The sequence below is a fragment of the Schistocerca americana genome, chromosome 10 (genome assembly GCF_021461395.2).
Source record: "Schistocerca americana isolate TAMUIC-IGC-003095 chromosome 10, iqSchAmer2.1, whole genome shotgun sequence".
Classification (NCBI taxonomy): domain Eukaryota; kingdom Metazoa; phylum Arthropoda; class Insecta; order Orthoptera; family Acrididae; genus Schistocerca; species Schistocerca americana.
The window spans coordinates 80,778,690-81,031,153 of NC_060128.1; the positions used below are offsets into that span (position 1 = coordinate 80,778,690).

Sequence of the window (252,464 nt, forward strand, 5' to 3'; positions counted from 1 at the left end):
GTTTCTTAATTGTACAAAAATGTATATCAGCTCTATATCTGAACACACGTTTTGTAGATCAGCATTAAATATTTAGTGTCGATTCTTTGCACCGTATTTCTTTGTAAAGAAGTACTTTGCAGAGTTTCTCATACTGTCGTGCTTCAAGTTAACAGTGACTATGGAGTGTGTGAAGAGATCAGGTTTGAAACACGATGTGTTGTTTCTATCAAAAACCATTGATATTATGTTCCAGTGACAACAGATTGGAGAATTTTCCTGTGAGGTTTTATCATACATATACTTGAGGTTATCATACAGTGACACAGAATGGTGATAGGTGACACTAAAAAAGCAGTATACAGGGTGTTACAAAAAGGTACGGCCAAACTTTCAGGAAACATTCCTCACACACAAGTAAAGAAAAGATGTTATGTGGACATGTGTCCGGAAACACTTACTTTCCATGTTAGAGCTCATTTTAGTTTGTTCTTCCACCTACGCTCAATGGAGCACGTGATCATGATTTCATACGGGATACTCTACCTGTGCTGCTAGAACATGTGCCTTTACAAGTACGACAAAACATGTGGTTCATGCACGATGGAGCTCCTGCACATTTCAGTCGAAGTGTTCGTACGCTTCTCAACAACAGATTCGGTGACCGATGGATTGGTGGAGGCGGACGAATTCCATGACCTCCAGCCTCTCCTGACCTCAACCCTCTTGACTTTCATTTATGGGGGCGTTTGAAAGCTCTTGTCTACGCAACCCCGGTACCAAATGTAGAGACTCTTCGTGCTCGTATTGAGGGCGGCTGTGATACAATACACCATTCTCCAGGGCTGCATGAGCACATCAGGGATTCCATGTGACGGAGGGTGGATGCATGTATCCTCGGTAATGGAGGACATTTTGAACATTTCCTGTAACAAAGTGTTTGAAGTCACGCTGGTACGTTCTGTTGCTGTGTGTCTGCATTCCGTGATTAATGTGATTTGAAGAGAAGTAATAAAATGAGCTCTAACATGGAAAGTAAGCGATTCCAGACACATGTCCACATAACATATTTTCTTTCTTTGTGTGTGAGGAATGTTTCCTGAAAGTTTGGCCGTACCTTTTTGTAACACCCTGTAGAGATGTCACGACCTTATAATAAACAAGAATGGTTGATAAAACAGCAAATCCTAGTGGAATTAGGAATAATCTCTAATGAATGATGTGATAACTCAATTCTTTTAATTTGTGGCCATGAAAACTAGTCCAGCAAAACTTGCTTTCACATAAAGAAAAATTTGTTCAGGAAAATTTGAAATTTCAGCCTGGAAAATCATAGACATTGCACGGAAATGTTTTGATGAAACAATGTTGCTCCCCTGATTGGAGTTGCACCTATTTGTTCAGTGCTTATGTTGTCCCCATACACTGTGCTGGCATGTTAATTCAACACAGCACTGTGCGGAGCAAATTTTTTAAGTGTGTGATAAAGTTAGTTTTGCCTTCAAAGCTGCTACTTATGTATTTCATTGTGAAGATTGCCACTTCCAAACATCTACACACATCTACACATTTACACATTTTTGCTGTAGAGTCATTCCACATGAGTGGACCAGTGGGTTCCATGTGAGCATTTGCAATGAAAATAAAATTTTACACAGTTATTCCTTACAGAGTAAAACTAAGCTGTGCAAAATTTTGAGCTCAAATCAGAAATATTCAATATTTTATAAGGCTCTCAGTAGGAGCCTGTAGCAGTCCATTTGGGTGTATATTTAAGGTCACTGTAGCTTATAAACTTTACCTTCTTGCACATGGAAACTGTTGCAGGAGTACTGTGGTCCTGGTATCTTGGCTTCAGACTCCTTTTACTTCGTTGTGATGTCTGTGTCAGCCTGAAAAGACCAGCTGTTACCAAGTAATTTGGGACTCTTCTTCTTTGCAGTACGTGGGTGCAATGCCCATTACAATGAGACAATGAGTACATCACATTTTTACACTTGCTTACAACGGACAGTTATACGACATTAGCCTCTGACAACATCTCTCGTATACCCTGGCTGTCAACCGACAACTGACTATTCGTCCTCGAGACATCAACAGCAAAGTCTCCAACTCCTGGGGGGCCCGTGAACCAAACGGTATCTGCTATGCGGGACTTAAGCGACATTGAATAATCGCTCGCTGCAGCAAGTGCCACAGTGCGCTGTAATATCACCGTCCACTGCCCCGTTTCACAGGTATGCTGCATTCACCCCAACATATAGTACATTTACAAGGGAAACAAAAATTCCACACACAGAAAGTGAGTTGCATATTTTTACTAAACTAAAAAAGAAAATTCCTTATAAAAATCATGGCTGTCATTCTTCGGATTCAAAGAGCAAAATATAACACATCGTTTGAAACCAAAGCTCACTGTTACACCTCAGCTCCCACAATAATTTTCTGTCTGAACTGAATCTTTTGTATCCTGAGCTCAGATTTTGTACAGCTTATTTTTATTCTAAAGGGAACATTTGTGCAAAAATTCATTCAAACTGCAGGTAATCAAGTGGGGACTTCAAAAGCTGGGCTGCAATATTGGTCCCTGGTTTATGTTTTCAGCCTCTGATTCATGTGAACATTTTTATTTCTTGATCCTTGTTTCATCTAGCACTTGCCTAAGCACGCTAGTTTTGTTATTTGAGGGGTTGGTTTACGCAGAGTTCTATTTAAGATTTAGTATCAAATTTTTTAGACTCCTGATGGTTGCATCTTCTACACCTTTTCCAGATTTTTGTTATTCTAACAACATCAACAAAAAATTCACCACAACCAGTCTGTCTAAAGTTCTGTGCCTTGTAAAGGCAATATTCTACTGACTGAGCTATCCAGGCACAACCCGTCCCCACAGCTTCATTTCCGCCAGAACCACTCTAATATTTTACAAACTTCACAGATGTCCTTCACTGTGCAAGCAACTCCTAGATTGTGGCTAAGCCATTCCTATCCAGTATCCTCTCTTACTCAACTTACAGCCTGGCTTTATGATGTATGAAACTAGTACTCCTGGAAGAAAGGATATTGCGTGTAATTGGCTCTGGGGTTATTCTTAAACATAATCTTTCTATCTTCAGCAGAGTGAAGCTAGTAAAACAAAGATGATGACATTTTTGCCTGGAAATTCCATATGAAAGAAAAGTGTTTGATTGTAAAATGTAAATGTACTTCAGCAGCAATATAAAAAGATAAAAGTTTTACTCTTGTTAATTACTTATCCACTAACTGTGAGTAAATGCAAAGGTAAAAATGCCAATTTTTGTTATTAAGTCATTATAATATTTAATGCTCCGTAAATGCCCAGCACATAGCCATTCAGTTGTTTGTCACAGCTGTGATAGAAATCAGATGAATGACCTGTACCCACTGGTGACTTGGGCACCCATTTCTGAATTGGAAAAATCAAGAGACTGTGGTCTGCTGTTTCCCATCCAGTGGCCGTCCACCTCATCTACACAGTAGCAACTGTTGTATGCCGCATTCAGTTTTGCCATTTCACTCGTTGAGATGGCTCCCAGTCCACAGCAGACTGCAACTGTAATTTCTCCAAATAGGGAGTTGGCAAAGGGCGGACCACGGTATGAGGAGGAGAATTTAGTTTGGCGTATATCAAAAATTGGCCAATAAAAATACACACACTGTAACTGATTATCTGTAGTCTCAATTTTTAGGTTGTGGACTGGAAACTTCTCAGGGCCTCCAACTGTGTGGCAGTGTCAAGTCACCCTGATGTTTTGACAAGTGTCACACTTGTCATCGTCTGACGAAATGTTGAGATGTTGCAGACATATTCACTTGTGATGGCGGGTGCCCTCTCCGTTTAGTTCTGAGCACGCCCTGCTCTTGTGCAGTTGGTGTGAGGGATAGGGGCAAGGTGGGTGAAGCAATAAAGGAAGGTAGGGGCCAGGGGCTTGGGTCTGCATTCAAATCTCTCTTCGGGCGCTCTCGATCTGCATCGTTGTCCACTGAGGAGTGCACTGGCAGTATATAGCCACTAACGTGGGATTCTGCACTGAATTAAGTTGGTAATTTTCATCCCTCTGGACAATAGTCTTGTGGGCCGCTATTTCTATAGATTTCTTCACAGTCCTTTCCTAATAGCCATTGACTGGGTACAGAAACTTAGTGTTTTCCAAAACAAATGTATATTCGTCATATAAGTTATGCTCTTTCATATCTGATTTCTCTGTGAGGCAGATATACACATTTTGTGTTTTTGAGTATGGCACTGAGTTCTCCATTGAATTAGTGGACACATTTATACCAGATGCTTTATGTCCCTTGTATGCTAAGTTTCTGCAGCTACTTTGTGGAGATCGAATACCTTTTATCTTCAGTGCTGGGTGGAAATTGTTTTTGACATGGCCTTCACCAAGTAACTGTGTGGTCTTAGCTGAGAGTTGCCGCAGGTCGGGAAAAAATGAGTTTTATCTCCTCCCCGATTTGCTACATCTGTTCTTTCCTTCAACACGACTTTAAATGGGGCTTTACTGTACCCATTTTGACGGACAGAGTTTCTGAGACTGCCAGCTAGCGAGAGATCTGAGAGCTTTTCACCAGCTGTGTGTATTGGGACAAATCTACATTCATTCGTAGCCTCCCGTTTGAAGCAAGTTACTATAACCTGTGCTCCCGTCATCCTCGCGGTGCAATGTCGGCACGTTTACATTCCTATCGAGGTGTAGTTTCTTCGGGAATGTACCAGAAAAGTCTTCCCGTCCAAACGCCGAGATCGTACCGCAACGTAGTGAACGGTGTACTTACTTTGCGTTTTGACAGGTGACGTTCCAGACGACGACACAGCCGCAGGTGAGGCCAGAGTTCCTGCAGTGTGCGACAGTACAGCAGACGCAGGCGCAGCAGGCGGGCACAGTGCACGCACAGCACCAGCAGCAGCCGCAGCAGCAGGTGCCGCAGTCGCAGGCGCAGCAGTGCAGCGCCACAGTGGTGCAGCACAACACGACGATAGTGCAGCAGCAGACGACGATGGTGGCGTCCAGCCGCGGGCAGCTGCAAGTGGCGGGCCAGCAGCAGTCGCAGCCACAGACGGTCACCTTCCAGCCGCGCCCGCCGGCACCTGCCACGAAGCAGTCGGTGAGTGCCTAAAAACTTGGCAGTATCGAGTGGAGTTCTCTCCCTCACGGCAGAGTGTCGTTCGACTTGGATTTTGCCGGGTCACAAATATTTAGTTTTCGTGTGTTACTTTGTACTAGTTCTGTGTGACTGATTAGTTTTGCCTTAAACTGGAGGATTGTAGTAGTATGTTGGTTATAATTTGTTTTTGTGGTCACAATATTGCTTTGTATACCTTTCATTCTCTCTCTTCCTCCCTCTTATACTGTGGAAGAAAACCTCTATGCCATCTTAAAATGTAAATGGACTGCTGCAACAAATTTAAATGATAATTAGGATTGGATGAAAAATTAATTTTTTAAAAAGTAAAGGAAAGTCCATTTGTGAGGCAAAAAATAAATAGATTTACATAGTTTCAAGAAATACCAGAACCAACCACACTATTTTAACAAACCTCATGTCATCCAAGAATCTACATGTCACAACCAAAGGCTTTAGTTAGTATACTGAGAAGGTGTGATATTGTCAACAAACTACATTTGTCTACTTTGTAACATTGTGAAGCATGCACAATCTGTATAATACGGTGTCATTTATGGTACGTAATAATTGCTGATTTAAATGTATTCCACCCAACTGTTTACCATTTTAAAATAATGTGAAGGTCATTTGTTTTATGCAAAAAGAAATATGAAGACATATGAAGTGTGTGAGAAAAGTAATGAGATTGACAAACACTGCGAGCAATCTGGCAACACTGTGTTGTTGTGCTTGTGTGTACTGGTGTGTTGAACCCTTCCAGATGCTCTGTTTGAGTTTCAGCTCCATGCAGCCATTTTGTGATTTTTGGAAATGCCGTTAGTAAAGCTATGCTTCTGTTGTATGTTACGAAAATGAAACAGGAGAATTTAGAGCGATGTTATGCACTCGAGTTTTGTGAGACTTGGGAAGTGCTTAAGTGCGACCTTTGCAAAGTTGAAGCAGGCCTATGGGAATATTCCTTTTCAGGAGCACAAGTTTTTCTCTGGCACAAATCAGTTTTGGGAGGCCGAGAACACGTTGAAGATGAACGTCGCTAAGGGAGACCTGCAACTTGAAAAACAGACGTAAATGTCGAATGTGTGTGTGCTCTTGTGAGATCAGACTGACATTTAACAATAAGGATGATGAGCGAGCTGTTAAACCTTGACCAGATGTCCTTTAAAGTCTCACGAAATGGGTAAATTAAGTGAGACTGGACATTGCAGGAAAGTAGATGCCACATCCCGACAACATCCTAGGTCACACAGCCACTTCCGACACGGAATTTTTGACTTCAAAAGGCATGTCTGTTATTCCACAGCCTCCTATTCATGTGATCTGAGTCCTAGTTAATTTTTTCTTTTCCTGAAATGGGAAAATGTCTTAAATGGACGTAATTTTTGGACTCTGGAGAACATTCGAAAGTTGAAGGCCCTAGCAGTTGAGGCCTTTCGCTGTCAACAAGGCCGGGAACAACAATTCCACCAGAGGGACTTCCTGCGGAGGGGACAATATAGTTGTTTGGAAAAAATAATAGCTTTGGTAGGTAAAAAATCAGTCTTATTACTTTTCTCATACACCTTGTATTTTTCCAAAAAGTAGATTACTTTTCCCCCCCTGTGTGGCAGCAGCTTCAAAGTTTACATATTAATCTGTTTGTGGTTCATTATAAAAATAAATTTTTGTGTCTTCTTAGCCAATGGAACTAGGAATGCTATTGAAAACGGAAACCCCTGTATTTTTGTCATCATTCTTAAACATTCTATTACCACAGAAATGTGCCATCTAGTTAGTGTCACCCACACAGACAGTGACAGAAGTTTCCCTCCGTGCGGTTACAGGTTTCGACGCAGACAGCGGGAGCGTCGTGCCAGGGTCCGGTGCGCTCGTCGCCCCCCTGTGGGAGCGGCCAGCTGCAGCCGGCTCCCGCACCCACGCTGCTGCTGCTGTCGGGAGGACCGGGCCCGCCCCCAGACACTACAACCCACAGCCCGTCCTCTGGCCCCCAGCCGTCTGCCGCCGACACCACTACGGAAGGGCTGGCGTCACCCTGCCCCGGACAGGGCGTCGCCGTCGCGTCCTCGAGTGGCACGGACGTATCTGGCATGCCCATGGTGCACTGCGTGTCCTCGAGTAACGAGCAGGAACCTGCCGGGTATGTAAACGAATCGTAACGATCTCACCACTAGCCTTCTCTTAGTCACTGGTCTGCTTCCCTAAGTTCTGTATGTCGTGAGGTTAGTCTGTACACCGCTGGAAACTTTACAGTTCATTGTCGCCTGTCAGACATTTCGAGTTTTGTCTCGTCAATGTAGGCTCCACTGTATTCTTGTCGAGTGTGCTGCCAGATTATTTTTACTGTCCTTAGGGTCAGTTTATGGCCCGAGTGACAAGCTGCATGCTTGGGGCCCTGGCGCCAAAGTGGGTGAAAGTGTACACGGGAAAAGGACACCGAAAGATAAGTCGCTTGTGTGGAAAAATCTTCTCGGACCGGTCCTGACTGTCTGCCTAGCTGCCTGCCGTAATCAGATTGTAGATATATTTTCCACAGTGGTACAGAGTAACAGCAAGGCTCAGAATGTAGTGTGTAATATATAGTCGTATTTGCAAATTGAAATTTATTAGCAACAAAAGTAAAATATCACGTAAGCCATTCACAATGTGGATTTCAACAGATGCTCTTCTGTGTTATGTCTGAGCTGAAGATGACAAACAAAAAGGGCGTCAGCAATTTATTACCATTTAGCTGAGATTAAATCTTTAATTGTCTTGTATACTGTTTTAAACCCTACATTTTGATGTTGTTATGAGCATGATTTTAGATACTTGTTTAGACTATAAACTCTTTGTAAAATCTCTGTAAGCTTTTTACCAGTTTGACTCTATAAGCTAATTTTTTGTAGAAGTCAATAATACTGTCAGTAACCTTACATTTTGCCTTATAGGAAACCTGAAAATAGGTACTTCACATCTGAAACTGTTTGTTTATAAATTTCAGTGTTCATGTGGAACAATGCACTACTTAATTTCTTCGTATGACATGTTGTGCCCTGTTTTACCAAATTAGTAGAAACGGAAGATAGCTCTTCCAACTTAAGGAATTTCCGTAAGATTAAGTATGGGGTGTCTCAACTGCCTTTGATCACATTTCGTTCAGTGTCCCACATTTAAGTTGTCTTTCTGCCAGTGCAGATTTATTGGTTTGTTGTCAACTCATACGATAGCGAAATTCGTAACGAGGAGTGTGGAAAGCATAAACAGTCTAATCAGTGAAAGCTTTTCACAGTGTAATGGGATTTCATGAATGTTTGGCTTTCTTTAGCAAAGTGCAGGATCTCTCTCTCTCTCTCTCTCTCTCTCTCTCTCTCTGTCGGCCTGTCAGTGAAACACAATATTAATATTATAGCTTTTGAACTTGTTTCATAGTTTTTCATATAAGTCTTCCTGTAACAACAAAAGCACACAACCGACGGTGTAGGTTACCTTTGTATGCTTCCATCAGTATAAATTCTGAGACATTGTATATCTGCTTCTCAGGAAATCTATTTTGCTTAAATAGAGATTTTTAACTGTTTAGTTTCTGGCGCTAGGCTGTTGATATCAGCATCTGTGTACACTCTTCTAGGAAACATCTCGATAATTCTGTTCTCAGTGTGACATATGGCATTAGTTTGCTAGGACCTGTCACAGACCCTCATCCCGAGTGAAGTGGACCATTATTTAGACACTGGTCACGGGATTCAGATCCATCAATCCAGATTTCCTGTTTCGACATTTTCCATAAATCACTCGAGACACGTGCCAGGATGTTTCCTCTGAAAAGCTAGGGTCAGTTTACTATCCCTTCCCCATCCAATTTTAGCTCACGCTCAGTTTGTACCAATTTATGCAAATTGGAGGGTTATTTCATAAATAATGCACAGGTTGACAAGAAGGCAAACATTGACAGGCGAGAAAAGTATGTGAAATTTTTCACATACACATTGTGAAAATTTTCAGAAATTACATATGAGAAATTTCCTGTAACCACAAATTTTCCACATTTATCAGTTATCTAAAGTCTGAATAACAATTTAACCACAAGAAATATTTCTGCGAAGGAAGACCTCACTGTGTGACTATCTAGAGAAGTAGAAACAGTCCAACAAAAGATAGAGTTGATAGTGGAGCTTTTTTCTTTTGTCCGTAGTAGCCAGTCAGTTTGATGCATCTGTTGAGGCTCTTCTTGACACGTTGTCTCTTGATGCTCATGTTGGGATGTGAAGCCAATGGTCATTTAATAGTTTTTATGACTTTTCACCAGCACGAGTGACTAGCATTGTCAAAGATTCACCTTCCATATCTGTAAACCACTATTGGCCAAAGATCCTGGCATGCTCACCAATAGACAACAAATCATTCAGTGAAATGTCAGTTAATGAGATTTCGAAAAGTAATTGAAGTGGTGGTCCATTGAGTGGAAAAGCCCAGTTTTCCAACAGTTTAAAAGAGAACCTGAGATTTCACTGAAAGATGAAGCAACCAATTTTCTTCACTAACAGCCAGCAAGATGTGAGTAGTTGCTGTTGGGGAAAAATGCAACAGCAGTTTATTATCATGACTTCACCAAGAAGCATTACAGAAAAATGTGCAAAACCTGTTCTGAGTTGATTGGTGGTGTGTTGTCTGTATTTCATCATACCTACATGTATATTTCAGATGCAACTGTGCAGTGTGTGGGTTCCTTGTATCAATCTGAAGTATGTCTCATCATATATTTACATCTTTGCCACTTTTGTGATCCACTTACCACACCTACTACATGAAATTTAAACTTAAGTGTTTACATTATTATTTCACCAGCTCTATAACATGTATGGTATATGGAACAGCTGACAAATTCACACCACCTCATGCAGCTGCTCTTACATAGCATGTCACACTTTTATACGAGGGTTGGGACTTTAATACTGGCAATTATTTATTTACAGCTAGTACATCAAAATAGATACGTGTTTCAAAGTTTTACTGACCTTCAAAGTAGTCACCAGCATTGTGTATAACCCACTGCCAGCGATGTGGAAGTCGTAGGTTACTCTTAGCAGTGCCACCTGTGTTGACAGTTCGAGCGGCGTGGTCTATTGCCTGATGAATTTGTAGCAGTTCTGAAGCGAATGCCATGAAGTGTTTCTTTCAGTTTAGAAATCAAGTTGAACTTACCAGGGCTTAAGGCAGGGGAGTGCAGTATGTGGTATAGAACTTAGCAGCCCCATCAGTCAAACAAATCGGTAACAGCTTGCACTGTACGTGCTTGAGCTTTGTCCTGCAAAGTGATGATCAGGTCCTGCATAAAGTGTCATCACTTCTGTCTCTATGCTGTTCATTTTTGGAACACAACCTATGACCAGCTTAGAGACAGAAGTGATGACACTTTATGCAGGACCTGATCATCACTTTGCAGGACAATGCTCAAGCACGTACAGTGCAAGCTGTTACCGATTTGTTTGACTGATGGGGCTGCTAAGTGCTATACCACATACTGCACTCCCCTGACTTAAGCCCTTGTGAGTTCAACTCCATTTCTAAACTGAAGGAAACACTTCACGGCATTCACTTCAGAACTGATACAAATTCATCAGGCAATAGACCACGCCGCTCGAACTGTCAACACAGGTGGCACTGCTAAGAGTAACCTACGACTTCCACATTGCTGGCAACATGTTATACACAGTGCTGGTGACTACTCTGAAGGCCAGTAAAACTTTGAAACACCTGTCTATTTTGTACAAACTGTAAATAAATAGTTGCCACTATTAAAGTTCCAACCCTCATATTATTGGCTGGATTACAACATCCCAGAGAACTTGCAAATGACCACATGTCAGAATTTCAGTTGCAATAAATAATGTTTCAATAGACAAAAGCAGAATCATTTCATTTAAAAATTTCTCAAAAGCTGTGCTCCAGTTGTCATCAAGCTTCTCATCCCTCTCCATTAGCAGATAGACTGAGGAACAATTTGCAGTTTATACACACTGTAATTGGATGGATAAAAAATCTACTCATCAAGTCACAGCAAGAGAAAACACAAATAAAGGTATTTAAATTTGCAAACTTTCAGAACCAGTGGCTCCTTCTTCTGGCAGAAGGATCGAAAGGTAGTCTTTCCAGCTCATTCCATTTGATAAGTCTCCCCTGACACTGGGGTTTGCGTGTTTTTTCTGAACTCTCCCCATTTCATAAACCTCACCAATCTTTTTCCTTCACCCCTCTTCCTTCCCCTTCAACTCTTCTGCCATAAGAAGGAGACACTGGCCCTGAAAACTTGCAAATTTAAATACCTTTATATATGTGTTCTGCTGCCTGCGCTGGGTGAATATTTTGTACTTATCCTGTTACATCATAGTTTCAAAAAATGATTATTTTCACTGGTGCGTTAATACAAACTAATATTTCTGATCACGTGCTTGTGAATGTTACACGAGATATACTTCAGAAGCACTAGTCTTGTTTCACAGTCTTCCTTGAATATAGATTTTCCAAAGGTATTGAACAGGGCATCATGGCAAGAGTATTGCCTCTTTTGTGAAGTATCTAATTTGTGTCCTCTGCTACAATTTCGTATGGGCTCTACTGAGCTGTTACAATCCTAACAACACATTTGTGAAATAATTTGACATCTGCTGTCGTGCCTCTTCGATAAGGGTTCCTGATGTGCACCTTTCTCTACTGATGCACCATACTTCCCAGAATTCTTCCAACAAATCTTCAGTTTACCGTTTGCGCTATCAATTCCACACGCTCATCCCACTTTGTATCACTTTGTACTGTTATCCTGAGACATTTAAATCGTGTTACAGGCTGCATAAGTTTACCAGTTGTCTTATAATTGGGCACTATCTAGTTCTTTCTCTTTTGTTATCCAGCAACAATGTGTCTCTGCCAGCAACAGCACCATTGACCAATTAATTTAAGTAATTTATGTATTTTAAGAAAACTGATGGTCCTATTTTCCTTCCTTGGGGCATTCAATGTTAATTTTACTTCTGTCAAACATTCAACATCCTGTAAAACATCTTCACATATCTGTTATCACTTGACAGTGTGGTACAGTGTCAGACGCCTTTCACAAAAATTTGGGAAGGATGAATCTAGTTGCCCACCTGTGTGTAGTATTTACAAAATTTCACTAGTGTCTTAACCAAAAAGCAGTATGAATATGCTTAGGAAGTATCACCTCACACTTTCTGCAGCATCAAGAAAAATCGATTAGTCTTCAGCTTATTCCAAAAATTTTAACAGCTTTTGTGTGAACTTTGTTTTACTTCTGTGGAACAGCTGTTGGCACTATTTCCTGAAAAATTCGACTGATGAATCCAGATTTTATATTGGACAGAGTAGTAAAGCTGGTAGAAATCAGTCCTGGAGAGTCTGGGAAATTATGTTCAAGCGTTATAAAGACATGCTGTGAAACAAGGAAATATGTAGATAAACAAAAAAGGGTGTATTATTTTTGAAATGATCCTCATACTAATGTATAGAATTTGGACATGTCAGTTGCTCTGTTTTCATTGTCATTACTTAAGACAACTGTCTGCACATGTGCATAATTAGAAACTTGGTCATAACTATAGTCTAAACAGTTTCATAACCAGAGGTATGGATGTGTTCTGTCACTGTTACGTAGTGACTGCCCCACTCCTTTCTGTTTCTATCATGTTTACTGTAGTTTAATTCTTCTGCTTACTACATTCTAATTTTAAGTATGCATAAAGGTGCTTAGCAGTGCATTCTGCAGTACGTTTTGCGTGCAAATTGCAAGAAACACATCTAAAGCTCCAAAACTCACTTGAGTTGGTCAGAACTTAACACATCAGTTGACAGTGTGTCAGTCACCGACACACTCGAGGGTCTTTTAAATGTTAAGTGTGCCACAGTATGTATTGTATTGTACGAAACTGGGGGTAGTCAACTCGCCCCACCGTTGCCCCACACTGAACCCAGGGTTATTGTGTGGTTCACAAGGAATGTCTCACACCATATGAGTGTAACCCCAAATGTTTTCGTGGTAGAGTAATTATGGTGTACGCGTACATGGAGAAAGTGTTTGTGCAGCAATCGCCGACATAGTGTAACTGAGGCAGAATAATGGGAACCAGCTCACATTCGCTGAGGCGGATGGAAAACCGCCTTAAAAACCATCCACAGACTGCCTGGCATACCAGACCCCAACACTAATTTGCCGGGTGGATTCGTGCCGCCTGGAAAGCAGTGCGTTAGACCGCACGGCTAACCGGGCTGACTGCCGCAGTAGATACTTGACTGCTGCGAGTTTAGCTGTGTTGCTTAGAGCAGGAATTTAGATGTATGTGGTATTTTTAATGTTTTCAGCTTGTTATTACAAAATACAGTTCACTAACAAATTTTTTTATTTAAAATTGGTATCTGCTGCAGAAAGCTACATAATAGAAATAGATTGAGTTTCTTGTACCAGTACTATGTGACTGTTGGTTCTATTGTGTTGAGGATTCTTCATTTCACTTACTTTCCAGAGCTCAGGTGAGGCACAGCCAATATGTTACATGTGTTTCCTTTTGTTATTCATCTTAGTTACTATGCAGCATCCAGTTAAATACACCATTGTATGGAATTTTAAGATTTTTGCTGAGATAAAAGCGCATTGCATAGACATTGCATGTATTTTAGGACAATGATTGCTGTATGTGAAGTGTAGCTAATATTTTGAAACTTTATTTAAATAAGATAACAGAGCAGTATGTATCACTATTCTCAAGATATTGGTTTTTATCTATTGGAGGGATGCGTGCATTGCACCCAGTGTTCTGTCCGTACACAACGTGTAACGTGGCCTTAACACCCATTGTATTTCATAAACTGTTCAGGATATTGAAACGAGGTTTTTTATGCAATTTCATGAAAAGAAGTGTGTGTGTGTGTGTGTGTGTGTGTGTGTGTGTGTATATATCCGTCTGATATGCCATAAACATGTGGTCTTAACACCCATCGTATTTCATAAACTGTTCAAGGTATCCAAATGAGGTTTTCTGCAAATGATAGCATGCAAAGAAATGTGTATATAGCTATGTGATTAATACTCAAAACTTTTTTATCTACCAGGATATAGAAGTAACTATACCTTTTTTTTATTTTTTATTGGAATTTGCTTCGTTTAACAGCATTTAATGTTGCATCAGAAAAGAAGACTGTAGTGTTACACACGCTAATATTTACGAATTTATGTGTTGGATATTCGGCTTTTGTCAAAATTTGTGACAAGAAGTAATTGCCAAGTAACTGAACGTTTTAATTATTTCAGTTTATATCAAGATCTTTTGTTTATTTACAACCTTTAGAATGCATTACAGCTACATGTAATTATACCAGCTTGCCCACTAGTGTCTCCAACAACACTACTGCAATGGTCTTTATGTAGAAATCTCTGATATTACACTTCAGTTTCGTTCATCTTGTGGTGCCAGTACCAGGTATCATTGCCATCATCACCATCTTCACGAGTTCTTCCCTCTGTGCGACCACAACAGCATGCCGTGTTCTCAGTTAAAAATAAAGGTGAAAACAGCAACACAAATAAGATCACAGCAGCAAACGCACACAGACCGAACAGTGGAAAGTTGCTGAGCACTCGGGGCAGAAATGTGGCTACTTGGCCACTAAGTGCCTCGTGCAGAGACCTGAGCAGCACCCTGCCTTTATACATCGAGAGCACAAAGGCGTAGGCAGGAGATCGTGTGTTCTCACATCTATAGCACCCGACAGAAGAATCAGAGGCACTCGTAAATGCATACTGAGCACCCAGGGCAGCAGCAGCGTCGTGCATTAACGTGTCCAGAGCAGTCAAAGAGTTAATAAGCGAGGCACTGATTAGTGTAAAGGCAAATAAAGGAGATGGAAAATTGTTCTAACTTTTTCGCGAAACCCTTCTCTGGAGTAAATGCACCTCATTTGCTTACATTTCGAGACCTTGTTCATCGTGGTAGGGTAAACCAGGAAATGGTATAGCCTGAGGGCTGGTGATGGAGAAGAGATTGTCCCACGGGAAATTATTTGGTAGGAGGAATAAGAAGTATGGGGGGGAACAGATATAAGAGGGAACAGTGTACTGAGAACCATGCAGAAAGAAAAGGAGTAATACATGGGGAACATAAAGACAAACATCCAAGCAGAATGGGCCATAAAGAAATAATGTAAAAGAGCTCTGAGAAAGTCTGTAAAGTAATGTCTGATTTTGATTACATAATGCTGCAGTTGAAGACATAAAGTTGATGTATGAGTCTATTCCCATTTTTAACAGCTTTGTGTAAGATGCTTCCTCTAATATAACACTGTAGTAATGAGATGTGATAAAATAATTCTGGGAAAATATACAGGTTGTTTCATAAAGTATGATTTTAACAATTTTTATTTATTGATGGAAACGTGCTACAGGACTGGGACAAATTGCAAAATATCTACAAAACCATAAGTTTTTTGCCTTATTATTACAAATGCTGTATGTGTCCACCACTAACCCCATGAACAACATGTAGACAATAACCAAATTTTCAGTACGCACAATATAAGATCTCTGCACTGAAAGAAGTCACTGCAGCTATTTTCCCTCTTTGAGCTCATTTATGTAACTAGGATCTTAGAGGTCAAGAATGTAGAGCAGTGTCTCAGGGTCCCTTGTGCCCTGTACAACAATGACTGCTCTGTGTTGATGTCGTATTGGAATATGAAATTATTAGATCTCTCCTGAAGTTGTGGAAACAAACGTGTCTGTGGAATTTCAACATAGCTCATGCTTGTCACCGTGTTGTCCGCAGAAAGGTTTTGCTATGCATCATTCCATAACAAATGGCACAAAACATACTTACTTAATTTATTTCACATTCAATGGTATATAGAGGTTTCTGTGATCCTTATACATGCATGTTATGCTGGTTATCTTTACATTAAATAAGAAATATTCCCTCATCTGAGAAAACGACCAGTGATAAAAATCTCAAGTGTTTTGTGTCCTGTAAGAGAGTGTGACAAATATTGACACGCTTCCTTTTATTACCAGCAGAAAAAACCATCACTGATTGTAGTCACTACAGTTCGAAGACAAAAAGTCATCTTCACATTTACCATAGAGACATATATGGAACTGCAAGTTCTCAGTGGCTCCACTGAAAAACTTGCCAAATGCTCTCAGCTCTTACATTAGAAGTGAACGTCAGACTCTTACACTCACACAGACATCCTGTGTCTGACATCAAATGTTTACCGCCACAGATGGTGCAACCTCTAAACACTGACAAAAAGTCTGCTGGATTACAATCATTGACACGGAGATGTGCAAATGTAGCACACAGAAAGCCCCTGTGAAGTGGAGACAGTTGGCTTTGGGCCGAGGGTATAAATGTGATAGATTCACAAAACAAAATATGCACATGGTGTATTTGGCCAGAAGTCCCCTTATGCAGAGTTCGGCCACGTGGTGCAAGTCTCATTATCTGACGCTACTTCGGCGAGTTGCATGTTGACAGTGGTGAAATGACGACGAGGACGACACGCGCACCCAGTCCCAAGTGGAGAAAATCACTGACCGGGCTACAAATCAAACCTGGGGTCCTGCAATTGAGAGTCAGCAGGGCAGACGCAAGCCCATGAACTGCTGACAATAGAGTTACAGACCAGCATCTAATGGTATTTCTCTAAAACTCTGTGCCACATCCATTCTTATCAACAGAAATTTCCTTCACAGAATGTCAGCCGTGTTGTAAGGTAGAATATTTTTTATTAAATCACAAGAGTAATTGTAATAATGTAGCAAATTGTAGAAAGAAACTTTTAAAGTTTTATGAGTGTTTTGCAGTTTTTCCTTGTTTCGTAGGTTGTGTCCGTCAACAAATATAAATGGTTGAAAGTGGTTCATTCTTTTTTAAATGCCTTTTGCCCTAATACACTTTATCAAAAAGCATGGAGAAGGTGAGAGGAATACACACAATGGAGGAAGTCACTCGGCTTACTGATTGTTAAATTCGATCTCAAAGCAGAGGAATTCTGTAGAAAAACCCATACATTTTTCCTGCGCTCTTTTTGAAAGAATGTTTCCACATTTGCATGCTGTACTTCTCTTGTTATTGATTGTACCGGTTGTAGCCAGTAGCAGTTTGTCAGTGTGTCCGTGCCGCTGTCTGACGCATTACCGATTATTCTGCCCTCGGCAGGCTGTGGTTGGTGAAGGAGTGGTTGTGTTCAGGTACCAGGTAACCCCTGGCTCGGCCGCCAAGTACCCTCGCCCCGATTCGTATGCCGAGCCGCAGCCGCAGCACTACCGGCAACAGACCCAGCAGAGCGCCGCTACGGGGCGCAGGAAGGCCGCCGACGGACACCGCCACGGCGGCCCAGAGGGTGAGGTTCTGTCCAGTTTAAAAGCTGTCAGGGAGTTGCTGCTGTTTTGTGAGCCTTACTGTTAGTTATAAAACAGAATTAATCTGGCTCACACCTACCTCTCAGGAATAGTGAGAAAAGCTTCCGTGAAATTGTGGAATACGTTAATGGCGAATACAGGGTGTACCTGAACCCCACCGACAATATTTCAGACATTGTTCAGGGATATTTTTTGAGTTTTGGTGTACCTGAACCCCACCGACAATATTTCAGATATTGTTCAGGGATATTTTTTGAGTTTTTTGCTGTAAAGGACCTGTGGTCTAAGTTGACACATTACAGAGTAATAATGTAATTAGATTTACTCAGTTTATTAAGCCAATTGCCTTTGCTTTGGTGAAAATACCATAGCAAAGCGAAAAAGCCTGTAATATGCAGTAACAGAAATGTACAAAACAAACAGAGTAATGCAGAAGTACTGTGATGTGGTTGCCGTCACTCCAGGAGTAGGTCGACATCGTGTTATCGGGCTGTTCTTACATCGTGTGAGGTACATAGTGGCTGACTCTTCATCGATAAACTGGTCGACACTGCTGTTTGTGTCAACTGACGTTGGCGGATAAACAAGCCGAAGACAGGACTGAACGGTACTGAATGCGAGCTTGAGGGCGAAGAGTAAAGTGGCCACTACTGTCTGCTAACAACTAGTACGGTGAGTAAATGGAACGAGATTGTTTCCAAATAAGACGCACAGCGCATACTGTCGACATTTGCACTGTCTTGCAGAGATCTTTGTAGCGGTGAAATTTATTGTGTAACAAGCCACCAGTAATGAAGGGTTCCTTACATCAAAATACTCAGAAAATATCCACTAACAACCTCTGAAATTTTGCACTTGGCCTTCAGGTTCTCCTGAATAAATTTGAATATTTAGAACTTTTTTTTTGGAAGCATTTGTTTGGTATCTAGTGCTACATAGATGTGAAAAGTGGGTGATGGATAGTAGAGATGAGATGAGAATAGAAATGTGAAAGAATGATGAAGATTAGATGCATGGATCAGATAATTAATGAAGAGATATTGAATCAAATTTGAGAGCAGAGAAATGGCACAATGTCTCTAAAAGAAGGGGTCGGTTGATATGACACATCCTGAGAGATCGAGGAATAAATATTGGGGGTAAAAATTATGGATGGGGACTAATGTTTTACCACAATATGCACATTCAGGTGGAGGTAGAATGCAGTAGCTATACAAAACAAGACTTGAACAGGATGGACAAGAGTGGAGATCTGTACCTAGCCACTCTTTGGACTGATGACAAAAAAGGAAAATTTGTTAGTGGGCACTTCATTGCTAAGGAGATCTCTCTAATGAGGTGGCATTTGTCCTGTATGAAAGGTCCGCTACGTGTGTAGTGAGATAGTGACTGCCAAGGCTAGCAGGGATGTCAGTGCTGTAGAGATGGGGAGAGACAAATATCAAAAGCGTATCTGAGCATCTTCATCTGAACAGAAACCACTTTGTCAGTTACGCAGCTGTTTTTCGTCTAAAGAAAAAAATTATAAGTTTTAGTTCTTTACAGATTTTGTTAAATGACATACAGAATTCTTTTCAAAGCTGTAAAGAGTTAACTGATATTCTTTCATTTTTCATGTCACTGTAATGCATGGTAGTAACCTGTCTTGTAATTTCGAACTCTTTGTTTAGTATAATTCAGTACAACAGTAAACCTGTAAGGCAACAATGCAACTGACGTGTTTTAAAAAAGGAAATACGAACATAAATTTTATTAGCCATGAAATTAACAAACAACATTTAATGATACTGTTAAAAACTCAAAATTTAAGACAAATTTTTATACTTTTACTGACATTATACCAAAATTAAAATAGATGTTTCTAACAGACTTAAACGTGCTCTGTAATGTGATGTAAATTATTATAAAATTATTGGTGTTGGAATTAAGATATTTGATGTCAAATAGCATTGCTTTCTGATTTTCATTTATATGTTCTGTGCAAGGCGTTGTGCTGAGATGGCAAGTTGCAGGATCCTAGCTCTATTAGGTCAGGTACAATGGTTGGTTCAAATGGTTCAAATGGCTCTGAGGACTATGGGACTCAACTGCTGAGGTCATTAGTCCCCTAGAACTTAGAACTAGTTAAACCTAACTAACCTAAGGACATCACAAACATCCATGCCCGAGGCAGGATTCGAACCTGCGACCGTAGCGGTCTTGCGGTTCCAGACTGCAGCGCCTTTAACCGCACGGCCACTTCGGCCGGCCCACAATGGTTGGTAAACTCGAGGATTTTTTAATCATGTGTCCAGTATTGAAAATAGTAGCTGTAGTATATACATTGAGCTTCAGATGGAGCTGAAACATAACAGAAATTCAGCCAAGTCACTTTAGATATATTCTGTACAAATTTCGTCAAAGTTGACCTATAGGTTACTGGGCACAGAATGGCCTGAGAGTCGTTTTGTAGTTGATCAAACATTTGAAAATTTAGACATCTGTGTAATATCACTGACATTTTACATGATTTGTGAATTTTTTTACAAGAAATGAATTTATTCTTTGATATACACACATGAAAAAAAGTTTTGCATCACCCCGGTTCCCAGAACTCCTGAAGGTAGACATTGACTGTGGATATTATATCACAGACACAGTCCCTTTTACTGTTCAGAGATGTCACTAAACCTGCGACGGAGGGAGTCCAACAGCCGATCAGTTCCAATCATTCTACCAGGGAGGAGGTATATGGCTCGTGCTGTCTGTAGTTAACCATGCCTAAATGGTCAATAACGAGGTTCGATCGTGTCCGCATTGTTACTTTGTGCCAGGAAGGGCTCTCAACCAGGGAAGTATCTCAGAGTGAACAAAAGTGATGTTGTTTGGACATGGAGGAGATACAGAGAGACAGGAACTGTCGATGACATGCCTCGGTCAGGCCGCGCAAGGGCTACTACTGCAGTGGATGACCGGTACCTACGGATTATGGCTCGGAGGAACCGTGACAGCAATGCCACCATGTTGAATAATACTTTTCGTGCAGCCACAGGACATCGTGTTACAACTCAAACTGTGCGCAATAGACTGCATGATGCGCAACTTCACTCCTGACGTCCATGGCGAGGTCCATTGTTGCAACCACGACACCATGCAGTGCAGTACAGATTGGCCCAGCAACGTGCCGAATGGACTGCTCAGGATTGACATCACGTTCTCTTCACTGATGAGTGTCACATATACCTTCAACCGGACTATCGTCTGACATGTTTGGAGGCAACCTGGTCAGGCTGAATGCCTTAGACACACTGTCCAGCAGGGAACCTCCACCCTGCTGTTTTGGGGTGGCATTAGGTGTGGCTGACGTACACTGCTGATGGTCACGGAAGACGCCATAATGTCTGTACGATACATGAATGCTATCCTCTGACCAATAGTGCAGCCGTATCAGCAGCATATTGGCGAGGCATTCATCTTCATGGACGACAGTTCGCACCCCCATCATTCACATCTTGTGAATGACTTCCTTCGGGATAACGACATCGCTTGACTAGAGTGGCCAGCATGTTCTCCAGACATGAACCCAATCGAACATGCCTAGGATAGATTGAAAAGGGCTGTTTATGGACGATGTGACCCACCAACCACCCTGAGGGTTATACACCGCCATTGAGGAGTGGGACAATATGGACTGACAGTACCTTGATGAACTTGTGGATAGTATGCCACGACGAATACAGGCATGCTTCAATGGAAGAGGACATGCTTCTGAGTATTGGGGTACTGGTGTGTACAGCAATCTGGACCACCACCTCTGGAGGTCTCTCTGTATGGTGGTGCAGCAATAAAAAGGGCAGAAATGATGTTTATGTTGATCTCTATCCCAATTTTCTGTACACGTTTCGGAACTCGTGGAACCGACGTGATGCAAAACTTTTTTTGATGTGTCTATTTTTGACTATATTCGGAAACTACCTGCTATATTGGTTCTATCTGCCTGGTCTCTGGTCTCCCATCCTAGTTCACAGGAATGAGTTATGTGAGGCATACAGTCGGTAGAGCAAGGAACTTGGTCCACATATGGGTACAACACAAAATTCCCATCTGTGTCGCAGTCTGAGGGCTCACCAGAAGTGAAGCATCTCACCTTATCTGGTTACAAGTAGTTACAGTGCGAAGGATAAGACCAGCAAAAGTGCTGAGTAAAGTATATGACATTTCTTTAAATGCGTTCACAGAACTCTAGTGTGCATATCTGCAGCTACATAAGTATACTGTGTGGCAGCGGGTATTTGGTCTTTAAATAACTTGCAGAATTATTTCCACAACAGAAATTCACAGAACAGCATCTCCTTTATTCCAACATTGCCATTTCCTGTGTTGTTATGCTTCTTTTTTGTGTGGGTCAGTCCTTGTAACAAACCCTTGCATCCCCCCCCACCCCCAGTCCTTCTCATTGGACTACAAACACTGCAACACTACACACTGTAGTCTTCTGAATGGTTTCTTTAACGGATAGATGGCACTTATCCAAAATTCCTTCAACAAGTGCTGTCATGTCATACACTAATACTGATTGTAACAATAATATGAAATAGGGCAGTATGCAGCACACTGAACTCAAAGTCTCCTTTTTGTTGTGAGTAGGAATCTGTCCTATTTCAGTTATTCCATCCCAGACTTCCCATTACTTTATTTCTACTACTGATTTTCATGTATTCATTCCACCACACATTGCTTTTTGGGGATTTCTGTCAGGTGTTTGATGACCGTGACGCATTCCAGAAGTTTTCCAGTAATTCTGCAATGGTGTCAGCAATAGACTACCTTATTTTTCCTTACCCAGTCATTCAAACTCTTTGCTGTGCAGAGAAATAGTAATAACACATCATCCCAATCCACAGGGTAATGTAGTCTTTGAACTGTTCGGCAGATTGTATTACATTTCACTTTTGCTGAAAACAGTGATATGTCATTAGGAATTTGTCAAGAGTTATCTAGGACTGCAATTTTTTCTTCCGTCTTATTTATTCTGGATTTGCAGGGTACTGTATTACTTGTATTCCATATTTGTAAGATAACTAATATACTTCTCTCATCTAGCACAGTTACTATATAAAGAGAGGTCACATAACGCATGTATTTTACTGTCCTAGTCAGTATAGTGATTAATATTTATGCCCATAAGTTAGTGCGTCGGTCTTTATTATGTGGGGTGCTCAGAAAATAAGGCAACCTTATGGAAAAGTAATGTAGTCAAAGAAGCAGTAGAAAGTGGCCTTCCATTATAATGTTCACATAACGTAGTTGGATGTTGCACATTCTTATATTTGTCGAGGAATAGCGAAAACATCTCGTTCAATTTCTTTCTGCTCTTTTGAGGATTTTTGTGAGCAGGATCGCTGCAGGGTCCTCAAGAGACACGGCAAGATCGAGACAGGATAAATTAAGTGGAGGGGGCCACAACCCCTTCAAAATCGTTTTATCACTGTCCAGGAAAGTGACAGCATTGTCAGGTGTATGTGACCTAACACTATCCTGCTGAAACAATGTGCACCATTGCCAGTTTTCAGGGGTAGTTTTTACAACTGTTGCTCCATATACAACAGACACCCACTTTTTGTGTGTGCAGAGGTGACTCGTACACATGACATGGATAATCCATAGTCCAGATGTGTGAAGTCCGTGTCTTCACATAGATGTGTGAAGTCTGTGTCGTCACATACCTGTAGAAGTGGAACCGCATCTCGCCAAATCCAAATGGAGTGTAGAGTTCTACTTTGTGTGGCATTGCAGCGAACACAAACCCCTGCCAGAAAGCTACCTGTTTGTCCAGTGTCAGTATCTTCAGTTTGTGTCACACAAGCACTAACCTGCCGAGAGGCCTGGCTAGCAAGATAGGTGTGCACAGATTTTGTGGAACCGAAACAATGTGCAGCTCACACATCGATTAATCAATTAACTTTTCCGGTGTCGGCACTTTTGGTATAGCACGTTTGGCTGTAGGTACCACATTCACTACCTACCGGAACTCGACATAACTGCTAGGTGATAATGAATACTGTGAACTGGAATCTGTAACCAGTTTCTTTGTCAATCAAAAAGAGGATCATATCCACAGCAAGTAAGAAGCACTCTTCCAACAGGTTGTATCATTCTTGAACACCCTAAAGTAGGAATGGGAGTGCTATGCGTACACTTTTATAGTGTAAATATAATAGAGGGAAACATTCCACTTGGGAAAAATATATCTAAAAACAAAGATGATGTAACTTACCAAACGAAAGCGTTGGTATGTCGATAGACACACAAACAAACACAAACACACAAACAAAATTCAAGCTTTCGCAACCAACGGTTGCTTCTTCAGGAAAGAGGGAAGGAGAGGGAAAGAAGAAAGGATGTGGGTTTTAAGGGAGAGCTGTATATGTGCGGATGGATGTGTGTGTGTGTGTGTGTGTGTGTGTGTGTGTGTGTGTGTGTGTGTGTGTGCGCGCGCGCGCGCGCGCGCACGAGTGTACACCTGTCCTTTTTTCCCCCTAAGGTAAGTCTTTCCGCTCCCGGGATTGGAATGACTCCTTACCCTCTTCCTTAAAACCCACATCCTTTCTTCTTTCCCTCTCCTTCCCTCTTTCCTGATGAAGCAACCGTTGGTTGCGAAAGCTTGAATTTTGTTTGTGTGTTTGTGTTTGGTTGTATGTCTATCGACATACCAACGCTTTCGATTGGTAAGTTACATCATCTTTGTATTTAGATACACTTTTATAGTGTTGTAGACACACTTCTTTATTATAAGTTCTTGTATAAATTATATTATTTATTATATGTAAAGTAATTATTTTTCTGTCTCTTTCCCCTACTAGTTATTAACTGCACTATTGATTCCTCTTTGCTTAATCCATCTTTACTTCTTACTCTATCATCATCTTGGACTTAAGCTGACACAGTATTTATCTCCTATTTTCTGAGTGAGCTAGCCTTCCATTTTAGCATTTCCTAGCCTGTCACCCCTCTCCTCCACAAGGAAGGAATTAATAGTTGTGAATGCTAAGAAAATGTTGTGTATTTTTATATGTGTTGATTGATATTACTAAATTTTTTTGCTCCTTGAAGTACAGGTCAACAGTTGTATCTCCTAATTTGAATGATACACTTATTTATGCATAATATTATAATATAATGCTTCTTCCCCCTCCACACACTCACACACACATGTACAAATGCGTGAAGCTCTCTCTCTCTCTCTCTCTCTCTCTCTCTCTCTCTCTCTCTCTCTAATGAGGTCAACATTTCTGTATTGCAGGAGTCTCAAACTGAACAGCCCACATGAAAGTGCCATCCTGCAAGTGATACCGGACCTGGACCGAATTTCGCAGAGACGAGTGGCAGACAGTGGAGGGGGGCCGGGTGCCACTGCGCGGTGACCTCTGCCCTCCCCCTCACCGAGCTACGTGGCGGGAGCTCTGTGAGCTACCTGCAGTCGTGCACCACACCAATCTCCGATACCGAATTTAGGCTGCCAGTTTCCCTCTACTGGCAGTCTGACACCGCCGTCTCAGTTCCGAACACTCACAGACATCGGACGCATTCAATTACGGTGCCTCCTCGACGGTGTGAGACTACGGCCACGTGAAGATACTTCCCGGCTGAGGACAAATGTGTTACAAAGTCAGTCAGTCTGACAGTTTGGCGTAGAGGAGTAACAGAAAAATGTGTCATTACTGCATTACCGTAGAATGTATCACTTGTACTAGTGGACTCGAGGACCGACTTTTTAGTATTCACCGTGTCGCGGTAAGGTGAAAAATAAATAATCGGTAGTTGCCTTTTCCTGTGAAGCGGGTACGTAGGTCAGTACGTGTGCTGCCGGTATGGGAGGTAGATTTTTTTAAAGCTTTTGCATTTTTATCCACTTTGTATATCACGTGTACACTGCTGTAGCAGTCAGTTACGTTTTTTTGTACTCAATTTCTGTAACTTCTGAGTTGATTTTCTGCACTAGTTTAAAAACTGTGTGTCCAAGTTATCAGTATCTTGACTCACTACCAGACAATTTATTTTGTTTCTGAGAAACTGTTTAGTCAGAAGAACCGAACATGTTTGTGTAATCGTTGTGCTGCCAGTAGTGAATATGAGTAGCTGACTGTAGCTCTGCAAGTTTTGCCAGGTGGGCGAGTATTTTGTATGTCGAGAGCGAGCACCGGTCGAAGATATTTTGTATATTGACAATGAGCTCCAGTTTATTTTTTTTATGAATAATGTAACATGTATTTGCACCGAGAAGCTACAGGGCGATAGAGATACGGACGGTGTTCCCACTCTGTGTGTCCGTTTGAATGTGGAATGATTGTTTGCACTGCAGGTAGTGCTACTTTGTAACAAAAAGCAGAGTAGCAGTGAGTGTAGCATGTCTCGGAAGTGAGTATTTTAAACTGAGTTTTATGTGATGAATGACTGGCAGTAAGGCTGTAGCTACATCACATTGCTTTTTCTCCAGAGGCCCTTTTTCCATATCCCACAGTACACAACTTGCGAGAGGAGGACCTGTGAAGTGTGCCACTTTTACAATCTTATGACCTGGTGTGTCTTAATGATCTAAGAGAGCTGTAGCAACTGTTTAGTACACCTCGGGCTCGTTACTTCACTCCTCTCGTAAGTGGGCAGGGTGTGGGAAATATGCACACTCCATTTTAAATAATTTGTTGTGCTTTTCTCCTGGTCTTTGCTATTTTTCAATTCTTCTGTACCTACTTGATTTATGTGATCTGTAGATGACAGAAACTGCTCAGGGAGCTGCAGAAGTCTTATGCAGCAAAGGGTTTTGTGCAATATGTCAAGGAATGCTCTAAGCCCCCAACTTTTCTCTCTCTATCTCTCTCTCTCTCTCTCTCTCTCTCTCTCTCTCTGTGTGTGTGTGTGTGTGTGTGTGTGTGTGTGTGTGTGTGTGGGCAAAGAAGGTTGAGATAAATTAGAGTGAGAATTACCTGTTTTAAATATTATTTAACTGAACAGCTAATATTTATAGTCATCAAATATGTAGTTGTCAGGCCAATGTAAAGCTGAATTCTTTCAGTATTTGTGATTGACTGTTAATTGTGAATGCTGATTTTATACAATCATTGTTTTCAATTTCTGAGGTGCAAAATGAAGGTAGGGTGAAAAGTGGAGCCACCAGAGAAAGTATTGTCTTCCCTTTGGAGCCCCTTAAATTGTGACTGGGAAACTGTTCCTACTGCATTCGCTTACTTTCATTGTTAGTGCTGCTAAGTATTTGCATAGTCAGTTTTTCGCCTATGCTGCCAGTTATGGTTGCACACTGAATGTTTTGGTTGCTGGTATTATATTTTTATTCCTAGTGTTTTGTAATTTGTTTTTCACCCCTCACATTGTACTATTTTACTTGTTTTATTATTGTATCTTGCTGAGGTCACAAAATGAGTAATGAGGTGCAACGTTTATTATGTACCATTACACAGAGATCTTTCACGATTTAATATTTTTTTAAATTGTTATTTTCATCATGTCAAAGTAGTATTTATCATCTGTGTACATCAAATTTATTTGGAAGACAGGGAATTCGCTTCCACATTTTACTAATTTCATAATAAGAAATTTTCTTATTGTAAAAATATTTTGTATTGAGGATTTTAATGATTTTGTGTTCCACTGTATTTGCTTGCCATACATTGTGTTAAAAAGTAAGTGTAAAGCTGCAGTTCAATCCTTTTAATTATTGGCTGGTTTAAAAGGCTTCCATTTAATATATATTACTGTATTTGTTACTGTAAATGATTGCTACAAAATAATTGTAAATCATAGCAGCTGCTGTAAGCTATATATTTTACTTAAGGATACATTAAATTTAAATTACGCTGTCTGCCAATCTGATGACGGTTGTGGTTCGAAAGTGGTACTGTCTATGTTTATCTGTGATTCAGGTGTCAAGACACTGAACTCTGCCCAGGTCGCCGTGTTTTCGGTTTCCAATCCGAGCTGCAATTGACGTTGGCACAAGAAATGTGCATTTTGCTTTTCGTAACAAATATTAACTGACAGACCTCATGCCGGTGAGACTTTTCAGGTTAGGACAGAGGCAATTCTAAATAAATGCAACTTAGGCGCAGTAGGGCAGAATTCAGAAATACGCTTTCATGTCAGTTGCAGTTTGTTTGTACTGAGTGCTGTGGCTCGTGTCCTGTTGTCACTTTGATAGAGAGCCTAGAGTCGCAAGTGTGTGCGAGTGGCAGTTAAGTTTGCTGCTGAATAAGTTAAGACTGATGCAACTTTTTAAGGTTTCAGAGTTGTTATTTTGTTACAGGAAAAGAATGGAATTGTATAAAAATGTAATAATGGTCACATCATTTTGCTCCATTGCGAGAAGCTTCTCCATTTCTTATTCATCAATTTGTGAGATATCCCCTTTAGGGGAGCAGTGATTGTAACACTTTTTCACTAATTTGTGATGCATCCATTGCATCATGTTGCTGACTATCTTGTTGTTGTAGTCCAGTTTTTTGAGATAGATATATATATATATTTATGTACAGATATGTTATCTGTCTTGCTATCAGTTGTTGAGTAGGCTTTTTATTTAAAAACACACCATTTCATGCCTAAGGCCAGTAAGTTTGCACAGTTTAAAGTCTCAAAGTGTTTTAGTTTGCTGCAGTCCTGTTGTAAATTGAGGCACAAAAATTTTGGGAGTTCTGGTTATTAATGTATAACTCAGAGAAACCTTGTTTTTTTCATGTTGTTTAGCTCTTTTCAGTGAAGTGTGTAGTTATTTCACTGATTTTTTGACCAAAACTTGTACATTACTCGCCCTTCTGATTGGAAGTTGTCACTGTTTGGCATCTGTGTTCCAAATTATACTGTATATATTTTATTATTTTATTGCAGATTGAGGCAATTGTAGGTCTCAGATATATACTTTGCCTGACAAATAACTATCTAACCTGAATTCAAAATTTCCTAACTTCTCAGTGTTTTTAGTGCCTCTTCAAATTGTAACTGTTATTTAATTAATTTTTTTGGCGTTTTTGTCATGTTGAATGTTCTTTCATGTGAAGATCATTATTTTAGGACATCATTAATTCTCCTTATATGTCAAAGTTGCTAGGGATGCAAAAAAATTTACTATCTCAGATTCTTCATGCAGTCAGGAGAAGAGGCTAACACTACAATAAATGCCACTAATTTAATGTAACATGTCACTTCCCATTTTGATCATAGAGCTTCGAGGGAACAGGCAGCATTCCCCCAGTTCACTCTACACACTATAACTGCTTTTAAGCTAAGTGTGTAAGGATGCTTCTTATAGATCTCCTGCTTGCTATTTTATTTTCTTAGGGACCATTGTCTGTTCACGATATCCAAATGACTCCTCCATGTGATCAGTGAAGTTCCAGCGACAACTGTCGTCTTGATAATCTCCAGTTTATCCTCTGTGGACTGATTCAACCTTTGATTTGAGAACTTCTGCATTAATTGTGTAATTGTGTGTCTCAAGATTGGGGATCTTTGAAGTCAATCAGTATTTAAAAACTGCAGCAAAATTTGAGAGTCATTCAGTTTAATTGTAGACGGAAATGAACCATGATAGTCTATTTGTGCTATATAGCGTCTCAGGTATATTTGTCATGAACGTGCTCTGTAGTTTGTAACTGTTCTGTAGTATCCTGGGAGGCAGTGCTCTGTCACGGGCAGTATTTGTGTTTTAACTGTTATAGTTCTTTCCCTAAACTACTTGTGTTTGTAAATGAAAGACCACATTTGGCGATCATTCGGCATGAGACTTGGTCTTTACCTCCTGTAGTTTAATGTACTAGGTTTATCTGCCACTGTGTTAGTATCCACAACTTTTAGTTGTATCCACGTGACAAACTAGCTGTAAAGCATATGCAGCACTTCTATCACAGCTGGGGAAGTCTTTTTAAGGTGAAAAGTGGGCTTCCACAATAGAGCAGACGCAGCGTATGCATCTTATATATTATTAGTTTGACTTTATTTTAAAGCTTTGTGTAAACCCTGCCAGTAATATTTTAAACTAATATTACTTTATCTTTGTCTTGCACAAAATATTTCTAGTCATTGTACACTATCACTTGAAATGAGTTGTATGCGTATGTAGAACATTAACATACAACATTAATATATTAAGAGTTTATTGTTAGAATAACTTACTTTTATGAGTGAAGACAGACAATAAGCATATCAGATACAAATAAGATTTTGTCAGTCGGACGTGTGTTGAAATTGGTGTGGGATGCGCTGGGTAGCTTTTGTTATTAACGTGTTATTTTGTGTCACTGGTGTGAATTTTGTGGTCTGAGTGACTGATGTAACAATATGTCAGTATTTCACTTTTTCCTCCCTGTTCTAGCCTCTCCCTCTTCACTTTGCCGTACAAGTAAATAGTGGCAACGTTTTGATAGATTATGAGCTGCAAACATAGTCTTAATAAGGCAATTTGACTTTATTTTTTATGTTGTAGAGCAGCACTCTAGTTTTTGTGTACAGGTTGTTGCTATTGCTACAGTGATATATATATTTTTTTGGTGTGAAGGACCTGCTGAGATTACAGTTTTCATACACACGTGCAGTAACTGCTTATGGTAGTAAAAATCTGTGTTCACAGTTTAGTATGTACATTGTTCCACCATTATTCTTGTCAGTGCTGTATCAATCTTTTGTAACGTCCTGTTTGGTGCACTCCACTTTTAAACTTTAATTCAGAGAGAAAATAAGCATTATCAGGTGGCAGTTAGCATAAGAAAATATACCCTGGTGCAGTCTTACAAGAGGGCTTTATGCACTGACCCTCCTAGATTTTCTGGGTTTGAAGGCCAGTGCCCACATATCAATTTCCCAAGCGATAAAATGCATTTTCCAAAACAGTTGAAAAACTGACTGAAGATTTCTGAGCACTGTTAAATATAAAACATTTTGACTGACTCACCTCTTGCTCAGTGTGTAACTTAACTGGCCTTGTAATGGTGAAGTTGCTGGTTCTGTTCTAACTGGATATATATATATATATATATATATATATATATATATATATATATAATTTGGATGTAAATTTATTGTCGGATTGAAATACTGAGTTACAACATTTCAGTCACAATTAATAACAGAAATACATTTTTATTTTTAATTGCTAATTGCATAAAAATTCGAGCTTTTGTAATAATTAAAATTTGGTATAATAATGTGAAATATTGTTAAATATAAACAAAGATGATGTGACTTACCGAACGAAAGAGCTGGCAGGTCGATAGACACACAAACAAACACAAACATACACACAAAATTCTAGCTTTCGCAACAAACGGTTGCTTTGTCAGGAAAGAGGGAAGGAGAGGGAAAGACGAAAGGAAGTGGGTTTTAAGGGAGAGGGTAAGGAGTCATTCCAATCCCGGGAGTGGAAAGACTTACCTTAGGGGGAAAAAAGGACGGGTATACACACACACACACATATCCATCCACACATATACAGACACCAGAAGACAAAACTCTTTGTCTTTAAATATGTCTGCTTGTGTCTGTATATGTGTGGATGGATATGTGTGTGTGTGCGAGTGTATACCCGTCCTTTTTTCCCCCTAAGGTAAGTCTTTCAGCTCCCAGGATTGGAATGACTCCTTACCCTCTCCCTTAAAACCCACTTCCTTTCGTCTTTCCCTCTCCTTCCCTCTTTCCTGACGAAGCAACCGTTTGTTGCGAAAGCTAGAATTTTGTGTGTATGTTTGTGTGTCTATCGACCTGCCAGTGCTTTCGTTCAGTAAGTCACATCATCTTTGTTTTTAGATATATTTTTCCCACGTGGAATGTTTCCCTCTATTTTGTGTGTGTGTCTATATATATATATATATATATATATATATATATATATATATATATATATATGCTGTCTGTCTCTAGAAATATATATCTTTTTTATTTTGATGTTTCACTTTTTTGTACCAAATTTTGAATGACTGTGAATACTCTCATTCCTGTGTAATTTGCAGTTAAATATGGAAGTATGTTATTTTTTGTACTCTCATTGAATATTTGTTATTGCACATTCCATATTGATAGTAACCACAGAATTTAAATAAAAATATAAAAGTTGCTACAAGTGGGAATACAATCAGCAAATAGCATACATTCACCAACTTCACAATTAGAAGTCTATTTTTCTATGCACAGAGCTACATGTAGCTCTGTTCAAAATGTTATAGAATAATACTTAAGAGTATTCAGAAATCTGTCTGATGTTGTCCAGGCAGTGACCTTCAGATCCTGTATGTACGAAGAAAATCAGAGGGGGCCAGTCCACAACATCTTCTCATGTAACTTTTTTAATGAACATTTTACCTGAAATGCAAGTGGACATCGTCCTCATGTTTGCTTTTTGAGATAAATAGCTTATTAAAACAACAATGATTCTTGTCTAGGAAAACAGATTGTGTATGTCAACTGTTGAACAATGTTATGAGGAGTATAAAAAAATGTGGCCTAAGTGTGAGGAAAGATGATTAGTGAGCCAAATCATCTGAAAGGATCAGGGCCAGCATTTAGAAGCAATCCACATATTTCTGCAATTGAAAGATAGAACTGCTTTTGCTTGGCACTGGGCAAGGAAACAAAACTGAGGAAGGAAGGAAAGGAATGAGCAGGTGCCCAATGGGATGAGGGGTTGCTCCGAAACTGGGCTCAAGATACTGCCCGGTGGCGAGGAGGAGCGAGCCTACTCGAGCCCAGCTTCTGACCTGTCCTGACTGGTTGCTCATAAACTCTTCAGTTAAGTTGTTTATTTTTATTTCTTTTTATTAAGCTTGATAGAGCATTCCACTGAGTTACAGCCTATGTTTAGAAAGTAATAAGAAGTGTGTTTTGTTCTTCTTGTGCTTCCTATTTACCATTGGACTAAACATACACACACTTACAGCAATTCACCATTGTTTGTGCTGGCCTTTATTTTGTTCCCCATTTAAAAATCACCAATTATTTGAACACCTATATTATTGTTACCTATCCAGTAAACTGTCAAGAGTTGTTGGTCAACAACTCTTCTTCTTCTTCTCTCTTTCCTCGCAATCTGAAAATTTACGTTTTGATGATGATATCACATGTGTCTGCAGTCTGCAGCTATTCTGACATTTACCAACTCTCTGGGAATCATTTGTATCATCATTCATGTGTAACACCCACACCGTAGACATGTATGTGGCATATCGAAACAGAAATGTTCATACATATGAAGGAGCCATTTTATAAGAAAGGCTACAAATTAATCGCTTGAAAAACATTTTGAACAATGCATGTGACAGAACAGAATGAACTGAATGCGTAGAAGATGAGAACGTCGATTAGCTATCTGATGTGATGTTTTTTTTACAGAAGCATAACTTTATGCACATAGAGTCAGTCCACAGCTGTATAGGAGTGCAGTAGTGTGTGTGTGTGTGTGTGTGTGTGTGTGTGTGTGTGTGTGTGTGTGTGTGAGAGAGAGTCAAGAAAATTCTTCTGGCTTTTGAAAATTTTCTGCACAATATGGAAACCAAGTAAATCTCAGTTGTTGTTTGCAGTGTTGTTATTGGCACACTCAGTTGGTCTGCTGATTATTGGTGTAAATTTTTTTATAATTGCTCCAGAGTGATGATGTGGAGCATTTTTTTTCTTTTTGTTTTCTCAGAGGGTCTGGGTGGTCATTATGGATGGTAAAACGAATTTGTTCAAAAGTACGTAATTAAGACTAAAGGGAAGGCTTTATTTTTACCAGTGTTAGCTATGCTGCTTCAAGTAAGAGAACCTCACACTATGCAACAATTTTTTCAGTAAATACAGTAGCTGAACTTCAGCACATATGTATGTGAGGTCACCATGAGGCATGTGATTGTCTACGAGTACACACTGGTGCTGTCAGACAGCAAAGAGCTGTGTGTTAAAAGCTTCATTCTGTTATGTGAGTGGATATGAGGGTTTGTCACCGTGCCTGCCTGTACTGTACCTTCTCATGTGAGTTTCAGATCAGCTCTTGGACAGGTATGTAGAGGACAGCAGGCATTTTTGAAGAGCTGTTTCACTGCTGAACATATGTGATCATCTACAGTCTATCACAAAGTAACACACACCGGCCTTCTCTTTATCTTACTTATTTTTTCTTATGTTTCTTTTGTTTTGGAGGTCACATAGCTGTGTGCTCATGTAACATTTTGGCTTTGCAATTTCTTGCACAGAGTTGAAATGAGGACCCACCTGGAAGAAACAATATTGACATTTCTTCCAGTAATGCAAGAAATGAGTGGAGTAATCTGGTAGGCACACAAAGGTTCTGCCATCTTTCAGTTTTGGGTAGTGAGATGTTTAGCTTTTTAGCCACAGAAATACATAAGAACAGATTTATGCTGTAACAATTGCATTTGCAATTGATTTGATGTGTATTTTTCTGTTAAAATTTGTTTTCCACTTCATTTAAGCTGAGATAATTGCAACTTTTATGTTTTTCTCATTAAGAAGCTGAGCATTACTTCTGATAAGTTCATGTAGCAGCACTGACTGTTTGATGTTTTCAATTTTGACCCTCGGCTCAGCCGATGTCATATATCATCTTTGTGTTGAGTAGTGTCTTAATGATTAAATGAAAATTTGGCCTTAGACACTGGTACCAATGTGTGTACATTGTCACACCCTGGACCATACTTTCAGCTTTTGGTTATTTCATCTCAATAGCACTTCTGTCCAAAGATATAAATTGAATGTCTAGGAATTGGGACAGCTTGTTTATGGGATGTAACAGACACAAACTGGGTTATTTTGCTCTGAAGCAAGTGTAATTCCGGTCATACCAGCATCCTGTCAATGGTGTCGAATTCATGCAAGCTAGTTCATGGAAACGGATCAAAGTTCTGAGAATACTTGTGAAAAGTTCTTCTTGTTTTTTGGATGGTAATGTGGCAGTCTGCAGTTGCTGGGAATGTTAAAATAAAATCAGTGGAGAGGGAAAAATAATTGTGTCATTCATGCTGGAAAACTTGTGAACATCACTATTTTATCACTGTGCGAGATCTACTGCATGTGTTGCACTATTCAGGATCTTTTGTGGGCCATTAAGGAAATTGATCTGATTTAAACTGTACCATCAGTATCAATATAAGCAGTAATCTTCCCTGTTTTGTAACACCGCTGTACTGAAATCGACTTGGTGTGCCAGTTTTTAGAGTGACACTAAAGAAGATTTAGAACAATTTTGTAACCAGGCTCCGTGTTTAGAGGTATCTAAAAATATGAAAGAAAATGGATGGAGCACTATTGTTACTACAATTATTACTGAATTCTTGTTTTTGTCTCAGTTATTATTGTTTGTGTGAGTGAAGTCCACATGTATTTCTGAAAGAGGCAGGAAAAATGCAGCCTTGTACATTGTAAAATTTCTAGAGCATATTGTTCTTTTTGTCTATATTCTTAATGCTATTTCTCATTGTGAAAGCCAGTTAGTCTCTTCTCGTTGTAAGTGGGTGTAAAAAGGGAATTTTTGTGTATTATGAAAATAATGTGATGAAATGTAACAAAGAAACACTTGTTCACACTGTGAAGAGTGAACAGTAATTGATGTTTTATATATTCTGTATGAATTGTTTTTCTTTCCTTTTAGAGTGCATGTAATTTGCCAAGATGCCTATGTATATATAGAATTTTGATCAATTTTTATTTACATATTATGTACCAGTTTTAACAAGTTGCAACTATGTAAAATAGTGTTAATTGCAGAATTGTAAAAATAATGTTATTAAAAATGGTTTTCAGTTAAAAACTGAGAACCCAAATCACAGAATATCTATGTATAAAGTGAACATCTCCAAACGTCTGAAAGATGTGTGAAAATATATGCGCTATAGAAATCAATAATAGAAATTCCTGCAAATTTATGAGTATGTTTTACTGATACTTATATTACACATTATATATATTTCTCACAAAATTACTCTCTCTATCTCTCTCCCGCCATTCCTTTCATTTTGATCATGGACAACTTATTTGTTCTGAGCACAAAATTTACAATTTTGAAAATTTTTTGTAGTTAATTTTACAGCCATCTATCCCTGATCATAGAACTATCACAAAATAAAGCAGATAGATGATGGCACCAGAGAAACACCAAGTAACTCACAGAAACAACACTAAAATATTTGATGCAAATGAGGACTGTGTATTCTGTAGCAACATCTTTAGCATGTGCACACTATTGTCAGCCAGCCATTGTGTGTCAACACTGGAATCTGGCACATCATTATGAACTACGAGGGTGATTCAAATGAAAACCTTAAATATTTTTTTAAATATTATTTATTGTGCAGAAGTGGTACAAAGCTGTATTATTTTTCAACATAATCTCCCCCATGCTCAATGCAAGTCCTCCAGTGCGTACAAAGTGCATAAATTCCTTTAGAAAAAAATTATTTTGGTAGTCTGTGCAACCACTCATGCACTGCATGGCGTACCTCTTCATCAGAACGGTACTTCTTTCCTCCCATTGTGTCTCTGAGTGGTCCAGACATATGGAAATCCCTTGGGGCAAGATCTGGTGAGTGTGTTGGATGTGGAAGACACTCAAAATGCAGGTCTGTGATTGTTGCAACTGTTTTGTCCCCAGTAACAATTCTTGCAAGGAAGCCATCACCTTCTCGTTCTAAGTGCCGAAGAAGTTCTCCACAAGCATCAACACGTCTCTCATTTCAGGAGTCAGCTGCCGTGGCACCCATCTTGCAGACACTTTGTGAAACTGGAGCACATCATGCACAATGTGGTGTGCTGACCCATGACTAATCTGTAAACATGCTGCAGTGTCATTCAGTGTCACTCGGCGGTTTTCGTTCACTATGGCTTCATTTGCTGCAATGTTCTGTGGAGTCACAACTCGTTGTTCCTGACCTGGACGAGGGGCATCTTCCACTGAAGTCACATCATTTGCGAACTTCCTACTCCATTCGTAGCCTTGTTGCTGTGACAAACATGCGTCACCGTACTGAACCTTCATTCGTCGATGAATTTCAATAGGTTTCACACCTTCAGTACGCAAAAACCGAATAACAGAACGCTGTTCTTCCCTGGTGCAAGTCGCAAATGGGGCGGCCATCTTTATATTGATACTGCGACGGTATGTATGCATCTGCACTATGCTGCCACCTACAGACCATTCTGCACGCTGTTTGTAGCACACTTACCAACTTAAGGATAACGGCATGAAATTTCGATTTGTTGTTACAAATTCACGATTTTCATTTGACTCGCCCTCGTATTGTAGCATTTGTCTGTGGACATCGGCACAGAGGAGCCTTTTTCCCCTTTCTAGTACAGTATATCTTGAACTTATCTATTAGAATGGAAATGACCATAATTGTGGTAATTAAAGTGAATGTATGATGATGGATCAAAAGTAATTCCTTGCATCATAAAAAATTAACAATGCACATATAACAGTTGAATTAACACACATCATAGTCTGAACTGTCTTCCACACAATATTACCATTCAACAGAGTCACCATGGATTTTTATGTGCACCATCACTGAACTCAAGCATCAAAACCAGTTTGGAAAAATTCAGGGTTTTGCTTCACAACCCGCAATTTTAAAGCTATTTTAACCTCATCATGAAGATAGTGTATGGGGATGCAACAATGGACATCAGCAAAGTGCAAAGCATTGGATGTAGAAGTTTGGTAATGGAGAAACAGACATTCCAGATAAACCTTACTGTGGCCAGCCAACATCTGTCAAAGATGCCAGTCGAAGATGTGCTGATGGAGTGATATGAGGAGACAGATGCATTAGAGTTCATAAGTGACAGCTTTGAAATCATTCAGAGAAAAATGGGCCAAGAAGCAAAACAATTTTTCCAAACTGGTTTTGGTGCTTGGGTTCAATGATGGTGCAAATGTGTACAAATGCATGGTGACTGTGTTGAATGTGTAGAGGACAGTACAGGCTATGATCTGTACTAATTCCAGTGCTACATGTTTATTTTTAAATGTTTTTAATGACGCAGAGGCATTACTTCTTGATCCACCTCGTGTGTATGAAATGCCACGTAGTCACAAAATGACTTTAGCGAAATTATACACTGTGGGATTTTGATTCCTGTGAATCTTCAGGTGGTTCTTTTCTTACAGAGTCTATATATGTTTTATTATTGTCATTATTTACATTTTATGGCTTTCACTGGACCACTCTAGCCAACTTTTCAGTTTCCTGTCAGCCCAGTACTTCTTCATTCTCTCTGATCTCATCCTTCTTTCTTCATCAGAAATCACCCTTCCTATAGTCTGTTTGTTGATTCTTGTTTGCAGTCTGGTTTGTTTGTGAGTTTCCTGATTTTGTCAGTTTTGTTTCTTAGGTCTTCCAATGTAATCTGTACCTCATCCATATCTTCCTTGATTTCTGTAATCCACTTAATGTTGCACTTACTATCCCACAATTTTCTATTATTCTCCTGATAAGCCTGTTCTCTGGTGTTCTGATTAGATGTCCGAAATATGTTTTATAATAAGTATGTTATGTTATTGATAGAAGCATATAGACTATCTGTATTAACAGAACAAATGATATAACTTCATAACATTAGAACACCTAACTTAATGGCCGCTACATAGTACGAACACTTCATGTCAACAAACCAAAGATGACAGTTCATGTATACAGATGATACAATAAACAGCTCACTTTGTTTCAATATATAAACTTACAGAGGATATTACGCTGTTATGTATTAGTGTACATACTTTCAGATTATTGTAATGGACTACGTACATGAACGTATCTATTTAGTTATCTTGGTCTTTATGAAAAATGATTATAATTATTTAGCAGAAGTGCATCTGCAAAGTTTCTAAAAATTTTGTGGTGGTAGAACTCTGTCTTCTTATTCATGAAATTGGTGGGTTGCCTAATTTATGTAAATAAATTTCCAGCTCTTCTAGTAAACTGAGCAATTTACTCTCAACTGTGATATGGGACACACAGAGAGTTTTGTGTATCTTGTTACCAGTGTGCCAAATGTGTATGGCTGGTCATAATTTACTGAAAACATTCTGTCTCAGTGTGTCAATATGATCTGGAAAGTATTTCTAAATTACCTTCTAATTTGGTCGATGTAATATGCAAGATCGTGTACAGACAAGTAAATTTGTGATGGGTGCTGAAGAATTTGGCTGATAACTGCAAGAGGCAGAGCATAGTGATAGATATTGCTGTACCTGAACTGAGGCAGGCTTAATGATTGTGAACCAGTGAAAATTTGGAAGGGAGCAGTCGGTGAAGTCGTTGTTGCTGTCTTCTGTATCACCAATGTTGATCACGAAACATACTCTAATGCATCAAACTGACGTTGTCATCCTAAGTTATGAGGATCCAAACAGCAGACTCCAAACGTCTGACTGCCTTCGTGTGGTATGCAGCTACACAATGTTCATGCCGGGGCTGTGTATCTTGACAAGGAAATGTTCAAGCACCGACCCCTCTGTACTGGTCTCCTACTGTCAAATTATCTCCTGTCCAGCTTGCTGAAGAAAGCCAATGGGAAGGAACACTTTAAGTGTCTGGGCTCTTGCACCACACTTTTAAGGCACTATTCCACTTTTGAGTGAAATTAATGCACATGCATTTTATTTGGGGAATCTGATTACCCTACCTGATTCAAATGTGGAAACTTCCATTTTTTCGACCACTATAAACTCAAACTTTTAATATTCAGTATATGTTTGACGTGCGGTACCAGAGCATGATGGTAAAAATTTCGTGGACTGCAGAGCTCACAAATAAAGGAATTCTCAGAAGACTAAGTGAAAAAGACCTCTGTTACCAACAGAACAGGAATGAAAATACCAATTAACTGGCCATCTCTACTGACACAGTAATTTTCAGTTAGTGTAATGGAAGGAATGATTCGAGTAAAGAGAGGGATACTGCTATCAGAGGTACAAGCAGACTAAAATAAGGATATGAAGAGTCTGGCGGGAAACAGAGAAGAGTAGAGAATAATTGCTGTCAACCTGTCTTTGGATTGAGAATTAGAAAGATGAGGCCAGTCACCCAGTAAACAGAGTTACCTAAACAGAAAAATTTCAAATTTGTGTTCCACTAGGAGAAATCCATTGAGACACTTCATGTGTATGATAAAAATAGCTGAAGAAATGTAGTAAAGTCATCGAGATACAGTGCAAAAAAAACTGACGAACATTGACATGATGAGAATTAAGAAGCAATATCCTGAATGTGATCCACTTCTAGAACTGCTGCCTGACACAAAGCGTCCACACTGTAGTGGTAATCCCCAACAAATGATCATTGACTGGAAAGTCTTCACTAAACTTCTACAATGCCACCTGGGAAAGAAAAGTAATGAGTCTCAGGAAATCTTCCATCTCTAATGATCTCATCCTCGACTAGATGTTATACCTTAACCTACCTACCTCCCTCCCTCCATTCCTTTCTGTGAAATTTCTTTGAAGGTTTCTCAGTGAACAGATCTTTGTAGCTCATTCTCAATGGAGAAACTGTCTGGAGGAAAAGTAACAGCAGGAAATATAAAATTAATGTCCAGAGTATATACTGTCAAATCAAAATAGAACATGTAAATGACGACAGGCAAAAGTTAGTAGGTATTCATTCATCTGTAAAAAGATCGATGCACGAAGCGTACAACTATCACTATCATACCTCAGCAAAATCTTGCTGAGAACCCAAGAAAATTCTTGTACTATGTAAACTTGCTAAGAGGGTCAAAGGCTTCTATCCAGTCACTCATTGACCAGTTTGGTGTGGCAACAGAAGATAACAACAGCAAAGCTGAAGTTTTAAATTTCATGTTTAAGAAATCATTCATACAGGATGATTGTACAAACATACTATCATTTACGATAATGAATGAAACAGAAGAAATTAATTAAAATTTTTGCTGCAGCCAGGACTTGACTCCGGGTCTTCTTGCTTGCTAGGCAGAAATGTTAACCATTGCACCACCACAGCATTATCGTTAATATTGCTGCACGAACTACCCAATTTGAGTGCCCTCCCCAACACAAACTTCAATTCACATTTTCTACTTATTTTCCCTTACATTGTGACTACTGCCAGAGCTCTCCGGCGTTGGAATAGCACTCCAGCATTGGCATAATGGGAAAGTCTTGTACCGTAAGTGATCTTATAATTACATTTTTCCCTGAGACATTTCCCGGAGAATCTTGTAATTATAAGATCTATAACACTATCATTTGACCATTGTACAGCCTCCCGTATGGAGGACATAGTATTAGGTATCTCTGGCATAGAGAAGCAACTGAAAGAGTCGAAACAAATTAGTTGTCAGGTCTAACTGATATCCCAATTTGTTTTACAAAGTGTACCCTATGGCATTGCCCCCTTACTTAGCTCGCATTTATCACGAAGTTCTCACCCAGTGCAAAATCCCAAGCAAATGGAAAAAAAAAAAAAAAAATTGCGAGTGACTCCTGTGTATAAGGACGATAAAAAAACAGACTCGCAACATTAAGGGCTAGTGTCCTTAGCATCAGTTTGCTGCAGAATTCTTGAACGTATTCTCATTTCGAATATATTACCTGTAGACGGAAAAACTACTGTCTACAAATTATCACAGTTTTAGAAAGCATTGTTAACCCAAAACTCAGCCTCCCCTTTAATATATGATATCTTGCAAACCATGGATGAAGGGTAACAGACAGATTCCACACTTCCAGATTTCCAAAAAATTCTTCACATGGTGCCCCAGTGCAGGCTGTTATCAAAGGTACAAGCATACACATTACGGTCCCAGATATGTGAGTGGCTTGAAGACTTCTTAAGTAATGGAATCCAGTATGTTGTCCTCAACAGTGAGTGCTCATCAGAGACAAGGGTGTCGTCAAAAGTGCCTCAAGGTAATGTGATAGGTCCGCTACTATTCTCTATATACATCAACGATATGGTGGATAGGATGAGCAGCAATCTGCGGCTGTTTTCTGAAAATGCTGTGCTATGTGGGAAACTATCATCTTTGAGTGACTGTAGGAGGATTCAAGATGACTTAGACAAAATTTGTAATTGGTGTAAGGAATGGCAGTTTGCTGTAAATCATAATGCAGATGAATAGGAAAAACAACCCCGTAATGTTCTAATACAGCATTAGCAGCATGCTGCTTGATACAGTTAAGTTGATTAAATACACAGGTGTAACATTGCAAAGTAATATGAAATGGAACAATTGCAGCAATGAGAGTGAATGGTTAACTTTGATTCATTGGCAGAATTTTAGGAAACTGTGGTTCATCTGTAAAAGAGACCACATATAGAACACTAGTGTGACCTATTCTTGAATATCACTCAAGTATTTGGGATCCTCACCAGGTTGGATAAAAGAAGACACTAAAGCCAAAGGTAGGATGCTACATTTGTTACTGTTATGTTCAATCAACATGTTCAGTATTATGGAGACGCTTTAAAAACTCAAATGGGAACTCCTGAAGGACAGGTGACATTCTTTTCAAGGAACACTATTGAGAAAACTTAAGAGAACCAGCATTTCAAGCTGACTGCAGAAGAAATGCTGCCAGTGTCCATTTCGCGTTAAATAAGATAGAAATTAGGGCTTGCACAGACACATATAGACAGTAATTTTTGCCTTGCTCTGTTTTGTGATTGGAACAGAAAAGGAAATGAGTAGTAATGATAGGAGGTATCCCTTGCCATACACCATACAGTGGCTTGTGGCGAACATACATCTACAATGTGTGCTGAAAAGTAATATGTCCAGATTTTTATGTGAAAACTGATACAGGTTTTTAAGTAAAACAAACATCATTAACATTCTAAATCCTTATTCTTCTTGACTACATATTGATTTTTCAATAATCACACTGGCGAGGAACACATTTTTCCCAATGAGAAACCTTTTGTTGAGACTGCACTGTAAACTGTTTGACTTTTTGATGGAGACACAACATCAACTCTACTTACACCGCTTTGTCATTATCACAGCTTTGTTATCATCAAAGTGAAGTCCTCGAAGGTGTGCTTTTGGAAACAGGTGAAAATCAGATGGAGCCAAGTCAGGACTGTATGGAAGATGGCAGTGAACCCAAGTCATCAGATTGTTGCAGATGCTGCTGCCCTTATGTGTGGTCTGGTGTTGTCCTGCTGAAGGATAGGGTGCTCCCCGTGTGGACAAACTCTTCAGATTTGAAACTCGATCACAGCACACGGTTTCTCATGCACCATACAACAGGTAACAAGTACGAAGTTTTTAAGTATTCCTATAAATATCATCTAAAAATTCTTAAATTCATCTCAAATGTTTTTGCTTTGCTTTGATTAGGGCACAAGTTATGTTTTATCCTTGAAGCAGTTGACATTTTCACATCCGGATATGTTTCCTACTTCAGAACTGGTGGGGAGCAATGCTTTGCACAGTGGAAATGGTGACATAATGGGTGCCAACAATGCTAGTACAGCACTGATGTGTTGCTGTGGGGGCAACTCAGCAAACCAGTTGTCAAATGCCAATGAATTTAAATCAGATCATAAATAACAACAGCAAGTTTTGTTAGCTAATGACACAGTCAGATACAGCAATGTAAGAAGATTGTTACAAAAGGGGACAGAGCTGCCTATGTTCTGCACTTGTTACAGAGGCTGATGTTGCAAGGACAAAGGTAGAAAAAATTAACATCATTAATCACATGATTACTAACGGTGTGAATGCTTTGGATCAAGGCAGTCAGGTAGGTGCACCATTTCTCGAGTTCCGAAAAGCATGTTACTCAGTAGCATATCTAAGCTTATTGTCGAAAGTATGGAGAGTCATCATCAGGCGTAGAAGTAACTTTGGTTGTGCCCCAGAGAAGTCAGTTGGGACCCCTCCTGGTTCGTGTTGTACATTGATGACGTTGTGGACAGTATTAGTAGTGGCTTCAGATTTTTTGCAGATAATGCAGTTATCTGTAATGAAGTACTGTCTGAAAGAAGCTGTATGCATATTCACTCAGATCCTGATAATATTTCAAAGTGATGCAAAGATTGGCAACTCGCTTTAAATGCTCAGAAACATAAAACTGGCTACTTCACAAAACGAAAAAATGTAGTATCCTATGTCTATAATATCAGTGAGTCACTGCTGGAATGGGACAACTCATACAAATACCTAGGTGTAACACTTTGTAGGAATATGAAATGGAATGAACACCTAGGCTCAGTTGTGGGTAAAGCAAGTTGTAAACTTCGGTTCACCGGTAGAGTACTGGGGAAATGAACAGTCTACAAAGGAGATGGCTTACAAATCACTTGTGCAACCCATTCTGGAATATTGCTGAAGTGTGGGGGAACATTACCAAAATAGGACTAATAGGGGATATTGAACATATACAGAGAAGGGTAGCATGAATAACCACAGGTTTCCTTGACCTGGAAGAGAGCATCACAGAAATGCTGAAGAAACTGAACTGGCAAACTCTTGAAGGTAAACTATCCCAAGAAAGCCTTCTAACAAAGTTTCAAGGACTGGCTTAAACTGGGGAGTCTAGGAATATACTACAACCTCCTATGTATCACTCAAATAGGGATTGAGGACAAGATTAGATTAATTACAGCAAGCACAGAGGCATTTAAACAATTATTCTTTCTGTACTCCATATGTGAGTGGAACGGAAAACACTCTAGTAACTGATACAGTGAGACATATCCTTTGCCATGCACTCTAAAGTGGTTTGCAGGATATAGATTTAGATGAAGATGCAGGCTATGTTTGTCAGTTACCTGGGATGTAGTGGAAAGTAAGGTAGGGTGACCGCATAAAGATAAATGGATATGTAATCCATACACAAAACAGTTCTGTTACAAAAATCTCATCTGATCTGTGTTGTATATTTATTCACCTGTCTGAGGTTGTACCGACCTGTATTAACATAAGAGATTAGAAGCTTCAGAGAAGAGCTGTACAGTTCCTACATATATTTCAGTCAGTGCAAGGTAGTTGGGGAAACGAGAAATAGTCCCCAGTGGAAGACATAGAAGAAAGACATTACGCACCACAGGGTAATTTGAAACATTCCAAAAGCTGCTGTTATATGGTGAGTAAGAATCATATTACTTCCTCTTGCTTACAGATTTTTGACCACAGAGGTGATTGTGGTTCTCTCTCTCTCTCTCTCTCTCTCTCTCTCTCTCTCTCTCTCTCTGTGTGTGTGTGTGTGTGTGTGTGTGTGTGTGTGTGTGTGTGTGTGTAAGGAAACCTACAAATGATTACATGAAGTTTTTGAATGCCTGTGTGCCATCCATAATGGCTAATACAGTAACTGCTGTGGACAAGGTAAGTAGCAAGTTTAGAAGGAAAGTGACTCAAGTAAATATGTTCAATTTAAAATGGGTAATAGTACACTTTTGGCTAGGGAAGCTGCAGTAGCCACTATTTGCGGAAGTTTGTTCCTTACTATGTGTGAATGAAATCCTTGAGGACCTAAACAAGAAAAATTATTGGGTTGCTATAATCTGCGAGTTTGTCAAAGGTGTTAACCAAAAAATTCAACCTGACTAATTAAAAAGTAGTGGTATTACTGACATCTCTCTGACATGAATGGAGTATTAATTCATAATACAAAGCAGTGCATCTAAGTGACAGACAGTGTCACTGTCATGAAGCTAACCTCAGAATGGACGAACGTAACACGTGGTTCCCACAACCGTCGATAGTGTTCCTACTCTTGCTGTTAACCCATATAAATGATTTTCCAATGATGTTAATGGGTAGCTCAAAAATTGTAACATTTGGTGATGACACTAGTATACTAATCAAAGGCACACATTTAAAATTAACACAACAGCTGAACAGACGTAAAAGTCATTTACAACTAACAGTTTGAGTCCTAATCTCACAAAGACCCATATTACGCAATTTCAAACGAACTAAAATGGCCTTGATCCAGAAGTAGATATTAATGGCCACAAAGTAAATGAGATAGTGAGTAAAATTCCTTGGGTGCAGCTGGATAACAAGCTGAAATAGGAACAAGAAAATCAATTCAACATATTTTGTATTTAGACGTATCATTCATTGTGTTAAATAACAACACTTGATTTGGGGGTTGGAGAGGGGGATACAAATCTGTAATCATATGATGTCAATGCAGTTCATTTGCAAAGTGATTAATGGAAAGTCTCATATAAAGATGTGAAACAAATACTAACAAAGAGATAGAGGGGCTGGCCAGTACTTAATTCAGCTGTTTTTTGTGTTATCTATCGGCTGTACTGAGCTGAGGTAAGTACTGGCCAGCCCCTCTACCTCTTTGTTAGTATTTGTTTCATTTGCAAAGTGATTGATGTATGAGGTCTGCTCAAAAAATTCTTAACTTTGTCCACAAAATTTTTCTGTGCTTACTTTTTACTTCTCGTGCATAGTCTCCTTCGAAACACTCTCCTTCACAATTGATACACTGCTCGCAATGTTGTTTCCACTTCCAGAAGTAGTCTTGGTAAACATCTAGCTGGATTGTGAGAAGTGCCCTCTGTGAATTTTATCTCATCTATCATTGCAAATCTTGGATCTTTCAACCTTGGGGGGGGGGGGGGGGGGGGGAACTTCCACAGGGGCCAGGTCTAGAGAGTACAGAGGTTGAGGCACCAAAGTGATTTCAGTTTTTGTGCAATAGTCACACACCAACAAAGATGAATGTGTGGGCACGTTATCTTGATGCAAGAGCCATGAATTATCGTGATGCAAGGGCCACGAATTGTCTTGTCACATTTCGGGTTGTTTCCTTCTCACATTTTCTCACAGGCGTCGCAACACATCCCAATAGTACCATCGATTAATAGTTTGTCCCTGTGGCATGACTGAATTGTTCAGAATCAAATAAAGCTGTCAGCATGGCTTTGACATTTGAACTGACTTCACCTGACAAGCTTTTTTAGGTCCTGGAGAACCTTTACCGACACATTGTGAAGACTGAACCTTGGTCTCAACTTCATAACCGTAGACCCACACCTCATCACCAGTTATGATTCTCTCAAGGGACATCTCGTTCTCATTTGTGCGATCCAAGAACGTCTTTCTGGTCCTGACTCATGAGCCGTGGCATGAACTTGTTGACAAAATCGTGCATTCCAAGATGCTGTGACAAGATTTCATGACATGATCAAACTGAAATGTTACATTCTTTTGCAATCTCTTGCACAGTCAGTTTTCGATTGGCACTCACAATTTCACTGACGTTCCTGAGATGAGCATCACAGGTCTGGCCATTTTTAAACCATGTGAATCATTCATAAAATCGTGTGAACCATTCTTGGCTTAATCACTCATCACTGTAGACTTCCTGCACCATTTCGCGTGTCCCTGTAAAGGTTTTCTTGACTTTCAAGCAAAATTTTATGCAGAAGTATTGCTCCTCTACCTCTGCTATCTCAAAATTTGCAAACAGTGCAACAAAAAGTTCTACGCTAGCACTGAACAATAACTAACAGACAAACAAGAATGAAACTTCCGGCAGTTACACATTGAACACAGACAGGGATGGCAAATGCATTTCACTCCAACACACCATAGGCACAAAATTACAGATGTTCTAGAATTTTTTGAACAGATCTCATATCTTTTATTGGTTTCAATTGAGTGTTTTAGCTTAGATATCATCTTTTATGAGAAATCAGCTGTCTGAATTGAGGTCCTCCTTAGAGACAGTTCAGTTGCTTTAAAAAGTTGTTCTTAAAAAGCATTAAGAAACAACTGCTTTCACATTGGACTTGGAAGTATTGTCTCATCACAGATGCCCACTAAAAAACTTATTAGTTCACTGTCAATAAAAGTTGAATCTTACTTACAATAAATATTAGCAATATAATTTGTAAACAGGAAACTAATATCGAAAACTTGGCTCACATGACAACAACAGTAATATTTGTTTAGCAGTTCCTGATCAGCTACAGATGGGGTGTTGTTGAGAACATAGAGATCTTTGGGTAAGGTTGTTGAACCACACCAGCCTACTATTGGTTGATCAGGCCACAGCTGCAGTTTGGTCGTACCCCCATTGAGCTGCCTTATGTTTTTGTAGCAGTTGGGCCTACTCTTACTCAATCTAACAGATACCTATCTGAAGTTACACCAAGGTGATGGAAAAAATACAGGGAGCAAAAGGTTGTCTATAACTTGTACATAAACCAAACTGCAATTTTTGGTGCTGAAGAACATGAAAGAGAGGTACTGATTGAGAAGCAAGTGAGACAGAGCTACAATCTACCCCCTCCCTTCTCCCCCCCCCCCCCTCATGATATTCAATTTGCGTATTGAGCAAGCAGTAAACAGAAGCAAGGAGACGTCAGACGTCTATAAAAGGAGTTAAAGTTCAGGGGAAGGAGATAGAAACATCAAATTTTGTCTGATACTGCAATCTTGCCAGAATTGGGAAAGAACCCAGAAGATCCACTGAATGGAATGGAAAATGTCTTGAAAAGAGATTGTAAGGTCAACATCAATCAAAGTAAAACAAGGGTAATGGAGTGTAGATGAATTAAATAACTTGAAACTGAGGGAATTGCGTCAGAAAATGAGATTGGACGTAGTAGATAAGTTTTGCTATTTGGTCTGCAAAATAACTGATGATGGCAGAAGTAAAGATATAAAATGCCATAGAAAGAAAAGCTTTCTCAGGAAAAAAGATATAAATTTTAAAGTATGAAACGTGTTCTTAAAGTATTTGTTTTGAAGCAAAACTTGAACAACAAACAGTACAGCCGAGAAGAGAGTGGAAGCATTTGACATACAGCACTACAGGAGAATATTGAAGGTTAGATGGATGGATAGAGTAACTAATGAAGAAATTCAAAGCTGAATTGAAGAGAACCCGTTCTAAGGCACAACTCGACACCACACTTCCCACTCAAAAAGGCATAGGTTACTGAAATACATATTGAGGCAAAAAGGAATAGTTAATTTGGTGATGGAGGGAGGCGTGAGACATAAAAATTGTATAGTGGTACTCACACCTGACTGCAGTAAATTAGGTTCAAGTGGTACAGAGTGCGTAAGTTAAGTAGTTGCAAAAAAATGTGCACAGCATAAACTTGCACATAGAGCTGACTCAAACCAGTCTTCAGAATGATGACAACAACAATGACTTGCAGCTGTACCTCCATAAAATGTGTCAGTTTTAGCACCTATGCGTGCCAGTTGTCCTCTTTTGAGTTTGCTGTTATGCCCCACTTTCTTGCCTATTAAGACCCTCTGGAAGTTTCTTGTTGTGATATCCCTACTGACACTGATGCGTCATTGGTGTATGTGTTTCTGGCAGCTACTCACTCTCCAAGAGATGATGCAGTTTCACTCAGCTTGAGATTTAAAAAGTGTGTACCTTCTTCACTGTTGCCGATGTGAGTGAAAAGACCCAATAAATCCAGAGTACATGCTGACATGAAGTAATTTTTACTTAGTGCAAGATTACTTCCCGCCTGAATTTGGGGAGAAAGTATCATGATAGCTACAAAACTGTATCTTTAATGCTTTTAAAGCATATCTTTTTATGGCAGGAGTTATGTAAGACAACTCTTAAAAACATGCTGTGACTGGAGTAACTACTTCAGAAGTCTCCAACTTGGCACAACTTTATCTACCATAGTGCAATTAAGTATTTAATAGAAAAAAATTATAAAAAAACTTCAATACTGAATAAAAAAGGTATCCAAATTTGGTTTCCAGTGCAGATTTTTTTATGCAAATAAATAACCGTAAAATTTCATCTCTGCAGCACCTGTAGGAAGTTCACTAAATTGGTAATTTTTCCCAAATTACTCTGCCAGGTGTGGTCAACAGCTACATCTTAGACTACCAGTCAGTTCTAAAGTCAAGCATTTGGTCCAAGAACTTTTTTTTTTGGCCTGCAAATGTAGAAATGGCCAGATTGCAGGGAGTTCAAAGAAAATAAGGATCACATTGTATACAACTGTCCTAAAAATAACTTAAATAAAAAGTATGCTTCAAAATCACAAATTATTCGCTTTTTTATGAATTGCAGTTCTTTTATATTTTATGCATTGCTAGTTTGCCATTATCAGGTCATCCTGTAGACAATATCTGATACAGCAAATCTCTTATACATTTATGTCTGCATCCATAGTCTCCAAACCTCTGTAAAATGCGCGGCAGACAGCTCTTAGTGTTTCTCATTGTACCAAGGATTGTGGTTTCTTCCCAATCCATTGACAAGCGGAGCGTGGGAAAAGTAATGCATAAAAGCCTTTGTGTAAGCTGTTATTAGTCTAATCTTGTCTTCACAGTGCTTATCAGTAAACCCCCAATTCTTTAAGGAATCAAACTCCATGTACAAAACAGCTTCCAATGCCTGATTACTTTAGAAATGAGTTAACGTGATGAATATTTGACGTAAAGGATGTAAATGAAAAAAAGTTTAGAAACTGCTTGATATTATGCTTAGAGTTGGTTGATCTCACTAAGTGCACTTCATTCTGAAACACTGGATGAATACAGTCTGGGTAACTTGCACTCTATTTTACACAAAATCCAGTTTTTCACATATCTAAATATTTGTGAACTGTGTGTCGTACAGTGATATAGTTTTGCAGCTACATTCAGTTGTATATGTAGATATTGTTTACAAACTGTATTGTGAATAGAGTCCGAAGTAAAAAGTAATAAATTAAAATGTCTGCCTGATGCCGAAGTTTGACTACATGAACAGGAAAAATTTGGGAAACAATAAACTTGTTTCCTTTCATCATTTTATGTTAAGTATCATTGAGAAAAAGTTTTGTGAAGGTTTGAAATTATGTTTAAAGTTTGCTGGAAGGGCTTCTCATTCTCAGATACTGGATGAATCAAGTCCAAATATATGCACGCCATCAGTTATGAATCCTCAAGACAAACAAACTGTTTCTAACTCTAATACTTGTCTCAGTGTATTAAAACTTTTAACAGTTAATTATAGCTCTTCAGGTGTAGATTATGACAACATTTCAAATTTTCAGATTCAGTCAATAATGGTGCAATATATCGAACATCAAATTTTTGTTGCCTTTGGAAGCTGTTAGACAGGCAACCTTCAACTTGTGTCGTGTTCCAGGATAGTTGTTTAGTAATGTAGGTGTGAGCAGTACATAAAGGGGCTGCAGTATACGTCTAGATACTTCATACTGGTTCTCAAAACTCTTTTGGTATGCTTTTGCATGACATTTGGCATCTGTCTTCAAGTGTCTCTCAGTTATGTTTATTCAGAATGTTTGTGATGCTGTCTTGTGAATAATAGAACCTTGTGACCATTCGTGTTGCCCTTCTATTCTTTTTTTTTTTTTTTTTTTTTTTATGTTCAGTATCCCCTTGCAAAGTTGCTGACTTGTTTTTAAGTCTTGCATGTATTCATCTTAACTGTTATTCTTCAGCTAGTTAACAAGTTCTTTCAGATGTAAATAATGACATCACACAACACATATGTGCTGAATAGCTTAGTTCATATGTACTTGTTGCTTTAGACATATGAAGATCTGCTTTTAGCTGACAACTTTGACAGTTAATATTATTCTGGTCAACAGCTCACAAACAAAATGGCGCAAGTGGCAACACAGACAATTAACATAACAGTAACTTTGCTCACTGAATACTATGTTGTTGTTGTGGTCTTCAGTCCTAAGACTGGTTTGATGCAGCTCTCCATGCTACTCTATCCTGTGCAAGCTTCTTCATCTCCCAGTACCTAGTGCAACCTACATCCTTCTGAATCTGCTTAGTGTATTCATCTCTTGGTCTCCCTCTACGATTTTTACCCTCCACGGTGCCCTCCAATGCTAAATTTGTGATCCCTCGATGTCTCAAAACATGTCCTACCAACTGATCCCTTCTTCTAGTCAAGTTGTGCCACAAACTTCTCTTCTCACCAATCCTATTCAATACCTCCTCATTAGTTACATGATCTACCCACCTTATCTTCAGCATTCTTCTGTAGCACCACATTTCGAAAGCTTCTATTCTCTTCTTGTCCAAACTAGTTATCGTCCATATTTCACTTCCATACATGGCTACACTCCATACAAATACTTTCAGAAACGACTTCCTGACACTTAAATCTATACTCGATGTTAACAAATTTCTCTTCTTCAGAAACGCTTTCCTTGCCATTGCCAGTCTACATTTTATATCCTCTCTACTTCGACCATCATCGGTTATTTTACTCCCTAAATAGCAAAACTCCTTTACTACTTTAAGTGTCTCATTTCCTAATCTAATTCCCTCAGCATCACCCGACTTAATTTGACTACATTCCATTATCCTCGTTTTGCTTTTGTTGATGTTCATCTTATATCCTCCTTTCAAGACACCATGCATTCCGTTCAACTGCTGTTCCAAGTCCTTTGCTGTCTCTGACAGAATTACAATGTCATCGGCGAACCTCAAAGTTTTTATTTCTTCTCCATGAATTTTAATACCTACTCCGAATTTTTCTTTTGTTTCCTTTACTGCTTGCTCAATATACAGATTGAATAACATCGGGGAAAGGCTACAACCCTGTCTCACTCCTTTCCCAACCACTGCTTCCCTTTCATGCCCCTCGACCCTTATAACTGCCATCTGGTTTCTGTACAACTTGTAAATAGCCTTTCGCTCTCTGTATTTTACCCCTGGCACCTTCAGAATTTGAAAGAGAGTATTCCAGTTAACATTGTCAAAAGCTTTCTCTAAGTCTACAAATGCTAGAAACGTAGGTTTGCCTTTTCTTAATCTTTCTTCTAAGATAAGTCGTAAGGTCAGTATTGCCTCACGTGTTCCAACATTTCTACGGAATCCAAACTGATCTTCCCCGAGGTTGGCTTCTACCAGTTTTTCCATTCGTCTGTAAAGAATTCGCGTTAGTATTTTGCAGCTGTGACTTATTAAACTAATAGTTTGGTAATTTTCACATCTGTCAACACCTGCTTTCTTTGGGATTGGAATTATTATATTCTTCTTGAAGTCTGAGGGTATTTCGCCTGTCTCATATATCGTGCTCACCAGATGGTAGAGTTTTGTCATGACTGGCTCACACGAGGCCATCAGTAGTTCTAATGGAATGTTGTATTGTAGCCTATGTGTTTTAGAATTCCTTACTATATACAAGGCCCCCGGAGTAGACAACGTTCCATTAGAATTACTGACAGCCTTGGGAGAGCCAGTCCTGACAAAACTCTACCATCTGGTGAGCAAACTGTATGAGACAGGCGAGATATCCTCAGACTTCAAGAAGAATATAATAATTCCGATCCCAAAGAAAGCAGGTGTTGACAGATGAGAAAATTACCGAACTATCAGTTTAATAAGTCACAGCTGCAAAATACTGACCCGAATTCTTTACTGACGAATGGAAAAACTGATAGAAGCCAACCTCGGGGAAGATCAGTTTGGATTCCGTAGAAATGTTGGAACACGTGAGGCAATACTGACCCTGCGACTTATCTTAGAAGAAAGATTAAGGAAAGGCAAACCTACGTTTCTACCATTTGTAGTCTTCGAGAAAGCTTTTGACAGTGTTGTCTGGAATACTCTCTTTCAAATTCTGAAGGTGACAGGGGTAAAATACAGGGAGCTACAGGCTATTTACAATTTGTACAGAAACCAGATGGCAGTTATAAGAGTCGAGGGGCATGAAAGAGAAGCAGTGGTTGGGAAGGGAGTGAGACAGGGTTGTAGCCTCTACCCGATGTTCTTCAATCTGTATATTGAGCAAGCAGTAAGGAAACAAAAGAAAAATTTGGAGTAGGTATTAAAGTCCATGGAGAGGAAATAAAAACATTGAGGTTCGCCGATGACATTGTAATTCTGTCAGAGACAGCAGAGGACTTGGAAGAGCAGTTGAATGGAATGGACAGTGTCTTGAAATGAGGGTATAAGATGAACATCAACAAAAGCAAAACGAGGATAATGGAATGTAGTCGAATTAAGTCGCCTGATGCTGAGGGAATTAGATTAGGAAATGAGACACTTAAAGTAGTAAAGGAGTTTTGCTATTTGGGGAACAAAATAACTGATGATGGTCAAAGTAGAGAGGATATAAAATGTAGACTGACAATGGCAAGGAAAGCGTTTCTGAAGAAGAAAAATTTGTTAACATTGAGTATAGATTTAAATGTCAGGAAGTCGTTTCTGAAAGTATTTGTATGGAGTGTAGCCATGTATGGAAGTGAAACGTGGATGATAAATAGTTGGACAAGAAGAGAATAGAAGCTTTGAAATGTGGTGCTACAGAAGAATGCTAAAGATTAGATGGGTAGACCACATAACTAATGAGGAGGTATTGAATACAATTGGGGAGAAGAGGAGCTTGTGGCACAACTTGACTAGAAGAAGGGATCGGTTAGTAGGACACGTTCTGAGACATCGAGGGATCACCAATTTAGTATTGGAGGGCAGTGTGGAGAGTAAAAATCGTAAAGGGAGACCAAGGACGAATACAATAAGCAGATTCAGAAGGATGTAGGTTGCAGTAGGTACTGGGAGATGAAGGAGCTTGCACAGGATAGATTAGCATGGAGAGCTGCATCAAACCGGTCTCAGGACTGAAGACCACAACAACAACATACAGTGGTTAATGTTGTAAACTTGTAACGTACTACATGATTTTATTCTGTTGTATTACTATACTTTCTTAAATCATCTAAAACATAGTCTTATAGTAACACTATCTTTACGAAATGACTTGATAATATCTAATTGTACCCATGTACAGAAAAGATGTAAAGGGACAATAAATAAATCTAGAATAAATAATTTCTGTTCACAATATTGTAACTTAACTTCATAATCACGAACGGCAGACCAGTGGGGGACGGAACATACACCTGAAAATGAAACTCTAGTGCCAGTTTATGATATGTACAATTTAATTTAATAAATTAACAAGCCAACTAATACATTCTTAAAATTTGAAAATTTGCACTTTCTTGTCAGTGACCTATTACTACTCCACAATGATTCTCAAACGTTTAAAAATAAAAATCGGACACGAAGTTATATTTAGCCTGACATGGTTCCCTAAAAGCCAGACTATCTGTATTAAATAGAAATAGCCGGCTGGGTATTTTCATTCGTTTATTAGTAATCAATTACTGTCAATTTTTTGCGATATCAACCTTAAACGTGATAAAAAATAAAAGCTGTGAATGGCCTTATAAAATGTAAATTACAATAGAAACTAACAAGGGAAACCACGCAACGCATCTCCCCTCATATTTAATGTACCAGCATTTCACATTTGCAATGGCGTATTAACCTGTAATCTTGAAATGTTAATAAGTTAAATATGTTGCCTAGATAAACGTACTCCCGAAACTTCATTACTCTACATTAACTATTTTCGGTGTTGCGATTTTTTTTCCACCAATATATTTCACCTTGTTAGTTTAGCTGTAAATGCTTTATTTTTTATTGTTTTATGTTGCCATATTTCCACCGACAAAAGGTCAAGTCGTACAGCTTTAACCTCAGTTGGCCGACAATTGAAGACGGTTGAAACTTTTTCCGCGAAAATCTACTTGCAACGTTTTGAGAATCAGTGAATGAATAATTTCGTTTCCCTACTGATCGTTGTAGAGACCGTGAAGACAGGATGCGAGCAGTGACGCCTGAGATGCAACTGGCTAAGCAGGCACCTTCAGCTGACAATGTTGAGGTTGGCGCGCCACATCCGTCAGACACGTAACATCTCGCCGGCTCAGTAGTTGGAAACTCCCCATCGCGGCCCCGTAAGGTTTAGAGGTAAGATGGCCCAGTAGAACACAGATCAAGCATGAAAACAGGAAGAAGGTGTACTCAACTGTGAAAAAAGGCCAAATTGAAACAGTGAACGGTCCAGAAACAAGAACTACACGAAGAGGAACCAAAGACAACCGCGGCGTCGTGGTTAAGTGGTCATTGTGCGGGACTGGGAAGCGAGCGAGCCATATTCCCAACTCCCTCGTGTTAATTATTTTTTTCACATCATATGAACTGTCGGCCGTCAGACATTGAAATATTTGTTCTCTTTCTGTAGTCTTGGCAATTGCCATACTATGCATTAGAAAATGAGTCATGTGGTAAGAATACGTTACTGTCGCAGGTAAACGTGTTGAATAGTGAGAGCAGATGAAATACCACACAGACGTCTCACAGAAATGAAAACAACAAATAAACGCGTTTGAACTATGTTACAACAAAGGAATTCAAGAGTCAAAACTTCCAAAACGGAACGAAAGTTCAAAAATGTGAAAAACTTGTTTTGACCGGGCATTTAAAAAAATGAAATGAGTGTATGGCACTGTTAGCCAGGGGAGTTCGGCCGCCGTATTACAAGTCAGTTTTAGTTGACGTCACTTCGGCGACTTGCGAGTCACTGAAGATGATAATGATGGAGACACGACACCCAGTCCCCTGCCGGGTAACGAACGCTGGCCCACTGCGTGGTTGGCGGTAACGCTAACGCTACGCTACGCAGGCGGACACTGACAAGGGAACCTCCCCATCGCACCCCCCTCAGATTTAGTTATAAGTTGGCACAGTGGATAGGCCTCGAAAAACTGAACACAGATCAATCGAGAAAACAGGAAGAAGTTGTGTGGAACTATGAAAAAAATAAGCAAAATATACAAACTGAGTAGTTCATGCGCAAGATAAGCAACATCAAGGATAGTGTGAACTCAGGAGCGCTGTGGTCCCGTGACTAGCGCGAGCAGCTGCGGAACCAGAGATCCTTGGTTCAAGTCTTACCTCGAGTGAAAAGTTTATTTTCGCAAAGTTATGATCTGTCCGTTCGTTCATTGACGTTTCTCTTCACTGTAATAAGTTTAGTGTGTGTGTTTTGCGACCGCACCGCAAAACCGTGCGATTAGTAGACGAAAGGACGTGCCTCTCCAATGGGAATCGAAAACATTTGATCGCAAGGTCATAGGTCAACCGATTCCTCCACAGGAAAATACGTCTGATATACTCTATACGACACTGGTGACGGCATGTGCGTCACATGACAGGAATATGTTGTCGACCCACCTAACTTGTACACTTGACGAATGGGTTTTAGCTTGCCCGATTTAATTTTTCTTGTGGATGTGATAATCACTCCCAAAAAAGTGATGAAAACATAAGAGTGTGTCACATAAACTGCAACAAATGAATGCAACAGTTTCACAGTCGCACACTTTTCCCTGCGCTTAGTCATAACATATGGTTTAATGGTTTTTAACGTTTTCAAAATTTTTCCTTGTGTAGACCGTCAAATCCTGCATATGTCCAAGCAAATCTGAACATGTCCTGGAATTTTGGAGAGCGAAGTTGATTATGTGTGAGGGCATGAACTTTGATAATTGTCTGAAAATAAAAAAATAAACTTTTCACTCGAGGGAAGATTTGAACCAAGGACCTCTCACTCCGCAGCTGCTCACGCTAACCACGGGACCACGGCGCTCGTGAGCTCACGCTTGTCCTTGATGTTGCTTATCTTGCGCATTAACTACTCAGTTTGTATATTTTGCTTATTTTTTTCATAGTTCCACACAACTTCTTCCTGTTTTCTCGATTGATCTGTGTTCAGTTTTTCAAGGCCTATCCACTGTGCCAACTTATAACTAAATCTGAAGGGGGTGCGATGGGGACGTTCCCTTGTGAGCATAAAGAAACTGTTTGACTTTGATGCTGTGTTCATTTGTTGCAGCTTTATTTATTTCTTTTTTTTTATTTGGCCTTTGAGTGTCTACTAAATTTAGCTATCGGCAACAAACACATAATGACAATGTACACATAATTGAATAAACAAATACAGAAATGCATATTTACAAGAATAAAAAGCTTAACTGTTACAGTTTCGTACATAATGTTTTAAGAATTGAATTGAATTGGAAAAATAATTAAAAGTGTCTTGGCTTACAATTCACACCAATTCTGAAATATCTGCAGCTTATGTGTTAAATTATTATGATTTAATCATTTCCTTGGGAGTGATCATATTCGCATTCATTTGAACACCTAAATCGAGCAAGGAGGCGTATCTCACTCACTCACCAGGTGTACAAATTAGGCGCGTCGGTAAGAGATTCCTATCATATGGGACACGTACTGCCACTAATGCCGTGTGTGACGCACCAGACGTGTTTTCCGGTGGAGGTTTCAGTTGACTGGTCGCCTCGTCATCAAACGCTTGTGGTTCCCATTTGAAAGCCACTTCCTTTTGGCTGCTGAAAATGGAACGTCGTGTGGCTAGGGCCTCCCGTCGGGTGGACCGGTCCCCTGGTGCAAGTCTTTCGAGTTGGCGCCACTTCGGCGACTTTGCGCGTCGATGGGGGATGAGATGATGATGAAGGCAACACCCAGTCCCTGAGCGGAGAAAATCTCCGACCCAGCCGGGAATCGTACCCGGGCCCCTTTGCACGGCGTTCCCTCGCGCTGACCACTCAGCAGTCGGGGCGGACTTTTTGGGCGCTAACAAGAGTAGTTGTCCGGATCAACTGTCATTAAAGGTCCCTACCGTACACCTCGGTGTTGAAAAGGGACGTTACACCACGACACAGACACAAATTTAGATACACTGAACAGCGAAAAACAAAAGAAGAAGAAGGAAACGTTGGCACGAAGGAGATTTGAACATGTCTCGCCCGCATGGCACTCGTTGATCCATACACTCAGTTTTTTATTACAGAGGGCAGAAAACCTTAAAAGCGCACATGCTGAGCTACCGTGCAGGCTACCAAACCAAGCCTGCTCAATATTCCATTTCTTGTTCTTGAACGGTTCACTGTTTCTATTTTTTTTTCGCAGTCCAGTACACTTTATTCCTGTTTCCATGCTTGATCTGTGTTCAGTTTTTGGCGGGCTGTCCGCTGAGCCCTCTTACCCCTAAATCTGAGGGGGTGCGATGGGGAGTCTCCCTTGTGAGCGCACAGTCTTCTTCCTAGCATAATCTAATGACAGAAAAGACGGTAAACAACATAAAAAGTTACCTATTTTTCTAGCGGAAAAGAAAAAAAAGTATTTTTTTGTGATTGTGGAGGCGGGGGAGTGGGGGGTTCAAATGGCTCTGAGTACTATGGGACTTAACTTCTGAGGTCATCAGTCCCCTAGAACTTAGAACTACTTAAACCTAACTAACCTAAGGACATCACACGCATCCATGCCCGAGGCAGGATTCGAACCTGCGACCGTAGCGGTCGCGCGGTTCCAAACTGTAACGCCTTGAACCGCTCGTCCACTCCGGCCGGCGGAGGGGGGAGGTTAGTTGGCATCGGATCGGCTGACATGACATTCTACCTTGCCTCGTTCGCTCTGCGCATACTGTGGTTGTGACATTTTGTGTTAGGTTTGTTCGGCCTACGAAGAAAAATATTGGGTAAAAACATCAGAGTAGCAATGGCCAGTATGTCTATATATCCTTATGGTATATCTCCTTTTCCCTCCTTTACCTCCCATCCTTATGTCGCGCTTACATCATTAGCTCGGAATAGGACTTAGTTGAGCGTTCTCATCGCTAAGAAGCCTAACAAAATCCGGACAGACTGCAGTTGTGCATGTTTAGCGGAACACGGCCATAAAAAGCAGGGCACGTCCGGCTAAAGCTGGACACCTAGCAACCGTATCACATACCAATGCACTACTTCATCAAGTTTCAGTTTGCAATGAGTCCTTACTAATCGCATTATAATGTCTGGAATTTCATCCAATTTCTCTTTCGTCTTGGATATCTTCATCTGTTTGTCAGACACTCCCCTGGTAGCTGAGTGATCAGCGCGATAGAATGTCATACCTAACGGCGCCGGTTCAATTCCCGGCTGGGTTGGGTGTTGCGTTGTCCTTATCATCATCATTTCATCCTCATAGACACGCAAGTCGCCGAAGTGGCGTCAACTCGAAAGACTTGCACCAGCCGAACGGTCTATCCGCGGGGAGGCCCTAGCCACTCGGCATTTCCATTTATTTGTCAGACACTTCGCTTTGTACCTTAGCTATTTACTTCACCTATACACATAGCTTCTGTTGACGTCCGCAACTTCGTTTATCCTTCATTGATCTGGGTGAACTACTTCCTTCCTACTATACCCGTACCCCGAAGAATTAAACAAACCAAACCTACGTATATAACTACAGCACACACAATCCATGAACATTCTGACACAAAAACTAGAACAACCGTAACAATACTAAAATACGCGGAACGCAAGGAAATAAATGCTGTATAGCAATCTTTCCTCACAACACCATTGGGCAACAAATTTATTTTCGCTAGGTTTGAAAAATTTGAAAACAAAATCCAAGCGTTCGAATCTGTTATCAGGCAAAGAAAGCAACGTTTAATGTGTACTCATTTACAGATTTGGATTGATGTTTTAAAACTTACGTGTCTTCCAGTGTAGGTAGCTTTTACTAGTTTCGGCCTTTAGCTTCGGACGGCTGTATTCTTCGTTCCTTCCTGTTTTCCTTCAGTTGTTATCACCGACTTGGCTGGGGAAAAGATGGCACAATACATGAATTCGTGTTTGTCCACAATATGACACATAATAATTAACTTACATAAACATGTCTTTACTGTACATACCAAATTTTAATATATATCAGACTTTGTTCCTATATTACCGTTCACTACATGTCCCCTGTCGCCCAATATACAGAATCCCAGATGTATTACTTTTGCTAATCACTCAAAATATTAGCTTTTAATTATATCTTACTGTGCAAATTTAATGCAAAGAAATTATTACACTTGATGTATTTTAATATTACAGTACACTCACCAATTTATTAACAACACTGCAAGCAAATCAATAAGACTGTTCTATAAAGCGGTACGGACAGTTTAATGGGCCGCGGTAACAAAGTTCTACGCACCATCGACCAGCGATATCTCGTGCAATATTGGTCGCTCCATGGGTCGCTCACTTCGACTCCGCCACAGACGAGCGATCTACGTGGCAATTTCAAGTAGAATTTCGAACGCTGTGTTTCCGTCTCGTGAGGTTCTTATGTGGGAAGTAAACTCCTATGTTTAGCTACAGTGCCAATAGATCCTCAAATGTCGACTAAGACATGAAAAAAACGAGAATTGAGATTTATTAAACCCGTAATGGAGTGCTTTTCTTGGGAAGTAAAGCTGCGTTACAGAATACATAAAATGTTTCATTGATCCCAAGTGTACTGTGTACATATCTCCATCCTGCATTTAGTAAATATGCGGTATCTTAAGAGTCCTCAATTCCTGTTTAATTTATAAGTAGCGCACAGTTATTTGCAGTCTTCATGAGTATTAAGATTATTATCAAGAGGAGGACTGCTGCCGGTGTCTATATTTTTCTTGTAAATTATACGAGGGAGAACTATATCATATGAAATGAAACTATGGTTATAGAATGGGCTTTCCCTAAATATTTAAATTACAATGTCTTAAACATTTAAATCAGAATGTCAACGTAATGTTATGTCATTCTGTAATAATAATGGTAACCAGCAGTGCTGCTATTGGCGACATTTCTGTAGAGACTGCAAAACAAATTGTGTATATACTCGAAATTACTCTATAAGATTTATGAATGAAAAAAGAATAAACCAACAAAGTACTGTATTAGGGCACTAGTAAGCATTACAAAGCCCACTTGGTGTTAGTGAAGAATGTACGGTGTTAGTGAATAATGTACTATATTCTATAAAGCGTTTCGAAACAAGTTTAATAAATTACGATTCCTATTTTTCTAAATTTATTTTTTGCAAGTGTTCGTGGAGATACGGAGATCTACCGGGACTGCTGCTAAACATAGCAATTTATTATCCATAGCAGAACTCCTCGAAACAGGGGCGTTCGTAATACTCCAGGAACGTAGAATAAGAATACTAGTAGCAGTTGCGTGAAAAAAACGCTTGTATATGGCAAGTTCTACGTGAGCGACCAATCGCAGGGATATCGCACTGCAAGTTTCATATTGTTCTTTCAGATTATAGTGGGATTACGAGCATTCAACGATCGATCGCTGCAATTCGCGGTTTGCCCACATAGATACGATCTACGAACAGATCGTGCCGCCTGACGACAGATTCGTTGCTCGTGCGTGGGACAACAGCGTGAAAACAACTGAAAAATGTCAGCGACGGGCGCGAAGCAAATATGACATCCCTAGGGGAATGTTGAAGTAATTTTTGAAGACGAATCTATTTCTTACTGAGAAAGTGTGAGTTAGATTCTAGCTTCCATTCGCTGCAATGCGAAGCTGTGTCTTACGCATTTCTTATACCTGTAGCTCATCAGTATCTCGTGCATCTTCCGCTAATTGCGAAATCACAGAAAAATAGTTGTGGAGTTCACAGTCATGCTTTATCACATGGCCTAACGCCTCTAGTTTACTTTCGAAAGATTTCCTAAATACTCGAAAGTAATTGGCCATAAAACAAGAAATCGGCAACTGAATGCTTCTTTGCCGTACTAATCGGAAACTTGCCACTGCAGCAAATGTAGCACTAAATTTTCGAGTGATAGAAGTGCCACGTCCCACGCTAAAACCACGGCCAGTCCTCGGAAGACACCGCATTGGTTGCAGGTTCTCTGCGCTACTGAGGGCCATACACACACGCACCAATCAACCGACCAACAAACTGGTTGTTTGTAGCACTGTTGACCAACCACTGACCACCTTTTTATATTGGGCGGTTAGTTGGGTTGACCACCCCACAATTTCTCCCTATCCCCACCATCATTTCAGCCTACAAATCTCGCCATGTATAGTGCTGTCATGCACCAGCTCCTTAACCTTACCAATCCTCTTTCGCTCCAACTTAACTCCCGTCGTTCTGCTATCTTTGTTTCCCTTGACCTCCAGAAGGCCTACGACCGTGTCTGGCATCCAGGGTTCCTCTTCAAACTCCAGACCTATGCTCTCCCTATCAATTTCGTCCGTCTCGTTGCTTCCTTCCTCTCCCATCGTCCCTCCTATGTCCCTATCCACAATTCCAACTCTCGTACTTTCTATCCCTCTGCCGGGATGCCCCAAGGCTCCGTACTTCCCACTCTCCTCCATCTCCTGTACACTGCTGATATGGTCAAACCTCGCCCGTCTGTTCATCTCCTCCAATTTGCTGATGACACTGCATTCCTAGCCCTTTATCCTACCCTTCAATGGTCCCACTGTACCCTCCAAACCCACCTTGACCAGTTCACCACTTGGCACAACCAGTGGTTACTTCAGATCAACCCTTCCAAGACCCAGGCAATCATCATATGCTGCATCACCCGCTCCTTCTGTCTCCATGATTTCTAAACCACTTATGGCCATCCTATACACCTACCCTCAAATACCTTGGTCTCACCCTCGACTGCCACCTCACCTGGACTCCCCATCTCCTTACAATCCAACACAAAGCCCACAACAGACTCCGCCTCCCGAATCTCCTGTCCAGTCGGACATGGGGACTGCATCCTTCCACCATCCTTCACACCTACAAATCCTTGATTCACCCCATCCTTTGTTATGCCAGCGTCACTTGGATTTCCGCCCCTCCCATGTTCTATAAAGCCCTCCAAATCCTAGAACATCACACACTCCGCCTCACCTTCCGTATCTGCCTCCCGTCCCCCACACACATCCTCTACGACCTCATCCCCTTCCCCCACCTTCTCCTTGACCACGTCTGCACCCTGTATATTGTCTGCCGACTTGTTCCCCTCCACCCCCTGGTGTCCCCCTTCCTCTCCATCCCCAACCCATTGCCGCACCTTTACCGTTGTGTCCCACCCTCTCTCCATCTCCACACCCTCCACCTTCTTTCCCAACGCAACTTCCAGCATCTACCCATCCTGGAAAATGAGCTTCGCCTTGACGTCTACTCCTGCTCAGCACTCCCTCTCCTCCCCTCCCCCCTCCTGAGCGGCTTCCCCCTCCTACTCCCCCTCCCTCTCCCTCTCTTGTGCTCCCCTTCAGTGTCTCTGCACTCCCTCCTGTCTTGTCTTCCCTCTTCATCTCCCGCTCTGCCCTATTCCTGACGCTTGCTGCGCCTCCTGCCCCATTTTCTCCTCTTCCTGCCAACCCCCCACCACACCTTCCTCCCCTCTTTTTCCCTCCTCTCCAGCCTCCAGTCCCTCGGCAGGTCCCTACCAGCAGTTCTTTATTCTTCATTTCTCCATTGTTTCCCGTGCTTTTTTTTTAAAGTGTCTTGCGATTCACCTTCGATGATGTGAACTTTCTGAACAGCACGGCGGCGAGCTGGTATGACGTGGACATACAAAAATAGCCACAGCGTCTATAAAAATGCATCGACAGAAATGGTGATTATGTCGAAAAATAGCTAAATGTTCATTCACAAGCTGCAACATCGTCGCGAAAAAACACAGTGACCCGTATATGTAATAAGTTTCCTTTAATTTGCGTCTATGGTCACAATTTTGTTCTGTTTGACAGATTACCGGTTTCGGTCTTCAATGAGCATCATCAGATCTGTCTCATAAAATCAAAGTCCTAGTTCACTGCAGCCATAGTGGCATCGTCAACTGTTAAATGCGGAATCAGCACCAGTATCGTCAAATACATACAAATCACATCACATGCACCTACATGTGCTGTTTTCCAATCTCCTGTTTAAGAAATGCCGAACATCATGATGGAAGTGCGGTGGAGCACCATCCTGTTGAAAGATGAAGTCGGCGCTGTCGGTCTCCAGTTGTGGCATGAGCCAATTTTCCAGATGTCCAGATACACGTGTCCTGTAACGTTTTTTTCGCAGAAGAAAAAGGGGCCGTAAACTTTAAACCGTGAGATTGCACAAAAGACATTAACTTTTGGTGAATTGCGAATTTCGTCCTGAAGTGTCGTTGCACTGTTATGGCTGACTGATGTGAGTGCATTTCAAGCACGACATACACTTTCTCGGCTCCTGTCGCCATTTTGTCTCACTGCGCTCTCGAGCGCTCTGGCGGCAGAAACCTGAAGTGCGGCTTCAGCCGAACAAAACTTTATGAGTTTTTCTACGTATCTGTAGTGTGTCGTGACCATATGTCAATGAATGGAGCTACGGTGAATTTATGAAATCGCTTCAATCATTTGTAATAGCCCTGTACTTATAAAGAAATAGGAGACTTTACTTTTGGGATTAGCCTCGCATCTCTGTATTTGGATTTGCATGCCTGTACCAGTTTCTTTGGCGCTACAGTGTAGAAACTCTGCTTTTTGCGTGACCCCGATGTCGATTAGCGCGGGAGAGACAGGGAAGTGCGCCGTCTATATGTACGTGTGATCTAAGGCTGAGGGGAAGAGAGGGACGGCGGAAGGCGCGCGAGGAAGCGGTCGGCGAGCGTCCTGCTGTGTCTCTTCTGGCGAGCCGAGGCCTCCCGGGCAGAGGCAGTGGGCGCGCCATGGAGGACGACGGCTGCTGCTACCGCGACGCGCTCAGCGTCTTCCTGGCCAACCGGCGGCTCACCATCGAGGTGCAGCGCGAGCGAGAGCTCTACCGCCGGCTGCGAGCCCGCGACGTCAAGACGCTGCTGCTGGGTGAGTTAGAAGCCGTCGGCACACGGGCCGTGCTGTCGAACGTTAACGTTCAGCGTGCCAAGTTGAACGTGCTGCTGGACGCTCGGGAACGATGCGACTCGTGCACACGGTACGTGGGCTCCGACGCCGTATACGCGACCGCAACGCACGCCAGCGGCAGTTGAGAGACGTTTCTAGTTCGTAAATCACACTGATTACTCAACGGGCGAGCGTAAAAACCTACGTTTCTAGCATTTGTAGACTTAGAGAAAACTTTTGACAATGTTGACTGGAATACTCTCTTTCAAATTCTGAAGGTGGCAGGGGTAAAATACAGGGAGCTACGGGCTATTTACAATTTGTACAGAAACCAGATGGCAGTTAAAAGAGTCGAGGGACATGAAACGGAAGCAGTGGTTGGGAAGGGAGTGAGACAGGGTTGTAGTCTCTCCCCGATTCTATTCAATCTGTATATTGAGCAAGCAGTGAAGGAAACAAAAGAGCCGTGCGGTTAAAGGCGCTGCAGTCTGGAACCGCAAGACCGCTACGGTCGCAGGTTCGAATCCTACCTCGGGCATGGATGTTTGTGATGTCCTTAGGTTAGTTAGGTTTAACTAGTTCTAAGCTCTAGGGGACTAATGACCTCAGCAGTTGAGTCCCATAGTGCTTCGAGCCATTTGAACCATTTGAAACAAAAGAAAAATTCGGAGTAGGTATTAAAATCCACGGAGAAGAAATAAAAACTTTGAGGTTCGCCGATGACATCGTAATTCTGTCACAGACAGCAAAGGACTTGGAAGAGCAGTTGAACGGAATGGATAGTGTATTGAAAGAAGGATATAAGATGAAAATCAACAAAAGCAAAACGGGGATAATGGAATGTAGTCGAATTAAGTAGGGAGGTGCTGCGGGTATTAGATTAGGAAATGAGACACTTAAAGTAATAAAGGAGTTTTGCTATTTGGGGAGCAAAATAACTGATGATGGTCGAAGTAGAGAGGATACAAAATGTAGACTGGCAATGGCAAGGAAAGCGTTTCTGAAGAAGAGAAATTTATTAACGTCGAGTATAGATTTAAGTGTCAGGAAGTCATTTCTGAAAGTATTTGTATGGAGTGTAGCCATGTATGGAAGTGAAACATGGACGATAAATAGTTTGCACAAGAAGAGAATAGAAGCTTTCGAAATGTGGTGCTACAGAAGAATGCTGAAGATTGGATGGCTAGATCACATAACTAATGAGGAAGTATTGAACAGAATTTGGGAGAAGAGGAGTTTGTGGCACAACTTGAGTAGAAGAAGGGATCGGTTGGTAGGACATGTTCTGAGGCATCAAGGGATCACCAATTTAGTACTGGAGGGCACCGTAGGGGGTAAAAATCGTAGAGGGAGACCAAGAGATGAATACACAAAGCAGATTCAGAAGGATGTAGGTTGCAGTAGGTACTGGGAGATGAAGAAGCTTGCGCAGGATAGGGTAGCATGGAGAGCTGCATCAAACCAGTCTCAGGACTGAAGACCACAACAACAACAGCTCAATTAAAGCGCACATTTCCTCCACGAAAAGGAAAGTACTATGTCCAATCTGTACTTACAGATTGGAAAATTGCGCAGGTCGCACCAGTGTATAAGAAGGGTAGTAGCAGTAAACCATCGAACTACAGACCTATATCATTGACGTCGGTCTGCACTAGGGTTTTGGAGCATATAGTGTATTTAAACGTTATGAATCACCTCGAAAGGAACGATCTATTGATACGTAATCAGCACGGTGTCAGAAAACATCGTTCTTGTGCAACGCAGCTCGCTCTTTATTCGCACGAAGTAATGGCCGCTGTCGAGAGGGGATCTCAAGTTGATTCCGTATTTCTGGATTTCCGGAAGGCTTTTGACACCGTTCCTCACAAGCGACTTCTAATCGAGCTGCGTGCCTATGGGGTATCGTCTCAGTTGTGCGACTGGATTCGTGATTTCCTGTCAGGAAGGTCGCAATTCGTAGTAATAGACGGCAAATCATCGAGTAAAACTGAAGTGATATCAGGTGTTCCCCAGTGAAGCGTCCTGGGACCTCTGCTGTTCCTGATCTATATAAATGACCTGGGTGACAATCTGAGCAGTTCTCTTAGGTTGTTTGCAGATGATGCTGTAATTTACCGTCTAGTAAGGTCATCCGAAGACCAGTATCAGTTGCATAGCGATTTAGAAAAGATTGCTGTATGGTGTGGCAGGTGGCAGTTGACGCTAAATAACGAAAAGTGTGAGGTGATCCACATGAGTTCCAAAAGAAATCCATTGGAATTCGATCACTCGATAAATAGTACAATTCTCAAGGCTGTCAATTCAACTAAGTACCTGGGTGTTAAAATTACGAACAACTTCAGTTGGAAAGACCACATAGATAATATTGTGGGGAAGGCGAGCCAAAGGTTGCGTTTCATTGGCAGGACACTTAGAAGACGCAACAAGTCCACTAAAGAGACAGCTTACACTACACTCGTTCATCCTCTGTTAGAATATTGCTGTGCGGTGTGGGATCCTTAGCAGATGGGATTGACGGAGGACATCGAAAGGGTGCAAAAAAGGGCAGCTCGTTTTGTATTATCACGTAATAGGGGAGAGAGTGTGGCAGATATGATACGCGAGTTGGGATGGAAGTCATTAAAGCAAAGACGTTTTTCGTCGCGGCGAGACCTATTTACGAAATTTCAGTCACCTACTTTCTCTTCCGAACGCGAAAATATTTTGTTGAGCCCAACCTACATAGGTAGGAATGATCACCAAAATAAAATAAGAGAAATCAGAGCTCGAACAGAAAGGTTTAGGTGTTCGTTTTTCCCCCGCGCTATTCGGGTGTGGAATGGTAGAGAGATAGTATGATTGTGGTTCGATGAACCCTCTGCCAAGCACTTAAATGTGAATTGCAGAGTAATCATGTAGATGTAGATCAATAAGGACACAGGCTTATAAAACTTCCATTACAAACAGTGCGGTACAAATTTGGAATACTTCTCCGCATAAGAATAACAAATAATGTTTATTATTTCATCGTTCCCACATTTTAGTAAAACCCCAAGGTCAATCTTACTTGATCACTGTCCCTACCCAGTAGCAGAATCTTTGCAACATAGGAATTACGAAGTGTAAAAGGAGCAAAATATCTTTATACAAGTAGCGCAAGCTGTCTAGTAGATTAAGCCAATCGAACAGTCACCCCTCAAAAAAAGGTGAACTTATGTTTACATAACATCAAATATTATAGTGTATACTTATATTAAACTAATAATAAAGTATCATAACCTAATAAAAACGCGAATGTTAGGGAAAAAAATCCGGAAGTGTCTAGACACGAACGACAGTCATCTCATTACAAGTCGGTGATTCTGCTCATTACGCTTTTTTTCTTTGTGATCTCATTTTGTTCGTTTTCGTTCGTTGCATCTGCTCGGGGCGGATGTCACTTCCGTTTCAGTTCGTCGTTGATCCATTATCTCAGTTTTTTATTATAGAGGGCAGCTGACCCTCTGACGAACACACTGAGTTACCGTGCCGGCTACTTAGGCTAAACCAACAACAAATCCTTGGCTCCAATGATAGTATCTTATTCCACGCTGGAAACCTTAGTCGCAGATAATTACTGATTGAAATTTAATTATAAGAAATTGTACGAAGAACAATGGGTTTTGGGTGGGTCTTCAGTGTGCCGGTGCCTTCAAATAGCCTACTCTCATAATACGCAAGTTACAATAACTCTTTTGCCACGAATATGATGTTTCTCATTATTTTATTGGAACGGATCACACAGTGAACAACGGGTTTTCCAGTGATTCTCAATTTGCTGGTGCTCAGAAACGGCATATACACGTATAGGCTTGAAATGAATGCCAACATGGCGCCACACAACTCCGTACTGAAGGGAGACGGCGTGCGTGTGACGTAGTTGGCGTGGTGCCATCTCATTGGTCAACGCTCAGACGCACACTCAGAATATCTGACATGCCACATATTGCTCTGCACGTTCGGAAAGACTCCCGAGCGTGCTATTCCACGCTATGACGTCAGAAACTCGGCACGCTCAACGCTCAACTTTCCGATGCACGGTCCGTGTGCCGACGGCTTAAGGTCGCGGGGCAGCGATCTGCACACAGGGAGGTTGCGGCAATGTCGCGTACACAGAGTGCATTGGCGGAGCTGTCATTTGTACCCAGGCGATGCGTGTGAAAAGATCCGACGATGGGTAGTTGGAGCTAGACGCATTCGGCATCCCATTTCGGAAATAGTTAGCGAATTCAGATTCTGAGATCCACAGTGAATAGAGTGTGCCAGGAATACCAGATTCCAGGCATTACCTCTCACTGCGGACAAGGCCGTGGCCGACGGTCTTCACATATGGGGGGTAGGACGTCAAACAGGCCGACTTGGAGCAGGAGAGGCATCACAAGACATTTTAATTTCCACTGTCTATACTTTCACAAATAAATTCATAAAACTTTGTCAGCATCACCAGGAAGGATTCAGAATTCACACTCATTGCAGTGGAAGTTCGAAAACATAACAAAATAATTTTTTTTACGTGATCGTTTTTTCACTTACTAATGGCTGCATTTGTTGCTATAGGTACACTTTTCTTCGTAAGTGAGAGAGATTCTTTGATTAATTTTGCACAGCATACGTACCACACTTACAGGTATATGAAACTCTAGAATTTAATTAACTTATGAAAAAACGTTTGATCTGTTGTATTTTAAACTTCATGTTTAGAAAAAAAACACAAATTTTGTAGTTAATTACTTCAATTTTCACCACAGTTTTTAATAAATTTGGAAAATTCTAGAGTTTCATACACATTTAAGTATGGTTTGTATGCTGTGCAAAATTCTTCGAACCATCTCTCTTACTTATGAAGAAAAGTGTATCTATAGCAACAAATGCTGCCATTAGTAAACGAAAAAAATGATGAAATTTCACATGTAAAAAAAATTACTTTGTTATGTTTTCGAACTTCCACTGCTATGAGTGTGAATTCTGAATCCTTCCTGGTCATGCTGACAAAGTTTTATGAATTTATTTGTAAAAGTATAGACAGTGGAAAATAAAATGTCCTATGGTGCCTCTCCTGCTCCAAGTCGGCCCGTTTGACGTCCTACCCCCATTAACGACCAAGATTCATTGGAAAAATCCTAAGGAAATGCAGGCCGAAAAAAATGGAAGTAGGTTACAAAAATATGGTTCAAATGGCTCTGAGCACTATGGGACTTGACTTCTGAGGTCATCAGTCCCCTAGAACTTAGAACTACTTAAACCTAACTAACCTAAGAACATCACACACATCCATGCCCGAGGCAGCATTCGATCCTGCGACCGCAGCGGTCGCGCGGTTCCAGACTGTAGCGCCTAGAACCACTCGGCTACCCCTGCCGGCAAGTAGGTTACAGTACACTTGTTTGCCCACTGCTTGAATACTGCTCAGCGGTGTGGGATCCGTACCAGATAGGGTTGATAGAAGAGGTAGAGAAGATCCAACAGAGAGCAGCGCGCTTCGTTACAGGTTCATTCTGTAATCACGAAAGCGTTACTGAGATGATAGATAGACTCCAGTGGAAGACTCTGCAAGAGAGACGCTCAGTAGCTCGGTACGGGCTGTTATTGAAGTTTCGAGAACATACCTTCACCGAGGAGTCAAGCAGTATATTGGTCCCCCCTACGTATATCTCTCGAAGAGCCCATGAGAATAAAATCAGAGAGATTAAGAGCCCACACGGAGGTATACTGACAATCTTTGTTTCCACGAACAATACGAGACTGGAACAGAAGGGAGAACCGATAGAGGTACTCAAAGTACCATCCGCCACACAGCACCAGGTGGCTTGCGGAGTATAGATGTAGATGTACATATCAGCGGTCTTTGTGTAGAGTTGTCAGTGCTAACAGACAAGCAATCCTGCGTGAAATAACCGCGGAAATCAAAACGAATGTATCGTTTGGGAGAGTGCGGCGAAATTGGACGTTAATTGGCTATGGCAGCACACGACCGACGCGAGTGCTTTGCTAACAGTACGACAGCGCCTGCAGCGTCTCTTCTGAGCTCGTGACCATATCGGTTGGAACTTAGAGGACGGATGAGCCCCGATTTCAGTTGATAAGAGCTGATTGTAGGGTCTGACTCTGAGGGAGACCCCACGATGCTGTGGACCCAATTTGTCAACAAGGCACCGTGCAAGCTTGTGGTGGCTCCATAATGGAGTGGACTGTGTTTACACGGAATGGACTGGCTCCTCTGGTCCAACTGAACCAAACATTGACTGGAAATGGTTATGTTCTGCCACCTGGAGACTATTTGTTGCCATTCGTGGCCTCCATATTTCTAAACAACTATGGAATTTTTGTGTGCGAAAATGCGGCATGTTGGCAGGCTGCTTTGAAGAACATTCTGGGCAAGTCTGACGAATGCTTTGGGCATCTGGATTGCTCGATATGAATCTCGTGGAACATTTATGGGACATAATCGAGAGGTCGGTTCACCCACCAGGTTAGCCGAGAGCGCTAACGCGCTGCTTCCCGGACTCGGGTAGGCGCGCCGGCCCCGGATCGAATCCGCCCGGCAGATTAACGACGGCGGCCGGAGTGCCGGCCAGCCTGGATGTGGTTTTTAGGCGGTTTTCCACATCCCGCTAGGTGAATACCGGGCTGGTTTCCACGTCCCACCTCAGTTACACGGCTCGCAGACATCTGAACACATTCGCACTCTTCCACGGATTACATTAGATGCAGACAGTTGGGGTACACTAATTCCGTCCCATGGGGTATGGGGTGGCGGCAGAAAGGACATCCGGCCACCCCTTAAATTAACCTTGCCAAATCCGATTAACCATACCGGCCCTGCGTCACTGCGGGAAAAAGGCACAAGCAAAAGAAAGAAAAGAAAAGAATGGAGAGGTCAGTTCGTGGAAAAAAATCCTGCACCGGCAACACTTTCTCAGTTGTGGACGTCTATAGAAGCAGCATGGCTCAATATTTCTGCAGGGGAGTTCCGACGACTTATTGAGTCCATCCCATGTCTAGTTGCTGCTCTACACTGGGGAAAGGTCCCGGGTTCGATTCCCGGCCGGGATGAGGATTTTATCTGCCTAGGCACTGGGTGTTTGTGTTGTCCTCATCATTTCATCATTATCATCATCATTCTTGACAGTGGGTAGATTGGATTGTGTAAAGATTGGACTGTGTAAAAACTGGGTCTTTGTACGGGCGCTGATGACCGCGCAGTTGAGCGCGCCACCAACCAAACATCATCGTCTGCACCGGAAAAGGATGTCCGACACGATATTAGGAGGTATCATATGACGAATCACCTGAGTGCGGTGACGCTGCAAGTACGGCGTCGCTGAAGGAAGTGACTCCGGCTGCGTTCGGGCAGCGCGGGCAGCATTCACCTGCGGCTGTGAGGAGCACCGTGCATCAAAAAGAAACAACAGGTCTCAGCTGTTTATTGGGGTTACCTCAGCTGGTAAGAACGGGACCCTTACTGGATCACTTTGTTCTCATTCTGTCTGTCCGTCCAACTGTTCAAAACTCTTTTTCTCGGGATAGGTAGGTAGGTGGTAAGTTCCTATGGGAACAAAGTGCTGAGGTCATCGGTCCATTGGCTTACACACTACTTAATCTCACTTAAGGGGGGTAGGGCGTCAAACGGGCCGACTTGGAACAGAGAGTCACCACAGAACATTTTAATTTCTACTGTCTATATTTTTACAGATAAATTCATTAAACTTTGTCACCATGACCAGGAAGGATTGAGGACGCACACTCATCGCAGTGGAAGTTCAAAAACGTAGGAAAATACCTTTTTTTTACATATGAAATTTCATCATTTTTTCACTTATTACTGGCTACATTTGTTGCTATAGGTACACTTTTCTTCCTAAGTAAGAGAGATTCTTCGATGAATTTTCCATAGCATACAAACAGTAGTTACAGGTGTATGAAAATCTAGAATTTTCCAAATCTATTAAAAAACTGTGGAAAAAATTGAGATAATTAACTATAAAACTTGAGTTTTTTACAAACATGAAGTTTAAAATGTAACAGTTCATTCATTTTTCATAAATTAAATAACTTCCAGAGTTTCATACACCTGTAACTATGGTTTGTGTGCTGTGCAAAAGTCATCGAAGAATCTTACTTAGGATCAAAAGTGTACCTATAGCAACAAATGCAGCCAGTAGTAAGTCAAAAAATGATGAAATTTCACATGTAAAAAAAAGTGTTTTGTTACGTTTTTGAGGTTCCACTGCTATGAGTATGAATCCTGAATCCTTCCTGGTCATGCTGTTAAAGTTTTATGAATTTACTTGCTAAAGTATAGACAGTGGAAATTAAAATGTCCTGTGGCGCCTCTCCTGCTCCAAGTCGGCCCGTTTGACGTCCTACCCCCCTTAAACTGACTTACGCTGAGGACAACACACACGCCTATGCCCGAGGGAGGACTCGGACCTCCGACTGGGAGAGCCGCGCGAACCGTGGCAAGGCGCCCCAGACAGCGCAGATTCCCCGCACGGCTCTTTTTCTCGGGAACGTGTGGGCGAATAAATCTGAAATTTATACCACATACTAAGGTTTACGATACATGAAGCTTCTAATTCAGTACAACCCAAAAATACAGCCATTCATGTCACATGTTTTGATACTTGCAAACTCTCTCTTCCAAATCTTTAGGGTACTTCCCGTTGGCCCAGAATCATGAAATATAGCAAGAAGCAAGGTTTCACAGTACAACCAAAGACAAAAAATCCAAAAATGTTAATTTATGATTATATTATTTATTCTGAGTTTTCCTCATTACAGAGGCTTATCTCCAACATAAAATGTACTCAGAAATTACAATAAAGAGAATAAACGTTCTTAAATTATATTTTTATTTTCAAAATATTCCTCCAGGTGTTTCAGTCTTGTGTGTCCTCTTCGTGTGCGCCCATTCTCCTCATTGTGTGCTGTACATTTCGGAGCCAGGCGGTCACAGGTCGTCCTCTTCTTCTTCTCCCGTCCGATTCCCACTCCAGTATCAATTTTTGTATTCTGGCTTCCTCCATTCGTCGTACATGCCCGTATCACTGTAGTTTCCTCCTATCCATTACGTCATATATTTTTTCTTTTATTTCCATTCTCCTTATTATTTCAGTGTTCCTTATCTTTTCTTTCCCGGGGATTCTTGCCGATCTTCTCCAGAAGTCCATCTCTAGAGCTTGTAATTTTTTAATGTGCTTCAGGTTAATTGTCCAGGACTCTGGCCCTACGACTTATCTTAGAAGCTAGATTAAGGAAAGGCAAACCTACGTTTCTACCATTTGTAGACTTAGAGAAAGCTTTTGACAATGTTGACTGGAATACTCTCTTTCAAATTCTGAAGGTGGCAGGGGTAAAATACAGGGAGCGAAGGGCTATTTGCAGTTTGTAAAGAAACCAGATGGCAGTTATAATAGTCGAGGGGCATGAAAGGAAGCAGTGGTTGGGAAGGGAGTGAGACAGGGTTGTAGTCTCTCGCCGATGTTTTTCAATCTGTACATTGAGCAAACAGTAAAGGAAACAAAAGAAAAATTCGGAGAAAGAATTAAAATCCATGGAGAAGAAATAAAAACTTTGAAGTTTGTCGATGACATAGTAATTCTATCAGAGACAGCAAAGGACTTGGAAGAGCAGTTGAACGGAATGGACAGTGTCTTAAAAGGAGGGTATATGATGAACATCAACAAAAGCAAAACGAGGATAATGGAATGTAGTCGAATTAAGTCGGGTGATGCTGAGGGGATTAGATTAGGAAATGAGACACTTAAAGTAGTAAAGGAGTTTTGCTATTTGAGGAGCAAAATAACTGATGATGGTCGAAGTAGAGAGGATATAAAATGTAGACTGGCAATGGCATGGAAAGCGTTTCAGAAGAAGAAAGATTTGTTAACATCGAGTACAGATTTAAGTGTCAGGAAGTCGCTTCTGAAAGTATTTGTATGGAGTGTAGCCATGTATGGAAGCGAAACATGGACGATAAATACTTTGGACAAGAAGAGAATAGAAGCCTTCGAAATGTGGTGCTACAGAAGAATGCTAAAGATTGGATGGGTAGATCACATAACTAATGAGGTATTGAATAGAATTTGGGAGAAGAGAAGTTTGTGGCACAACTTGAGTAGAAGAAGGGATCGGTTGGTAGGACATGTTCTAAGGCATCAAGGGATCACCAATTTAGTACTGGAGGGCAGCGTAGGGGGTAAAAATCGTAGAGGGAGACCAAGAGATGAATACACTAAGCAGATTCAGAAGGATGCAGGTTGCAGTAGGTACTGGGAGATGAAGAAGCTTGCACAGGATAAGGTAGCATGGTGAGCTGCATCAAACCAGTCTCAGGACTGAAGCCCACATCAACAACAACAACTGACAAGAGTAAGGTTTTCCAGTCGTCTAGGGTCCAACCGATACGGCCTAGAGTCTACGAGAGGCGCGCGTTGTCGAGCTGTTAGCAAAGGCACTCGCGTCGGTCTTCTGCTGCCATTAACGCCAAATTCTGCCGCACTGTACTAACGGATACGTTTCTCGTACATCCCACATTGATTTCTGCTGTTATTTCACGCAGTGTTGCTTGTCTGTCAGCACTTACAACTCTCTACACAAACGCCGCTGCTCTTGGTCGTTAAGCAAAGGATGTTGGCCAGTGGGTTGTGCGTGGCGAGAGGCAATGCCTGAAATTTGGGATTTTCGGCACTCTTGACATTGTGCATCTCGGCATATTGAATTCTCTAACGATTTCGAAATGAAATGTCTCATCCGTCTAGCTCCAACTGTCATTCCGCGTTGGAAGTCTGTTAATTTCCGTCGTGAGGCCATAATCACATTGGAAACCTTTTCACGTGAATCACCTGAGTACAAACGACAGCCCCGGCTATGCACAGCCCTATTCTACGTTGTGTACGCGACACTACCCGCATCTATGTGTGTGCATATCGCTATGTCATGACTTTTGTCACCTCACAGTATTCTTCTTCTTCTTTCTTTCTTCGTTTGGGTCATCTAAGGACCACGCACCACTTTCAATGCTTCCTTCTTTTTTGTTCCTCCAGTATTCTTTCATCTGAAACTTCCTGGCAGATTGAAACTGTGTGCCCGACCGAGACTCGAACTCGGGACCTTTGCCTTTCGCGGGCAAGTGCTGTACCATCTGAGCTACCGAAGCACGACTCACGTCCGGTACTCACAGCTTTACTTCTGCCAGTACCTCGTCTCCTACCTTCCAAACTTTACAGAAGCTCTCCTGCGAACCTTGCAGAACTAGCACTCCTGAAAGAAAGGATGGAAGGTAGGAGACGAGATACTGGCAGAAGTAAAGCTGTGAGTACCAGGCGTGAGTCGTGCTTCGGTAGCTCAGATGGCAGAGCACTTGCCCGCGAAAGGCAAAGGTCCCGAGTTCGAGTCTCGGTCGGGCACACAGTTTTAATCTGCCAGGAAGTTTCATATCAGCGCACACTCCGCCGCAGAGTGAAAATCTCATTCTGGATTCTTTCATCTTTTCACTATAAATCCTGTTTTTCTCCTTGGAACCCTTCCATTTTTAAGACTTTCCTCTTGAAAATCTCCCTTTCTGTTGCATCTTTTTCACTTATGTTGTTTCTTTCCAAATCTTTCCTAACTTCTTGAATCCAGGCTATTACTGACTTCCTCTCCGAAATGGTTCAAATGGCTTTGAGCGCTATGGGACTCAACATCTCAGGTCATCAGTCCCCTAGAACTTAGAACTAATTAAACCTAACTAACCTAAGGACATCACACACATCCATGCCCGAGGCAGGATTCGAACCTGCGACCGTAGCGGTCGCGCTGTTCCAGACTGAAGCGCCTAGAACCGCTCGGCCACCAGCGGCCGGCTACTTCCTCTCCCAAAGATATTTAAAAATCTGTTTGATTAATCTATTGCTGTTCATTCTGCATAAGTGTCCAAAAAATAGCAGTCGCCTCTTTCGTAGTGTTTCATTTACGTTTTCTGTGTTGCGATAAACTTCTTCATGCTTCTTAATTTCCATACCTCTGTATTTTTTGGTGACCTAAGTATGTTTCGAATGATTTTTCTTTCTAGGGCTTCAAGTGTGTGTAATTTGTAGTTCAGTACTAAACATTCACTTGCATAAAGACATTCTGTTTCTACTACTGTCTTGTAGTGCTGTATCTTCAAATTTTTAGACAGACACCTTTTGTTGTACACATCCATAGTTATTCCGTAAGCTCTCTCCATTTCGTGTACTCTTTCTTCTATAGCGAATTTTTCTAAGCCATTTTCTTGGATAATTTCTCCCAAATATTTAAATTTATTTACTCTCTTTATCTGGCCAATATCTGTTGTTAGGGATTCCGGAGCATTTTTTATATTTGTCATAAATTTTGTTTTTTCTACAGATATTCTTAAATCTGCTTTCTTGACTATTTCTTCTAAGACATTGATTTGTATTCCAGCATTTGTTAGGTTTTCACAAAGAATGGCAAAATCATCCGCAAATGCTAAACAGTGAATTTCAATACCTTTGTTTTTAGTTCCCAGTCTGATTGGTTCAAATGGTTCAAATGGCTCTGAGCACTATAGGACTCAACTGCTGTGGTCATAAGTCCCCTAGAACTTAGAACTACTTAAACCTAACTAACCTAAGGACATCACACACATCCATGCCCGAGGCAGGATTCGAACCTGCTACCGTAGCGGTCGTGCGGTTCCAGACTGTAGCGCCTAGATCCGCTCGGCCACTCCGGCCGGCGTCTGATTGGTGATAGCTTCTCTTCTTTTAGTTTTTGTTTCCTTTCTCTCACTGTTTTCTCTAGTACGCAGAGCCATCACCTTGCCTTACACCTGTTTTTATGATGAATGCCTTCGATATTTCACCCTGAAACTTTACTTTTAATTTGGTGTCTGTGAGCGTTTCACGAATAAGTATTCTATTAATTAATTATATTAATTCCATTATTCTAGTATTCTATTAATTAATATTTTCATAAAAAGCATGAAAAGGTAAGGCAAAGAAACACTTCGAATTGCAAATAAATTAAAGGAATACTAGATACTTTAAGTATTTTACAGTTGATGATTTACACGTCCTGGGGTGATAATCATTGTAAAAACAGCAGAAACAAGGATTTTCTCGGCATCTTGCATACGTTAAAAAAGCCACATCATTACATTACATTTCAAAATATGTACAGAAAAAAACTTGGTTTACATACATAAAAGATTCTCTCTCATCGCACAGTTTGGCATCAAACCACTCATCACGAATGATTTCGCCAAATATTGGTGACGATACGTGGTGGTGTAGAATGGAACGTACTTTGAGGCTGTTTTCAAGGTGTGTGATTTCTTTCTCTCCCCTACGTTAAGAGCAGTGTTGAAGCATTTCGTTCAAGTTCTTTACGTATAACAGAGATCGCAAGGTGGCACGGTCGGAGTACTTTTGGGGGCAGTACCTCATCTTCAAAAATCCTGTATAATTGGGGCTTACGTCGAAACCTTCTGATGTCAGACAGTCAGATAGGTACCAAACGTTGTATATCGACAGAGTATCAATCAGATATCCCATATAATTTGTCCTACGTGTTGCTGTACAAGAAAACGTGTCTGACGGCAATTGGTAACACATGAGCTACGGAGCACAGGAAAAGCATAAATGTGAGCGGCTATCGCCTGGGGCTCCCGTGGGGATGTCGGTAGAGCGTTAGTCATACACTATGTGATCAATAGTATCCGGACACCCCCCCCCCCTCCAAACATACGTTGTTCATATTAGGTGCATTTAGCTGCCACCTGCTGCCAGGTACTCCATATCAGCGACCTCAGTAATCATCAGACATCGTGAGAGAGCAGAATGGGGCGCTCCGCGGAACTCGACGGACTTCGAATGTGGTCAGACCATTGGGTGTGACTTGTGTCACGCGTCTGTATGCGAGATTCCCACACTCCTAAACATCCCTAGGTCCGCTGTTTCCGGTATGATAGTGAAGTGGAAACGTGAAGGGACACGTACAGCACAAAAGCGTACAGGCCGACTTCGTCTGTTGGCTGACAGAAAATGGCTCAAATGGCTCTAAGCACTATGGGACTTCACGTCTGAGGTTATCAGTCCCCTAGACTTACAACTACTTAAACCTAACTAACCTAAGGACATCACACACATCCGTGCCCAAGGCAGTATTGGAACCTGCGACAGTAGCAGCAGCGCGGTTCCGGGCAGAAGCGCCTAGAACAGCTCGTCCACAGCGGTCGGCGACTTGCAGAGACCGCCGACAGTTGAAGAGGGTCCGTAATGTGTAATAGGCAGACATCTGTTCAGTCCAGGATTTCCAAACTGCATCAGGATCCACTGCAAATACTGTGACAGTTAGGCGGGAGGTGAGAAAACTTGGATTTCATGGTCGAGCAGCTGTTCATAAGCCACACACCACGCCGGTAAATGCCAAACAACGCCTCTCTTGGTGTAAGGAGCGTAAACATTGGACGATTAAAAGTGGAAATACGTTGTGTGGAGTGACGAATCACGGTACACAATGTGGCGATCCGCTGGCAGGGTGTGGGTATGGCGAATGCCCGGTGAACGTCATCTGCCAGCGTGAGTATGGAGACGGTGGTGTTACGGTGTGGTCGTGTTTTTCATGGAGGAAGCGTGCTCCTCTTGTTGTTTTGCGTGGCACTGTCACAGTAAAGGGCTACACTGATCTTCTAAGCACCTTCTTGTTCCTCACTGTTGAAGAGCGATTCGGGGATGGCGATTGTATCTTTCAACACGATCGAGCACCTGTTCATAATGCACGGCCTGTGGCGGAGTGGTTACACGATAACAACATTCCTGTAATGGACTGGCCTGCATAGAGTCCCGGCCTGAATACTATACGAGGTGCATTCAAGTTCTAAGGCCACCGATTTTTTTTCTAAATAACTACTCACCCGAAATGATGAAACTGGCGTTACTTCTCGACGTAATCGCCCTGCAGACGTACACATTTTTCACAACGCTGACGCCATGATTCCATGGCAGCGGCGAAGGCTTCTTTAGGAGTCTGTTTTGACCACTGGAAAATCACTGAGGCAATAGCAGCACGGCTGGTGAATGTGCGGCCACGGAGAGTGTCTTTCATTGTTGGAAAAAGCCAAAAGTCACTAGGAGCCAGGTCAGGTGAGTAGGGAGCATGAGGAATCACTTCAAAGTTGTTATCACGAAGAAACTGATGCGTAACTTTAGCTCGATGTGCGGGTGCGTTGTCTTGGTGAAACAGCACACGCGCAGCCCTTCCTGGACGTTTTTGTTGCAGTGCAGGAAGGAATTTGTTCTTCAAAACAATTTCGTAGGATGCACCTGTTACCGTAGTGCCCTTTGGAACGCAATGGGTAAGGATTACGCCCTCGCTGTCCCAGAACATGGACACCATCATTTTTACAGCACTGGCGGTTACCCAAAATTTTTTTGGTGGCAGTGAATCTGTGTGCTTCCATTGAGCTGACTGGCGCTTTGTTTCTGGATTGAAAAATGGCATCCACGTCTCATCCATTGTCACAACCGACGAAAAGAAAGTCCCATTCCTGTTGTTGTTGCTCATCAACATTGCTCGGCAACATGCCACACGGGCAGCCGTGTGGTCGTCCGTCAGCATTCGTGGCACCCACCTGGATGACGCTTTTCGCATTTTCAGGTCGTCATGCAGGATTGTGTGCACAGAGCCCACAGAAATGCCAACTCTGGTGGCGATCTGTTCAACAGTCATTCGGCGATCCCCCAAAACAATTCTCTCCACTTTCTCGATCATGTCGTCAGACCGGCTTGTGCGAGCCCGAGGTTGTTTCGGTTTGTTGTCACACGATGTTCTGCCTTCATTAAACTGTCGCACCCACGAACACACTTTCGACACATCCGTAACTGCATCACCACACGTCTCCTTCAACTGACGATGAATTTCAATTGGTTTCACACCACGCAAATTCAGAAAACGAATGATTGCACGCTGTTCAAGTAAGGAAAACGTCGCCTTTTTAAGTATTTAAAACAGTTCTCATTCTCGCCGCTGGCAGTAAAATTCCATCTGCCGTACGGTGCTGCCATCTCTGGGACGTATTGACAATGAACGCGGGCTCATTTTAAAACAATGCGCATGTTTCTATCTCTTTCCAGTCCGGAGAAAAAAAATCGGAGGCCTTAGAACTTGAATGCACCTCGTAGAACACCTTTGGGATGTTTTGGAACGTCGACCTGGTGCCAGGCCTCACCGACTGACATCGATACCTCTCCTCAGTGCAGCAATCCGTGAAGATAGGGCTGCCGTTCCCTAAGAAACCTTCCAGCCCCTGATTGAACCTATGCCTGCGAGAGTGGAAGCTGTCATCAAGCTCAAGGGTCGGCCAACACCATTTTGAATTGAAACATTACCAATGGAGGGCGTCACGAACTTGTAAGTCATTTTCAGCTAGGTGTCCGGATACTTTTCATCACATAGTGTACAAAGGATCACGGGTTTGAGTGTTGCTCTCACCAGTTTCTGAACTGTGATACATGGGTAACTGTTATATGGTACAACTTGTTCCTGACATGTAAAAGGACTATTCGGAGTTTATAGCAGTGTTCTATTGGCAGTCCGCTGTCGATGCGTTTAGCTGAGAAAATCAAACACATATATTTTTACTTTCGAAGAATAAACATAAACAAATTCGCACAAAAGAATAAAGAAACAACTGCGTCGCACGTGCAGAAATATTAATACTAATAACAACAATAATAATTGACAGCTAGACGGCAGCACAGTTGTCCACCAGTAAACTCCGAACTGTTCTTATACATGTCATGTATACGTTGTCCCATATAACAGTTTCGCACGTAATGCAGTACAAAAACTGGCACGACCAAAGCTCGAATCCACGGCACTTGGTACGACGAACAAACGCTCTGCACAATTCTTCACGGGAATTCCACACGACAGACCCTCACAGTTATGCTCTTCCACTGTTCCATAGTAATGTGGTACGTATTGCTAAGCGTTAACGCACTTCTCCTGGACGACAATGTATTGCACGAACCATGTCGGTGTTTTGATTGATACTCTATCGATATTCAAATTGATTCCGTATTTTTAGATTTCCAAAAGGCTTTTGACACTGCACTATAGAAACGGCTTATGTCTGCGTGCATGTGGAATACTGTCTCAGTGATGTGACTGGATTCGTGATTTCCTGTCATAGAGGTCACAGTTCTTGTAACAGACGGAAAGTCATAGAGTAAAACAGAAGTTATTTCTGGCGTTCTCGAAGGTAGTGTTACGGGCCCTTTGCCGATCCTTATCTGTATAAACGATGTGGGAGACAATCTGAGCAGCCGTGTTAGGTAGTTTTGAGATGATGCTGTCGTTTATCGTCTACTGAAGTCGTCAGAAGATCAAAAGAAATTGCAAAATGATTTAGAAAAGATATCTGTATGGTGCATAAATTGGCAGTTGATCCTAACAAGGGAACCTCCCCATCGCATCCCCCTCAGATTTAGTTATAAGTTGGCACAGTGGATAGGCCTTGAAAAACTGATCACAGATCAATCGAGAAAACAGGAAGAAGTTGTGTGGAACTATGTAAAAATAAGCAAAATATACAAACTGAGCAGTCCATGTGCAAGATAAGTAACATCAAGGATAGACTGAACTCAGGAGCGCCGTGGTCCCGTGGTTAGCGCGAGCAGCTGCGGAACGAACGGTCCTTGGTTCAAGTCTTCCTTCGAGCGAAATGTTTAATTTTTTATTTTCAGACAATTATCAAAGTTCAGGCACTCACACATAATCAACTTCGCTCTCCAAAATTCCAGGACATGTTCAGATCTGCTTGGCCATAGGCAGGATTTGTCGTCTACACATGGAAAAATCTGAAAACGTTAAAAACATACGATTTGACAGAGCACAGGGAAAACTGTGCGACTGTGAAACTGTTGCATTCATTTGTTGCAGTTTATGTGACAAACTCTTATGTTTTCATCACTTTTTTGGGAGTGTTATCACATCCACAAGAAAACCTAAATCGGGCAAGGTAGAAGAATCTTTTTACCCATTCGCCAAGTGTACAAGGTAGGTGGGTCGACAACATGTTCCTGTCATGTGACGCACATGCCGTCACCAGTGTCGTATAGAATATATCAGACGTGTTTTCCTGTTAAGGAATGGGTTGACCTATGACCTTGCGATCAAATATTTTCGGTTCCCATTGGAGAGGCACGTCCTTTCGTCTACTAATCGCACGGTTTTGCGGTGCGGTCGCAAAACACAGACACTAAATTTATTACAGTGAACAGAGACGTCAATGAACGAACGGACAGATCATAACTTTGCGAAAATAAAGAAAGCAAAATTTTCACTAGGGCGAAGACTTGAGCCAAGGACCTCTCGCTTCGCAGCTGCTCACGCTAACCACAGGACCACGGCGCTCCTGAGTTCAGACTATCCTTGATGTTGCCTATCTTATGCATGGACTACTCAGTTTGTATATTTTGCTTATTTTTTTCTTAGTTCCACACAACTTCTTCCTGTTATCTTGAAATTGATCTGTGTTCAGTTTTTCAAGGCCAATCCACTGTGCCAACTTATAACTAAATCTGAGGGGGGTGCGATGGGAAGGTTCCCTTGTAAGTAATGAAAAGTGCGAGGTCATCCGTACGAATCCTAAAAGAAACCCGTTAAACTTCGGACACACGAAAAATCAATCAAATTTAAAGGGCGTAAATTCAACTAAACACCTAGGAATTACAATTACGAAAAATCTAAATTGAAAAGAACACACATAAAATGTTGTAGGAAAGGCAATCCAATGACTGCATTGAGCCGTGGCTGGCTCATGCTATGCTCTGGATTAAACCTTCGTTGCGATTCTGTGTTTAGTCTCCCCCGGTTATCGCGATTATGCTGTTATTCTCTCCTTCCGCGGGTGGCAGCAGCAGTGCGTATCAATATTCGCACCTTGGACTATCTTTGACCTGGAGCTTATAGTTTCCGGCTGGGCGGTGTGTGACCAGTCGGTCGATTGGCGTGCAGCAGCGAGGAGATCTCCGCTGGACGCAGTCTTGCCGGGGCCGCTGGCGGTCTCTACGCGGTGGCAGAGTGTGTGGGGCTGTTCCCGTTGCTACGAGGTCCGTGGCTCACCGATCCTGGACACGAAAGATGAGTTTTGATGTAATCTACTAGCAAGTCAAGACTGTTCACATTGTGTCGTCTGGAGTTCGTTGTCGGCTGTTGGGATATTCCCGCGAGCAACAATGTGGTTTTCAAGTTGGAAAGTTCTAGCCACCCTCCGGTGGACTTTCTCTGTACTTGGTTATTTGAATTGAAGTGCACCAGCGGAATCTTCTGCCTTGTGGCCGTTAATGTTCCGGTTACCTGCCCTGGCGTTGACGTAAATTTCAGGCAGTGTAGTTTCCTCACCGTGTTGTTGCTGTCCAGCACGGTGTGAAGTTTGACAGCTCCATGTATGATTGGTTGTGGGCGCCAATACCTTCTACGTTGTTCCGTTGAACTGCCTGTTGTGCCCTGGTCGGGTGAAGTGGAAGTTATCTTGTCGGTGGGTCCGTTGACTGTCGGTCGGTTGGGCTGTCGTCGGATCGTGAATGGTTGGCCCGACTGCCTCTCACACCTAAGCAAGTGTTAGTGTTTGAATTCCAGGCCGACCCTCGAACATCTGAGCGCCCTTGGGTGTACTGCCTTTTCGTATTTGTTCTTGTTCTTGTATGGCAGCTAGGCGATTTTTTTTAAAAATTAAGGTTTTGCCCTTAAGGCGTAAGATTTCCCCTTAAGGTCTTCAGCCTAGTTCAAGGAATTGTTTCACGTAGGGCCTTTGGCATTTTAAAATTTTTAATGTTGTTGGGCCTTCAGGCCATTTTAAGTTTGAGTTGTTTTGCTCTTAAGGCCTTCAGCCCAAGTTAAAGAACTGTTTCACGTAAGGGCTTTAGTATTAAAAAAAGAAAGAAAATGAGTGTTCTGGAGTTTTCAGCCGATTTGAATTTTAACTAGTTTGCTCTTGAAGTGTCTGATTCTTTGGGCCTTCAGCCTAACTAAGGAACTATTTTAAGATAAGGCTTTGCCTTTTAAATTTCTGTTTTGCTTGAGTTTTGCCTAATTCAAATGGTTCAAATGGCTCTGAGCACTATGGGACTCAACTTCTGAGGTCATTAGTCCCCTAGAACTTAGAACTAGTTAAAACTAACTAACCTAAGGACATCACAAACATCCATGCCCGAGGCAGGATTCGAACCTGCGACCGTAGCGGTCTTGCGGTTCCAGACTGCAGCGCCTTTAACCGCACGGCCACTTCGGCCGGCTTTGCCTAATTAAGAACTGTTGTACGTAAGACCTTGTGTGTTTTTTTTTTGTTTTTTTTGTTTTTGTTTTTTTTTTTTTTTAACTTCGTAATGTTGTTTAGCCTTAAGTCTTGGCCTATCAGCCGATTTTGAATTCAAATTGTTTGCACTGAAAATCTCAGATTCTATTGGTCTTCGGCCTTTTAAATTTCTGATTATGCTTGCGTTTTAAGTTACTGGCCTTCAGCTGTTTTTAAATTAAAGTGGCTTTCAGCCGGTAATTAAGTTCCAAAGACTAAAGCTGTGTGCTTAAAAAAAATTTTTTTTGGCCCCTTGTAATGTTTGGTCAAATAATAAATTTGTATGTTCGAGTGAAACTGACAGCCCCTCATTTTGGCCCCTTTCCACAATTTAAACTCCTGTCCCGTCTGCGGGTTTAGCAGGGCGTTTCATGCGTTTTATTGGCAAAACACTTAGAAAATGTAACAGAACTACTAAAGAAACTGGCTACACTAGCAGATCCGTCCTCTTCTGGAGTATTACTGGGCTGTCTGGGATCCTTACCCAGTCAGGATGAACGGAGTACATCGAGAAAGTTCAAAGAGTTACAGTACGTTTCGTATTATCGCGAAATAGGGATAGAATGTCAGTCACATGATACGGGACTTTGGGTGGACACCACTAAAACAAAGGCGTTCTTCGTTGCAGCTGCATCTTCTCACGAAATTTCGGTCACCAGCTTTCTCCTCCGAGTGGGCCGACATAGAGAGAAACGATCATTGTCATAAAATAGGGAAAATCAGAGCTCGCACGGAAAGATATGTGTTCGTTTTTTCCACTCGCTGTCCGAGAATGGAATAATACAGAATTATTGTGAAAGTGGTTCGATGGCCATGCACTTAAGCGTGATTTGCAGAGTGTCCATGTAGATGTCGATGCGGTTGTGGCGGTAGATAGCCTATCGTATATGCTCTTAGTAAGGAAGTTTGGTCGCAGTGTCTGGCAGTGTCTGAGTGTGGCGAGCAAAATCCGCGAAACATAGAGCAATAATTACTCTTTGGAAAAGCTATACACTGTGTAAATTACGCCGGCCGCGGTGGTCTAGCGGTTCTGGCGCTGCAGTCCGGAACCGCAGGACTGCTACGGTCGCAGGTTCGAATCCTGCCTCGGGCATGGGTGTGTGTGATGTCCTTAGGTTAGTTAGGTTTAAGTAGTTCTAAGTTCTAGGGGACTTATGACCTAAGATGTTGAGTCCCATAGTGCTCAGAGCCATTTGAACCATTTTTTTGTGTAAATTACTAACATAACCGTACATGTGAAAATTAGTTTATTATTTCATTCGTCCGACGTAATACGATGCTTCCGCCGCTTCGTCATTGAGACTTTAATAACGATGTGTAGTATCAAATTCATCAGCGTGTTTTCGTCAATCACACTTTACCGGCGATCAACAGAGACATAAAGGAAAAATCCTGATAGAGTCAAAAATACTCGTAACTAACAAATGAACAATCAAACGGTACACTACAATGAGTTCGGATAAACATTTCGCTCATTCTTTGTGAGTATAACACTTTTCATACACTACTGGCGATTAAAATTGCTACACCAGGAAGATGACGTGCTACATACGCGAAATTTAACCGACAGGAAGAGGATGCTGTGATGTGTAAATGATTAGCTTTTCAGAGCATTCACACAAGGTTGACGCCGGTGGCGACACCTACAACGTGCTGACATGAGGAAAGTTTCCAACCGATTTCTCATACACAAACAGCAGTTGACCGGCGTTGCCTGGTGAAACGTTGTTGTGATGCGTCGTGTAAGGAGGAGAAATGCGTACCATCACGTTTCCGACTTTGATAAAGGTCAGATTCTAGCCTATCGCGATTGTGGTTTATCGTATCGCGACATTGCTGCTCGCGTTGGTCGAGATCCAATGACTGTTACCAGAATATGGAATCGGTGGGTTCAGGGGGTAATACGGAACGCCGTGCTGGATCCCAACGGCCTCGTATCACTAGCAGTGGAGATGACAGGCATCTTATCCGCACGGCTCTAACGGATCGTGCAGCCACGTCTCGATCCCTGAGTCAACAGATGGGGACGTTTGCAAGACAACAACCATCTGCACGAACAGTTCGACGACGTTTGCAGCAGCACGGAATATCAGCTCGGAGACCATGGCTGCGGTTACCCTTGACGCTGCATCACAGACAGGAGCGCCTGCGATGGTGTACTCAACGACGAACCTGGGTGAACGAATGGCACAACGTCATTTTCTCGGATGAATCCAGGTTCTGTTTACAGCATCACGACGTCCGCATCCGTGTTTGGCGACATCGCGGTGAACGCACATTGGAAGCGTGTATTCGTCATCGCCATACTGGCGTATCACCCGGCGTGACGATATGGGGTGCCATTGGTTACACGTCACCTCTTGTTCGCATTGACGGCACTTTGAACAGTGGACGTTACATTTCAGATGTGTTACGACCCGTGACTTTACATTTCATTCGATCCCCGCGAAACCCTACATTTCTGCAGGATAATGCACGACCGCATGTTGCAGGTCCTGTACGGGCCTTTCTGGATACAGGAAATGTTCGACTGCTGCCCTGGCCAGCACATTCTCCAGATCTCTCACCAATTGAAAACGTCTGGCCAATGGTGGCCGAGCAACTGGCCCGTCAGAATACGCCACTCACTACTCTTGATGAACTGTGGTATCGTGTTGAAGTTGCATGGGCATCTGTACCTGTACACGCCATCCAAGCACTGTTAGACTCAATGCCGAGGGGTATCAAGGCCGTTATTACGGCCAGAGGTGGTTGTACTGGGTACTGATTTCTCAGGATCTATGCACCCAAATTGCGTGAAAATGTAATCACATGTGAGTTGTAGTATAACATATTTGTCCGATGAATACCCGTTTATCATCTGCAATTCTTCTTGGTGTAGCAATTTTAATGGCCAGTAGTGTAATTTAGAGCGTTTTCGTCAGTCACTGCAAATATAGTCTATAAGCAAGTATTGTGAAAACAAGATGTTATACTTATGTATATGCAATGAAAGTCATAGCGTAATGAAATAAAGCTACATTTAAATACTTTCATGTTAAGACAATGTTACTAACCTAGCATTGGCCCCTTGGTGTTATCAGGATTAAATACGTCTGTGAAATTTAATATTAATGAAGGTATGCATGGAACAGAGTGAGGACTGCACAAGCGAGTATATTCACTAATACGGTAATGTTGAAAAGTCACGGAGAATATAGGTTTTTCTAAGTGAACTGTTACACGTCGCATATTATATTGAGACATCTGCCAACCTAAATCATCCACTTCCACCCATCACAGTATGAATGAAACACGTCGAGGTCACGATCACACTGCATCGTGAATGAAACGATAAAAACATTTGTGCATACACGGTAAAGTTCGTAAGTCATATATCATTTAGCCATATCTAAGAGTACAGTATTTATTGCTCGATATTTCGTGGATTCTTTCCCACCATGCTCATCCACTGCTATGCACTGCGACTAAACTACCTTACTATCAGGATAACAGTGTTCGTAACATCCTTAATGATATATACGTCTGTAAGCATCTCATATCTAGAATCGTGCTCATTCCTTCTCCCATGCCATAACTTCTGACCAGGGCAACGCCGGGTTTGTCAGCTAGTACAGTATATTGATCATTATTTCGCTTTATTTGCAACTTATATGACGTAAAAACTGAAAAGAATAAAAGAGCTTCCGCATAGGGAATCCAGTCCACGACCCCCGGATTTCCGCTGCGTCAGCGTTTCCTGGAAGCTGCGCTAAAATAAATGACTCTCGTGTCGACCGACCCGCGGCAAGAACGCTATTTCTTGTAAGCGCTTGACCCTCTACAGCTCCTACTTCCGCCACTAACATTTCTGTCCAAGCCCTGCATACACCATCAAATTTGGACGGTCGCCTTCTTAGGCATTTCACAACTTAACAGGTACAATCAGTCCAGTCAATGGAAGAAAGTTACCATGAAAACTCGTGTAGTACAGTGGTAGGAGGGAGTGTCATGGACAACATGGCAAAAATACTGAGCTTGGGCGTAACTCGAAAACGCAGCTTCGATTACTCGATAAATAGTACAATTCTCAAGGCTGTCAATTCAACTAAGTACCTGGGTGTTAAAATTACGAACAACTTCAGTTGGAAAGACCACATAGATAATATTGTGGGGAAGGCGAGCCAAAGGTTGCGTTTCATTGGCAGGACACTTAGAAGATGCAACAAGTCCACTAAAGAGACAGCTTACACTACACTCGTTCGTCCTCTGTTAGAATATTGCTGCGCGGTGTGGGATCCTTACCAGGTGGGATTGATGGAGGAAATCGAAAGGGTGCAAAAAAGGGCAGCTCGTTTTGTATTATCACGTAGTAGAGGAGAGAGTGTGGCAGATATGATACGCGAATTGGGATGGAAGTCATTACAGCAAAGACGTTTTTCGTCGCGGCGAGATCTGTTTACGAAATTTCAGTCACCTACTTTCTCTTCCGAACGCGAAAATATTTTGTTGAGCCCAACCTACATAGGTAGGAATGATCATCAAAATAAAATAAGAGAAATCAGAGCTCGAACAGAAAGATTTAGGTGTTCGTTTTTCCCCCGCGCTATTCGGGAGTGGAATGGTAAAGAGATAGTATGATTGTGGTTCGACGAACCCTCTGCCAAGCACTTAAATGTGAATTGCAGAGTAGTCATGTAGATGTAGATGTAGATGTTCAAATGTGTGTGAATTCCGAAGGGACCAAACTGCTTAGGTCATCGGTCCCTAGACTTACACACTACTTAAACTAACTTATGCTAAGAACAACACACACACCCATGCCCGAGGGAGGACTCGAACCTCCGGCGGGAGGGATCTCGCAATCCGTGACATGACGCCTCAAACCGCACGGTCACTCAGCGCGGCACAGCTTTTAGTGTAAATATTTACCGGTACAAAATTGAACTGCATTATAGTCCCTACAAAAAGGGTTCAATTCATTTCTTTTCTCTAGGAGTAATACCGTATTTATGCAAATCAAGTGCGCACTTTTTTTTAGCACAAGATGTACTCAAAGTTGGGGTGTGCGTAAGATTCGATGGCGCATTAGATTGGAGTACAAACTTGAATGGTTTACCGGTATTTCTTACCCTGTGTGATCCGAAGTAGCAAAACATTTATTAAAGTCTAGCAACAAACGTACGGTATCTATGAATTAAAGAAAGGAAGACGTAAATCGGGTAAGAGGTTATCGAGTTAAAAGAGCTGGTATACATTTCCTGTTCTGAATTCTGTTTGCAGATGTCAGAACAAAATCCATTACTGCCACGAGAGGAAATTTTCTGCAGTCGGCGGTTCAAGTAGGACAGTCATTTTTTTTGTTTATTTTTTATTTGCTCTTTGAAATTTAGGTACTGTCCAATACATTACGAGGCATTGTTGTACTTCTCAACCTCGTTTCATTCTTGTTGGCCTACTAAGGTACTTCGTATTGTGTTTGCATTAGGTGCTTCAAATGGCTGTAATCACGATGGGACTTCTCCGCCTCCGGTCAGCGCGACGGACTGTCAATCCTAAGGGCCCGGGTTCGACTCCCAGCTGGGTCGGAGATTTTCTCCGCTCAGCGACTGGGTGTTGTGTTGTCCTAATCATCATTATTTCATCCCCATCGACGCGCAAGTCGCAGAAGTGGCGTGAAATAGAAAGACTTGCACCAGGCGACCGGTCTACCCGACGGGAGGCCCTCGTCACACGCCATTAATTAAACTATGGGACTTAACATCTGAGGTCATCAGTCCCCTAGATTTAGAACTACTTAAACCTAAATAACCTAAGGACATCACACACATCCATTCCCGAGGCAGGATTCGAACCTGCGACTGTAGCAGCAGCGTGGTTCCGGACCGAAGCGCCTAGAACCGCACGGCCACACCGGCCGGCCATTAGGTAGTCACGGAATGGAATGCAAGCAGAGAAGAATACCGTATGATGCTACTTTCAAGCGTAAAGTAATTCTTTATGTAGAAAAATATGGTAACAGAAGGGCAGGAAGAGAGTTCAATGTAGCTTGGTTGGTTGGTTGTTTGGGGAAGGAGACCAGACAGCGTGGTCATCGGTCTCATCGGATTAGGGAAGGATGGGGAAGGAAGTCGGCCGTGCCCTTTCAGAGGAACCATCCCGGCATTTGCCTGGAGTGATTTAGGGAAATCACGGAAAACCTAAATCAGGATGGCCGGACGCGGGATTGAACCGTCGTCCTCCCGAATGCGAGTCCAGTGTCTAACCACTGCGCCACCTCGCTCGGTCAATGTAACTGAGAGTAACGTTGACTTATGAAAGAAACAGAAACTGGGATTATTTGCAACTACCGCGGCTAGAAAGACCTCGCAAAGGATGACATCACGACGTTGAAGTAAATGTTTGGTAATTCGTTCGAGAAAGGAAGAAGAATGAGCAGCCTGTAAGTAGCGACACTATAATTTTAAAAAAACAAAAGAAGTGGCTGCAGTTCTTAATACACCAAAGCAAGAGTTTAAGGCTACCGGGGACGGATTTATCGCTTTATAAAACGAGCGGGCATATGTCTGCAACGCCATAGAACAATATGCCAAAAGCTTCCACAGGATTTTGAAAAGACACTTTAAGAACTTCAGCGGTATGTTATCACACCTCGGTAAGAGAAGACTTTTTCGATGGGCCAAATGGGCAACGCTGATGGGGCTCCAATTTGGTTTGATATGCCACGTAATTACACGACTGACGAGTACAAAATAAGTTACCATCAAGCCGGCCGTTGTAGCCGAGCGGTTCTAGGTGCTTCAGTCCGGAACCACGCGGCTGTTGCGGTCGCAGGTTCGAATCCAGCCTCGGGCATGGATGTGTGTGATATCCTTAGGTTAGTCAGGTTTAAGTAGTTCTAAGTTCTAGGGGACTGATGACCTCAGATGTTGAGTCCCAGCCGGCCGCGGTGGCCGTGCGGTTCTGGCGCTGCAGTCCGGAACCGCGGGACTGCTACGGTCGCAGGTTCGAATCCTGCCTCGGGCATGGGTGTGTGTGATGTCCTTAGGTTAGTTAGGTTTAAGTAGTTCTAAGTTCTAGGGGACTTATGACCTAAGATGTTGAGTCCCATAGTGCTCAGAGCCATTTGAACCATTTGTTGAGTCCCATAGTGGTTAGAGCCGTTTGAACCACTTGTTACCATCAAAACATCTTGCTGTGAAAAACAGCGCTTAATAGTAATGCTGGCAATCACAGCAGATGGGAACAAGCTTCCCCCCTTTTTTAAAATCAATCCCCAAGACTCCCAAAAATGAAAAGATATTCCCTGATGACGTCATTGTTCGGAATCAAGAGAAAGTATGGATGACTGAAACTTTGATGCTTGACTGGCTGCACGATTTTAATTTTTAAAACTGGGGTGCGCATTACATTCTATGGCGAATTAGATTCGCGTAAGTACGGCAGTTTCCGTGTTGCATAGGACAGAAAAAATCGCAGATTTGTATTGGTTATTAACAGTCGTGGTTGCAATTTTAGTTTTTTACTTTTCAACGACGCGTTTCGCCTTATTTAGGCATCTTCAGGTTATCTTTTCAAGGTGGACTCGAGAGACACCAAGATCTGCATAACGCGTTCCCGTTCACAGGAGCAGATTATTGAAAATATTGTTTTAGCAGTATAACATTATTGTTGACTATTAAATTAAGTGGGTTGAGAACCAATATTAAATGTGTGTACCACGTCTAAATGCCGTAGAGCAGTACTAAAGGATAAATTGTGTCCTTGGGGTGTAACAGCGTTGAATGGGGGCTGGTGGAGGGCAGAAACGTGAGGGAAGGTAGATCGCCAGATTATGGTCATGCACTTCCCTCCTTCACAGGTCTGCAAAATGAAGAGTGAGCAGATGATTCCCTGCTCTATCTGTCGATGTCAGAAGAAGCAACTACATGGTTTTCCACACTCCGCAGCGCGCTCTTTATCAATCACTGGCTATGCAGTGCTCACACACCACCGCAGGGTGTTTTATTTTCTTCAAAGCTCGTTAAGGGGAGCCGGAGGTGGTCAAATCCAAAAAAATTAGGATTTTTTTTTTTTGCTACCGAAAATTAATTGGAACATTCCTCTTTAATGTAAACTTTGAATTATTGTTCTACTCGCCCTAGAAGTGGAGTTATTACCATTTTCCCCCACGCCTGCAGAGGAAATGGGCGGCCGCCGAATGCATCTGACACCCTCTCGTGACTTCCTGGCGAACTGCTTGGGATTTTCTCGGCCTGTTACGCATACAGCGCCTTATGTTACGCATACAGCGAGTGTGCAAGGGTTGGCTACATTGTTTTCTGTGACAAATATTACCCGCATTTCCTTACAGCCTACTCGTATTTTCCTCAGAATTTCGAACATCTTGCTCCATTTAATATTGTCGTACACTTTTGTTCTGGTTACGATGCCACGTTTTAGTAACCGTGTATATAAGAAGAGGAAGAACGTAGGGAAAAGAAAATTAACACTAATACCAAGTTGCGATCCTACAATGAATAAGAGCGCGGAACATCGTCTCTTTGCTGTTTACCGTTCCGAATTAGTTCAGTGTTGCGCCTGTTGTTGGTAGTATTATACTTCTTGTGTAAAGCGGGTAGATGCAGTATGTACAAGAATCAGGAGGGAGCAATAAAACCAATTTTTCATGACTTAGCACAGCCAGAATTGTTACACAAATGTCTACACGGAAAGACGCAGAATCCTAATGAGAGCGTAAACAATTTGATTTGGAAAGTGATTCCTAAAAGGGTGTTTGTAAGCATAAAAACACTGCACTTTGGCATTTATGATGCAATAGCAACCTACAACCAAGGGAACAGTGTGAAGTGTGAAGTTCTGAAGGCGTTAGGATTTACAGTTGGGGTGAACACTGTACGAGCCCTAAGAAATATTGACAGAGAAAGGATAAGAGGAGCAGAAAGAAGAGAAAGGCATATGAAGTATGACGAACAACAGGCCAGAAAAGAAGACAGTTACGACGGACTTAGACGCTGAGAGCACGCCTTATATTTATTTGTCCTCTGTTGCTGGAAAATCAAACGGCTGCCGTGTTATTCTTATGGAGATTAGAGCGCTGATAAGGAATTCAAACTGAAAATCAGCTGTTCTTCTGCAGCAACAAGGGACCTAGTATTACTAGGACCTTGTGGCAGAATAATCATGTTTAGGTTATTAGGGTGAGTTTATAGCCTCAATATAGTTAATAAATAAGTTAATAAAGAAGACTACACATTGATCTTGCCAAAAGCCGAGAAGCGATTCTTCTTAGTGTTTTAGCTCTTTGGAGGATGAAGAAGAAGACCCTGATAATCCATCCTCTAGTGCAGGAATGTATTGAGAAACTTTGATAGCCATTTCCCGTAAATTAGAATTTTTCGAATATAAGGAACATTTTCTCAAAATCCACTCAAGCTAGAGAGATGAAATTTTTATACAGCACTCCTAGTGGTAAAACTTACATTGTAACACAGCCATTTGGCAATATGTTCAGTAGTTTCATTTCAGTTAAACTATAAAGCAATTATTTGTAAAAAAAATTTGGGTCATTAATAAAAAAAAATAGTTGGAAGGAAACTAGAAAAGATACTCCAAAATCCCTCTGTCATAACTGCAATACTAAACCTCTCTATACGTAAAAAAAAAAAAAAATTAAAAATTTTTCTATTTGGTAGTTTATTCATAAATGTTCCTCAAACTTAGTGATTTTAACATGGGCAGCATAGGCACCTCCGGCTCCCCTTAACACTACATGGAATGCAGATACGAGTTACTAATAATACTAACGCAAGAAAGGCGCATCTGCGTAAATTTATGCACACTGTTCTACATTGCTAGAGGGAAATTGATTCTTTGTCATCCTGCACATCACGGCAACTCTAGCGTTCTTCCGGGAAATGCAACTTCCCCCTGCACGAACGCTCTTTGTATGTCAGTTCACCGACAGACGATATCTTCCCAGCATTTCCTGTCCATTTCTCTTATATGAGGAGACAAAATAACTTCACTGAGCCCGCGTTTATACAGTGGAAATATTTTCAGTGTATTAAATGAGTACTTATCTGCAGTCGTTAAGCGAGCTTTAACTAAAATGCTATCCCATAAACAATGGATGAGAAGTGTTTATTTGTAAGTTTGATGTTGTCAGTGACGCCGGCGCTGTGGCCGAGCGTTGTAGGCGCTTCAGTGTGGAACCTCTGGCGTTAGGAACTTGCTTATACTGTATAAGAAATAGTAGCAACTAATAATAGTGATGCTGTCACTGTTGGTTGGTAATATTTACTGGCAAAATGCAACCTAACACCAGATTGCGTACTTACGGCTGTCCTGTGTGGCCGTTTTTTAGTACGACTTTAAAAGAGAGAGAGATTATTAATTGATCACCGATGCGTCGGTTCTCGATTTTGCTCAGGAGACGTACGGATTGATTGCGGGAATAATTGACCTTTTGACCCGGATTGCCTTCACGCAATCAGAATCTTCGATGGAAATACCTAAGGGACCTATTTGAATATGAAAATGGAAATGAAAGCAAATTAGTGGAATTTCGTAAGAGAAAGATTAACAGATCGGAAGTTGAACAAATTAGTGGTCTCCCAAATACAATCGAGACACCGCGATAAAGAGCGATCCTGTAACAAAGCTCATATACAAGTTGAACATCATTTTTGGTTAGTGAAAGAAAAGAATAAGAAGAAAATTACTGCATCGTAAAATATTAATACATTTTGAACAAATTGTCATTAAACTTCTAAACATTGACAGATACACAATAAATGCACGACTTACATCTGATATTTATTTTGTGGATGGCGCAGTCCAATAATCGCTGCTTTGTCAGTCCGTTCCTTCTTAAAATTAAATATCCTTGCGTGTGCGTAAGTACATTATATCCACACCCGAGTTACCGAAATGTTTGTTCGTCGTTTCACATAGTTTTTACACAAAATAAAAGTACAACTTGTAGCAATGCTATGCAGTACGTCTTAACATGTCGGCCACCAGAAGTACAAGGGCTAATCTAGAATATTTCTTAACAAAAGATAGATTGTTCTTTCTTCTGTTTCGCAGCTTCTTGCTATCAAGCGCTGCGGCAATGATTTTAAATATCTGCGCCCAGCGGGTCATAGTGTTTATTTAGAGTGTTTAGACGCTGGACGAGCGTCTTGGTATAGGCACACATTAAAAAAAAAATATTTCATCTGTTTACTCTCGCGCTGTGATGCTTAGCATCTTTACGAACTACAGCTCGTTGTCTGTCCTTTTCTTTAATGACAAATATCTCACATGCAAAGTAGCTGAAATCCAATAATATTACAAACCGCACTGCTGCTACGGTCGCAGGTTCGAATCCTGCCTCGGGCATGGATGCGTGTGATGTCCTTAGGTTAGTTAGGTTTAATTAGATCTACGCCCAGGGGACTGATGACCTCAGATGTTAAGTCCCATAGCGCTTAGAGCCATTTCGTTGCCAGTGAGCTTTGCAGTGTTGGTGGGAAAGGCATTGGATTGGTCAATGTGGCACCTTGGTGCCGACTATCGTTGGCAGCGTAATTGTATTGTACTCACTTGGTGGTGAAATGATGAATGACAAGAAAGTTACTGCAGTTCTCTCGCCAGTATTTGTCTTACAAATAGAATGCGTAAATGTTCTCCATTCGGGAATTGCTGGCTGTTGTAGAGTGGACTGAGTGGAGCCAATTACCACACATGCACAGTGTATCTTGCAAGGTGGGTTTGAATGTGTGTGATAGAACGGGACTATCGTGTTGAAGTCCCGAACAGTAATCTGCTGTAACGCATTGCGTGACTTATGCCGGAGTATCTGAAGTTCCATAATACACTAATGGCCATTAAAATTGCTACACCAAGAAGAAATGCAGATGATAAACGGATATTCATTGGACAAATATATTATACTAGAACTGACATGTGATTACATTTTTCCGCAATTTGGGTGCATAGATCCTGAGAAATCAGTACCCAGAACAACCACCTCTGGCCGTAATAACGCCCTTGATACGCCCGGGAATTGAGTCAAACAGAGAACAGCTGCCCATGCAGCTTCAACACGATACCACAGTTCATCAAGAGTAGTGACTGGCGTATAGTGACGAGCCAGTTGCTCGGCCACCATTCACCAGACGTTTTCAGTTGGTGAGAGACCTGGAGAATATGCTGGCCAGGGCAGCAGTAGAACATTTTCTGTATCCAGAAAGGCCCGTACAGGACCTGCAACATGCGGTCGTGCATTATCCTGCTGAAATGTAGGGTTTCGCGGGGATCGAATGAAGGGTAGAGCCACGTGTCGTAACACATCTGAAATGTAACGTCCACTGTTCAAAGTGCCGTCAATGCGAACAAGAGGTGACCGAGACGTGTAACCAATGGCACCCCATACCATCACGCCGGGTGATACGCCAGTATGGCGATGATGAATACGCGCTTCCAATGTGCGTTCACCGCGATGTCGCCAAACACGGATGCGACCATCACGATGCTGTAAACAGAACCTGGATTCATCCGAAAAAAATGACGTTTTGCATTCGTGCACCCAGGTTCGTCGTTGAGTACACCATCGCAGGCGCTCCTGTCTGTGATGCAGCGCCAAGGGTAACCGCAGCCATGGTCTCTGAGCTGATAGTCCATGCTGCTGCAAACGTCGTCGAACTGTTCGCGCAGATGGTTGTTCTCTTACAAACGTCCCCATCTGTTGACTCAGGGATCGAGACGTGGCTGCACGATCCGTTACAGGCACGCGGATAAGATGCCTGTCATCTCGACTGCTAGTGATACGAGGCCGTCGGGATCCAGCACGGCGTTCCGTATAACCCTCCTGAACCCACCGATTCCATATTCTGGTAATAGTCATTGGATCTCGACCAACGCGAGCAGCAATGTCGCGATACGATAAACCCCAATCGCGATAGGCTACAATCCGACCTTTATCAAAGTCGGAAACGGGATGGTACGGATTTCTCCCTTTTACACGAGGCATCACAACAACGTTTCACCAGGCAACGCTGGTCAACTGCTGTTTGTGTATGAGAAATCGGTTGGAAACTTTCCTCATGCCAACCTTGTGTGAATGCTCTGAAAAGCTAATCATTTGCATATCACAGCATCTTCTTCCTGTCGGTTAAATTTCGCGTTTGTAGCACGTCATCTTTGTGGTGTAGCAATTTTAATGGGCAGTAGTGTACCTAGGTGACCTCTTCTGTTGGAGAGAGAGACAATTCAGCCCTCTGGGCTTCTTCAGATGTTGGGAGGGAAGAGGTTGGGCTGTTGCATTTCATACCCCTCATGTTATGAAAAGTATTCCAGACAGTGATAGTGGAGGCAATGAAATCGATATTGTCGGATACATATTGACACTGTGTTACATTTAGAATACGCTCTTAAATGTAGCAGACGGTTGACAGATCCAGCTATTGAAATTCTTTACACAATAGCTCACTGAACAGCTGCATATAAGTACTCAGTTAATAAAGTGAAAACGACTCCACCATATAAACACGAAATCAGTGAAGTTACATTGTCTACTAAGAAAAGAGAACTGGTCAGGAAATGCTGGGGAAATATAATCTGTCTGGAAAAGGAACAGCGAGCAGCACTCCTGGAGGGGAAACTTCCTTTTCCGGAAGAATGCTACAAATGCCCTATGGCATGACTGTGAATCAATTCCGCCTACCGAGTACAGACTGGGACGTCCATTGACTCATTGCAGGGAGTGCAGACAGACAGTCTTGCGAAGTACACTACTGGCCATTAAAATTGGTAGACCACGAAGATGACGTGCTACAGACGCGAAATTTAACCGACAGGAAGAAGATGCTGAGATATGCAAATGATTAGCTTTTCAGAGCATTCACACAAGGTTGGCGCCGGTGGCGACACCTACAACGTGCTGACATAAGGAAAGTTTCCAACCGATTTCTCATACACAAACAGCAGTTGACCAGCGTTGCCTGGTGAAACGTTGTTGTGATGCCTCGTGTAAGTAAAGAAATGCGTACCATCACGTTTCCGACATTGATAAAGGTCAGATTATAGCCTATCGCGATTTAGGTATATCGTATCGCAACATTGCTGCCCGCGTTGGTCGAGATCCAATGACTGTTAGCAGAATATGGAATCGGTGGGTTCAGGAGGGTAATACGGAACGCCGTGCTGGATTCCAACGGCCTCGTTTCACTAGCAGTCGAGATGACAGGCATCTTATCCACATGGCTGTAACAGATCGTGCAGCCGCGTCTCGATCCCTGAGTCAACAGATGGGGACGTTTGCAAGACAACAACCATCTGCACGAACAGTTCGACGACGTTTGCAGCAGCACGGACTATCAGCTCGGAGACCACGGCTGTGGTTCCCCCTGACGCTGCATCACAGACAGGAGCGCCTGCGATGGTGTACTCGACGACGAACCTGGGTGCACGAATGGCAAAACGTCATTTTTTCGGTTGAATCCAGGTTCTGTTTACAGCATCATGATGGTCGCATCCGTCTTTGGCGACATCGCGGTGAACGCACGTTGGAAGCGTGTATTCGTCACCGCCATACAGGCATATCACCCGGCGTGATGGTATGGGGTGCCATTGGTTACACATCTCGGTCGCCTCTTGTTCGCATTGACGGCACTTTGAACAGTGGACGTTACATTTCAGATGTGTTACGACTCGTGGCTCTACCCTTGATTTGATCCCTGCAAAGCCCAACATTTCAGGACGACCGCATGTTGCAGGTCCTGTACGGGCCTTTCTGGATACAGAAAATGTTCGACTGCTGCCCTGACCAGCACATTCTCCAGATCTCTCACCAATTGAAAACGTCTGGCCAATGGTGGCCGAGCAACTGACTCGTCAGATTACGCCAGTCACTACTCTTGATGAACTGTGGTATCGTGTTGAAGCTCCGTGGGCAGCTGTACCTGTACACGCCATCCGAGCTCTGTTTGACCCAATGCCCAGGCGTATCAAGGGCGTTATTACGGCCAGAGGTGGTTGTTCTGGGTACTGATTTCTCAGGATCTATGCACCCAAATTGCGTGAAAATGTAATCACACGTCAGTTCTAGTATAACATATTTGTCCAATGAATACCCGTTTATCATCTACATTTCTTCTTGGTGTAGCAATTTTAATGGCCAGTAGTGTACTTTTGAACACGTTTTCCTAAAACTGCCTTGAGCATATAGTTCGGCAGCCCACACACAAAATGGACGTATCTTAGACCTTGTAGCTATAAACGGGCTTGACCTTATCGTAGGCGTCAGTATAGAAATGAGGATTAGTTATCATGATGTCATCATACCAACTATGGCTATGAAAGTTAATAAATTAGCCAAGAAGACTAGGAGAGCGTTTCTGCTAGAATGAGCAGATAAGTCGTTGTTAGTATCTGATTTAGACAATGAATTGCAATAATTTAGTTCCAGCATGATGGAGCACAGTTCAAACAAACTGAAAATCGTGCTCTGCACAAGTCCACTGAAGAGCCAAAGGAGGTGGTACACCTGCCTAATGTCGTGTAGAGCCCGCGCCAGCACAAAGAAGTGCCGCAACACGACGCGGCATGGACTGGACTGATGCCTTGATCACGCGTCGTCACTACGTGAGGAGAAGGCGTCCTCGTCTAACCGTTCATACAGCTGCAGATGATATTGAATTAGATGTTCAGCCTGTAAGCGGTCAAGTGTTTTTACACGGCCCGTCGCTGTTTTGTGGAGCTGTGTTCAACTTTACTCTAGATAAATACTGCTGAGAATGATCATGGAAATGGTTGGGTGACTGTAGCTATAGTACGGTATCCTGGAGGCACAGTGGCATCAGTTGGAGGACTTGGGAGCTTTAATGAAAGGGACATTATTGCTTACCGTACTTTTCAAAAAAGTGAGTTCTTCGATAGGACAAAAGCAAAGTCATGTTTTATGGCATCAACGGCTATGGTTCTACGCACAAGGAATCATCGTAAAATAAGTGAAAGGGAGTCTGCCTGTGTGTATGTTAAAGGCGAAGGTAATTGTGCCAAAATTAAACTTGTTGGTGATCTTACACATTATCCTGGTATCCTGAAGTAGTGGTGCAGGCAACTGACACCATGAATCCTGCAGGGCTGTCCATAAATCCGTAAGAGTACGAGGGAGTGGAGATCTCTTCTGAACTGCACGTTGCAAGGCATCCCAGATATGCCCAATAATGTTCATGTCTGGGGAGTTTGTTTCAGGAGCAACTCTGAAGCAATTCTGGACGTGTGGGGCACCGCGCTGCCCTGCAGGAATTGCCCAGGTTAATCAGAGTGCACAGTGGACATGAATGGTGCAACTGATCAGACAGGATACTTATGTACGTGTCACCTGTCAGAGTAGTATCTAGACGTATCAGGGGTCCCATATCACTCCAACTGCACACGCCCCACACCATTACAGAGCCTCCACTAGCTTGAACAGTCCCCTGCTGACATGCAGGATCCATGGATTCATGAGCTTGTCTCCATACCCGTACAAGTCCTTCCGCTCGATACAATTTGAAACGAGACTCCTCTGACAAGGCAACATGTTTCCAGTTTTCAACAGTCCAATGTCGGTGTTGACGGGCCCAGGCGAGGCGTAAAGCTTTGTGTCGTGAAGTCATCAAGGGTACACGAGTGGGCCTTCGGCTCCGAAAGCCCATATCGATAGTGTTTCGTTAAATGGTTCGCGTGCTGACACTTCTTGATGGCCCAGCATTGAAATTTGCAGCAATTTGCGGAAGGGTTGCACTTCTGTCCCGTTGAACGATTCTCTTCAGTCGTCGTTGGTCCCGTTCTTGCAGGATCTTTTTCTGGCCGCAGCCATTTCGGAGATTTGATGTTTTACCGGATTCCTGATATTCACGGTACACCCGTAAAATGGTCGTAAGGGAAAATGCCCACTTCATCGTTACCTCAAAGACGTTGTGTCCCATCGCTCGTGCGCCGACTATAACGCCACATTCAAAGTCACTTAAATCTTGATAACCTGCCATTGTAGCAACAGTAACCGATCTAACAACTTCGCCACACTAGTTGTCTTACATAGGTGTTGCCGACCGCAGCTCCTTATTCTGCCTCATTAAATATCTATTTGCATACGCATGGCTATACCAGTTTCTTTGGAGCTTCAGCGTATGTGCCTAATAAGTGGATTAAGGACGTAAAAGACCCACGGTGGCTTAGCAGTGAAATTTGGAAAATGCTGAGTAAGCATAGGCTGTTACTCTCCATTCAAAAGTGAACGCGCAAATAAACGGTAACAGCTAGTAGAGGTTCGTTCGTCTGTGAAAAGATCGTGGTGAAATTGCGTGCTTATGGAATATCGTCTCAGTTATGTGACTGGATTTGTGATTTCCTGTCAGAGAGGTCACAGTTCGTAGTAATTGACGGAGAGTCATCGAATAAAACAGAAGTAATTTCTGGCGTTCCCCAAGGTAGTGTTATAGGCCTTTTGCTGTTCCTTATTTTGGGAGACAATCTGAGCAGCCGTCTTCGGTTGTTTGCGGATGACGCTGTCGTATATCGACTAATAAAGTCATCAGAAGATCAAAACAAATTGGAAAACGATATAGAAAAGATATCTGAATGGTGCGAAAAGTTTCAGTTGACCCTAACTAACGAAAAGTGTGAGGTCATCCACATGAGTGCTAAAAGGAACTCCTTAAACTTCGGTTGCACGATAAATAATCTAAAAGGCGTAAATTCAAGTAAATACGTAGGTATTACAATTACGAACAACTTAAATTGGAAGGTTCAAATGGCTCTGAGCACTATGGGACTTAACTTCATTGGTCATCAGTCCCCTAGAACTTAGAACTACTTAAACCTAACTAACCTAAGGACATCACACACATCCATGCCCGAGGGAGGATTCGAACCTGCGTCCGTAGCGGTCGCACGGTTCCAGGCTGTAGCGCCTAGAGCAGCATGGCCACTGCGGCCGGCTAAATTGGAAGGAACACATAGAAAATGTTGTAGGGAAAGCTAACGAAATACTGCGTTTTATTGGCAGGGCACTTAGGAAATGTAAAAGACCTACTAGGGAGACTGCCTACACTACGCTTGTTCGTCCTCTTAGAATACTGCTGCGCAGTGTGGGATCCTTATCAGATAGGACTGACGGAGTACATCGTAAAGGTTCAAAGAAAGGCAGCACGTTTTGTATTATCGCGAAATAGGGGAGTGAGTGTCACTGAAATGATACAGGATTTGGGCTGGACATCATTAAAAGAAAGGAGTTTTTCGTTGCGACGGAATCTTCTCACGAAATTCCAGTCACCAACTTTCTCCTCCAAATGTGAAAATATTTTTTTGACACCGACCTACATAGGGAGGAACGATCACCACGATAAAATAAGGGATATGAGAGCTCGTACGGAACTTAAATGTGATTTGCAGAGTACCCATGAAGATGTAGGAGCCAGGCATACAACTACCACCATCAGTACTTTGAGCAATGTAGGTAGAAACGACTGCATAGATAATGTTGTGGGTAAACCACGCCCAAGACTACTATTTAGAACACTGAGAAAATGCAACATGTCTACTAAAGAGACCGCCTACACTACGCTTGTACGTCCTCTTTTTGAGTTTGTTGTGCGGTGTGGGATCTGCATCAGATAGGATCGACGAAGGCATCGAAAAAGTTCAAAGGAGGTCAGCTAGCTTCGTACTATCGCGAAATATGGGAGAGAGCGCGACGGGTATGATACGAGTACGTGAATTGGGGTGGCAATCATTAAAATAAAGGCGTTTTTCGTTGCGGCAGGATCTTCTCACGAAATTTCAATCAACACCTTTCTCCTCAGAGGGTGAAAATATTTTGTTGGTACCCACCTACGTAGAGTGAAATGATCATCATAATAAAACAAGAGAAATCAGAGCTCGCACAGGAAGATTTCAGTGTTCGTTTTTCCTGCGCGCTATTCGAGATTGCAAGGTAATCATGTAGATGTGGATGTAGATGTAGAAGAAGATTTGGCCGAGAACCAGAGAAAATTCTAGTCCTATATAAAATCGCTAAGCGGGTCTAACGCTTCCATACACTCGTTGACCAGTCTGGTGTGGCAGTTGAAGACGGCAAAACGAAAACCGAAGTTTTAAAATCCGCTTTAGAGAAATTGTACACAATGGAGAATTGTACGGGGTGTCCAAAAAGTCTCTCCTCAGTGCCGTGTGAGTGTTAGCCGCGCGTGCCGTATGCCGCAGTGAATATACCGAAATGAAACTCAGTGAAATACAAGTTATTAATTTATTGAATATTCATTTTTACTTCCAGATTTTCTGATTAAATGTTGAAATTGTCCCCCCTGTTGTTGAATACACAATTCAATTCGTCTAATCATGTTTCCAAACACAAGCTGTAACATTTCTTCTGTAACAGAAGCAGTTCAAATGGTTCAAATGGCTCTGAGCATCTGAGGTCATCAGTCCCCTAGAACTTAGAAGTACTTAAACCGAACTGACCTGAGGACATCACACACATCCATGCCCGAGGCAGGATTCGAACCTGCGACCGTAGCGGTCGCGCGGTTCCAGACTGAAGCGCCTAGAACCACTAGGCCACACCGGCCGACCAGAAGCAGTGAAGGTGGATATTGCAGTTTTCAATTCATCGATGGATTTTGGGCGGTTTTTATAGACAGTTGTTTTCACTGCACTCCAGAAGAAAAAGTCAGGTCTTGTTAGTTCAGGCGATCGTGGAGGCCAAAGACCCTGTGAAATTATGCGATCACCAAAAACATCAGCAAGCAGTGACATTGAAACGCGAGCTGTGGGCGCGGTTGCACCATCTTGTTGAAAATAACCGTTCAGTATCTCACTTAACACAAGTTCTCCTATGAATGGGTACAGAATATCACTCCAGTATCGTTGTGCGTTTATTGTTTCGTTGAAAAATATGGGAGCCACAATCCGACGTCTAGAAATCGCAATCCAAACTCCTATTTTCACATAATGAAGTGGTTCCTCATGAATACACAATGGATTTGCAGTATTCCAGATACTGTATATTATGTGTATTTACTGCCAGCTTTGAACATTTATTGGACTAAAGACACACGTTGTTCAGTGGTTAGTATTTTAACAGTGACAAAAACGAAACAAACGAACAAAGGAACTAAACTTAAATGTTCACGTCACCACGTAACGACACACACCAACGATACTACTGACGCTGACTGAGATAAACGAAACAGTGGAATGTTGGGAGAGTCCACTTGAAGGGAAGTAACCCAGGCAGGCGAACAATCATACGGCACTGCGGAGAGACTTTTTCAACACCCCGTACAAACATCCCGCTGTTATGCCATCGGACAGAGCCACATGTGGACGACGTAGTAATGACTATCCATGCGGAGACAAACAACTGAAAGAGTTGAAAACAAACGAGATGCCATGTCCGGATGGACTCCGAATTCGGCATTACGAAGCGTGCTGAGTTTGACCTTTTGGACAGCCTGCATGTATCGCGAATCGCTAGCCCAGCGCAAAGTCCCAAGAAACTGAAAAAAAACCGCAGATAACTGCTGTGTATAAGAGTGATAAGAGAACAGACCCACAACATTATTGGTCAATATCCTTAACGTCGGTTTGCTGCAGAATTGCAGAATCTATTGTGAGTTCATAAAAGAAATTATTCAGGTAGTGAAGGGAGACGAAAATTTAATAGTCATGGGTGACTGGAATTCGACAGTAGGAAAAGGGAGAGAAGGAAACATAGTAGGTGAATATGGATTGGCGCTAAGAAATGAAAGAGGAAGCCGTCTGGTAGAATTTTGCACAGAGCATAACTTAATCATAGCTAACACTTGGTTCAAGAATCGTAAAAGAAGGTTGTATACATGGAAGAATCTTGGAGATACTAAAAGGTATCAGATAGATTATATAATGGTAAGACAGAGATTTAGGAACCAGGTTTTAAATTGTAGGACATTTCCAGGGGCAGATGTGGACTCTGACCACAATCTGTTGGTTATGAACTGTAGATTAAAACTGAAGAAACTGCAAAAAGGTGGGAATTTAAGGAGATGGGACCTGGATAAACTGACTAAACCAGAGGTTGTACAGAGTTTCAGGGAGAGCATAAGGGAACAATTGACAGGAATGGGGGAAAGAAATACAGTAGAAGACGAATGGGCAGCTCTGAGGGATGAAGTAGTGAAGGCAGCAGAGGATCAAGTAGGTAAAAAGACGAGGGCTAGTAGAAATCCTTGGGTAACAGAAGAAATATTGAATTTAATTGATGAAAGGAGAAAATATAAAAATGCAGTAAATGAAGCGGGGAAAAAGGAATACAAACGTCACAAAAATGAGATCGACAGGAAGTGCAAAATGGCTAAGCAGGCATGGCTAGAGGACAAATGTAAGGATGTAGAGCTTATCTCACTAGGGGTAAGATAGATACAGCCTACAGGAAAATTAAAGAGACATTTGGAGAAAAGAGTGCCACTTGTATGAATATCAAGCGCTCAGATGGAAACCCAGTTCTACGCAAAGAGGGGAAAGCAGAAAGGTGGAAGGAGTATATAGAGGGTCTATACAAGGGCGATGTACTTGAGGACAATATTATGGAAATGGAAGAGGATGTAGATGAAGGTGAAATGGGAGATACGATACTGCGCGAAGAGTTTGACAGAGCACTGAAAGACCTGAGTCGAAACAAGGCCCCGGGAGTAGACAACATTCCATTAGAACTACTGACGGCCTTGGGAGAGCCATTCCTGACAAAACTCTACCATCTGGTGAGCAAGATGTACGAGACAGGCGAAATTCCCTCAGACTTCAAGAAGAATATAATAATTCCAATCCCAAAGAAAGCAGGTGTTGACAGATGTGAAAATTACCGAACTATCAGTTTAATAAGTCACAGCTGCAAAATACTAACGCGAATTCTTTACAGACGAATGGAAAAACTGGTAGAAGCGGACCTCGGGGAAGATCAGTTAGAATTCCGTAGAAATGTTGGAACACGTGAGGCAATACTGACCCTACGGCTTACCTTAGAAGAAAGATTAAAGAAAGGCAAACCTACGTTTCTACCATTTGTAGACTTAGAGAAAGCTTTTGACAATGTTGACTGGAATACTCTCTTTCAAATTCTGAAGGTGGCAGGGGTAAAATACTGGGAGCGAAAGGCTATTTACAATTTGTACAGAAACCAGATGGCAGTTATAAGAGTCGAGTGGCATGAAAGGGAAGCAGTGGTTGGGAAGGGAGTGAGACAGGGTTGTAGCCTATCCCCGATGTTATTCAACCTGTATATTGAGCAAGCAGTAAAGGAAACAAAAGAAAAATTCGGAGTAGGAATTAAAATCCATGGAGAAGAAATAAAAACTTTGAGGTTCGCCGATGACATTGTAATTCTGTCAGAGACAGCAAAGGACTTGGAAGAGCAGTTGAACGGAATGGACAGTGTCTTGAAAGGATGGTATAAGATGAACATCAACAAAAGCAAAACGAGGATAATGGAATGTAGTCGAATTAAGTCGGGTGATGCTGAGAGAATTAGATTAGGAAATGAGACACTTAAAGTAGTAAAGGAGTTTTGCTATTTGGGAAGCAAAATAACTGATGATGGTCGAAGTAGAGAGGATATAAAATGTAGAGTGGCAATGGCATGGAAAGCGTTTCTGAAGAAGAGAAATTTGTTAACATCTAGTATAGATTTAAATGTCAGGAAGTCGTTTCTGAAAGTATTTGTATGGAGTGTAGCCATGTATGGAAGTGAAACATGGACAATAAATAGTTTGGACAAGAAGAGAATAGCAGCTTTCGAAATGTGGTGCTACAGAAGAATGTTGAAGATTAGGTGGGTAGATCACGTAACTAATGAGGAGGTATTGAATAGAATTGGGGAGAAGAGAAGTTTGTGGCACAACTTGACAAGAAGAAGGGATCGGTTGGTAGGACATGTTTTGAGGCATCAAGGGATCACAAATTTAGCATTGGAGGGCAGCGTGGAGGGTAAAAATCGTAGAGGGAGACCAAGAGATGAATACACTAAGCAGATTCAGAAGGATGTAGGTTGCAGTAGGTACTGGGAGATGAAGGAGCTTGCACAGGATAGATTAGCATGGAGAGCTGCATCAAACCAGTCTCAGGACTGAAGACCACAACAACAAACATTGTGAGTTTGAATATAATAAATTTCCTAGAGACTGAAAAGTTTATGTCCACGGATGAGCACGCTTTTAGAAAGCATCGCCCGTCTGAAACTCAGCTTGCCTTTTACTCACACGACATACTGGTAACTATGCATGAAGGACAACACCCAGATTCCAATTTCTAGATTTCCGAGAACCATTTTCACGGAACCCCATATATACTGTTAACAAAGGTACGAGCCTACGGAATAGGATCCAGCATATGTGAGTGACTCGAAGACTTTTTAAGTAATAGAGCTCAGTATGTCTGTGGATGGTAGAGTATCGTCGCAAGCATCCCAGGGAAGTGTGTCAGGATCACTGTTATTTTCTACATACATAAATCATGGATACGTTGGGCGGCAGTATGCGGTTTTTTATCGATGACCCTGCGCTGTGGTGTGCGGGTAGGTGTGGGAGGATGCAGGATGATTAGACAAAAGCTGTAGTTGGTGTGATATATGAAAGCTGGCTCTAAATGTAGGAAAATGTAAGGTAAAGCGGATGAGTTCGAAAAACAAACCCTTAATGTTCGGATAAAGTATTAGTAGTGTTTTGCTCGAGACAGTTTTATTCTATCGCTTGCGTCTTGTCCCGCGGTTACACAGGGTCGGCCATGGTTATACGGAATTGGCATGTTAATGGTAAGGAGGGCCCGGATCCCCTTCCTGCCGTCACCATGTACCCCTCAGGACGGAATCAGTGTACCCCAACTGTTTGTGCCTAGTGTAAATCGTGAAATAGTGCGAATGTGTTTTCAAATGTCTGCGACGCGTATAACTGAGGCGGAACGTGGGGACCAGCCCGGTGTTCACCTAACGGGATGTGGAAAACCGCCTAAAAACCACGTCCAGGCTGGCCGGCACACCGGCCCTCGTCGTTAATCCGCCGGGTGGATTCGATCCGGGGCCGGCGCGCCTACCCGAGTCCAGGAAGCTCGGTTACCCTGGCAGGTTTGCTTGAGACAGTCATGTCGTTTACATATTTCGTCGTAACATTCCAAAGCAATATCAAATGAAACGAACATAGGATGACTCTACGAAGGAGAATTTTAGGAAAGTGTGACTCATCTGTAAAGGGGACCACATGCAGGACACCGGCGCGACCTATTCTTGAGTCCTGCTCGAGTGTTTGGGATGCGCACGAGGTCGGATTAAAAAAGACTTCGAAGCAATTCAGAGGCGACCAGCTACCAGTAGGTTCAAGAACACGCGAGTGTTAGAGAGATGCTTCGAGAACTCGAATGGGAATACCTGGAGGGAAGGCGACGTTCTTTTCGAGGAAATCTCTTGAGAAAGTGTTAGGAACCGGCATTTGAAGCTGACAGCAGAAAGATCCTACTGTCGCCAACATACATTTCGCGTAAGGACTACGAAGATAAGATACGAGAAAGTAAGGGTGAAACGGAGAAATATAGATAGCCGTTTTTCCCTCGCTCTGTCTGCGACTGGAACAGGAAAGGAAACTGCCAGCAGTGGTACAGTGTGTACCGTCGGCCACACGCCAGATGGTGGCTTGCGGAGTACGCATGTAGATGGAGATGTCGCAGGGTAGAGTTAGAGATTCTGTCGTACCGTATGCGTTCCTTGCGTTAGTATTATTAGTAAGTCATATTTGTATTCGATGCAGTGTTAACGAACTTTGTGGAAAATAAACACCCTCCAAGCACGTCTGTGCCCTGTATCGCCGTTGGCGCTTGTCCATAATTCAGCGACCTTCCTTCCCTCATGTTTCTATCCTCCGCCAACACCCATTCCATCCCATTACGCACCAAGAACACGATTTATGTCTCAATAAGGCTATACTGCTGTGAGACATGGTCCAACGATTTATGTAAATTCTTATCCCAATTCATTTAACGATATCATTAATTTTATACCATTAAAACACTATTATTAAATAAATCTCCGATTTTTCCATCACCCGCAGTGCAGAAGCTATTACCACCAGAGAAAAAAATGAGTAGGGCTTTTTTTTGTAGGGAATTTAATCCGGTGTAATTTTGTTCCAGAAACATTTTCGGCACAAGCCGAAGTTTTTGAGTTATTCAAGGAAAACCTAAAATGGTGACATTTAAACGCCGTCCCACCCTCACAATTACACCCCACCTGTGGGGATGTTTAGTATGTTGTTGACGGCACTCCGTCCTACCACTGGACAAAAATTTGCGACTGCACGGTGTTTTTCAATTATTCGACCATTTTTGGTCTTCGTTGACTGGGCTAAATGTGTTTTTGTTGCTTTCTAGTGTGAAGTAACTCGGCTATGCGTTTTCTTTTTATCATTTGATCTCTATTCGTCGGCCTCAGCACCTGAGTGGTCAGCGTGGCCGGCTGCCACGGAGAGGACCTGGGTTCCATCCCCAGTAGTGCCAGGAATTTTTCCTGGGAGGGAGGAACGGTACGGGGTGTACGCAGCGTCGTGATGTCAGCTGAGGAGCTGCGTGGTCGACTAGCAATGACTCAGCCGTGTGGAAAGTTTTTAAAACGACAGAGAGAGCCGTGTGCTGCCCACATCCGCCTCCACGCTGCAAGGCACAGCTACCAGAATACACGGTGGTTTTCACGAGCTGTATGCGCAGCAGCGAGCCGCGCCGCCCACGTCAGAGGGAACCGAGCAGCGCGCAGCAGCCCGCAGTTACCGCTGCGTATCGTGTTGTGTCTGCGTATACGAGCGAAAACGAGCGTGTTTGTGTCGGTGGGAATTTTTATCAGTGACGCGGCTGAGTACACAGTTACGCCGTAATCAACAGTTTATTGAGGGTTTTTACAACAAGTTTTTAAGTGAAAAATAATGGTCCGTTGCGCCATCGCCAGTTGTACTAACCACAGTAGTGAGGTAGAAATGGAGTTTCATATATGACTTCTTAAGCTTTCCCGGCGTAATAAGTCTTGAAACTCTATTCGGATTTGCTGCCGGATCCCAAAACCAACTCGATTTAGTATTTCGGCGATCCAACAGCTCGCCATCTTCAGGAGAATGCTGCTTCTGCTGATGAGTCCCGCTGAGAACTGACGCCAGGCTTTTTTTCCCTTTATTGTTATTTCATGCCTCAGCTGCAGCGGGCCAGCAGCAGCCTACATACGCCGCTCTTCGGCCAAAAGACACTACGTATATACACGGAAGACCTTTTTTTTTTTTGGTCATCAGTCTACTGACTGGTTTGATGCGGCCCGCCACGAATTCCTTTTCTGTGCCAACCTCTTCATCTCAGAGTAGCACTTGCAACCTACGTCCTCAATTATTTGCTTGACGTATTCCAATCTCTGCCTCTACAGTTTTTGCCCTCTACAGCTCCCTCTAGTACCATGGAAGTCATTCCCTCATGTCTTAGCAGGTGTCCTATCATCCTGTCCCTTCTCCTTATCAGTGTTTTCCACATATTCCTTTCCTCTCCTATTCTGCGTAGAACCTCCTCATTCCTTACCTTATCAGTCCACCTAATTTTCAACATTCGTCTATAGCACCACATCTCAAATGCTTCGATTCTCTTCTGTTCCGGTTTTCCCACAGTCCATGTTTCACTACCATACAATGCTGTACTCCAGACGTACATCCTCAGAAATTTCTTCCCCAAATTAAGGCCGGTATTTGATATTAGTAGACTTCTCTTGGCCAGAAATGCCTTTTTTGCCTCAGCGAGTCTGCTTTTGATGTCCTCCTTGCTCCATCCGTCATTGGTTATTTTACTGCCTAGGTAGCAGAATTCCTTAACTTCATTGACTTCGTGACCATCAATCCTGATGTTAAGTTCCTCGCTGTTTTCATTTCTACTACTTCTCATTACCTTAGTCTTTCTCCGATTTACTCTCAAACCGTACCGTGTACTCATTAGACTGTTCATTCCGTTCAGCAGATCATTTAATTCTTCTTCACTTTCACTCAGACATAGAAAACATAAAAAACATGGTAAACACATGATGAACACTACACAAGAAATCAGAAGTCGTTTGACGGAAGGCACTGTACACGAAGGGTGGCACCCGTTGAACAGACATAGACATCCAGGTAGTAGGAAACACTGATGAAGACACTGTACACAAACGGAGAGACACAGAGGCACGGAAAACAATGGCGACGATCATTGGCGAAGCACTCACACTGACGAAGGGGGGAGGGGGCCTGCCTCCAGGTCAAAGGGAGAGGTAGAAGGAGGGGGTGGAACCAGTGGGAGAAAGAAGGGAGAGCAGGGGGGAGGAGAGAGGGGAGGGGTTGGAAGCCCCGGGAGAGGGGTGGAAGACGTGGGAGAGAGGAGGGGGGAAAAAGGAAGGTGAGGAGGGAGTCCTCGGGGAAAAGGGGAGGAAAGGGAGGGGAGAGTCAGAGCTGGTAGGAGGGGTAGGTAGACGGGACAAGGACATCATCAGGTAGGGGGAGTTGGCGGAAGCCACCCTGGGAAAGGGTATGGAGGGTGTGAAGATGGAGAGCAGGTGGGATGCAAGAATACAGGTGCAGCAGCGGCTGGGATGGACGAGAATGGGAGAGACAAGGGGATGTGGGGGATCGAGCTTGTGGGATCCCACGCCAAGCTCCGCCTCTGTATGGTACACGGGGCATGTGCCGCCCATCACTGTTGCTGTCCTCCGAGATTGGTGGCGCTGCCCTTGCTAGAACACCGGCGGCAACGATACGTCGCACTCAGGGACGATTTTCGAACACTCGGACTGGCCGCACCGAAGAATGGTGCGGGACAGTGCAGGGTTCCACGTCTTGCTAAGAGGAAACCCATTCGCTCGATTCATCAAATTATCTGCCAACCTAATTTCAATTGCCTCTTCACAAACACTGTTCCAGGAACCGTAAGTGTTGGCAACTATCACAGTTTCGTCAAATTTCACACTGTGGCCCTCGTTTAAGCAATGTCCTGCTACCGCCGATTTTTTCAGCTGTTGTAGCCTCGTATGACGGCGATGTTCCGCGTACCTGTCATGAACTGGGCGAATCGAAAGACCGATGTAAGCCTTCCCACACTGGCGCGGATTTTTGTATACACCAGGCTTCCTAAGCTCCAAATCATCTTTCACAGAACCGAGTAGTACCCTAATCGTGCAAGGTGGACAGAATACACACTTAATTTTCAAACGCCTTAAAATTCTTCCAATCTTAAACGGTATGCCCCCCCCCCCCCCCCCCCCCCCCCAGCGTAAGGCCACCGATCTATGCTCCTTTTCGTGCACCTCAGGTGATGGTCGAAACTCCATAGCCCGAAGAATCTGCTTCTCGGAATATCCATTTCCCTTAAAAACAGCCATCAAATGCGCAAGTTCTCGGGTTAAGCTGTCCGCGACAGAAATGGCATACGCCCTGCGTACCAGAGTGCTAAGGACGCCACTGAGTTGGTGTGGTGGATGACAACTCTTAGCATGCACATACCGATCAGTGTGTGCCAGCTTTCGGTGAACACTATCTCCCAGAGTACCAACTGGTTTTTTGTCAACCATAACGTCCAAGAATGGAAGCATCCCATCACTTTCAATCCGTGGTAAATTTAATGCTGGGCTGAATACATTTGAAATGGTTCAAAAATCTGTTGAGTGCATCACGCCCATGTCGCCAGATGAAAAAGGTGTCATCTATCATCTACATACCTCCAAGAGCACATTGGCTGCAAAGCCGAAGTCCACAGTGCCATAGCCTCGAAGTCCTCCATAAGTAAATTGGGGAGAGTATGGGTGATAAAGGACTAGCCACAGCCACTCAGAGCCGTGCTCCAGATCGCCAGCTTGGCGTCGTGTATTGGGATTGTCACCTCTGGTTTTCTTAGACTGTTCACTGGCGCCGCTAAGTTTGCTCGCATTTTCTGTCCGTCAGTGGCAGCAGCAGTGCTTATCGATAGCAAGTACTGTAGTACTATCTTTGGAGCGACCTCTAGTATTTCCGGATCGTCGTGTGTCAAGCAGTTGGCTTTGGACGGAGCACCGTAGAGGTCCGCACAGCGCGAGTACTAGCTGGAACAGCTGGCGATACGTGCACTGCCTGGTGGGAGGATGTGGTCGCGAGAGTGCACGACCACGTCGCAGTCCGGATTCAGCGAGTTTAAGTTGAATGGATCGTTATATTCGAGTAGTCCAACCTTCACATGTGTATGTGTGTGTCTGTCTGTGGAAGTGACCTCATGGCGTTAAGCTGTCAGTCGACGATTCATACTGGCACCTTTCCCTTGCCTGATTTGATCAAGAGCGACCGTCGGTTGGTCGTTCGGTCGGTCGTCTCTTCGGGCGACCTGTATTTGGTCTTCGACCACTTCTGGGTCCTCTGTGTTTGCGTTGACTTGTGGTTCGTCCTTGTTGTTCCACAGTGACAAGTTTTAGCATTGTTTGAGTTGTTGGTGGAATTGTTTTCGCGGGTCCGTGTGTATCTAGTATGTTTGAATGAGAAGTTATTTTAACCCTGTCTGCGCACTGCATTTGTGGAGTGGTTCCTTCTACCTTTCGGTGTTTTAAAGCCGGATGCTGCAGACTCAGTGCTGTCTGTCACTTCGCCCTCACCCCCCCCCCCCCCCCCCCCCAGGGGGTCCACAACTCTTTTGTGGATACGTGCGTGGCGAGCACGGGGCCCCGAGCTATTGCAGCCTTCTTTCTCTCCAGGGCTGCATTTCCTTCCCCTTCCCCTCCTTTCCCCTCCTTGCTCCTTTCCCGTCGCCCTCTCCTCTCCCTCTGTTGGTGTCCTCATTTATGTTGGCCCCCGCTATCCTCCTGGTTCTGTTGGTTTTACACTCCGGCTTTGTTGTGTAATCATCTCCTCCTTTTGGCATTCCTTGGTCCCCCTCTGGGGTTTGACCTCCATTACAAAATTTCTCCTCCATAGTGTGAGCCATTTGGGGAAGAGCACCTTACCTAGTGTCTCCGACGTGCGCCCTCCTAGTACATTCCACCTTTTCTTTCACGTTGTTGTCTGATGCTAGGGTGCATAGCCAGCACGGTAGCCAGCCCGTGTGGTGGGGTCGCTATGTACCCTTTTGGTTGAGCCCCCCGAACACACAGTGTTCACACTTCTGATACCTGAGCTGTGACCTCCTCACGCATGCCTCGGAGTGGTTGCTTGTCATCCTGGAGCATCGGAACTCCCGGCAATGGCCGCCGTGCCAGACGGGGGTGGTATTGGGGCGGACGCTATGCAAATGAAACACGTACGGGTCCAGAACTCTGGCCGTTCTTCTGCGGCCGTCTGTCTGCGTGGAACTGATTCCTCGAGTGCTGCTTCTCTTGCCCCTTCGGCCTTCCCTTCCGTGGCTACCCCCTGGGAAGAGGGTCAGGCCTGTCGGCTAGGGGCGAAACCTTTCCCCCGTTATCTAGTTTGCACCAGGACTGATGGAGATACTTTCACCAATACCAAACCTTTATTCTTTGTGGAACACATTGAAGACAAGTTTGGCGAAGTGGACTCCTTGAGCGAGATGCGGTCGGGTTCGTTGCTGATCAAAACTGCTTCAGCTGCCCAATCTGCAGCCCTTCGTGCCTGTACCCATCTTGGCACAATTCCTGTGTCCATTATCCCCCACCAGTCTCTAAATATGGTACAAGGTGTGATTTTTCACAGGGACCTCATCCTTCAAACTGACGAGGAACTTCCTGACAATCTCGGACGGCGGGGTGTTCACTTTGTTCGGCGTGTTCAGAAGGGTCCTAAAGACAATCGCATTGATACTGGTGCCTTTATCCTGGCCTTTGAAGGGGATACCCTCCCTGAGCAAGTTAAGATTACAGTTTATCGATGTGATGTGAAGCCGTACATCCCACCTCCTATGAGGTGTTTTAAGTGCTTGCGTTTTGGACACACGTCTTCCCGCTTTTCACAGGCCCCTCTCTGTGGTGACTGTGGACGTCCACTCCATGAGGGGAGTCCCTGTGTTCCCCCTCCTGTGTGTGTAAATTGTCATGGCAGTCATTCTCCATGATCACCAGATTGCCCAGTATATAAGAAGGAAAAGAAGATACAGGAGTAAAAGTCCCTCGACCGTTTAACCTACACAGAGGCCCGTAAGAAGTATACACGACTGCACCCTGTGTCCATGACATCTAGTTACGCCTTGGTTACATCTTCACCCCTTCCTCCCCCTTCCTTACCCCCATCCCGGACCCCTCTCCTCCCCCCCCCACCCCTGCGGCTCCCACACCTTCTCCTATGGGCGCTGCTCCCCCTCCCCAGCCGGAGAAGTGTCCCACTCCTTCGGCGTCTGCCGGTCAAGGGCGCCTCTCCCGGGATGCCCCTTCCCAGCACCTTCCAGGCCAAAGGTCTGCTGCAGCGCGGCGACCGCGAGAGCCGCGGTCTGTCGGCCCCCAGGTCGCCCGGTCTCTTTCTGTTCCTGATCTTGCTGCAGCTGGCTCCTTTATGCCACACAGCCCTCCTCGATCTCAGCCTGAAAAGAAGAATAAACATAACTCCCAGGACAAAGAGCCTCTGGTGTCACCGGAGGTCCCTCCCCCGACTTCACAACCAGATTCTGACCTGTCGTTCATGGATGTCGCCCCCTCCTTGTCGGTGACGGGTGGGGAACCGGCGGTATGACTGGATTTAGCGTGTTCAGCCCCCATTTAAACCATCGTTCTGTGGTTCTCCAATGGAATTGTAATGGATACTATCGTCACCTTCCGGAATTGAAATCCCTTCTTTCGTCTTACTCTGCAGCTTGTGTGGTTCTCCAGGAATCTCATTTTACTGATGCTCACTCACCGACCCTCCGTGGGTTCGGTATTTTCTGTCGAAATCGGGTTGGACCCCTGTGGGCTTCTGGTGGCGTTTGTACGTTGGTCCGCACAGACATCGCTAGCACGTGGATTCCTCTTCGAACTACATTGGAAGCGGTTGCTGTTAGGGTCCACCTAGACTCTGCGGTCACAATTTGCAATCTTTATCTCCCTCCTGACAGGACTCTTACACCTGCTACCTTAACTGCCCTTCTTCAGCAACTTCCTCCTCCCTTCCTCCTCCTTGGGGATTTTAATGCTCATCATCCCTTGTGGGGCAGTGCCTTTCCGTCTAGACGAGGTCTTCTTATAGACCAATTTATTGCAGACCACGACTTGTGCCTTCTTAATGATGGCTCCCCTACTCATTTCAGTGCCGGTCATGGTACCCTTTCTGCCACTGATCTTTCTCTTTCTTCTCCCTCTCTCCTCCCTTCATTACACTGGTCGCCACACGACGACCTTTGTGATAGTGACCATTTCCCGTTGATTATCTCGCTCCCTTGCCGCTCCCCGATGGAGAGGTTACCTCGTTGGTCTTTCCACCGCGCCGATTGGCCTCTATACACTGCACAGGTCGCGTTTTCTCCCTCTTTGTCGGGTTGTATTGATGACGTCCTACGTGACGTGTCTGACGCGATTATTCGCGCTGCTAGCCTTGCTGTCCCGCGCTCATCTGGACCATTTCGTCGACGACAAGTCCCGTGGTGGAGTACGGCCATTGCCATTGCCATCCGTGATCGCCGTCGAGCTTTGCAACACTTTAAGAGGCACCCATCCGTAGCCAGCCTTACTACCTTTAAACGCCTTCGCGCTAAAGCCCGTTATTTAATCAGACAGAGCAAGCGGATATGTTGGGAACGATTTGTTTCTTCCCTCGGTTCTACTGTCCCTCTGTCACGGGTATGGGCTACACTTCGCTCTCTCCAAGGTTGCCATCGGCAGTCCACCCTCGCAGGCCTTCACCTCCCAGATGACCTATGTACGGACCCATTAGTTCTTGCAGAACATGTTGCGCCCATTTTGCAGTGGCATCAGCATCAGCCTCCTATCCAGCTGCTTTCCTTCACCAGAAACAGTGGGCTGAAGCATCCACCTTATGTTTTACCCCCTTGTGAGTCAGAATCTCACAACGAACATTTTACTGGATGGGAATTTCTTTCTGCTCTATCTTCTTCTCATGATACGGCCCCTGGCCCAGATTCCATTCATAACCAACTGCTTCAACATCTCAGTGCTCCACAACAGCAACATCTTCTTCGGGTGTTTAACCGTGTCTGGCTCCAGGGTGACTTCCCTTCTCAGTGGAGGGATAGCATCGTGGTTCCTGTCCTTAAGCCTGGTAAGAACCCCCTATCTGTTGACAGCTATCGGCCAATTAGTTTGACCAATGTTGTTTGTAAGTTACTCGAACGGGTGGTAGCCCGTCGGCTCAATTGGGTCCTCGAATCTCGGGATCTATTGTCCCCTTACCAGTGTGGCTTTCGAGAGGGACGGTCTCCAACCGATCATTTACTTCGCTTGGAATCCGCAGTTCGGCAGGCTTTTTCTCAGCGCCGCCATTTGGTTGCAGTGTTTTTTGACCTTCGCAAGGCCTATGACACGGCCTGGCGCCATCACATGTTACTTACCCTTCATCAGTGGGGTCTTCGGGGCCCACTCCCGATTTTTATCCGCCAGTTCCTGATCCATCGGTCATCCAGAGTTCGAGTTGGTACTGTTTTGAGTTCTCCACAGACCCAGGAGACGGGCATCCCGCAGGGTTCTGTCTTGAGTGTCCTTCTTTCCCTCATTGATATCGATGGAATTGTGGCCTCTGTCGGTCCTTTGGTCGCCCTTGCCCTGTATGTGGATGATTTCTGCATTTGGGTTAGTTCCTCCTCGACGGCCCCTGCAGAACGGCAGCTCCAGGGAGCTATACGGCGTGCCTCTGCACGGACCCTCTCACACGGGTTTCAATTCTCTCCTTCAAAATCGTGGGTGGTCCACTTCTGTCGCCGTACCACGATCCACCCTGATCCAGAGCTCTATCTCGCAGCACAACGATTGCCTGTGGTCCCACAGTTTCGTTTCCTGTGTCTTCTTTTCGACAACAAGCTCACTTGGCTGCCCCATATCAGACTCCCGAAGGTAGGGTGTTTCCGTAAACTCAATGTCCTTCACTTCCTTGCCCACTCCTCTTGGGGTGCGGACCGTTCCCTCCTTCTCTGTCTTTATCGTGCTCTAGTTCTGTCTCGCTTGGACTGTGGTTGTCAAGTTTATGGTTCAGCTGCTCCTTCCACACTGCACGTGCTGGATCCAGTCCACCATCGTGGTATCCGTTTGGCCACCGGTGCCTTCCCTACTAGCCCTGTTGATAGTCTCCTGGTTGAAGCGGTCCCAGCTTCTGGTGTCTTATGCACTCGCTATCCGTTCCTCTCCCACTCATCCTTCCTATTCTACCCTGTTCCCAGACCATGGACGTCGCCCACGCGACTCCCGCCCTCGGGCGGGTTTACCGGTTGGGCTCCGCCTCGCGTCTCTTTGCCGTGAATTTCAGCTTCCTTCTTTGTCCTGTCTTCCACGCTCCCTCCCCTCCATCCCCCCTTGGTTAGTTCCTCAGCCTCGAATTCGGACAGATCCCTGCCGAGGTCCGAAAGATTCCGTCCCCCCGGTGGTGTTCCGTTCCTTTTCCCGCCAAATTTTATGGGAGTTTCGGGATGCTGTTGTTTTTTACACTGATGGCTCTAAATCTGCTGATCGTGTGGGATATGCTTTCACGTCCTCTTTTGGAACGGAAAATCATCTGCTGCCACCTACATGTGGGGTGTTCACTGCGGAATTGATGGCCATTTCCCAGGCCCTTACCTTTATTAAACAGTCCCAACACAACCGCGTTTTGTTATGTACGGACTCGATGAGTGGCCTTCTTGCTATTGACTGGTGTTTTTCGCACCATCCCTCGGTCTCTGCCATCTGTGACCATCTCGCTGATATTCACCGTGCTGCTTGTTCCGTTGACTTCCTTTGGGTCCCTGGCCGTGTGGGTATCCCGGGTAATGAGCTCGCTGATCGTTTGGCTGGGGGAGCAGTCACTTACCCCCCGTTTTCTGTAACCCCTCCTGCAGTGGATTTACAGCTTCACATCAAATCCCACTTCGCACAATCATGGGCCAATTCTTGGGTGGCTCCTCCCCAGTCTAATAAACTTTGTGCGATTAAGGTGACACCAGGGCCGTGGCGTTCTTCCTTTCGCCTCTCCCGAAAGGACTCAACCACACTGTGTCGTCTCCCCATTGGCCGTACCAGGCTGACCCGTGGTTTGCTTTTGCGTGATGAGCCACCCCAACTTTGTGGTTGAGGAGCCTTCCAGTCAGTCGCCCACATTTTGGTTGACTGCCCCCTTCTTTTGGCTCTGCGTGCTAAGTACAGACTCCCCCACACCTTACCTTTGATGTTGGCTGACGATTCCCGGATGGTCTCTCTGGTTCTCGGTTTCCTCCGGGAAAGTGGTTTTTATTCTCAGTTTTAAGGTTTTTAATCTCTCTCTGGTGTTGGGGCAGGGTGGTGAGTGTTTGGGTGTCTCCCACTGTAAGCCATTGTTTGGAGATTTCCGACTCACCTCCCTGACCGAGATCCTCTTTTCTTCCCCTTTTACTCTGTTTTTACCCTTTTTTTTAAGGATTGGTTAGTCTCCTTTTCCCATACATACTTCTGCATTCTAGCGGTTGCACCTTTTAAGTCACAGGTGGTCTTGCCTATACTGTTTCAGCATAGCGTTGGGTTTGTTCTCTTGCTGACTTCCCTCATTTTGTTTTTACCATTGACAACACAACTGCCCTTTTACGTTTTTAGCCTTTTCCCTTTTATTGTTCTGACTTTCCTGAGATTCACATTGGCAGAATGGACCACATTTGAAACAAGGGACTGAGGACCTTGCTGTTTGGTCCCTTAAACCCCAAACAACCAAGCAACCAACTCTGCCCTCAATTGAATTATTCCATCGCTATCAGATGTTAGGTGTATTTAGTAAGTCAGTTGGCATTAAACTGTCCCTAGTGTGAGCTGCCATCCTGTTAGGTGAGCGTAACTCTTTGCTGGCTGTCTCACCGCTTACGCAGCTGTAGGGACTTTTCTCAGGTCGATCCTTGGAACACTGTCTGTGGATCACTCCTTTTTTTACTTGGCTTGATTGTGTCAATTGTTTAAAAATAATATTTTGTTTAAATTATTTCTATTGCTTGTGGCCTTCAGCCGACAAGTAATTTGAATTCTTCTTAACAAAGCCTTCAGCCATCAGTGTAGCTTGTGTTACAGTCAGTTTTTTTAATGATTGTTTTAAAAATTATTTTGGTATTTTCAGTGTGTAGTTGTCTTCCTCACATATAATTCAGGCCTTCAGCCACTAATTGTTCTGAAGTATTGCTTGTGGCCTTCAGCCGACAAAAAATTAGAATTATTTCTTAATAGCACCTTCAGCCATCAATGTAGCTTGCGTTGCAGTCAAATTTTTTTTAAAAAATGATTATTTAAAAAAATATATTTTCTTAAATAAAGTGTATGTGTTTACTGTGCAACCAATGGTAACTGATTAGGCACACCTTTTCCTGCCTTTCCTAACTCCCACATCTCATCATTACCATTGGTTCTGTTTGGAAATATTGCCGTTAAGTGAAAAATACGTGGATCTCAATACATGATGATAAAACTTCACCAATCCTTCATCCAGTTTTTCACTAATCAAACTAACAGATCCTTCTAGAGGGACTATTGTAAACAGAGATACAACATCAAAACACACTAAAAAATGTGAAAGACCCAGCCTTAAAGATTTCAATTGCCGAATAAAATCCACCGAACTGGTGATACGGTGTTCACAATTGCCGTGGCCAGTAGTGACGTACCCTATCACGTATTTAAGTGCCTGCCTCTCATTCAGCGAGGCAGTACGATATTCGTGTGAGTCTCTCAATATTTCGCCTACAGACATCATGTTTACTGTGCTTATTCCGTGTTTGAGCGGATGTTGTTGGTTTTGTGAGGTTTTCACTTGTGACCCCATTGCTTCTTGTGTGTTGTTGTTGTTCTTAGTGTCTTGCTTGGTTGTCAATCGTTGTTCATGTCCATCCTTTCCCGTTCATCCGTTTTGTTTGTTCACGGGCATCTCCTGTTCGGTCCCGCCACGCTTTCATTCGTGGCAACCCCTAGACCGTTCCGGTCGTGGTTACAACATTTTGGCAACGAGGTACACGGTGGTAGTTGTTAGCATGGAGGCGTATTTGGTCTGTCTTCTGGAGCAACAACAGCAGCTCATGCAGCAGCAGCAGTTCCAGTTAGACATCTTACAGCACTCACTGCAGTTGCTAATGGACAAAGTCGATGCAAAGGATGCACTACCACAACAGCTTCCAAGTCTTCGGGTGTCCGATGCTTTCCCACGACCTTCATCATTACCCACATTATATGACGCTAAAGAAGACTGGGAAACATAGATCGTCTGAAACAACATTTCACGGCTTTTCAAGTCACGGATGACTCCTGCAGCGGTTGTTATTTTTGTGTCGGGCCTCCCCAGACGCGTTCTTTTGTCTCTGCAAGTTGGCACTGTTGTCCGATACTGTGCTCTCTCTTTCCAGGAGATCTGCCTTTTGCTGACAAACTATTATTCCCAACGCTACTATGTGGTCACCTCTCGCCTGGGGTTCCACCAGTACGATAAACAGCACGGTCAATCGCACCGTTCCCGGGTCACGGACTTGCAGGGTCTCAGCCATCGACGCGATTCTACGTGCACCGATCAGCGGACTGCCTGATCGGGGATGTGATGGTTCAGCTGGCTCCCAATCCTGAGGTCTGCACTAGTGGCCTCTTGCCGACTCACGTAAGAGTTCAGACTTGGTATGCAACTGCACTGAGAGGATCACTGGCCATCATCCCCTTGATTATATATATATGGTGTCTGTTCTTTTGGACATGATTTTTAAAGGACAGTGTAAAGGTTTCCTGTTAAAACTAAATATGAGAAAGAAAATGCTGTTTTCTGCTGTGAAAACTGTGGTTTTGTGATCTTGCTTGCATGTAGTTTTAACCCTACTAGCACCATGGGTCAATAAGACCCCAAAAGCATATTGCAAAATCATCTCTCTCTTGTTTTCAAAGTTTTTTTTCCCTCAAAATATATGACTTTCTGTCTCTAAGTCAACTATATCCAATGATATTATGTTCAGTTTTATATTCACTACACATTAGAATTTATTCATGGTTTTTGCACTGGGTACCACCCCAGCTTAAAGTGTTTGTTTGTTTCTTGAATGTGAAAATTTTGAAACTATAATGACGAATGTTGTGCAAAACAGCTGATATACAAAGCACCTGTAACAACGAAAATATTATTTCCCACTTATTTTTGTAGCCATTGTTAGGGTTTTTTTTTTCATCAGTTGTTGCTATACCCTTACTAGTACCACTGGGATCAATATGATTCCACAAAAACAGTGGAAAATCGTATCTCCCTTGTTTCAAAGCAATTTTTTTTTTTCAAAATAGTATTTTCCGCTCTCTGAGTTGGTTGTATCCAATGATGTTTTGTTCAGTTTTATATTTACAACACATCGCAATTTATTCATTTATATTTATTTATCTTTTTTTTTGTACTGAGTACCACTGTGGTCTTTCGACCCCAAACTAAATTTCTTTTAGTCTCTTGAATGTAATGTTTTTGAAAACACAGTCATTACTATTTCAGTGAACAACTGTAATGCATGTTTTTATATTACTCCATTAAAATAATGCCAATATATTCGATGTAAATTACTTGGGATCTGTATGAACCCAGTGCTACGCAATGAGACAAATAAATCCCGATAGTAGGAGGGTTAATATGTTATTCAAATGCTCTGTGTTATGTGGAAGAACATGGACCACCAGAAAATATGTTCTGCACTCATACTGCAATTGTTCATCTCTATTGATAGAACTTTGTCTGAGAAGTTTGTTGTACTTTTCACAGGATATTATTTTATAAGACAAAATAAATATGAATTTTGTTTGTCAAAGTCAGCCAGATTCAAGGAGCCATTGAAATTTTTCTTCTTAATATGTGACAGTATATCTTCCCACTTCAATGGGTAACTACACAGTTCTCCAACAAAGTGACTACGAACTGCCTTCCCCGTTAGCTCTCATAATGCCTGCCTTTCATTCTTCTTTATTTGTTTCCTGTCTGTTTAAGAATACATGTTTTCCTTTTTCAGGAGTGTTGTGGTCTATCTGGTATAGCACGTGACCACTTCCTATTTATCTTCTAGTGGACGTAGGTTTTGCTCCTTCCTAAAAATAAATACACTCTGACGTCTGTAGAGAAATAGCATAGGAGAAAAACAGTGCTAACACACAATGCTTAAAGACAAAAACAGTGCTAACCTCCAAATGCATTTATTATAGGTTTTTCTATCACGACAAGATAAAACGAAATAGTGGCTGTAGCAACCTCGCAGGTGTTTATTGATATTTATTGCATTACACTACATTTAGACACTCCTAACATTAAAGAATTCCCCAAAATTTCAGTAAATAGTATGTCTAAATCTTTTGAGATTATGTTGGTGACAATATAATGCTAAGCCACACTTGAACATCTGATGTATCCCCTAGTGTATAACCATGGTCTGCATCACCATCATCAGTAAATGAACACTGTCATCATTAAAATCTTCACTAAATATGTATCTCATTATTTGATAATAAGATAACATCACTGCTATGTTTCGACGTGCAAGTCGCCGAAGTGGCGTCAGATCGAAAGACTTGCACCAGGCGAACGGTCTACCCGACGGGAGGCCCTCGTCACACGACATTATTATTTTTACTGCCATGTTGAGACTGTGGCATGGCACAATTTTCATCCAAAGACAAGGACAAAAATATAGTAAGGCAAAACAATTTATACAACCACCAAACACTTTCTAGTGGTTCAAATTGGACTATTTTTAGCCAGCACGTGATATAGTAAAAACAAAAGCACATGCTTTAATCATACTAATTCTCACTAAATTGTTAGTTAGCATTTTCTTCCATCAACCACTTCAGTTCAGAAATGTGCTGCTTTGTTTGTCACCAGCAGGTTCGAATGAACTGTTAGTATTTTGGAAATACCCTGCGAAATCAAACGGGAATCGTCGGAGGGAAGATGATGTTTTTAGGATTCCATATCCCAATTGGTAAAAATAGAACCTTTGGGTCTGTCTCTCTGCCCATATAGACCCCTTTTTCTGAGGGGTGGGTAGAGATCTCAAGTTGAGATTTATGTCAAATACTAAGGGTTATGATCCCTTGGGGGTGTAAAAGATTTAAGCTTCTAGATCAATGAAGTCAAAAGATATGGTCATTATGTTACATATTTTGTTACACAGAATCTCACACATAAGAACCTGTAGATGAACTATCTACACACATGATTGAGTTTGTAAGGAACCCTCAGAGCACAATTCCCCACTCATACTTTTTTTTGCATGAAGCACTATTGAGAGTGCTTAAATAACCAGAATTTGTGGCTGACAGCAGATCAATTATACTAAGACCAACATATATTTTGCATATGGACCATAAAGGAAAGATAAGAGTAATTAAGTCATATACGAAGACATATAGATAGTCGTTTGTGATGCAAACAAGAAATGGAATGACTGGTGGTGGTGCAAGGAATGCTCTACCTGGCACCGTATGGTGGCTTGTTGAGTATGTATGTGGGTATAGAAGTTGACACTGTTTGTTTCATTTATCTGTATGGTCCACAACATGTCTTATTTTAATCCTTCTTTTTTTTCTGTTAAAGTTGTTTTTGTGCTTTTGAATTTCCATGACTCCTCTGTACATCCTAGCTTAGTAATGAAATAAAATTATGGTAAAACAACTTCCCCTTATAGAATGGCAACATTTACAAATACCCCAAGTTATCTAATGGATAACTTACATATGTCATGAACAGTACACACCTGAAGTTCCTTTCACATCTGATGGATTTCTTTATTTTAAGAATGATGTGCTGAATTATATCTGCAATGAAACCTTCAATCCAATCACAAAGGCAGCTCAATTGGATGTGGCCTCCTATATCGTTCAGTAGATGACTCGATTCAGCTCCTACTTGAAATCTATGATCACAGCGTCATTCTAGGTTCCAGCATCTACTGCATACCGAATTCTGTGGACTAAGAAACCAAGCTGAGATTCAAATGAGAGCTGTTGATTCTCAAATTCACCCATGCCAGCCAGCACAGACATGAAAACATTGATCGTCTGAAACCAAACTTGTGACTTTCCCGTAATTATGGCATCTTGAAAGCCATGCATAAGGCTGTCAAGTGAATGCAGTATTTCTTGACTTCCAAACAGCTTTTGATTTAGTATTACACTAATATTTATTTTTAAAGTACGAATATATGAGCTTATCAAATGAATGTCGTAACTGGAGTAAGAGTTATCCACATTTGTAAAGTAACTTCATGTATGCCCCAGGGAAATGTGTTGGGTCTCTTGCTGTGCATGTTTTATATTAATTACCTGCAAGCAATATCTATAGCAACTTCAGAATTTTTGGAGAGGATGCAGTAATCTAAAATGAAGTACTGTGTGAAGAAAACTTCACAAATATACTGTCAGACCTTGATAAGATATCGAAGTGGTGCAAAGGCTAGCAACTTGGTATAAGTGTTCAGAAATGTAAAATTGTGCACTTCACAAAATGCAGAAACATATGTGTGGTATCTTATGACTATAAAATAAATTAGTTTCAACTGAAGTCAATCAAGTCATGTAAATACCTGGGTTCATTTGGGAAACAAATACTGCTCAAGTGTGTGGGAGCCATATCAAAAGGACTAACAGGGGCAATAAACACATACAAAGGACAGTAATGTATATGTTCATAGGAAATACTGAAAAACCAAAACTGGAATATGCTTGAAGATAGATGTCAGTTTTCCTACAAAGCCTACTTACAACTTTCAAGAAACAGCATCAAGTAAGGAATTTAAGAAGATAATGTCACATGATATGCATTGCTCACCTAGGAACTGTGCAGACAAGATGAGACTAAGAACAGATACAGCAAATTTTAAATCTGGCAAAAAGTCATATGACTTCTAATAATTTCCGGGTATGCAGCCGGACCCCGTTGACATTCTGCCACGATATTTCGGCCCAGAGACATCTGGCCATCATCAGGTGAGTACACAACTACTGAAGAGCCCAGGTGCAGTCGCAGTATTTATGCCGAATCTCGCGCATGCAAAATGTACTGGCATCCTACAGCGCATGCGTCAGGTGTTGACATCACCACCGAGGGCAGCACGTACAACTCGGCTATGCTGCGCATGTCAACACCTGACGCATGTGCTGTAGGATGCCAGTACATTTCGCATGCGCGAGATTCGGCATAAATACCGCGACTGCACCTGGACTCTTCAGTAGTTGTGTACTCACCTGATGATGGCCGGACGTCTTTGGGCCGAAATATCGTGGCAGAATGTCGACGGGATCCGGCTGCATACCCAGAAATTATTAGAAGAAGAAATATGCCGGGAAAATTTCAGAAGTCAAGTCATATGACATTTGTGACCACATTGATACTTATAAAAAATTGTAACAAATGCTGATAGGCTGCTAATAACAGTCACAAGATGTTAGTTGGACTTCTTTATTGCATTATGAGTTTTGGGTGTAGCCCTTCAGCAGATGGTCTGTCAAAAATTATTATACCATCATTAGCACAAAGGTGATCCACACCAAGTTGTAAAACAAAAGTATGTAACCCATGAAAATATAGGAGGTACAAATGATACACACCAAAATATGAAGTTGATGAAAAAAACTTTAGATGCAAACAATGTCACACCTACAGATCTACAATGATAAGATAGTTGTGCCAAGTGATAAACATCATCATCAATACAGAAGTGAAGGAAACTATTGTAACAGGATTCTGCACACCTTTAGGAAAGCAAAGCTTTGGGTGGGTTTCCATACAGAAAAGAAACTTGGACTTGTTTTGTGGTATAGTCTTGATGATAAAGCTGACAAGTTTAAGAACTCAGGTGTTCACAGAATCAAGTATAGTTCTTGTGATGGCATCTATGAGGGCCATAAAGGGAGAGATTTTGTAACAAGATTTTGGGAACACACCTACAAAAATAGTAGTGTACTTGGGTGTCATTTGAGAGAAAATGGTCATCTGTTGCCCCCATTAATGATAGTTTAGCTAACTTGTGTGCTGAAGTTAAGGGTGGGGAACTCAATATTCTTGAGGAGTTGAAAATTTATGTGTATCATCGGTCTGATATGGAGGTTGTCATCACTGGGCAAGTGGAAAGTCATAGCCATTGGTTTTTTAATATTTGTCATGATTTTCTGATTTATTAGTCGGTCTATCATCTCTCGATTACCTGTATCACAATTATCATCAGTTAATTCAGCTTAATTTACTGTCTATTTTTATAATATTTTCTGTAATATTATAGGATTTTTAATAAAAGATCTACCCTGCTCTTTCTTTTATTGGCATCTTTTATTGTACTTAGTGTCATTATTATTTCATTTAACTCATTCATTTTGCTATAGTGCCCATTTACTTTAATTGAATTTGAATGGATGCACTGCTTTAGTTGGTACGCTTAAGCGCATCCCTGAGCATAAGCGAAAGGAGATATGGCTATATTCATTTATGTTACGGGGGATTTATGTTGGTTTCCCCACTTTATTACTTTGTACCACTTTCTACACAAAACATATCCATATTTTATGGTTTGAAAGCAGGTTTCTCCACTACTCGGTAGTGGCTTGTCTAACAGTGCTTTAACCATTATTGTGATACTTTTCATATTTATCCATTGTATTCTATTTATCCTTTGTATGTAAGTTGTTATGGCATATTTGTAATAACAAAATGTAGTAAAATTTCTTTCATGGCCATATGCAGAGCCACTGGTTTTCATGTCCTCTGATGTGTGTAATGTTAATCTTAATTTTAGATGAGCATTTCCTTCACTTGTTTATTGGCAATAATGTTTATCACTTGACACTACTTTTACCATTTGTATATCTAATCTTGTCATCTGTTACATATTTTATTATGACTGTGTGGATTACCTCTGTTCTAATGATTGTATAATAATTTTGACAGTTCATCTGATGATGGGCTAGAACCAAAATGTGTAATGGAATACAGAATTTCTACTAATACCTTGTGACTGTTATTAGCGACCTATCAGCATTGGTCATATTTTTACAGATACAGCACACTCAACAGCAGTTACAGTCATTCTTTCCACACTCCAAATGGGAATGGAACCCTAATAAGTGATGCAATAAGAACTACCTACAGCTGTGCATGCCCAGCAGTTTGCAGAGTACAGACATAGATGTAGATGTGCGTAGAACTGACCTACAGAGGTGAAGTATCTAAAAGATAGTCCAAGTATTTGGAAAAACTGATGAGAAGGTTGTATTTTCCACATGATACAATAAGGCACGTTGCAAGTTGCTTCTGTGAGAGTGTTTTTGGCTTTTACTGTACTGAATCTAAAGGCCTTCTTATTGCTACAGTAGACTCTGAGGGGTTAAATAAAAACCACTGATTTCTCATGTGTTGTGTTTACTGGGTATGATTCCATGTTTTTCCTTTAGGCAGCAAATATTTTCAACTCCTAGTGTGTATCAAGTAATTTACCTTTTCCGACTCTGTGCGTAACTTGTAAAAATGCAAGTAGGAATCATCTTACTCATTCTTGTACCATTCCTGACAAAAATATAATTTTTTTTCTTTGTTTAATTTCAGTTTCTCAAAAGCGTGTACATTGTAGTCGCACAAAAATAGCTGATTTTGTATTTGTGCCTTACTACATTTGATTCTTCTGGAAATACTTTGTATTTTATTTAAAACAATATTCACGATTTACGATTCGTACAAGACACACAGAGGTGAAATTTTCAGTTACCAAGTAACTGTTTGTTTCTAAATTGGGTTAGTTCTTTTGAAACTCCTCATTCTCCTTTTCTCTGCAAATGTGTTACATTTTAAAAAATTCATATTTCAAAAGTTATTCATATTCAAAATTTTTTTATTTTCCAAATCTTCAAATGTTAAATAATAATTATCCCAAAATTCAGAAACATAGTTCTGTAGTTCAGATTTTTCTGATTTCAAAAATGCATATTTTCTCTACAATGTCTTCAGCTTGAAAAATTTTACCTCCTCCAAACTTTTTGGCAGGCTTTGAGAATCCCCATGCAATGAAATAGTACCTATAGTGTTTCCTTTTTTCTGATCATATAGCTCATCGTTAAATAGGCTTGCTCTTTTGGCTGTTTTATATCTTCTAATTAATGTAATCACAAAAACTTTGATTTTTTAATCTTTGTCATGTGTATAAGCACGAATGTCATACAGTGATTAAGTCAGTCAGTGGAGATGAGCAAGCTGCACTAAGTAATTAAAACAAGGATATTTATTGTATTAGTCTGCACTAACACCTATTAGTCAGTTAGTTGGTGCTAAAACTATCAAAATGTTAACTTATTCATGATTTAGCCATCAAAAATGTAAATTTAGTATCCAAATAGTGTGAATCTACAGGGTGGTCCATTGATTGTGACTGGGCCAAATATCTCACGAAATAAGCGTCAAACGAAAAAACTACAACGAACTAAACTCTTTTTTTTTTTTTTTTTTTTTTTTTTTTTTTTTTTTTTTTTTTTTTTGAATAGGAATCCCCATGTGCATTTTCAACTTCTCGCGGCGTAATGAATAATCCATTAAATTTCGGGCATGCAGCCGCGCAATCCCCATTTTTTATTACATATTCATGTTGTATGTAAAGAAATATGAATGTTTTAGTTGGACCACTTTTTTCACTTTGTGATAGATGGCGCTGTAATAGTCACAAACGTATAAGTACGTGGTGTCACATAACATTCCGCCAGTGTGGACAGTATTTGCTTTGTGATACATTAGCCGTGTTAAAATGGACCATTTACCAATTGCGGAAAAGATTGATATCGTGTTGATGTATGGCTATTGTGATCACAATGCCCAACAGGCGTGTGCTATGTATGCAGCTCAGTATCCTGGACGACATCATCCAAGTGTCCAGACTGCTCGCCAGATAGTTACATTATTTAAGGAAACAGAAAGTGTTCATCTACATGTGAAACATCAACCACAATCTGCAACAAATGATGATGCCCAAGTAGGTGTTTTAACTGCTGTTGTGGCTAATCCACACATCAGTAGCAGACAAACTGCACGAGAATCGGGAATCTCAAAAATGTCGGTGTTGAGAATGCTACATCAACATCGATTGCACCCGTACCGTATTTCTATGCACCAGGAATTGCATGACGATGACTTTGAATGTCGTGTAAAGTTCTGCCACTGGGCTCAAGAGAAATTACGGGCCGATGACAGATTTTTTGCACGCGTTCAATTTAGTGACGAAGCATCATTCACCAACAGCGGTAATGTAAACCGGCATAATATGCACTATTGGGCAACGGAAAATCCATAATGGCTGCAACAAGTGGAACATCAGTGACCTCGGAGGGTTAATGTATGGTGAGGCATTATGGGAGGAAGGATAATTGGCCCCCATTTTATCGATGGCAATCTAAATGGTGCAATGTATGCTGATTTCCTACGTAATGTTCTACCAATGTTACTACACGATGTTTCACTGCATGACAGAATGGCGATGTACTTCCAACATGATGGATGTCCGGCACATAGCTCGCATGTGGTTGAAGCGGTATTGGACAGCATATTTCATGACAGGTGGATTGGTCATCGGAGCACCATATCGTGGCCCGCATGTTCACCGGATCTGACATCCCCGGATTTCTTTCTGTGGGGGAAGTTGAAGGATATTTGCTTTCATGATCCACCGACAACGCCTGACAACATGCATCAGCGCATTGTCAATGCATGTGTGAACATTACGGAAGGCGAACTACTCGCTGTTGAGAGGAATGTCGTTACACGTATTGCCAAATGCATTGAGGTTGACGGACATAATTTTGAGAATTTATTGCATTAATGTGGTATTTACAGGTAATCATGCTGCAATAGCATGCTTTCTCATAAATGATAAGTTCACAAAGGTACATATATCACATTGGAACAACTGAAATAAAATGTTCAAATGTACCTACGTTCTGTATTTTAATTTAAAAAACCTACCTGTTACCACCTGTTCGTCTAAAATTGTGAGCCATATGTTTTTGACTATTAGAGCACCATCTATCACAAAGCAAAAAAAGTGGTCCAACTAAAACATTTCTATTTCTTTACGTACTATGCGAATATGTAATAAAAAATGGGGGTTCCTATTTAAAAAAACGCAGTTGATATCCGTTTGACCTATGGCCAACCATAGCGCCATCTGGTTTCCCCCTTCAAGCTAAACAAGTTTCGTTCTTTGTAGTTTTTTCGCTTGATGCTTATTTCGTGAGATATTTGGCCCAGTCACTATCAATGGACCAACCTGTATATATTACACAATAAGAAAAGAAACTGCACCATGAAGAAATTATCTGAATGGGACATAAACTGGTAGATGTGATGTACATGTGCAGACAAGCAAATGATTACAGTATCAGAAAAATTGCATGATTTGATTAAAGCTTCACAAACTGAGGAAGTCAATAATATGTTGGTCCATCTCTGGCCCTGATGCAAGCAGTTACTTGACTCGGCACTGATTAGCAGAGTTGTCGGATGTCCCTCCGTCGCCAATATCCTGAACTGGTCGTAGGGCTCTGCCCATAATGTCCCACATGTTCTCAGTTGGGGAGAGATCCAGTGACCTGGCTGGCCATGGTAGGGTTTGGCAAGCGTGAATACAAGCAGTAGAAACTATTGCTATGTGCATGCGGGCATTATCTTGCTAAAATGTACGCCCAGGTTTGCTTCTCATGAAGGGCAACAAAACGGGGTATAGAATATCATCGACGAACCACTGCGCTGTAAGGTGTTGTGGATGACTGCCAGAGAGGTCCCCGCTACAAAAAGGAGTGACACCCCAGTCCGTCACTCCTGCAGACGACACTCAGGTTGTCTCCAGACATGTCTTCACTGGTCAGTGGCACTAAGTTCAATGTGGGAGTCATCACTGAAGACAATTATACTCCAGGCAATGAGATTTCAAGCTTGTCTCCCTGCTTGAAAAATCCTACTTTGGCCAGAAAAGTCACCGGATCTCTCCCCAGATGAGAACGTTTGGAGTATTGTGGGCAGGGCCCTCCAACCAACTATGGGTTTTGATGAACTGATGTGCCAGTTTGAAAGAAAGTGGCACGGTATCCTCAGGATGACATCCAACAACTCTGTCAATCTATGCCAAGCTGAATAACTGCTAGCGTAAGACCCAGATCCGGATAAACGTGTTACTGAGTTGCACAATTCTGAAGCTTCTTCTCTTGAATAAATTATCCACTTTTTCTGAAAATGTAATCATTTGTTTGTCTGTACACACAAATTACTCTGATTTCTCTCCCAGTCAGATAATTATTTTGTTGTGCACCATCTTTTTTTATCTTTCAGTGTTTTATACCAGCAGATAACTGACTTATATAGTGTATATGAATGTAAGTGTTCTTCTGCCAATATGCTTGGGCTATTGCTTGTGACAAAAATGATCATGGGATAAGGATAATTAATTGTACATAAAAATGAGGAGATCAAAAACTAAGTACAGCAGTGTGGTTTACATTATTTGATGTATAGTCATCAGATGCTTCAACATTTGGAAGACATCTATAACCGAACAAATTCACAGCTACCGAAGTCTTAATATCAGGTGAGAAAAGTTACAATCTGTTAAACTATTCTGCAGGCCTTGGCTGTTGTGGCCTATGTTTTTGATTTGGGTTCAGTTAAACCATAATCTGCTGGATGGAGATCTCTTCCAGGCAGTCTATTCATCATGATCTTCAGCTTTTCATATGCGAGTCTGTCCTGAATTTTTTTTAGGTTGGCAAGCCGCCTTCCATTAGTCTCTCTGTCTTTTATTATCATGAAGGATCTGACACAGAACCTCCTTGGTCCATCTCCTGTCATTTGGTCTCCATTTCAGTTCCATAACAGTCACCATCACACCCTCTACTTTTATCTTTCTTTTCTTCCTTGTATTTGTTTTATTTTTATTTTTTGTACCCAACATAATATTAGCACATTACCATGATTATTTTACTTTCATAGCTTAGTACCAGGAGTGTAAACTTTATGTTGAAATACATATTGAGAATTTACTTCTGAATACATTCATTAGTTTTTCTAATAAATTCAAAGCCAATTTTACCCTCCTGTTTATTTCTTTAAGTCTGCATCTGGTTGGTGTTTTCTTTTGTTCTAAGTACATAAATTTGTCAACTGTTTCCACAGTTCTGTCATTAAACTTTTGTACCTTCCTGTTGGCAAATTGTTTGTACATTATTTTGGTGTTATTGTAAAAGATCTTCTGGCATACTGTCATATTTGGTTTGTTTGGTTCCTATGCCCTTTTGCAGAAGTCGTTCTAGATGTTAAGTACTCAGAACAGTGTCATCTGCAAGTAGAAGGTCTTTCCAATAAGATCCATTTCTGCTCGTTTATCCTTTCTTTGAACTTAATGATTTGAAGACCCGTTTTGAGGCTGCAAAAAACAATTTTGGTGAAGTGGACACACCTTACATAACTTCATTCTCAATCCTGAACTTTTCACTATATCAGTGTAATCAGACTGAAACTGTAATCTTATAATACATATTCTCCAGCAAACAGATGTAGTTATGTTCTGTTTCTTGGTTCTCAGGTGCTGCCAGCACAGATTTTATTATGACAGAGTCAAACACTTTCTCATAGTCTGTAAATCCCAGTAGTAGTAGTTGCTTCTTTGTGTAATTTAGTTGAGGATTGGTAGATGGTTCATTGACTAGATCCATCTCTAAAGTCAGCTTTTTCTTTTCCCTTGTTTATGTCTAAAGATACTTCTAGAATATTAGTAAGGCATGTTTATAAAAGCCTTTTACAGCAAGTTGACAAAAGACTAATCGGGTATAGTAAAGGAGTCACGCACATATACAGACACAGGCAGATATGTGTGTGTGTGTGTGTGTGTGTGTTTTTCCTGATGAAACAACCGTGGGTTGCAAAAGCTTGATATTTGTGCGTTTGTTTGTTTTTTATTGTGTCTAGCTACCAGCACTTTCCCGTTTGGTAAGTCACAGCATATTTTTTCATGTATTTTTCCCATGTGGAATGTTTCTTTCTATTATACCTCCTACATTTTACACTATATACCCATGTTTGTCAGAAAGTAACACAACTTCTTCTCTGCTTAGCATTCCATAACCAGGTGCCTTGGTTTTCTGACATGGAGCATGCAACATGCAGACCCCTGTTTCTAAAAAGGTATTTCATCTTTGTAGGACAGCTTTATAATACTCTGCAAACCACTGTGAATCGCACGGCGGAGGGTACTTACCATTGCACCCTATTAGGGTTTCATCCTGTTCCAATTGCACATAGAGAAAGACTACTCAAATTCCCCTGTGCACGCAGCAATCTGCCTGATCTTGCCACTGTCATTCCTACAGGGATGGTACATATAAGGAGTGTTCAAAAACAAAGGAGTCAGAGGTATAATTACAGAAACCAGTACCTGTACGTTAGAAGTATTGATCCTGGCTGTTGAAACACTTGTCCCACTGTGACACAAGGTGGTAAATGGCCGTCTCATAAAATTCCTGGGGGCTGCGATGGCTGCGATGTTAACCAGTTCCACACATACAGCTGGACTTTGTCATCAAAGGTGCATCATTTGCCCCTTGGAGTCTTTTTTAAGGGGACCAAAAATTCATTCCTTCTGGTTCACTTCCTGCAGCACGGGACAACAGTGAATGCCCAGCATTACTCGCAAACCCTGACAACCCTTCACCAAGTGATCAAATCAAAACAACCAGGCAATCTCAACCTTGAGGTCATTCTGCTCCATGACAATGCAAAGCCTCATAAGGCCAACACAGTCGTGGCGCTCCTGCAGAAATTCAAATGGGAGGTTCTCGGCCACCCTCCGTACAGTCGGACCTCTCTGCCTGTGATTATGCCATTTTTGGGCTGTGTTATTTTTAACTTTATTCTCATTTTAAGAAACTTGAAAATGGATGAGTGACATCTGTAACTGACCACTAATAATTTTTTGTGCAAGTCAGAGTGTGTGTTACATAGTATATCTTGGGATTTGTCAGCCGTACTTCACCATCTCTGTCTCGGTTGAATAACTGGACAGATAAAGCTCGAATGGATGATGACATCCATTCTTAATGTGCTATTTGTGCACAGTCCATGGTCTAACTTAAAGGTTTATCAACCAAAATATATGTTCTCACATCTTCATTGGCTGCATTTTTGTAACCTCTTCACTCCGTCTTGCTCTTGTAATAGGATGTTACCATATCTAAGTTACACTGATGAAAACTTTTATCCTGATTTTAGGATGTGGTTCATCTGGAAAATCAACTTTTATGAAGCAGGTGAGGATTATTGAAGAAGGCGGTTTAACTGAAGAAGAACGGAAAACGTTTAAGCCAGTAATTTGCCAAAATGTTATCACATCTACTCAGATGCTGATTATGGGAATGCAGTTGTATGAGCTTCAGTATGAGTCCAAAAAATCAGAGGTAAGAATACAAACTAAAGGTAGCTTGTAATTATGTCTCATTTTAAAATATATTGTGTGCGTGCTTGCGTGTGTGCGTGTGTGTGTGTGTGTGTGTGTGTGTGTGTGTGTATGTGTGTGTGTGTGTGTGTATTAGTTATTTGCATGTTTGGTGGCACAAAATTTCTGTCTCTTACTATTATATAGTATCAGTCACTTTGTTGACAATTACAGGCCAACCACTTACTTGACTGTCTATTACATGAATTTTATGTTAAGTCTCTCTCCCTCCCCCCACCCTCTGTCTGTCTGTCTCTCTTTCTCTCTCTCTCTCTCTCTCTCTCTCTCTCTCTCTCTCTCTCTCTCTTTCTGCAGATAAGATTTCAGTTTGTATTTGAGGCTAATTTTATTTTTTGGAGGGGGAGGTTTTGCACTGCTTTGGGTAGTCTCTCAAACATCTCTGGTTGAACAAGAAACATTTAAAGCTAGCATCCATTTATCCTACAAATAAAGATTCTGTCCAAGTCATCCTGAATACCTCTACAATCTCTCAATGACGAAACTTCCCTGCAAGCAACAGCATCGTCAGCAGTCTCAGATTGCTGTCCACCATTCCCTAATGTTACCTTTGCCTCTTGCAAACATTTACTGCCTGGGAGAACAGACAATGCTTCATTACTCAAAACAATATTGATGCAGTCTCATGTTTGAAGAAATACTTTGCATACTCCGACCAGTTAATGAAACCGGAGTTATTGATATTTATATGCAGATTTTGCTTGCCCTGAAAGCAGGGGAATCTTTTAGCATTCAGACAGTAACAGAAGCATACAGGGAAGCAAGGATTAAAATTCATTCTGTAAAGGTCAAATCTCACTTCAGTAACATAGTGCCAGCAATTATTCAGAAGCATTAGTGTGGTGATATTGACATATCATTCTCTGTTAAAATAAGAGGTGGATAAAAATCGTGTTGGGTAACATTTTATTCAAGATCTCAGACCAATGACAGTGGACATAATGGAGAAACATTTGAATAATTATTCCTCTATAGACATTTCTGATGTGCTATAAAGATGAGACAGTTTTTTCTAACTTGCAAAATGTTTAGTCATGAAGAAGAAAGCACTTATTTAAAAGAATTTGCAAAATATTAGTCATCCCTGTAACAGGGATGACTAATATTGCTGTCATCAGCATGGGCACTACTTCAGTGCATCTGTCCAGACTAATCAGCCTTGTGGAAGTTCTTTTCATATCTACATAACTACTGCACCATTCTCTCTCTCTCTCTCTCTCTCTCTCTCTCTCTCTCTCTCTCTCTCTTACCAGTCTTCTGACTGATGTGTTCCACCACAAAATGCTCTCCTGTCAATATTTCAAAATTTTCATCTTAGTGTAGCAATTGCAACCTGTGTTCTCAATTATTTGCTGGATGTATTCCAGACTCTGTCTTCCTCTACAGTTTTTGCCCTCTACAGCTCCCTGCAGAACCATGGAATTTATTCATTGATGTCATAACAGATGTCCTATCATCCTGTCCCTTCTTCTTGTCAGTGTCTTCAGGATATTCTTACCTTTCTGATTCTGCAGAGAACCACCTCATTCCTTACCAAATCAGTCCACCTAATTTTCAATATTTCTCTGTAGCCTCACAACTCAAATGCTTTGATTTTCTTCTGTTCTGATTTTCCAAGAGTCCATTTTTCACTACCACACAACATTCTGCTCCTGATTAACATTCTCAGAAATTTCTTCCTCAAATTAAGGTTTTTGTTCAATACTAGCAGACTTCTCTTGGCCAGGAATGCCCTTTTTGCAAGTGCTAGTCTGCTTTTATGTCCTCCTTGCTCCATCCATCATGCATTATTTCATTTTCTAGGAATCAGAATTTCTGAACTTCATCTACTTCATGACCATGAAGTCTGATGTTAAGCTTCTTGCTGTCCCAATTTCTGCTACTTCTCATTACTTTCATCTTTCTTCAGTTCATTTTCAATCCATATTCCGTACTCATTAGACTGTCATTCCATTCAACAAATCCTGTAATTCTTCTTCACATCCACAGAGAACAGCAATGTCCCCAGCGAATCTTATAATTCGTATCATTTCACCTTGAATTTTAATTCCACTCTGGAATCTTTCTTTTATTTTAGTCATTGCTTCTTTGATGCATAGATTGAACAATAAGGGCAGAAACTAATCCATGTCTAACACCCTTTTTAATCTGAGCACTCCATACTTGTCTTCCACTCTTATTGTTCCCTCTTGGTTCTTGTACATACTGTATTTCCCTATAGCTTAACAATATTTGCCTCAGAATTTCAAACATCGTGCAACATTTCTCATTCCTGAACACTTTTTCCAATTTGACAAATCCTATGATTGTGTCTTTATTTTTCTTCAGTCTTGCTTCCATTATTAACCACATTGTCAAAACCACCTCTCTGGGACCTTTATCTTTCCTAATGCCAAATTGACTGTCATCTAGCAGATACTCAATTTTCTTTTCCATTTTTCTGTATACTACTCTTGTCAGCAACTTGGATGTGTGTGCCATTAAGCTGATTGTGTGATAATTCTTGCACTTTGGAATTGTGTGGATGATATTCTTCTGAAAGGGAGATGGTATATCAGCAGTTTTGTGGATTCTACACACCAACGTGAATAGCTGTTTTGTTGCTATTCCCCAACTGATTTTAGAATTCATACCTTCCTATTCATGATGAATTCTACTCCCATTATACTGTTTGCTGCTGCTGTTGATATTTCTCTATACTCTTCTGATGAGGAATCCTTATCTCCTTTCCATTTCACTTGACTGACTCTCACTATGTCTAGACTGAGCTTCAGTCTCTAGCTTCCCTCCCACATTCAGACTTCTGACATTCCGCATTTCGATTTGTAGCACATTACCTTTTCATTGGTTAATCAATTTTTTCTCACTGTCACTTTCCCATTGGTAGTCCCTTCCCAGAGATTTGAATGGGATGACTAGTCCAGAATCTTTTGCCGACGTAAAGATCCTTGTGACATTTTTTCCATTACAGGCCAAATGTCCTGTGGATACACATTGTTGTTGTGGTCTTCAGTCCTGAGACTGGTTTGATGCAGCTCTCCATGCTAATCTATCCTGTGCAAGCCTCTTCAGCTCCCAGTATCTACTGCAGCCTACATCCTTCTGAATCTGCTTAGTGTACTCATCTCTTGGTCTCCCTCTATGATTTTTACCCTCCACGCTGCCCTCCAGTACTAAATTGGTGATCTCTTAATTCCTCAGAACATGTCCTACCAACCTATCCCTTCTTCTAGGCAAGTTGTGCCACAAATTTCTCTTCTCCCCAATTCTATTCAATACCTCCTCATTAGTTATGTGATCTACCCCCCTAAACTTCAGCATTCTTCTGTAGCACCACATTTTGAAAGCTTCTATTCTCTTCTTGTCTAAACTATTTATCGTCCATGTTTAACTTCCATACATGGCTACACTCCATACAAATACTTTCAGAAACGACTTCTGACACTTAAATCTATACTCGATGTTAACAAATTTCTCTTCTTCGGAAACGCTCTCCTTGCAATTGCCAGTCTACATTTTATATCTTCTCTACTTTGACCATCATCAATTATTTTGCTCCCCAAATAGCAAAACTCCTTTACTACTTTAAGTGTCTCATTTCCTAATCTAATTCCCTCAGCATCACCCGTCTTAATTCGACTACATTCCATTATCCTCATTTTGCTTTTGTTGATGTTCGTCTTATACCCTCCATTCAAGACACTGTCCATTCTCCAGAATGAGATTTTCACTCTGCAGCGGAGTGTGCGCTGATATGAAACTTCCTGGCAGATTAAAACTGTGTGCCCGACTGAGACTCGAACTCGGGACCTTTGCCTTTCACGGGCAAGTGCTCTACCATCTGAGCTACCGAAGCACAACTCACGCCCAGTACTCACAGCTGGAAACATCCCCCAGGCTGTGGCTAAGCCATGTCTCCGCTATATCCTTTCTTTCAGGAGTGCTAGTTCTGCAAGGTTCGCAGAAGAGCTTCTGTAAAGTTTGAAGGTAGGAGACGAGATACTGGCAGAAGTAAAGCTGTGAGTAGCGGGTGTGAGTTGTGCTTCGGTAGCTCAGATGGTAGAGCACTTGCCCGTGAAAGGCAAAGGTCCCGAGTTCGAGTCTCGGTCGGGCACACAGTTTTAATCTGCCACGAAGTTTCACGGTCCATTCTGTTCAACTGCTCTTGCAAGTCCTGTGCTGTCTCTGACAGAATTACAATGTCATCGGCGAACCTCAATGTTTTTATTTTTTATTTCCTCTCCATGGACTTTAATACCTACTCCAAACGTTTCTTTTGTTTCCTTTACTGCTTGCTCAATATACATATTGAATAGCATTGGGGAGAGGCTACAACCCTGTCTCACTCCCTTCCCAACCACTGCTTCCCTTTCATGTCCCTCGACTCTTATAACTGCCATCTGGTTTCTGTACAAATTGTAAATAGCCTTTCGCTCCCTGTATTTTACCCCTGCCACCTTCAGATTTTGAAAGAGGGTATTCCAGTCAACATTGTCAAAAGTTTTCTCTAAGTCTACAAATGCTAGAAATGTAGGTTTGCCTTTCCTTAATCTTTCTTCTAAGATAAGTTGTAGGGTCAGTATTGCCTCACATGTTGCAATATTTCTACAGAATCCAAACTGATCTTTCCCGTGGTCAGCTTCTACCAGTTTTTCCAAACGTCTGTAAAGAATTTGCATTAGTATTTTGCAGCTGTGACTTATTAAACTGATAGTTTGGTAATTTTCACATCTGTCAACACCTGCTTTCTTTGGGATTGGAATTATTATATTCTTCTTGAAGTCTGAGGGAATTTCGCCTGTCTCATACATCTTGCTCACCGGATTGTAGAGTTTTGTCAGGACTGGCTCTCCCAAGGCCGTCAGTAGTTCTAATGGAATGTTGTCTACTCCCAGGGCCTTGTTTTGACTCAGGTCTTTCAGTGCTCTGTCAAACTCCTCACATCATATCATATCTCCCATTTCATCTTCATCTACCTCCTCTTCCATTTCCATAATATTGTCCTCAAGAACATCGCCCCTGTATAGACCCTGTATATACTCTTTCCACCTTTCTGCTTTCCCCTCTTTGCTTAGAACTGGGTTTCCATCTGAGCTCTTGATATTCATACAAGTGGCTCTCTTTTCTCCAAAGGTCTCTTTAATTTTCCTGTATGCAGTATCTATCTTACTCTTCATGAGATAAGCCTCTACATCCTTACATTTGTCCTCTAGCCATGCCTGCTTAGCCATTTTGCACTTTCTATTGATCTCATTTTCGAGATGTTTGTGTTCCTTTTTGCCTGCTTCACTTACTGCATTTTTGTATTTTCTCCTTTCATCAATTAAATTCAGTATCTCTTCTGTTACCCAAGAATTTCTACCAGCCCTCGTCTTTTTACCTACTTGATCCTCTGCTGCCTTCACTATTTCATTCCCCAAAGCTACCCATTCTTCTTCTACTGTATTTCTTTCCCCATTCCTGTCAGTTGTTCCCGTATTACATTACATGTATTTAATTCAGTGGTTTCCATTGTTATCTGCATACTCATGCTTGATCAATGCTTATCCTTCCACATTTTAGAGGCAGTTCATGACCCCAAGGGAAACAGAGTGCCCTGAACCTCTGTTGACTCCTCCACGCTCTTTGACAAGGCTGTTGACCGAATGAGGCTGACTTCTTCTGCATACTTTGGCCACCATAGCTGATTATTTTTATTCAAAGTTTAAGTAGTGGTGAGGTTCAAATTCAGGACTGAGAACGTTTTTATTACTAGTGAAAGACACTCCACATAGACCACGGGTGCACAACTGCACGTTTCATCCATGTAAACTTGCTACTGTATTCACACCTTGGTCCCTTTCCTACACTTTTTACTCCCCACACTTTACTTCATTATTAAATTAACATTCCTAGTACCTCAGCATGTGCCCTATCAACAAATCCACTGCCGAGCAGTTCTAAGTGCTTCAGTCCGGAACTGCACGACTGCTACGGTCGCAGGTTCGAATCCTGCCTCGGGCATGGATATGTGTGATGTCCTTAGGTTAGTTACGTTTAAGTGGTTCTAAGTTCTAGGGGACTGATGACCTCAGCTGTTAAGTCCCATAGTGCTCAGAACCATTTGAACAAATCCATTCTTTAGGTCATGCTGTGCCATGACACTCTCGTCTCCTCAATTCAATGCACTACCCCTCATTAGCTACTTCATATACCTATTTAAACTTCAGTATTCTTCTGTGACACAACATTTCAAAAGGTTCTATTTTATTCTTAATGATGTGGCCTACTATCTACATTTCACTTTGACGTAAGGCTATACTTTAAACACAGATTGCTGACTGAGAAAATGCTGGGTGTCCAATGAAGAAGTCTGATTTCAGAGAAGGTATCTTTATTGTGAAAGCTGTGTGAATTTTATACAGAAGTTACATACAAGTTTCAAAATAAGTCAAAAAGTTGCCAACAGATGGTACTGCACACTGTGCAGCTTGTATAGAATCAGTGCACACAATCAAACTCGTCTTCTGCAAGCAGTCTTTCCAATCACATCACAATTTTTTTTGAAATGTCAGCCACTCGCAATACGGAGGTGTTACAAATTGACAGGGAAATTTTCCATCACATCTTGTAGTGTCTCAATGACAATGGTTTCAGATGCCACAAAGATTACTGATTGAAGCTCATTCATCTCAGTGGGATGGTTCTGGTGGCAGTGCCTTTCAGTGCGCCGCACAGAAAAATGGTCTCAGGGAGTCAGATTGGGCAAATATGGAGGCCAATCTGTCCTTGCACCAGTAAATTTGCAGTAATCCAACTCAGTGATTCTGTCCTCAAAAAGTATTCATCAAGAAAGTGAAACATCTGTTTGGTATGATACGGTTTTGATCCATCTTCTATGAACCATTCGATGTCTGGCGGATCCACCGATGCTAGCTGTGTGGTGGCAAATCATCCAAAAACGACAATGTAACATTTAGCAGTGACTGTTGCTTGCATGAAAAAGGGCCAATAATACTCTGCTGTATACCACAGTCCAAACACTAATTTCGTGAGAATAAATTTGTTTCATGTCACACGAATGGGGATTTTTAGATCCCTAAAGTCACATTTGTTTGTTCATGACTCCATTTAGGTGCAAGTGTGCTTCATCTGTGACCCAGATGCAGGAAATATCGAATCCTTTATTTTCAGTTAGGGTGTGAGAAGGTGTTTTGCACAGTCAGCCCTATGTCGTACAGCTATGGACGGGTGGCTTTGGACTTTGAATTGAAACATATTGAAGCATCCCCAACTCTCTTGTGGTTCCCTTTTTAGGTACTCCAAGTCAGTGTCTGCTCGTAGATATGTATTGTCGGTAGGTTTTCCGGCTTTACTTCCCGACATGACAGCAACGACTCTCCGATGAGGTGCGGGCCTTGTGTTTTGCTATTACTGCGAGTCTTGTAAATATTGCTTTTATTTAGTAATTTGCCCGGTTAAAACTCTCCCCTTTTATGATTAAGACAGCCTGCGCCACCTTTCGGAGGGAGTGGGGATGTCAAAGAGTCACAAAAGTTCATATTAAGCAGTCCGTAAAACGCGTAAACGTTCACTTCAGTTAGCGTGTTAGTCAATGCCTACGCTTTCCGCTAGATGGTGCTGACTTACTGCTGAATAGCTTTGTTTCCATAAAACCTTCACTGATTGGTACTAGGTAAATGAAATAAGTACAACAGTCTTTTATTTCACTTTCACTCTATATTCAAGGATTAAGATGGTGATGAATGATGGTCTATTTGAAAGGTTCCTAGCCTGGAGGAATCTAAATAGTCTGCAAATGTCGATATGCACACGCTCTACGTCCAGATTTGCAACTAATGGCACATGACACTTTCAAAAGTACACATGTTAATATCTGAATACCGGTACCTCTAAATTCACTCATATCAGCAGATAATTTGAGATTCTGTCGTCTATATGTCCGTAAAAGTTCCAATCTAGCACTAAAGTCCTAAAATCCTCTTAATACTCCATTGCTACCAACAGTCAGAGATTGCACTACATCACTTTTCATCTCCGTAATATTCTAACAGTTTATCGTGAATCTTAACACGATAAAGTCTAATCTAATTATTGTCTCACTGACTGACATGGGTTCCCCACTCTTTAATGAAACAATCAAGGAAAAAAGACGGCATTAATGGCAATCAGGCCTTTTTATAGGTTTTTCATCACAAGAGTTTAACATCACTGACTTCTCCATAATGGAGCTTCCGTGGCTTTGCTGTATTTAGACGTTAAACTACTTGCTGATATACTATAATTTTGATCTGCAATTACCGAACTCTGATTCTACACTATTTTCTTCTCTAAAAATTCTATTCTTAATTTTAAATTATCCTTTCTATAGCTTTTATCACTGTAAACTGAACCGAGGTGTTACAATATGTAGGCTCTGTCTCAGTATTTTCTGTGTGCTGGAATGCTTCAAACCTGTCTTGGTGCAGTTCTGTGGACAGATTTTCTTGGAATGTGCTAAATAATTCCAGAAGCCATGTTGACATTTCAGGAGTAACTACAGTCTGTCTGGGGCTATGATTCTCTGCTAGATCATTAGCCTGTCTGTCGGAATTTGGTGAAGAGCCTGTGAATAGTATTCACATTGGGTCCTTTTGGAACATTAAATGTTGTTTGACAACTGTGCCTTGTTGCAGTAGACCTGTGTCTTAACGTATGGCTTCCAGTGCCTGAAAAACACTTTGTTCAATGGAAACCGATCACTCTGAGCTGCGGCATACTATTTATAGGCACTACCTATTGCGATTAAACCACCATCAGTTAGCAGCTTTTTGAACTATTTTGAAGCTCCTATATAAGATTCTTAAAGCATTTACAATAAATCTACCATTTGTCGCACTCATCTACTGATCTTAGTTTTCGAGATATTTAATTTTGAAAATGACGCTCCTTCACTGGACACCCTGTACCTCTTAGAATTGAAATTAATTTGATTTGAAACATTTCTCTTTTTCACAAACAGTTTTCTTGCTAGTGCAAGTCTACATTTTATGTATTATTTACTTTTGCATTTGTCAAAGATAATCCTGCTTGGATAGTAAACTTCACCTACCAACTTTAGTGTCTAATTTCCTAACGTAATTCCCTCAGGATCACCTGATTTAATTCCACTGTATGTGACTATCTTTATTTTACTTTTGCCAATGCTCACTATATGTCTTCTTTTCGATGCTCTATCCGTTCTACTCAACTGATGTTCCAAGTCATATGCCTTTCCTGACAAAGTAACAGTGTCATCAATGAACCCCAAAACTTTTACATATTCTTTCAGTTTCCAGTACTGTTTGCTCAATCTGAGGAGTTAATAAATGATTGACGGATTGCTTGACTGATGGGGGTTACGGGACTAAACAGCGAGGTCATCAGTCTACGATTCAAAAGTTACATACATAAGATACAGGCATCTGCGACAAGTGGGCAGAACCGATCACAGGAATCAAACTATAAAGCAAGGGAGCTAAAAACATACACGGTAGAAGGCATAAAAGGGTAGGCCAAATCTAAGAACTGGAAAAACACGGGGATAAAAGAGCGGTCTTTGCACAGGAGAGTGGTCGTGGGTCCCAGATTCAGAAAACACAAAGAGAGGCCCCAATGACAACCACCCTGTCCGTGCTCCAGGAGGAAAGTAAAACCTTATAATTGAAAATAAAAACCACTTTCACGAAGGAAACTGAGGACCAGTTCAACTGCCTGTGAATTGTCTGCTAATCTTAAAGACAAGGAATCTAGAAGGCTGTACTTAGTATGGAGTGCCAAAAGAAGAGGACATTCCACCAACATATGTGCTCCCTAAGCACACTGTGGGGGTGGCTCACTATGCAAGAGAAAGCAATGGGCGAGCCTAGTATGTCCCTATGCGTAGACGGCTTAAGACAGTAGACTACTTCTGAGAGGAGTGGAGGAAGTGCGCCAAACTGCAGTAGTTTCCTTGATTGTGCGGATTTTATTAATGAGAGCAGTAGTCCACCAGACATCATTCCAATATTGGGCAGAGAGATTCGATGTGTATCCATATATCTGTATCTAGAATCAAGAGGGGGAATGGGAGGTATTGTATTGTACGGAACTGGGGACCTACAGTCGACGGAGAGGCTTCATCCCCACCGTAGCCCGCGGTGGTTCACAACCCAACAACAGGCTACAGCAGTCCACTCACCACACTGCCACTCCATACTGGACCCAGGGTTATTGTGTAGTTCGGCCCCCAGTGGACTCCTGCCCCCAGGAACGTCTCACACCAGACGAGTGTAACCCCAATGTTTGTGTGGTAGAGTAATTATGGTGTACGCATACGTGGAGAAAGTGTTTGCACTGCAATCGCTGACATAGTGTAACTGAGGCCACGCAGATAATATATGGTTGTGAAAACACACCTGACCTCTTAGCAACAAATAATCCTGAGCTAATAACAAGCATCAAAACAGATACAGCGATTAGTGAACGCAGGGTTGTCGTAGTGAGATTGAATGTTGTAACCTCCAAATCCTCCAAAAATAATCAACAAAAAGCAGATAAAAATTCACTTGACGCATTCCTGAGAGATAATCTCCACTCCTTCCAAATTAACAATATAAGTGTAGAGCAGATGTGGCATTGTTCTAACCAGTTTCTGACACTGCATACCGATGGTGCACTAAAAGTTACTATTTGTGGAAAATTTTAACATAAAAGAGACTATTAACTATTATAGGCAAAAGGGCAATATGGATGCCCAGTTTCATACTTATATTTTACAAAGCTAACTAATTAATCATGAAAAAGAGACTCCCTTTTCATATTACCTTGTTACAAATACCATTTCATTTGTTTTGAAGTACTTGTTAATGGGATGATCTGTAAACATCTTTTTCACAGATAATAACCATGACCTCTGCAGTCTGTCTGCTGTACAAACAGATTTTCTACACGAATATACTTTCTGAAACGACAAAAATTCACGATTATAATTTCACATCATTCAGTTCATTTTTAAAGACGTTGTCTTTTCATTTCCACAACAGCCATTATCCCAATGGCTACATTTATTACAAATACTGTCATTATTTAAAACTATAAAATTCTTAAAGTTTTGCATGAGTCCCCTGGTTTTAGATATGATGGTTAGTTGGTTGATTTGAGGGAAGGAACCAAACAGTGAGGTCATTGGTCACATTGGAATAGGGAAGGATGGGGAAGGAAGTCAGCCATGCCCTTTCAAAGGAACAATCCCAGCATTTGCCTAAAGTGATTTAGGGAAATAATGGAAAACCTAAATCAGGATGGCTGGATGCGTGTTTCAACCCTTGTTCTCCCAAATGCGAGTCCAGAATGCTAACCACTGTGCCACATTGCTCTCTTTTATATATGAGACTTGTGGTCTATCAAACCAGGAAACAACCTCAGATTGGCATAATCTACAACACATGCATGTCCCACAAGATTTTTGATACCCTCTCATCCTATTATGCTATCAGTTTCTGTTGGTCATTTTATTAAATTTTTTTATTTCATTAGCATTAGTAATTTCCACTTTCCTATAAAAGTAATGAAAGAAAAAAGACCTTTATAAATATTATGCAAAAACTAATTACATTTACAATTTGATCTTAACTCAACCCTCACAAGCACAGTAGTCTCACAGTAAGAAGACCAGAGATGAAAAATAATTTCATTGTTAATTTTATTGTATTCAAAAAATTTTTAGGTAAAATTTTCATACAAACATCAATTTCACTATCTGTGAGTGCAATAACTAGGACTTTAGTGAGAAAAAGAATTGACCTTCAAACAGTTAAGAGCGACTATACCAGTGGCATAGAGGGGCGAGACGATATACAAAACCTGAGGTAGGGCCCATGCTCTGTAGCTTAGGTTGCTTTTGTAGGCCGATTTCAGGTTGTTTCCTGCCTTGATAGACTACAAGTGTCCTGAGCTAAACTATTCATCTTGATTACCCCTACACCATTGTGGCATGTTGTAAACAGTTTCCATTTAAACCCTGTATACTAGGAACAAATTATGGTTCAAATGGTTCAAATGGCTCTGAGCACTATGGGACTCAACTGCTGTGGTCATAAGTCCCCTAGAACTTAGAACTACTTAAACCTAACTAACCTAAGGACAGCACACAACACCCAGCCATCACGAGGCAGAGAAAATCCCTGACCCTGCCGGGAATCGAACCCGGGAACCCGGGCGTGGGAAGCGAGAACGCTACCGCAGGACCACGAGATGCAGGCACAAATTATGGGTAGTGAAAACTACTCAGTGTGATTATAGGAATCACATACAGATTACTTGGCACACAAAATCTGTAATGGAATAACAATAACAATATGTAGTAGGATAGACTGCAATCTATCACATAGAGGGGAAGTGGGAGATGTAGTGTTTTGGGATATTTGTAAACATCCCAACATACCATTGGAAAGCTGTCGACAAGAGATGCTCGTGAGTAAGTTGAATAAGGATAAATGTAGTGGGAAAGGGAAATTGTGTGTATTCCTTTCTTGTATGCAGTGAATGTGGAGAAGAGGACCGGTAAAAATGGTATAACAACCACTGGTCATCCGGGAGTTACTTGTGCCATGGTGCAGCAAGTGCCTGCATCTGAGAGCCATGGAGTAAACAATGAACCAACAAGGGCGTAATCAACAATTGAAGAGTGGTAGTTGTTAATCTGTGTTTTTATCTCAGATCCTACAGTATGCAGATATGGATGTTTTGAATGTACTCAAGAGAGTGGTATTACTGTAGCAATCGTTAGTTGTGTTGTTAAAAGTAATAGTAAAAATGTTGGGCAAAATATACTCTTGTTTGTGAGAAGTGTGGCTATTTATTTAGTAGTGCAGTAGAGAGAACTTGCTGAAGCATTCCAGGAATCTTCACTGAAGTTGGATCGACAGGAAGATGGCACAGAAGGATCCAGACTACAAAAAAAAAACTACTCTGAGAAGAGAGGATAAAGGTAGTACTACTTTCATCTGGCGGTGTATTGGAGTTGACAAAATATTGCCCTGTTATACCGGCCAGGAACACATCTTCCCGCTAGTTCTGGTATAAGGCTCACACCAGAAATCTTACAAAATAAACAACAGCAGGAAAAGAAGAAGGACAAATACACACCCCACAGACAGCGCGCCAGACAGCAACCCCCCCCCCCCCCCCATCCCACACACACACACACAATTCTTAAAAAGGTCTCTGTAAGATGTATGTTAATCAATTTTCTTACTGTCCATGTTTGCCAAGTAGATACTTCATTAACTTTAATTGGACAAGACAAAGGGGAGTGAGTGTATCTTTGCCCTCGGAATAATGACCATTTTCTTTTTGAAAATTTTTTATCTTATCTTGCTTGTCTTATCATACCACAAATATTCACAGGAATGTGCAAAAATGATCATGGAACTGGAAGTGAGGGAGGTGACAGAGCTAAATGCCACTGTGCTGGCAGCTGTGAAACAATTGTGGAGGGATAGCGGTATACAGGCCTGCTACAAACGCCGTGACGAGTTGTACCTTTTGGATTCTACAAAATAGTAAGTGGTTATTCATCATACGCTGATGGGTTTTCAATAAGCAATGCAACACTTTTTTTTCTGAGAGCAGGTTGATGTTATTGAGGATTCCAATACACCATATTAATTCTCAACCTTTTGGCCACAAAACACTATTTTTCAGCATAATCTCTGTACCTCTGTTCAATGTGAGGGCCTTATGCCACTTTACTGGAAGGGACTGTACGCCCACGTCGTACTACTCTACTGGTTGACACTGGAGCCAACATCGTACTGCATCAATAACGTCCCACTCGTCAAAGTATTGCTTCCCGTGGAGTACATCCTTCACTGTGCCTAACAGATGGGAGTGTGAAGTTGCAAGATCCGGGCTGTAATGTGGATGAGGAAGAACACTCCAGTGAAGTTTTGTGGGCTCCTCTCGGGTGCACAGATTTGGGCGATACCTTGCATTGTCATGGAGGAGACAAAATTCATTTGCATTTTTGTGGAAACCAACATGCTGAAGTCATTTGTTCAATTTTGAGGGTAGAACAATACATTTCAGAGTTGATTGTTGCACCGTGCTGAAAGACATGAAGCAGAATAACCCATTTAGGGTTCCAGAAGACCATTACCATGACTAGTGGCTGAGGGCGCAGCTTTGAACTTTTCTTCTAAGGAGAGATGGTATACTGTGATGTCGTCATGTTGTATCGTAAGGAGCCACGTATACCATTTGTATATGTATATGTGTATGCCATTGTTGCCATCGCTTCTTTCCCTCATTGATATCAGAGCATTAGAAATGTTTGTGTTTACCTATTTGTTGTTGACAAACACACAACTACATGACCATGGTACCACCTGATTCCAGGATAGCTAGCTTACTATAGTATAAAGATAGTGGGTTTTGGTGCAACATTATTTAAGTGTGATTTTATTCTTCACATAATCTTTGAGAATTCTAAGGACCAGCTACTGTTAATCAGGCCCAAAACTCGACTTGTAACGAGAGCACATACAATCAGTCTGTCACAATATTAATAATATGTTAGGCTCTACACCACTATAAGAAAATATCACTGTTCATGAACTAACAAAATATATGAATAAACTTCTTTATATCTTTCCTTTTATTCAATCAAATGCTTTCAAATGTTTATTTTGCACCAACAAATCATTCACACTTCGATGTAGAGTATAAATGTGTGCTTAAAAATAGTACAATGTTTCTGCTGATAACCAAATATGAACTTTTGGGTTGCTAGGCTATTTCAATCAACAGGATTTATATTGGATTTTAAAACTGATCTTTCTATCCAAACTTACATCCTCCACAGTGGCCCATCAACAGTGGGATAGCCATAAAATATTCTACCCTTTCGTGATAATTAAGAATTTGCGTAAATTGTGTTTTTCGCAAGTTTAAAGCAAACCATTGGCGGCATGAAAGCAGTCTCGATACCTTGACACACTCACGGCACTTACTAACCATCACAAAATTGACCTGCATGCATCTACAATCAATTCCAAGGTCATAATTTGCCCCATGCGATTTTGTGGAATTGAACTTCGTCAAGTCAATTATTTCTCAAATTGTAATCACTGATACTGACAGTGACTATTCATAAACACACAATTAACACACTTCTTTTCCTTCTAAGAGTAAAAGAATGATGTCACGTCATCTAAATAGCTATTAAAAAGTTATTCCAAATGACTTCAAACATTTACCATCATTATATTTTAATGGTAATCAGAAAAAATATGATTTATTAGTGGAAAATAAAACATAACAGATTGCAAATTGCACATAACTAAATGATAGCTTTGCATAGCATCGGGACTTAATCACGCAAAACTATATAAAGAAATGCCCGAAATCTCAATTTCTCCATAGCGACTGACAGATACAAATAAGATATTCAATACCTCATAGATCAATCCCAACATGTAATGTTATAATAATGTGGTGCCACTCCATAGATTGCTGTTTTGTATTACATTTGAAGTGATGAACCAATGTTTTGTTACCCGTGATGAAGTCCATCAAAACATTGTCAAGATCAGTCTCTTAATATGGACATACAGACTGTCCTTTGTTGCTCTTTACGCTTTCTGTTAGGTGGCGAGGAACCTAGAGGGCACACAACTTTGAGTACCACAACTGATATACGAGTGTATCAGCACAAGCGGTGAAGATATCCAGTTGAGCAGGACAAGTTTAAGTGATCACCTCGAATGAGAGTGTCGACACGTTCCAAATGGCTGGCACACGGTAGATCAGACAGGTTTGCGTGACCTCGTTGTGATGATGATAGATGCCTCAGCCAGTGACTCACCATGCTTTTGTTCACCGACAGGACTCTGTAAACATTCTAGAAGTGCCCATGAATATCTGTGATGCTCTGGTTTGCTGCCAAAAGAAACTCAATGACAGCACCTTGCTTGGAACACACCTCTGTTACAGACGCCATTTTGGAGGCTATGTATAGTACCACCATCTACTTGAACTTCATGAAACTACGGGAGCTGAAGTAGGAATATTCCTTGATGTCCCACAACAAATTCCACATTTTTTCAACTGAAATTGGCTGAGAAAAAAAATGAGTTGCATTACTTATTGAATGCCCCTCATATAACGTAAATGTGTGGTTGAGCAATATGTTTTAATGTTTTATAATGAAACAGCAGAGATCTATCTAGAACTTGGACTTTATATCTACAAACTACTGGCAAGTATTAAGCGTGAGGAGAGGATGAGGCATGTGTGATTATCTGCAATGCCATTAGATTTTTGTCAGCAGAAGTAAATGAGCAAGTAAAAATTTCATTAAAAATGTGGCTGAGAGGGTTGCAGGAACCACTAGCTATTCCAGTCAGACAATAAAGAAAATAAAGAAGGGTATGGAGGACAAACAAGGAAGAACGAGAAGAAAATTTTGTATTTATAAAGTAACAATGAAAAGGTTGATATGGAAATAACATACAATTCTCATGTGACACATTCTTTATTTTACATTCTCAATATCAGAGTTATTCGTGATGTTTGCCGTGCAACATTTTTTTTTTTTTGAGGTTTCCTTGTGGCAGCACGTGATCAAAATAGTTTGCTTTTGTCGATTCCTTGTTTAAATGACTTTCTTTTTTGGTGCTCTAAGAGAGGAATTATTCTCTTTCAGTGTCTGTATTTGTCAAATTATTGCTCATACTGACCTGACATGTTAACTTGAGTGTCTGTGGACTCAATAGCTATAGCTTACAAGTTATGTGAGATATGTGTCTATGCATAGGTTCAACTATTATGCATTGGCTGTCCACCACTATCGCTGACCCCTCCCCTACCGTGCTAACTGTGCAGGTATGGGCCAGTTTATTTTTGAGTGTACTCTCTACCACCAATAGACACATACACTATGTGATCATAAATGTCCGGACACCCCAAAAACATACGTTTTTCATATTAGGTGCATTCTGCTGCCACCTACTGCCAGGTACTCCATATCAGTGACCTCAGTAGTTGTTAGACATCGTGGGAGAGTAGAATTGGGCGCTCCGCTGAAATGACGGACTTCGAACGTGGTCAGGTGATTGGGTTTCACTTGTGTCATACATCTGTATGTGAGATTTCCACACTCCTAAACATCCCTAGGTCCACTGTTTTCAATGTGATAGTCGAGTGGAAATGTGAAGGGACACGTACAGCACAAAAGGGTGCAGGCCGACCTCGTCTGTTGACTGACAGAGACTGCCGACAGCTGAAGAGGGATGTAATGTGTAATAGGCAGACATCTATTCAGACCATCACACAGGAATTCCAAACTGCATCAGGATCCACTGCAAATACTATGACGGTTAGGCAGGAGGTGAGAAAACTTCGAGTTCATGGTCGAGCAGCTACTCATAAGCCACTTGTCGTGCTGGTAAATGTAAAATGACACCTCTCTTGGTGTAAGGAGTGTAAACATTAGATGATTGATCAGTGGAAAAACATTGTGTGGAGCGACAAATCACGGTACACAATGTGACGATCCAGTGTCAGGGTGTGGGTATGGTGAATGCCCAGTGAATGTCATCTGCCAGCGTGTGTAGTGCCAATAATTAGATTCGGAGGCAGTGGTGTTATGATGTGGTAGTGTTTTTCATGGAGAGGGCCTCCACCCCTTGTTGTTTTGCGTGGCACTATCACAGCACAGGCCTACATTGATGTTTTAAGCATCTTATTGCTTCTCACTGTTAAGATCAATTTGGGGATGGCAATTGCAACACCATCAGGCACCTGTTCATAGTGCACGGCCTGTGGCAGATTGTTTACATGACAACATCCCTGTAATGGACTCGCCTGCACAGAGTCCTGACCTGAATCCTATAGAACACCTTTGGGATATTTTGGAACGCCGACTTCGTGCCAGGCCTCACCGACCGACATTGATACCTCTTCTCAGTGCAGCACTCCGTGAAGAATGGGCTCCCATTCCCCGAGAAACCTTCCAGCAACTGATCGAACGTATGCCTGCGAGAGTGGAAGCTCTCATCGAGGCTAATGGTGGGCCAACACCATACTGAATTCCAGCATTACTGATGGAGGGCACCACAAACTTGTAAGTCATTTTCAGCCAGGTGTCCGGATATTTTTGATCACGTAGTGTATAAAAGTAGAAGGTATAGACTAACTAGCTTCACCAGGGTTTAGAGAGGGGTAGGTTAGAGCTCCATCTGTAATCTACACTCCTGCTGGCATCCTCAGCAATCTACATCAAAAATTAATGTTCAATAATGTTCTAGTTCATTGAGCCAATATCTAATGGTTATCACTGATGGCATAGAGACATCATAAACAGCATATAATTCTGCTTTTATTTCATCACAAAGCAGAAGGGCAAATCATTTTTATCATCTTAGTGAAACCACATAGCACAACTTACAGAAATGGCAGTGACATCCAACTAACATGTGAATTGCTGTCATCTTACTGGTAGCGTTGTCTACTAGGTGCCAACACACCATGGTAACACCAAGATCTATTATCAACAAAATTTGTTTTCAATGACAGATACTTTTTGAACTGCCTATGTATATTGTGAGGGGCATTCAATAAGTAATACAACTTTTTTCTTCTTCTGAAAACAGCTTGACTTTATTCATAATTCCAATAAACCATATTATTCCCCACTCTTTAGGCTACAAAGCCCTATTTTCCAACATAATCTCTGTTCGATGTGACGGTCTTCACCACCCTACTGGGAGGACCCGTATCCCCACACGGTGTCCCTCTACTGGTCAACATAGGAGCAAATGCCTTGCTGCATCAATAACCTCCCCATCATCCACACACTGCTCCCGATGGAGTGCGTACTTTGTTGGGCCAAGCAGATGGAAGATGGAAGGTGCGAGATTTGGGCTGTAGGGTGGATGACGAAGGTCAACCCATTGAAGTTTTGTGAACTCCTCTCAAGTGCACAGATTTGTACGAGGTGTTGCATTAATAAGGAGAATGAGAAGTTCATTTGCATTTTTGTGGCAACGAACACACTGAAGTTGTTTCTTCATTTTCCTGAAGGTTACACAATACACTTCAGAGTGAATTGTTGCATCATGTGGAAGACATCAAACAGAACAACCACTCCAGAGTCCCTGAATACCATTGTCTCAACTGTAGCAGTACCGTAGGAGAGGTGATGTGGCACCACTCCACAAAATGCGGTTTTGTTTCCAGTTCGAAATGATGAAGCCACGTTTCATCACTTGTCATGACATTTGACAAAAAATTTCCACAGTCAACCTGGTAATGCACAAGAAATTCTGCACAGGTGGTTCTTCATTGCTCTTTACGGTTTCCATTGGGCAACGAGGAGCCCACCGAGCACACACCTTTGAGAACTCCAACTGGTGGATGTGTGTCAGTGCTACCAACAGACACATCCAGGTGAGCAGCAAGGTGTTTGATTGTGACCCACTGATCACCTCAATGTAGAGTGTCCGCACATCTGAATGTTGCAGGCGTCACAGCAGTGTGTGGCCGGCTGCTGTGCAGGAGGTCAGAGAGGTATGCGCGACCTTGTCGCTATGGTGACACATGCCTCATCTGACTGCTCATCGTGCATCTATTCGCTGGCAGATCTCTGTACACATTTTGTTAAATGCCTATGAATATTTGCCATGCTTTGGGTTTCATAAAAAAAAAACTCAATGAAACTCTCTGCTTCGAACCCACCTCCATTACAGATGCTATTTTCAAGGCTATGTATAGGGCTGCCACCGATCGGAACTACATGAAACTATAAGGGCTGAAATGGGAATATTCCACAATGTCCCACAACAAATTCTGCATTTTTAACCAAAATTGGCTGAGAAAAAAGTATTGTATCACCTATTGAATGTTCCTCATATATTTAATTCACGTGAAATGATATACAGGCTGCATCAAAAAAATGTATACACACTATGCACTGTCATGGAAAATTTATTTTCATACCTACAAGGTTGGGAGAGCCAGTCCTGACAAAACTCTGCCATCTGGTGAGCAAGATGTATGAGAGAGGCGAAATACCCTCAGACTTCAAGAAGAATATAATAATTCCAATCCCAAAGAAAGCAGGTGTTGACAGATGTGAAAATTACCAAACTATCAGTTTAATAAGTCACAGCTGCAAAATACTAACACGAATTCTTTACAGACGAATGGAAAAACTGATAGAAGCCTACCTCGGGGAAGATCAGCTTGGATTCCGTAGAAATGTTGGAACACGTGAGGCAATACTGACCCTACGACTTATCTTAGAAAATAGATTAAAGAAAGGGAAACCTTCGCTTCTAGCTTTTGTAGACTTAGAGAAAGCTTTTGACAATGTTAATTGGAATACCCTATTTCAAATTCTGAAAGTGGCAGGGGTAAAATACAGGGAGCGATAGGCTATTTACAATTTGTACAGAAACCAGATGGCAGTTATAAGAGTCGAGGGACATGAAAGGGAAGCAGTGGTTGGGAAGGGAGTGAGACAGGGTTGCAGCCTATCCCCAATGTTATTCAATCTGTATATTGAGCAAGCAATAAAGGAAACAAAAGAAAAGTTCGGAGTAGGAATTAAAATCCATGGAGAAGATATAAAAACTTTGAGGTTCACCGATGACATTGTAATTCTGTCAGAGACAGCAAGGGACTTGGAAAAGCAGTTGAATGGAATGGACAGTGTCTTGAAAGGAGGGTATAAGATGAACATCAACAAAAGCAAAACTAGGATAATGGATTGTAGTCGAATTAAGTCGGGTGATGCTGAGGGAATTAGATTAGGAAATGAGACTACGTAAAGTAGTAAAGGAGTTTTGCTATTTGGGGAGCAGAAAAACTGATGATGGCCGAAGTAGAGAGGATATAAAATGTAGACTGGCAATGGCAAGGAAAGCGTTTCTGAAGAAGAGAAATTTGTTAATGTTGAGTATAGATTTAAGTATCAGGAAGTCGTTTCTGAAAGTATTTGTATGGAGTGTAGCCATGTATGGAAGTGAAACATGGACGATAAATAGTTTAGACAAGAAGAGAATAGAAGCTTTCGAAATGTGGTGCTACAGAAGAATGCTGAAGATTAGATGGGTAGATCACATAACTAATGAGGAGGTATTGAATAGAATTGGGGAGAAGAAGAGCTTGTGGCACAACTTGACAAGAAGAAGGGATCGGTTGGTAGGTCATGTTCTGAGACATCGAGGGATCACCAATTTAGTATTGGAGGGCAGCGTGGAGGGTAAAAATCGTAGAGGGAGACCAAGAGATGAATACACTAAGCAGATTCAGAAGGATGTAGGCTGAAGTAGGTACTGGGAGATGAAGAAGCTTGCACAGGATAGAGTAGCACAGAGAGCTGCATCAAACCAGTCTCAGGAGTGAAGACCACAACAACAACAACAACAACAACAACAACAACAACTTACAAGGTTAAATTTCTGTTTTAACTTTTCCTCAACAGAAGGCATTAGAGCTGTGGATGTAGCTGCAAAATCCAATCAGTTACTAAAGTGAAGATGGTAGTTGTATGTATGAGCCTCCAAAGCGGAAACATAGATATGTAATTTTCAACCTTTTAGGTGGATCAGTCCCATACTCACAAGGTTAAAAATCACATGGCCACTAGAAAAATTTGATTCCTTGAAACAATGAATGATGTGCATAAATAATAATTGGGATGACCTTGCTCAGCTGACGAGTGATAACTGTTTCAGTATTCACCACAAAATTCTTCAATGCAGTGGTCATATGAGAGTGGTGTAAGTGCTAGTAATGTGTGAAGCTTTCTGAAGAGAAGCAGCTCACATTATTTTCCTCCAAGACTTGTGCAAAAGATAAGTGATGGTGATCCAGATCACTGGATAAAATTGTGAGTAGGTTCAGGAATGGTTAGACTTGAACTGGGATTTAAAGGTAGAATTGTTTTGCCAAAGGAAGCACAACTTAAAATGAATTAAACTGTTAACTGGCAAAACGAGGATAATGGAATGTAGTCAAATTAAATCGGGTGATGCTGAGGGGATTAGATTAGGAAATGAGACACTTAAAGTATTAAAGGAGTTTTGCTATTTAGGGAGTAAAATAACTGATGATGGTCAAAGTAGAGAGGATATAAAATGTAGACTGGCAATGGCAAGGAAATCGTTTCTGAAGAAGAGAAATTTGTTAACATCGAGTATAGATTTAAGTGTCAGGAAGTCGTTTTTGAAAGTATTTGTATGGAGTGTAGCCATGTATGGAAGTGAAACATGGATAATAACCAGTTTGGACAAGAACAGAATAGAAGTTTTCGAAATGTGGTGCTACAGAAGAATGCTGAAGATAAGGTGGGTAGATCACGTAACTAATGAGGAGGTATTGAATAGGATTGGGGAGAAGAGAAGTTTGTGGCACAAATTGACTAGAAGAAGGGATTGGTTGGTAGGACATTTTTTGAGGCATCAAGGGATCACAAATTTAGCATTGGAGGGCAGCGTGGAGGGTAAAAATCGTAGAGGGAGACGAAGAGATCAATACACTAAGCAGATTCAGAAGGATGTAGGTTGCAGTAGGTACTGGGAGATGAAGAAGCTTGCACAGGATAGAGTAGCATGGAGAGCTGCATCAAACCAGTCTCAGGACTGAAGACCACAACAACAACAACAACTGGCAAATTGTGTATATGATTTAATAAGCTGCACCTGTTCTTCAAAGGCCAATCATACATCCACCATTTTGACATTAGTCTCCTGGGACTGACAGTTTTGCAGGTAGGTTGACGATTCCCTGCCATCTGTCGGGGAAACATAAAATTACTGCTTTCCGTACATTTAACCTTGCAAGTATGGAAATAATTTTCTATGACAGGTCAAAGTGAGTGTACACTTTTTTGGACACATGTCTATGCAAGGGGTATCATAATTAATAGTACAAGCTGACACGAATTTAATGTATGACAATTAAGGTAAAAATGTTACAGGAAGTATATGTCCACAAATGAGCCAATTACAAAATTACTGTGAATGTGTGGTTACAAGCAGCCATTGATATCAATATGCAGTATCGTCCAACTAGGTACAAATATATTTGTAATGAAAACTTTTTGATCGTCCCCATCTTGTTGGGCTCAAATATCACTCATACCTACCTTAACTAGAACTGCAATATTATTTCAGTTCATTATGTGTTACAGTTTACTGTATACTAGTACCTGTTAAAGAGGCTGTTTCATGTGTCATCATTGTATATAGATAAAACACTGTACTGTCTCTGGCAACATGTTACAAATTCTTTAAAACTCTCCCAGATCATCCTGCATCTCTTGAGAAGACTGTGCAATTTGCTGCTCCAGTACTTTAACTATATGAAAATGCTGTGTGGCTAGAGCCTACCGTTGGATAGACTGTTCTCCTGGTGCAAGTCTTTCAAGTTGACGCCACTTTGGCAACTTGCGTGTCGTTGGGGATGAAATGATGATGATGATGATGATGATGATGATGATGATGATGATGATGATGATGTCCTGGATAAGGACAATGCAACACCCAATCCCCGAGCAGAGAAAACCTCTGACCCAGCCAGGACTCAAACCCGGGCCATTAGATATGACATTCCGTCGAGCTGACCACTCGGCTACCAGGGGCAGACCCTTCAACTGTATCACTGAAGGAGTTATACACTTCACTTCTGAGGTGACCCCAGACAGGAAAATCCCAATGATTGAGGTCAGGTGATCTCAGAGGCCAAGGTATGGGCCCAGCTTGACCTGTCCGTCTTGGACCATGTTGCATTAGATGTCATCTTACTTCAGCAGCAAAACGTGCCAGCCCCATCGTGTGTGTGCCATATTCCCCAACTGTGGGTCACAGGTGAAATTTGAGCCCAATTAGTTGGAGGCTTAATCTATACTGATAAGAAATCTGTAGCTCCAAAACTGCTAGATGAATTTTCAGGAGGTTTTCACCGGTAGTTTGAGCATAACTTGTTGTCACCATAAAGGCTTTATTTCATCAAAATTGGATCATTCAAATTGAATCATTCAAAAAGATGGACCCAGTTTAACTAATTTTTATTTCATGATGTATAAATTGAACATTAACAGTCTACATACAAATGAAAGAAGGAAGTTTCAAAAGCACCAGTTATAAATCAATAACATTCTTCTGGACATGTGACCACACTGTCAATGTGCAAAATTCTCTGACGTTTTGGCCACTATTGCAAATGACCTTCCACATGGTGTTGTAAACTGTGACAACAGCCATGAAATCCTATGCTTACACAGGTTGTAAATGTTCAGTGTGTTTCCCATTTGCTGCACAGCAAACACCAAAGTAGTAGTCAAATTTATCCCACATGTGAAGAAGCATGGCTTGCGTTACACAGCAGTGACACAGTTCTAGAGGTCAACCAGAGTTGTTGGTAGATATGGGACATAAACAACCTCCTTAACATAGCCCCACAAGAAAGAATCATAGGGCACGAGATCAGGAGAGCTCGGTGGCCAGAAGCGTAGAGCCAGATCTCAACTTCTCGTCGATCACCGAGGTAGGGATCAGTTTAAAAATCCTCAGACATGACAGTGTCAGTGTGGTGGAGCTTCATCTTGTTGGAAAGCTGAGGAAAATGCCATTGTCCCAACATGTTCAGGGAGGTGGTTGGCCTGGCTTTTTTCTTTACAGAGACATCCAGTTTGTTGAAATTGGCTGAACAAACAGCTTAAGCATTTTATAGCTGGGGGTTCAGTACCAACTTGGAGATGAAATGCCCACTGCACTGTAACTGCAGTCTGCCTCCACAGTCAAGTGGTCAGTGTGGCAGAATGCCACACACGGTGTCCGGGTTCAATTCCCAACTGTGTCCGAGATTTCCGCCACTCGGGGACTGAGTATTGTCTTGTCTCCATCATCATACTATCCTCATTGACAAGCAAGTCACTAAAGTGGCGTCAATTAAAAGCACCGAGCACCAAGCAACCGGTCTACCTGATGGGAAGCCCTCACCACATGACACTTCTTTTCATTTAACTTCTTGCACACTCAAGAATGCAGAAAACCTTCTGCTGCACCATAGCCATTTTACTCACAACTGCATATTGGCACGAGTACCCAGCGGTTGTTTACAAAACTATCACCACCCCAGTGGCTGTTCATGCAAACAGTGGTTAAGAAACAGAAGACTGGACCTTTCTCTTTTGTTCAGTATGTAGACTGTTGTGAACTGCAAATAAATTAAACTGGGTCTGTCTTACTGAACAAATTTTATCTAAAACTGTCATACGTCTGTCTGAACAGGCTAATTTTTTTCGTGGCATTTTTACAGTTAACTTGAGCATCATATAGGCTTTATTTCATTCAAATTTAATCACAGAGAGAAAAAGATATTGTGATTCAAAGTTTTATCCATACTATTATTATTAAGTGAAAGTAATTCTGTCTGTTAAGTTTTCACAACTAACCTAACATTTGGTATGGAGATAGCTTGAATCCTGACAAGGAACACTGACTACTTTTGAAAGTGTGTAGTACAAGATACTTATTGATTTGAAGGCTGTTATATGAATTAGGGAATAATACTTGCTCTTCAAAGAAGCTATTTACTCTCTCACTCTTGATCTTTATCGTATTTCTGAAAATGTTTTTAGTTGTTGATATGTGCTACATGATACGAAAACTATGCTTATGTAACTTCGGTGTATTAAATCCGTTGCTACTTCAGTGGCACGATTGACTGATGTGCACTCCTGCCCACGGCCCTCTGTATGCACTGCTCGTCAGCGACGCTGCACACGCCACCTCATCGTGCGTCGGACATCTCGGGACGGGGAAGAGTGAGGTGCACATTATGAGCTGTGATTACCAGAAGAGGCAGACACACGAAGGCAGTTGACATAATCGCACGTATAGTATCTTTCTTACTCACCGTCTCCAATCATCATCGTAACAAAAGCACTGATATGCGACTACAGCCGTGGGTTAACAACTGGTCGAAAATAAATTTGAATTCATTAGAGCAAATATTTAATACTGGAGTCTATGGCAGCTCGTAACCACACATTTGCAATTATCTCACAAGTGGCTCGTTTGACGACCCACGTTTACTGGAATACCTCTGATTCTATTACCGTATGCTTTCACCTGCATCAGTTCTTATTATTAATGGTGCTACACATTGTATAGTCAGGTTCCAATGACAGCATTAACCCTAATAACAAAGACAACAACAATAATAACAGAGTTTCAGGAGCAGTGAAGGAAATAAAAATATGTAAGTTAGTAGCAGTGAGACCTAAACGGTACAAATTTCTAGAACAGTTTTATCTAAAGAGTGCTTGTAACACTGCTTTGCACTGTCCCAGTTTCATGAGGAGGCTGGACGTCATGTCTGCACCGGACTACATCCCTTCAGAGCAGGACGTCCTCAGGTCCAGGAGCCCCACGTCGGGTGTCATCGAGTATCGTCTACCCATCCAGAGCTACGAAAAGAAACTCTGGTATGCTTTTATTAGTGTATGCATTTAATTTCTATTTGGCTGTACTTAAAAGCTCACAAGGCTGAGGAGTAATTACTGTAAAATGGCTGTTACGTGCAAGAAACAGACCGACATTTTTTGTATGAAAGCACTTTTTTATTTCTTAGTTTGATCCGTGCTACTTGTTTTTAGTCCATCTTCTCAATTCCTGTTGTTAAATCCATCAGTGTTTTGTTACTTGTTTATGTTCTGTTAAGGCAATTTGCTTGTCATTGGTGAAGAATTACCTCTTTCTTTTTAAAAAGTACTTGCACCTCTTGCGTCATCATTACTTATTAAGTGTAACTTGTGTTAAAAGTACGATACAGATGTGGATCACTATTAAAACATAAGGCTGCTATTGCTCTAGTTATTTTCTGAAATGTGTTTTTATTAGAAGGAAAAGCTTTTGAGAGTACTGATTGAAAGACACTCTTTGAAATTATGAAGTTATTAAGGATAAAATACAGGAAACAAGAAGCGTTCTACTACTTTTCCAGGCACCAGATGGGACAGGAAACAGAGCCTGTAGTTGAGAAGAGAATGGGGCAAGTTTGTAGCCTGTTCCCAGAGTTATTCACACTGCACATAGACCGAGTAGGAAAGGTCACTAAAGTTCAGCAAAAAGAAATAACAACTGTGAGGTTTGCAAATGACGCTCTACTGCTGTCAGAGATGGCACTGAACCTCCAAGATGAGTTGATCAGAATGGATAGTGCCTTTAAAATAGGATATAAGATGCACCTCAACATAAGTAAAACATAAGTAATGGGGTGTGAGGGAATTAGAGACTGAGAAGCTGAAAGTCGTTGACAAGTTACGCTACAAGTTGTACAACTTTGCTTCCGCTCTTTGCCGATAGGTGGCGACAATGGTAAGTAGTGGTCAAAAGAAACAGATCGCAGACAGCACGCAGTTAGCTTGGACCTCGGCCAACATAACCTCGTTCAAACATTAGTCACTTTGTGTCTGCATCATAAAGTTGTTCTTGATTGAAAATGTCAGTTTACGAGCATAATTCTCTCCATTTGTGGGAAGTGCTACTGAGCTGAATCTCATCAAATGCTCTCAAGTACATTTGGTAAGGACGCTATTAGTGAAAGAATGTGTCATGAGTGGTTTCAAAGCTTCAAGTACAGTGATTTTAACACCATAGACCAGCATAGTGGTGGAAGAGAGAATGTTTTCGAAGATGCAGAATTGGAGACATTGCTGAGAGGAGACTCACATCAAACTCAAGAAGAATTGGCACGATTAGTGGGAGTGACACAGCAAGCCATTTCAAAACGTCTCAAGGCTATGGGCATGATTCAGAAGGAACGAACTTGGGTCCCATGTGAGCTGAAACCAAGAGACGTTGAATGGCGTTTGTGGGCTTGTGAACAGTTGCTTCAGAGGCAAAAATGGAAGGAATTTCTGCACCGCATTGTGACTGGGGACGAAAAATGGGTTCACTATGATAACCCTAAATGCAAAAAATCATGGGCATATCCGAGCCATGCTTCCACGTTGACGGCCAAACCGAATATTCACGGCTCCAAGATCGTGCTCTGCATTTGGCGGGACCAGCTCGGTGTCATGTACTATGAGGTGTTAAAACTAGTGAAACAATCACAAATGCTCATTTTCAAATGCAATAAATGTGTTTGAGCAGAGTATTAAAAGACGAACAGCCGAAATACAGCGAGAGGCACGATAAAGTGATGTTGGAACACAACAATGCTCGACCCCACATTGCAAAAGAGGTCAAAACGTACTCGGAAACGCTAAAATGGGAAGTCTTACCCCACCCACCATATTCTCCAGACATTGCTCCTTCTGACTGTCGCCTGTTTAGATCAACGGCGCATGGGCTGGCTGAGCACATTTCCAATCTCACGAAAAAGTCACAAATTGGATCGATTTGAGGATTGCTTCAAAAGATGAACAATTTTTTCGACACGGGATTCATACACTGCCCAAAAGATGGGAGAAAGTAGTGGCCAGTGATGGAAAATACTTTGAATGATACATACGTAACCAATTTATTTCATTAAAGCCTCAAATGTTGGGGAAAAAACGGCGGAAACAAAGTTGTAAACCTTGTATTTTGGCAGCAACTCACACTACTGTTTCTAAAAAGTGAACACTCTGAAGCAGTGGTCAGCAGCATTCCATTTTAAGAGGATGTGCAGAACAGAGGAACCATAATAAGTGATAAACAACAGAGAGGTGGAGTGAACGTAGGCCCAACTGCATCCTCTTTTGTGTGACTGGACAGGTCAGTATTACACAATGCTCAGCCAGTGTGGAGCCATCATATGAAGTGGACACATGTAACCGAGTGCCACTGTGCCTGCTGATATCACAGGGTGGAGTATCGGTGCGTGAGCGCATTCGAACGGGGCAGAATGATCGGTCTCCGGGAGTTGGGTCTGTTGTTCCGTGACATTACGTGTCGTACAGTGCACGCTGCTTCAGCAATGAGGCGTACGTGGAACTGAGGGAGAGAAGAGGGCTGTACGCAGTGCCGACATGGTACCGGACGACACAGTGTGACCAAAATGCGGGATGACCAGCATCTCATCTGCTCGGCCATAACAGACAGAATAGCTTCATCTACAGCATTGACGTGATGCTGGAGTACGGCAACGGGTGTGGACGTGTCTGTGTTGACTTCCTGACACTGTCTTCTGTGGGTTGGACTTGTGGCACACATGCCATTATGTCAGCTTCCTCTGACCAGAACCCACCAACACTGCAGACTGCAACGGGCACGTGAACACCGAGACTGGCGTGCCGAGTGGCAAATTGTAGTATTTTTGCTCGAGTCCCGCTGTGACTTGTCCTACAACATGTATGTGTTCGACATCACAGAGGTGAACACAATGTGACAGACTGTATTGTTGATAAACATAGTGGACAAATGTCAAGTGTGGTGGTTTGGAGTGCCATTGCCTATCTTTTAGCATGGGATTTTGAGAGTAATATGAACAGCTACCATCACATCAGGGAGGTTTCACAGTCTGAGGCATAAGATGTAACATGTCTTACATAGAATGAGATGTTCCACATCCTTGGTATCCATTGGCAAACAAAAGATGTTCACGGGTTAAGGTAGTTAGGAAGTAGAAAGCGCCCCCTTTCGGGACCTTTTTTGATGGTTTGTGCAGGTCAGAATTGTACTGATCCTGTGCTGTTGGTGATGCCGGCTGTGGACTGGCACCTCTGCCTGCCAGGTGGAGTTGTTTGCTCTGTAGGGCCACGAGGGAAAGGCACAGAGCACGTATGATGTCTACAACACCAAAGAAATCGTCACAGAATTGATGTTCAGATTTTACTTTACTATTGTTCAAAATGGTTCAAATGGCTCTTAAGCACTATGGGACTTGACATCTGAGGTCATCAGTCCCTCAGACTTAGAAATACTTAGACCTAACTAACCTATGGACATCACACACTTCCATGCCTGAGGCAGGATTCGAACCTGTGACCGTAGTAGCAGTGTGGCTCCAGACTGAAGCGCCTAGAACCGCACGGCCACAGCAGCCGACTATTGTTCTGGGTCTTATGTGAGACAGATGCACAACAGCATCTAGCTGGAATGTAATGCACGTGCAGTCAATCCATTAAGAGACATTAGAATTGTACATGATAGGAAATACACAGAGTTCAACATCTCCGAGTGTGTTATTCCACTGGAACAAGGGAAGCCTCTTTCAGCATCTTCGATGCAAAGAATCAAAGCCCACAGGGGAGAAACAGTGTCACGGTTCAAGGGTACTTATCAGCAGGACCCTTCCAGCATCAGTATTGTACAGTGCCCACAAGAAAAAGTAAGAGAAGCAAGAAATTTAGTGAGATACAAAAATTATGGATTGACTACCAGACTCTTTCAATGGCGTATTCCTAACACCTCCAGTAGGGAAATTAAGGAAACATTCCAGGCACTGCCCCTCCTGCAAGCCATTGTGCATACCATATTTCAGAAGGACAACACCCAGCCGCATCTTGCAAGGAATGTGCAAGCCTTCAAATAACGACGGGTACCACTGTTTCCCTGGCTGCCCATTTGCTTAACATGTCGCCAATCAAACGTGTCTGGGATACGGTCAGTTGGCAACTTGTTCATTCAGGTCCTCAGGCAGCCACAGATGGTGCTTTGTGGATGCACCTAGAAACTGCACAGCAGAGTATTCTCTGGCAGCATATTCAGGTGCTCTTTGATTCCGTGCCACAACATCTAGTGGCTCTGAATGCGGCACATAGTGGCACCATTCTGTTCTGAATTTAAAAAGTCACAGTGCATGTACAGGCCTGTAATCCTTATAATTTGTGTAATGTCATTTCCCTAATTGGTGGAATAAATTTCCTAGTGATCACATCTATTGGTCTTGGTGTTCACTTTTTCCAAACAGATATGGAATATTGATAATGGGTGAAGTAGGGAGGATATAAAAATGCAAACTGGTAATAGCAAGGAAGTCTTTTCTGAAGGAAAATGTGTTAAAACTGGATATAAATTTAAATCATAAAAAGCATTTTTTTATTTTGTGGAAAGCAGCCTACTACAGAAATGAAATGAGGTGATGAAAAGTTCAGGTGAGGACAACTTACAAGCTTTTGAAATGTTGTGTTACAGAAGAATACTGCTGATTAGATGGGTACTAATGCAATATATTGAATCAAACTGACAAGAAAAGAAATTTATGGTACAACTTGATTAAATGAAGTGATTGGTTGATATGACGTCCTGCAACATTGAGGAACCACCACTTTGGTAATGGAGGGAAGTGTGTGTGTGTGGGGGGGGGGGGATTGTAGAAAGAGACCAAGCTTTGAATACAGTAAGCAGATTCATACAAATATCAGATGCAGTAGGACAGACTAGCAATAAGAATTGCATCAAACCAGTATTCAGACTAAAGGGCACAACAAAATATTTATTATCGTTGGAGTCTGTCCCATATTCTCCTCTGAGTACTGGAAACAAGATGGAAACTGTAAATTTTGTTGTGGATGAACTCTAGTTGGGAGAAGTTTTCTGTTGCCTTCTGCCCACCTGTTACTGAGTTAGGTGTACAATATGTGATCTGTGGGCAAGTTTTTTTGTATGTTTGTATGATCTTGTGTCATGACTATCCTGTTACAATTGAGTTCAGAGCTAAATGGAGGCAAAAGAGTGCGTTCTGGTGCCAGTATGCAGTCAGCTACTCTGTAACAGCACCAAATGGTTCATAGAGCTTAATGTCCCCATCTGAATGACACATAATGAGTTGAGGCGTAATTCCCAAAAGAATTAAATATGTAATGATGACACCCATTTATAAAAATGGAAGCAAACAAATGACTCAGTTGTAGACTCATCTCCCTCCTTCCTCCATTCTGAAAAAGTTTTGTGAAGTAGCATACTGAACCACTTTTTTGAGAAGCTGCTTTTAACATCTACTCAGTTTGGTTCTGCAAAATCTCTGCAGACAAAGCAATGTATGCTCTCACAAGCTGCATTCTTGTTTGACTAAATAAGAAAAATATTTTGTTGCCATTTTCTGTAATTTTGCTAAGAACTTCAATCATTAACATTAATTTTCCCATGACAATGGTGCTTGAACTTCAGAGCTCTGTATTAAATTACTCGATGAAATACAACAACGGCATCCTTTCTATGTAACTTCCGAAGTTCCATAAAATGTTTTCAGAAACTGCTAGGCAGCTTGAAACTTGCCATGGTTTACTGAAATACACCTATTTAAAAAGGCGATTGGTTGTGGTAATCTCTTCAAACCTTCTCATATTATAGTCACAGTGTTCCACATCCACAATGGATAAAACTTACATAAAATGGCTGATTACTGTATTTCAAATAACCTTCAATTGTGTTGATGATAACATTGCAGTGGACAATCTGAAATATTACAGCATCTAAGGTACTCCTCCCAATAACAGAAAATGGTTGGTCCATTAATAAATTATACCCCAAATACAAAGCTATGTTCAGAGTGGGGAAACATGAAATACAGTATCCCACAAGATATGATGCTTGGCTCATTCTTGTTCTCAGATTAGATAAATGATTTACCTGGGACATTAGAGAACTCCTCACAATGTTTACTGAGACAATAATATACTGCAAAAGACCCCAAACATATCCATACCACACTATACTAGCCGAATAACAGAAAAGTCTTACAACTGGTTTGAAGGTACACAACTTAATATTTAATCTTATAATGAATCATAATATGAAATTCCAAACAAATGAGAAATGACAAAGATACCAGAGATAGAGATTAATGAGCACACACTCTGTGAGGCTCCCTGCATGCAATTTCTGGACATCCAAATGACTAACAGACCAAGATGGCACCAGCATGTTAAGAAGTTAACCATAAGAGCTCAGTCTTTTTGCTTTCCACTTAGAAATCTCTCTCATTGTGTTGAACTGTAGACAGAACTGCTGACATATTTTCACTCAGTTCTGACCTATGGTATAATCTTCATGAGAAATGCAGCTCAGTCTAAACAAGTATTTATTCTAATTAAGCATGCAGTAAGAATACTATGTAAAGTAGATAACTGAGCATCTTGCATTATCCTCCTCAGAGACCTATGCATTTTTACACCTACTTTTTAATACACTTACTCCCTGATGGTATCTGTGGTTAAAATAAGAGATTAAAATCATGATGCTAGAGAGACATGTAAGCTTTAGTCTCTAGTAATAATTTTTATTTCGCCTACTGGCTACCAGTTTTGGTACACAGCAGCATCACCATGCCATCCACCAACTTGCAGTTGTAACACTCGCTTCCCAGATAGTTGTATTTGATACACCTACTTCTTAATTGAACAGGATGCAAGGGCACCCATACAATATATTTTTAATATTTTGGAAGATAAATGGCAACTTGTAAGTAGCCATAAAAAAATTTCAGATCTGGCCTTGTTAAAAGCCTGTTTAATAGTGACTTTTAAATTTTTTTTTTTCAAATAAAAACACCTGAATACACTATATTTTTCCCTGTCCCTTAGAGATAGGAGGGACCGCAGTCTCCCCTTGCCTGCAGGTATGGGCATCCTTGGCATGAAGACTGCAACTGGTGGATGGCCTGAGGATGAACTGAAACCTGTAGCCAGTAGGCAAAACAAAAACTGTGATTATGCAAGGTGTGGCAATAAAGAAATCCCGACCCCTGCTACGCTCCACACAAATTTTCCTCTGTTGGAAGCAGGCTGCAAGTCTTTTTCTGTTGTGCTGTTGAGGAGGCTCGTCACTTTTTCCTTCACTGCATCCATGGACTCGAACCTGGTTCCTCTGAGCACAGACTTCAGTTTTGGGAAGACAAAGAAGTCACACAGTACTAGGTCAGGCAAATACAATGGATGTTTCATTTCTGGAATGTCGTTTTTTACCAAAAATCTCTTCACGGACATCGCGTTATGCGTCAGCACATTGTCCTGATGAAGAATTTGTGAGCAGTTCTTCCACAGATCTGGTCTCTACCATCACACACTTTCATGAGGGTTTTCAGAACTGTTACATAATAAGATTGATTGACAGTTTAACCTTCAGGCACCCAATCAATGTAGAAAACCCCTCAGATATCAAAGAAAACAATCATCATTGCTTTGAATTTTGATTTGCTCATATTGCATTCTTCTTCCTAGGGGATTGAGGGTTCTTCCAGTGCCTGAATTGTCACTTAGCCTCACGATCATATTGGAATATTGCTGTGTCATCACACGTAATTACTCTGCTACGGTAATCAGGGTAATTTTCAATGTTTTCAAGAGCGCCACCACAGCAGTCCACTTGACGTTGCATTTGCTCATTTGTGAGGATTCTTGGCCCACTTTAGCACAAACCCTTATCATGCCCAGATCATCATGCAGAATCTGTCTAACAGTTTCCTTATTGATGTAGGCAAGTTCTGAAATTGCTTGAATGCTCAGGTGGCGGCCTTCTCACACAATTCTACTGACCTTCTCCACATTCTCTTCAGTTTTCCAAATGGAAAGATGGCCCAATTTTGGATCATCTTTGACATCTTCCCTAATGTCCTTGAACTTTTTAACCCACTTGGAAACTTGCATACGAGATAGACATGATCGCCGTCAGCTTGTTTTGACAACTCTTTAAGTTTCTGTGGTGGAATTTTCAAGTTTTGTAATTTGATGTTGACACATTCCACTTTAGAGTGCAGCGTAATTCCGACAGAGCTCAGACAAATGACCTGTTTCTAAGAAGGCTCACAGCCAGACCAAAATTGCGTGTCATGGAGAGTCCCAAGGTTATTCCTCCACTCTTCCCTTTGTCAGCAACAAAGCCAGAAATGCACATTACAAGTCCGGTGTCTTTATTGCTTCACCGCATAGAGTAAAATATATTTTTTTTCCAGTTGTGTTGGTCATTGCCCCAACTGAAAGTTTGTCAGGAATATGCATAATACCAGAAATAAAAATAATTGGGTAGAATTAGAAAGTTATTTTACATTATGGTGCAAAAATCTTTAACTTGTTGCTGGAAGACATCAGGCAGCAAATTCACAGTTCCCCAATATTCGAAAATAATGCTAAGGAAGAACATAGCATCTTCTTCTATGGTCTATCAAGACCTGTGGATTTAGAGGATGTACATTTTTGCTAACACTAAAGTTCACAATAAACAGGCTTCAACTTTACCAATGTATAGATAATGTTCTGTGTAACACTACTTAAATGATTAATTTAAATTAAGGCAGCATTTGAATAGCATAATAGGTGGAACAGTGTTTTTTTTTTTTCCTCTCTAAAATAGCCACTTTACTCAGAACACACAAACACAAAGTAATCAAGAAGAAACCCTTATAATTGGCAGTATCACTAGATAAGAACTAATTGAAATATTCTACTAGTAGAATAAACAAAAAGTTGCCCGCAGTAGGTTTTTCTGCATGTTAATGTGTGACTCAACTCTTTCCATGTTCCTGAAGGTTTTTCTTCAAGATGGGATTTACAGAAAACAAGATGCAAAAAAAGCATAAATGAACTGAAACATTTGTCCACCAACAGTTCTGGAAATTAAAAAAAAAAACTTTACCATTGTTTTTGGGACAGACCTTCCACGACTTTTCTGTTCATATACGTTTCATAACAACAAGTTTTACCATACGGACACTTCCTGATGTATTGTGGGGTGATTAATTAGTGCTATTTTGTATTCCAGCATTGTCGATGTAGGAGGGCAGAGGTCTGAGCGCCCCAAATGGGTTCACTGTTTTGAAAACTGTGTCGCATTTATTTTTATATCTGCCATAAGTGAGTACAACCAGCTCAACGAACGTGGCCAGGTAAGAAACAAAGCTAGCTCTACTGATAATGACCATAATATTTCTTAATCTTTTGTTGATTTTGTGCAGAAATACAGACAAGTCAGTTTTAAAGAACTGTACAACCCAGAGAATCAACAAGACACACACACACACACACACACACACACACACACACACACACACACACACACACACACACAGTTTCACTCACACAGTAATTACTGTTTGTCAGCCTAATTTTGACAGCTTGCTAGGTACCTGACAGCACTGAAACAATCAAAACTGCAGCATAAACATATGAGGCACATTAAGCACAGAACATACATACTTGAAAAAAGTGTCAATGTAGGCAATTTATGTATTTCTTAGTGCCACAGGAACTGTTAGACTCAAGCATCTTTTTCAACTCAACTGAAGAATTTATTACATGGACAGAGAATATTTTCTGATACCGGGCACTGCTGTGTACATCACTATAAAAATCACTTGTAGTTCTAGTTTCATTATTGTGAACAGGTAACAAATATATATTACCAGATGTGTCACATATTAAATTGTTTTACAATGTTCTTTTTAATTAACTCAGATGTGCAGTTTCAAATTTTATATGATTATTCTGTAGCACTTGCATTTCCATCAGAACAGAATGCCACACCATAACATGGTATTCATATTTATGAAGTGAATACACAGAACTGTATCAATTTAACACCAGTCCGTAAGTGATCTTTAGAGATAACTGCATTTACTCTACCTTTTGTTCAGCAGTTCACCATATCATAAATAAACATTTAACTGCAGTCCTAGAAACACTGTAAGGTGTTTGTTAAAGGCTACCACTCTTTAATCCTATGATTATATTGCTTCTGGATTTTGTTCTTGTATCTGTACAACTTATCAGTAATATTTTTTTTTTATTTACCACAGTGTAATTGTCCCTAGATGACTTTTATGCTTCTGCTGTTGTTACAGAAATAGTGTGGCCAGGAGATTGACAATGCACTTTAAATGTAAAACTGTTTACTTCATAAAACATGAAAATTTAGTAGGACACTATTGACATACAGTCAAAATCAGATTAATTATCTGCAATGTCTGCCTAAAGAATTTGTATGTATTAAATGCCCTCTTACCTCCTTTCAGCTTACTCCCAAACCATTTTTGGATGCTACCCTGTGTGTATGAATGGGTAACAAAACATACATAACATAGAGTAACACAAAGAAGATATTCAGTTATTGATAATATAATGTAAATCTAAAAACGCAGATGATGTGACATACCAAACGAAAGTGCTGGCAGGTCGATAGACACACAAACAAACACAAACATACACACGAAATTCAAGCTTTCGCAACGAACTGTTGCTTCATCAGGAAAGAGGGAAGGAGAGGGAAAGACGAAAGGATGTGGATTTTAAGGGAGAGGGTAAGGAGTCATTCCAATCCCGGGAGCGGATGTGTGTGTGTGTGTGTGTGTGTGTGTGTGTGTGTGTGTGTGTGTGTGTGTGTGTGTGTGTGTGATGAAGCAACAGTTTGTTGCGAAAGCTTGAATTTCGTGTGTATGTTTGTGTTTGTTTGTGTGTCTATCGACCTGCCAGCACTTTCGTTCGGTAAGTCACATCATCTGTGTTTTTAGATATACTTTTCCCACGTGGAATGTTTCCCTCTATTATATTCATATAATGTAAATCGGTAGATAAAAAAATCTACTCACCAAGCGATGGGAGGGGAACACACACACAAAGGGATTTAACTTTTACAAGCTTTCGGAGCTAGTGGCTCCAGATCAGGAGAGACTTACCGAACAGGACGAGAAGGAAAGAAAGGAGTTTTTCCTTCTCATCCCGCCTGGTAAGTCCCCCTGGACCCAGAGCTCTGGGTGACTTTTATGAGCTGTATCCCTTTCCCTAAACCTCTCCAATCCTTTTCCTTCACCCCTCTTCCTTCCCCTTCAACTCTTCTGCCAGAGGGAGCCACTACCTCCAAAAGCTTGTAGAAGTTAAATCCTCTTGTGCATGTGTTCCCTGCCGCTGCTTAGTGAGTAGATTTTTTATCTAGTCAAGGATCCTATGACAGAACACTATTATTCTAAGTTCAAGTGTAATGAGATATCTCAGATGGAATGACCTCCTCTGTGCCAATGAGCACAGATTCTGGAAACATTGACTGTGCAGAGGCCAACTTACACTTTTCTCACATGACATCCTGAAAGCCATGAATAAATGTAATCAGGTGGAGGCAGTATCTCCTTGTTTCCAAAAAGCATTTGACTAGATATCCCACCAACAGTTATTATTAACGTATAATCAACTGGAGCCATCAAATGAAATTTGTAACTGGAGTGAGGATTTCTTGGAATGGAGGTCAGAGCATGTTATCTTGGAGGGAGTCATTGACAGAAGTAGAAGTAGAACAGAATAGAATAGAATATTTTTATTAGCCTTTCAGTATTTTTCATACAATTGGCTTTGTCAAAGTTTACAGAGGGTTTTAGTTTCAGTATGATATTCAAATAGTTACAGCAAGGGGAGAAAAGGAAGTAAAGACCTTTTCTTCAGCATTGTGTAAAACAATGTTTTATACAATAATTAAATACACACGTAAGAAAATAATCACAGTAAATAACTAGCTTATATAATATCAAAACATTTTCTTCATAGCTTAGGTAAAACATATATTTTGATGATTAGTTTCTAAGAATTCTTCAGTTGTATAGAATTCGTTGTTTTTTAGCCAGGTTTGCAATGTATTCTTATATTTATTTAGTAGTACTGTATGAGCTGAGCATGGTAACTTATTGAAAAATTTTATGCTTGAGTACTTATAGTTATTATGGACTACAGCAAGTCTTGTGGTAGGCAAGTCCAGCAGGTGACTGTTTCTTGTACTGTGTGCATACACATCACATCTCACATTCAGTTTTTTCAGATTTTCTCTGGAATATATTAAACAGTTATATATGTACATGCTCGGCACTGTCATTATGCCAAGAGATTTAAAATAAGTGCAGGAGAGTCCCAGGCAAATGGATTGCAACTCTTGCTGTGCATGGTCTACATTAATGACCTGCCTGAAAATATTATAAGTTACCTCAAGCTCTTTGCAGAGGATGCAGCTACTGATACTGATACACTATCAGCAAGAAGGTGCCAAAATTGAAGCAGATGTTGACAAGATTTCAGTGTGGTCAGGAGATTGACAAAGCACTTTAAATGTAAAACTGTTTACTTCATAAAACATGAAAATTTAGTAGCCTACGATTACAATGAGTCTGGTCACACAAATGCCTGTGCGATTCCGTAGGGATCGCAAAGATGGTTTTAGATTTGCAATCTGATGTTTTCTTGGCATATTTTCAATATGTAGAATTCTTGCACGTTTGGCCAGGTCGAGTCATAATTATTCCACAATACTTTGGCAGACAGACTCGTTGCTATCTTGAAGTGCTGCTCTCCTCCTGTGAGCATCCTATATATATTGGTCATTAGCTTCTCCAGCACTCCACTCCTATCACTGTCCCTGCAGCCACTACAGTGGTGGTGGCAGTTGTGGGAGTAGTGGCACTGCTCTGAATTCTGTTTCCAGTGTCCGAGCTATTACTGTGAGGTGCAGACCTATCCGTACAGAAACACTTGTCTTTATGAATGCAGCATTCCACCCTAATTTCAAGGGCCTCTTAAATCACATAATCCCCAGGAGGAGGAAGATTGCGTAAGCGATATACATTTAACATTATGATGCTCCAAGATCTTGCCAATGTTTACGGGAACATTGGCAGGATCTCAGAGTGATGTAATGTTAAATGTGTATATTGTCATCTCCCTAGTACCTTGACGCTACTAGTCTCAGTGAAGGATGATCTAAGCCTTCACAAACCAGAGGTCTACCAATTTGCCAGTGCAGCAAAGAGTAAACTGCAGAAACTGTATGCACGGTAGAAATGAGGTGCTGTGAGCATAGACGGCATACTGAACTACATCAGACCTTCAAATCAGCCATAGTATTAGACTGGCCTTACTATGGATTACAACATTAGAGATCACTGAAGTTACGGTTCAAGATAATCTGTTTAATAAAGGTGGTGCCCTTCAACTGAATTAGGCAAGGAAACCTGTACGAAGCCTAGAAAAAGAAAAGTGTTTCTGTGCAAAGAGGTCAGCACCCAGCAGCGGTAGCTCGGACATTAGAGACCGAGTTCAGAGCAGGGCAACGCTATCCCCACCACTGCCACAATCCAGTGCGGTGTCACAGATAGCGATAGTAACAGATTGATGGAGGGGTAATTGTCATCATATATAGGATGCCAACAGGAGCGGAGCAACAGTTAGCAGACCCACCTGAAGATGGCAATGAGTCTGTTTGCAAAGTATTGTGGAATAATAAAGGAATAACTGAGCCGGACATCTGAGATTTTTGCTAATGATATTAGATTGAGTACATGCACACAGAGGTATTCATGTGCTTCATATGTGTATGGTACAGGAAGAAATCCTAATACACAGTACAATGGGAAGGATCCTGTGCTTTGCATTTCACAGTGGTTTATTGAATACTGAGGTAGGTGTAGATGATAACACAGAAGTGATGCTTGGAAAGAGCACTCTAAAATTTTACTTTGACATCTGATACCATAGTCTTGTAGTCAAGATGCATAGTGGCTAAATCTGCATTTGTAGACTTATCCAATCTGTATAATTGCTTACAGGAACAAAACTCCTGACACACTCGGATGTGACTAACTCTGTGACTGACATTTCAGGGAGATGAGTGGTAGGAGCCAACCACTAGCAAACTGCAGCTCTTTCTCGAGCACCACACGTTCGCCGTGCTGCCCATTTTGTAGGTTCGCGCAGAGCCTATCGAGTGAGACTGCCTGTAAGGCCAGGGTTATACGAAGATGTGATTGGAAGGGATAGGCTGCTATTCCACCATTTAGAGGAGGCATAGGGTGGCAGACAGGCCAATTTATTATCAGTTATCGGACTGCATCCTCCGTCACACAAAGACAAAAAAATGTGCACATTCGTACGTGCGTAAGTAGAAGGCACACACGGCCACTGTCGTCTCTGGGCACTAATCCCAGACTGTAACTGTGTCTGCAGTGAGGAGCAGTATTTGCTGGGCCGGGTAGAGGGAGTACAGAAGAGGCGTGGAGTGGGGAAGGATTGCAGGGTAGGGGAGGAGGAAGATGGTGAGCTTCCTGTGGGAGATACAGAGACAGAGTCGGGGCAGGATAAGGCTGCTAGCTGCAGCATTAGGAGGCTGTGCTGGGGAGGCAGCAAAGGGGAGAGGAGAGAAGTACACAAGGGCAAAGGACTCAACAGGTGGGACAGAAGGTACGTGTATGGCTGCAGTTGGAGGCAGGTAAAGGACAGGGACTAGCCAAGGTTGAGGCCAGGGGGTTTATGGGAACATAGGGTATATTGAAGGGGGTTTTTCCATCTGCACAGTTCTGAAAAGCTGGTGTCACTGGGAGGAATCTGGACGGTACAGGCTGTAAAGCAATTGTCGGAGTAGAGAACATCGTGTCGGGTTGCACGATCGGGAACTGGGTTTTCCAGCTGTCTCTCGGCCACAGTTTGGCGGTGGACATTCGCGTAGATAGACAGCTCATCAGTTGTCGTGCCCGAGCAGAATGTGGCATGGTCGGTAGGTCACCTGGCTGCTTTCGCAGGTGGCCCTGCCTTTGATGGGCTAGGAGATGCCTGTGACAGGACTGGAGTAGGTGATAGTGAGAAGGTGTACGGGACAGGTCTATTGCAGGTATATGAGCCGTGGGGCCTGCGGTTGGGAGCAGTGGTGGAATAAGGGCAGTCGAGGGCATTGTGTAGGTAATGTAGGTGATGGTGTACCACTGTGGGAGAGGTAGGGAGGACAGTGGAGAGGATCTCATTTCAGGGTACAATGAGAGGTAGTTGAAACTTTGGCAGAGAGCGTGATTCAAATGCCCCAGCATTGGACAGCAGTGATAGTCATAGCTGAAATAACTGGTTTTCAGTTACACTAGTTTTTTCATCTACAGGTTATAATCCAGCTCTTGAAACTGCTCAAAATACCTGGTTTCTGAAATAACCCATTTTTGATTTCTTATTGCTGTTACTTCCAGTACTTTAAAGAAAGATTGAAAAATTCAAATTAAGATAAAGGAGTAGGAGACATTGATCGATATGTGTTTGGAAGTGACAGGAATTGGTCTCGAATCTCCAACGGAGATTGGAAGGTGAAGGAGATGGGCATGGCAATGGCGAGACCTGAAGGTCACAAGCTGATGACTTCCATGCATCACCACTACCATCCTGAAGAAGCACAAAATTAAGGGTTTGATTATTATCCTAAGTTTATAATACGTCAATAAAGTTATCGGTATATCAATAAAATTTACCTCCTATTCCACAGAAAAATTGTGGATGTTTTCTCCTTATATATGGTACAAGTTTGTTGTATATCCCAATCTATTAAAGTAAATGCAGCATTGTACTTCATTGCTACCACACTTCATAAAATACTTGTTTTGTGTGGCACTATCACAGCACATATTCTGCAATATGAATTACGTCTGACGATGACAACAAGAAACTACCATACAGACCAAGTTCACTTTGTAATCAAAAGTATCTGGACACTCCCAAAAAACATACGTTTTTCATATTAAATGCATTGTGCTGCCATCTACTGCCAGGTACTCCACATCAGCGACCTCAGTAGTCATTAGACATTGTGAGAGAGCAGAATGGGGTGCACTGCGGAACTCACGGACTTCGAACATGGTCAGGTGATTGGGTGTCACTCGTGTCATACATCTGTATGCGAGATTTCCACAGTCCTAAACATCCCTAGGTCCACTGTTTCCAATGTGATAGTGAAGTGGAAACGTGAAGGGACACGTACAGCACAAAAGTGTACAGGCAGACCTCATCAGTTGACTAAAGAGACCTCCAATAGTTGAAGAGGGTCGTAATGTGTAATAGGCAGACATCTATCCAGACCATCACACACGAATTCCAAACTGCATCAGGATCCACTGCAAGTACTATGACAGACGGGAGGTAATAAAACTTGGATTTCGTGATCAGGCGGCTGCTCACAAGCCCATCACATCATAAATGCCAAACGACACCTCGCTTGGTGTAAGGAGTGTAAACATTGGACAATTGAACAGTGGAAAAATGTTGTGTGGAGTGACAAATCACAGTACACATTGTGATGGTCCAATAGCAGGATGTGTGCATGGCAAATGCCCAGTGAATGTCATCTGCCAGCGTGTGTAGTGCCAACAGTAAAATGTGGTGGTGGTGGTGGTGTTATGGTGTGGTCGTGTTTTTCATGGAGGGGGGCTTGCACCCCTCCTTGCTTTGTGTGGCACTATCACAGCACAGGCCTACATTGATGTTTTAACCACCTTCTTGGTTCCCACTGTTGAAGAGCAATTCGGGGATGGTGATTGCATCTTTCAACATGATTGAGCACCTCTTCATAATGCACAGCCTGTGGTGGATTGGTTACATGACAATAATATCCCTGTAATGGATTGGCCTGCACAGAGTCCTGACCTGAATCCTACAGAACACCTTTGGGATGTTTTGGAACTCCGACTTCGTGCCAGGCCTCACTGACTGACATCGATACCTCTCCTCAGTGCAGCACTCTGTGAAGAATGGGCTGCCATTCCCCAAGAAACCTTCCAGCACCTGATTGAACATATGCCTGCGAGAGTGGAAGCTGTCATCAAGGCTAAGGGTGGGCCCTCACCATACTGAATTCCAGCACCACTGATGGAAGGCACCACGAACTTGTAAGTCATTTTCAGCCGGGTGTCCGGATACTTTTGATTACATAGTGTAGATGTAAGTCTTGCACACTGATGTGCATGTGTACTGTCTAATAGGCATATCACAAGGCAACAGGTGCAAGGTTCTAACTGTAGACATTTTTATCAATATGGAACTTATCAGTTTTCCCATTTTCTACAGTAACTCAATACTTCAAATAATGGAAGTCTAACATATTAACACTACCCACTTAAAAAAATTAAACCAAAAATTTTAGCAGTGCTGTTATAGAAAACTGATATGCTGGTTTTTATACTCGGTTATTTGTAAAAAATTGAGAAAGACCTGATATAATCAAGACTAAACAAACATCAAAAAATACCAGTTGCTCAAAACAAAATACTGTTATCAGTTTTAACCGGTCAATTTTTTCCATCCCTAGTCCTGGGGTGGTACTGAGTCACAAGTGCGATGCTCGTATGTGGCCAAACAGTAGTATATGGGGGATAGCAAATAACAGGGGAGACAAGGCATGGGAGATCTGGTTCTGGACAAGGTGAGGAAGGTAATTTCGTTTTGTGGAGGTGTGATTGAGACACACTGCATATTTGAAGAGGGACTGCTCATCACTATAGATGTGACAATGACTGGTGGCTAGCGTGGACCGAAGTGATTTCTTGGTGTGGAGTGAGTTGCAGGTGTCGAAGTGGGTCTGGTGTGACAGAGGTACCGATGTAACCACTCTTGGGCATTGAAAAGGTTCTAGTCAGGCTGAGGAGGACTAGATGACGCGAATGTGGGATAAAGTGTTGAGGTTCTGGTAGCATGTGCATACTGTGTCCTCACCCTCAGCCCAGATCATGAAGGTGTTATCAGTGAATGTGAAAAAGTGAGAGTTCCTGTTGATGCATCCTTATATGTGCCTAATCTTCTATACTTAATTAACTGTCCCTGTCCCTTCTCCTTCTTCTTCTTCTTCTTCTTCATATCATCATCATCATCATAGTATTATTATTATCTTCACTTTCTCAGACGTTAAGTCCGGTTGAAAATGGAGTGACGCGGACCTTGATCAAGCGTCACTTCCTTTTAACTGTACGGTATGTGTTATATTGCATTTAGGAACTTTCGGGTAATTGAACATGTATCAATAATTACGGATTTCTGTAGTTGTATATATATGTTTGGATGTAGCTGTATTGCATTGATGTACTGGTGGATATTGTGTGGTATGACTCCTGTAGTTGATAGTATAATTGGTATGATGTCAATTTTATCCTGATGCCACATGTCTTTGACTTCCTCAGCCAGTTGGATGTATTTTTCAATTTTTTCTCCTGTTTTCTTTTGTATATTTGTTGTATTGGGTATGGATATTTCGATTAGTTGTGTTAATTTCTTCTTTTTATTGGTGAGTATGATGTCAGGTTTGTTATGTGGCGTTGTTTTATCTGTTATAATGGTTCTGTTCCAGTATAATTTGTATTCATCATTCTCCAGTATATTTTGTGGTGTATACTTGTATTTAGGAACGTGTTGTTTTAAAAGTTTATGTTGTAAGGCAAGCTGTTGATGTATTATTTTTGCGACATTGTCATGTCTTCTGGGGTATTCTGTATTTGCTAGTATTGTACATCCGCTTGTGATGTGATCTACTGTTTCTATTTGTTGTTTACAAAGTCTGCATTTATCCGTTGTGGTATTGGGATCTTTAATAATATGCTTGCTGTAATACCTGGTGTTTATTGTTTGATCCTGTATTGCAATCATGAATCCTTCTGTCTCACTGTATATATTGCCTTTTCTTAGCCATGTGTTGGATGTGTCTTGATCGATGTGTGGCTGTGTTAGATGATACGGGTGCTTGCCATGAAGTGTTTTCTTTTTCCAATTTACTTTCTTCGTATCTGTTGATGTTATGTGATCTAAAGGGTTGTAGAAGTGGTTTTGAAATTGCAGTGGTGTAGCCGATGTATTTATATGAGTGATTGCCTTGTGTATTTTGCTAGTTTCTGCTCGTTCTAGAAAGAATTTTCTTAAATTGTCTACCTGTCCATAATGTAGGTTTTTTATGTCGATAAATCCCCTTCCTCCTTCCTTTCTGCTTAATGTGAATCTTTCTGTTGCTGAATGTATGTGATGTATTCTATATTTGTGGCATTGTGATCGTGTAAGTGTATTGAGTGCTTCTAGGTCTGTGTTACTCCATTTCACTACTCCAAATGAGTAGGTCAATATTGGTATGGCATAAGTATTTATAGCTTTTGTCTTGTTTCTTGCTGTCAATTCTGTTTTCAGTATTTTTGTTAGTCTTTGTCTATATTTTTCTTTTAGTTCTTCTTTAATATTTGTGTTATCTATTCCTATTTTTTGTCTGTATCCTAGATATTTATAGGTATCTGTTTTTTCCATCGCTTCTATGCAGTCGCTGTGGTTATCCAATATGTAATCTTCTTGTTTAGTGTGTTTTCCCTTGACTATGCTATTTTTCTTACATTTGTCTGTTCCAAAAGCCATACTTATATCATTGCTGAATCCTTCTGTTATCTTTAGTAATTGGTTGAGTTGTTGATTTGTTGCTGCCAGTAGTTTTAGATCATCCATGTATAGCAAATGTGTGATTTTGTGTGGGTATGTTCCAGTAATATTGTATCCATAATTTGTATTATTTAGCATGTTGGATAGTGGGTTCAGAGCAAGGCAGAACCAGAAAGGACTTAATGAGTCTCCTTGGTATATTCCACGCTTAATCTGTATTGGCTGTGATGTGATATTATTTGAATTTGTTTGGATATTAAGTGTGGTTTTCCAATTTTTCATTACTATGTTTAGGAACTGTATCAATTTACGATCTACTTTGTATATTTCCAATATTTGTAGTAACCATGAGTGGGGTACACTATCAAAAGCTTTTAGGTAATCAATGTATGCGTAGTGTAGCGACCTTTGTTTAGTTTTAGCTTGACATGTCACCTCTGCATCTATTATCAGTTGCTCTTTACATCCTCGTGCTCCTTTGCAACAGCCTTTTTGTTCTTCATTTATAATTTTGTTCTGTGTTGTATGTGTCATTAATTTCTGTGTAATGACTGAAGTTAATATTTTGTATATTGTTGGTAGGCATGTTATGGGGCGATATTTAGCTGGGTTCGCTGTGTCTGCTTGATCTTTAGGTTTCAGATAAGTTATTCCGTGTGTAAGTGTATCAGGGAATGTGTATGGGTCTGCAATGTAACTGTTAAATAATTTAGTTAGATGTGAATGTGTTGAGGTGAACTTCTTTAACCAGAAATTTCTATTTTATCATTTCCAGGGGCTTTCCAATTGTGAGTAGAATTAATTGCTTGGGTGACTTCAGGTTGCAAAATTATCACTTCAGGCATTTGTGGTATCATCTTGTATGTGTCTGTTTCTGCTTGTATCCATCGTGCATGCCTGTTATGTTGTACCGGGTTTGACCATATGTTGCTCCAGAAGTGTTCCATGTCTGTTATGTTTGGTGGATTGTCTATTTTAATGTGTGTGTTATCTATTGTCTGGTAAAATGTCTTTTGGTTTGTGTTGAATGTTTGGTTTTGTTTCCTTCTATTTTCACTTTTTTTGTATCTTCTGAGTCGTTTGGCTAATGCTTGTAATTTCTGCTTCTTTTCGTCTAATTGCTCTGTCGCTTCTTGTTGTGAGATTTTACCTAACCTTTTTCGTTTTTTTTCCGAGATTTCATTTCTTATAAATTGTGTTAGCTGTCCGATGTCTTTTCTCAGTTTTTCTATTTTGATCTGTAGCCTGTGTTGCCATGCTGGTTTTGTGGGTTTCTTCTGTGTGTTGGTTGGTTCTGATCTCTGCCTAGTGTGTATATTTAGTGTAGTGAGTGCTCCTATATAAACCAGTAGTAGTAACTCTTCCATAGTTGTGTTTTCATTTATTTTGTTGTGTATGATTGTGTTGATAGTTTTTATTGTTGTTTCGACTTGTGGGTTATTTGGTGGTCTATGCAAGAATGGTCTAATGTCTGTATTTGTGTCTTTGTATTCTATATATGTTAGCTGAAATTTTTCTTCTATATCTAACATCTGTGTCACTTCGTGTTCTATTTGTGCTTGTTCTGGTGGCTGTCTTAAGATTTCGTTTTCCTCTGATTGTTTAATTTGTGCGTGGTGTTCTTTGTTTGTTTGCTCTGGGATGTTTGAGTCCATTACTGTATTTTCTTCTTCTTCTTCTTCTGATTGCACATTATTTTGTTCCAGTATTTGTTGTACTTGTTGTTTGATGTTTTCTAATTCTGACTGGGGTATCCTGTTATTTTTTATTATTACACGGATCTGATCAGCTAGTCGTTGTTCTGTTAAAAATTTTAATTCTGGGTATCTGGTAATAAATGTTGTGTATACTTGTGATCTGTATCCAGTTGTGTTGGTTCCTAGCTTTGTTGCTTGGTAATAACAGAACATGAGGTGTCGATTAACTTCATCTGACCATCTCATCCTCTGTCTTTGTTTTCCTTCTAGGGTGGTTGCAGGAAGCATATCCTGCAAAACACCTCTATTTGGATTTAAATCATTTTCCGTGTGGCTAGCAGTGCTGTTACCATTGTGGGCGGGCATAGGGTTCAAGCGCCATCCCCGACCATGACGGCGCTTGTCCATGGCTTCTTTAGTTCTGTCCTGAACCAACTAATCACACTAAAAGTGGGGTTAGCCCTATTAGTGGTTTGTTCTTTTCGTCGCCTTTTACGACTGGCAGAACATACCGGAGGCCTATTCTTTTCCCGGGCCTCCACGGGGAGTATTATTATTATTATTATTATTATTATTATTATTATTTCTTTCCTTTCTCAGACGTTACGTCTCGTTAAAAATGGAAAGTGACGCGGACCTTGATCAAGCGTGACTTCCTTTTAACTGTACGGTACATGTTATATTGCATTTAGGAACTTTCGGGTAATTGAACATGTATCAATAATTACAGATTTCTGTAGTTGTATATATAAGTTTGGATGTAGCTGTATTGCGTTGATGTACTGGTGGATATTGTGTGGTATGACTCCTGTAGTTGATAGTATAATTGGTATAATCTCAACTTTATCCTGATGCCACATGTCCTTGACTTCCTCAGCCAGTTGGATGTATTTTTCAATTTTTTCTCCTGTTTTCTTTTGTATATTTGTTGTATTGGGTATGGATATTTCGATTAGTTGTGTTAATTTCTTCTTTTTATTGGTGAGTATGATGTCAGGTTTGTTATGTGGTGTTGTTTTATCTGTTATAATGGTTCTGTTCCAGTATAATTTGTATTCATCATTCTCCAGTACATTCTGTGGTGCATACTTGTATGTGGGAACGTGTTGTTTTATAAGTTTATGTTGTAAGGCAAGCTGTTGATGTATTATTTTTGCTACATTGTCACGTCTTCTGGGGTATTCTGTATTTGCTAGTATTGTACATCCGCTTGTGATGTGATCTACTGTTTCTATTTGTACTTTAAACATAGCTGCACTACAGCAACGGTTCCACGTAAATCAGACTAAGAGCAGCCGACCAGTTGCAAAGGATAAAGTAATCTTTACCTAGGTTTCAATAGATATAAATCTATCTTCTTCAGAAGACGGCCTGGGGACAATGAACATTGTAATATATATTAAGGTATGAAACATGAGTCAAAAATGAAGTTTAACATATATTAGGAAAATATTGTATTACAAGATGTGAGAAAGATTCTTGGTACTTACAGTATTATAACAACATGAAGTAATATGTCCTTATCATTTAGGCAAACATCTGCATAGTTACATTAATCATATAAAATATAGCCCTGAAAACAGGGTTTGTCAGACAAATAAAATAGGTACATAGAAGTTGCAGAGCGCCTAAGCGACTGAGTAAAATCGGCCAGCGTAGTAGCACAGCGGCCAGGGCAGGTGGCGCTCATGTCGCGAACTATGTGCCGATAGGCGTACTGAAGTAACATTTGAAACATCAATATTAAATGCGTTCTTAAATAGAGTGATAATAAATAAAATGGCAAGCATTTAACACTCCCGTTATGACATTGTGGGAGGTATAGGAACAATAACGTAGATACATACATCAAAAAGACAGGTGGCGCTTCCGCCGTGAGTTACATGCAGTGGTCTATATAGCCAAAATATAAAAGTTATATTACCATATTAGTGAAGCCCATAGAACGTATATAAGTCAAAACATCAAGAACAATCAGTAATGGCTTTTAAGAAAATTACGAGACCTGGTCTACAATCCAGTTACTACGTAATATAGAGTAAGAGAAAAATTACATGAGGGCCGCTGTAGTGGCAGCCATACGTCGTGAGAAGAACACATTATATAAACGGTAGTAAACTGAAAGATTTGAGAGTGCATTATAGCTTCCTGAGGAAATAGACTACTGAGGTTACTAGCATTAATGTTATATATTAAACAATACGGGTTTAAAGCCTTCGAAAAATTGTTTACAGGCAAGGTTCAACTGATCATTCTATTTGTTGTCTGCAAAGTCTGCATTTATCTGTTGTGGTATTGGGATCTTTAATAATATGCTTGCTGTAATATCTGGTGTTTACTGTTTGATCCTGTATTGCAATCATGAATCCTTCCGTCTCACTGTATATACTGCCTTTTCTAGGCGATGTGTTGGATGCGTCTTGATCAATGTGTGACTGTGTTAGATGATACGGGTGCTTGCCATGTAGTGTTTTCCTTTTCCAGTTTACTTTCTTCGTATCTGTTGATGTTATATGATCTAAAGGGTTGTAGAAGTGGTTTTGAAATTGCAGTGGTGTAGCCGATGTATTTATATGAGTGATTGCTTTGTGTATTTTGCTAGTTTCTGCTTGTTCTAGAAAGAATTTTCTTAAATTGTCCACCTGTCCGTAATGCAGGTTTTTTATGTCGATAAATCCCCTTCCTCCTTCCTTTCTGCTTAATGTGAATCTTTCTGTTGCTGAATGTATGTGATGTATTCTATATTTGTGGCACTGTGATCGTGTAAGTGTATTGAGTGCTTCTAGGTCTGTGTTACTCCATTTCACTACTCCAAATGGGTAGGTCAATATTGGTATAGCATAAGTATTTATAGCTTTTGTCTTGTTTCTTGCTGTCAATTCTGTTTTCAGTATTTTTGTTAGTCTTTGTCTATATTTTTCTTTTAGTTCTTCTTTAATATTTGTATTATCTATTCCTATTTTTTGTCTGTATCCAAGATATTTATAGGCATCTGTTTTTTCCATCGCTTCTATGTAGTCGCTGTGGTTATCCAATATGTAATCTTCTTGTTTAGTGTGTTTTCCCTTGACTATGCTATTTTTCTTACATTTGTCTGTTCCAAAAGCCATATTTATATCATTGCTGAATACTTCTGTTATCTTTAGTAATTGGTTGAGTTGTTGATTTGTTGCTGCCAGTAGTTTTAGATCATCCATGTATAGCAAATGTGTGATTTTGTGTGGGTATGTTCCAGTAATATTGTATCCATAATTTGTATTATTTAGCATGTTGGATAGTGGGTTCAGAGCAAGGCAGAACCAGAAAGGACTTAATGAGTCTCCTTGGTATATTCCACGCTTAATCTGTATTGGCTGTGATGTGATATTATTTGAATTTGTTTGGATATTAAGTGTGGTTTTCCAATTTTTCATTACTATGTTTAGGAACTGTATCAATTTAGGATCTACTCTGTATATTTCCAATATTTGTAGTAACCATGAGTGGGGTACACTATCAAAAGCTTTTTGGTAATCAATATATGTGTAGTGTAGCGACCTTTGTTTAGTTTTAGCTTGACATGTCACCTCTGCATCTATTATCAGTTGCTCTTTACATCCTCGTGCTCGTGTGTGTGTGTGTGTGTGTGTGTGTGTGTGTGTGTGTGTGTGTGTGTGTGTGTGTGTGTGTTTGTGTGTGTGTGTTGGTTGGTTGGTTGGTTGGTTCTGATCTCTGCCTAGTGTGTATATTTAGTGTAGTGAGTGCTCCTATATAAACCAGTAGTTGTAACTCTTCCATAGTTGTGTTTTCATTTATTTTGTTGTGTATTTTTGTGTTGATAGTTTTTATTGTTGTTTCGCCTTGTGGGTTATTTGGCGGTCTATGCAAGAATGGTCTAATGTCTGTATTTGTGTCTTTGTATTCTATATATGTCAGCTGAAATTTTTCTTCTATATCTAACATGTGTGTCACTTCGTGTTCTATTTGTTCTTGTTCTGGTGGCTGTCTTAAGATTTCGTTTTCCTCTGATTGTTTAATTGATGTGCGTTGTTCTTTGTTTGTTTGCTCTGGGATGTTTGAGTCCATTACTGTATTTTCTTCTTCTTCTTCTTCTGATTGCACATTATTTTGTTCCAGTATTTGTTGTACTTGTTGTTTGATGTTTTCTAATTCTGACTGGGGTATCCTGTTATTTTTTATTATTACACGGATCTGATCAGCTAGTCGTTGTTCTGTTAAAAATTTTAATTCTGGGTATCTGGTAATAAATGTTGTGTATACTTGTGATCTGTATCCAGTTGTGTTGGTTCCTAGCTTTGTTGCTTGGTAATAACAGAACATGAGGTGTCGATTAACTTCATCTGACCATCTCATCCTCTGTCTTTGTTTTCCTTCTAGGGTGGTTGCAGGAAGCATATCCTGCAAAACACCTCTATTTGGATTTAAATCATTTTCCGTGTGGCTAGCAGTGCTGTTACCATTGTGGGCGGGCATAGGGTTCAAGCGCCATCCCCGACCATGACAGCGCTTGTCCATGGCTTCTTTAGTTCTGTCCTGAACCAACTAATCACACTAAAAGTGGGGTTAGCCCTATTAGTGGTTTGTTCTTTTCGTCACCTTTTACGACTGGCAGAACATACCGGAGGCCTATTCTTTTCCCGGGCCTCCACGGGGTTTATTAATTATTATTATTATTATTATTATTATTATTATTATTATTATTATTATTATTAAGTAATCCTTCCTTGTCTGCTTCAATGAATTACAAGGGTGATTCAAATGAAAACCTTGAAAGTACTATAACATTTTCAATAGTGAAAATGAACAAAAAACTTAATTTTTTTAAATGTAGTATCCCTTACATTGAGTGCATGTATTCCATGACTTTAGAAGTGCATAGACACCACAATGAAATAATTCTTTTGGTTGTGTGTGTACCCAGTTCTGCACTCCTGTTTTCAGCTCTTCACCACTTGTGAAATGCCTGCCTCCCATTCATTGTGTGCCGAACAGGCAAAAGTCACTAGGAGCACGGTCTAGTGAATAAGAATGATGTACCAGACATTCAAATTTAATTTCCTGAATAGTCTCAATGTCTTAGAGGCTGTATGTGTGTTGTCATGCTGTAGTAATATTCCTGAAGTCAAAAACCCTTGTCGTTTACTCCTGATTGCAGGGCAGAATTGATTTTTCAGCGTGTCTGATTAAGAAATACTGGTTACCATCGTGCCTCTACCCATGTAATGCACCAAAACTAATCCATTTGCATCTCAGAAGAGAATGAATGTGACTTTTCCTGTGTACCATTGAGTGTGAAATTTTTTTGGTTTTAGTGATGAGCTGTGGCACCATTTCTTACTTGACCTTCTCATTTCTGGTTGGTGATAGTGAAGCTAAGTCTCATCGCCTGTAACCATTTTTCCCTGAAATGTATCACCTTTGACATGGAAACGATGCAAAAATTCTTAACCGAAATAGACAGGACGGTCTTTCAATTCGGCAGCCAGCTGAAGTGGCACCCATCTTGAAGACATCCCATTGAAGAAGTGCAGTACATTGTGAACAATATTCTGCACTGACCCAATACTTATCTTCAAAGTTGTGGCTATTTCGTTCAGAGTTACATGTCTGTTCTCCTTTACAAGCTCCTCCCCTAATGCAATGTTCTCATTTGTCACTACACGGTGAGCCCGCCCTAGTCTTAGGGCATCCTCCAAAGAAGTTACACTGCTTTTAAACTTCGTACACCACTCGTACACTTGCTGTAACGACAAGCACAAATCACCATACTGCACTGTCATTCTGCGATGAACTTCAATTGGTTTGACACCTTCACTGTAGAAAAAATGCATCACAGGTCACTGCTCAATCACGATGCACATTAACAGCAGCAAGACCATCTCGTTGTGGATGCTGCTGCCTTCTGTTACATTATAGCATCACTCTGCCAACTGGTGGTCACTTTCTGAACCAAAAGGAACACTACTGCCACCTACCAACTCCATCACCCAACTTTTTGAAATTTTATGGAACTTCTAAGGCTTTGATTTGAATGACCCTTATAAATGCATATTATATATTACTTGGGCATTTTGCAGAAGCATAACGTTCTGCAGAACACATGACCCCAACTGGTGTTTTCTGGTAGCATCTGATTTATCAGAAAAGATTGTGAGAAGATTAACGAGAGCCTTCTTTTAAAACAGAACCGGGTGAGCGAGAGCTTGGCACTCTTCAAGGTGTTGCTCACGTGTTCGGCATTTCGTTACACTTCAGTTATTGTTTTCCTGAACAAAGTGGACATTTTTGACGAGAAGATCAAGAAACACCATCTTTCTCACTACTTCCCAGAATACAAAGGTGAGTTTTTGATGAAAACACAGTCATTATAACTACATTTGACTCGGTAGATTTAAGTCGACCCTAAAAAAAATGCCAAAGACTGGTATCAGTAGTTAGTCCGTGTAGTATAACCTCATATCAGACAAATCGCAATTTATGAGTCATATAAAATAGCTTAGTTGCATTGCAGAAAGCACAGTGTATTGGTTCCATGTCCATTATTTAGTACCAGGCATTCAGAGTTTGAAGCAATTGGACATGGTGTACCACTGAATTATGAGGGTCATTCCAAAAGTAAGGTCTCCTATTTTTTTATAAGTGCATACGCCTGTTTATTTCTACAATGGTTTACATCAGTTTACAGCTTAAACATTTAGCTATTTTTCAACATAATCACCATTTCTGTCGATGCATTTTTGTAGATGCTGTGACAGTTTTGCCACCATGCTGTTCAGAAAGTTATGAACCTTTTCTTTCACCTCGTCGTTGGGGCTGAATTGCTTTCTGGTGATGACCAGGTTTCATCACCTGTGAAAATTGAGTCCAGAAAGTTGTCCTGTTCCGCTGCAAGGCGGTGAGGAAATGCGTGGGAAGCAACAACTTGTTGCTGCATGTGGTCCTCAGTCAGCATGTGTGGCACTCATCTTGTGCACACCTTCTGGTAATTCAATGTTTACATCAAAATTCCGTGAGCGGTGCTTCGGGAAACATCAGGAACCAATGTGCACAGATCATCCAGGGTGATCCGCCGATCTTCACGCATGCTTTGCTCAACCTTCAACACTGTCTCCTCAGAAATTGACGGTCTCCCGCTCCTTTGTTCGTCATGAATTTTGGTCCACCAGCTGGAAACTCTGTACACCACTTACAAACATTTTTGACATCCATGCATGACTCAGCATACACTTCCATCAATGGGCGACGGATTTCAATTGGCGCAGTCCCCTTTGTGTTCAAAAAACCGAATAACTGCATGCAATTTGTACTTGGCAGTAACAACGAATGAGAGCTCCATTCTCGATGGCTGCCTAGTCAGGACTGAGTGCCTCAGCATGGTGTGCACATGTTTACACACAACGCATGAAGCCCTCTTCATAACTGTGTGACCAACCGCCACACAGAGTTCTGTATTTCTAAAAAAATAGGAGACCTTACTTTTGGGATTACCCTTGTATATTAGTGCTCTATGGTATGCATCAGTTTTTCTTGAAGTTTGGATTTTATCTTGAGCAATGGATACTAAATATTAAATATTACACTGCTCACATTTTTGTCGACTGTTACTCTGTCAACTTATTCTTCGAATTGTGCTGCGCATTTTATTTTGAGTGCTCTGTTGTTTCTGATACACATAAATTATCTTCCACTTGCATTGTCAGCAAATGCAAAATTTATCTTTCTGCATAATACAGGCATAGGAATAACAAGCAGTATTAGTCCTGTTACTGAAAAAGCAACTATCAAAATATTTGAAAAAATGAACAGGTTGTTGAAGGCAAATGGATTATTATTAAATTTTGACAAGGCTCAGTACATACAATTTAGTACAGCTCAAGGAGCTCCTCAAGCTGCAAAAATAGTTGACTCAATTGACAAAGCACGAGAAATAGAAAATATACAGATGGGAAAAAAATCGCCACACCAAGGAGGAGTTGTGGAACATAAAGTAAGGTTGACAGGCATGTTACTACATTTGAAAGATGATGTCTGTTCAAATTTCACACCATTTGCACAAGAATGGTGCTACTAGTGCAAATCAGGTTTGTTTTAAATAGACACGTAACAGTCATGAGTCTTAGTAAACTCTGAGACTAGATATAGGTAAGTTCATGTCAGTGAAGAATGTCTCTACAGCGACAAAGACGCCATTATCAGCACCTCACTGGGTTTGAAGGAGGTTGAGTAATAAGGGTATGAGAAACTGGAGGTTTCTTCTGTGATATTGTAGAATGATTTGGCAGGAATGTACGAGGGGGGTTTGAAAAGTCCGTGCAAAGTCCAAGAGGTGGCACCACCAGCGCGTATCTAGGTCATGTATAATTAGTAGCATCTTTGGAAAGAATGCACACCAAGTTGTGTTTGGCATTCGTGTGAATCAAGGAAGTCGAGTGATTGTCAAAAAATGGACGAAAAAGGATTTCATGTGGTGATTAAACATTACTTTATGAAAGGCAAAACGCCTCAGGAGACTAAAGAGAAGCTTGTTAAACATTACGGTGACTCTGCACCTTCAATTAGAACAGTTTATAAGTGGTTTCAAAATTTTTGGAGTGGCTACATTGGCACAAGTGATGCTGAACGTTCTGGACGCCTCGTGGAGGTTACGACTCCAGAAATCGTTGATAAAATCCATGATATGGTGATGGATGACAGAAGAGTTAAGGTACGTGAGACTGCTAGTGCTGTGGGCATCTCGAATGAATGGGTATATAATATTTTGCATAAACATTTGGACACGAGAAAGCTATCCGCAAGATGGGTTCCGCGATTGCTCACGCTTGGCCAAAAACGGAATCGTGTGAACTGTCGCGAGGATGGTTTGCAGCTGTCCAGGAAGAATTTGCAGGACTTTAACCATCGTTTTGTCACTGTGGATAAAACATGGATACGTTACTATACTCCTGAGATCAAACAACAATCTAAACAATGGGTTACCGAGGGACAATCTGCACCAAAAAAGGCGAAGATCATTCCTTCGGCCAGAAAGATAATGGCGACTGTCTTTTGGGATTCGCAAGGGATAATCTTCATCGACTATCTGCAAAAGGGTAAAACTATTACAGGTGAATATTATTCATCATTATTGGAATGTTAGAAACCGAGCTGCAAGAAAAACGACGGCGACTGGACTGCAAAAAAGTCCTTTTCCATCACGACAATGCACCAGCACACACCTCTGCAGTTGTGGCTGCAGAATTAATGGAAATAGGATTACAACTCATGTCACATCCCCCCTATTCTCCAGACGTGGCTCCCTCAGACTACTATTTGTTTCCAAATTTGAAGAAATTACTGGTGGGATAAAGATTTTACTCAAACGAGGAGGTGATTGCAGCAACTAATAGCTATTTTGCAGACTTGGACAATTCCTATTATTCAGAAGGGATCAACAAATTGGAACAGTGTTGGATGAAGTGTATAAGTCTAAAAGGAGACTATGTCAAAAAATGAAAAAGGTTTACCCCAAACATTTATTTTTGCACGGACTTTACTGACGCCCCTCGTAGCCACTGTACACGACTGTCGGCAGTGGTGGTCGCTGCAACGTACGGTCGCAAAGCAATTTGAGTGGCATTTGGCACCACGGCAACAGCTCTGAGCAACGCGCCCTGTAATAAGCGTGCCATCGACCCCAGACCCCGCCATTTGTGACTTCGGTGGTGTCGAGTGAGAGCTCGTTGGAAGACAGGGTGGAGGTCTGTTGTGTTTTCTGACGAGAGCTGGTTCTGCCTCAAAGTTAGTGATCGCCGTGTGTAGGTTAGGAGGAGGACAGTCGAGAGCCTGAAACCAACCCGTCTGTGTGCTGGACACACCGGTGCTCTGGTTAGGGTGCAATGTCATATGTCAGCAGGAACACTCTCGTGGACAGCCTGTACACCCTGACTGCAAATTTGTACATCAGTCAGCTGATTTGACGTGTCGTGCTGCCGTTCGTGAACTGCATTTCAGGGGGTGTTTTCCAGCATAATAATGCTCACCCACATACTGCTGTTGTAGCCCGACTTACTGTTGAAATGTTGCCTCGGCCTGCTCGATTGTCAGATCTGTCTCCAATCGAGCACATATGGGACGTCGTCAGACCATCGGCATTAACTGTACCTGAACTGACCGACCGAGTGCAACTGGTGTGGAATTCTATCCCACAGATGGACATCTGGCATTTGTATAGCGCAATGTGTGCACATTTGCCTGCTTGTATTCAACATTCTGGCAGTTATGCTGATTATTAATGTACCAGCATTTCACATTTTCAATGGCTTATCTGTGTTTACATTAACCTGTGGACTTGCAATGTTAATCACTTGAATATGGTACCTAGATGAATGTATTTCCGAAATTTCACTACTCTACATTAATTATTTTTTGATGTTGTGACTTTTTCTTTCTGGCGCTGCACCAAATTTTAGATGTTACAGATAAATCACAACCTTAATTTTTAGGAATCCCACACTCTCAAAATTAATGAAAAGCTCTAGTTCAGCTACACTTGCAGTCACATGATTACTGCTATAGGTGATTTAAAAATGAAAAAAAAAAAAAAACTGTTTAATTTGGGGTACTTCCATGCACCAACAGACTGGAATGAAACTTCCTGGCAGATTAAAACTGTGTGCTGAACCGAGACTCAAACTCAGGACCTTTGCCTTTCATGGGCAAGTGCTCTACTATCTGAGCTACCCAAGCATGACTCACGCCCTGTCCTCACGGCCTCACTTTTGCCAATACCTCGTTTCCTAACTTCACAGAAGCTCTCATGTACTGGCAGAAGCGAGACTGTAAGGACGGGGCGTGAGTCGTGCTATGGTAGCACAGATGGTAGAGCACTTGACCGTGAAAGTCAAAGGTCCCGAGTTCGAGTCTCGGTCCGGCACACAGTTTTAATCTGCCAGGAAGTTTCATAGCAGCTCACACTCCGCTGCAGACTGAAAATTTCTGGAGAGGTTCTGGAATCATTTTTTGGGAGGAACTGAACTTCCAGTGATAGTATTTTGAGAATCCAGAAGGGTGTTATAAGAATTATATCTGCAATTAGTTATGAAACTTCCTGGAGAGATAGCTTCATGGCTTGGTAGTTTGACAATTGTTATATGATATGTTTATTCATTAATATTAGCTGTCATTACCAAGACTTGTTCTCAAAAGTAATGCAAACCATGAATGTTACTCTGTGACCAAAACAATTTCTACAAAGACTTCAAGAGATCTTAACAGTAGTACAGAAAGAAGTGAGATATGTGGACACACAAGAATTCTACATCATACCAGAGCTTATTCAGTGTCTTGTAGGCAAAGTGGTAGGTTTAAGAGGTAATTAAAGAGCTGTCTAGTGAGCAAATCCTTCTACTCCACTGACGAACATCTCCATAGAAACTCTTAAATTAATGCAGTAGCTTATTTGATAATTAACAGTAGCAATGTGATAATAATATTAATACTTCATTATGTTATGTCATTGACTGATTCAGCTGCAGGTTCTTGGTGAAACATTGTATGTTATATTAGCTAAACAAAAGCTCTTTATACTTTGAGAACTGGAAAATGGGCTGTCAACCAAAACCTAGGCTGTACAAAAGATAAAAAAGGTTTTTCAAATCAAGACAAAAAAAGTGCTTTCACTTAGTTCGTTCAAAAAGTACATCTGCAACTTCTTTCCACATTCTAGACACTTCTTTCCACAGGATCCACAGAATATGACTAATGTAATGTAAGATTAAAAATATTCATTCTACCAGTAAAGTATGAAGTGGTACATAAAAACAGTATTTCAATAATTTAAGAAGAAAAGAAAGGGTTCTTTCAAATTAGCTGCTGTTTTCCCATAAAGCAATTTTCATACTTTAGAAGTGGTCATAACTGGTTGTTTGTATAACAAACAGTTAAGCCTGCGGTGGCTGCTCCTGCCTCTTAATGCATGATGTGCTTGTTTCACATCCCCAGTGAGATTTGCAGAATGGACCTAATTTGGTGCGCCAGCTGATCTCTGTGAGGCCTTTGCTGGCATTCAGTATTAGCAATTCGGTAAATTATTTAGGAGGAAATGGGCAATCGTATGGCTCTGTTCTCCAGGGAGATTAACTGTGATATTTGATCCCACCTCAGCTGAGGAGTGGTCAAGGAGAGTTGAGCAGAAAAACGACAGAAGTTTCGTCACTGGATGGAAAGCGAGTTCACCTGCAATGGCTGAGTGAGCGAATGAGTGAGTGTTAGATCGCTCTTTTTGTAGCCAATTCTTAACCCAGAATTGTCTGCCAGTGTACTCACACTTTCCCAACTGATCTTTGACAGGCAGTTGAATAGATTGGGGATTCCCCGATCTCCTCAATGCCAGATGTTTAGAATTAAACTGCTGGTATTCCAAGTGCTACAGTGCAGGCTGTATACATCGCAGGATGCTGAAAGATCGTAGGTTTGTTCATTAAACAGTGTGCTCACAGACTGTGCTGAAAAAATAATAGTTCCACTTTCTGCCAACAAGTGAAAATATGGCACTGTAAGCAGTCAGAATGTCAAATTTTTCCTGTTTTGCATCAGTAGGCCATTTGTTGCAAAGTGACACCTGTTGATTTCATTTGTGAAGTACCTGTTAATGTAAAGGATTAAAAAGTTTGATGTTTTCCATATGAAATGTAATGGCTATTGAGTGGCTATTGAGAGGAAACATTGTGCACCGCTTGTAAAGTTATTTCACCTGAATGGCAGCAATAGCACTGCTGCATTGTAGGAGTATCGCCAAACAGAAACACTTGTGAAGAGGTCCCTTGCCAATAAATGGCTTAAAGAACATGATCAAGAAATTTGAAGAGTGAGGTGAATTAGGCAGTGCGGCAGGGAAAGGGAGACAGCCCATTCCCATGGCAGTTGCTGATGATGTTGCTGTAGCTATAGCTGAGAGTGCAGCAGATGCTTCAAGTTCTGCAGCCAGTGCTCAAGCTGTCTCTCTTTCTCTCTCTCCTTTTTTTTGCACTAAAAGATTCAGAATGAGCACCAAATGTATCCCCAAGATAGGCTACAATGCTGTGAATTTGCCCATTGTTTTTTTTTTTTGGCACGCATAGAAATGGATGACATGTGGCACGAGTATATTCTTTGGATGGATGAGTCAAATTTTACTCTGCACAGTGCCGTGAATGCACAGAAATGTCACATTTGGGTTCCTCTCCAACACATTATATGAGAAAAACTCACTGCATTCAGCTTATATGACTGATGTGGTTTCACAAGCTCCTCCATTCTTGGCCTGTTTTTGTTTGAGGGGATGACACCTTGCTGGCCCGTTATGTGTACACAATAAGGACCTTCTGGTGCAACATGTGATTCCATCTTTGCCAGTACATAACTGAGTCCACCCCACTATTTTTGTGCAAGATGGGGTGACATCTCATTTCGATTGCCAGGTGAAAGGTTTTATTCGAGAAATGTTCAGTAATGACCGCACGAACTTTGTGTAGTTTCAAGATGTGTGGCCTTACAGATGCACCGACCTAAGTCCGTGTGAGTTCTGGTTGTGGGAAAATCTGAAGGATCACATCTGTCTGGGATGTATCTGGATATCATACAATGACATATCACTCTAATTACACAGCACACGCTGAGAGCAACTGTTGACGGTGCCACATTACAGATATAGCGTGTCGTAACCTGTGGTCATATTCTGATAAACGTGCCATGGAACCACCATTATCATGAGTTTGATTGTTTCTGCCATTTTCCTACATCCAAACTACATTCTGACTGCTTAAAATGCCTATTTTCATCTGGTGACAGAAAGTGGAACAATACTTTTTTCAGTGTCTCCATAAGCACACTGATTAATGAACATACCTATGATGTTTCATTCATCCTGTGATGCATACAACCCACACTACAGGACTTATAACACCATCAGTTTAATTACACTGAGGTAAAAAAGGTCACGGGATAGCGATATGCACATAAACAGATGGCAGCAGTATCACGTACACAAAGTATAAAAGGGCAGTGCATTGGTGGAGCTGTCATTTGTATTGAGGTGATTCACGTGAAAATGTTTACAATGTGATTATGACCACTCGATGGGAATTAACAGACTTCAAATGCAGAATGGTACTTGGAGATAGAAGCATGGGACATCCCATTTAAGGAATTGTTAGGGAATTTAATATTCAAAGAGCCCCAGTGTCAAGAGCGCGCCAAGAATACCAAATTGTGGGCATTACCCTGGCCACAGATAATGGCCTTCATTTAATGACAGAGCAACGGTATTTGCATAGATTGTCAGAATTGACAGACAAGCGACAATGCGTGAAATAACCGTGGGAATCGATGTGGGACGTACAATGAATGTATCTGTTAAGATAGCGTGGCAAAATTTGACACTAATGGGCTATACCAGCAGACGACTGATGTGAGTGCCTTTGCTAATGGCACGGCATCATCTGCAGCACCTCTCCTGAGCTCGTGATCGTATCCGATGGAGCCCAGATGACTGGCAAACTGTGGCTTGGTAAGATGAGTCTTGATTTCGGCTGGTAAGAGCTGATGGTAAGTTCAAGTGCTGTGCAGACTCTGTAAGCTGTAGACCCAAGTTATCAACAATGCACTGTGTAAGCTGAAGGTGGCTCCAGTATGGTGTGGGCTGTGTTTACATGGAATGGACTGGGTCCTCTGCTCCAGCTGGATGGATCATTGACTGGAAATTGTTATGTTTGCATTATTGGAGACCGGTTGTAGCCATTCGTGGACTTCGTGCTCCCAAATAGGTCACCAGGACACAAGTGTTACATTACATTAAATTTTTATTGGTCCTTTTGATCATTTGTTGTACAAGATACACAATATGATATTGGACAAGTCATTGTGATTTACAATGCATGTTTTTAAATCATACAAGAATATTTACATTCATATTTTTATGTTTCGAGATATTCATCTATACTATAATAACATTTTAGCAATAAATATTTATGGACAGCAGTTTTATATTTTGAAGTGTCTCTTATTGTTTTAATGTTTGTAAGTAGCTTATTGCATAGTCTGTTTCCTGTTTGCACTGGTCCATTCTTAGTGTTGTGTGTTAGCATGTTGAACATGTATGTCCTGCTTTCTCCTTGTGTTATACAGGTGGATACTCTGGTTAGTTGACACAAGATTGTTGCTATTTTCTAAGATTTTCCTTACAAATATGATTACTTGTAAAATGTACAGACATGTTAGTGGAAGCCCTAATAAGGGCTTGCATGAGCTTCTTGATGCAGAATTTTCTATGGCTCTTACAGTTGTCTTTTGGCATATAAAACAACTTTTGCTAGCAGATGCGTTTCCCCAAAAGATTATGCTGTATCACAGTAAGGATTCTGCATGGGCAAAGTATACATCTTTTAGTGTCTCTTTCGATGTGCAACCAGAAAGAATTTTGATAGTATAGCAAATGGTATTTAATTTATTTGAAATGATCTTCTTGGATCCATATCCCAAGAAATTTTATAGAACTTATATTTTCAGGGGTTCTAGTAAACAACTCTATGTCTGGTGCTAGTGGACATTTATTTTGCACTGTGTGTATGTGCATTGTAACTGTTTTTTTCTGTGTTTATTACTAACTTCTTTCCAGAAAACCAGTCTGTAATGTGGGTGGTACAATTTTTAATCTCATGTAGTAATTCTTCTTTGGTCCTTCCTTTTATCATCACATTTGTGTCATTCACAAATTTTATGTAATTATGGCATGGGCTAGTCGGTTCCAAGTCATTTACAAAGAGTAGAACAGAACTGGTCCTAGAATGGAGCCTTGTGGTACACCATACTTGATGCTCTGTTTTTCTGAGCAGTAGGACTTTATCTTGTTCCCTTCTCAGATAGTAAGCTCAACAAATTGCTCTCTGTTTTGGAGATATGATTCTATCCATTCAAGTTTCTGAAGCAAGATATTGTGATTGATGACATTGAATGCTTTAGAGAGGTCTAGAAATATGGCTGAGATATGTTCTTTATTGTCTATTGCATTTAAGGCTGCATTTAGGAATGCAAAGACAGCTGTCTCGGTAGATTTAGATTTTCGGAATCCATGTTGAGTATTCGAGATAATTATTTTTTTCTATGAAACTGATTAGTCTTTTATAGTAGATTTTTCAATTATTTTGGAAAAACCAGATAATAGTGAGATTGGCCTGTAGTTTGATACTTCTGTTTTTATCTCTTTTTTTGAACAGCGGTTTTACTTTCGCTATCTTCAATTTTTCTGGGAACACCCCTTCTGATAGAGACCAGTTACAGATATAGTCAGGGATATTGCCAGTACCAACAGAGAATTTGGGCTTCAGTTCTTTGATTATATTAAGTGTTTCCTTTTGATTGATGGGGTAGAGAAAAATAGATTTGTTATTTATAGTACATCTGGATTTATTTATAGGAGTACACTGTAAATTTTGATTTATAAGATGTTCAGCTATCTGAGTAAAGTAGGAATTACATTTATTTGCAATTTTTGTAGGTTTAGTTATCACAGTTGAGTTCTCTATTAGGCAGCTAATGTTATGGAAGTATGTCTGTTCTGCTGCACTTTCTTTCCTGACAATATTCCATATGGCTTTCATCTTATTGGTGGAATTTTTTATGTATGTGTCATTTGCCATTATTTTTGCCTGCTTGACAACATTTTTGAATATCTTTTCGTAGGTTTTGTAATAAAAGTCATATTCTGGTGATGTGAGTTGTTTGGACAATCTGTGCAGTAATTTTTTTTTTTTGAGATACTAGAATCCCAGGAGTAATCCATTTATTTTTTGTTTTCCTTCTGTATTTTTTCCCCTGGGTTGGATGGAAGCACAGTTCAAAATAGTAGGTAAAATTGTTAATAAAGTTATTATATTTTCCATCTGTGTGATCACAGTTATAAATCTCTTCCCAGCTTTCTTTCCTCAAGTAATGGAGAAAACGAGTTATATTTTCATTACTGTAGTTTCTACTGGTGGTTGTTAGGCAGTGTTTAAGCTGTAGCTCGGTTTCTATACTCAGAGAGAGTTTTTGAGCTGTGAGATCCCCAAAGCCTGTGTTTAGGGGTTCTATTGTATAGTTAATATCTACATTTACAAATATCTGATCAATCGTGGTACGTGAAGTCTATGTGATACGAGTTGCTGTTTCTATGGTGGATTTCATGTTAAAAGTTTGCAAGAGATTCAGTAATTCTTTCTTTTCTTTGGTATCCTTTGCAAAGTCAATTAAAATCACCACATAGAACAACTCTTCTGTTCCTTTGTGTTAGTCTGTTAAGAGAATTTCCAAACTTTTTAGGAGAGTATTTATGTCACCAGTTGGATTCAAATGGTTCAAATGGCTCTGAGCACTATGGGACTTAACTTCTGAGGTCATCAGTCCCCTAGAACTTAGAACTACTTAAACCTAACTAACATAAGGACACCACACATATCCATGCCCAAGGCAGGATTTGAACCTGTGACCGTGGCGGTCACGCGGCTCCAGACTGAAGCGCCTAGAACCGCTTGGCCACACTGGCCGGCTCACCAGTTGAAGCTCTGTATAAACAAATAACAGCTAGTTTAATGTCTACTATCTCAGCTCCTGATAGCTCTACATCTTTTTCCTTCACTATTTCAACAGGAAATTTTATATTTACAAAGTTTATATTATTTCTTATGAATATACAACTGCCACCATGTTTAAGAATTTTTCTACGGAAATAACCACTCACCACAAAGTTAGGTAGGGACACAATACGTAACTTGTCCTCATCGAGCCAATGTTCTGTGAGACACAATAATGATGTACTTTTTAATTCGTTTTCTAATAGAATTTGGATTTCACTTGTTTTACTAGTTAGTGATTGCACATTTTGGTGAAAAAGAACCTGTGAGTTTTTATTTTGTGTCCTCACAGATAATCCTGGCTGTGAGGTGGAGGTCTGGATTTCATCTGATACATCATTTCTGGTATTTTTTGAATTTTGCAACTGGTTTGAAGAACATTCTGCATAATCAAGTGGATGATTTGGCCATCCAGATCACTCAACATGAATCCCATAGAACTTTTATGGGACATAATCGAGATGACAATTCGTGCACAAAATCCTGCACTGGAAACGCTTTCACAATTATGGATTGGTATAGAAGCAGCATGGCTAAGTATTTCTGCAGGTGACTTCAAATGACTTAATGACTTGTTCAGTCCATGCCATGTTGGGATGCTGTACTACATCGAGCAAAAGGAAGTCTGACAAATATTAGGAGGTACCCTGTGACTTATGTCACCTCTGTGTATAACCACCCAGTAGTCACCTACCTCTACTTTGCAACTCCACGACACTTCATCTCTGAATTTCACTTTGGCTACAGTGCTCTTAGAGTGATTTTCAGCACTGTACCCACAGTAATAAAGGTCTACGGCTCTTACACATTGATCGATATGCCACAGCAGAGAGATGACAGTTCAAATCTCTGTCCGGCCCTTCCGAATTAGATTATTTGTGATTTTCCTAGATCACATAAAATGAATGTTAGGATGGTTCCTTTGAAAGAGCACAGCTGATTTACTTGTCCAGTCCACCTGCAAGAATGTAGGACACTAATCTTCCTACCCACCTCAGTTGACAGAACAAATGACTTAAACACGTCCATAATTAATGAATTCTTTGCAACTGATGTTGTTTTGTGTTTTATTTAGCAATGCTCGGTTACCTTTCATTACATGATAAAAAAATAATTCTCTTCTTTTCTTTTTCTGCCAGGGCCAAAAAAGGATCCAGAGTCAGCAAAAGAATTTTTTGCCGAGAAGTTTCAGCAATGTTGCCATGATGTGAGGAAGAGTGTCTACGTACGCTATACTTGTGCCACAGGTAAGATAGGGACTGCCACTTACATCAAAACTGAGTCTGATTATGGACTCTAATAACAGTACGATATTCCTATTACCGTCATTAAAAGTAGAAGGGAACAACGGAAAGTAACACACAATAATTTTATTACCAGAAAGTTTAATAGGTAACAAAAATAAATTATAAATGAACTTGCATCTTTTACCTACTTTTCTACATAGTCACCAAGATTCTCAACACATTTCTCCCATCACGGTTCCAGTTTCAATGTGCCCTATTTGTAGAGTTTTGTTTGGTTGGAGTATAGCCAACAGCAGAATGTTGATTTCACTTCCCCACTTGTTGCAAAGCGTTGGGCAGCCAGGAGTTTCTGCATAGGACTAAACAGATGAAAGTCTGACTGTACACAGTCTGAAATGTACGGTGTATGCTTGAGCAACTACCATGCAAATTTGGTGATTTCCTCACGAACAGGAGCAGCCGCGTGGGGTTGGGCATTGTCACGAAGAAGTCTGACGCTGTCACTATTAATGTTGTGGTGTTTGTCATGTAGGGCACGACACAACTTAACCAAAGTTTAAATGTAGGCTGCAGCATTCAAAGTGGTCCTGCATTCAGCAAAGTCTACCAATAACACACCATGCATATTCCACAACACTGTCACTACCACTTCCTAGCAGACTGAATCTCTCTGAATGTTTTGCGTACAGGGGAGCCAACACATTTCCACTTCATAGAGGCCTGTTTGGTTTTGGCTGTATGCCCACGACTCATCACCAGTGACAACTCCTTTCAGAAAGTCATGCGCTTCTGCTGTATGAGCTTGTCATCATCCGCTGGGCCTTGTGGTTTGTCAGATTCTTAGGCACCGAGTGAGAACTAACGTTACGAAATTCCAGCGTCTCATGAACAATATCATACATGGCACAATAGGAAATGTTGAACTGCTACAATAAGGTTTGCAGTTGTACAACCCAGTAGTTCAAAATTGCTGTCTCAATGGCTTTGACATTCTGTGACAATGCAACTGCTACCAGCTGCTCAGAGTGTGACAGATCACTAAGGTTCACACAGCCCTCTTGGAAGAATGCACACCACCTGGAGACATTGCTACAGTCCATACACGTGATGCATGTCACTGTGAATTTCACTCAATTTATGCTCTACGGCCCACAAATATCGAACTACTTTTCGCTGCTCTTTACAAGCTGACGAGAGTAACATACATGCCATGTTTTTTCATAGTTCAGGCTTCTCTTGGAAGAGTTGCACATGAAAAAAAAAATACTAGATGAGAAAAAAATTATATTGTGTTACTTTTCAGCCCCCCTTTGTAAATTAAAATTGCTGTAAGACTGAAGGTCAGTGTGAACACTGAAGAGCTTTACTTGGAACAGTTCTATTGGACACAGTATGTCCTCACCTTCCTCAGGCCTTTGAATGTATTTAACTGGCCGATTACAGAGGAGCTGACAGTTTACTGTGGACTCTGAGTTGCAGTGCACTTTCACACTTTTTGTCATAAATTAATAATTGCCAGATATGAAAGAAGCAAGAAGTGACAGAAAAACGTCCTGTGTCTAGCTGAGGGACAAACCCCGGATTCTGAATCTTTCGTCTGCACCACACTTTACAAAAGGTGACTTTTCTAAGTGAAACTGGTCAACTCGTACAAATAGCTGGGTGTAAAGGGATGTGAACTGGAATGGTTATGTAGGATCAGCCACAGGTAAAGCATGTGGCCAACTTCAGTTTCTTGGTATGATACTTGGGAAATTCAATCAGTCTTCAAAGCAGATCACTTATGAAACAATTGTCTGACCCACCCTGGAATATTGCTCAATTGTTTGGGACCCTTATCATAAACTGATAACAGAGGACATAAATCGTATGAAAAAGAAAGGCATCATGAATGGTTACAGGTTTGTTCAACCTGCAAGAGAGATCATTAAGGTAGTGCCAACATAGCAGAATTGGCAGATGCTTGAAGACATACTGACAATCTTTCGACAGGCTGCTTACAAAGTTTTAAGAACCAGTTACAAACCAAGGGATTTACTACAAAATCCTATGAAGGGAATATTAGACTAATTACAGCTGACAAAGAGGCATGAGATGAATTATTCTTTCTGTACGCCATATGTGAATGGAACAGGAACAAGTCCTTGTAACTGGTACAGCAGGGATCACCCTCCGCCGTGCACATCACAGTGGTTTGCAGAACACAGATGTAGAAGTTGAACTGTGGAGAATGCTCTCAGTTACATCTTAGTGAGAATTACAGGGCAGATCCCAACATTCAATCTCGATTTTGTTGTTGTGGTCTTCAGTCCAAAGACAGATCCGATGCAGCTCTCCATGCTACTCTATCCTGTGCAAGGCTCTTCATCTGCAAATAACTACTACAACCTATATCTTTCTGAATCTGCTTACTGTATTTGTCTCTTGGTCTTCCTCTATGATTTTTACCCCCCACATTTCTCCTGATATTAAATTGGTAATCCTCTGATGTCTCACAATGTGTCCTATCAACCAATCCCTTCTTCTAGTCAAGTTGTGCCACAAATTTCTCTTCTCCCCAATTTTGTTTAGTATCTCCACATTAGTTACATGATCTGCCCATCTAATCTTCAGCATTTTTCTGTAGCACCCCTTTTTAAATGCTTCTATTCTCTTCCTCTCTGAACTGTTAATCGTTCATGTTTCACTTCCATCAGTGGCTACACTCCAGGCAAATACCTTCAGAGAAGACTTCCTAACATTTAAGTCTATATTTGATGTTAACAAATTTCTTTCCTTCAGAAATGCTTTTCCTGCCATTGCCAGTCTAATTTTATATCCTCTCTACTTTGGCCATCACTCGTTATAGCAATATATACTTTAGCAATATATACTTTAAGTGTCTCATTTCCTAATCTAATACCCTCAATATCACCTGACTTAATTTGACTACATTCCATTATACGAGGGTCACTCCAAAAGAAATGCACACTATTTTTGTAAAAATACAGTTTTCATTCTGCATGTGTGAAAGTTTTACAGTGTGTAGATACATCCTTCCCGCTTGTTTTCAAACTTAGTTCGACCTGTTCCCGTGAGTGGCGCCGTCACAGCATGCCTTCAAGATGGCTGCTACACTTGACGTTCGTCAGAAGCAATGTGCTGTCATAGAATTCCTGTGCTGTGAAAATGAGACAGTGGGAAACATCCACAAGAGGTTGAAAAAGGTGTACAGAGATGCTGCTGTCGATCGCAGTACAGTTAGTCGGTGGGCAAGCAGGTTACGTGATGAAAGCGGGCACGGCAATATTGAGGATTGTCCTCGCAGTGGCAGTACTCTCACTGCAGACACTCCAGACAATGTGCAGAGAGTTAACGAATTGGTGACTGCTGACAGACGCATCACAGTGAACGAATTGCCACCAAATTGTCACGCTACGTTGGGATAGGGGAAGGAAGTGTCTGCAGAATACTGAAAGTGTTGGCGTTAAAAATGGTTGGTGCCAGGTGAGTTCCCAGGATGTTGACAGTGGCTCACAAAGAAACAAGAAAAATGGTATGCAGCGAACTTTTGGAACAGTACGAGAATGGTGGAGATGAATTTCTTGGAAGAATTGTGACAGGTGATGAAACATGGCTCCATCATTTTTCACCAGAGACGAAGAGGCAATCAATGGAGTGGCATCATGCAAATTCACAAAAAATTCAAAACCACACCTTCTGCTGGAAAAGTTATGGTTACGGTGTTTTTTGATTCCAAAGGACTCTTGCTTGTGGACATCGTGGCAAGTGGAACCACCATAAATTCTGATGCATATGTGACGACACTGAAGAAACTTCAAGCTGGACTGAGTCTTGTTTGACCACATCGACAAAAGCAGGAAGTTTTGCTATTGCACGACAATGCTTGGCCACATGTCAGTCAAAAAACCATGCAAGCAATCACAAAACTCGGATGGACAACACTGAAACACCCGCCTTACAGTCCAGACCTGGCTCCATGTGACTATCATCTCTTTGGGAAACTGAAAGACTCTCTTCGTGGAGAAAGGTTTGAAGATGATGACTCCCTTGTGCACGCTGCCAAACAGTGGCTCCAACAGGTTGGTCCAGAATTTTACCGTGCGGGTATCCAGGCGCTGGTTCCAAGATGGCGTAAGGCATTGAGAGGGATGGAAATTATGTGGAGAAATGAAAATATTGTTCCTGAAGGATGTATCTACACACTGTAAAACTTTCAAACATGTAGAATAAAAGATGGATTTAAAAAAAAAAAAATGTGCATTTCTTTTGGAGTGACCCTCTTACTTGTTTTGCTTTTGCTTTTGTTGATGTTAATCTCACATCTTCCTTTTAAGACACTGACCATTCCATTCAGCTGCTCATTCAAGTCCTTTGCTGTCTCTGGAAGAATTAGAACTGAGCGAGGTGGCACGGTGGTTAGCACACTGGACTCGCATTTGGGAGGATGACATTTCAAACCTGTGTCCGGGCATCCTGATTTAGATTTTCTGTGACTTCTCAAAATTGCTTCAGGCAAATGCTGGGATGGTTCCTTTGAAAGGACACAGCCGACTTCCTTCCCCATCCTTCCTAATCCAATGAGACTAATGAACTCACTGTTTGGTCCCCTCCCCCAAATCAGCCAGTCAACCAACCACAGAACTACAATGTCACTGGCAAATCTCGAAGTTTTATTTCTTCTGCCTGAACTTTAATTCTTTTGTTTCTTTTACTGCTTGCTCAATGTACAGATTGAATAACATTGTGGATAGGCTACAACTCTGTCTCACTTCCTTCTCAATCACTGCCTTCCTTTCATGCCCCTCTACTCTTACAATTGCTGTTCAGTTTTGTGTACAAGTTGTAAATAGCCTTTTGCTCCCTGTATTTTATCCCTGTTAACCTCAGAATTTCAAACAGAGTATTCCAGTCAACATTGTCTGCTATCAACATAGGTTTGCTTTTCCTTAACCTATCTTCTAATATAAGCTGTAGGGTCAGTATTGCCTCACGTATTCCCATATTCCTCTGGAATCAAAAATGATCCTCCCTGAGGTTGGCTTCTACTAGTTTTCCAGTATTCAGTAAATAATTTATGTTAATATTTTGCAAACCATGATTATTAAACTGATAGATCAGTAATTTTCACACCTGTCGGTGGCTGCTTACTTTGGAATTGCAATTATTACATTCTTCTTGAAAACTGAGGGCACTACGCCTATCCCATACATCTCGTTCACCAGATGGAAGAGTTTTGTCATGGCTGGCTCACCTAAGGCTATCAGTAATTCTGACGGAATGTCATCTACTCAATGGGCCTTGTTTCAACTTACGTCTTTCATGCTCCGTTAAATTCTTCTTGCAGTATCATATATCCCATCTCTTTTTCATATTTGTCCTACTCCATTTCTATAATATTGCCTTCAAGTTCATCTCCCTTGTATAGACCCTCTATATACTCCTTCCATCTTTCCCTTCTTTTTTTAGGACTGATTTTCCATCTGAGCTCTTGTTATTCTTACAGCTGCTTCCAAAGGCTTCTTTAATTTTCTTGTAGGTGGCATCTGTCTTTCCCCTAGTGAAATAAGCTTCTTAATCCTTACATTTGTCCTCCAGCCATTTTGCAGTTCCTGTCTACCTCATTTTTTAGACGTTTGTATTCCCTTTCACCTGTTTCATTTGCTGTGATTTCATACTTTCTCCTTTCATCAGTTAAATTCAGTATCTCCTCCATTACCCGAGGATTTCTACCATGCCTTATTTTTCTACCTATTCAGTCCTCTGCTGCCTTCACTATTTCGTCTCTTAAAGCTACCCATTCATCTTCTATTGTATTCCTTTCCCCCGTTCCAGTCAACCATTATCTGACACTCCCTCTGAAGCTGTCAATAACCTCTGGTTCTTTCAGTTTATCCAGGTTCCATCTCTTTAATTTCCTACCTTTATTCAACTTCTTCAGTTTTAATCTACAGTTCATAACCAATAAATTGTGGTCAGACTCCACATCTGCCCCTGGAAATGTCTTACAATTAAAGGATGGTTCCAAAATCTCTGTCTTACGATTATATTGTCAATGTTAAGCCCTTCTGAGTCTCCACGTCTCTTCCAGCATTACAACTTACTTTCATGATTCTTAAATCAAGTGTTAGTGATGAATAAATTATGCTATGTGAAAAATTCTACCAATTTCATTCGTTTCCTCCCCAGTCCACATTCACCGACTATTTTTCCTTCTTTTCCTTTTCCTGCTATAGAATTCCAGTCCCTCATCACAGTTAAATTTTCATCTCCCTTAACTATCTGAATAATTTCTTTCATCTCATCATACAATTCTTCAATCTCTTCATCATCTGCAGAGCTAATTGGCATATAAACTTGTACTATTGTGGTTAATGTGGGCTTTGTGTTTATCTTGCCTGCAATAAGCATCCACTATACTGTTCATAACAGCTTACCTGCATTTCCATTTTCTTGTTCATTATTAAATCCAGTTCTGCATTACCCATACCTGACTTTGTATTTATAACCCTTTCTCCTGATGACGACATCCTCCTGAGTAGCCCCAGCCTGTAGATCTGAATGGTGGACTATTTTACCTCCAGAATATTTTACCCAAGAGAATGTCGTCATAATTTAACCATACGGTAGAGCTGCATTCCCTCGGGAAAATTGCAGCTCTAGTTTCCCCTCACTTTCAGCTGTTTGCCGTACCACCACAGCAAGGCTGCTTTGGTTGACATTACAAGGCCACATCACTCAGCTGTTGCCGCCCCTCTTCAGGAACCACACATCTGTACAGCCTCTCAACAGATACTCCTCCACTGTGGTTGCACTTACAGTACGGCTATTGGTATCGCTCGCTGAAGTGCAGTGTTCACGGGGAGCCAATCCAGATATATGTGGCTAAATAAACAATAATATGGACTTCAGAAACACAATTTCTTTTTATTTAGGGACAATAAACTGCAAAACTTTAGTGGCCAAAGTTAAGTTAAAGCAGTTGGAAATGGGGTAACAGACATTACATGGAATATAGTAGGGTTATAAATGGTGAAACAAAGAAAGTGAATACCTAATAGAATTAAAAACATGTCATATTTGTTGTTATGAAGGGAGTGAACAGAGAGGAACCTCAGGTGAAGGCTTTATTGTAAACAAGCAATCTAGAACATCAAAGACGCTGAAGTAATCTCAGACAAATAGCAAGGCTTATCTGCTGAACTTATTCCACTTCATGCCTTCCAGATAAACCCTGTAGTGAAACGTCCTGCCAGATTAAAACCGTGTGCCAGAACCTCGCCTTTTGTTGTCAGTGCTGTTAGTGTCTGAGCTGTTCAGCACGACTCATGACCAGACCTCACAGTTATACTTCAGCCAATGTTCTCCTATCTTCCAAACATCACAGATGGTTTCATGCATAGGACTGCAGCTCCAGAAAGAAAGGGTATGGTGCAGTCCTGACTTAGCCACAGCCTAGGGCAGAGGTGTCCAACCTTTTAGCTCACCTGCGCATCAATATACTTAACGCTAACGATATCCACTGGGAGGGGATTGGGAGAGGGGTGGGCAGCGGCTGGGAGCAGGGGGCAGTCGGAGTTGTTCTAAAAAGGTAAGATGGGATTAATTTGATGATTTATATATGAGACTTCATTAATAATTTTATTTATAAGTAACTGCAAATCTGAATAAATGTGACATTTGACTTTTAATTTGGGAAACTGATCTATCATTATCAGGTTTGATCTATGTGGTTGCAATTCTCAAGGTTTTCATGTGAGGTTACAGTTTTATTTTTACTCTTTGTGTGCTTTACTCTTGAAAACAACTCTTCCAAACAAAGTTGACATATATAACACATGGTTGTGCAGCAAGGAGATTTTTCTCTGAGCAGGTATCTACATTTACATCTACATTCATACTCTGCAAACTGCTGTGAGGTGCATGGCAGAGAATATGTCCCATTTCCCAATTATTAGGGTTTCTTCCTGTTCCGTTTACATATATTGCAGGAAGAAATAAGCCGGTTGTTGAAACTTTGTTAACAGACTTTCTCGGGATAGTTTATGTCTATCTTCAACAGTCTTCCAGTTCAGTTCCTTCAGTATCTCTGTGACACACTCCCACAGGTCAAACAAACCTGTGACCATTTATGTTTTCCTTCTTCATATACATTCAATATCCCCTGTTAGTCCTGTCTGGTACGGGTCCCACACACTTGAGCAATATTCTAGAACTGGCCTCACAAGAGATTTGTAAGGAATCTTCTTTGTCGACTGATTTAATTTCCCCAGTATTCTACAAGGAAACCAAAGAATACCACCTGTTTTACCCATGACTCAGCTACGTGATAATCCTATTTCATATTCCTACGTAGTGTTACACCCAGATATTTTTTATGAGTTGGCCAAATCCAGCAGTGACTCATTGATACTATAGTCATAGGATACAATGTTTTTTTTGTTTTGTGAACTGCACAATTTTACATTTTTGAACATTTAAAGCAAGTTGCCACACTTTGCACCAATTTGAAATCTTATCGAGATCTGACTGAATATTTATGCAGCTTCTTTCAGACAGTACTTCATTATAGACAACTACATCATCTGCAAAAAGCATGATTTTACTATTTATATTGTCTGGAATGTAGATGAAGATGAAATAGGAGATATGATACTGTGCGAAGAGTTTGACACAGCACTGAAAGACCTGAGTTGAAACAAGGCCCCGGGAGTAGACAACATTCCATTAGAACTACTGACGGCCTTGGGGGAGCCAGTCCTGACAAAACTCTACCATCTAGTGAGTGAGACAGGCGAAATACCCTCAGACTTATAGAAGAATATAATAATTCCAATCCCAAAGAAAGCAGGTGTTGACAGATATGAAAATTAATGTACTATCAGTTTAATAAGTCACAGCTGCAAAATACTAACGCAAATTCTTTACAGACGAATGGAAAAACTGGTAGAAGCTGACCTCGGGGAAGATCAGTTTGGATTCTGTAGAAATGTTGGAACACATGAGGCAATACTGACCCTACGACTTATCTTAGAAAATAGATTAAGAAAAGGCAAACCTACGTTTCTAGCATTTGTAGACTTAGAGAAAGCTTTTGACAACATCGACTGGAATACTCTCTTTCAAATTCTGAAAGTGGAAGGGGTAAAATACAGGGAACGAAAGGCTATTTACAATTTGTACAGAAACCAGATGGCAGTTATAAGAGTCGAGGGGCATGAAAGGGAAGGAGTGGTTGGGAAGGGTGTGAGACAGGGTTGTAGCCTATCCCCGATGTTATTCAACCTGTATATTGAGCAAGCAGTAAAGGAAACAAAGTAAAAATTTGGAGTAGGAATTAAAATCCACAGAGAAGAAATAAAAACTTTGAGGTTCGCCAATGACATTGTAATTCTGTCAGAGACAGCAAAGGACCTGGAAGAGCAGCTGAATGGAATGGACAGTGTCTTCAAAGGAGGATATAAGATGAACATCAAAAAAAGCAAAATGAGATAATGGAATGTAGTCGAATTAAATCGGGTGATGCTGCGGGAATTAGATTAGGAAATGAGACGCTTAAAGTAGTAAATGAGTTTTGCTATTTGGGGAGCAAAATAACTGATGATGGTCAAAGTACAGAGGATATAAAATGTAGACTGGCAATAGCAAGGAAAGGGTTTCTGAAGAAGAGAAATTTGTTAACATTGAGTGTAGATTTAAACGTCACGAAGTCGTTTCTGAAAGTATTTGTATGGAGTGTAGCCATGTATGGAAGTGAAATGTGGACGATAAATAGTTTTGACAAGAAGAGAATAGAAGCTTTTGAAATGTGGTACCACAGAAGAATGCTGAAGTTTAGATGAGTCGATCACATAACTAATGAGGTGGTATTGAATAGAATAGGAGAGAAGAGAAGTTTGTGGCACAACTTGCCTAGAAGAAGGTATCAGTTGGTAGGGCATATTCTGAGGCATCAAGGGATCACCAATTTAGTTCTGGAGGGCAGCGTGGAGGGTAAAAATTGTAGAGGGAGACCAAGAGATGAATACACTAAACAGATTCAGAAGAATGTAGGTTGCATTAGGTACTGGGAGATGATGAAGCTTGCACAGGATAGAGTAGCATGGAGAGCTGCATCAAACCAGTCTCTGGACTGAAGACCCCCCCACCCACACTCACACATATTGTCTGGAATGTCAGTAATATACAAAATAAACAGCAAGAGTCCCAACACACTTTCCTGGGGCATACAAGAAGTTACTTCCACATCTGACACTGATTCTCCATCCAAGATAAGTTGCTGCATCCTCCCTAACTGAGAAATCCTCAGACCAGTCACAAATTTCACTCAGTACCCCATATGATCTTACTTTTGACAATAAATGTAAGTGTGGTACTGAGTCAAATGCCTTTGTAAATCAAGAAATACAGCAACTACATGATTGTTTTGATCCAAAGCTTGCAGTATGTCATGCATATGATGATGGTTTCAAAATCCATGCTGGCTGGCATTGAGGAGGTCACTGTGTTCAAGATATCTCACTATGTTTGAGCTCAGAGTATGTTGTAAGATTCAACAACAAATTGATGTCAAGGATATTGGACGGTAGTTTTGAAGATCACTTCTATTACCCCTCATGGACATGGCTGTGACATGTACCTTTTTCCAAGAATTTGGCATGGTTTTTTGTTTAAGGGACATACGACAGATTAAAGTTAGAAGAGGGGCTAACTCACACACAAATTCAGTGTAGAATCTGACAGGGATTCCATTGGGCTCTGGAGCTTTGTTCAGTTTTGACTATTTCAGCTTTTTCTCAACACTACTGACACTAGCACTTACTTCATTTATCTTTTCACTGGTATGAGGATTAAACTGGGGCAAGTCTCCTGGGTTTTCCTTTGTAAAGGAACATTTTAAAACAGAGTTAAGCAGCTCAGCTTTCACTTTGCTACCCTCAGTTGCAGTTCCTGTCTCATTCCCTACCGACTGGTGCTACTAACATGACATACGACCAGAATTTCTACAGTAGTCATTGAAGGCATCATGCATTGTTCTCTTGACAGCCAAATGCGTTTCATTCAGTATCTCTCTATCTATAGCCCTATGCTTTGTTTTACACTTATTGTGCAGTAATCTCTGTTTTTTTTTTTACAGTGACTGTATACCATTGGAGGTTCCCTCCCATTATGGACTGTTGTACTGGATACATATCTACACAGTGCATGGTCAGCTATTCTTTTAAACTGGAGCCAGAGTTCCTCTACATGCTCCCCACACTGTGGTGAAAGTATTAAGTTCCTCATTGATATATGAAACTACTGATTTTTATCTAGTTTACTGCACATATACATCTTTCTGTTTGTTTTAGTTGTCCTTTGTACATTGGTAATCATTGTTGCCACAACCGTGTCATGGTCACTGGTACCCACTACAATGTGGTCATCATCAAAGAGGTCAGGTCTATTTGTTGCTGTTAGATCCAATGTATTTCCACCATGATTGGGGTTCCTAACTATATGTTCTACGTAGTTTTCGGAGAAGGCATTTAGTAAAGTTTCAAAGGATGTCTTATCACATCCACCCATAACAAAACTGTAAGTTTCCCAATTAACTGTTGGACGGTTACAGTCTCAATCGATGATTACAGTATGATTGGGGACCTTACGTACAAGTGAAGTGAGGTGTTCTCCCAAGTTTTTGGTCACATCAGGAGTGGAGTGTGGTGGGCAACAGAAGGATCCAATTACCATTTTATGCACATCCTTGATACTGAGTCGTGCCCAAAAAATCTCACATGCAGCTTCAATTTCTACCTCGGTGGATTTAAATTTCTTCTCTACTTTGACAAATACACCACCTCCAGTTCCCATTTGTCTATCCTTTTGATATACATTTATTTTCTTCCCAAAAATCTCACTGGTATCAATTTCAGGTTTCAACCAACTTGTATGATCTGTAAAAATCCAACAAAGGCACATGATCAAATTTTTCTTTTAGTTGGGTGTCAGACTGCAACTCTATGCATTACATATAAAAATCTTCTATACTATTATGGTAAAAGGTGTCACACAGACAGAAAAAATTTAAATATTTTTTTGAATATCTTGAAACTGACTTTACAATTCTTGCATGAAATCAAAAAGTAGGGCTCAAATTTCATCCCATCTTTAGTATTATGTTTGGCCAATGTGTTGGTAGGGAAGAAAGACAAAGAAAAGTTTGCATTTACTTGTACTTGGCATAATTCAGTTTCATTTGAAATGTGTTTATTGTTTGAAATATTGTACTGATAAGTAGGTTTCTACCTTGAAGGTGCCTATTTTAAGTCACCCAAATGAGCAGTCAAATTTGCCAAAATACTGAATCTGCCCATCGTCAAGTTCTGGTATAGATTTTGCTTTTGATGTCACCAATGATTTGATTTCATTAATTACACTACAAAATCTTTCTAACATCTGTCTTTGACTGAGCCGCCTATTCTTTTTTTAGTCATCAGTCTTCTGACTAGCTTGATGTGGCCTGCCGTGAATTCCTTTCCTCTGCCTACTACTTCATCTCAGAGCAGCACTTGCTGCCTATGTCTTAAATTATTTGCTGGGTGTATCCCAGTCTCTGTTTTCCTGTACAGTTTTTACCCTTTACAGCTCCCTCTAGTACCATGGAAGTTATTCTATGATGTCTTAACATCTGTGATGTTACCATCCTGTCCCATCTTCTTGTCAGTTTTTTCCCCATGTATTCCTTTCCACCCCAGTACCCCAGAGAACCTTCTCATTACTTCCCTTATCAGTCCACCTAATTTTCAACATTCTTCTGTAGCAGCACATCTCAAATGCTTCAATTCCCACAGTCCATATTCCACTATCATATGCTGTGCTCCAAATGTACATTCTCAGAAATTTCTACCTCAAATTAAGGCTTATGTTTGATACTAGTAGACTTCTCTTAGCTAGGAATGCCCTTTTTGTCAGGTCCAGTCTGCTTTTTATGTTCTCCCTACACCATCCATTGTGGGTTATTTTGCCGCCAAGGTAGCAGAATTCCTTAACTTTACCTACTTCATGATCATTGATCCTGACTTTCAGTTTCTTGCTGTTCTCATTTCTGCTACTTCTCATTAGTTTCGTCTTCCTTTGACTTACTGGTAGTCCATATACTGTACTCATTAGAATGTTTTTGCCATTTAGCAGATCCTGTAATTCTTCTTCACTATCATTGCCTCTTCAATGTATAGACTGAATAGTAGGAGTAAAAGACTACATTCTTGTCTTACAACTTTTTTAATCTGAGCACTTTGTTCTTGGTCTTCCACCCCTACTTTTCATTCAGGGCTCATGTACATATTGTATATTAGCCATCTTGCCCTACAGCTTACTCCTGAAAATTTAAGATGTCACCATACACAGCATCCAAACTTCTGAGGAATTCCTGGAATTGACAGTGATAGAATCCCACAGGAAGCTAGTCTGTGGGCTGTTGAATGAAGAAATTGATTTGATTTTAAACTCATCTCTTTGTATCAGTCATCTGTTATGATAGAAATTCCACATGAAAGCAAAAAATATTTCAGGAAAGCCCATTACACAGACATTCATGTTCAGAAGTGGTTCTCATTTGCAGCAATGGATATGATATCAAATTAAAGCTGATTTAATGAAATTATGGTTCTGTTCAATAGCAGACATTGGCAGTAATTGCAATCCACATGAAGATTTCTAGCTTCTACCGACTTGCAGTGAGCAGAACTATGGTGAAAAAGATTCTTTATCACTATTGTATAGAAATAACATAGAATTTCCTTGTATTTACATACATCAATTTCATTATTCATCTCTAAATCTCCAGTTTTGTAACTGCAATTGAAGCACCCATAAGATAACAGACCAGTGCATCTGATGAATTCACCAGTTAACAGACCAGTGCATCTGATGAATTCACCAGTTATAAGAACAAGACTCTCATGTGGCAAGAGTTTCAAATTGAAGATATTCAGTTTATGTTGTAACTTAACATAAACAGAATTTCAAGAAATTTTTTTTTTATGCCAGTCATGTGATAGATGCTCACTTCTTTGGCCACATTGATAACTGCTTTGGGCTGCATCTGTGGCCAAGGGAGTTATTTACAGAACGAATTTTCACTCTGCAGTAAAGTGCCCACTGATTTGAAACTTAGTGACACAAAGACTGGAGATATGTACTGCAAAAATAAAGCTGTAAAACTGTGTCATGGGTATTCCCACAAAAGGCATGGTTCCATATTGGCACAGTTTTAATCTGTCAGCAAGTTTCAAAATGGCACACCTCAGCTGGAGAAAGAAAGATTCATTTTGCCTTCCACTCTAGAAAATTTCAGTCGGGAAAAGCTTTGAGTCTGACATGTTCTACTCAAATACTGGTTACTACTGCAACAGTAAGTTGAGTGCCGTCCATCATGGGGCACAGGGCATAGTTTGGCGACTTTTTTTCGGGTTCTTAGTGCTAACAGCAGAGCACTCAACCTGAGGTGGTAGAAAATTCTAAAGTCCATCCTTGTCTTCTGCTACTCCCTTCATTTTCTTGGTGAATGTGACTGAAATATTGCTACAAAGAACACTGCAGAGGAAGACTGTGTAACTTCACATTCTGGGTCATCCAAGAGGAGAAACTTCTTTAGCAATGTATCTTACAAAAGAAATTTGAAACATGTTTCTGACAATAACTTTGTAACAGTAGCTCAGATCTGGTTACACTAGATCAGAAAAATTGAAGGAGGCATCAGAAGAACTTTGAATTATTTAATATTCTATTTTAGATCAAGTCAAAGACAATGCCATAACTACAAGGAGAAAAAAAAACTACACTATAAAATTATTTTTAGCAGTATATATAGAACTACTGGTTTCTATCATGTGGTATGTTCTAAAACACAACAGATAATTTAACCAGACTAATCCTTGCTAAACTGTGGGTTAGCATCCCCTCAATTACCCTGTTGCGATTTTCTGTGCTCTAGCTGAGGCCTTTGATTGGGTGGATCATAAAACTCCACAAGGGACTGAGGCCTTTGATTGTGTAGATCATAAAACTCCACAAGAGACACTAGAATACTATGATGTTAAAAGCATTCTTTGTGTATGAATTGAGTCGTATCTTGACAATAAAACAAAAGACCACATTAACAACTGATATTATGAGTTACATACTCAGCAGAAATAACCATGACCAATTTGAAGAGTTTCACCTGCCTAAGTATCTGTGTTAGTTTCAAAGTTTAAACACTAATAAATACATGCAATCACTGTCATTCTCATTGTGAACCAAATACCACTGAACTTTCAGCAACAGAAGTTTGGGCTACTTTTGGTTTTAGAAACCTGCTGAGTACCTGACATGATCCAAAACAGAGGGACAGCACACTGAAGGTCAGGACTGAGATGCACGAACAAGAGGATTGATAGCACACAGGGTAGTGTGGTAGAACATGTTTAAATCAGATGAAAGGAACATAATATTTTTCTTTGGAGTCTTAGGCAATATCCCCACTGCAATTTTAGATTAAGAACTGGCTCACCATCTGAGGTCTTAATATTTGAAAGGCTATGGATGTCCCTCTTACTGCATGGACAAGTGACTTCAGCTGATGACATGTATGAGAAAAAGTACCACCACAGTTGTATCTTTATTCTGTCACACAACAAGTTTCAGCGGCACACTACCGCCATCCTCAGGCCCCACTGCTCCAAAAGAGTATTTGATTTCCTTGGTGCATATACCGTGGGGTCCTCATTACTAGCACATGTGGGCTAACTTTTGTCAGGAGTCTATTCTCGACACCACATTGTCTCCGATGGAGAATGTCTTTGGCATTGGAGACAACACAGTGTCGAGTACAGATTCCTGAAGAAAGCTAGCCCACGTGTGCTAGTCACGAGGACCCCACAGTAAATGCACCAAGGAAATCATTTTCTCGTTTGGAGTGGTGGGGCCTGAGAATGGTGGTAACATGCCGCTTAAACTAGTCGTGTGATAGAATAAAGACATTCTTAAGATACAGCCGTGGTGGTACTTTTTCCCATTTATAATCCTGCTTCCCTTTTCTCCAGAGATCCCTTTAATTGAATACTTGCTAGCAAAAATGTAGTAACCCTCAAGGTGTAAATTTTTCAGGAGAGAAGAAAAACAAGTAAACAAGTGAAATGTGTGCAGATACTTACCCTTTAATTGATATTCAGTTGAAATTACTGTTGTTTGTTGTTGTGGTCTGCAGTCCGGAGACTGGTTTGATGCAGCTCTCTATATGCTACTCTCTCCTGTGCAAGCTGCTTCATCTCCCAGTACGTGCTGCAGCCTACATCCCTTAATCTGCTTAGTGTATTCATCTCTTGGTCTCCCTCTACGATTTTTAACCTCCACGCTGCCCTCCAATACTAAATTGGTGATCCCTTGAAGCCTCAGAACATGTCCTACCAAACTATTAATGTACAATAATTTTGACAATGTGCAACTTTAAATGAAAGGTATGAGAGATGATCATTGGACATCTATACAAAAACCTTTTAGCTCTAATGGAAGTAGCACATTTTTGTAGCTTGCAATGTCTGTGCCACTGAAAGTAATTGCATAATACTGCTTCTTGGTCTTATTATGTATAAAAATAATGAAACAGAAACAATACTTGCAATTTGTATAATTTATTGTTAAAAGTTTTCCATTGTTTAACAGAATTCACTAAAGAGTGGAAATATTGTTGAGAAAGAATGTTTTACATTGATTAAGCATTGCATTGCCACTTAACTTTATCTTTAGGTTCTCGTAAAAGGTGCCGTATTTTCCAAAAATATATGTACACGTGTCTAGCAGATTAGCTTTCTTTTCCACAAATACAGGCAGCAGGTACCTGCACAGTCTGGGTAGGATGTTCATGCTAATTATCACATGTTATGTTGTTTTTACTTGTACAAAGTTTTGCTAAGTTTGTAGAGTACCAAGGTTGCCAGTAGTTATGACTCTTAAGGCACCGAAGTACTATTGGAGAGTCGGAGAATATCTTCACCCAAACATAATTCTTTATTTTGCATTTTGAATCTTTGCAGATTTGCTTTCCAGTAGTGCTCAAATCAATAGTGCTGGCTGCATGTAATAATTAAAAAATGAGTTGTTTGATCTTCCAGTTGCTATTATCGGTCCCTGTCAAATGGCTCATACACAATGTGGTTCCTCTTGTTTTTTCTCAATTAATACTAAATCTTGATCACAGGGTAAAAATCTGTAGCCTGTGATCCGAAATTTTTGCTCCACAGATGTGATGTTCTTTAAGTTCACAAGATATTGATACAAATTACAGTTATCGTTCTGTCCTGTGCATCAATATGACCGTGCCACTAAGGTTCTTTCTTCACATGATTTTAGTACTGGAAATTCAGAGGTTGTATACTTCAGGAGGCAAGAGGTAATTTCTGACAATCTCTGTCTGGCTACATTTCCAATCTGTACACAAAGCCACACCTTATTGTTACCAACATTATGTATTGCTTCATTGTTGGTTGACAGCTGATATTGGTAGAATACTGCAGAATGGTTAAGGATTGGACAGTGCAATGGCTGTTGGAGGTCTGTGCATATGAAAACATAGGTTTTGTTTGTTTTAGCCTTTTCTGTATCATTCTGCAGCACTGCATACATTGCTTCTGCCTGAAAATGGTACAGTTTTTCTCACTTCTTCAACTTTCTTTCTTTCTGTTTCATTTCACTTTTAACTAATTGGAGGAACAGTCTGTCACAATAACCACATCAGTCCAAATGTGGTGCTCCAAAGCATACATTATATTCTCTCCTGAAAATATCTCTGTATATTCTTTCACTGCATTGTTTTATAGGATTCTCTTCTTTAAAGAGTTGGTGAGGTTTATTAACACTCAAATTGGAATGGAGGCAGTGCTGTTCATTCTTATGCTCGAGTAGTAATTTTCTTGTTTTGGTGACTTCTCAGTGTGATTTCTTATCAAATTCTTCTGATCATCCTCTAGTTTCTTTTGATGATTCTCATGCCCATCCCTTCTTCCACATTTCAGCTTTGATTGGAGCATTTGCAGATATTTAGCACTGTTCTATACACTATGCTTAAAGTTTTCTACTATACCTGAATTTATTCTGTATTTCTTCTCAGAAAGTACTTAAATGTGTAATGTCTATGCAAAATGGTCGCCTTAGTCTCCCTGTGTTTGATATCAGCTATTTCAGTACATGACAAAGTTAAATGTCTTGTTTGTGTATTATAGTTTACATTGCAGAATTCTTCAGACAGCATTGCGTTATCCTACAAACTTGTTTTTTACACTGGTATTTACATTTATCATATGGAAATAGAGAAAGATGTATTTGAAATTTTAAACATTTTTGTTAGCTGAGATCCAGCAACCGTACATTAATTTAATTGCACAAATTTTGTGCAACCAATGTTGCTATATATACATCCTGTAATTAAATCAATATGTATTTATAAGTAATGTTAATTATAATTCAGGTGGCAATAAAGGCTCTAATTATGTGTTACAATACAATACATTCATTTAATCTTACGAATTACTTTCTTGTAATATGGATCTGCAGCATCTATAATTTTTTTTAAATGATGTCCTCATGCTTTCAGCTAAAAAAATTTTTATTAATCTCCCATTATACACAATGATTTTGTTAAATTGACCTGCAACATTTTTGCACCCACCTGTTCAGCAGGAAATTCCCCAGCCAGCAGTTTTTTTACTGGGAGCCAAATTTTGTTGCCCTGAATTATGTTTGTATTTCTTCTGATCTCTCTTCCATTTATTATACTTAATTTCACATTTTCACTTCTTGTTTATATCTTTGCACATATTCTGACTTAGCATCTCATGACTTTCCTCCTCAATTGTTATGAAGTTTCTGCATTTGTAACAAAAGAAGGAAGGTGATGTGTCGACAGAAGTGCCGACACAGTGTGATTTGAGGGGGCCGCAATGCACGCTATAAACACACAAAGGATGGCGTGAGGTCTGAAACAGGATACGTAATGAATGCTATAAAGAAAAGTATGTAGCTTTTGGAATACTTAACTTTAATCCATCCTTGTTGTATACATCGTTCTTGATGAGACATGCTTTATACGATAAGTATCAATTGCTATGTAAGGCTAATGGCGCCTTGCTAGGTCGTAGCCATGGACTTAGCTGAAGGCTATTCTAACTATCTGCTCGGCAAAGGAGCGAGGCTTCGTCAGTGTAGTCGCTAGCAATGTCGTCCGTACAACTGGGGCGAGTGCTAGTCCGTATCTCGAGACCTGCCTTGTGGTGGCGCTCGGTCTGCGATCACACAGTGGCGACACGCGGGTCCGACATGTACTAATGGACCGCGGCCGATTTAAAGCTACCACCAGCAAGTGTGGTGTCTGGCGGTGACACCACAGAAGGTGCTTATTGTACATGTTTGCCAACGTAACTTTATACATGCCTCACTCTTAGCGGATACAATGTTTATATGCAAAAACCCAGCATTCTAGAAAAGTCAGGGATACAATGTGTTGAAACAGGTACTCAGTTTTGCTATAGATAGCATCTGTCTTTCTCATATCAATGTATGATTCTATAGCTTCATACTGCTCCTACAGATATTCTGGCTTTGCCATTTTGCACTTTCTGACAATATTGTTTTCTAGATGTCTATATTCCCATTCACCTGCTTCATTTTTATATTTTCTCCTTTCTTCAATTGAATTCAACACCTTGTGTGTTCTCCAAGGATTTCTATTGGACCTTGTTGTTTGTCTATTTAATCCTCTGCCACCTTCTCTGTTTCATCTTTCAAAACTCCCTATTTATCTTATATTGTAACACTTTCCCATGTTTCAGTCAATCATAGTCTAATCATCCTTTTGAAACTTTCAACAACTTTTGGCCCTTTCAATTTATCCACATCACATTTCCCTAATTTCCAAGCAATCTCCAATTACTTAGTTTTAATCTCTATTTTACAATCAATAAATTGTAGTTAGAATCTACATCTGCTCCTGGAAGCATATTGCACTTCAAAATCAGGTCAAGAAGTGTGTCCTACTATTACAAAACTGATGGAAACCTGGTGTTTACAGGTTTCTTCCACATATTCAACCTTTTTTCTTTCTTTAATTTATCTGATAAAAATTAATGACAGCACTTAACATTAGCCTACATGTTAGTCACTTCTTGAAATGATACTGCATCTACTGGTGCTTCATAAGTAAAATTTTTCTGTTGCATTTGAACAACTGATAGAATTCCTTAGAGAACAATTTTGAGTGAAAAAACAATTATTTTTTAAAAAAATAAAAAGGCAATTGACAAAGTTTTAACCTTGCTTTACCAGCCATATATGTATCTCACAGTTGAGAGATTTACATTAAAGCTACATAATATGATTTTCTGCTTCTTTCAGATACTGAGAACATGACAGCAGTATTTTCCACAGTTCGAGACTTCATCACGAAGAGGATGATGTTGCAGTTCAATGTGCAATAATATAGACTACATTTTCTCCCTACAGTTCCTCTCAGGTTAATGATTACAGATGTAAATATCATTTTTGAACCAGACATGTGTTTTCAGTATTATAAATAAAAATTATGTTTGAACAATTAAAAAAGTACATACTTAAATTTCATAACCTGTAGTGTGCAAGAAAGTGCAACTGGAGAAAACAATTTGACAAGACTGCATTTATTTTTGTATGTGATACTGTTTAAACACTATAAACTTTAATAAATAAAAATTAATATTTAACACTAGCAGTACATGCATCACCCGTAACAAATCTGCACACAGCTACCACACAAGGCAAATAAATTATGTATATGTACTTCAGACAAACATAGCACTTTTACAGGAAAGCATACCCCATCCTGGCATCAGCCTATATCATGCATTAATGAAATCCAAAAAAATAACAACATTCAGAAACAATTTCAAATCAACAGTGAAGGATTACTTGGTGATGCATTGTTTCTATACAGAAAGGGAATGTCCAGAAAAACAAAATTGCAGCACCAACTACGAATTGTAAAGTGTATAGAAAAATAAAATATTGTGTACATGCCTTTTGCTAAACTGATATATGTGTACAAAAATTTCAAGAAATGTGTACAGTACTTAAGGAATTGACCAATATGTTTTCTACACTGTACAGTCCTAAATTCACAGGACTATTTAAATAAATTCAGTGAATCAATTTATGAATACTTTCTTTCAACAGACTGCTAGTTGTACAGCTAGGTAGTAGTCATTTGAGGGGAATTAGATAATCTGTATGATGTGATTACCAGGTAGTAACATCTTATTAGAAAAGATTTTCACGATTACAAAAGGAGAGATACTTTGAGAGACGTGAATCTTGAAAATATCAGCACAAATTTGCATAAAGAGCCATCATTATCATCTGTGACAGAAACAGCCGATGCAGATAGTAACTTTACGATGGAAGGTAGTTCTGAAAATATTGCCAGGGAAGTGTTTTGAGCAGCAAAGGTAAGATATGTTTGTGCTGTTGTGGGGAAGACAGATGCCTCACCCAGTAATTCACTGTGTTGTTGCTCACTGCTAGATCTCCAAAGACATTCTGCAAGCACCCTTGAATATTTGCGATGCTCAGGTTTCTTGCCAAAAGAAACTCTATGACAGTTCTCTGTTTGTAACACACCTCCATTACAAACGCCATTTTGAAGAGCATTTACAGTGGTGCCACCTATCATAACTTCATGAAACTAAAGGGGCTGAAGCATGAATATTCCACAATGTCCCAGAACAAACTCTGCCCCCCCCCCCCCTTTTTTTTTTTTTTGGCAAATGAAGCTGGCCGACAAAAAGAATGTGTTGCATTACTTATTGAACGCCCCTTGTACTACAGAGAGTGACAGTGACAGTAAATTGGTCAATAAAAGTGGCATTTCAGTCGAAGAAATAATGCCTCAAAATCGGTTCAAATGGCTCTGAGCACTATGGGACTTAACATCTGTGGTCATCAGTCCCCTAGAACTTAGAACTACTTAAACCTAACTAACCTAAGGACATCACACACATCCATGCCCGAGGCAGGATTCGAACCTGTGACTGTAGCGGTCACGCAGTTCCAGACTGAAGCGCCTAGAACCGCACGGCCACACCGGCCGGCTAATAACACCTCATGCAGAGGCAAAAGTACTGCTGGAAAAACTAATGGTTTTCCTAGAATTTCAGTCAGAAACAACTCCAGCTGAACTGATGTTAGTGAAACGTCTACATAACCGTGCCACTCTCAAGCACCACATGAGTTTGAAATAGAAGAAACTTACACACTATCTCGGTAATGAGTAGACTACAGTACTATAGAGCAGAGGTCTCCAAAATACGTAGGTTGGAATTTAAATAGTGGCAACACTGCTGTGGAGACACTATGCAATGGAATCTACAATTGTCGCTGATAGCACACGTTGTTGACATACCTACCTTACCTCCGAGCAAATGGACTCGCCCGTCCCACATAACCGACGTGTGCACAGTCGAGTGTAACACAGTCACTTGTGAGTGAACGGTCTAATGTAATGGTGTCATTATGTTTTCAAAACAGGGACAACGGAGTTGGATCAAGACTGAATGTGCCAGAGGTCGTACAGCATGAGAGTGTCATCGACGTCTTCAAGAGGAGTGCGGGGAATTGGCATTGCCGTACAGAATAGTGGCACATTGGATAAAAGCCTTCAACGAAGGTCAGCAAACTGTGGCAGACACGCATAGGGCAGGTCGTCCTAGCATCTCTGAAGATGAAGTGCATGCTGTTGCCGGGTTAGTGGACAGTGATGGACGCCATACGATTCGTGAGCTCGCCCACGAAACCAGATTAGTGCATACGACTGTGCTTCACATCCTGAGGGAACACCTGGGCATGCGAAAAATTGCATCATGATTTGATGGAAATGCATAAATGGATAGGTTACGATGCTGCTTAGATGCACATGGAGTGCTATGAGTGCGAAGGAGAGGCTTTCTTATGCCATATCGTAACACTGGATGAGACATGGGCCATATCGCATGAGCCACAACTGAAACGCCAATCCTACAAATGGCATCATTACGGATTGCCGCGAAATTCAAAAACGCTTCGGTGCTGCAGTATGGTGAAAGTTAATGGTGATTCTCATGTATGACTGAGATGGTGTTATCCTAACGCATTACGTTCCTCCACAGCAGACCATCAATGCACAGTACTACTGTTCATTTTTGGTGCATCACCTGTGACCAGCTTGGCGAAAGAAGCGGCGACACTTTCTGCAAAACCCACCCATCACTTTGCACGACAATGCGCGAGCGCATACAGCGCAAGCTGTGGCTGCTCTGTTTGGTCGATGGGGCTGGGAAGTACTGTACCATCCACCGTACTCCCTGGACTTAAGTTCTTGTGACTTTGATTTGTTTCTGAAGATGAAGGAACCACTTTGTGGCATTCGCTTCATAACTGTTCCAGAGATTCAACAGGCAGTAGACTGCTACATTCGCACCATCAACAGAACAGGCTCTGCTAACGGTATACTATGACATCCACATCGCTGGCAATGGATTCTACACAGCCCTGGTGACTACTTTGAAAGACAGTAACAAATGCAAACATTTAACTCTTTTGTATCGATTGTGAATAAATAGTTGCCACTATTTAAGTTCCAACCCTCGTAGTATCTGCGGGCTGCTGCATCCAACCTGTGAAGGGACTTAATTTGGACAGCATTCAAGCGAAAGGTGGTTTAAGTACCACGCAATTCTTCCATTTGTTAAACTCTAGAGAGTCCTCGAGGATCATTGCCCACACTTTTTCTTAAGTAACAGATACGCCACAAGGAACACTATCTCTGCAGCTGACAGCAACTTTCTGGCTGTGATGTTATTTCAAGTTTTCACTTAAATAAATGTGCAATATATGTACTGAAACTGAAAAAAGTGGTTAGTGAATATCGTATCTTCAATACACCGTGGGCCTCGAAATATTTCATTATACAGATGAAAACAAACCAATGGGTGTTGTCTATAACAAACTTATTGCTATTCTTAAGGAATACAAGGTTCACGACCACTACTAAAAGAAGCATGCACAGTTCGATAAATTCGATAACAAGTTATGTGTGCGTGATCTCAAAACATTGAAATGTCTAATTTGCTTTCAACAAAACATTTCTGGGAATATGTTCCAGGAAGTGAAACTATTATGAAAGCAAGTTCACGAATGGCCAATGAAATTGCCAAATAAGGCAATTACATAAAGAGGTGTATTTTAATTACAGCCAAAGACCTGTTTCCTAACAAAACACTACAATGTAAAGGAGTCACTCTTTCAGAAAATATAGTTGTGAATCTAGTTGAAGATAATGCCTGTGTTTATCAAGTCAGTTACAAGAAAATCATTTATTATTAACACAGACCTCAAAGTTGGTAAACAAATAACAGATCTGATTTCCTAGCATGGCACAACAAAGGAGAACATGTATTTCAAGAGGTACAATTAACATTACCTGAAAAGTACAACTTTCCTCTTTCTGGCCGAAATGTTTTACAACAGATAGGAGAAGAACTGTGTGTGGCAATTATGCAGGTTTTGTTGGAAGACTAAACTCGAAACATGAGGCCAATGGTGTTACCAACTCTCAAACAATACACTATTCTTCATTACGAAGCAAAAGCACTGGATATGTCCTGTTTGGTGAAGTTTGAAACTTTTGTTATGAATTTAATTCACTGTTATGTACAAAAGCAGCATCAATTCAAGTCTTTCCTAGGAAAGGTAGAATCTGTGTCAACTGATCTTTGAAATATTTCTGAAACAGAAGAACAGTTCTTTGGAAGTACTGTCATACAAAGAATGGCTATGAAAACTAGCTCTCTTATCTGATTTTGCTCTCCATTTGAACTGGAAAAACAACCCACATTCTGAGACATTTAGACATACATTAAAGCTTTCAGACAGAAACTGATACTTTTTTACACAACATTAGACAAAAATTTTCTCACACTTTGCGAATTGTCAGTTGGTAAAATTTTCCACTCTTTTCTGTAATGGAATATCTTGGTGGTCAGAAGAAAGAATTCTCTACCAGATTCTCAGATTTAGAAGCTCATTCCAAAGTGGTCCAGATTTTCCAGAGCTTCTTTTCTTGCAAAGTGGAAGATGTTCACTCAGTGCTGCAAGAGGAAGTCACTGATCTGTAAGCACCATATGACACCATAAAACACACATTTAAATAAGCAAGCCTTGTTCAGTTTTATAGTATTCTTCCAGAAGAAGACTACCCCAAGATTAAAGGCTGCGCATGAGGTTTGTTATCTGCTTTTGGCACTACCTGCAGGTGTGAACAAATATTTTCTTTGTTGAAATTTACACACTCTAAATACAGAAGTAACATGACTTATGAACATTTATGATATACTTTACTCATATGACAGACTAAATTAGAGGCACAGTTCGAGAAAATTCTGGATTCAAAGCACAAATTTCCTATCTCTCACAAAGTGAAATAAAAATTGTTAAGATGTATCTGAAGTTTCCACTGAATATTATGTCTGTGTCAAACAACAATAAATTTTGATATAACTTTCTTCTTTAATTTCTGAGAAAACATGTTATCTGGCCTCCATTGAAATTCAAAACTGGATTTGTGGTCCTGAACGTCTATTAATTTGAAGACCACCGCTATACAGTTTAAATGCCAAAATAAAAGATTTTTATATTGTAGTACATATTTAGAGCTTTTGCATTAAACGTAATATGTCTGGATTATCCAGATCTTCGGTTGTCCGGAATACACCCAAACCCACAAAGTCTGGATAAATGAGTTTCTTGTGTACTTGGGAAACAAGAATGAGACGGTATTAAAGGCATTCCCTTTGAATGCATAGAGTTTTAGCTCTATGATATGACATGAATTAGATTAAATTTGAAATGAGGAAACATTAAGTATGGTATCCATCAAGGTTTGCTGGTTGGCCCACTTCTGATCCTTGTAGACTGGACACTGGAGGACTTTTTACAAACTGCAATGTTTGCTGCTGACACATATACACTAAGAAAGGGCTGAAATACAGCAAAGACAATAATGGAACAGGTTCGCAACAACTTGATAGCAAGCAGCTTAACCCTTAAATTCACAAAGATTCATATTATGAAATTCCAAAGAAATAAAAGTGACTCGCAGGTACCAGAAACAGAGATCAATGGGCATGCAGTGGATAAGGCTGCACATATAGAGTCAATGGACACCCACGCGGATACTAAACTGGGGTGGATAAGTTAACGAAAAAGCTGTCTCCCACTGTGCAATTAGGGATCTCTCACACAGTGTTGATCTGCAGATGGGATTGTTAGCATATGTTTGCTCAGTTGTCTTCTGTCAATATTCTGGAGCAACATAGCTTATGTCAAAACAGTATTCATTCTACAAAGTGTGCAGTAAGAATGTTGATTAATATTGATAACTAGACATCTTACAGAAGCCTCTTCAGAGACTTTTGGATTCTTACACTTGCATACCAATACATATTCTCATCAGCAGTATTTGTGGTTAAAAAGAAGAAGACTGAGGATGAACTGTGCAATTCACAACTACAATACTAGAAGTAAAAATAATTTTCATATGGATTACGCATCACTATCTGGGCTTTTGTATAACAAACAGGAGAGTACAATTTGGGCATCTCTGTGGTCGTGTGTGTGAACGCGTGTACCTTTGTTAGAAAAAGAGCTAGTGCTCGAAAGACAGTGTCGATGTTGTTTCTTTTATGTGTTTGTGCTCCACACACTGATCTGCTATGTATGAGTGGTTGCTTCTCTCTTATTTTACTTATTACTATCTGGGATTTTGTATTATTGTGAACAAGTCTGTAGTGACAGGTCAGTAGCAAGCACAAAGGAAATTTAAGACTCCTAAACCGAAAAACAAAGTAAAAGACTACCTCATTAGCCACTCCTACAATTTATAAGAATATTCTGATTCAGGAATGTAAATTCTGCATCTAATATTTGTGTTAGATAGCTCCTGGCTTTTTCAGCTGATACTGATCTGTGTAAAGTTAAATAAATGCATTATTTGAAATATTAGATACAAACAGCAGCAGAGTAATGAGGATTAGCAGTGGCTTTATTTGAAGTAACCTTTTTTTTCTCCTACATTACATACACAATACAAAGTAATTGAAAAATAATTCCCATAATTGTCAGTGTAAGTACATTACTACTAGTCATAATTTGTTGTTAGTATACAAATAAATTTTTTTGGGTTTTCAGCAACATTAGGTACTTACCAATCTACAAGGTTTAGGCCAAATTGTCCTTGTAACAGTCGTGCGGTAGTCGATTGCCATTCAGTTGTTAAACATATTCAATACCGATTACAATGTCAGTGGCACTCAGTCCATCATTCTACAAGGCAATGTTCTCACCCCACATTTACCACGCCCTCTTTCACATCACAAAGGCTGGTTTCCACCCTGTGTACATCACCATGTTTGCTGATGCTTTTGATCTCGAGGTCACAGTGGGATAGGGGTAGTGTCTTTGACTAGTAATCCACAAGTCCCAGGTCCTGAGTTCAGTCTCACCAACTGTTCAGATTTTGAATGAAAATCATCAGAAATACAGGGTAACATTCTTTCTGGCAACAGGCTTGTCAGAGAGGGTGGAGGAGCAGATAGAATCTCAGGATATATTCTTTCTCTTGCAGTGGGAAACTGTCCCTGAAGGTAGAAACAATCAGCAACATACAAACTCGCAGGGAATATGACCTGTAATTGAACAAGTGCCATAATGATCTCTCAGTTGGCAGAATATTCCAGATTAACCTCTCCATTTAGCTCACCACAAAGGGACTGCCAAAGAGGATATGAAAATAAAAAAAAGCTTGAAAAATCAATGAAATAGTGATATGCTACTAGTCGAAGCATGAAATGTCAGAAGTCTGAAAGTGGTGATGCCACATTCAAATGTGTTCCACGTAGTGATTATCATGCTGTTTGATGTTTAATGGTAAGTGCGGCCTACTTATCACACACAGAACTACTACTAAACTGAGATGTATTTAGAACTGTGTCAATTGGAAGCTATCACATTTCACATCTCCAGTTAATTTTTAACCATTTAACAGGGACTGGGCCCCACTTCTACTGTGTTCACTTTTACAGACCACTCTTACTCCACTCTACCAGATTTATTAATATACTCTCACTGTCAGCAATATTCTAAGATGGGAAGCACAAGTGATTTGTAACTAACATAGACTCCAAGGACACAAGTTCCACACACTTCAGCTATATTCCAGGATGACACGCAACTGCTCTGCACGAAGTCTTTTTTATAGACTGACTGCTTTGTTCCAGGATACTGCCAATGAACCACAGGTATGATTGAGCCCAAGCCTAAGTGATCATTCTATTTGTATCCTAAAAATCATTAAACCTATGAGGTGTAATAAACAAAATGCAGTTAATGTATTTTTTAGCAGCAACTCCTGAAACTACAACCATTTGTCTGATAGCCTAATCCACTGAGACAGGCAGTGTGACATAGGAACACATTCAGACACATCAGTTGGCACCCAGAGATGTTAGAGTGAAGCTGTGTTTACTGTGTCTGTCACACATCACAGATTTTGAACCACTTGTGAACATTAAGCTCTGTTTTAAGCTGCAAAAAAGTGCCAAAAAAACTCGTGAACTGTTGAAATTAGTGTAAGGCGATAATGCTGCAATTCTGAAGACTATTTATAAGCGTCTTGAGTGATTTAAAAGTGGAAATGAGTAGGCAGAAGACGAGTAATGTATGATGCCTTGAGTGATTTAAAAGTGGAAATGAGTAGGTAGAGGATGAACAATGTATGAGATGTCTGATTACCACAAAAATGGAAGAAAATGTGCAAAAAGTAGCAAAACTTGTTCATTCAAACAGCCAAATAACTATTCGAGGGCTTACCGAAGAACTTAATATCTTGTACAGGTCCCTGCACAGTATATTAACTGATAATTTGCAAATGAGATGAGTGCATGCAAAATTGTTCCAAGACTTTTGAGTGCTGAACAGATGGAAAATCATGTGTCATTTTGCATGGAGTTGATGCATCATCTTCATTTAGATCCAGACTTCATGCCCAAAATAGTAATTAGAGATGAAACTTTGGTGTATGGTTTTTCCTAATGGAAAATCACTGATTATTCTCGCCCTGAAAAGGCACATCAGTCAAAATCGAGTAAGAGAGTCATGCTCATTGTTTTTTTCAATATTGAGGGTATGGTGTGATTGGGGTTCAATCAAAGGGGGACAATTGTAAATGCCAAATTTTAAAAGGGCATACTGCAACGTTCACGAAACAATGTACAAAAGAAGAGATCAACAATCCTTTTTCATCACGACAATGCACTGTGACACACCTTGCTTTTGATTCAAGAGTTTAAGTCCAGTTCACATCCACCTTATTCACCAGATTTAGCACCATGAGACTTTTGGCCTTCCCAAAATTACAACTGTGCTTAAAGGAAATGTTTTGGCACCATTCCTGATACAGAAAGAACTAGAACAGAGCAGTTGAACGACCTTCAAAAAGAAGCCTTCCAGAAATACTTTCAGTCATGGATTCAACGATGGGATAAGTGCACTGCTAACCAAGGACAGTACTTTGAAGGAGATTAAATCAAATTCCATGTAAGGCAATTACTTTGTTTCTAACAAAATTGTTGTTGTTGTTATGGTCTTCAGTCCTAAGACTGGTTTGATGCAGTTCTCCATGCTACTCTATCCTGTGCAAACTTCTTCATCTCCCAGTACCTACTGCAACCTACATCCTTCTGAATCTGCTTAGTGTATTCATCTCTTGGTCTCCCTCGACGATTTTTACCCTCCACGCTGCCCTCCAATACTAAATTGGTGGTCCCTTGATGCCTCAGAACATGTCCTACCAACCGATCCCTTCTTCTGGTCAAGTTGTGCCATAAACTTCTCTTCTCCCCAATCCTGTTCAATACTTCCTCATTAGTTATGTGGTCTAGCCATCTAATCTTCAGCATTCTTCTGTAGCACCACATTTCAAAAGCTTCTATTCTCTTATTGTCCAAACTATTTATCGTCCATGTTTCACTTCCATACAAATACTTTCAGAAATGAATTCCTGACACTTAAATCTATACTCGATGTTAGCAAATTTCTCTTCTTCACAAACACTTTCCTTGTCATTGCCCCTCTACATTTTATATCCTCTCTACTTTGACCATCATCAGTTATTTTGCTCCCCAAACAGCAAAACTCATTTACTACCTTAAGTGTCTCATTTCCTAATCTAATTCCCTCAGCATCACCCGACTTAATTCAACTACATTCCATTATCCTCATTTTGCTTTTGTTGATATTCATCCTATATCCTCCTTTCAAGACACTATCCATTCCGTTCAACTGCTCTTCCAAGTCCTTTGCTGTCTCTGACAGAATTACAATGTCATCGGCGAATCTCAAAGTTTTTATTTCTTCTCCATGGATTTTAATACCTACTCTGAATATTCACTGTATTTTTAGATCACACCTTGTAGGTACTCGTATGAGTTGACTGACTTCAGTTGTGACTCATCAACATTTTAGTCATAAAATACCATAGTTTTTTGCCTCATAAAACATACAATTTTAATACACATTGCCAGTATTTGCACCACTAGAAAATCTTATTAGATTTTAATCATGTTGAAAAACTTTGAAGACACACACCTTGAAGACACAGGCCTTGAAAGCCTACTTACTAAGTTTCGACAACCAGCATTAAGTGAAGAGTCTAGAAATATAATTCATTCTCCTGCATATCGCTCCCATAGCGATAGTGGAGAAACAATTACTCCAACTGCAGCACACAGAAGCATTTAAGCAGTCACTCTTCCTGTGTTCCATATACAAGCAGCACAGGAAGAAACCTTAATATATGATACCATATTAAGTACCATCTGCCATGCACTACACTGCGAATTGCAGAGATGGGAAAAAACTTTTCCATTTTTGTAATTTTTTGCGCTTGGGATTCATTACTGTACAATGCCAAAAGACAATGGAATGGCATAGAAGATGCTAAATCCTGAAGAAGAAAATATTCAAAACATTGTTGGTGGTGGTAACTCACTATTTTTCATAATTTCTCATGGCTGCTCACGATGTTAATCTTGTCATTTTAATTTGTTTGTTTTGTGCAGTTACTTTGACTTCCAACACTGCAGGTTAAATACTGAACATACATGACAACACAGTGAATCGTTAACACTGTCAATTAAAATTAACTTTTGTTCAATAATAACCCATTATAAAATCTTATTTCAGATGGATTCAAACATTAAAATTTTTGAATTTGCTTTCAATAAATGTGCACTGCACATTGTTACGATTTCACGCATCTGCAGTTATCATTGTCCAATGGCTAGGTTAGTTTAAACATAATTAAAATTAAACATCTGACAATTCTATCATATTCATTAACTATGACTTGAACAATGAAGTATCACCAGTGTTGGAATTCTCTGATGCATAAATGAAAATTTCAAGGAATTAACAAAAGGAGTTAACAAGAAGGAAGTGAATAGCTTGCGCAGTGGGTTTTTTAATACTGTCCCTAGTTATGGGTTGTAACTAAGTTCTGAAGTGAATCTCAGAACAGTGCATAATATAGCGACATTTTTCCACAGCTTCTGTCAACTGGTTTTTGGGTGTTTACATTTTAAGCAGAGCTGCTTTCTCTTCGCTTCCCAAAACACTCCCACCTCCAGAGAGACTCTTGACAGCATCACACCTTGCCAATGTCCTGTGCTCACGCTTCTCTCATAGCCTCCGCACAAACAGAAATTGAAGTGCGCACAGTGGATATTCTCTACCTGCTAACTACCTAAAGAATATTTTTACGCAAACTTCTTCCATCTGATTGTGAGAAAGGTGGAATAACTAGTTACATCACAGAACGTGCATTTTTGATTCCTTTCAAATCACCAAACAACCTTTATATCAGTGAAATAACTTTTAGGACTATTAGTACTCTCTCCACAAAATTGGGCAGACATTGCACAAGTAGTCTTGATGTGATGTGGTGCTTTTGTCAGCCAGATGCTTATTGGGTCAGCTTAAATATGTCAACCCTGAGACTGAATTCCTCTTCCAACATTTATGGGTCTTTTACTAGACATATTATGGCAACAACTGTCCAATGTGGTAAACATATGTACATTGACATGTGTTGTTGTTGTTATGGTCTTCAGTCCTGAGACTGGTTTGATGCAGCTCTCAATGCTACTCTATCCTGTGCAACCTCCTTCATCTCCCAGTGCCTACTGCAACCTACATCCTTCTGAATCTGCTTAGTGTATTCATCTCTTGGTCTCCCTCCAGGCTGCCCTCCAATACTAAACTGGTGATCCATTGATGTCTCAGAACATGTCCTACCAACCGATCCCTTCTTCTAGTCAAGTTGTGCCACAAACTTCTCTTCTCCCCAATCCTAATCAATACTTCCTCATTAGTTATGTGATCTACACATTTAATCTTCAGCATTCTTCTGTAGCACCATATTTCAAAAGCTTCTATTCTCTTCTTGTCTAAACTATTTATCGTCCATGTTTCACTTCCATACATGGCTACACTCCATACAAATACTTTCAGAAACGACTTTCTGACACTTAAACTTATACTCGTTGTTAACAAATTTCTCTTCTTTAGAAATGCTTTCCTTGCCATTGCCAGTCTACATTTTATATCCTCTCTACTTCGACCATCATCAGTTATTTTGCTCCCCAAATAGCAAAACTCCTTTACTACTTTAATTGTCTCATTTCCTAATCTAACTCCCTCAGCATCACCCGACTTAATTCGACTACGTTCCATTATCCTTGTTTTGCTTTTGTTGATGTTCATCTTATATCCTCCTTTCAAGACACTTTCCATTCCGTTCAACTGCTCTTCCAAGTCCTTTGTTGTCTCTGACAGAATTACAATGTCATCGGCAAACCTCAAAGTTCTTATTTCTTCTCCATGGATTTTAATACCTACTCCAAATTTTTCTTTCGTTTCCTTCACTGCTTGCTCAATATACAGATTGAATAACATCGGGAAGAGGCTACAACCCTGTCTCACTCCCTTCCCAACCACTGCTTCCCTTTCATGTCCCTCGACTCTTATAACTGCCATCTGGTTTCTGTACAAATTTTAAATAGCTTTTCGCTCCTTGTATTTTACCACTGCCACCTTCAGAATTTGAAAGAGAGTATTCCAGTCAACATTGTCAAAAGCTTTTTCTAAGTCTACAAATGCTAGGAACGTAGGTTTGCCTTCCCTTAATCTAGCTTATAAGATAAGTCGTAGGGTCAGTATTGCCTCACGTGTTCCCATGTTTCTACGGGATCCAAACTGATCTTCCCCGAGGTCAGCTTCTACCAGTTTTTCCATTCGTCTGTAAAGAATTCGCGTTAGTATTTTGCAGCAGTGACATATTAAACTGATAGTTCAGTAATTTTCACATCTGTCAACACCTGCTTTCTTTGGGATTGGAATTATTATATTCTTCTTGAAGTCTGAGGGTATTCCGCCTGTCTCATACATCTTGCTCACCAGATGGTAGAGTTTTATCAGGTCTGGCTCTCTCAAGGCCGTCAGTAGTTCCAATGGAATGTAGTCTACTCCCAGGGCCTTGTTTCGACTCAGATCTTTCAGTGCTCTGTCAAACTCTTCACGCAGTATCATATCTCCCATTTCATCTTCATCTACATCCTCTTCCATTTCCATAATATCGTCCTCAAGAACATCGCCCTTGTATAGACCCTCTATGTACTCCTTCCACCTTTCTGCTTTCCCTCCTTTGCTTAGAACTGGGTTTCCACCTGAGCTCTTGATGTTCATACAAGTGATTCTCTTATCTCCAAAGGTCTCTTTTCCTGTAGGCAGTATCTATCTTACCCCTAGTGAGATAAGCCTCTACATCCTTACATTTGCCCTCTAGCCATCCCTGCTTAGCCATTTTGCACTTCCTGTCGATCTCATTTTTGAGACGTTTGTATTCCTTCTTGCCTGCTTCATTTACTGCATTTTTATATTTTCTCTTTTCATCAATTAAATTCAATATTTCTTCTGTTACCCAAGGATTTCTACTAGCCCTCGTCTTTTTACCTATTTGATTCTCTGCTGCCTTCACTCCTTCATCCCTCAGAGCTACCCATTCTTCTTCTAGTGTATTTCTTTCCCCCATTCCTGTCAGTTGTTCCCTTATGCTCTCCCTGAAACTCTGTACAACCTCTGGTTCTTTCAGTTCATCCAGGTCCCATCTCCTTAAATTCCCACCTTTTTGCAGTTTCTTCAATTCTAATCTACAGTTCATAACCAATAGATTGTGGTCAGAGTCCACATCTGCCCCTGGTAATGTCTTACAATTTAAGATCTGGTTCCTAAATCTCTGTCTTACCATTATATAATCTATCTGAAACCTGTCAGTATCTCCAGGCTTCTTCCATGTATACAATCTTCTTTTATGATTCTTGAACCAAATGTTAGCTATGATTAGGTTGTGCTCTGTGCAAAATTCTACCACACGGCTTCCTCTTTCGTTTCTTACCCCCAATCCATATTCACCTACTACATTTCCTTCTCTTCCTTTTCCTACTGATGAATTCCAGTCACCCAAAACTATTAAATTTTCGTTTCCCTTCATTATCTGAATAATTTATTTTATTTCATCATACATTTATTCAATTTCTTCGTCATCTGCAGAGCTAGTAGGCATATAAACTTGTACTACTGTGGTAGGCATGGGCTTCGTATCTACCTTGGCCACAATATTGCGTTCACTATGCTGTTTGTAGTAGCTTACCCACATTCCTATTTCCCTATTCATTATTAAACCTACTCCTGCATTACCCCTATTTGATTTTGTGTTTATAACCCTGTAGTCACCTGACCAGAAGTCTTGTTCATCCTGCCACTGAACTTCACTAATTCCCACTATATCTAACTTTAACCTATCCATTTCCCTTTTTAAATTTTCTAACCTACCTGCCCGATTAAGGGATCTGACATTCCCCGCTCCGATCTGTAGAACGCCAGTTTTCTTTCTCCTGATAACGACATCCTCTCGAGTAGTCCCCGCCCGGAGATCCGAATGGGGGACTATTTTACCTCCGGAACGTTTTACCCAAGAGGATGCCATCATCATTTATCCATACAGTAATGCTGCATGCCCTCGGGAAAAATTACGGCCATAGTTTCCCCTTGCTTTCAGCCATTCGCAGTACCAGCACAGCAAGGCTGTTTTGGTTAATGTTACAAGGCCAGATCAGTCAATCATCCAGACTGTTGCCCCTGCAACTACTGAAAAGGCTGCTGCCCCTCTTCAGGAACCACACGATTGTCTGGCCTCTCAACAGATACCCCTCCGTTGTGGTTGCACCTACGGTAAGGCTATCTGTATCGCTGAGGCACGCAAGCCTCCCCACAGTACATGTACAGTTACTGAACATGTTACAGTTACTGAAATGTTTTTTCAGATAGTAATTACACAGCACTAAGAACATTCTTTTGAACAATGTTGATATACATTCATAGTTTGCTGAGTAATTTGCAGGTGGTATTGAACACACATTAAGATGAAGAAACTGTAGCATAAGCTTCTGGTGCTAGACATCAAACAGAGTAAAAACAAAGAGGTCTGTAATTATGTCAGAGGGACACTAAATATTCTTTAACAAATGAGGCCTCAGAACAAAAAGCTCACATCTCCACTAGAATCATACCTACAAAACCACAAAGAGTAGGGGAATGACAGGCAATACAGAGCAGTTGGTATTCATTGGGTTTGTCGCTAGTCAGCCAACGCGTGCAGTGCTTGGAAGAAAGTGGAGACATCACTCCGCCACTGGCTAGAAATTGACTGAGCTGTTGAGTTCTTGACGTAAGCAAATTTTGTTTTGAGCATTAAAGCTTGTGAATGGTGTGATTTTCAGCATCGGTTTTTACTTTAAAGGTAAGAAGTAATACACTAGACTGTCACCTATCCGGTCATTCCTGGCACAGATGGTTACCGATTTAGCGGATGCGCCGGATTGTTGTGAGGGTCTGAAATTTACTTTAAACACTTAGGGACTATGCTTTATTCAATCCAAAGACACATTCATTTTCATAGAAAACCTAATCCTTCAGTATGTACATATGCTGTAACACAACTCACTATGAAATGTGCCACAAATTTTCAATGGTCTCGACGATGACACATGATGGTGGCATGCTTTATGGGTGCAGAGCTGCATGTTGCGTAATGTACACCAGGAAAAGTCTACAGCTACAGCACCAGCTGTATGAGAAATTTTTGTGCTCTCTCCTCCTACGCTGTCTTCTTCATCACTTTCATCATTACTTTTTCTGCATGCTTTTAAGTATTTCTTCATCTGTTAAGTTTGGTCTATCCCACTGTTTTCCTCATTCGGCAACAACTTCTTCATACTTTAGACAACTTCAATGAGTTTCTCATTCTCTTTCACATAACCTAGCGTTTTCCCAACTCGCTCTCCATTTGCGTTGAGTACTGTCAAATATTTCGTTTCTTTTAGATGTTAAAAACAGTTGCTCATCTGACACTGTTATCTGACATTTCGTGTTCCTGCTTAAGGCCTACCATATCATGTTTCCTTGTAGAAAACATGGCAGTAAACTGCAAAGGGAGCCACAATTTCCAATATGTATAGCACTGTTTAACGTTCTTGAACATGATCAGTCATTCTGTGCATCATCATTTCTGCTTGAATAACTAGGTACCTGATGTGGGCCAGATTACTGAGAGACTAAATTGCTGGCCACCAGACAGCAAGATTTTAGTGTATTATCACATTAGTTTTAATAGTTAATTAGTCTAATGTGGATTGCATGATAATAACTAAATCCCACTTGCTCTAACTGGTTTCTTTTTCTGCCATATTTAATGTGCAACATCATTTACATAGTACGGGCCATGTACATAAATCTTGTTTTGTTTCTGTTTTTAAAGCACAATGCCGAGACTCAAGAAGAAGCCTGTTGGTGAGAGTCAAGGGGAATGATACAAAACAGCAATCAAGTGAGCGGTTTCAAGTGTTTCAGATGATGAAATAACAGAAATGACTGCTGCCGGTCATTTTGATGTTCCTAGAATTACACTGTAAAGGAGATTAAAATCAGCTGTATGAAATCACTGGACATCTAGCTGGAGTTTACAAACTTAAGTTTGAAGAAAATTATGAAGCAATGTTTGTAGCACACATGAGAGATTTATTTTACAGGTTAATGCTGCTATTTAAGATTGTTTTTAAAAAACTGGCTTTGGATTTGACAGAAAATTTAAAACTGACTCACAGATTTAACACAGAAAACAGACTGGCAGGTACAGATTCCTATCAAAACTTCATGCAGAAGCATCCAGAACTGTCTTACAGTAAACCTCAGTGCACAAGTTTAATGCAGCACATCAGGTTCAATTGACCACAAGTTGAAAGGTTTTTTTAGTCAACTTTCTTTTTTATTTGTTTTTATTATTTGTACTTTTGATATATAAACAGATTACTCTGTTTTTGAACCACAGAAACAACTTTCTTATTTAAAAACCTAGATATTGTTGTACAGCCGATACTACCTGACACATCCTTCAACATCTCAAATTTTAAGTCTCTGAAAATCTTTTCTTGTTTTGTGCCACTTCAATTAGAAATCTTATTTCCCCTATTTTCACCAAAACAAATGTTCAAATCAAGATTTTATACAGTTATACCACATTTAAAAAACAACAACAAACGTTTTATACCAATGTTGGCTTAAGTGGCTCATGCTATCCACCATTCCCCCATATTTGTAGTGTAAAGGCTTTGCCAAAGGTTTTGTCTTAAGATACATGTTGTACAGCCACTTGGTCTGACTCAAATGTTTCTCTCATAAAGTGATGTCTCATTTTTCAGCCACTACTCTTCAACAAGACAATTGCAGCCTTGTTGTCACACAGTAGATTGATGAGATCCTTCTTGAAGTTTGGAGATATTTCACTGTCTAATCTTTGAAGCAACAGACCCTCATGACATGCTAAGTTCAGGGCCATATACTCTGCTTCAGTTGTGGATAACACCACTGACAGCTGTTTCTTAATATGTCAGGATATCACTGCTCATTGAGATTAAAAAAAAAATTAAATCATTGGCAGCTTTTTGTCTTCTGAATTTTCAGCCCACTCTGCATCATCACAATAAATGTTTAACAGAATGACTGATGTGGTTTTCATTATTTGTTAAGATTACCAAAATATTGTTATTCATGGCATAATTTTTCAATTACTGATAATATATATAATAGGTTCATTTGGAAAAAGGGCAAGCAGTTGTTTATTTCTAAATTGGCACAGCTCATTTAAAAGCCCTCACTCACCTCCTTACTGCAAATGTTTTATTTTTTCCAAAAATTTTGCATGTCAAAAGTTATTTGTCTCAAAAATTTACAAGTTCTGGTAAGTTCCAGTCTTAAATATAGATTATTCCCAAAATTCAGTACCATAGTTTTGTAGCACTGCTTTTTCTGCTCCCAAAAATGCCTACATTCATTAAAAGAATTTGTCAGTTTGTTGATTATTCAAATTACATAATTTCACTTTCCCACAACATTTTGGTGTGCTATGGGAGACCACGGTGTAGTGCTTCGAGAATTTCGGAGGTAATTCTAGAATCACTTGGCCTTCCAACGTTTCGAACACCCGATATTTTAGATACGAGTAGGAGAAACGAATCAGCCGACTGCGCATAATTAATTTGTAAGTGCAGGTCAAAAAAGAACGGCCACGAGGAAAAAGATGGACACGGGGGCCGAACGGCTGCAGACAAGTACTTGCTGTACGGTCCACAGAGTTTCGTGTTTGGGCAAAGAAGAACAAGAAACGTTTATGTAGTATTCTGTATTCTTTAATGTCTGTGATGATTGTAAAAAGAGTAGTGCACAGTTGAAAGTAGTTTCCTAAGGACACTCATGTGTTGGACTTGAATGACAATACAGACTTTTAAACTTTTCATGTCTCACGTTATGATCGAAGCGAGACACATGTAAGCTATTTTGAAGAAGTGTAAATGATTCTAATGTTCGAAGAATGAGTTAGCTTGCCAAAGTTATTGTTTACAAACATTGAAAATATATTGTGATTGAATTGAAAAGTATTCTAAGAGTACACAAATTATTTCAAGAATAGAAGAGTAGTTAGTAAATTCCCTAAACCAGCAACATATCTTTAGACAAGAAGCTGTCGGGAGACTGATGCAGCGAATTAACCAGAGAAGAGGATCTGCTACACATAACGGGCAAATTAACTGGATTGAGAGACAAGCAAGTCTTGCACCCCAGCACCACACTCTCTCTTGATGTTGTCCGGAGAACGTTAGACCAGTTATATCAATTTCCTGGTTATATCAATGTCCATTAAACAAATTTGTATCACTGCTTATTGTGTCTTTTGCCTCTTTTTTTTATTTTCCTGATTTTTTATGTAAATATTCATAATGTATGAGCCATCCACGGCTTGTGTTTATGCCATTTACTGTTTGTCATCTTCTATTACGGTACCGCTGCCTCGTTTTCTTATTCCATTTACTGGTGTCACTAACTTCCTGCCTTACTTGCCCGTGAGCGGCGGCAGCAGCAGCAGCACGTATCGATAAGTGCACTGTTGTACCATCACCGGAGCGACCGATAGTATTTCTGGGTCGTCGTGTGTCTGGCAATGAGTTCGGGATGGACCAGCAGTGCAGTCGGGATGCAGCAGCAGTGAAGTCGGGGGGGCGGAGCGCCGGTGAGGCACTGACAGCCAGTGCTCGCTAACCGCTGGCGACACACATGAACTGTCCGACGGAGGTAGATTGGAGCGGGACAACCGTTGGTTGGTCGTTCAGTTGGTTGTCTCATCAGCAGATCTATACTTGGTCCTTTCACCGTTTCAAGGCCTGGGCAGGTGGTCGGTCGGTGTGGAGCAGCGAGGAAATCTCCGCGAAGCGTAGTTTGGCCGGGCCCACTGGCGACATCCGTGCAGTGTTGGAGTGTGTAATGCTGTTCCATTGCTACGAGGTTCGTGGCTCACTGATCCTGGACACAAAAGTCGAGTTTTGACTTACTCTACCAGCAAGTCACGACTGTTCACATTGTGTCGTTTGGAGTTCGTTTTCAGCTGTCGGGATATTCCCACTAGCAACAATGTGCGTTTCCAAGTTGGCAAATTTTAGCCACCCTCCATGGACTTTAACTGTACTCGGTTAATTGAACTGAAGTGCACCAGCGAAATCTTCTGCCTTTTGGCCGTTAATGTTCCAGTTACCTTCCCTGGCCGTTGACGTAAATTCAGGCAGTGTATTTACCTCATTGTGATACAGCTGTCCAGCATGGTGTGCAGTTTGACAGCTCAATGTATAATTGGTAGTGGGCGCCAATACCTTCTACGTTGTTCCATTGAACTCCCTGTTGTGTGCTGGTCGGGTGAAGCGGAGGTTATCTTGTCGGTGGGTCTGCTGACTGCCTGTCAGTTGGGTTGTCATCAGATCGACAATGGTCGGGTTGACTGCGTTTCTCACCTAAGCGAGCGTTTGTGTTTGAATTCCAGGCCAACCCTCGAACATCTTAGCGCCCTTGGGTGTTCTGCCTTTTTTTTATTTGTTCTTGTTGTTGGTACTTGTATGGCTTCTAGCCAATTTTTTGTTTTTAATTAAGGTTGTTTTGCCCTTATGGAATAACATTCTTTAGGCCTTCAGCCTAATTTAAAGAACTGTTTCACGTAAGACCTTTGGCATTTTAAAGGTTTTAATGTTGTTGAATTTTAAGTGTTGGGCCTTCAGCCTAAATAAACAACTGTTGTAAGATAAGGCTTGCCTTTTAAATTTCTGATTATGCTTGTGTTTTAAGTTATTGGCCTTCAGCCGTTTTTAAATTAAAGTGGCTTTCAGCCAGTAATTAAGTCCCAAAGATCAAAGCTGTGTGTTAAAAGAAAAATTTTTTTTTGGGCTCTTGTAATGTTTGATCAAATAATAAAGTTGTATGTTCAAGTGTAACTGACAGCCCCTTATTTTGGCCCCTTTCCACAATTTAAACTACCTGTCCTGTCCTGCGGGTTTAGCAGGGCATCTCATGTAATAGCTCTTTATTCTAACAAATTGTGAATTTTCATATTAAACCCAATTATAAACAGGTGTGGCAACAACCCCAGAGTCAACTGATGCCTGCCAATCAAATTGTAAATATCCGTGAGAGTCAGTTATTAGTTACTGTATTTATTCGAATCTAAGACGTGCTCGAATCTAAGCCGCACCTGAGAAATGAGACTCGAAAGCAAGGAAAAAAAATTTTCCCGAATCTAAGCTGCACCTGAAATTTGAGACTCTAAATTCAAGGGGGGAGAGAAGTTTTAGACCGCATCTCCAAATTGAAACAAAGTTCGTCCATTGTAACATGAGAGACAATTTAGGTCGAATAGATGAAGATACAGCTACAGTAGTTCGGTTTGAGTTCTAAGCTTAACATTTAAGCTTTACGAAGTAGCCATTGCTGTGTGTCAGGCACTCCATACGTATTTATACGGGTACCCTTCCTTTTTCACGTGCTTCGTCTGGTTTGAATCGAATGCTTATTTTGCTTTGATCTGGTAAGTGCCGGTTCTCTTTGTTATAGGTGTTTACATCACTCAAAGCTGAAAATCCATTACTGCACTGTGTCATGCATTGTTTATTGCATTCTGATAATGAGTGTTTACGGCCTGTCGCCACTCGCGGCACGGCTTGCTTTTGTGTGCGCTACTGCCGCTTACAATTAAAAAAAAAAAAAAAAAAAAAAAAAAAAAAAAAAAAAAAAAAAAAAAAAAAAAAAGAAGAAGAAGAGGAATTGTCTCATAAGCAAAACAATAGCAAGAGACTGCTAGTTGTTGTTAATTACACTGCTGCTTTCTTTGATAATGATCAACAAGAACCAAATAATAGATTGCATATGATAGAAGATGTTCTGAACGAGAGTTTAGAGAAAATTTTTCTCCGTTTGAAAATATTTAGTACATTACATTCTGCACAGAAATTAGAGTCATCTCAGATCTAAAAATCTAGTCAGTTGCCGTGCTTCATTTCTGACTGTATCACTATACATCATAAGAATAATACAAATATAAACATGACACGATACGTATATTCTTCCGTGTTTGCTGTTGTCTCACTCTAGTTTCGTAGTTTATTAGGCAGACAGGATTTAAATGAGACAGCACCAAACACGAAAGAATACATGGCATAATGTTTACATTCTTCTACCTTTTCTTTTAATTTATTTACCGAAGCAGAGGTTTTGGCGCCAGTATTTATCTTTTTGCCAGAAAAGCATGCCTGTGTAGCGCTACATACGTTCCTGGAAATTGAAATAAGAACACCGTGAATTCATTGTCCCAGGAAGGGGAAACTTTATTGACACATTCCTGGGGTCAGATACATCACATGATCACACTGACAGAACCACAGGCACATAGACACAGGCAACAGAGCATGCACAATGTCGGCACTAGTACAGTGTATATCCACCTTTCGCAGCAATGCAGGCTGCTATTCTCCCATGGAGACAATCGTAGAGATGCTGGATGTAGTCCTGTGGAACGGCTTGCCATGCCATTTCCACCTGGCACCTCAGTTGGACCAGCGTTCGTGCTGGACGTGCAGACCGCGTGAGACGACGCTTCATCCAGTCCCAAACATGCTCAATGGGGGACAGATCCGGAGATCTTGCTGGCCAGGGTAGTTGACTTACACCTTCTAGAGCACGTTGGGTGGCACGGGATACATGCGGACGTGCATTGTCCTGTTGGAACAGCAAGTTCCCTTGCCGGTCTAGGAACGGTAGAACGATGGGTTCGATGACGGTTTGGATGTACCGTGCACTATTCAGTGTCCCCTCGACGATCACCAGTGGTGTACGGCCAGTGTAGGAGATCGCTCCCCACACCATGATGCCGGGTGTTGGCCCTGTGTGCCTCGGTCGTATGCAGTCCTGATTGTGGCGCTCACCTGCACGGCGCCAAACACGCATACGACCATCATTGGCACCAAGGCAGAAGCGACTCTCATCGCTGAAGACGACACGTCTCCATTCGTCCCTCCATTCACGCCTGTCGCGACACCACTGGAGGCGGGCTGCACGATGTTGGGGCGTGAGCGGAAGACGGCCTAACGGTGTGCGGGACCGTAGCCCAGCTTCATGGAGACGGTTGCGAATGGTCCTCGCCGATACCCCAGGAGCAACAGTGTCCCTAATTTGCTGGGAAGTGGCGGTGCGGTCCCCTACGGCACTGCGTTGGATCCTACGGTCTTGGCGTGCATCCGTGCGTCGCTGCGGTCCGGTCCCAGGTCGACGGGCACGTGCACCTTCCGCCGACCACTGGCGGCAACATCGATGTACTGTGGAGACCTCACGCCCCACGTGTTGAGCAATTCGGCGGTACGTCCACCCGGCCTCCCACATGCCCACTATACGCCCTCGCTCAAAGTCCGTCAACTGTACATACGGTTCACGTCCACGCTGTTGCGGCATGCTACCAGTGTTAAAGACTGCGATGGAGCTCCGTATGCCACGGCAAACTGGCTGACACTGACGGCGGCGGTGCACAAATGCTGCGCAGCTAGCGCCATTCGACGGCCAACACCGCGGTTCCTGGTGTGTCCGCTGTGCCGTGCGTGTGATCATTGCTTGTACAGCCCTCTCGCAGTGTCCGTAGCAAGTATGGTGGGTCTGACACACCGGTGTCAATGTGTTCTTTTTTCCATTTCCAGGAGTGTATATTCGAAGGCAGAAGTTAGTTGTGACGGCACCTACCAACATTTTTCAGAACTTCCATTTACTCGGCACTCGATTCTAAGCCGCAGGCGGTTTTTTGGATTACAAAAACCAGAAAAACAGTGCGGCTTAGATTCGAGTAAATATGGTACTCGTAGCATTTGTTACGTCAACAGCAGGGAGTCACTATTTTGTAAGTCAGTACATGTTCAGCAGCCATTACATCAATATCATGTAGGCAGTCTGTAATTAGGTACCTATATCTGCAGTCACATCTGCATTGTATAAATTCAAGTGTTAGACTTTGTGATACAGTACTTATTAATGTAACTTGCCAGCTCGGTTCAAGTATTGAGACTCCTGTTTGTGACAAGATGACCGCCATGCAGGTACCATTGAATATACACAGCATGAGCCAGATCTCAACTGACAAACTTTCAGATGTGGTACTATGGACCAAAACAAGAAAAAAGCCTAGCAAACATTGGCTCTAAAATGCATGCTTCAAGAGCTATGAGGACTTGTTCATTTTCAGTACTGCGAAATACATCTCTTCCATTGAAAGCTCTTTACTTTTCTATTTTGTTTTAAGATGTGGTAATATTTGTGTGTGTGTGTGTGTGTGTGTGTGTGTGTGTGTGTCGAGGGGGGGGGGGGGGAGTGGGAGGAAGTCCAATATAAATATGGGTTCTATCATGCATATGAGCCTTAAGAGCCATATTCACTACTGTGAAACACATCTCTGGCACTGAACAAGTGCTCACAGAGGTGTGCATTTTATATCCCATGTTTTGGTCCGTACTACCAACTGTGAAAGTTTGTCAGGGGAGTTCTGGTTCAAACTGTATAAATACCGAGAGATTGAAAATCAATTACTGCCGTGTGGTGTACATTATTTGACACAAGTTCATCAGATCCATTAACAGCTGGATGACAATCATCATCGAGAGACCACGAGAAGACCGAGGCTAATACAGTGTGAGAGAAATTAGACAACATGCTGAGAAAAATGAAACTGTTGAACAACATTATGTATAAATTTGCAGTCTGTTAACATTCACACACTTACATGATTTGATTTCATATTACAGCATAGAAATAGGTTGAAAATTTCTAGGCCATAATATGACATCAAATCTTATAGATATGTTAAGGTTAAGAGACCACAAATTTGTTATACATACTGTCATTCTCCTACCGTGTTTTCCTTAACATGTCATATTATATCTTTGTACAGGCTAGACAATGGCGCATATGCTGAAACTGCAGCAGCACAATAAAAACAGTTACAGTCAAAGCAAAAACAGTACCATTTAAAACTTTTTTCCTGCCCACTGTACGATAACTAAGATCACATAGCATTCTCTTTATCTATACTATGAGAAGAGAAGTTGCTACTCATTATATAGCAGAGACGATGAGTCGCAGACAGACCTATCTGTAACTCAGAATTTCTGCTATATAGCGAGTAGCAACTTTCCTTCTCATAATATTGTTACATTCCATCCTGGATTTTCCATTGTTTCATCCTCTTTATCTGCTGTGTGCTCATCACCGGCTCGATTGCCTGCCATGGGAAGGACTTCCCACAGTCTGGGTGATATCCTCTCATTTCTATGAATACTGTTACATTAATTTACAACACCTACGCTGAGATGACAAAAGCCATGCGACAGCAACACACATATACAGAGGGCAGCAGTATCGTGTATACAAGGCATATAAGGGCAGTGTATTGATGGAGCTGTCATCTGTACTCAGCTGATTACGGCGACACGATGGGAATTAACAGACTCTGAATGTGGAATTGGTAATTGGGCTAGACACACGGAACACTCCATTTCGAAATCATTAGGAAATTCAATATTCTGCAGTCCACTGCATCAAGAGTGTGCGAAGAATACCAAATTTCAAGTATTACCTCTCTCCACAGACAATGCAGTGGGCCACCAGCCTTCACCTAACAACCGAGAGCAGTGGCATACGTATACAGTTGACAGTGGTAATAGACAAGCAACACTGCAGAAATCAGTGTGGGATGTATGATTAATGTATACATTAGAACAGTGAGGCAAAATTTTCTGTTAATGGGCTATGAAGTGAGTGTCTTTGCCAACAGCACGACATTGCCTGCACCACCTTCTGGGCTCGGGATCATTTCTGTTGGGAGTCTAGATGACTGGTAAACTGTGGCCTGGTCAAATGAGCCCCTGCTTCATTTGGAAAGAGCTGACGGTAGGGTTTGAGTGTGGTGCAGACCCCACAAAGCCGTGGATCCAAGTTGTCAATAAGGCATTATGCAAGGTGGTGGATGTGTTTACATGGGTCCTCTGGGCCAATTAAACCAATCATTGATTGGAAATGGTTATTTATGGCTGCTCAGAGACCATCTGCAGCCATTCACGTTCCCAAACAACGATTGAATTTTTATGGATGACAATGTGCTACGTCCCCGGGCCACAATTGTTCGTGACCGATTTGAAGAACATTCTGGACAATTCGAGCGAATGATTTGGCCACCCAGATCATTCCACACAAATGCCGTCAAACAGTTATAGGACACTATTGAAAGGTCAGTTCGTGCACAAAATCCTGCACCAGAAACACTTTCACAATTTTGGGTGGCTATAGGGGCAGCATGGAGACTTCCAATGACTTGTCGAGTCCATTCCACGTCGAGATGCTGTACTACACCGGGCACAAGGAGGTCCGATGTGATATGAGGTGGTGTTGTATGACTTCTGTCACTTCAGTGTACAGGGTTATTACAAATGATTGAAGCGATTTCACAGCTCTACAATAATTTTATTATTTGAGATATTTTCACAATGCTTTGCACACACATACAAAAACTCAAAAAGTTTTTTTAGGCATTCACAAATGTTCGATATGTGCCCCTTTAGTGATTCGGCAGACATCAAGCCGATAATCAAGTTCCTCCCACACTCGGTGCAGCATGTCTCCATCAATGAGTTTGAAAGCATCGTTGATGCGAGCTCGCAGTTCTGGCACGTTTCTTGGTAGAGGAGGTTTAAACACTGAATCTCTCACATAACCCCACAGAAAGAAATCGCATGGGGTTAAGTCGGGAGAGCGTGGAGACCGTGACACGAATTGCCGATCGTGATCTCCACCACAACCGATCCATCGGTTTTCCAGTCTCCTGTTTAAGAAATGCCGAACATCATGATGGAAGTGCGGTGGAGCACCATCCTGTGGTACGTTTAGCTCCCTGCTTGCTTTATTCGTCGACTTCCGCGGGCTACGCATGAAACTTGCCCGCACGCGTTCAACCGTTTCTTCGCTCACTGCACGCCGACCCGTTGATTTCCCCTTACAGAGGCATCCAGAAGCTTTAAACTGCGCATACCATCGCCGAATGGAGTTAGCAGTTGGTGGATCTTTGTTGAACTTCGTCCTGAAGTGTCGTTGCACTGTTATGACTGACTGATGTGAGTGCATTTCAAGCACGTCATACGCTTTCTCGGCTCCTGTCGCCATTTTCTCTCACTGTGCTCTTGAGCGCTCTGGTCGCAGAAACCTGAAGTGCGGCTTCAGCCGAACAAAACTTTATGAGTTTTTCTACGTATCTGTAGTGTGTCGTGACCATACGTCAATGAATGGAGCTACTGTGAATTTATGAAATCGCTTCAATCATTTGTAATAGCCCTGTGTATTGGTCATTATCTTTTTTATGTACACACAGTTACTCAGGGTGTATACACGGACAAGAAAAAAAAATTCCCAGATTTCCCGGTTAAAATTATACTTTCTCCCGAGTGAAAATACACTTTTTCTGTGTTACGTGACAGTATACTTTTCCTCGGAACTGTAAAACTTATCAACGTTTTGAATGGTTATGGTTTCATACACCGGCGTATAACTTGAGGACATTTAGAAAACCAAACTCAGTAAAAAAAAAAAAACACGTTTTGGAAAGATCTTTGATGTGCAGCATCATGTACACTGCATATTTTCCTATCATGAAAGTGTAAAATTAAATTCCACCAAACGCCGCATGTTACTTTCCGAAGCATTGAAATCAAGACTGCAATGTGCTTTTGCAGCCAGTCATAGCTCGTCACGTGATCTCGCCAGCCGATGACAGCGGATCTTCTAGCGTAGGATACGTGATGTCAGCCAATAGCAATATTACTGTCAAGTAACGTGTACACACAAATAGGAAAAGTTAATGGTTTAAATTAACATACACAGTGTTACTACAAGAAAAGCAAAGCTTTCACATACAATATTGGCCTCAAAGATCAATAAGCTGCAAGAGAAGCTAAGCTTTCACACATAATGTTGATTTCTTTTTGCGTGTGTTACACTCTAAGGTACATCAAACAAATGTATCAGTAAAATTTTTAATAAAGACATAAATGTCTGATCTTCTGAGGTCGAAATTTTTCTAAATGTATGTCCTCAAAGAAGTGATTTTTTAAATGAGAGTCAAACGCTCTCTGATTTAAGAAATTCATCATCATTCTCGCTCGTAATTCATCTTGCATAAAAGGAAATTTACTTTGAAAGTAACGCTTTTCAAACAACCATTCGCAATATTTTCCCATGACCTGTTAGAAATATGTTCATTTCAGTAGTTTCCAGAGAGTGCCAGAAACAGGCGTCGCCGTGCTTACGCAGCTACAATGACGCAGGAAGCCCGTATGTTCGTAGGTGTAAAACATTAAAAGATCTTACACTATGTCATAAAAGAAACAAGACATCACGATATTCCACAAACATCGTAATTTTGTGAACCGTACTAAAATGCGTAATTCAGCTTAAATTGCACATTCGTATGTCCAGATTCGGATGTAAATTTTCTTGAGTACCGGTACCGTATTATCTCATGTTTGGTTCTTTATTATGGCATAATGCCATACGTGCTAGAAGTAGAAAACACGCATTTTTGAAATGCAGCGAACAGTTGAAACTAGCCCATAATATGGTATCAAACATTTTGTTTCAAATAAATTGACTGACCCAGCGGAAAAGATTAATAAAAGCCAA

The 252,464-nt window shown here is 41.1% G+C and overlaps 2 protein-coding genes across 3 annotated transcripts in view; both read left to right on the forward strand.

The window, feature by feature from the left end:
• Positions 1–27,011, forward strand: part of LOC124552598 (E1A-binding protein p400-like) — a 47,867-nt gene extending 20,856 nt beyond the window's left edge. The window contains exons 4-7 of the mRNA XM_047126923.1: positions 4,798–5,112; positions 6,954–7,267; positions 17,363–17,514; positions 24,816–27,011. Coding sequence (XP_046982879.1) covers positions 4,798–5,112; positions 6,954–7,267; positions 17,363–17,514; positions 24,816–24,829 — 795 coding nt within the window. The 3' untranslated portion in view covers positions 24,830–27,011. The remainder of the gene's footprint in view (positions 1–4,797; positions 5,113–6,953; positions 7,268–17,362; positions 17,515–24,815) is intronic.
• A 37,818-nt stretch (positions 27,012–64,829) lies between these two features.
• On the forward strand, positions 64,830–224,650 carry LOC124552590 (guanine nucleotide-binding protein subunit alpha-14-like). 2 transcript variants are annotated; one of them, XM_047126914.1, is made up of 8 exons: positions 64,830–65,001; positions 136,720–136,904; positions 150,368–150,522; positions 163,323–163,457; positions 172,660–172,783; positions 190,957–191,110; positions 203,535–203,642; positions 224,052–224,650. In XM_047126914.1, exons 1-8 carry the CDS (start codon positions 64,866–64,868, stop codon positions 224,132–224,134), a joined length of 1,080 nt encoding a protein of 359 aa, XP_046982870.1. In that variant the 5' UTR covers positions 64,830–64,865; the 3' UTR covers positions 224,135–224,650. The 2 variants fall into 2 exon arrangements, with proteins under 2 accessions (XP_046982870.1, XP_046982871.1); XM_047126915.1 differs by lacking the exons at positions 203,535–203,642; positions 224,052–224,650 and adding an exon at positions 202,688–203,528.
• The last annotated feature ends 27,814 nt before the right edge of the window (positions 224,651–252,464 follow it).

What these genes read in the sequence shown, in the direction of transcription:
- LOC124552590 (XM_047126914.1), top strand. Translation starts at nt 64,866, where the DNA reads ATGGAGGACGACGGCTGCTGCTACCGCGACGCGCTCAGCGTCTTCCTG. An exon ending in ATGAGTCCAAAAAATCAGAG is followed by an intron (nt 136,905 to 150,367) that starts GTAAGAATACAA and finishes AAATATTCACAG; the next exon opens with GAATGTGCAAAAATGATCAT. An exon ending in ACGCTATACTTGTGCCACAG is followed by an intron (nt 203,643 to 224,051) that starts GTAAGATAGGGA and finishes TGCTTCTTTCAG; the next exon opens with ATACTGAGAACATGACAGCA.